The 249,441-nt window shown below is 36.5% G+C and overlaps 41 protein-coding genes and 4 long non-coding RNA genes across 72 annotated transcripts; 24 read left to right on the forward strand and 21 right to left on the reverse strand.

Moving 5' to 3' along the window:
- Positions 1 to 2,221: 2,221 nt before the first annotated feature.
- On the reverse strand, positions 2,222 to 4,432 carry LOC110842037. The gene is made up of 2 exons (XM_022087739.2): positions 3,905 to 4,432; positions 2,222 to 3,277 (listed from the first exon to the last, which is right to left on the reverse strand). Exons 1-2 carry the CDS (start codon positions 4,296 to 4,298, stop codon positions 3,120 to 3,122), a joined length of 552 nt encoding a protein of 183 aa, XP_021943431.1. The 5' UTR covers positions 4,299 to 4,432; the 3' UTR covers positions 2,222 to 3,119.
- Positions 4,433 to 4,584: 152 nt separating this feature from the next.
- Positions 4,585 to 6,402, forward strand: LOC110842181. Its single transcript, XR_002547312.2, has 2 exons — positions 4,585 to 5,907; positions 6,000 to 6,402. It is a non-coding gene; the product is annotated as an uncharacterized LOC110842181 (long non-coding RNA).
- A 1,254-nt stretch (positions 6,403 to 7,656) lies between these two features.
- LOC110860994 lies at positions 7,657 to 9,428 on the forward strand. The gene is made up of 3 exons (XM_022110110.2): positions 7,657 to 8,301; positions 8,381 to 8,612; positions 8,673 to 9,428. Exons 1-3 carry the CDS (start codon positions 7,907 to 7,909, stop codon positions 9,021 to 9,023), a joined length of 978 nt encoding a protein of 325 aa, XP_021965802.1. The 5' UTR covers positions 7,657 to 7,906; the 3' UTR covers positions 9,024 to 9,428.
- A 278-nt stretch (positions 9,429 to 9,706) lies between these two features.
- Positions 9,707 to 11,125, forward strand: LOC118433518. Its single transcript, XR_004833418.1, has 2 exons — positions 9,707 to 9,858; positions 10,056 to 11,125. It is a non-coding gene; the product is annotated as an uncharacterized LOC118433518 (long non-coding RNA).
- Positions 11,126 to 12,512: 1,387 nt separating this feature from the next.
- LOC118436281 lies at positions 12,513 to 14,601 on the reverse strand. Of its 2 annotated transcripts, XR_004835326.1 has the most exons (3): positions 14,400 to 14,601; positions 14,123 to 14,287; positions 12,513 to 12,586 (listed from the first exon to the last, which is right to left on the reverse strand). It is a non-coding gene; the product is annotated as an uncharacterized LOC118436281 (long non-coding RNA). The 2 variants fall into 2 exon arrangements; XR_004835324.1 differs by lacking the exon at positions 12,513 to 12,586 and having other exon boundaries at positions 13,976 to 14,287.
- A 127-nt stretch (positions 14,602 to 14,728) lies between these two features.
- LOC110863204 lies at positions 14,729 to 17,607 on the forward strand. The gene is made up of 4 exons (XM_022112458.2): positions 14,729 to 15,079; positions 16,451 to 16,604; positions 16,679 to 16,744; positions 16,853 to 17,607. The coding sequence occupies exons 1-4, from the start codon at positions 14,895 to 14,897 to the stop codon at positions 17,189 to 17,191; spliced, it is 744 nt and encodes a 247-aa protein (XP_021968150.1). The 5' UTR covers positions 14,729 to 14,894; the 3' UTR covers positions 17,192 to 17,607.
- Positions 17,608 to 18,596: 989 nt separating this feature from the next.
- LOC110860369 lies at positions 18,597 to 21,071 on the forward strand. The gene is made up of 4 exons (XM_022109410.2): positions 18,597 to 18,792; positions 18,870 to 19,092; positions 19,242 to 20,879; positions 20,966 to 21,071. The coding sequence occupies exons 1-3, from the start codon at positions 18,701 to 18,703 to the stop codon at positions 19,611 to 19,613; spliced, it is 687 nt and encodes a 228-aa protein (XP_021965102.1). The 5' UTR covers positions 18,597 to 18,700; the 3' UTR covers positions 19,614 to 20,879; positions 20,966 to 21,071.
- On the reverse strand, positions 21,065 to 23,894 carry LOC110852905 (magnesium transporter NIPA2). The gene is made up of 9 exons (XM_022101074.2): positions 23,211 to 23,894; positions 23,098 to 23,139; positions 22,857 to 22,999; positions 22,598 to 22,781; positions 22,454 to 22,505; positions 22,268 to 22,379; positions 22,158 to 22,196; positions 21,980 to 22,085; positions 21,065 to 21,461 (listed from the first exon to the last, which is right to left on the reverse strand). The coding sequence occupies exons 1-9, from the start codon at positions 23,467 to 23,469 to the stop codon at positions 21,151 to 21,153; spliced, it is 1,248 nt and encodes a 415-aa protein (XP_021956766.1). The 5' UTR covers positions 23,470 to 23,894; the 3' UTR covers positions 21,065 to 21,150.
- Positions 23,895 to 25,038: 1,144 nt separating this feature from the next.
- On the forward strand, positions 25,039 to 26,324 carry LOC110863494. The gene is made up of 3 exons (XM_022112823.2): positions 25,039 to 25,236; positions 25,347 to 25,572; positions 25,721 to 26,324. The coding sequence occupies exons 1-3, from the start codon at positions 25,124 to 25,126 to the stop codon at positions 26,147 to 26,149; spliced, it is 768 nt and encodes a 255-aa protein (XP_021968515.1). The 5' UTR covers positions 25,039 to 25,123; the 3' UTR covers positions 26,150 to 26,324.
- A 193-nt stretch (positions 26,325 to 26,517) lies between these two features.
- On the forward strand, positions 26,518 to 28,080 carry LOC110863247. The gene is made up of 5 exons (XM_022112506.2): positions 26,518 to 26,906; positions 27,004 to 27,057; positions 27,127 to 27,294; positions 27,361 to 27,382; positions 27,459 to 28,080. Exons 1-5 carry the CDS (start codon positions 26,779 to 26,781, stop codon positions 27,828 to 27,830), a joined length of 744 nt encoding a protein of 247 aa, XP_021968198.1. The 5' UTR covers positions 26,518 to 26,778; the 3' UTR covers positions 27,831 to 28,080.
- A 388-nt stretch (positions 28,081 to 28,468) lies between these two features.
- LOC110859890 (chitin synthase chs-2) lies at positions 28,469 to 39,696 on the forward strand. Its single transcript, XM_022108920.2, has 45 exons — positions 28,469 to 28,902; positions 28,980 to 29,091; positions 29,166 to 29,289; positions 29,367 to 29,548; positions 29,651 to 29,762; positions 29,833 to 30,039; positions 30,118 to 30,317; positions 30,393 to 30,546; positions 30,645 to 30,850; positions 30,940 to 30,980; positions 31,059 to 31,172; positions 31,245 to 31,397; positions 31,476 to 31,491; positions 31,571 to 31,660; positions 31,846 to 31,870; positions 31,979 to 32,071; positions 32,199 to 32,282; positions 32,419 to 32,523; positions 32,633 to 32,664; positions 33,115 to 33,259; positions 34,480 to 34,527; positions 34,598 to 34,646; positions 34,738 to 34,839; positions 34,913 to 35,004; positions 35,100 to 35,174; positions 35,265 to 35,347; positions 35,408 to 35,468; positions 35,587 to 35,693; positions 35,765 to 35,816; positions 36,542 to 36,577; positions 36,698 to 36,775; positions 36,873 to 36,970; positions 37,089 to 37,130; positions 37,217 to 37,461; positions 37,531 to 37,580; positions 37,655 to 37,756; positions 37,821 to 37,915; positions 38,032 to 38,097; positions 38,179 to 38,355; positions 38,432 to 38,468; positions 38,600 to 38,812; positions 38,901 to 38,952; positions 39,031 to 39,131; positions 39,220 to 39,476; positions 39,558 to 39,696. The coding sequence occupies exons 1-45, from the start codon at positions 28,826 to 28,828 to the stop codon at positions 39,600 to 39,602; spliced, it is 4,635 nt and encodes a 1,544-aa protein (XP_021964612.1). The 5' UTR covers positions 28,469 to 28,825; the 3' UTR covers positions 39,603 to 39,696.
- Positions 39,656 to 41,170, reverse strand: LOC110859899 (tctex1 domain-containing protein 2-like). Its single transcript, XM_022108932.2, has 4 exons — positions 40,961 to 41,170; positions 40,287 to 40,655; positions 39,893 to 40,215; positions 39,656 to 39,811 (listed from the first exon to the last, which is right to left on the reverse strand). The coding sequence occupies exons 2-4, from the start codon at positions 40,636 to 40,638 to the stop codon at positions 39,764 to 39,766; spliced, it is 723 nt and encodes a 240-aa protein (XP_021964624.1). The 5' UTR covers positions 40,639 to 40,655; positions 40,961 to 41,170; the 3' UTR covers positions 39,656 to 39,763.
- Positions 41,171 to 41,276: 106 nt separating this feature from the next.
- LOC110843343 lies at positions 41,277 to 46,928 on the reverse strand. The gene is made up of 9 exons (XM_022089306.2): positions 46,094 to 46,928; positions 43,654 to 43,976; positions 43,452 to 43,563; positions 43,188 to 43,254; positions 43,053 to 43,111; positions 42,524 to 42,721; positions 42,110 to 42,437; positions 41,666 to 42,000; positions 41,277 to 41,583 (listed from the first exon to the last, which is right to left on the reverse strand). Exons 2-9 carry the CDS (start codon positions 43,925 to 43,927, stop codon positions 41,505 to 41,507), a joined length of 1,452 nt encoding a protein of 483 aa, XP_021944998.1. The 5' UTR covers positions 43,928 to 43,976; positions 46,094 to 46,928; the 3' UTR covers positions 41,277 to 41,504.
- Positions 46,929 to 47,659: 731 nt separating this feature from the next.
- Positions 47,660 to 66,012, reverse strand: LOC110862475 (GRAM domain-containing protein 2A). 5 transcript variants are annotated; one of them, XM_035845711.1, is made up of 9 exons: positions 65,730 to 66,012; positions 65,380 to 65,472; positions 51,825 to 51,988; positions 51,016 to 51,119; positions 50,083 to 50,289; positions 49,654 to 49,984; positions 49,408 to 49,573; positions 49,226 to 49,331; positions 47,660 to 49,137 (listed from the first exon to the last, which is right to left on the reverse strand). In XM_035845711.1, exons 1-9 carry the CDS (start codon positions 65,780 to 65,782, stop codon positions 49,024 to 49,026), a joined length of 1,338 nt encoding a protein of 445 aa, XP_035701604.1. In that variant the 5' UTR covers positions 65,783 to 66,012; the 3' UTR covers positions 47,660 to 49,023. The 5 variants fall into 5 exon arrangements, with proteins under 5 accessions (XP_035701604.1, XP_021967364.1, XP_021967376.1 ...); XM_022111672.2 differs by lacking the exons at positions 65,380 to 65,472; positions 65,730 to 66,012 and adding exons at positions 60,015 to 60,231; positions 63,467 to 63,596; XM_022111684.2 differs by lacking the exons at positions 65,380 to 65,472; positions 65,730 to 66,012 and adding an exon at positions 63,467 to 64,021.
- Positions 66,013 to 68,004: 1,992 nt separating this feature from the next.
- LOC110863311 (SEC14-like protein 2) lies at positions 68,005 to 70,560 on the forward strand. Its single transcript, XM_022112586.2, has 8 exons — positions 68,005 to 68,728; positions 68,804 to 68,864; positions 68,938 to 68,981; positions 69,069 to 69,186; positions 69,247 to 69,438; positions 69,525 to 69,549; positions 69,617 to 69,672; positions 70,285 to 70,560. Exons 1-8 carry the CDS (start codon positions 68,684 to 68,686, stop codon positions 70,443 to 70,445), a joined length of 702 nt encoding a protein of 233 aa, XP_021968278.1. The 5' UTR covers positions 68,005 to 68,683; the 3' UTR covers positions 70,446 to 70,560.
- Positions 70,561 to 70,860: 300 nt separating this feature from the next.
- LOC110841653 (SEC14-like protein 2) lies at positions 70,861 to 73,025 on the forward strand. The gene is made up of 7 exons (XM_022087338.2): positions 70,861 to 71,417; positions 71,483 to 71,543; positions 71,625 to 71,668; positions 71,745 to 71,862; positions 71,984 to 72,175; positions 72,239 to 72,319; positions 72,397 to 73,025. Exons 1-7 carry the CDS (start codon positions 71,370 to 71,372, stop codon positions 72,588 to 72,590), a joined length of 738 nt encoding a protein of 245 aa, XP_021943030.1. The 5' UTR covers positions 70,861 to 71,369; the 3' UTR covers positions 72,591 to 73,025.
- An 899-nt stretch (positions 73,026 to 73,924) lies between these two features.
- Positions 73,925 to 76,867, forward strand: LOC110842523 (SEC14-like protein 2). 6 transcript variants are annotated; one of them, XM_035845735.1, is made up of 9 exons: positions 73,925 to 74,221; positions 74,650 to 74,879; positions 75,081 to 75,141; positions 75,480 to 75,523; positions 75,644 to 75,761; positions 75,841 to 76,032; positions 76,324 to 76,349; positions 76,426 to 76,480; positions 76,558 to 76,867. In XM_035845735.1, the coding sequence occupies exons 2-9, from the start codon at positions 74,838 to 74,840 to the stop codon at positions 76,758 to 76,760; spliced, it is 741 nt and encodes a 246-aa protein (XP_035701628.1). In that variant the 5' UTR covers positions 73,925 to 74,221; positions 74,650 to 74,837; the 3' UTR covers positions 76,761 to 76,867. The 6 variants fall into 6 exon arrangements, with proteins under 6 accessions (XP_035701628.1, XP_035701632.1, XP_021943974.1 ...); XM_035845739.1 differs by having other exon boundaries at positions 73,925 to 74,194; XM_022088282.2 differs by having other exon boundaries at positions 73,925 to 74,194; positions 74,666 to 74,879.
- On the reverse strand, positions 76,520 to 78,495 carry LOC110842522 (DNA repair protein complementing XP-A cells). The gene is made up of 4 exons (XM_022088281.2): positions 78,321 to 78,495; positions 77,502 to 78,021; positions 77,259 to 77,424; positions 76,520 to 77,162 (listed from the first exon to the last, which is right to left on the reverse strand). The coding sequence occupies exons 1-4, from the start codon at positions 78,466 to 78,468 to the stop codon at positions 76,890 to 76,892; spliced, it is 1,107 nt and encodes a 368-aa protein (XP_021943973.1). The 5' UTR covers positions 78,469 to 78,495; the 3' UTR covers positions 76,520 to 76,889.
- LOC110842520 (DNA methyltransferase 1-associated protein 1) lies at positions 78,308 to 82,370 on the forward strand. Of its 2 annotated transcripts, XM_035845691.1 has the most exons (12): positions 78,308 to 78,444; positions 79,316 to 79,425; positions 79,565 to 79,685; positions 79,834 to 79,915; positions 80,098 to 80,121; positions 80,290 to 80,373; positions 80,543 to 80,625; positions 80,698 to 80,829; positions 80,908 to 81,102; positions 81,193 to 81,619; positions 81,691 to 82,034; positions 82,117 to 82,370. In XM_035845691.1, the coding sequence occupies exons 3-12, from the start codon at positions 79,590 to 79,592 to the stop codon at positions 82,177 to 82,179; spliced, it is 1,530 nt and encodes a 509-aa protein (XP_035701584.1). In that variant the 5' UTR covers positions 78,308 to 78,444; positions 79,316 to 79,425; positions 79,565 to 79,589; the 3' UTR covers positions 82,180 to 82,370. The 2 variants fall into 2 exon arrangements, with proteins under 2 accessions (XP_035701584.1, XP_035701578.1); XM_035845685.1 differs by lacking the exon at positions 78,308 to 78,444 and having other exon boundaries at positions 79,267 to 79,425.
- LOC110842521 (probable cytosolic Fe-S cluster assembly factor AGAP009023) lies at positions 82,252 to 84,656 on the reverse strand. Its single transcript, XM_022088279.2, has 8 exons — positions 84,421 to 84,656; positions 84,229 to 84,339; positions 83,995 to 84,141; positions 83,817 to 83,913; positions 83,583 to 83,720; positions 83,003 to 83,477; positions 82,760 to 82,917; positions 82,252 to 82,660 (listed from the first exon to the last, which is right to left on the reverse strand). The coding sequence occupies exons 1-8, from the start codon at positions 84,481 to 84,483 to the stop codon at positions 82,422 to 82,424; spliced, it is 1,428 nt and encodes a 475-aa protein (XP_021943971.1). The 5' UTR covers positions 84,484 to 84,656; the 3' UTR covers positions 82,252 to 82,421.
- A 613-nt stretch (positions 84,657 to 85,269) lies between these two features.
- LOC110853236 lies at positions 85,270 to 86,290 on the forward strand. Its single transcript, XM_022101492.2, has 3 exons — positions 85,270 to 85,694; positions 85,761 to 85,904; positions 85,975 to 86,290. Exons 1-3 carry the CDS (start codon positions 85,413 to 85,415, stop codon positions 86,167 to 86,169), a joined length of 621 nt encoding a protein of 206 aa, XP_021957184.1. The 5' UTR covers positions 85,270 to 85,412; the 3' UTR covers positions 86,170 to 86,290.
- LOC110853247 (WASH complex subunit 3) lies at positions 86,202 to 87,348 on the reverse strand. The gene is made up of 3 exons (XM_022101503.2): positions 87,210 to 87,348; positions 86,974 to 87,129; positions 86,202 to 86,845 (listed from the first exon to the last, which is right to left on the reverse strand). Exons 2-3 carry the CDS (start codon positions 87,103 to 87,105, stop codon positions 86,381 to 86,383), a joined length of 597 nt encoding a protein of 198 aa, XP_021957195.1. The 5' UTR covers positions 87,106 to 87,129; positions 87,210 to 87,348; the 3' UTR covers positions 86,202 to 86,380.
- A 1,046-nt stretch (positions 87,349 to 88,394) lies between these two features.
- On the forward strand, positions 88,395 to 91,067 carry LOC118438276 (cell wall integrity and stress response component 4-like). Its single transcript, XM_035858235.1, has 3 exons — positions 88,395 to 88,835; positions 88,905 to 89,130; positions 90,319 to 91,067. The coding sequence occupies exons 1-3, from the start codon at positions 88,395 to 88,397 to the stop codon at positions 91,065 to 91,067; spliced, it is 1,416 nt and encodes a 471-aa protein (XP_035714128.1).
- A 932-nt stretch (positions 91,068 to 91,999) lies between these two features.
- LOC110863565 (putative GPI-anchored protein pfl2) lies at positions 92,000 to 93,868 on the forward strand. Its single transcript, XM_022112910.2, has 2 exons — positions 92,000 to 92,655; positions 92,738 to 93,868. The coding sequence occupies exons 1-2, from the start codon at positions 92,236 to 92,238 to the stop codon at positions 93,662 to 93,664; spliced, it is 1,347 nt and encodes a 448-aa protein (XP_021968602.1). The 5' UTR covers positions 92,000 to 92,235; the 3' UTR covers positions 93,665 to 93,868.
- Positions 93,869 to 94,713: 845 nt separating this feature from the next.
- LOC110859340 (flocculation protein FLO11) lies at positions 94,714 to 97,181 on the forward strand. Its single transcript, XM_022108282.2, has 2 exons — positions 94,714 to 95,862; positions 95,985 to 97,181. The coding sequence occupies exons 1-2, from the start codon at positions 95,401 to 95,403 to the stop codon at positions 97,050 to 97,052; spliced, it is 1,530 nt and encodes a 509-aa protein (XP_021963974.1). The 5' UTR covers positions 94,714 to 95,400; the 3' UTR covers positions 97,053 to 97,181.
- Positions 97,182 to 97,331: 150 nt separating this feature from the next.
- LOC110859348 (tetratricopeptide repeat protein 25) lies at positions 97,332 to 102,542 on the reverse strand. 3 transcript variants are annotated; one of them, XM_035848825.1, is made up of 11 exons: positions 100,605 to 102,542; positions 100,093 to 100,490; positions 99,862 to 99,889; positions 99,730 to 99,792; positions 99,560 to 99,637; positions 99,375 to 99,491; positions 98,910 to 99,167; positions 98,736 to 98,841; positions 97,966 to 98,020; positions 97,659 to 97,845; positions 97,332 to 97,509 (listed from the first exon to the last, which is right to left on the reverse strand). In XM_035848825.1, the coding sequence occupies exons 1-10, from the start codon at positions 101,155 to 101,157 to the stop codon at positions 97,699 to 97,701; spliced, it is 1,803 nt and encodes a 600-aa protein (XP_035704718.1). In that variant the 5' UTR covers positions 101,158 to 102,542; the 3' UTR covers positions 97,332 to 97,509; positions 97,659 to 97,698. The 3 variants fall into 3 exon arrangements, with proteins under 3 accessions (XP_035704718.1, XP_021963987.2, XP_035704719.1); XM_022108295.2 differs by having other exon boundaries at positions 97,332 to 97,845; XM_035848826.1 differs by having other exon boundaries at positions 97,341 to 97,845; positions 100,587 to 100,692.
- Positions 102,543 to 102,644: 102 nt separating this feature from the next.
- Positions 102,645 to 108,215, reverse strand: LOC110843363. 3 transcript variants are annotated; one of them, XM_022089329.2, is made up of 8 exons: positions 107,284 to 107,623; positions 104,413 to 107,215; positions 104,082 to 104,336; positions 103,837 to 103,996; positions 103,577 to 103,767; positions 103,363 to 103,510; positions 103,178 to 103,275; positions 102,645 to 103,111 (listed from the first exon to the last, which is right to left on the reverse strand). In XM_022089329.2, exons 2-8 carry the CDS (start codon positions 104,566 to 104,568, stop codon positions 102,800 to 102,802), a joined length of 1,320 nt encoding a protein of 439 aa, XP_021945021.2. In that variant the 5' UTR covers positions 104,569 to 107,215; positions 107,284 to 107,623; the 3' UTR covers positions 102,645 to 102,799. The 3 variants fall into 3 exon arrangements, with proteins under 3 accessions (XP_021945021.2, XP_035704711.1, XP_035704706.1); XM_035848818.1 differs by lacking the exons at positions 102,645 to 103,111; positions 103,178 to 103,275; positions 103,363 to 103,510; ... (1 more) ...; positions 103,837 to 103,996; positions 104,082 to 104,336 and adding an exon at positions 108,080 to 108,215 and having other exon boundaries at positions 104,578 to 107,215; positions 107,284 to 107,361; XM_035848813.1 differs by lacking the exons at positions 102,645 to 103,111; positions 103,178 to 103,275; positions 103,363 to 103,510; ... (1 more) ...; positions 103,837 to 103,996; positions 104,082 to 104,336 and having other exon boundaries at positions 104,578 to 107,215; positions 107,284 to 107,830.
- A 1,082-nt stretch (positions 108,216 to 109,297) lies between these two features.
- Positions 109,298 to 110,557, forward strand: LOC110863510 (magnesium-dependent phosphatase 1). Its single transcript, XM_035848846.1, has 5 exons — positions 109,298 to 109,465; positions 109,545 to 109,601; positions 109,668 to 109,728; positions 109,793 to 110,008; positions 110,126 to 110,557. Exons 2-5 carry the CDS (start codon positions 109,553 to 109,555, stop codon positions 110,307 to 110,309), a joined length of 510 nt encoding a protein of 169 aa, XP_035704739.1. The 5' UTR covers positions 109,298 to 109,465; positions 109,545 to 109,552; the 3' UTR covers positions 110,310 to 110,557.
- LOC110863509 (GPN-loop GTPase 2) lies at positions 110,471 to 111,762 on the reverse strand. Its single transcript, XM_022112843.2, has 4 exons — positions 111,621 to 111,762; positions 111,212 to 111,537; positions 110,992 to 111,103; positions 110,471 to 110,909 (listed from the first exon to the last, which is right to left on the reverse strand). The coding sequence occupies exons 1-4, from the start codon at positions 111,682 to 111,684 to the stop codon at positions 110,569 to 110,571; spliced, it is 843 nt and encodes a 280-aa protein (XP_021968535.1). The 5' UTR covers positions 111,685 to 111,762; the 3' UTR covers positions 110,471 to 110,568.
- A 789-nt stretch (positions 111,763 to 112,551) lies between these two features.
- Positions 112,552 to 113,611, forward strand: LOC110841762 (magnesium-dependent phosphatase 1). Its single transcript, XM_022087455.2, has 4 exons — positions 112,552 to 112,869; positions 112,930 to 112,990; positions 113,072 to 113,287; positions 113,354 to 113,611. Exons 1-4 carry the CDS (start codon positions 112,818 to 112,820, stop codon positions 113,514 to 113,516), a joined length of 492 nt encoding a protein of 163 aa, XP_021943147.1. The 5' UTR covers positions 112,552 to 112,817; the 3' UTR covers positions 113,517 to 113,611.
- Positions 113,612 to 114,568: 957 nt separating this feature from the next.
- LOC110850012 (hyphal wall protein 2) lies at positions 114,569 to 121,181 on the forward strand. Its single transcript, XM_022097506.2, has 2 exons — positions 114,569 to 114,734; positions 115,277 to 121,181. The coding sequence occupies exon 2, from the start codon at positions 115,344 to 115,346 to the stop codon at positions 116,511 to 116,513; it is 1,170 nt and encodes a 389-aa protein (XP_021953198.1). The 5' UTR covers positions 114,569 to 114,734; positions 115,277 to 115,343; the 3' UTR covers positions 116,514 to 121,181.
- A 97-nt stretch (positions 121,182 to 121,278) lies between these two features.
- On the reverse strand, positions 121,279 to 125,860 carry LOC110850004. Its single transcript, XM_022097496.2, has 4 exons — positions 125,032 to 125,860; positions 122,657 to 123,386; positions 122,361 to 122,560; positions 121,279 to 121,395 (listed from the first exon to the last, which is right to left on the reverse strand). The coding sequence occupies exons 1-3, from the start codon at positions 125,379 to 125,381 to the stop codon at positions 122,399 to 122,401; spliced, it is 1,242 nt and encodes a 413-aa protein (XP_021953188.1). The 5' UTR covers positions 125,382 to 125,860; the 3' UTR covers positions 121,279 to 121,395; positions 122,361 to 122,398.
- Positions 124,402 to 125,343, forward strand: LOC118435578. The gene is made up of 3 exons (XR_004834903.1): positions 124,402 to 124,954; positions 125,027 to 125,176; positions 125,244 to 125,343. It is a non-coding gene; the product is annotated as an uncharacterized LOC118435578 (long non-coding RNA).
- A 1,049-nt stretch (positions 125,861 to 126,909) lies between the features above and the next one.
- LOC110850037 (pirin) lies at positions 126,910 to 128,427 on the forward strand. Its single transcript, XM_022097523.2, has 2 exons — positions 126,910 to 127,664; positions 127,766 to 128,427. Exons 1-2 carry the CDS (start codon positions 127,329 to 127,331, stop codon positions 128,315 to 128,317), a joined length of 888 nt encoding a protein of 295 aa, XP_021953215.1. The 5' UTR covers positions 126,910 to 127,328; the 3' UTR covers positions 128,318 to 128,427.
- On the reverse strand, positions 128,326 to 131,963 carry LOC110849995 (isovaleryl-CoA dehydrogenase, mitochondrial). Its single transcript, XM_022097485.2, has 17 exons — positions 131,647 to 131,963; positions 131,345 to 131,534; positions 131,149 to 131,270; positions 130,950 to 131,043; positions 130,607 to 130,635; positions 130,508 to 130,546; positions 130,370 to 130,421; positions 130,222 to 130,290; positions 130,122 to 130,166; positions 129,974 to 130,040; positions 129,869 to 129,895; positions 129,708 to 129,798; positions 129,586 to 129,626; positions 129,066 to 129,120; positions 128,901 to 128,973; positions 128,766 to 128,837; positions 128,326 to 128,642 (listed from the first exon to the last, which is right to left on the reverse strand). The coding sequence occupies exons 1-17, from the start codon at positions 131,824 to 131,826 to the stop codon at positions 128,578 to 128,580; spliced, it is 1,311 nt and encodes a 436-aa protein (XP_021953177.1). The 5' UTR covers positions 131,827 to 131,963; the 3' UTR covers positions 128,326 to 128,577.
- A 156-nt stretch (positions 131,964 to 132,119) lies between these two features.
- Positions 132,120 to 134,019, forward strand: LOC110850024 (ribose-5-phosphate isomerase). Of its 2 annotated transcripts, XM_022097514.2 has the most exons (6): positions 132,120 to 132,474; positions 132,535 to 132,743; positions 132,879 to 132,939; positions 133,020 to 133,135; positions 133,258 to 133,391; positions 133,465 to 134,019. In XM_022097514.2, exons 1-6 carry the CDS (start codon positions 132,441 to 132,443, stop codon positions 133,826 to 133,828), a joined length of 918 nt encoding a protein of 305 aa, XP_021953206.1. In that variant the 5' UTR covers positions 132,120 to 132,440; the 3' UTR covers positions 133,829 to 134,019. The 2 variants fall into 2 exon arrangements, with proteins under 2 accessions (XP_021953206.1, XP_035707731.1); XM_035851838.1 differs by lacking the exon at positions 132,120 to 132,474 and having other exon boundaries at positions 132,481 to 132,743.
- Positions 133,956 to 134,991, reverse strand: LOC110850047 (dynein light chain roadblock-type 2). Its single transcript, XM_022097532.2, has 4 exons — positions 134,832 to 134,991; positions 134,620 to 134,701; positions 134,351 to 134,518; positions 133,956 to 134,265 (listed from the first exon to the last, which is right to left on the reverse strand). Exons 1-4 carry the CDS (start codon positions 134,832 to 134,834, stop codon positions 134,219 to 134,221), a joined length of 300 nt encoding a protein of 99 aa, XP_021953224.1. The 5' UTR covers positions 134,835 to 134,991; the 3' UTR covers positions 133,956 to 134,218.
- Positions 134,992 to 135,415: 424 nt separating this feature from the next.
- LOC110856712 (origin recognition complex subunit 2) lies at positions 135,416 to 137,568 on the reverse strand. The gene is made up of 6 exons (XM_022105234.2): positions 137,072 to 137,568; positions 136,631 to 136,997; positions 136,410 to 136,542; positions 136,254 to 136,327; positions 136,019 to 136,188; positions 135,416 to 135,933 (listed from the first exon to the last, which is right to left on the reverse strand). The coding sequence occupies exons 1-6, from the start codon at positions 137,262 to 137,264 to the stop codon at positions 135,479 to 135,481; spliced, it is 1,392 nt and encodes a 463-aa protein (XP_021960926.1). The 5' UTR covers positions 137,265 to 137,568; the 3' UTR covers positions 135,416 to 135,478.
- A 149-nt stretch (positions 137,569 to 137,717) lies between these two features.
- Positions 137,718 to 147,375, reverse strand: LOC110848533 (probable helicase with zinc finger domain). Its single transcript, XM_035851798.1, has 30 exons — positions 146,743 to 147,375; positions 146,465 to 146,670; positions 145,686 to 146,164; positions 145,483 to 145,603; positions 145,331 to 145,418; positions 145,175 to 145,249; positions 144,979 to 145,044; positions 144,773 to 144,910; positions 144,494 to 144,701; positions 143,978 to 144,413; positions 143,691 to 143,859; positions 143,432 to 143,611; positions 143,164 to 143,340; positions 142,936 to 143,063; positions 142,767 to 142,851; positions 142,661 to 142,672; positions 142,587 to 142,597; positions 142,268 to 142,371; positions 142,075 to 142,195; positions 141,856 to 141,974; positions 141,643 to 141,783; positions 141,534 to 141,571; positions 141,317 to 141,425; positions 141,128 to 141,238; positions 140,922 to 140,997; positions 140,807 to 140,859; positions 140,549 to 140,697; positions 140,339 to 140,469; positions 139,815 to 140,260; positions 137,718 to 139,710 (listed from the first exon to the last, which is right to left on the reverse strand). Exons 3-30 carry the CDS (start codon positions 146,061 to 146,063, stop codon positions 138,151 to 138,153), a joined length of 5,430 nt encoding a protein of 1,809 aa, XP_035707691.1. The 5' UTR covers positions 146,064 to 146,164; positions 146,465 to 146,670; positions 146,743 to 147,375; the 3' UTR covers positions 137,718 to 138,150.
- On the reverse strand, positions 146,626 to 148,849 carry LOC110843374 (dynein light chain roadblock-type 1). Its single transcript, XM_022089340.2, has 4 exons — positions 148,715 to 148,849; positions 148,517 to 148,643; positions 148,277 to 148,444; positions 146,626 to 148,189 (listed from the first exon to the last, which is right to left on the reverse strand). The coding sequence occupies exons 1-4, from the start codon at positions 148,724 to 148,726 to the stop codon at positions 147,936 to 147,938; spliced, it is 561 nt and encodes a 186-aa protein (XP_021945032.2). The 5' UTR covers positions 148,727 to 148,849; the 3' UTR covers positions 146,626 to 147,935.
- A 1,394-nt stretch (positions 148,850 to 150,243) lies between these two features.
- LOC110843395 (Down syndrome cell adhesion molecule-like protein Dscam2) lies at positions 150,244 to 200,764 on the forward strand. 5 transcript variants are annotated; one of them, XM_035846964.1, is made up of 45 exons: positions 150,244 to 150,540; positions 160,931 to 161,236; positions 173,006 to 173,101; positions 173,322 to 173,561; positions 175,498 to 175,659; positions 176,198 to 176,347; positions 177,273 to 177,399; positions 178,354 to 178,525; positions 178,936 to 179,251; positions 181,279 to 181,423; positions 181,761 to 181,912; positions 182,699 to 182,812; positions 183,380 to 183,541; positions 183,636 to 183,980; positions 189,181 to 189,300; positions 190,959 to 191,153; positions 191,216 to 191,275; positions 192,202 to 192,349; positions 193,178 to 193,332; positions 194,475 to 194,606; positions 194,697 to 194,833; positions 195,033 to 195,199; positions 195,354 to 195,529; positions 195,670 to 195,700; positions 196,009 to 196,060; positions 196,157 to 196,223; positions 196,348 to 196,506; positions 196,704 to 196,900; positions 196,991 to 197,096; positions 197,202 to 197,270; positions 197,429 to 197,492; positions 197,569 to 197,702; positions 197,795 to 197,893; positions 198,002 to 198,108; positions 198,222 to 198,326; positions 198,450 to 198,502; positions 198,574 to 198,647; positions 198,774 to 198,926; positions 199,031 to 199,177; positions 199,266 to 199,433; positions 199,507 to 199,640; positions 199,715 to 199,859; positions 199,922 to 200,044; positions 200,175 to 200,268; positions 200,360 to 200,764. In XM_035846964.1, the coding sequence occupies exons 2-45, from the start codon at positions 161,146 to 161,148 to the stop codon at positions 200,532 to 200,534; spliced, it is 6,018 nt and encodes a 2,005-aa protein (XP_035702857.1). In that variant the 5' UTR covers positions 150,244 to 150,540; positions 160,931 to 161,145; the 3' UTR covers positions 200,535 to 200,764. The 5 variants fall into 5 exon arrangements, 4 of the variants coding, with proteins under 4 accessions (XP_035702857.1, XP_035702854.1, XP_035702855.1 ...); XR_004833798.1 differs by having other exon boundaries at positions 194,475 to 194,833; positions 199,922 to 200,104; positions 200,360 to 200,406; XM_035846961.1 differs by having other exon boundaries at positions 194,475 to 194,833.
- LOC110863433 lies at positions 162,297 to 164,489 on the reverse strand. Of its 2 annotated transcripts, XM_035846966.1 has the most exons (4): positions 163,410 to 164,489; positions 163,142 to 163,336; positions 162,961 to 163,068; positions 162,297 to 162,847 (listed from the first exon to the last, which is right to left on the reverse strand). In XM_035846966.1, exons 2-4 carry the CDS (start codon positions 163,224 to 163,226, stop codon positions 162,660 to 162,662), a joined length of 381 nt encoding a protein of 126 aa, XP_035702859.1. In that variant the 5' UTR covers positions 163,227 to 163,336; positions 163,410 to 164,489; the 3' UTR covers positions 162,297 to 162,659. The 2 variants fall into 2 exon arrangements, with proteins under 2 accessions (XP_035702859.1, XP_021968432.1); XM_022112740.2 differs by having other exon boundaries at positions 163,142 to 164,489.
- On the reverse strand, positions 164,831 to 165,876 carry LOC118434147 (rRNA 2'-O-methyltransferase fibrillarin-like). The gene is made up of 4 exons (XM_035846965.1): positions 165,644 to 165,876; positions 165,330 to 165,573; positions 165,182 to 165,227; positions 164,831 to 165,107 (listed from the first exon to the last, which is right to left on the reverse strand). Exons 2-4 carry the CDS (start codon positions 165,565 to 165,567, stop codon positions 164,858 to 164,860), a joined length of 534 nt encoding a protein of 177 aa, XP_035702858.1. The 5' UTR covers positions 165,568 to 165,573; positions 165,644 to 165,876; the 3' UTR covers positions 164,831 to 164,857.
- Positions 200,765 to 200,788: 24 nt separating the features above from the next.
- On the reverse strand, positions 200,789 to 220,450 carry LOC110846713. Of its 6 annotated transcripts, none has more exons than XM_022093548.2 (22): positions 219,602 to 220,450; positions 209,875 to 210,129; positions 209,372 to 209,451; positions 208,985 to 209,098; positions 208,719 to 208,802; positions 208,438 to 208,625; positions 208,219 to 208,372; positions 207,989 to 208,131; positions 207,505 to 207,894; positions 206,866 to 207,439; positions 206,707 to 206,796; positions 206,472 to 206,573; positions 206,200 to 206,376; positions 205,705 to 205,946; positions 205,409 to 205,622; positions 204,849 to 204,894; positions 204,695 to 204,775; positions 204,484 to 204,619; positions 203,286 to 203,642; positions 203,105 to 203,206; positions 201,569 to 202,991; positions 201,177 to 201,342 (listed from the first exon to the last, which is right to left on the reverse strand). In XM_022093548.2, the coding sequence occupies exons 1-22, from the start codon at positions 219,739 to 219,741 to the stop codon at positions 201,323 to 201,325; spliced, it is 5,112 nt and encodes a 1,703-aa protein (XP_021949240.1). In that variant the 5' UTR covers positions 219,742 to 220,450; the 3' UTR covers positions 201,177 to 201,322. The 6 variants fall into 6 exon arrangements, with proteins under 6 accessions (XP_035702852.1, XP_021949240.1, XP_035702853.1 ...); XM_035846960.1 differs by lacking the exon at positions 219,602 to 220,450 and adding an exon at positions 218,042 to 218,159; XM_022093564.2 differs by lacking the exon at positions 219,602 to 220,450 and adding an exon at positions 217,078 to 218,024.
- A 10,792-nt stretch (positions 220,451 to 231,242) lies between these two features.
- On the forward strand, positions 231,243 to 234,848 carry LOC110843415 (forkhead box protein A1-A). Of its 2 annotated transcripts, none has more exons than XM_035846528.1 (7): positions 231,243 to 232,145; positions 232,292 to 232,428; positions 232,508 to 232,524; positions 232,628 to 232,675; positions 232,888 to 232,956; positions 233,099 to 233,156; positions 233,256 to 234,848. In XM_035846528.1, exons 1-7 carry the CDS (start codon positions 231,738 to 231,740, stop codon positions 234,313 to 234,315), a joined length of 1,797 nt encoding a protein of 598 aa, XP_035702421.1. In that variant the 5' UTR covers positions 231,243 to 231,737; the 3' UTR covers positions 234,316 to 234,848. The 2 variants fall into 2 exon arrangements, with proteins under 2 accessions (XP_035702421.1, XP_021945075.2); XM_022089383.2 differs by having other exon boundaries at positions 231,244 to 232,145; positions 232,628 to 232,669.
- Positions 234,849 to 249,441: the final 14,593 nt, after the last annotated feature.

A 249,441-nucleotide genomic window follows, 5' to 3' on the forward strand; every position in this document is an offset into this window, starting at 1 on the left:
ACGATGAGTCACCTAATCCTACGTTAACACGAACATGGATGACTTTTTATGTACAACAAAGAGAATCCTGTCTGGTGGATTGATTTGAACATGCAGTTCAAATTACATGGACATTGAATACATATACAGATGTACAAACATGCATAGGTTATGACTGAATTTTGACATGGAAATGAAGGTTCGATATCTTTGGTGTTTCAAAATTTAACGGATTAATGTAAACGAGCTTTAATTCCAGAGAATAAAAATAAAATAACTGAAAACCCACATAAATTTGGTTAGATAATTTTCAACACTATTCATTTAGGGTTCAGTGTAGCTGATGAAATCTCGCCAGCAAAAAAAGTTTGAATTTGAATGCAAAATACCTTTTCTATGCATGCACAAACAAATAGAAAGGAAAAGTTGTTGGGAAAGATCAGAGGTTTCCGAATTGACTATTAGCATCAATTATTATAGAACATTTGAAACAACGTTCGTGACAATCTTGACCTGAAACAGGCATAATGAGGGTACAACATTAACCGACAAAGGCAACTATTTAGACGGCAATTTGCAAACAAATAACTAGATATTGGCTGCATAATACGTCTCGTATCAGTGGAGGTGCATCAGACTAATATCTACTTTGCTCCATGGTAGACTAGCCAATTTCAATTATGAGACGAAGGTTGGTTCGGGTATGTTGGACACCTTGCTTGATAATACTAGAATAGAATGCAATGGTTCGCTCGCGTTCTAAATATAATTAGGTCAATTCGGGCGGACCCGATTGGCATTCTAATACCTAGTCAAAACAGAACTTGTGTTCCCACCACCTCTCTAAAAACTTCCGACGTGAAGTGTATCTGTCGATAATTCATTCTCAGTTGATGGGAAAAGTGAAAAGGAAAAGTAGCTTTCTTTGGGGTTCAGGATAACAACACAGAAAGTCGAGGCGTGTGATCCATTGTAACTTTGCAGGAGGTTGAGTAAATCACCTAATTCGGATGTCGGTGATAATAATGCTTTCCTACAAATGTGCTCATATGTCACGCTCATATATCTGTCAAAAATATAGGGCACCGGTGGCATTCCAAATAACTTTTGTGGTGCTCGGTTGAACATTCGTTGAGCACACATTTTATTCCGATATTCTTGAACCATAGACTTGGTGTTCTTTTTCAGGTCTTTCCGAACAAAAATACGTCTGACATACAATAGTATTATACATTATAAATACTCTATAAATGTATACGTACTCTTATAAATTCTAAATTATTCTTTATAATGGTACGTATCTACTTATGTTATTGAACGATTTGACCCATGTTGGTTCGAAATTTACTACTCACCGATTGTTAAGTAACCATATGGCTTTTCATTAATTTTCGGTCGATTTCAGTTCAATTTAAATGAAACATAGATGGACAGATATTAAATAGTTTGATTTTTGTTTCTGGACGATGTCCAGAGAAAAGTGGATAAGCCTCCTAAAGGAGACCTAGAAGGCTTAACTCCATAAGAACGCATAAGCCACATTGAGATCAAAACTGACCAATTCGACGCCAGGGATCCGTTTTCGACCCCTCCCAACTTTCTCACTATATAACCTCTCACTTTTTTTGAGCTTGTGAAACAATCACAAATATAAACTTGTTTCGATTTTGGCGTCCAACCTTTACAATTTACTGCATTTTTGATAAAGTTGAACTCCGAAAACTAAAAAATTTATAATAAATAATATTTAATTAAAAGAATTTTTTGATTGGATGGCGATGGGTGGGAGGAGTCGAAAACGGATCTCTGTCGTCGCATTGGTCAGTCTGACCCTCAATGTGGCTTATGCGTTCTTATGGAGTTAAACCTTCTATATGAATGTATGTTCAATGGACGATGTCTAGTCTTATCAATTAAAAATATATCAAATTGGAATGCTAAAGCGGAATACGTTTTTCCAAATTTACCTGTTATATGAACATTATTCTCTGTAAGGTGATTTCATGCACTAAATAAATGCGAATATGGATATACATACATATATAATTATCTAGCAAAATTGCATGTATAGTTTCAGTAATAATATGATCTAAATTCTCAAAGAAATCTAATGGTTCACACGCACGATCCGGCAGTTTGTATTGTAGTTCAAGATGGTTTGTATGCTTTTGAAAGTTGTTCGTGTATTTGATTGAACTAAAACTAAAATTATTGGCATTTTCAATAATCATCAAATTCCGGATAAATGTTTACATGATTACTTTATTACAAAATAATTCCCACAAAAGTTTAGCGGCAATGCATTTCTGCAGCCAATTGGAATTAGTTACACGGACTAGATGGTTCTCGATAATAATTTTCGCATATTTAAATCAATGACAAAGATATTAATATTCAAATCGATATTTGGTTAGCTCACAGGTTATCATATAACTTCATATTGTACTTGTAGACATATTCTATGCATAATGCAAGTGATTGATGGTGACCGTGATGACCTCAGTTTGTTTCTAACCGAAATCCACATACTACATGCATATTACTTGCATATTACTATCCTACTGTATAAGAGAACTTACAAGAGACACTACAAGAAATGTAAACTTCACAAGACATAGAAAACGTCGCATATGTATGACTTGAATTTCAATTCAATAATCTTTTGTCCATGTCACTTCAACAGAAAATTTGCATTTGCTCATTGTCAATTCGCAGCAAAAACACTTTCAAAAAGTTTCCACAGTTTGATCTTGATCATGATCTCATCGATGGGGCTTGAAATCTATACGTCAAAATACATACATGTTTTCTATATTGATTTGTCTGTATATGGCCAAAATGACCATATAAAACTTGTAATCCAAATGAGCGTAGAGTGGTTTGATTGATACATTTCTGGAAAATCATCAAGCAACAAGTAACTAAAGACAAGTGTTGTACGTATGTATATGTATATTTTGCATCTACCAAATAGTTAACTTTTGTGTCTGAGAAGCATCTCATTTCCCCTTTAACAAAAACAATTAACAGAAAATTAAGCAACATGCTGCACATTTTAGTCTATTTTGTAATCCTGCCTGACCACAATAATCCAAGATGAAAACTAGTCTACTTCCTACCTACCACTAAAATAATTGAATTTACAAGGCTGAGGAGGCGAAGGACGAGAGCAAAGTTGCGAAAATGACATTGGTCCACAGAGATGGTGATGAAGCAAATGTGGTGGCCCCGGACGCCGAAGGTGCTGCTGTTGTGGTCGTAGTCGAATTATTTCCTTGAAGTTTGGCTGCGTCACCCCCTGCGAACATTTATTACAGATATTATTTCATCGATAATTTCAATAAGTTAATTGATCCAACATAAAGAGTTAATGGATCATAAGTAATATTAGTGTCAATTAAATCACAATTGTAATCTCTCAATAAACAAAGCACATCCGTCGTTACGAATATGCAATCATGCCACGCTGAAATGGTAACGTGGTTCAATTTTGCTTCAGTCTAAATTAATTTGACCAATTCCATTAAAAATATCAAATGGTGATAACTACTGGCTTCTGGCAAGTCGTAAATTTATTATACAAGATGAGCATTTGCTTTGTATGAAGATCTAATTGGTGGCGAAAATATTTTCTATCGATGCTGAATTGAAATGCAAACAGACACTTTGGCAGTTTGCACAAACGGTTTACGATGTGCAATATTTTATCGCAAGTACACATGTGCATACAGGCTGTTTGCGTCCAGGACTCATTTATTATACTTCTGTCAAGGATAAATTTAATATCTAAATGGCTTCTTATGAACAATGGAATTTACAAATACACATTTCTATGTTTGATTTCTGGTTAGATTAAATATGTTTTTTAGATGTTAAATATTTCGTGAGGCCTTTGGTATTGAAACAAAATGCAAAAATCGTTTACCTGGCTGAGAAGCAGTTGTGGCATTTGCTTTGGTGGCGGCAATCACTGGTTCGGGTATGGCGGACCCATTTTCGTGCTTGTACTTGTCCTTGTCATCCGGAGTCAACACTTTTCCTTGCCGCTCCCCACCTGGAAGTTTCGTAGTGTTTTTGAGTCCCTCGGTACTGGTTGGTTCTGGTTCCGCTTCGCAATCCTCGTCCGAAGCATTCGATGTCTTGTTTCCAGAGGTCGTGGCGTTTGTTACGGTGGGGGCGAGAGAGGGTGATTTGCTTGTCGATTTTTCTACCGTTGGCGCAGTGGAATTGTTCGGCGCAGATTGTGCGAGAGCGACAAAAACTACCAGCACAATCAAACAATTGGCTAAAATAGAAATGCTGCCTCTCTTCGGGTCCATTTTGAGAGATGTGTGGGTTCTTTTACGAACTACTGAAACTGGGGAGACAAGGAAATCTGCACCTAAATTTAACAATGAACAGTGAGCGATTGTAATGACCACGAATGACTAACTGCGTAATCTTTCTTAGACGAGGTTCAGGATGAGCATGAGATGTGTCTATAAATCACAAGTCGTTGCTAATTTTTCGCCTGTGGAGAAATGAATAATTTATGTGGGGTTTAACTCATCTAAACCTTCCATGTAATGCATTACAGTGCGTGTGCATCTGCCTCTGTAAGCACGTGAGACAGCTTCGTAAGGTTGTAGTTTATTATTTTCAAGAACGGTGATGGCCTTCTTGAATCAATTAGCAGAACTGACTTGACGATTGCTCATCCTTCAAACCGCGTCATCAAATTGTCAAAATTAAGCCATAGCTCTTCTCATTTAGTAATTTTAACATTTGGAGCGGACAACATCACTTGTCGGGAATCTTTAACTGTTAACTCCTTAATTTAAAAGGCCTAGTTATAATTATAATAAGAAGTACTAATTGCTTTCCAATAGTGGAACTATTACTTACCAGATATTATATATTTACTCATTCTTATTGTTTCTTGAAGGTGTTTGTATGCTTATTACCCTTCTGCGAAGCTGTCAATAACTAGGGTCTGCCTTTTCGCGTGATCATTACCAGATCATGTCCAGAAATTACCTGAAATTAGCTACCCACAATAAATGCATGGTAAACCGTTATCTTAAAGTTCAATTACCAAATTCTCAATACTTAGAATTAGTTGGAACTCAATAATTGGTGATTGCGTATATCTATCAAAAAACCCAAATTGTTTATGTGAAAACACCAATTTTCAATAACAAAAATATAGCTGTCATACTTCCCACTACATGCGTGGAACAAATACCGTGTACATATCTGCAGAATAAATATTGAACGCGTCTCCCATCTTTCATTTAGATAGAAGTGACATGTTTTTTATTGTTGTGCCTACGTGAGCCCCAACACAGTAATCACTCGTAGAAATTATTGACATCTGCTCCGACTTGATACATTTTTTTCATAATTGTGTTATACAACTTTTACTGAAAATTTCATATTCAAAACTTGCAGACAGACATACAGTATATATTTCCAACTGAATAACACACACTCGTGCCATATCCACAGACAAAAAGCTTTTGCAATTCAAAGCACTCATTCATTAAAGAGGAATACAAAGTCTAATAAATTGTAATTTTTTGATTTTTTAAATTAATTCAATTTAAATTTAAATTTCTCCGTCATTACGTGGACCAAATCGCATTCTAACAATGAGTTAAACCTCCTCATGAATTCCAAGTCATACTAATCAGCCAAAAGAATGGGAACAATTAGAAAAGTTTTAAACCTAAACTAGTTTTTCGCAGATTCAAACTAGTATAATCTCCGCATTTCGTTCTTTCTGTCACCTCTGCATCCGAATATAAATTGAGAGACACGAAAAGATGCAAGATCAATATCATTCCCACTTCCACGACATCAGTACTTCAAGTCCAGATACAACATTCGTCGCTAATATATTTCTACATATTCTCATAATAAGCAGCAATAGCTATCGCAAGCAAGCAGGTACACTTACTTGGCTTTTCAGAATCTTTTCACCCAAATTTTCAGCCAAATTTTCATTGTACATTGACTTATAATATTTCACTTTGTTTCAGATCAACATGTTCCCAAACCATAAAATGGCTTTATTGCTGATGGTGGTGGCCATTTCTGTCGTCCTCATCACGGCCACGCCAACGACATCAAGGTCACAAACGAGTTTTCAGGAGTCGCGGCAGGGTCCGATGAACTCAGCCGAATGTTCATGGTCATGTCAACGCCTCAGAAGCTGTGCTGCCTACAAATTTTTCTTCCCTTTCTTGGAATGCAGGCCAGCCCCTCAAAGATGTGCTTGCTAAGGCATATCGCACCTCGTGCAATCCAGTGATATATGTGCCATCAAATGTATTATTTATTAAGGAAGCAAAGTCTAGAAAAATATTTTATAAGTTTATACACATCGTTTCATACGCAAGGTCAAAAGACAATAAAATCAAAGTTTACTGTGGTCGAACAAAACTCAAAATGTGTTGTAGCATTTTATTATTTTCATTTTCATGCGCTTATTTTACAAAATACTAATAAAATTACAAGCTGGAACTCTTAGCAGGACCAAAGTATAGTTATTTACGTCAAATTCAACAAAAAATTGAGACAAATGCATAAAATAGTATGCATGATATATGTCTATTTCAGAAAAAATCCTCTCTATTAGATTCCCCCTACGGATAATGCTTAATAGTATTTTACGATTATACAATTTGGATAACCCCCGTTAGGTAGTTGCTATATAGACTGTGGAATTGGCCATATGGATTTTTTTAACTGGTTAAGAATGCTTTACTGTATAGTTAATTGGTGGGCTTAAATTCCAATGCAAAATGCGTGTCATCGATCTACCACTTACTCCACCAATTTATGTTTCTTCTCAACGATACACAATAAGCAAAATTGTTAAACATTGACAAATTAAAAGTTTGTAGTTAAAATAATAATTTTCTACTCTGAGCTTCGATGTAGCTCCTAAATAGATGTAGTATTTAGTAATGTTCAAAATCCCTCGTTAAAGGAAGCTTTATGCATATTTTGACCATTCATGCCTGACGATAATTACGAATTGTTTATGATTTTAAGTGCAATCAGAAATAAGATGGTAAGCACTGGACATGCCGTTAATATGTGTCACTTGGTGACATGAGATGATGAATATATTCCAGAAGGTTTACTTTATTCTTCTATTCATGTTTTAACTAATACATATAACTATTAGCGGATTAAAGTTGTCGCTATTGTAAATAAACCTTGTGACGTTATCTGAAGTACGTTAATTTTTGGATAATATGTAATAATATGTCGTTTGGGCTTCTATGAATATCGCATGGACATCCCTCTACTGGACAAAGTTAAAATCTATTCACAACAAAGCAAAGATCATAGTATGAAGTCAGGTATTATTGTCTACCTCGAAATAAAAGAAGAACGCTGATGGTGGATAAAAACTGCATTGAATGGTACCAGCCAGCTTCTCTAAAAAAAACACAAAGTCATTCCCGATTCTTGTGGTATATTTGTTATGCTGCTGGTTCCTCTTTTATTCACGGAGATCTATGCATGTGTGACTGAGATACATTGATATTTGCATAGCCAGAAAGTAAAAGATATCATTCTCTCATACACCCATTACAAAACAAAGTAAGTCAAATGCTATGTTCATTTTTGCTCTCCAGAAGGTCACAGTGGATGATTTTGCACACTTTTTGCCCTGGCTTTCAAATGAATTGTATTCAACGGGAATAAAACTCTGTATGGTTGAATGCAACTTTAATGAGAATAATGGTGGTGCAGTGGTATTCTTTAAAGTTTGCCTTGATTAATCCCATCCAGAAATCCGTACTTGGTTTTGTCTTCAAAGTAATATTCCGTGCATAATTTGAGTCATTATTAAAATTCCAGCTTAATCAAAGTCAACATATTCATAGATCTGTTTCTGGAATTAATTGTTGTTGTGAGTTAAGACACGAAAATGAAGATTTGCAGACCTAGAAAAGTTTACCATCTTGAAACAGTCATTGGTGTAATATTTATTGTTTTGTCTCATGCCAATCCTCCTGTATATGCGAATCGTCATCACGGTCATAGTCATGGACGACAGCAGAAACAGCCCCTCTGTGCCACCCAAACCGAACAAAAACCTCCAACTGCCCCAGACTTTGATAACGTCCATCCTGCTGCTCCATTAGATTCTGAAATACCTGCTGATAAAGTTGCAAAACCCGAGTTAAGTATATTTCCAGGTGCTCCGAATGGACCTACTGTCATTCCATCACCAATTTCTGGCCCTGGTATTCATATATTTCCACCTGGAAGTCAAGAACCAGTAGCAGAAATTGTGCCTGACCAGATTCCTAATAATCCAAAGTCCGGTTACATATGCAACAGATATGTTCTACTTATTTGTGTTCGTTGAGTATTACGTGTATGATTGTATGTCAAATAGAACCTGCCCTGATGGATCCGGAATTTACAAGAAAACGGACATTTGTTACAAATTTGCTAATAAAAATCTGGGTAGTGAAGAACCATCTCCTTGTGGCCCATTCATGGAATTCTACCAGAGCAATTCAAACCCTGCTTACGGACAGTGCGACTGCAAGGATCAACATCTTGGAATTTCGCGTCCAATTGCTTATTGGGAAAAATCGGATCAATGCTTTTGGCTGTTTGATCAGGTATGAAACAAGCGTCAACAAATGATGAAATTGAATATGCGTACATTTTCGTTAATTTAGGGCCCGTGTCAATCCGATGAATGGCTCGTTTTAAACGACAACGATGTTTCCATCTGTAGTAAACGAAGTTGTCTAGAAAACACTCTTGACGATTGGGATCTTGCTAAAGGAAATAAGAAATACTGGTTTCGCCATCGAGGAAAATGCTACAAATTTGGTGCAAAAGGCTTCTGTGAAGACCCAGAACTTAACATTTATTTAGTGCTGAGAGACCAGCGATATGTCACCGAGTGCAAACAATTCAATATTGAAGTCAAGACACTGCTCAATGGTGCAAAACCCCTTCCTTGTATGCCAGGTCAAAAGGAATCTGCAACAGGAGAGTGTAGAAAATCAGCTACATTTGAGTGAATTTTGCAGAATAAATTGACGGAAAAGAATTATTATTGACGAATTAATACATATGTCACAAAATCAGTGGTTAACTCAAAGTACTGGAAAAAGACAGTGCAGTGTGGTGATGAGAATTGCATTAAAACTAAAGAAAATTTAAACGAGGAAATTATTCGAAGGTTGGGTCAACATTGAAAACAGTATTTTATTATGTAAAGCCAATCTATCAATAAAAATAACAATGTATTTAGCAAGATAATTGTCTCTTTACAAGATTAAAGGTGACAATTTACAGATACGACTAACTTCAACCAATCTAATGATCCAGTTCTCCATTCTCCCATTAACCTTGACGCATGCCATTTGTAGATTTTATTGTTTTTGTTTATAATAAACCCATCGCCACAGTTGCATGAACTTAATTGATCAAGGCTTTTCAGATCATTTTTTTCTGCATCCGCTGCATAACTTTATCTTACCTACTGCATTACATGATCATAATTCGTGAAACTCCATCAATTAGTTTCGCCATCTAAACTGGAGCTTCCTCATCAGAGAACAATGACACGCCCCACAAACCTGTCTTTGTTCAAGTTTTGTTGTCAAAGACTGCCAAAAAAGTAATCGATCTTGATGCATCCTTGTCACAGAAAATGAAGAATTGACAAGAACCAATTCCACATTTAGTTGCCATACAGTAGGTCGACCCCTGCCCACAGAAATGTGCCCAAAGCAGGTACTTAGATTTTTCAGCTTACATTTTTGTAGCTTATTTCGCAATGTTGTACTTTTTACCCGACCTTTGAATGGCAACTAAATGTGACAAATACGACGTATTTTTATATCTATTCAGGTAAAGAGGAAAACAAATTTCATTCTCGTATATATAAAACATGTAGCAATGTGTATGAAATGTACGTGCATATGTACACAAACATTGGTAAAAGTACATTGATTGCATATATTTATTGTTGGATATGAAACATGAAAATTTTTGACGGCGAGAGGGGTTTTAAGAAGTTGACATTAAAGTTTTTTTTTAATTTTCAGCAATTTCCACCACTCAGACGTTACAAAAGCATCCTGATTTGATGGTACACACGTGGTTATTTTTTAGTAGTGCATAGTAGTTAACTTTACAGTTGGAAATATCGTTTTGACATTCAACTAATTAAATAATCATATAAGTTAGTAATCATTATCTAAAAGAATGTAATAAATTCCCCTTGGAGTGAATCCATATAAAAATTGCAAAACTGCCAAAACTGCATAGTTGAATGATATTTATTCGTTTTGCAGTTTCATCACAGATCAACATTCTCTAAAATAATAACAATAATATGAAAATTTGCAAAAGTTATACAATGTGCATGCCAACGGGCTAATGATGATGTAGGCTGATGAGACATAACCCGATGCACAATCAGATTCGGCCCGAATGCGTCCCGCATACGATGTTTTCGGTTTAGAGGCGGCCGAAATTATCGCCTCAATTACGACTACGGATAGATTTCTAATTTCAGATTCTATGTAGTAACTCACAGTAGCGGGTGGGCCACCTTCGGTTTCAAAGCTAAAAAAAGATTTCGTTTAACCGACAAATTTATGCTATCGAGCAGAATTCGGATTTTCTCTCGCTATCCGAATTCTGCTGCCGACTACGGCCCGAATGCGGGGCGAGCTCAGCTCAGCAGCGGGGTTTTTAAAAACTATATGCCATGCCTTTCGCTATTAGCACTTAGCACCGGTCGCTGATTTCGCTACTCAACGTCCCAGAAAACAGTGAATAGTTTAAAGAATAAACCCGTTGCCGTGGTTTTCGTAGAAGAAGATAAAACTTTGGTTTCGGATGTGTCAGCAAACTGGTTAAGTGCCAATAAGTGCCCAGTGTTCTTGGCCATCAGGTCCAGGAAGTCAGAAGTAATCAAAAATAAACCAATCTTGTTGTATCCGATATGAGCTGGGAAAACACCAAAGCTCTCTTCTTAAATTTTCAAGTAAGTTTCCATTCTAGGTGGTATTATAAAATGATATAATTTGTCAGTATATTAGGATGCAATATAAATGTAAGTTTATATGTATTCCGTTGCTACATTAAATAAAGTAAATTGATTTGTGAACTTTCGACTTGTGTATTTTAATTATTTTAAATTCGGGAAATATCATTCGGAGCGAGTGAGATATATAGCACGCGGATAGAAAGCTGTACTCCGAAAGCGCATAGAATGCTGAAAGTCGCATACGGACCGAATTCGGGTTACGCATTCGGGGGGAAATCTTTTTGTGGCAAGATCCGCATGTGGGCCGAATTCGCTAGCCACCCGTGGAACGCATTCGGACCGAATCTGATTGTGCATCGGGAAGTGTATATCGAACACATCATATTATGTCAACGCACTTATTTGCATGCTTTTGTCTCAGAACTAAATATGTAGATACATAAATATGTAAATGTACTAACAACTAATATGAGCACTGTATTTGTATTTATGTATAAAGTAAATTGCATTTATTTATGGATTTCGAAAGTGTGCATTGTGTTAATAAATGGATTTAATTTTATCCAAATATGTAAAACTTGATGTAATCCACTCCAAATTAAAATGTAAATTCACGATTGGAACCAACATATTGTTGACAAATATTTGAAAGACGTTCGGCTTACAGTCAAAAAAGATTGTTTGTTGATTGTTCCTGTTTTTCACTTCAACCTGCTTTAATTGAAATAGCGATTACCGACTGAGATGAGTTACATACGTATTTGCATTAGTTATGCTTTGACGAATTCACTTCGTTTACCGAACTTACAAAATATTGCTAGTAGTTAGTATGCATCCATAATTATACAAAATCACTGAACCAATCCGATGAAATTTAGAGTGAATCTGAGCAGTAAATTGAAGCTCATCATCCTTGTTTTGGGTTATGATTATGCATTTAGCTTGCAGTAGGAATTCCGGAACTTGCTACTTTTTAGGCTTCATTAAGCAGAGCTACAAATAGTTCATGGCTTTTATTGTAAATCTATTTTGGTAGAAACTTTACTTCGTGACAAATTCCTCTTTCATACGCTTAGTTATATTTCAGTACATAAATATGCGAATGTGTAGACGAGGAAATTTTGTTGAGAGTTGAAGACAGTCAGTCCGTTGAGAGTCAGTCAATTCAGAACTGAATGCATCTTTTCTTCACGGATACGAAGCCAGGTTTAAATAGGTCATTTATTCTTACAATGATACCACACAACTCCAAACTGCATCTAAATATTTAGATATTAACTTTTGCCAGCTTGGAGAAGGTGATCACTGACCGTCAAATCCGTCTAAATATAAGTACAGATTAAATTTCACTTTCGCCACCTTCCACCTAACTTGATGAGCTGCTGTAGACTTAATTGCCGTGATAATGTACTTTACTTTCATTTCATGGCACGTCTAAAGTATGTAAGCAATAATTATTACACACGTTTTACGTTAAGTAAATAAATAAAATGTTCCGTAAATTGGAAATCAGGTTTATTAATTGCGCTGCCTTACATAATTGTTCCTCATCGAAGGGGTTTAGGGTACTTCTTGTACTTCCTAGCGAACAATATTAATATCACGGATAATTAAAATCATTTTAAAACATGCATTATTAGGTATTTATTATTGGTTGTAAAACAATTCAGTTTGTGTGTTTAAATGATGAACAAAAGATACATATAAAGGGTGTTAATAAAGTCCGATCCCATTTTTCCTATAAAAAAGTGAAGGCTAGTATAAAAAAACTACCCGTGATACTTACAAAAAATGTTCGACATATTTACCTTAGTATTTGGTCTTGTTACCATTTACTTTAACCATGCCCTCAACTCTTTGTTTAAGGCTCTGTGCTAATTTTTCCAATGTGTCTGTGGGAATCGAATTCCATACATCTTGAACTTTTTTTACTAGCTCTTCCCTCGTCCGGGGTTGTGGTTCTTTGTATACATTTTCCTTAAGTATGGACCACAGGTTCTCCAGGGGATTCAAATCTGGGCTGTTTCCGGGCCACACCCCCTTGCTCCAGACCGTTGAAACTTGCGTCTTGATGAGACTCAAACTCGCTTTTGCTGTATGGGCTGTAGCACCATCCTGCATGAAAACTATTTTTCTTTCATTCGGAAATATTTCCTTGTTCCCCATGCTATCGAAATAGATAGGTAATATTTTTTCCATATAATACTTTGCATTGACTGTTTGGCCTTTTGGTATGATATGTAGAGGAGTCACGCCACGTGCACAAAATCCACCCGCTACCATAACTTTAAGCCCGAATTTTGGGACTGCTCTTGATGGTACATCCGATTTGTTTTCTGTCCTGTAACGAACATTTTGTTGGTTCAATTTTGGATATAGCTCAATAATAGATTCGTCAGTCCAAAGGATGTGACTGCGCAATTCTTCACCAAGTCTTTTTTCACTCAAATGGCCACTTTTCTGAAGGAGTTCTCCAAATTTCAGACGGTCATCGATATTTTTTTGTGACATGAGAGGTTTTTTGGTTAGTTTGTAAGCTGTGTGACCCCACCTCGTAGATTTCACAAATTTTTGCACGGTCACATAGTTAATTTGCTTCTTCTTCTCTTTATAGCGTTTTGAGTCATTTAACTCCCTTGCACAATTACGTAATGAACTACCGGTTTTCTTGTAAAGTCTGTTTTTAATCATTCTCTTTGTGGTAGGTGACACCTTTCTGGGTCGCCCGGGTCGCTTTTTGTCGTGGACAAAATTTTTGTTCTTCCATTTCCAAACAGTTCTGCGGCTGCAGCCCAATTTTTGCACAATTTCTGCAGGTTTAAACCCCTGCTGATGCAATGTTTGTATCTTAACTCTAAGATGCTCATGACTTACACGTTTAGTTGTTCCTCCCATGGTAAAAATTTGAAATAAATAACTTCACTGGTTCAAAAGTTCCAGCTGAATTTGTAACAACCGCGCTCCAAAAAATTCATGGGATCGGACTTTATTAACACCCTTTACAATATATGTAACCACGATTTCGAATAATATATGTAGACTGTCAATTATACACAGGTGATACTCTATGTTTCGTATGAATGTAGATATACTTATGAAAAGTTATTTCATCATTACAAGAGAAATTTTGCATGTTGATTTTCAGGGTCTTCAAGTTGAATTGCAGTTGACATATTTCATCTCTACACGGTATTTGGTGAGTCTAAATGGATTGAATAAATTACTAAAATAGCTGAGAATAATGTTTCGTTGGCGTAGTTGATGTAAATTCTGCTCATTTATCTGTAAAATAACAAAAACATGGGTAAAAAGACGAGGGAACAGAAATGTAGGAGAATTGTGGTTACTTGATTTATTTTAGTGATAAATGCGCTATTAAATTAAATGTAATTACGCTAATCAAAATTGACGTTACTTTTTCTTCTACCGTTCATGAAGGATTGACGTGAAAAAGTGCAATTTGATGCAGTTAAGAGTGAAGTCGTAATAGGTCTTGCTTGCGAGCAAGAAACCATTTGATTAATATGTAGAGCATTAAAAAAGATACTCAAGCGAAATCCGACCGCTCACCATTATTTACCATTTCGAGTCCATGCAATATTTACCACTGCATCCACGCTATGTATTCAGCGTAAGAATTTAGCAGATCTTTGGTTTGGCTCATATTTTATGTGTATATGATGTGGCTTGGTTACTTTCCAAGAGTGTGTCGGCTGACAAACGAGTTTGTAATTTTGGCCACAGCAGAAGCGTCTTCCTTATGAATATTTGGGTGAACACCTTTGATTTGATTGCCCTTCCTCCAGTTTAATAAGTGATTAATTGCTACTAAAGTTCGGTGAAGAAGTGTGGTTTAGAATCAAATATATATTTATTATTCTGTGAGATTATGAAGAGCTACGACAGCAAATTTTTTGGATTATTGGGAATTTTTGGAGCAGCCTTTCTAATTAGTTTTGCAAGCAGTTTAGACATTGATAAGGATAACAGCACGGGGGTTTCTTTGTTTTCTCAAGATAATGCAGATTTTGGCGAGGATGAAGATTTTGCGTTTGCAGATAGTTCAGAGCAATTGTAAGTGAACTCATTACGTGCGGTGATTTAAGTTAGACCTTGTGCAGTTAGATATTTATGCAATGTGTCATTCGTTAATATTTTAAATAATAATCAGTAGAAATAAAAAATGAAATTTTATTTAATGAATATTCCGTTGATGTAAAAATTAACTGAAATTTATACGTGGATGAGACTATACGATTCTTTATATTTTATGTATGTACTAGCGTATAGCCCGGCCAAGGCCGGGTTCTAGAGTTCCAGTGGGGGGTGTGCCCAAAGCGAAAAATCCGTCATACTATATTTTAAATAATTCCTAGTGGAGACTTTGTCATACTACATACATACATCAGACTGAGGGTTTGCCCAAGTCATACTGCATTTTAATTAACCTGGTCACAGTAAAATTTGATTCCCCCCTGTGGGAGTAGTTGAATAGCTAATTATTTAAATTCCCGTCGCGTGGGAGTAACTGCATAGCTAACTATTTAAATTCCCACGCTTCACGCTCCCGTTAAGTTCCATAAACCCCGTTAACTTCTACAATTAACGCCAAGCTATTGACGGATTCGGATTCAGCGTCAAAAATACATTCGAATTGATATGCGACATCACGAATAAGCCAGATTTGGACACTACGGTCACGGCGAGGTCACGGGGGCCTCGCAGGTCAAAACCATTGACCGCGTTGGATTCAGCGTCAAAAATACATTCGAATTGACATGCCACTCGCTGTGGGTAGAGTTTCTCAAACTAAAATAATTAATTAATAGTGTTTATCACGATCACTTATCATGATAACCACTATTGATGAGTGATGTATGTATGTGGGGTGTACATGTTCATGTATTCATTTATTCATGCAGTGCAGTGCATGCATGCAGTGGTTGCTCCGCTTCCTTCTTTGTCTACTGTATGGGGCAATTTGCATTGCGAAGACGGACCCAGGGACCCAGGGATCATACTAACACTTTATTAGAGTAGATGTGTGTACAGAATAATCAGAATATGGATTGAGTGGAGTAACTTGGACGCGAGTAAGCTTATAACATGATGTAAATGTAAAGTGTTTTGTCACCAAAAAATTCGAAACTCCGTTAGGACACCCAGACTGACCAGACCCTCTTCTATAATTGTCTCAAGTCTCATATTTCCGCAAAAGTATCAAAGTTAATCCCAGGGGTAGGTTATCATAAAAGGTTAGGTATGGGGAAAGCGTAATTGTCTCTGATTAGCCAACCTTTTGCTAATTAGCAGCAACTAGGTTAGGTTATGTTATAAACTTGGAGAAGAAACTCACGTCCAAGTTACTCCAAGACAGGGTATGGATTTAGGAACATTGTGTTTTTTAAGTGTGTATATAGTGATATTCATTTTTGAACGTTGTAGACCCTGTTCTGACCTGAGAGGATATGCTTTCGATAACTCCACGACCAAAAAATGTTGGTCGGTGGGGGAAAGGGGACCGTGTCCTCCGCAGATGAAATTCATGAAAAATCCTCTCCACGAAGGTTATGGAGAATGCGACTGCCTGCAAATGAAAGTATGCAATTTATATATAAAAAGACAGATTGAAAATGAGAAACAACATTATGTACCTGTTTCGTACCCATGAAGAATTGCATCGGACGTCCCAGGTCATACTGGCCACCGACTGATCGCTGCTACTTTATCTATTCTCAGGTACAATTCACGTTTTGCTTACCTTTGAATTAATTAATTAAAATGTTGAATGAAAAATGTTAAGTGGCCCTTGTACATGGACATCATTAAAACGTTATATTTATATAGGGCCCATGCCCCCCTGGACAATGGTTAGTATTTAATAGTGAAAGGAAGCCAGAGTGTCGTCCAAACCTGTGTGGAAAACAAGTAAAGCCGAGTCAGAAGAGCTTGGATTTTCTGTTTCCATTTAATGGAACGTGTTACAAGACGGGAACGACTGCTTTTTGTGAAGATCAGGCAGAAACGGTTTACATTTCTTCCAGTGACCTGAAACCAAGATGCTACACCACGAAACCCGTTTGCAGATTTCTAATTTTCACGGCAAAGACATTGTCCTGTCGACCTGGAAGCAAGCTAGACGTCACTGGCAGATGTAATCATATGAGGGAAATGGATGAAGAATAGATTTGCAAAAAATAATAGCAATTCCTGTGTGAATGCAGTGTGCTTTTACACACGCATTTGTAACCAATTAAAACAAGTTAATTCAAAAAACAAAGTATAGACATTCTGCCCTAAGTGCTTACAAAACTGACATTAAATTAAACATTCTAAAAATGTCAAGCATATTTGTGTCGTCCCAATGCTTAATTGCATACTTCCTTGTTTACATACTTGCCTGATTTTGAGGGAAATTAAATTAATACGCATAGAAAAATACTACTCAAACCTTTTGTCGTCTTGTTGCAAAAGTGTGTTAGCTATGTTTATTGGAATAATATTTTTTATAACTTGTAAATATGGTTTTTTGTACTTTCGTCGAGTATAATTTCTAAATAATGCAATAAATTTCCAGGTAGCTTGTAGTCAGTAAGAGGAAACTTATTTCAATGTCAACCATGATTTAATTAATACTTAATAACGATAGTTGCATCGTCATCTAATGATGATTCAATGATTGATACACCACGATGGACATATATGTACATACATGTTTTTAAGCAAAATGCTTTATGAGGATGCTTTTGTACCCGTATTTGACATAAAAATTTCTTTGCATATCTTCAACTTATGTAAACGTTTCCCAACGCTCAGAATTGCACATTCATGGACATAACATTTTAAGATATATTTTTATAATAATTCGTAGTACAAATTTAGTATTATGCACGATATGTGCATTTAATTTTTATATTTTTATATTTTTTATCAACTATAATTTTTGTTGCTGCAACTTTTTCCATAAATATGTTTTATATTTACTGCAACAACGTTACATATACTCATGATTTTATAATTTACAGATGCAATTAACATAATTTCAAATTTTTAAAAGAATGAAAATAGCTGTGTAACTCATGAAAACGGAGGCATTGATAAAGCATTTGTTTTTTAGCATGTTTGGTTGACCTCTACGCGACCACTGTCACACCTCATTCAACAGCGTCGTTTCAAAACACGGTTCAGTAATTACACATCTTGGAAAACACAAATCTGTATTTTATTTAATAGGCTCTATTAAATCGAGTCTACGAGTATATGCAAGCACGAGGATATTCTGGTCCATTGTTACTCTAGAAAAATAATCTCTCCAGGGCAAATGATGCTTAAATACCTCGAGTACAACATAAATCACTAATTTGAAAAGTATCTCAGAGAGTTATGTTGCCTTAAATTTTATCACTAAAAAATGGTCAATAATACAGCCGCATATATGTATTACATAGATGCGTATTATCTTGTCATATCTTTTCTCCTATGTATATAAAGATCCCATGATCTCTAGACCATTGTGAATCTATTTACACAGTGCCTGACTGTGCTACGGTGAAACTTATGGTAATAAAGTGCATACAAAATTTGTCTTTTCATGTTGTGACTTTGCCGTGTATGTAAATATATGCCGTGCCAATTTGCAATGAACTTCAGTTGCATCCCGATACCTCATCGTTCCGCTTGTTGCAAGTTTTTAAAATGATTGGACTTTTTCAAGCTGCAAAATCATGCAGTATAATTATTACCGCATTAATAATATGTGTCGACATGGGATCAGCAGATAAATTCAGGTCGGTGCGTACGTTTTACATTAGTAATAATTAATAATACATGTTGTTTCTTATTACCTTATTTATTAAATTATCAGCGGACTCTGTCCACCAAGTTATCCGCGATTGGTAGTTCACAATTCTACAGGACAATGTTTTCAAGTTGGAAATAAAGGTCCATGCAGCAGTCTGTCCGTTATTGCATCCGATCCGCTAAATCCTAATTATGGAATTTGTCGCTGTAAGGATTATGGTTCAAACAACTGCTTTGGTCGTCCCCTAATTCCTCACAAGGACAGATGCTATTTCGAATTTAGTCAGGTGAATTTAGAGCATAATTAAAACAATTATTTTGAAATACTGAACTAAAAATATTTAAGCTGCGTGAGTTATGAAAATGAAAAGTACACCTTACCCAACCTATAATGTGTCATCAGCCTTATAAATTTAGCATATTTATTTTCTAAAAGGGTCCATGCAAGAAAAGTCAGTGGTTCATAAGGAACAAGTATGGAAATGCAGAATGCCGGAAAATGCCGTGCCCCATCATTGAACGGCAACGAGACCTTTTATTCTCCGAATTTCCAGAAACTGATTTTTATTTCACAATTGCTGGAGGGAAACAGTGCTTTAAAACTGGAACACAAGCATTTTGCAATTTTGGAGAACGAGTCTACTTTCTTGGGACAAACAGATTTCCTTCGTGTTTAAGATATGACCCATACAATTGCAACGCAATTCTTTCTCCAGGATCTGGTATCGGCGATGATTATTATTACGGAGACCATTTCAATCCAAATCAAGAACCTGTGGCGTTTGGTGTTCCGTATGATGGAATATAATGCAAACAATCTGATATAAATTACCTTGTCAGTTTTTTTGTAACAATTTATCAGGGTTATTTGTTACTTACATTGTTGAAGTTTTTTGTTGTACACTATTATTCTTATAATTTAATCGTGATGATAGGTTTTATTTACCTGTAATAATAGTTTGTTGGATCAAATTCATGAATTTTTTGTTCGAGCATGAGCAGGGTAGTTATTAGTACAATGACTGTTCGTTATACAAACATACGTAGAGTTATAAGTAGATGACTGGTAAACCCTTAGTGAGTTTCAGGTGGGTCGATCTAGTTGTACGTCGATCTTAATTTTTTCAAGATTTACAAATTACATAAGGGATTAATAACTTGAATGTATACGATACATTTTGACAGCTTTTTTGCTTGTAGTGAATAATGATAGCACACAACAAACAAACTCGTGATATGATTGGGACAAAGGAAACAACGTCGTCTACCTGACTCTTATGATAATAATATTATTATTTCCTACATGGATAGCGCGTCATTCTGAAACGAATACAATTCAATTTTAGGACAATTATAACCCGTGATTGTGGAAATATGTATTTAGGTACAGAAAGTTATTTGTTAAAATATGTACATTGCATACCCATGATTCCCCTGTAATAGTAATTTTCTTACTATATTTAACATAGCTCACTTACCAGGGAATAATAAACGACTTGTTTGAGAGCATGACTTCAAGACTTCTCATTATGATGCCATGTTACAATTAATATAATATGGTGACCCTTGACATAACCATCAAAGATCACATTTATGCATACACATGCATTATACGGTATATGAATATGCAGTACATCTACATATATATATTTATATATATATCAACATAGCTTTTATCACCAGTAACCCATTTTGTGATTTTAATAGTAAGACATGAGTACGATCTGTTGCATCGTGGACTACTCAGAATAGTTTATCGTGCAAAACTAATTGTACAATTGTGAATCAGAATTAGCTCAGCATTTACTTTTCGAAGTTTAAAATGGTCAGTTTTAATTATGGAACTGAATTTACGGACGATACACTGTCCCCTTACGTTTACGTGGGGTTGATCGTCATGTCATTCTGGTTTACTCTCGTCAGTACTGTTTTGATTGCGACGTCTCAGTTAAAACTTCGACACTTACGCCAAAGTCTGAAAAAATTGCACAATGAAACAACGTCAGCCTCCTCAAGACCCAATTGAAGATCATCCAACACCTGGATATATTAATTAATTAACGACCTGAACCAAGTATGTAAAAGATTTCTATTAATTATAATATTATCATTTAATTAGATTTTTATTTCTAAATTTTTATTTTTCTTTGAACATTTCAGAAATACTAAAAGTCAACATTCACCATTTACATATATAGTTTTGTTTTGTAACGAAAGTAGTTGTTTAAAGTTTTTAAATAAAATGCCGTCAATCAATGATATTCCCAAATAAATTGTTTTATTATGTGGAACTCTATGAAGGTTAAAATTAGGTACAAAATCAACGCATCTGTAAATTTGTTTTCTTAAATGCGGCCCGGTGTCATATGACCTGTCCCATATGACACGAGATCTTTCGGGTTGTCGGAACAAAGCAGTCTAAAGTTTACATCGGACGGAATCCTTTGATCGCTTAATGTTCTTGCATCCCTGTAAGTGGTAGGGGTCGGATTGTCCAAATCCACTCCTCTCTCATCATCTTTTTCACTCGTAAAATTTATTTGTTGAGCCAGTTGAGCCAACGAAACGTCGAAATTTTTGCAGAAATGCAGCAGAATAATTGCAGTCAGCACAACCATGAATCCACAAATAAGGCCAACCCAATCTTTTAAGGAAACTGAATGGAAAAAAGAAAAATCGTTGCATTATTAGAATGTTCCGTGTTTTTTGCAAAAAAGGTTTGAAGTTTGTCTAAGGTGTCGCTGGACTATTTTTTGTGGTTGTTATATAGAAAATTAAACTTCGAGTACAGAACATTACTAATGTAGTACTAAAAGAAGTAAGTCCATCATGTCTGAGAAACTGAAACGTTGTTTGCGTAGAAAAATAGGCAAACTTAAGGTACACATAATAAGAATTCATACCGAAACAGAAAAATTCCAATGTTGTAATTGAAAAGAGAGTTTTACAACGAGTTTAATCTGTAAAGTCTAATTTGTAAAATTGTAGGTGAAAATGAATATAATCGAAGTGTCAACCTCGTGACACACATTTTGGTGGGGTCACTGTTAATTGTCTTTTGACTATGCTTGGAAATTATCTACTAAGAAAACCCACATATGTATGTGTATAACTAGTGTTTTGCAGTAAATTTTGTTAAGGCGAATAAATCAACGATATGTAATTCAATGTTACCTGAATCGAATTCTCTAAACAGAATTGCAGAAGCGACGATGACGCATGTTGTGAACATGACGTAGTAAACCGGAGTTACCACTGCTGTATTAAACGTGTCTAAGGCCTTCAGTTCAAACGATAAAGTTCGTTAGTTTAAATATTTAAACATTTCATGTCGAGAGGTTGCATTACTTACTTTATTTAAAAAGTTCATCTGAATGCACACTGTGATAATCTGTATACAGAAAAAAATACGTTAAATATTAAATTGAATACCAAAAATTACGAGTAAAAATAATTAATAACCAGTGCAGCCACGCAAAACCATGTAATCCAGTTTCCCATTTCATTACTTGTGCCTCCCAACGTTAATGTGAGAGCAAGTCCAAATCCCTTTATGGACATTACGCTTAGGGACCTGTATGTAGAAAATCTATTTATATTATGGCACCGAACTTCTATAATGCAGGCGCATAATCGAGGAAACTTTACCCGATAAGAGAACACACTCCAATCCAAATTAACAGCGTGTATGTCGAGGTCTCTATTATTTAACAGCATACGTAATACAAATTAATTTAGAACTAAATCTCATACGAATGGAGGTATGGATAATATTATATTCATTTTGCAAACCTGGCAACTTTGGTCGGAAATGATAAATTAAGATTACGCTTAGAGCAATAGCTGCGTTCACATAAACAATAAAAATGGGGTTCAAAATTTTGTCCTGCAGTTCAGCCATATCTTCGATTTCCTTTTCCATTGGAGCATGAATCACGATAACAGTTGATCCGAGGGTGCATAAAAGACATCCCAGCTTTTTTGGAAGGAGTGGAAAATAAGGCTTGCTCAAAATTACATCGCCATGATGCATGAATTCGTGTTCACTCACCTTTCCAATGAAGTTCAGTCTTTCTTTCAGGTACTTCGAAGACAATATTGTGGTCATCAGGACGCTAAGAACTCCGAGCACTGATACCAGAGACGCAGGAGCAAATGCATATGCAATAAAATTGGCAGCTTCCCCTACGCCCACTAACAAAAGTAATAAATAAATAAAGTCATAAGACGACAAAACCAAATTAAGTGTAATTTTCACCACAATAAGAATTGAGTACAGATTGAATACATACTTGAGAGCAGTCCAGCCCACCAGAGAACACTTTTGAGATAACCTGAAAGTACAACCCATTCTTATCATTCTGCTCTTATCGTACAGTTTCCTTATTACATGTTCAATACTCACCATATCCCCCTTGATTAGCCCTCAACCCTCCTCGACTTAGTCGAATGAGAGCTTTCTTTTTTACAATAAAACTTCCGCCAATAAAAAAACTAGAAATTACGGACAGGCCAACGCCAATCCAAAATCCAACCACATCTTCCTTGGCTTCGCGAATTAATTCTTCGATTCCAGTCGCATTTGTCAGGTTAATGTGTGGAGTTGTTGTAATGATAAAGTTGTCAAACTCTTCGGTAAAATCGGGTTCCATTTCTGTAGTCATTTTCTTATTCACTTGTTCGCTCCTGAGACTTGTATCACCCTTTGTTTTTTAATTGAAATTTGTAGTTGTATAGGCACGTGCACCATATTATTAAAACTTTAGAGAATTAAAATCCTTAATAAATCACTTTGCGATAGAGATTGCGATTGATTTTCTTGACTACCATTTCCAATAAATGAACGAAAATATTAATGTTGTGTGCGTATATGTAATTATTACTCACTGTTTGTATTCCGAGACAAGATGTTGGGACGGATAACTAGTATACTAATTAATACTCCTGGAGTATTCTCCTTTCAACTATTTTGTTAGGTATACCAAGGTGGAATACAATCACAACCCAGTCTGTTCTGCCAACACTTTTGATAAACTACTTAAAATATATGGACATATGTGACACTGAATAAGTCGACGCTGCTGCTCCGATGCCATAATTTAATACTTTTAGGAGTGAAACATGCATGTGTATAAGTACCGTATTGAAACGCTGACAAATGCAACAAATCATTATCTTATCATAGGGATGGGATATTAGTCATCGCTCTGTGGATGTACGTTGGTAAAGTTACATATCTGACACAATAATGCAAACACACTCTAATGCCCATGAAATCTGTATGACGTGGTTCAGAAGAGATACTATTCACTACGTCTTGTGTATGATATTTATTTTTTATTGTATGTACAATAGATATGTATGATGTATTTTTTTCGATTCAAATAAATTTAGGGAATTTCAACCCTTTATTACATATATTTAAGATTAATTCATACAATGAGAATTCCAAACACAACTAGTCTAAAAAAACGAAATAATCATCATACAAATGCTGCTATAATTAGGCCATGATTTAAAATATGCCGAAAACTTAGAGATACAATTTTATATTTCATTCATTCACGAAAAACTGAAAGAATATATGATATATATGATACTTTATATGATAAGGAAATAAGAAGATTCAGCCTAACCTGACACCTAATTTGTTGACATACCCACGACGCCAGGTAATGGGCTGGGATCCTTCCTGGGGCTGTGGGTATGTCAACGCGTCCCTAACCTTACCGATGCATGTATGATGTATGACTTGTTACAAATCTGTAAAATAATGATCTCTGTTAACAAACTAATCAATATTTACGATATTTAAGAAAATAACTGTAATAGTTTGGGTGGAACATATAAATAGTAAGCAAATAAATAAATAGTCATAATTATACACATATACTTGTATGCACTTATGTGTATACTTAACTATAATTACATATACACAATGCTATTAATGAAACGAAGAGAAATTATGATTTGCATGGGAATATGTAATTAATCATCTCTTCTTCCTTCAAGTTCACAATCAAGTTCACGCTCATGTTACTTAACCACTTGTTAGTTGCTGTAGTCAAACCCTTAATTTATTGATTTATGTCACAAATTCATTAGTAGAAAGAGAAAGCGCAGCACTTGAAAACCTGTCTTTGATTTCATAATAAATAAATAATGCGATCTTCAACTTCGACAAATTTCCCTGATCAAATTTTATGCGTACGTATGGATGCATCGGCGACCTACGGCAGCACACCACCATCAGTGGCTTCTTCAGTCATTACTTTGTTATTAAACTGTGCAGAATCAAGACCTGAGTATTATTATAAAATGTCATTTTTCTTAACATTGCGGAAGTGCATCTTAGCTTTACTTTTTTTATCTGTGACATTGTTTTTTAACATTGGGTCTGCAGATGGGATATCAAAACGTCTTTTGAAGCGGTGAGTATAGCGCATAATTTGGAGCGTATTATGCGTACTATAATTAGCTTCAATGCATATGTACCTAAATATATATCGCCGTGTTGTATTTTAAACCCTAATGTGGACAGATCCAGATACTGTCGCAACTATCCAGAGTCAATGCCACCATATCGACTTCATCGTGAGACTGGGCGATGCTATCAAGTCGGAGAAAGCGGACCTTGCCCTCCGTTAATGAAGTTCACTCTGGAAGATGATACTTTTGGAGTCTGTGACTGCGACTTGTCTCAAAGGTGTGGACGACCATTAATCTTTTGGCCATCAAGAAACAGATGTTATCGAGTTTATGAACAGGTCCATACATATTTAGAAAACTTACTATGCATTGCAGTTCTTGATGAAACATTACGTAATAAAATATAGTGTATACTGTAAAGGCAGTAGTAAACATTACGGATATGTTTGAAGTACTTGTGATGTCAACACTTAATTTATTCCATAGGGACCATGCCGAGACGGCAAATGGTTGGTTTTCGGTTTTGACCTGGAACCAGTGTGTAAAAAGAACGTGTGCGAGGAAGACGAGCAGAGACACCCTTCAACGACGTCAAGATATTGGTTCAATATTAACCAAACCTGTTACCGCACCAATTCACGAGGTTATTGTTCAGATGCTGATGACATGCTATTCAACGTGAACCATCATTATCGCCCAACTTGTCAGAAGTCTGTGGATTGTGGAGAAATAAATACTATGCAGACTTCAAAGTGCTTGCCAGGTCAACGGTTGGATGTTCTCGGTCAATGTAAACGTAGATTTATCGCCTTGAGAAATACCAGCAAACCCCTTCAAATTCATGTTACAAAAAAACCAACCAACATTTACTGTCTATTTTGTGATGAAAAGAAACCTCAACACTATAAAATTTAAGAGATGCAAAAAAAACTAAATAAATAATTTATTATGCTTACATAGACGAATCGAGCATTTATCGAACGCCTAAATCGATACGGTTCAATGTTATAAAGTTTATAATTGAACAACTAAATAAAGTGAGACGCGTGTATTATTATTGCCGAAAATATTGTTGCTCATACTTAAAAAGAATCGTAAAGTGTATATACAATTTATTTTTGCATAAATTAACGAGGCAAATTCCAAGCTGCTAATGAAGACGCTGACACTAATAAGTCCACGGAGGATTATTTATGCACCTTTACACCTTGAGTGCACTGTGGTTTTACGTATTTGCTCTCTGAGCCAGTTAATGAAGTTTTGACCACAAACATATATGAGCATGTACTCTTTCTACGCTTCTACGTACTTATTATTCTCTCTTTATTCTTGGTGTCTGTGTCAGCCAACATATTATTAACCCATTGCATAATGCATAAATGAAAGTAAAAACGTTCATTCTAGATCTTTAGGTTTCGCTTAGCACAGATCGGAAACGTAGAGTTTTCCTTATTTTTTTTAAATAAAATACTGAAATCCAAGTATGGAACGCTCTCCAGTATCACTCACCTAGCGTTATTTTCTTCTTCAAAGGTTAATCAAAGATGAGAGTGACAGAAATTAATGTCGTGTGTCTGCTCTTCGCAATATTCGCAATATCCGTGGTGTCTTTCCCGATAGATTTGTTTAATACAGATTCACAGAAACTCATAATTCCCCGTCCAAACATTCGGTAAGAACAACACATATACAATGCATATTAATCTTCTTTATGTACACCGCTAATCAAACACACTGCCCAATATGTACATATTCATTTGTCCTCCCAGGCCCGGGATCTGCAAGGAAAATATTGGGAATGACAATATTACAAACATCAAGTGGTATCAATACCATACACGTAAAGCTACTGTTGTTTTCAAATACATAAACTGAGATATATTCATTATTAGGTTTCGGTACCACAATGACACCCACAAGTGTTATCACATAGATGAAAGAGGACCATGTGGGAAATTAATGTTGTTTTACGGGATTGGTGATACGGACTATGGCGAATGTGACTGCAATTTATATTACCGCTGCGCCCGACCAATTATTTACTGGGCTCCTGCTAAACGGTGCTATTTAACATTTATATTTTATTTTAATATTTACTGATACATTTTATTATTACATAATATTAGTTGTTACTACACAAATGATCAGGTATGATTAATAATGGATGAGCAAACTCAAGCAACTCATTAAGGTTTTTGGTGAACAATACGAATTTTTGACTCAGGGTCCATGTGGGAGTCATGAATGGTTGATTTTGAACGGTACCCAACAACCGACATGTGAGCTTAATCCCTGCCGACAAAATATCTCGACCGACCCATCGACATATGACCGATATTGGTTTGAGGAGGATGGGCAATGCTACCAAACATTGACAATGGGATACTGCAAAAATGCGCAAGAACTTCTCTATCCGAAATGGAATGAGTACAAGCCTAGTTGCAATATTGGGAGGATTTGCAACGCTAGAAATGTTCGAAGCTCTACAAACGAATCCAGTCATTGTGTTCCAGGACAAAAGAGAGATCAAGAAGACAAATGTAGACCTGTTACTCGATTCACTTACTGGTTCAGATCGGCGTTCTTCTTGACATAAGCACAAATAATTAATATTTATTTATTTTAAAGTTCTACGAAAGTCTGTGCTACATGTGTACACATATATCTATATCGGAGTAATTATCTAAATGGGCTCCATAATGTGCTAAATATGTACAGCCAGCAATTCAGTTAAAAACAGATATAGTAATCTACAATCATCAATTAAATATGCTTATGCCCGTCATCTATGGAATTATTTTTAATGCGAAATTAATAAATTGATTTATCGTGATAATATAAACGAATTCAGTTAGTTGAAAATTTGCAAGTAAATTGGAATTAGCAGTTTTATCCATAAATGATAATAAATACTATTCTTCGGAATAGTAATCTGAGTAATCATGAAAACATTTCATCAGACTGGTTATCAATATTGCTGCTGACATTGTGGATCGACAAAATATATGTGATTACGTGTTTGCGGCAGATTCCTCGGACTTAACGATTTATCAATATAATTAATGGAAAATTAAAGTTAATATAACACCGCAGCCTAATTTCCTTTGCTTATCAATATTTTTTATCTCCAATTTATCATCTGCATTGCATAGATTGACTTTCCCGGAGACAGATACATATAGCGTACATACATATGTAAAACACGCGTAATGCTCACTGATAATTTGACCTTTGTTGACGACAGTGCAAAAGAATTTGATAAACGTACGTAAATCAATAGATCGATATACCCATGACCAGATCAGTGTGATACGATACGGTAAAGTGGCTGATTGCATTATTATTACTGCATGCACAAGTGCGTCAAGGATTTGCGACAGTAGCAACGACTTATTACCCTTTACTGCCACTGGTGTTTTGCAAGGCATTGTTCCAAACTAACAAGAATTCATCTCATTTCAGGAGGAATCTATATTGTTATTCATATAATTCTAGTGGAATTTTAATTTATGTATCAGTTCCAACTTCATTTCTAAAACGTTGACTCATTTTTGAATTGCAAAAAAATTGAGTTGGTCGAATTAGAGTAGGATGCCTCCTCCATCGCATATGGAAGAGGTTAATCTCAGCGACGAAGACGACACACCTTTAGACCAAGATGAAGCCAGGTAATTCATTGATTTTTCAATGAAAGTAAACGTGAGAAAACTATTGTGACAAGTTTTGTAAATTATGGTGACCACAGGAAAGCATCCCAGCAAAGGGACTGGGATTTATTTCAAATTCTTCCTCCTGATCAGGACAATGACTTGGTAGAAGATCAAATATGTTATCAAGTAATCGTCAAAACCTTAAAGGTAACTAAAACTGAGGATGATACATATGCTTCCTGAACCAAAAGTATGAAAAGGATTTATGTATTTTTACTCAGGTGTTAGCTTACATAATCACATTCCTTGTGGTACTTTGTGGGGCAGTTATAACCAAATCCACATTTTTGTTAATGACATCGCAATTGGATAAAGATCGTCATGTCAGCTACTGCCGCAAAACTAGTAAATAAGAATCAAATTTTTATTTGCTAAAACCTGCTAAATTAATAATTTGCAATGTTCCAACTTATCAAACACAGTGCCAGATCGACAATTTCTGGCCTATACCACCATTGAAGAACGTCTCTCGTGGACTTGGGCTGTGTATTTTGCATACATTTTGCCAGAAGTACAAGCATTCCTTCGAGGTCTACGAATTTGGGTTTTCAAGGGTCAGCAAAAGCCAACCATGATGGAATTTATAGTTCCCTTCATCTTTGAGGTTTGACATGTGAACTATTGTGAACTACATACATAACTTTGTTAATCATGCCATGCACTGTGATGGCAATGTGAGCTAATTAAATTCTGTAAATATTTTTAGACGCTTCACGCCTTGGGCATGGCGTTGCTAGTATTTGCTGTCCTCCCAAAATTAGATGTTGTAAAAGCCGTCATGTTAACCAATGCAGTGTGCCTTGTTCCTGCGATTCTAGGTATACATTTAATTTGTCATAATTTTTCTAGTCTCGTATCCTGAATTTTGTTTTTATCTTGCACATGAAGGTTTGTTATCAAGAGGATTCGATAAGTACTGGGTGTATAAATGCGTTACTGATGTCTTTGCTATCATATTCCAACTAACTGCCCTTTTCGTGTGGCCGTGGTTTACTGAGCAACAACCAAGTGATAGGATGTGGTTATTACCAATTGCTGCAATTTTAGTATCATGCGGCTGGTGGGAGAATTTTGTTGAAATAACGTCACCCTTCGGTAATCCTTTGAGATTAGATTTGATGTTGCAAGTGATGAGTTATTAATTAGTGGTATATGTTCCATCACGTTTCCTAGATTTCATAAGGAGACTTGGCCACCTGAAGAAGCAATTGAGGTCTACTCGCTACGTTACGTATACAATTATTCCCGTATGGAAAATGGCAATTGTTCTTTTGGGTATGTTATCTTGCGTATGGATGAACGAGGGAAGTTTCACAGTTGCATTCGACAAATTCGGAGCAGCTTTCGAAGACCACAAAGTCATTGTCGAAGAGGTGCGTAGTATTTTGCGTGTGATTTTTATGATTTTTATCTTGTACTCACTAAACTTTATTATTCCACTCTTGAAGAAACGACCGACTATTGAGGATTATCTGAATACGGACCCAGGAACCGGAAAAGAATATTTGACTCCTGGAAAGACGCAGGAATCAACAGAGTACCGTTCAGTGCAATATGCGATGATTGCACAAATGGTAGCTGCTTATCTCTGTTACATTTTTGGTAATGTGATAAATCGACAAATAATCTAATAATATATGATGCGTATACGATTGAAATTACTTCCCGCATTTCCAATTCCGTCATGTTTTATATTTCAGCCAAATTTACTTGCAAGATATGCATCCAAGCATTTAGCTTCGCTTTCCCAATTCTACTAGCAGTTCCAGTAACGATAATTACACTGATAAATTTATGTGGAATGAGAGAGGAGGAAGTATGTTTTTGGGATAACGTGATGCCAGGTTATTTGTTTTGGACTTGCCCGAAGGGTGATTTTTGGCAAGATTTTTTCTTTGGCGATCAGGTACGTTCAGTTAGTATTACATTGCATAACTTACATATGTACATGTTTGTAATTCACATTTACACATATGTATGTACAAAATTTAATAGCACGGATGGGCATGGATGTTGTGGATTTTATCACAGACATGGTAAATTTTATGGAAGTTTGTACAACTTATGAACAAATTCAAACCAGGATAAATTCACTATTTAATTGTGTGTTCAAGGGTCGTAATTCATGTCTGGAATGCGAAGGGAATCCGTCTTGCATCAACCGAGAAGATGTTCGCCACCCCGATGTACAATTCATTACTGGTGGATCAGTCTGTGGCGTTGAACAGGTAATTATCTAATTGGTTCGTGGAAAATATTATTTTGTACACACGTCGCAATCGCTTGCTTCTCCTTCGTAGACGAAGAGACGAAGATGTGGTAGAAGTTGATGACGATGAAAACGAGCCCAAAGATGCCGGTTTCACAAAGCTGACAACAACTGGAGATAAGAAAGATCCTAATAAAATACAACCCAAGGACACAATCCCGAGGATTTATGCTTGCGCAACAATGTGAGTGTCTACTGTCCATATTTGATATTTGTCCAAAATGCAAGTTCTAATCATTTATTTTAAAATTACAAAATTTAGGTGGCATGAAACCAGAGTGAGTTGCAAAGCATTTCAAATATAATTCATTGCTGTAAAGGCAGATTACTAAAATGTATCATAATTAAAAATTTTAGGAAGAAATGATAGAAATGCTAAAAAGTATATTTCGAATGGATGCTGATCAGTGTGCCAGACGGGTTGCATTGAAATATTTTGAATACAGGGTAAGAAATATTTAATTAAGAGTAGTATTGCATCAGGACGTTAAAATAACTGCACTCTTAATATTGACATGACACTAGGGTAAAATTATTTCATGTAAATATAACAGTTACACCAAGGACGTGCAGATTTATGAATTGAGTTGTGATCGTAATATTGCTTATACACGATATCTGTTTTATTTCAGGATCCAGCGTATTACGAATTTGAAAGTAAGTCTACAAGATTACTTCCAGATCTAATGTGGCACTTGATTAATAAATTATAAGATAATTATAAATTCATATCGAAGTTGACTTAAATTATGCCCTTCGTTTCAGCTCATATCTTTTTCGATGACGCCTTCCAGCTCAGCGACTCTACAGATTTTTATTCTCCGATGGAAATTAATCCTTTCGTGAGGATATTTGTGGGTAGGTGCATACAATTGCATAATATTCACAGTAAAAAGAGTGTTACAGTAAAAAAAACTAAACTGTATGACTTTTAGACTTGCATCAAACTCTTGGCATTTACTAATCAATTTTCGAACGTATGCAGGTACTCTCGAAGAGGCAGCGAGTCACGTACATCAGGCATTTGTAAAATTACGACCACCCAAGAAAATTCCTACGCCTTACGGAGGTACGATTGAATATCTCTTACAAAATCTATATTTTATTATTACGATGCTTTCTTAATAAGACTGCATATATTTTTTTCCCACCATATCGATGAACAATTGGTAATATATTTTTGATTTGTTTTGAATTTCATGAAGGACGGCTGGAATATATTCTCCCAGGAAAAACCAAGCTGATTGTTCATATCAAAGATAAAGCCAAGATACGCCATAAAAAGCGTTGGTCTCAAGTCATGTACATGTGTACGTAATATTCTTACGATTTATTTATCAATATTTACTACGTTTGTACGTGATGTTCAGAGCATAATTTATCATTAATTTTTGTACACATGAACTAATTCGACTATAGATTACCTCCTTGGCCACCTGCTCATGGAACAGGTAAGAATTAAATAGACTATATAGATTTTATTATATTTTCTAAAATTCAGGTCAGGGGAAGAAGATGGCTAGGGAGACGTGTAGCGTTCTCTTGTGTTTCTATCAATATGACATATCATTTCGCCACATTTGATTTTTCCAACTGCATCTCACCCGCCCCCCTCCCCCAAAAAAACAACTTTACAAAATCTCGAATCATTGAAAAGAATCCCTCATGGATATTTTGCAGTTTCTTCGAAAGACAGAGAAAATGTCGAAAACATTTTTTCAGTTTTTTGAAAATGTTTCAAGATTTGCAAAAATTCAACTACTATTTTACCGTCTCTGGAACACAGTCTATGCGCTTTATCTTTCCATGAGTATGCTCCACGTAAAGATGAAGAATCTTCTTCTTGGAGGTTTCTTTAATCAAACGAAGAAATTTACATTTTGCACAATTATTGTTAACAGCCAATTTCAACGACAAGAAAGGAAGTGATTGCAGAGAACACGTTTATCCTCGCCCTCGACGGTGATATTGACTTTCAACCTAACGCTGTCGAACTGCTAGTGGACCTCATGAAGAAGAATAAACATCTTGGCGCAGCTTGTGGGCGTATGTTCATGCAATGTTTTTTTTAATTTTCTTTATATATTAACCTCTTACGCCAAGATAACCCCAGAGTTGGCAAATTGTTAATTAAGCCTGTGTATTCATGTTCAAAACAACTAGGTTTTTATTTTTTTAAGATCGATGTGGGATATATTAATTTTCGGTCGTTTTTTTCAAGAAGTTCTGTTCAGTACCAAAAATTCAGCTATTATTATCCAAATATAGCCCTACTCACCACGTTAATTAGCGAGCAATTACTTCGAATTTACAGTATAAAAAAGTATATATAAAATATATCCTTTCGATTGAGGGGGCAGGATCTGTTTTGCACCATATGAGGTTTTATAAAATGGTTATTGGTGATATTAGCTTGTAATTTATTACAGGAATCCATCTAATCCATCTACTTTTCTAATTACGAACAAGGGTTTCTTCCTGATAGATATATAGTAAACGCAGCACATATTTGTTGGGTACATAATGTCCAATAGGAGTAGGAAATATATGACAATGAACCTGAGCTGTCTGCTCTAAGAATGACTCCAAGTCATCCCACGGTGGGATGACTTATCGATGGAGAGTGGTGGGATTCCCACCACTCTCCATCGATAAAACATGACGACTCTAAAATGGGAAACAAAATTCAAATCATTTAAACATATTGGACATTATTTATTCCAACAGTTGGAATACGATGGGACAAATTATTTACCTGTGGGAGGAGGAAACTGTTCCGTCAATTTGACGTTTTTACTTGTTTATACTCCATCATTCTTCACTCGAATCTTCGTCTCCGTCGTCTTTTAATAATAAGTAAATAAATTTCTTGGTCATCAATATGGGACTACTACCAATCCAACTTTTGGAAAACTTACCAAAATCGTTTCCTGTCTGATGACACTTATTGATTTGATTAACTTGATTTTAAACATTTACAAGCAAACTTGCAAACTTAGAGCAGCGTCCACACTCAACAACTTCCAGTTGAGTTATGGTCAAGACATGCATTATTTTTCTCATGCTTTGCTGCTCTTATCTATCGCGTCCCCAAGCCAAGCTCATAATATCAAAAGGAGTCTATACTTACCTTTAATTTTGTATATGAAATTTGTGTGTTATGGCGAATTTATTTAGTATAAATATAAATTTATAACTATTAAATTTAAATAAATTTAAATAAATATTTAAATAATATTAATATTTAAATAAATTTAATGTTAAAGGAATTCACCCAATTGGCAGTGGGCCGATGGTCTGGTATCAGAAATTTGGTACGCAAATACTTTTAATTGGAAATGAAACAAATTAAATCCATGTGTCCATGCTTATTTTATTTTCTAGAATATGCAGTTGGACATTGGTTACAAAAGGCCACGGAGCACGTATTTGGGTAAAAAAAATTTCGCTCATCGGATTCGTTGCTTACATATTTATATGAAAATTAAGTTGGCACTGCTAAATTACAAGGTGTGCAATTGCAGCTGTGTATTATGTTCGCCGGGATGCTTTTCACTCTTTAGAGGAAAAGCTTTGATGGATGATAATGTAATGGCCAAATACACAACAGTCAGCACTGAACCTAGGCAAGCATTATTTTAGTCCTTTTTAAGACTTCTAAGACTTTTTTTAAGGGTTCGAATTTTGATATTTTTTCAGGCATTACGTGCAATTCGATCAGGGGGAAGACAGGTGGTTATGCACGCTGATGTTGCAGAGAGGATATCGCGTCGAATATTGTGCAGCCTCAGGTTAGACTTTTATTAATACTTTTTCAGTTAAATTATTTTACTATTATTATGTCATCAAACTTTACCTTTAACTTTATATTTTTTATGAACATAAGATGCGAAGACCCACGCTCCAGAAGGATTTGGAGAATTTTATAATCAGCGTCGGAGATGGGTTCCATCAACAATGGGTACATAATAACCCCATCAATTAATTTATTCCGTTTATATTTTAACTAATTCATTCACTCGATCGTTCTAAATGTTTAATTTAATTCTAGCAAATATTATGGATCTGCTGCTGTCATATGAAAAAGTGGTCAAAGTTAACCCCGATATCAGCTTCTTATACATTTGTTACCAGGTAAAGTACTTGCGGACTATTTTCAGAACTATTTTTCCAAGTACTTTATCATTTTTCTAGATTGTCATGATGGTTGGGACAATACTTGGACCAGGCACGATTTTCTTGATGTTGGTGGGAGGTATGTCAATCCAAAAATATAAGACTTGATTGAGTAAAAGACATTTAAAAATGTTTTACGAAAGGAAAATTAGTTGAGCTGGTGATGGTAATTAAATAATTTTCTTAATTAATTGCAGCATTTGCAACAGCATTCAACTTGGGCCAGTGGACGAGCTTTTTGTACAATTTTATTCCAATTCTGACGTTCATATTGGTTTGCTTCTTGTGCAAAGCAAACATTCAGGTACGAACAGAGGAGCTTATTAACAGCTTAACTATGTGTAACTTTATTTTAAAGTATTTTTATAAATGCAGTTAATGGTCGCCCAAATATTATCCGTCATTTACGCCCTCGCGATGGTGGCTGGTAATTACTACGACATTGTATATCATTAGACCACGCTGGAAAATTTTTACTTTTTAGACTATAATCAGAATGCCATGTTTGTATACCATATTTTATTAAGTAACAAATCAATGTATCCAAATCATTAGTGCATACAATATAAATAACGCAAATTACTAAGATATTTAGTAACTCTTTCAACTTTTAGAAATTTAGACCGAGCCAGGGCTCATAGAAAAATGTGTGAATGAAGACGAACTACTAGAACAATTTTGAACGAATTACGTTTATGACAATGAGATAGATTAGCATGATCCATCAAGTGGTTGATCTGTGGGGGTCATTTAATGGGGGTATAATAGCAGCCTGAAATTTGCATGAGGGTCAAGTGCATCCAACATTAACGAGTATGAAATACAGATTTTCAAGAGTAGCCCAAAAGGATAATTGGTTTTACATATCAGTCGGCCGAAGGCCTGTTAAACTACTGCGCCCTGCTGCCTATCCCAATGCATAGATTTTGCGGATATCAGATATCTAGTTGATGCTGAGGATGGGTTCTTTGATGGATTTATTTTAGTGATATAATTAATATTTTTTCGTGACTTGATGGGAAATCTCTTATGCGTGTGGAACGCATCATTGTTTCCCAATACAATGACATGACTAATTATTTCCAGTTGTGCGTCTTATAATTAAAATCATCACTTGATTATTAACTAATTCGTTAATTATTTTTCAAACAGTCGTTGTCGCCATTGCTTTACAAGTCAATGACGATGGTAAGTCTTTAATATGGAATCGACGATATCTTATTTTGAGTGTGGTCTGAAGACGCTATTCTCCTAAAATCCAAATTTTTCTGAAATGCATTTGTGTTTACATGTGGCGTTGGTCAAAAGGTCTTTTTGCTCCTTCGTCAATTTTCTTGATTGCAGTGGCCCTCAGTTTTATAATCGCTGGGATAATACATCCCTTAGGTAAAATCCATCATTTATTTTTACTAGAAAACTCGGCACGAAATATCCAAATGGCTTGTCTTGATAAGGTCTTAATGTAAATTATGTATCCTTGTAGAATTTGGGTGTTTGCCTCATGGATTTCTTTATTATATTACAATTCCTTCAATGTACTTACTTCTAATGATCTATTCGTTGTTCAACATGAACGTCGTGGTAATTAATTATTTGAATTGACAATTATTACGAAGCAAGAATACGTATTAAAACACGTCTTGTGAGGGGTTTCCAAATGAATTTGAGCATGCTAGACATTGTATTCTATATTTTTTAGTCTTGGGGTACTCGAGAAGGGGTTAAAGTGAAAAGCAAACAGGTTATCATATCATACAACTTTTTAAATTAAAAAATATAAATGGTGCCAACTAGAATATTTGTCAATAAGTTATGCAAAATTCACAGGAGCTGGAAGCAGAAAAGAAAGAAATGGAGGAAATGACAAAGAAGAAAAAGAAGGGTCTCCTCTTCGGCCTGCTTCCTAGTCAAAAAGATCAGGCAGACAGCGAAGGATCGTTCGAATTATCATTTGCAGGACTTTTCAAGGTCATGTGTTGCGTCAAGGAGAAACCAGATGAAACCAAGGCCCAGTTGAGTAGAATTGCTGCAGCCCTGGATAAAGTGTCCACACGTTTGGATCTCATGGAAAGGTGTGTACACATCATCCTCAAATAACAATGATAATTTTGCATGTTATACTCAAGCATTATAATTTGTAGGACCCTTGAAAGTAACGGAACTCCAGCACCCAGTCTGAATTCTGCAATAGGTCACAATTAATTCTACAGATGTATATAATTATCAATCGGTATATTCTAGGTAACGTTATTGTTGTAACTGCAGGTCGTCGCCTATCTATTGTCAACTCGAGCACTGGACTGCACCCAATAGGTGAAGGAGACGACGAGGACGATAATGCCGACGGAGATGAGGATGAGAATCCAGGTAAGTCGAAAGTGACTCAGTTTTAAGATGCGTCTCAACTTACATACATATTTGTATTTCACAGAGCACAAAATCCAACGGGACGACCTAATGAATCCTTATTGGATTGAGGATAAGGACTTGCGAAAAGCTGAAGTTGACTTTCTAACCCAAAAAGAGGCAAGTTTTCGAATTTTGCAATTTAACTACAAGTTTTTGTTAATTCATTCTCATACCATACAAATGGAATACAATAATTAGACAAGAATAGAATATTTGAATGTTTTAATTTACAGATTACATTTTGGAATGAGTTGATTCTCAAATATTTAAAACCGCTTGATGAAGACAAAAAGAAACAAGTATGGCGCAACACATTTTATGCATATATATACATTTGGAATGCGAAATAATATAGCGTCGCCATACTCGTTGCATTTCAGAAAGAGATGGCTGGAGCACTAAAAGACCTCAAGAACAACGTCTCATTTGCTTTTTTGATGATCAACGCAGTTTTCGTAATTTTAGTGTTTTTGCTACAACTGGAGAAAGAATCTATTCACATTAACTGGCCCTTTGGTTCAGACACAAATGTTTCGTACGTTCCGCAAAGTACAGAGGTATCAAAATTCTAATAGTATAAATCTTACTGTCATGCGGAGATTTTACATCATAATCACTAAAACTGACTTACAGATACATGTGAGCATCGAATACCTTGAACTGGAACCGAGTAAGTTTAATATCGCATTTTTAGTTTATGTAGTATGCACATGGACAAAGTGGTGGCAGTATCACAGAGACAATAATTTCATTGAAATTCAGTTTAGTTTGAATTGTTGGTAAAATTGTGTCCTTTTCTAGTCGGATTAGTCTTTGTTGGATTTTTCGGCATAATTTTAGTAACTCAATTTATTGGGATGTGTCTTCATCGATTTGGAACGTTATCTCACATTCTCGCCGCAACTGATGTGGCATGGTGTACAAGAGATACTAAAACTATAACCAAAGAAGCAGCTCTGCAAAAACATGGCGTGGGTCTTATCCGACGGCTTCAGCATGCAAACTCTCCTCAAGGTACATAATACATACATATTCAAGCCTACGTCGTCCATGGAACAACAAATCTCTAATAACGAAATCTTATTTCTGATCTGTATCTCAGATGAGGATGACATAGCTGAAAGAAAACAGTCCATGACAGACTTGGCTGGAAGGTAATCTAAATACATGATTTTTATACGTTTAGTTAATTAATTGTTGTGCAATTAAATCATTGAAAAATAAAATACTAGGCGTAAAACCATAGCCAATTTGGAAAAACAGAGGTTTAAAAAGAAGGAAGTGGACAACCTTGAAATGAACTTTAAGAGAAATTTCAGAAGCTTTGCCATCAGTAAGCCCATTGCGTTATTATTTTATACAAGGCATAAAGACTGCCAAAATGTGTAAAAAATATTTCACATTTCTTATTTCTCGCTTAGCTGCTGATAGGAGAAACTCGAAAGCATTTAGCGATGACAAGGCCCAAGCAACGTTTGCGCTTTTGAAGGAACGACGAAGTACAGTTCTTCACCGACGAAGCTCTGTAATTGACAGAAGAAGGTCTCTTTTTGAAGACGCAACAGCGTCGGAGCTGAGCAGGGCCAACAGCATCACACCATCAAATAACTCATCAGTCGGAAATGAGAATCGGAGGTTCAAGAGAAATCTTGGGAGAACACGAAGTGCTTCATTTAAGGTTTCACTATTCTCAATCTACTTCAAAACCATACATTTTTAATATAAGAAAGGCCTGACTTAAATTTATGTTTAAATATAGGGCAATCAACCCGAAGAAATCGAAATGACTGACACTTATACATGATTATATTTAATTAGCAATTTTTATTTACTAATTAATTAAATCCCAGGTGTATGTATATATACATGTATAAATATAAAAACAGTATACACTCATAGCAATTAGCAGAATTAGTATTTTACTGAACTCACGGTCACAACAGGATTTGTTGGCTTTAACTATGATCAATAATAGTATATTCCATACACCGTAACACAACAGAATACCGTTTCCTAAATCCAAAAAATATTACTATTATTATTTTTATTAATATCCCTTTATTGCTCATCAAGGTAAATTAATAAATTAGTTACGTTTAAGTACGAATAGGTAGCCATGCAGTCGGCCATTGGATCCCAAATGCATCTCGTCACTGAAGTAATTCCTCCTCCTCTACGTTCTCCCAAAGCGACATGAGTGATAATTTTGTAACGTTTATACTTTAAGAGTCGCACTTTACTGTGAATCAGATCACTTAGGACTTTGATCGTTCTGGGCATTTCGTCCGCATCGTATGCTTGCCCATCCAACTTTTCTTTGACTATTTTCTCCACAAGTTTCTGGACATCCGCTGGACGAAACTTCTCCTCCAGCTCTGGCCACAAAGTGGTTACCATTTCCTTCTTCTTAGTAGTACCTGTTTTATATAATGCAATGCATAAACACCCAAGGAAGCATTATTGTTGTTAATATTGTACTCATTCATACCAGCATCGCTAGCGGCTACTTTATCACCGGCACCTCGAATTGTAGTTGCAGAAATTTCGCCATCTTCTAGCCCTTCTTCATCAGAGTCACCTCTCTCGTCAGCAATCTGCAGTTCCAGGGAGGTAGGAAAAAGCGTCGATTTATTGTCCCCGTCCCCAAGACCGCCTAATTGCTCTTCCGATAGTGATGTGCCAAATCCTCCCTCGATTTCAACACCGTCGTCACCCTCATATTCGAAATCCCCAGGGTCCTCTCCCCCAGAAGGAGGTGGCGGGCCGCCCGCCCCCACCACACTGCCAGCCGAATCCTGTCCGGACGAAAGTTCATCGGTGGAAAGTTCCCGGTCAGCCATCTCCTCCTTGTCCCTTACTGTAAAGGATATATTTGTGATTCAGTTTTATAATTTAGTTTATTACAATATTTAACAATTAAATTTTGAATTCGACCATTCAATGAGATGTAAACAAGAAATTTGACTATTTGTATGTTTCCTTGGTCGGTCGGTGTCCTTCTAGCATTTAAATATAAAACACGTCGACCCGTGGTCTTATGTCTTAATTTTTAAGACAAATCACTAAAAAAATCTAGGAACGATTAAAATTTCCAGATAAACCACGTGTAAAGTATAGCAGGAGCTTGTTCAATTTAAAAGTCAGAAAACTTAAAAAGATTACCTGGTCAGAAAAAGCCCCGACAATGTTATTCATTATTTAATCGATAAGCTATTGATTATTCCATCCTATGACTTTTTGCAGCATACTCGTAGCACTTCAAAGGACGCTATAGGTCATCTTTTTAGACTTTTGGCATTTCTTTAATTTTGTAAGTACGATCACAAAGTATATCTTCAAAATCAGGTTTGAAAGCTGATGGAGTGCAAGTTGCGCTTGTTTATTAATTCTTTGTCTCCAAAGTCTCACTTTCCACCAGTCATCATCGTTGATGCAAAGCATAGATGTATAGTAAATAATATAATGATGCAAAATTAGGTAATAATTTTCGTCTCAAACAATTTATTCCACTCTGGTTTTGCATGAACTTGCACTCTATATAAGTTGGTAACTAATTAAAGTAAATTAAAGTAATTATACTATAATTAATGATACTAATTAGTTAACAATAATTCTAAAACAGCAAGTATAATTGAATTGTGAAGTTGCATCATATATATTTACAACAAAGGTATTAAAGGACAACGAAGGGAGGAGGTACGACGTTTTAGGGGAAAGACGTTTGAGACCTTTTTGAAAAATCAAACTGAGATTTCCAGCATTTACACGAGCCAGGAATTAGAAACCTGTAAATTATTAGAATACAGTAAAGTTTTTATTCCACTGATTCTTTCTGCTTTGCATATAAGTAAGTTTTTAGGGGTTTACCAATCGTAGAATAACCGAACTTGATAACACCCGATCCCTTCATGATATCCATCACATTGTGCGGGATCCGTCTTCGTACGAACGCTGCTGCTCTTGCCAACGGTCAAATCATTTCCGGATCGGTCAAAATCACTGTTGCCACTACTACTCAGGGGTTTGGACGAAGAAAACCCATCTGGATAATATAATTCTGCGACTAATAGGCTTTGCCACCGGGGGGAGGTCTTGCACGAGCCATCCATGTAATAGCAATTTGATTTAAGGCATTTTGTCACCTCCACAGTTTGCGTAAAGTAACCCTCCTTCGGTATTTGTACAACATACCTCCACGCTCCCTACGTTAAGAACCAAACGCTTAATTCGCATTTACGAATGATTATGGTTTGGAATGATTCATACGCATGCAATATCAGAAAACTTGTGTCAATTGTAGAAAAGGCTTACTTCGTGATTTCTCGCAAAAACGGGCGTCATATACTCTGCTGAGGACGGACATGGCGTGGGGGGCAACTCCACAGCATTTTGAGACGATTGGGAGGTCACAGGGGCTGTATTCAAGTATTTTGGAGCTTTATTCGAGGGTTCAATCACGGTTACATCGATACTCGGACGAGAAAGATGACTTCTATGATGAGGTGAACCAGAACCTTTGTTGTATTGCTGCTGGTTTGGATGGTAATACCGATTTTCCATTGATGTTTCTCGTTGGATTTTGTGAGGAGACTTGCCCCACATGGCATTATAGATTTTGCAGAGTCGGTTGTAATAATTCCTAAGTACATAAAGAAGCTATAGTGCTTACTGTCTCTGTATTAACTTGTATGAAGATTATTATTTTTAACTGTGTTGAAATCGTACATGGCGTTCTCGCAAAATCTGTTGTGATTACTGTGACTTGGTCCAGGGCCATATTGTCGTCTTTTTCGGGATGGGGAAAGAATAGGGGATGGCGAATCGGGATAAAAAGAAGTGTCTTCCGGGAAGTATGGGTCTGACAATGGGGATGGATACGCCGGTTGGCGTGTAGCAATGCCGCGCCTGCCACGCCGCTGATTTCTGTGAGGAAAATGATGACGCAGCAATTTTGTAATTTCACACTAAATTCGTATTTGAACTTTAGAGTTTAAAATGACATGCCACACAAAAAATTGCGACATGCGTTCCTGAATTATATGTGGCAGTTATTTCGCAGTAAAAGCAAAGTTGAGTTACCCCATTTATGGGGCTACGTGACCTTTTGACCCCCAGAATAAGATCACACAGGTCTATTTCGACGTTAATGCTAAATTGTTCTACTAAGAAAATTGTTTATAAAAATATCAAAAATTCAGGAAAATCGAACCGACGAGCATTTCGCCATGTTTTGTGTGCCATGTCATTTACTTACGCTGATGACTGTTGTGGTTGAAAGTCGACTGACGCATATTTTGCAACTTTAGGAAGTGACTTGCAAATTAAAAAAACAAGATAATAATATAAAATTAACATAAAATACAATCATCCTCAAGTATGAACTTACTACCTTATTGTTCTTCAAAATAGGTAGAGCACGACGGAAAAATTCCAGGGTTTTGTTTTTTATAATGTCACTAGAACATGCACGATAAAATTTGAATCAGATATCATATTCATGTTTCGTTAATTTACTATTTACATATGTAGAAATGGCAAATATAAATACACAAAATTAAAATTCTTAAAATTCAACTTCAAGGTATGTAAGTATAAAGAGATATCAGAACTTTGCATATAAAATAGTGAAGCATTTGTATATTTTTTAACTTACAATGGATAAGTACCACCATCAGAGAATTTATGTGCTAAGGGATTCTGTGGCACAAACCCAGTGTTCAGATCTCCGCATAAAGTGTTAACCCAATTTTCTCTCGGTGAAGAAACTGATGAAAAAATAATGTGACAACCAAGTTACATGAAATTTATTTGAGTTACAATTTATACTGACAATATTTCATTCTAAAATTGCTTACCCGGACATTTATCTCTTGAAATTGTATACGGCGGAGGGCGAACAGTTGGTGGGTTTGAGTGAGGTATTTGTACAAATGCAATACTTCCATTGTTGAATTGTCTATTGTTGTGTCGATCCACTTTACGATTATCAGGATCACTGTCTCTGATCTTGCAGTCCGACCAATTTGATGATGAAATTAGAATCAAAATTAGAACGAGAAAATTACTCAAATTTCTGGGATTACTCGAAGGAAAAAATTTTGAAATTGGTGAATTGGTCAGAGGGGTCATTTTCGGATCTTGTAGAAATTGAAGATGACAATTTCAGCCTTGTATCATTCTGAAACATCAAGTTCAAAACTGTTATTTTATGATGTGTTAAAATCAATAATACTTATTATCACAGTTAACAGTAAAGTAACCCATAATTCGCACCATGTTAACTTTAATTTGCTACCTATGTGAGAAAATCGCATTTCAAATTATCTCATTTTTCAACGATGAGTATTGAGCAAAATAAAATTTCGAAAAGCTTATAACACGAAGCGTATTGTTTTTTCTTTCATTTCTGACGTATTTACGCGTAAATCTCGATTTGACCAAGTTTTTACACAAATTCATGCCAGTGACTGGTATTGTCATCTCATCAGCTAAATAAACACATTTTAATGTAAATAAAACCCTTTAGTGTAGCTTGAGCTGTAGGCTCTGATCGTGCGTTATTTAATTAAATTACTCGATTAGTATTACATTTTAACAGATCGCCTGAATATTTTTTAATCTAAAACCAGTGTGGGTGACTACTTATGGCATTATATCATAATATCACAGTTCAGTAATTGCAGCTTCATTTAGAAATTAGTGAGGGCCACTCTATTTCATTTTTTCCAACCTACATATAATTGTACATATATACTTTTCCAGCCACTGGTGACGACCTCTAAATTAAAAACGTTATGATATTATATGATAATTTTAACTGGAGTTCAGCTCTATACTACCATTTTGTAAGTCTGATGTACAATTTCCCAAGCACTTAAATGACCCCTCTCCCGGTCCATCTACGAATCCATTTTGCTCATCTCCTTCATTTGATCAGTGTATGCAGGTGTTAAATTTGGAGTCCATCAGATAAGCCTTAACATGCAAATATTTAGACAGACATGACGGTCCATTAGCCTGAGTCGGGCTAAGAAAAATACTGCACGATATCTAGGTTGATTGGACTCAAATTCAATACTGTATTTTTTAATTCATGCATCTTTCAATCTACTGCCATTATTTAAATCGACGGATAGAACGAAATCGTGAAAATGTTTTTGTTGATACACATTGTTTTGTGATCTTTCACAATTACATGTACATGTTGAAGTTAAAAAATATATACAGTTTACTATTTATTAGCAATAATTTGTCATTATTTCACGCTTTCTTTCATAAAAATATTAATCAAAAGATAGCTGTACAGATACAAACGCAACGTAGAAAAGCTACAAAATCATAGAATGACATTTAAAAAATTTGTACCCTTTCTTGTCTCATTTATGCGTGAACAGTTCGCCTGTCTCAATGATGAGCAGACGAGATGTTGGTGATGATGACGAGTGAACTAGGTCGTTCGGAAGTTCGCTAGTTTGTGTCGTGCTTTACTTACTCACTCCCGTTCTCAAGAAAACGGAAATCACTGCTGCCTTTTAAAAATATGTGTATACATAAGTCTATTCGCCTGATAATGACCTGAAAATCGTGCCTTGTTCAGTTTGAGAACTCCTTTGTTTATTCGTCTTAATGGAGGTTTGCTACACTGCTGCCCTGACTGAAAAATACAAACTGTTCTCGAAAAAGAGAGTGAAACATTCACTGCATTATTAACTTATTCTTGTTTCCCATTAATTGAATACCTACGGTGATGCTGCGAAATGATGCTGAGAAATCTGGCGTCAAATTTTCCATTATGAAACTGAAAGGGAATATTTAAGAACTAACACTTTGAGCTTCTCTTTACTTTTTCCGTGAAACAAATTAATGTGTCAAGCCAGCAGGATCACGCTGAGTACCTTGAACGTCGTTGCAACCGATTTTTAGGACAATGCGAAAGTAATGTTACATATATTAAATTGAATGAAACTTAAATATTCCTTTAATATACAAGAGTATTTATGTGCATATGCATATCTTCCTACATATGTACATGTGGATATAATGTGTTTCCGGTGTGTTCTCCTCAGGGATCAACAAAAATTCAATTTTGCATAATTATGTCGGTGAATCCTTTACGGTCTATAAACCATAATGCTGTTTTACTACATATCATTAGTAGCTAATCTTTGCATATGTAAAATTTGTAATTGCGTTCTATTAGAAACTAGAAAGTTTTACTTTGATTAATCAATAATAAATTATTATTTGCAACCGAGTTTAAATAAGCAGAATTATTTATAAATGAATTTCATTTACCTGATCGGCTCTGCAACGAATTTCACGTATGCGTGTATGTAAGACGGTAAAACCACACTTCAGGACACTTCTATTTCAAATACGTAACAAATCTTAGAGTTTTTAGTTTGTCAAACTCGCGTCTCACAGAGCATTAGTAGATTTGAAACTTTTCAGCCACATTTGTGGGTGGGTGGCAGTCTTGAATTGTTCTTTTAAAAATATTGTCACTTCTTCAGCTCAACTCTCTCGAATGACAGCGTCTTTGTTTTTGTTCACCTACATGCTTTGATCCATCTGCCTGAATGTAATTTGTCACTTTCTCATCACAAATAACACTTATGAACAATTAAATAGGCTCACAAAAGGTCGAATCAACTGATGCACCAAACAGCCAAAATCTTAGTGAGTTTGATCATTTATCACTTTTGTAGTATTAACCCTCGACCATGCAAATTTGCCAATAGCAAATTTCCGGTTAAGCAAGCTCTTTCCATGATAGATACATAAGTATGTATAAACTGTGGAGCAAATACTGGTAGTAAATTACAGAATTTTGCAAAATGCATAGGTCACACTTGATCTAAGAATTGAAATATTGCCCAATTTGTATTCCGCGTGTTCGGCATCAACGAGCAGAACAACAAAGTTGATAAATTGTTATTTGGATACTTTATCGAACTTTATTCTAACGGCTTCGTTGGTTTAAATGGTTTAAATGTTTGTTAAAAAATGAGGAGTCAAGAAGTGTTCAAATTCCTAAAATCCGATTTTGAAACCATGAGAGAAGGAATCGACGCTGTAGTTGTTTATTTAGAAAAAGGCGTATTGACAATGCCGTCAGAATCTGCCGAGAGAGACGCTTGGGTTGAACATTTTATGCAGCAGTCAGTGTCTTGGTGCGTTTCTTTGTGTGTAAGCCGTCGTCGTTGGCTTGAATTAAAAAAGGTTTGCCATCAGCGAGAAATCAAGGGGGTAAATCCTTTCAGACCTAACTCAATGTACATAAACAACTTTGCCTGAAATTGGAGCACGCCTGTTCGTTCTGTCATTTGTATTTTTTTCTATCCATTTGTAGGGAGACAAAGAGCATAGTGCATGCATGAATGGGAATAATTTTGTCGCTTTAGTGTGGCGTGGTAGCATACGGTAAGGCATCGAAGTGAGCTACAGAATCAAATGTGCACAAATTGTGCACATTATAATTTCGCAAGTCGAATACATGGGTATTAATTCTTCTAAACTAAAAAACACATATGTATATTCCCATGCATTTATATTATAGCGCTAGGAAATGACTTCATACGTACATACATAGGTATGAAGCTTTCTTATGTAACAACCACAGCGAAATATAATTGACCAAATTCGTGATAGGGCATGGATTGCACACCCACGAAAAAATTAATATTAATATATTCGAAATGCGACATGAAACTATAAAAATTACAATGATTGTGCTCAGAAACTTGGCATTTAAAGTATTTTTTAAAATGTACTTTTTATAGTATGCAACGCAATTGTACGTATATACGTACAGTGGGCGGATCACAGGTATGCATAAGAACATCAAATAAATACCAGAGATTTAAATCCATTATTTAATTTCTTTCTGATAAGTACATATTTATTTTTTGAGAATTTTACACAGTTTATTAGTCACCAATTGAATTTGTTCCATGAAAAATGAGATTGCAACTTTGTTTCCCTCTCTGCTGACGTAGTGAAACAATGTCTTCTAGAATTGAACGAATTCAAATGTTGGTCATATAAATAATTATGCAAGAGTATAATAAAATTATAGTTCAATAACTCGATCTGTTCCTCACGGCTGAAACATTATCAATCAACTGCGTCTTAATATGACCCATCGATTAAACTATACTTTATCAAACTCATACAAAACTTAATTCGATTGACTATACAGAAATTTCTGAAATATATAAAATATATCTTAAATGAATAAATAATACGAACGAATACATAATAATAGGTAACCTAAATTCATAAGTCTCAATTAGTTCCTCATATTAGTTGATAAACAATTTTTATTAATTCTTATTGGTTTCATATAAGCTACCAAGTTTTACTTTGTATTTAGAAACATGGCTTCACGTCGTCCTTACATGCTTCATATTAGCAGCCATTCGTTTGGTGTTGCATCGTATCACAACCTAAATATGATAGGATTAAGATAGCACCGATATGTGTGTGTTATAGCATTCATTAACAGCTTTCTTTGCATTTGGCATCTGCGATTTACTTTCTTTGTTGCATCATACACCAGTATGACGTGATTTGGCTTTGGTTTACTCTCGAAAAGACGATATGACTTTGTATGTATTGTAAATACGAGTCCAGGATTATATGTACTATCATGGAATGGAGTTCTTCCTACAATCATTACACTGGTAAATCGACTATGTAACAATAATTATGTATCATTTTGACTGGCATGTCGACTTGTTCTGCTTTAAGTATATAAGACAGGAATAATCTTTAAATTATAATTATCAGTCATTTAGTTAAAGTTTATAAGTATATTTTTTTATGAGTAAATGGATTGGATTTAAATTAGGCTAACCAATAATTTGTACAATACGGTCAACGCGAGGGTAATTGGCACCAAGATTCATAATTTAAAAACAACTAAGCAAAAAATATTTTCTGAAAGTTGGCGATGAATAAATATCCAATTGTACATTCGTTAACTCCGAAAATATGTCTCTTAATTAAAACATGAAAAGAGGAAAGCGCCTGACTGACTTTTGATTTAGCAGTTAATTTAGGATTAGTACACTTAATACTATTCAACAAGTTGGCAAAGAGAACTGTGCTTTGAATTTACTTCCTGGATTAGTATTACTTATTATTGACTCCTTTCTTCATTGACTGACTTTCTGACTGATCATGTGAGGATATGCTAGAATGAATGAAGTTATTCTTGACAACTATCGCTCCGTGTTTGCAAAATGAGAGTGGGTTGAGACATGATCGCCCATGGCAGAATTGTGCCGACCACCGTTCATGAACAGAGTTGACAAAGCCTCCAGTGACTCTCGAACCTGCATTAAACAAATTTTATTTTATTTACTTTAAATTTAAATTAAGTTTATGCGGTCGAAAGAATGAAACAACTCAAGAGAGTCTTACCCTGACAATTTGTTGCAAATTAGTGTCGATGAATTGGTGAATCTCTTCTGCAGAATTGGAATGTAAGCGATTTTGCCAAGATAATAAGTCTTGATAGAATTGCTCACTATACATACACACCAAAAGATATTAAAAATCATAAATATATGTTAGCTAAGGTTTGATAAAGGTTTTGACCTAACCTATTACTTCCGCTGGGTCTGTCTGAAAGTTTTTCCTGGAGGTGGGATATGCGAATTAACAGAAAAGCTGCCGAGATGAAGAGAATGACTAGAAGGACCGTTGCCAATATCAGTAGCGGCTTTTCTGGCTCACTTCTTTTCCTAAAATTCTGCTGGTTTTCTATTTCTGTAAAGTACAATATTTGACGATCATATAGATAAATAAGTTACTGGACAATCCCTTAGCGGTAGTCCCACAATGCTTACTTTTGACATTGGAAGAAGAAGAATTATCTAAGTTTGCGCTACTTATAAGATGAGGTCGAATGGGAATGGGAGCATTTCCCAACAACTTCAAATTGACATCCTCACGTTGAGCAGGAGTAAGTTGAGTAATGTTATGAGCTATCACATTGTTATTATTGTTTGTTGTATTGGGAAGTTTGACATGCAGCAAGTTCTGGAGTCCGAGACCAGGAGTATTTTGAGGGGATGCGCTGCAGGAAGAAGGGTCAAGTGCGGAGTCATTTCCACTCGAGTCGCCTGAGGAGTCGTCCGCAATTACAATGTCGCCGCTGGTGTCGTCGAATCCTTGACTCTGCAATAAAAATGGAACCCGTTTTACCCATTTTAATATCTGGAGAGCACGGCTTCCACATGAGCATTTTCATGGAAGAAAATGTGCAGAGTACGTACTGAGTCTTTGGGAATGATGAGAGTATCCAAGGATTGTTTGCTGTGGTGCAGCCACACCTTGCTCATGAGTTTGAAGGTTGTGTCGCGAGAGATAAGCGAGGCAAACACATGTCGCTCACTTTGTGTCACGATGCCCACAGCGTTCGGAAATATTTTGGCAGTTCGCTCTTTGGTTATCTTCACAACGGTTGTAATTGGAATCAGCAACTGGGAACAATATTTAATTCTTAGTTACAAAAACCCAGAGTTAAAATGGATGATAATCTTGGAAAGATTCGTTCTTAAGGTTTAGTTTATCATCTTGTCTTGAAATCTATGTTTTATAATTTTAATTTTGTGTCTTTCGACTTGGTTAAGTCTAACCATAAGGGCTATTCTCAATTGTTCAAACTGTAAATTTTGTACCATTTTTCTACATATATACATATTTAATTAGCATTCATGCATATGTACATACATATATGTATTCGCATGTTGCATGCATCAGATTGTTAAAATTTGAAAGGTTGTGATTTAAAATATCTACCAACAGCCTTAAAGACTCGATTAACTCGGGACATATTGGTAATATTGATTTTTCGAGGTATTTCACTGGAAAGAAAATTGATTTCAGAGTAGCAAGGTGACCCTGAGGTTTCACGGGCACCGCATTCCTTTATGCAGCATTATGACTTTAAATATTTCGTGCGAGAAGCACGTCAAAATTGTCTCGTGAAAATAAACGCTAGGCATTTATTGATCGGATTCGCCATTTAATAGTTAATCCTGATGGGATTGATTGATTTTTAACTATGTATGTATGTATTTCCAACAAACTAGTCAAAACAGCCAGAAGACTTTTTCGTGTATTTAAGTTTGTGGATTAAATTCAAAATTTAATAAAAAGAAGTTTCAAGAAAAATATAGTTAGATTTTACTACCAGTCACTCTTACCTTTGTCACGTAGCCAAACACATTTGAGTAAAACGCAAAGTAATTTTCTGATATATATAGAAATCCCTGGAGCAATATATCACCAACCAAGGCACACGAGTAATCTGAAATGAAGAACATGCAAGCATGAATACTTAGGTATTTCGGTCATATTATAAATCTCAAACTTATTTAGTTTAATATTCCACATATCTAGCTGTCATGTGTAATACGACATTATGCTCTGGTTCCTGTCTGCCATTATTCTTTCTAGGTTCATAAATGTGGTTTACAAGCAAACCAGGAAAAGGAGTGAGACTTATTAGCAGCACAATAATACTTCAACCTTACAACTTTTGGCGAATTTGATCTAAATATTTTACCAGAATAAGTAATGCACTTAGCTCAATTTTTAAGGGATATTATTTATGGAGAAGCAACACAAGTACGTCTTTATCCTGGGCTTTGCATGAAAATTCAAGGCTGATCCAACATGATGACCATCAAATTTTTATGTTAAAGGTCAATTACATTGTCTTAATTAAACTGTAATTGAGTACTTTAGGATATTATAACTCTTTTGATTAGTCGTTTTGTGGCATGATGGTAGGTTCATTATCCGAGAAGTGCGACTAACTTGGATATACAGATTCTACTTACATAGGTAATTTGTATTAAAGAGAAGAAGTATCTCTTGCAAAGCACAATTGATCATTATATTTTAGGATTTTTCAATTGATACTTTTGATCCACTAGAGCACAATTGACTGGCCCATTTTATGAAATGGATAGTATTATGTTTGGAGTGAAGGAAATATGTATAAACTTACAGTCAAGAACTTTTTCGTCTGTTGGAACCTTAGTGAAGTGGCGATGGAATTTCTTTTGTCGCGATTTCGACGAAGATGGTGCCATGAAAAATTCGCCTGTTTCTCCCTTCCCAAGATCTGTCCGCATTGCCGGGGCGCTGGCACTCAAATGCTTCAGCGATTGTCTGTAATGTTAACGAAAATGGTTTTAGTGGGACGATACATAGTAATCAGGAGGAAGTGGTTGAAATTATTAACATAAGTACATAGATAGGGAAATATATCATTAATTCTTTTCTTAGGTTGTAACAGAATCATGTGTGTACACAGTTTCCGTTATTACAAATAAATACTTGTTTCAGTTTAGTTTTACAAGATTTTGATATCGTGAGCAAAGTGTCATCTACTTTATACGGTGTACATGTTACTCATGTACTGATTATGCATGCATATACATACGTGGGCGTATGAACATACTACGTAACGGCCAATAATGACTTATTATATTCAAATGTGGTCTAACAATAAGACATCGTTTTCAAATGCCCTTAAACGATATTTTTCATTCGTTTTCAAGAATGCCATAACCCGACTGGACGCATATTAAAGCAATCTGATGGCTTTCAAGTGCATCAAGCTATAGGTCCATAATGACAAAAAATTATATCTCATAACTTTCTCGTGTTTCATTTTGGAGGATGCAAAATTGTAAACGAAACTGAACTAACAAATTTGAAGTAGCAGAATCCTCACTGCTGATGCCACTCCAAGAGGAGTCAGAATTTCGCTCACGACTTTCGCCGTCTTTCTCCTCCATCCTCCGGTTAGACTTCCACTTCCTCATTTTGAGTTTCAGACGAACAATTTCTCCCCACTTCAGCTGCATACAACAAACTTTCAACAACAGAGTAACCAGCTGTATGAAAAGTTATCACTTGATACTTCTGATTTGTATCCAGTCGCAGCAGGAGGGTACTAATATCCTGAGCACAATTGTTGCATTTTCAACTTTTCTCACATGCTGGAATAATCATGTTGTCTGTCACACATATTTTAGATTACTGTAACCTCAACTTCCCCCACTGGGTTATCGGCACAAGAAATTGAGGAGGAGAGGTGCAATAAAATCAAGTTGTGTGTACGTTGTGTGTGCTTATCAAAAGATAATGTCACACAAAAACAGTGCAACTCATAAAGTTGAAACTACATTGATACTTGAATTACACCTGCTACTCTCAGATAATAAATATCAGTTTGCCTAGTTAGACTCCATGTCGTGCGGTCTGTATTTCACATCCATGACTTATTATTATCACCAGAAAGGTGGACTACGTGCAAGCACAGTATGAACATGAATGATGATAATACGTACAACAAGACCTCGTAATCATATGCTAAATGCAATTCATTCGATGCACAGATGTCAAATTATTATAATGTGCTAATAGGTAGCACTCTTGAACCATGTGGATATCGAATGTTTAGAAGCAAACAGCAAGCGAGTGGAGGAAATATCACATGAAATAAATGGTTAAGATTTAGAAGAGATAAGTGTGGCATATGGCAAAGGTGCCACCAAAGCCGTTTTTCCAAAACGGAGCAACACTTTCTTTCCAGCAGGAGAGGACAATATGACTAAAGCAGTTTGGACACGAGCTTGTCAGTTTTGTTATGTCTACATGGATTTACCGTCGACATTCTAGAGGAGTGCATCCATCCGGGTTTAGGGTTCGGAACGGGCTTTTCTTGAAGTGTGACCTGTAACTCCGTCCTGAATTTACATATTTTATTTGACGCTTTTCTTAAGACTTGTTCGTGCTATCGAAGCATTTGTTCTTTCTTCTGTACTACTAATACTAACAATTGTACAATCATCAACATACCGTAAGATAGCTTAGATAAGTTGGCCCCAAAAATAAACCAGTTCCCTGAACAAGAGTTTTGAAATACGTTTGAACTTCTAGAAATAGATAGTCGAAAATGTTTGTGAAAATTTGTTTGGGAATTAAAAACTCTAGGATGCAAGTATCGGGCCGGGCTGGACATGAAAAAGCCTGACACTATTGATCGTCGGACTTCCTCTGGCTTTTTACTACGCTTGGGGCTGGGGCAAGCTTTGAGAACTTGAGAACCATGCACACCTCTGCACATATGCATGTTGGGTTGTGCCGTCCGTTTTATCTTGGCTAGAGTTGCAATTGCCGTACATATCTGCATGTACTCATACATTGACGTGTCCTAGATTTATTGAGCGGACATGAAAAACATGACAAGAATACTATTTCCGTTCCATGCAGTAAGTCAACATGTTTGTTGTGTATCTTTTAACCAAGCATAAGATAAAAGAAAATACAGAGAACTGTGAATTTGATCATTAGAGAATGAAGTATTCATCTTTTTTAGCTGCGTGTGTACATATGTATTTACTTAGAACTAATCGAACACGGGGAAAATGATAAAATTTATCATTTTCCAGTTCTATATAATCGCATGCAGGTAGAATGCTCAGAAGAAGCTGGTTAGTTACCATTATTTTCTATGCGTTCTAAGAACGTAACTCTTACAGAGCAAAATGTAAAAGACTCCCACTTTGCACAGAGCAACACTAATCTGTTTCGCATCCCACGTTATTCTTGCATTATTATTTCTAGCAATTTATTCCTGCAAACTTTCGATGGACCTTTTCTTTGAAAATATGGTAACTTTTGTTCTGCGTCAACTTTAATCGATTTTTCTCATGACGCAAATACGCCGCCTATTCAATATGTCGTTCCGTAATCTGTAGCAGATAGGAGATCCCAATCTAAAATTACTCTTTATGACTTTTCATCTAATATTCAGCAAGTCGAAGGGAGGAAATGGGAGACCAACCAACTCGACTCTGTTTCTGACTGAGGATGAGTTCGAATAGTGATCTACATAAATAAGTTACATAGTTGAATATTTTCATCGATCTGTCCTCCGTAAATTGTAGATTTTAATATTCTCGTTCAATTTTCCAAAGTATGAAATTTTACTTCAATATTTAAAAAATAGTTGCAAAGCTATATGTCTTATGATATTTTAGCCATTCATTTTAACATTATATATACCTATTTGTTAATGAAAAGTCCTATAATAATTTCCAACATCCAGACCACCGTGTCAGATTAATATGACACTCCTCAGCAAATCTGATGACGATATACATTTTTCCAACACCGTTTGAACTATAGTTTATGTAATATGTATGTACATATTGCTTATCTAGTAAGCGGTATTGATTTAAGTAGTAACCATTTGCATGAAATGCGAATTTTTAGATATGCATATTTATTTGAATTTCAGCAGTAGAAAGCTGAGCTTGTGGGTTTGGTATTTGAAATTAAATCCGACAGGAGAGGAGATCACGAGCTGTGTATAGAATCAGCATTCAATTGTTACAAGTGCGAATGATACGAATTTGCCATTTTAACTCCACTTCATTTTGGTGCTTTTATCTCTGAAGCATGAACGGGATGTTATTTACATACCACAACTTCCACTTATGCATTCAGCATTGGCACTCTTTTCATCTTTCATCCAACCAGATGGTCCAAAATCCACAACTCACATGAATAGTTCAACGGTATGCAAATGTTCACCAGTTGTCAAGTGATGTGCAGGATTCTGGGATTATAAATTGTCCATATATTTATTCCTTGAATGGCAGATAAGTAAATAAATGGTAATTCACTACAGAATCGTTGACATTAGTTGATAACTCTACTCTTATCCTATGTAGAATGTATGGCTTTAAACGTAACTGTTCTATGTGTCGAGGCATTATAAATAATCCAAGGTTTAACCCTAAAAGCTATCAGATCAGCAATTTACAATGTGACGTGTTAGAACGAATAACTAATTGTAAGACCTCTCCAGAATTTATGTAGACAATGTCGATTACTTGACTCTGAAATTGGAACGGATATCGACGTCAAATATTTGTCATTCTAGATACTTCATCATGATTGAATGTTTGAAATTTTTACTACTAATTGTGATTAGAACCTTAAACATATTAATAAACTTTATTATAATGCCGTATTGTCATTTCGTCCCTTATTATACGATATGCCGCATTAGGTAAATTTCATTTACGTACTTGGAGGGCTATATAAAAATCTTTTTATATGTATATAGTCAGACCTTATTAAACATTTATGCATAGTTAATTATGTTATGCAATGGAAGCGTAGGTTGAAATCTTGCCCCAATCATAATAAGCACAGGCCATGAGTGTATATCATGCCATATATACATACATACATACGTATATAGGTAAGTATGTACATACACTTTAGAAAATCCACTTGGTAAAACAAATACATAATTATACAATGCAATGATATTTAATTTGCGGACATTTTGGTTAAACCTACTTTGTCAAATTCTAAATTGAATGCCCAGCAGCTCCAAAAATATCACACCCGCACATTATCTTATTACATACTTTCATGCACAAAATATGAGACTCATTGATGATACGACTGTCAATTTGAATACAAAAGAAAATACTTGAGCGTACTGTTATACATATTATTAATTCACCTGTCACTTTCCATGTGATGTGGGACCGAAATTAAATTGTTGTATTGATTATTTTGCCGTTCCAAATAGAAGACGGCTGATGAACCAGGAGAATCCATCGTCCCATTTCCTTCATTATTTTCATACGAACCTCGTGTAGCAAAAATTTGACTATTGTACAATTGTTGGTCATCACAGGGCTCAGCTTCGTTAATTCCTTCAATTTCGTGTGTAGATGTCACCGAGTCCAAGTAACTACCCATTTTAGTATCCGAATAAATGGACGCGGAACCCTCTGACTCTTCGGCATTTTTTTCTAAATTGTTTCGATTAAAATTAATTTCATCGGAAATAAAACTATCTGCACCACAAGACCGAGTTTTAACTGAGAATTGACCACTAGACTTGGATTTAAACAAAGTTGTAGGTCGAGTTTTCGCATTATTATTCGAACCGTTGACACTGGTTTGATTGTCACTTTTTATGGCGCCTGTGTCATGATTGCTCCCATGATAACTGTGATGTCTCACTGTCTTTGACTGCTTGTTTTCGTGCATCTTTAAAAGCGAATCTCAAAAATATTTTGTGTCGTGTATGAGATTTGAGATGCTTGCGCTTATCAGAGGAGCGTATTTATTTTCATCAACAACACATTTAACGTACTGCAAATGAAATGATGAAAAGTCAAATGCAGTATGTAACTTTTGACACAGATCGCTAAATATCAGACACACAGCACTGTTCATTAATGTTGACTTCATCAGCGAAAATGTTGACTCGTAAAAACTCAAACCAATTGCAGAATATGGAAAACTTTCGTAAATTTTTGTCTTTTTTTGCGACGTGTTTCACGTTTGGCGTTGTTTTAGAGAATCATGTTTTATCACGTTAGAAAATTTACCACGTCAGAAAGTAAGCTTTGCTAACAGTATGTCACAATGTCCTGCCACTTCCGTTAGAACTAATTAAGCATTATGTATTAGGTTGTATTTAGGTACTTCAATGATCACTTGTGTTATGTATATAACTCAACACACGAGCTACCTATTTCGTGAAGACTGTATGATTTACAGTCCTACTGCGTCGAGCACACAATTCGAAATGTATAAAACTTTGTCCAGCAAATGACATTTTTTAACTATGGAAAATATGAGCAACAGTCTTGATTAGGCTTCAACTGCTGATGTTGATTGTATCCGTATTATTGCGTAACTGAACTTTGATATAATTTCAACGTCTTCTCTGCCAGTCTCAGCAGTGTTGCTGTTAAAAAAGTGTTACTCAACCCTGTTGCAAGTTAGTTGAATCCTTCCCTATGTTCAACAATTTTTTATTCAATTCCATCCCACCAACCAACAACCCTTCTAGCTATGTAATACTTGCTCGTGTGTACCAATGAGAAGTGGGGTGCCAGTATTACGAATGCATACATCATGCATAAAAGGGGTCTGAGGATGAGTTGAAGTTATATTCCAAGAGCTGCTGCAGAATTTCATCCTTCCTGCACGCTCAACGTAACGTTATATTTTGGCACGTCGACTAAAGCACGACAACAAAGAACTGATTGAACCTGTGCAGATTAAAAATGTAGGTCGAGTCAAGAAGGATGATTTTAGAAAGAATCTCGCCCAAAAAATTTCATTCTATATGCATATTCGTTGCATGTTTTGTATTGTACAACCATATTATCAAGGTGTTACTAAATTAGGTAACCACCCACGTATTCGTAAAATTGCATTATAGCAATTCTTGAAGTAGACTACCAACCTCTGGGTCAGAACAATGAAAGATTATTATGGGATGTCTTAAAAATATATCATATTTAGGATAACGTTATCCAGATCCCATGAATTGATGAATTGGAATCATAAATTAGTTCGCCAAGGCCTGTATTATGTACTCAAGTAGTAAAAGTTGTTAAGATTAATAGTTTTATGTCACTCGTGTCTAAATCTAAACGAATATGCATACTGTAACTGGCCCTATAAACATAGTCGATATATGCAAGATTATGAAATAAATGTGCTGAAAATAGCCAACTAGATCACGGTCTATTTGTTATATTTCAAAGGTCAATCATTATCCTTACATCGTAAAAGGGCGTGAGTGCACAATTCGCAGATACGAGGAATAATCATTAGTCTGCATTAAATACGAAACCCGGAATACTTTCTCCGCATCATCAACTACGCCTAACCACTAGGCTCATCAACTCTGATATTAAATTGCAAATCTCAACTCCGACTCATTGGAAACATACATGGATATAACCAAGAAATAAGGTGTGCGTGTTTCCAAATATAGAGACAAAATTCTCTTAAAATACTTTGAGCATTGATACTCATTACGTGGTTGCAAGAATGTTTACAAATACAAAATCAATGAAAATGTATTTATGATTGCGTATCCTATACTTCGACGGTCTACTATATGTACTTCTGTTTACGATCACTGTTTATGTAGGAACTTTCCATTAGAAGAGTTATATAAAAAGAATTACCCTCGACATCAATATTTACTCTTCAGTTATTATCATACGACTTGTCCCAAATCGTAAGTTGGATGAGCATACATATTTATTTTGCTTCTTTCAAATCCTTAATGGAAATGACAGTAGCTTGGAATTAATCGATATGTTAACATACTGCACCTTCCAAACTCCGACATTCTGGTTAATATCTTCTGTAACTTAAATTTTAAATAGGAAGCAAACGGTAAAAATCAAATAAAGTGTTTGTATGACTTGTAAAAGAGTAAAGCGTAATCAATTTCTTTTCCTGGAAGTACATATCATATAAATATTTAGCATATGCGTACCAAACGCTGAACAATGGCAGAGAATAGTTCAAGCAAATTTGTGTAATTACAATTGTACAAAACAAATATTCTTTAATTTTGCGATTAGTTCTTTAGATATAACCAAAGTCAAGTGAATACAACTTAATCAGAAGGGCATTATTTATGTACAAACGATTTAACGTTCTTGCATACAAGTTTGATTTTCATTTTACACTGCACATGTGCCGATTAAACTGAATGAAATAATTAAACGTGCATATATGACCTTCACAGTTTAGCGGATGCGCTCAGCAGAGTCCTTTATTTTTAGAGAACAGCATCCGGTTTGTTAAATTTTTATTGGAATATAAATTGATGTTTTTTTATTATTATTTTACGCAGCTTAGCTTACGTAGCTTGTTACATGATCAGCTTTTCATTGTCTACATCATGTAACTTTATGTTATTTATGATAAGCATTATTACTTATCCATTGAGACAAGACATGTACATATGTACATACGTAAACATTGCATATACGCCGTACTGTACAGTGCACTTCAAAACCCCGTGTGACTTGGCAAATGTTGTTGGTATTTTTAGAACGATAAAAACGCATATACTTTCGTATACTACCTCATCTCAGTTATGCTAAAACTACATTATCACTAAATAAATATGGTAAACGTAATTGCAGTCATCCTAACATGCCATTTTTCATCCAACCGCTCTCTCTAATCATATAACATTTTATGCAAATAACACCTGCTAGATACGAAGAATTTATTCACTTAATTACAGTGACGCAGTAAATATATTTTACATTTGGCTTGCATTTTTTTAGATGGGCATATTTCAAACGCAAATTTTTGGCAATTCGCTTACTTTGTTGAGTCATGTTGTCCACCAATCACGCTGTCGCAACTGGACGAGGCATTGTCACCACCACTGCAGGAACTTGAAATACTGGCACTATTCCGCATTTTTTTATGTTTGTTTTGACGACCTTTGTCCATCTTAATGAGAACCATATTTTTTTCGGGGTTGTTGTTGAACTGTTCTTGTATCACAGACATTATTCCAGATACCACAACTATTTCGTCTTTTAAAATGATCCAAGAACAATAATAAGTTTCATGAAAATTCATCTAAAGATTAGTCGTTATAATACACTTTTCTCATGAAATAGAAAACTAGAAAACTTTAGCGTGCATTTTCCGTGCAGATGTATGTAGTTCAATTAAATACTTGTATAAAAATTCAGGAATGCAGTGGAATTTATAGACAGCTCAACGAATGAAAATATCCTTGATCTAATTCACTCTAGTCGAATTTCGGATTAATTGATATGGCACTGACAATCCAACCAGTTTAATGTGATTTCACTTCGTTAGGTGACACAAAATTGAAATAATCAGTCAGCTTCATACCAAATTTTTCGCAAATCTGTAGTTGGAACTTGAATTGCTTGAATGTTTTAAATTTCAGCAAAAACTGTAAATTGCATATTTAAATGCAATCACTTTATTCAATATTGGATTTGTAGCTTATAAAGTTTAGAATTATGTCTGGTATTAGAATTATATTAACTATTTTCCAAAGGCCACAGTTTTTATCCAATATTCAAACTATTCCATGCAATGCAGATTTGACAGCAGATGAGATATTAGCCTCTAGCTACATGTACTTGCCCACATAACACGGTTATCAGCAAGTTATCAGATTTGACAACTATTGGAAATGTGAGTGGAGAAGAATTGCAAAGCACCAGCGAACACATTTTCCTCTGCACTTTGTCGACAGTTTGTTAAATTTTGATTTGCTAATTCTGAGAGACTGGATGTTTGCTCGATTCGGAAGATACGGGCGTTGCAAGTGAAAGTTAAGAAGCAACTAAATGAAGAGATTGCAAAGATTTTAACTCCTTGTGAATTTGGCAAACGTACAAAAGCCAACTACACATTTCCAAGCAAAACTGAATGAACTATGTCGCGGTGTGCGATTGTGCATAGCACAAGTATGCACATACGTACATATGGACAAATGAACGTCTGTTTTTCCATGTTAATGTTTGCCAAGCTCAACAAGCACAGTCGATACAAGACACCTGTCCAACTGATTCGAACAAAAATGAATTATAACGTAGGCATACAAGCGATAATGATTTCATTGCATGGACGAGTTGGATGAGATCAGTATCAATATATCAGCAATAACATCCTTGGGTGGCATTATTTTACAAACTGATAAGTAATAAGTAGTCATGTGCGAAATGAGTGCAATATACTGAAACCCAACCATAACACTACACATTGAGATTAGTTGTTTGTTGTATGCATTTAACGAATATTAACGATATATGAATGTATGGCTATATTAGTATTGATTTTTCTATAAAATATGCTTTTCAAAAAGACAAGGAATTACACCCATGAGGGAAAAAGGTTTCTGAACAGTGTCTAAATAAACAAGTAGGCTCCTCATAAAATATTTAATTGCATAATAATTTTTAACGGAATATGCAATGTATAGCCTATTTACTTCTTAATTTAAAATGATTTGGTAAAAATTGTTTTCTTGTCATGAATCCTAATGTTAAAAATTCTACTTTAAATTATGAAATTATATATTAGGAGCTCTCTTACGTCATAAGTATGCAAAGATTTCGAAAAATTTACATAAGTAAAATTAGTGAATCTCTTTATAATAAAAAAAACAACAGATGAACACGCTCATTCTGGTCTGAAGTATGAACAGTTTTAAACCGCAAAGAAATTTTATGCAGATGCCAATATTCCTTAGGAGAAAGGCTTCACTACTTGGCCCTCCCAGATTTTGATGTCCTTTGGATATATTGTAGTACCCGATAAGTGAGCAATGCCTCCAAGTAGTTTTTGTGCCATTTGCGCCTGCCACACCCACTCAAAAGGCACAAATTATACAAATTAACTTTTTCAAGAGCTCCTCAAAAATTCATGTTTGTTCAGATTTTGAAAATTCCTGCACGACTTTAGCCCAAGATGGTTGTTTTATCATATCCAGTACCAAATTCAACGTTTTTAGATTTTCAAATATTTTTGAAAATTTCCTGACCGAGTAAAATGGGATTTTCGGTGAGGGTTTAAACGAGTGAAAAGAGGGTGTGTATTTGGCCCATTGAGTGGGCGCAAATGAGGACATGGCATGGCATCAAAACACGTTCTTGTTCACTCGTCGGAACTAAAACATGTCCAAAGGGCATCGAAATCTGAGAGGGGCGAGGAGTGAAGCTCTCCTCCTTAGCCTCGTGTTTGTTTGAGAGTATTTTCTCTATAAATAGCTCCCACCAGACGTTCAATGGCAAAGTAGGAGAATAAAACGACCATTTTGATTGGATATGAATACTGAGAAAAGAAGTTGTTCAGGTGCTCCTTTGAGAAAATTCGGAGCTTTCAAGATGAGAGACGACTACGTAACGAAACTGAATGAATCAACAAACTTCACTTTTCAGCCCAAGCCCCGAAATCTCATTTTCAGTTAGAATTTAGGATATGCAAACAAACTCATCACATTTCCAATTTTCTTCGTATGTAGGTGGGACATGAGCAAAAGAATTTGGTTTGAATGAAAATAAATTGGATCAAATGGAGCACCTTACGAGCTGCGTAGAATTTCATTATGTAACGTTTCCTTAAAAATTCATTAAAGATAAAGCAGCACAAAAAGATTTAAAACTCAAAAGTATTATTTCTTGCTGGTTGGAGTTGTTATACTACCAAAATAGAAAAATGACTACACAATGGGTTTATTTTCCAAATTTGAAAGTTATATAATACAACCATAAATATAGATACAACCATAAATTGTAAATGTATGTTTGAAGATCCAAATGCATGATTATTACGCCGGACATGTCTTTTGTACAATGGGGACGTCTTTGATTAATAAGAAAAGTGTCAAGCAGAAAGCATAATGCGACGTCATTGTCACTCACTGAAGTCTACGCAAACCCTGGCAAAGAAAATGCTGGACCACCGCCCAGTCACCAGTACCAAATTTTAATATAAGTGCAGATACTTTCTTTCTTCTACTTCTCGTGCAGCGTCGAAACACGAGGAGATAATATGAACTATATCAATTCGGACGTTATACGTTATGGAGCCGTGAATTATAAACAGGGAAATACTTCTATTACTTCTTTATAAATAGAGGAAATTGCACAAAAAGTAAAATGTAGATGTAAATGATCAACATGCACATGGACTACATCCAAAAATTATTTTTTAAATTCAATATCTTTAGAAAATATATAATTCGTGAAGTAATTTGAAGTATATTTAAAAGTATTAGTCTGAAACCTTATTTTTGATGAGATGATGGATTGACTCCCATGCATACTCACACCACCATCCTCACAATCCGATCCTGTTGACACATCACTGGCACTTGAAGATCGGTATCGGAAGAAAGGGTCAACGTAACTCATAACTAATTGCGAATATTCCAGCTCCATCTCAAGATAAATTTGTGCTAACGCTTTATGAACAAAATAATATTAACGGGAAACAACACTTGTTTACTTCACAATCTTAGTTTGTCATTTAAAAATAGTATTTTCTGCAATATGGTAATACCCTTTCTAAAAATTTCACGATTGTAAAACTACGAATATTTCTTTTCCGTAACACAAAAAGCAGGGCAATAGAGGATGAGATCCAGGAATATTATTTAGGAACCATGTGCACACATAAAGTTATCGTAGAAAAATACACGTCAACAAAGTCGTCACATATCGTGACTGAAGTAATCTGTATTGAATCCCACTAATTTGTAAGTATGAAATATTCTTGTTTCAACTGCTGAGCAGTTAACTAACTTTGTAACATTTTGTATACAAAACATGTAGCCATAATCGTTCTATGTGCTACAGTTTCTATTCTAATATGTTTCCCAATAACGAACCAGCAGAACTCTCTCCACAAACAATTTATGTCCAGTCAAACTTATTCAGACATTCAGAGTTGCATAGTTATGAAAATAATTTTGGCATCCGCTTGGCATACTATTATAATTTGCTACAAACAGCCTACGAATATCAGAATACATTTCCTCGCTATTTCACATCGGCACACACTTCGCATATACGTAATGCATAAAAATATGATACCGAGAAAATCGTTTAGCGTATCTACCCAAATATAAATATTGGGTTCTCGATACAGCATACTTATCATTCAAATGCTAATTTATGCACCTTGGTGGCTTCAATATGTCAAGTACATGTCAATACTGGAGAGCTGGAATTTTTCAGTGTAAAATAAATCTGTAAATCTTTCGTGGTTGACACGCATGAATTCAAAATTATAATAAATAGCTTCACTGTCTACCCACAATGAATAAAAATATCTACATGGCCATCTACATCGTTGCCTTACAAATTCAGCGTGTACATTGTAGCAAAATTTAATGACAGCTCCAGAGTTGTCCTTTGGATTGGCAATATAGCACAGTAACATGTTTTGAATCAAAAGTCTCTTTCACTTAAAAAATGCATTTAAAATTTTGAAAAAAAATGCAAAAAAATGCTTTTTAGAAGTATTTGACGTTGACAACTTTTTTCCTAATTGAAAAATCAATTAGATCTCCTTTGATTAAAAATTGTTCCATTAAAGGCGTCGTTTGTACTAGTTTCGTGATAAAATTTACATTCATTCTTCTTGATATACACAACTGGGTAACACCAGCGTGCTGAGTAAAAATTGCATGCATGTTATGGACACGAATGGAAATAAAATTTCCGGAACTTTCGTGCCGTGAGTATTTTTGAGGAAATTTTACACAGGTCACGTAGGTCAATTGAGTCAATTCAGTTGTGTACTTCCAAGTAAGTCATTGAACTCTGTAAGCTTGACTCAGATCCCCAGAGATTTATAAAAGAACAGAAATTTTGGCGTACTTATTTCATCAGCTAATGCACACATATGTAGAAATCCACCCACAGATTGGAGTGGAGCAAATGCCGATTTAATGAAAAAATGACATCGTTGTTATCGCTCAAGGACCTTCTGCATACGTATTTTATGCCCTGTCCCAAACCCCACGCTCAATAAATATTTGCTTTCATAGCGTTGAAGTCACATATGTTTACACGACACGTGTCATTAGGCTTAATGAGTCACTCGATATTTCATTTCTTTCCTAGTTTCTTTCGAAGATTAGGAACACTACCATGTCCGAAGGTGAGTAAGTATGAAATGAAATTAAAACTTACGTTTGTGTCTTCAAATCGCATTCGTCTCCAGGATCTATGATTAACAACGACGGCGTCGTTTCATCGGTAACCGTTACGATGATATTGTTGGTGCTGCGTATTTACAGAATTATGCATCAATTACTATTCGAATTAATAAACATTAATGTAAATATTTGGGTTAGTGGCTCAAAGAGGACATAGAATGAACATTGTGTGCTAATAAATTTCATTCTGTTGAACACATTGTTGTGTTAAATTTAATTTCTCTTGTGATACGCCCACACACTTATTCCAACCGTTATTTGTCCTCTCTTCTAAACTGTCATGCAAGCTTCTATGGGTTTAATAATTTTACATGCTATACTTACTGTTGTTTTAGCCTAGGCTTCCCATTTTTGGCAGGTGATGAACACTGAGACATGTTGATTCGTTGGTTTATCACTTTTTCTTATAAACTTTTCCTACAGCAAGATTCCGTAGGGTTTAGGAAACCCACGAAAAATCAATAGAGTTGTCGTTAGCCAATCTCGCTGATAATGGTAATTTGCAATACAAGTTAGTTTCATCATGCCTCATTTCACAGTGAAAAGTGAACAAGCTATTTTGACAGATTTTCTCTGTTCTCAACATTCTGTGGATAAAAATACAGCTCAAATGTACATTCGAAGTGGATTACAGATTTGCTCGACTGGAATATGTTCAATGTGTTACTACAATTATTAAGAGGCTGATTATGCACGACATTGTTTTCCAGTTTGTTTCACGGAGCAAGATTAAGTATTGCGAAGTGCTTCGACTGGGGTGGACGTGCATTTCTGTGTGTATGATTCAGGATCAGTTCAGCCGTGGGTCGGCTCTGCCAGAGTGTTCCCTATTCCACACGGATCGCAAAACTAACACGAAGGAAAGGCAACACGAAATCGAAAGTCTTTCGCTCCGAGAACAGAGAGCAGAATTCCAGCGAGATCGACCAGCGAGCAGTGGTTCGGAGGAGAAAGTGGAGAGAAAGCTCGGGTTTTATGCTCTTGATATGAAAGTGGCAACTGGTATGCACCCACGTAATACATAGTATCCGATACGCGAGTATATCGGCGTAATAAGCCTGAATTGTTCAACTGGGCTACGTCCTCCTACACAAACATCACCACCCTGCATCCCAAATCAACCACAAGAAGAGATATGACGAATTACAAACGTTGGTATTGGAATAAGGTTCACAGTCCCAATATTTAATACATTAATAAGCTACGCAGGAGTTCAAGTTGATATGATATTAAATATTTATTGAATATTTATTGAATATTTGCGAACATAAATTCAGTCTTTGATACTACAAGTTATAATTTTAACGGACTTCATATGAGAACAATTTCCGTGTTAATGATTTGAGGCAAAAAAACTCCACAAGTTGACAAATTCTTCAAGTAAAATCAAGTTCGAAAATGATTTTCGTTTACATGCAAAATGTTAATAATTACGGACCCTCGTTTAACTTAAATAATAGGGTAATCATTGGTTTAAAATTTAATATGCTGTCATAAGCAGAGCTATCAGGACGTGACAAGGTGAAGTACAATAAAAATGGAGTATTTTTATTTTCTGGTGATTATATCCTGAAAGTGAGGAACATAACTTGTGAGGAGTTGATTTAACTCTTCTCGGTTATCTAGAATAAATCTGAAATAGAAAACTCTAACTACTTGCTTATTTAGTTTTAGTTCTAAAATCTATCTATTAACAGATAATTCATGCCAATGGAACTGAGCTGCTAGCATGTCAATTCACTATTAAACTGTAAAATGAAAGACAAAAAATTGCATTTTGTCCATTTGCTTAAACATTTTCACATAGATAAATAAGTCTCGGCTTTATTAACACGTATGCAGTTTATACACACATATCTACACATATTTACATATGCATATCTGTACATGAAGCACTGAAAGTACGAAGTATTCATGTCGAACTTTGACTTCGATCTTATAAAAACTGAAAATTAACTAGAGAATTTAGTTTTAAAGAAGGATATATCTATTATATAATGTATAAGCTAAACTGCATAATCCTGTCAAACAGTAACCTGTTTGCTGATATAGTTTAGGTTTATATATATCCAAGAAGGAATCTTAAGCAGAATCGACAGAAACTTCTTGAATTTGTTAGTTAAAATTGTGCAATTCAGGTGCCCATAAAGCATTGATTAAACTTATTGGTATGTAACAATGTGTATTTCCATGCATGCATATGTAACTGCATGCAGTGTACTCTCAAGACTCGAAACGCTCATGTTCATTCATCCTTGTAATAATAATACTAAATGCAATGCTTGTGATAAGATCACGATAAACCTGAATAAAATGTAGTTCAATAAATACTGCCCTAGAATTGAAAAGGTCGTCGTCGACTGGTACAATTTTTTAAAATTATTAATTATACGTTTAGTAGAGTCTTTGATCACCCTCTTTCCTTGAATTCAGAAGTCAATAAACATTTTCTAATTGATATCACTATGCATATACGCATGCATAAGGTATGTTCATAAAATAAAATGTATATGCATTCATTATTCGTTTGGTCACATTATTTATCATGTGAAATTTCTGACTCCCACGTGATTTTTATCAATTATTGATATTTTATAAAACCAAAATTGTGTGATGTTATCCTAGGGATATTTAAATGCAAGTGGTTAAACAACAAATTGTGAGAACAAGTGGTGGAAATACTCAGCATTTCATGATCATCATTCAACTAGCAACTAATGACTAAAGAAAAACTCACCCTCTTCTCACAGCAGCCCCAGCACAATATAACCGTGCATATGTATAGTTTTAGTTGCATGTATTTGAGACTTGTATTGCTGCCACGTGCTATTCGACAAGTCTGAAATTGAAAGTATGCATGTAGGTAACTGGCTCAACATTAAGCTTGCTTTATGAATTAGGAATCTCAAGAAATACATAAACATTATAATTGACTCTTCACCCCGTCGCCCCGGCCCTCGAGATAACAACATGGAGATGTATGATCAATGGAGCTCTTTCCATAATACATGTTGTAAATGTATGTGAACCAATCCCTAAAAAGGTGTGCTTAAAACGCATCGTATTATTATATAATAATTTAGTGTGGCTAAGTAGTATATTTGGAAAAATGAGATGTCAGTGCACTTTTCGGTCGGGGTCACGAAAATTCGTATGGTATCAGGACGAAGTCTGCATATATCCTCTCCAAGAAAATAAACAACATTGCCAGTCGTTCTTTATTCGTGGTCGAATGAGCTACGCCATCGATAGTTTTTGCATTTTCTTCTCATCACATCATGACCTCTCCAGTGGATATCAAGGAAGCTAATGCTTTGGATACGGTGTGGAGCGCTATTAATTTTAGTTGAATTGAGTGTCACACAGAGAAACGGTAGTAATCATAATATTTATTGCAGCTTAAAAAGGCTTGCGAAGACTTAAAGCAGGATGAGTTAACTTGTCTACGATTTTTACGAGGTAAGATATTTTTGTTACACGAGTGCTCCAGGTGAAGGTCTCTACTTGAGGTTTAAAACCACTTTGTACGCAGCTCGAGACGGCGATGTCGAAAAAGCAGAAGAGATGCTCCGCAAGGTAAATCACCTCAAGTTTAATGCGTGAATATTGTTATTTTTTGCATTTGTATTAGTACATACAAATTTTTGCGACATATTATTTCAGTCAGTGAATTGGCGAAATGAAAATAACGTATCATCATATATTGACTGGACTCCGTCGAAGGAGATTCAAGAAGATTTCCGATATTCTTGTATCGGGGAGGATAACGAAGGCTATGCAGGTATTAAAATACTAATCTTTTCAGTGGAACCGAGATAAAAATATGTTCAATTAATTTTAGTGATGTACGTGCCGATTGGGAAATGGAACATTAGGGAAATAATTGAACAAGGTCATAAAGACGAAGCCTTTCTGTTCCGGTTTTCTATTCTAGAGCAATTCATGCACTTTGTTCGTCAAACTAAGCAGTACCAGTTCGTAATTATTTTGGACTTAAAAGAGTGCACGTACTGGAAGGTTGCACACACTGCAAGTATGCTACATATATTTATATACCAAACCAAAGTTCCAAGTATCTAATCATATTCACTTTGCAAAATTATGAATTTTTCTACACAGCCATCCAATTATTGATTTCTGCTTTGTAAGTTTGTTTATTTTAATTGTTTTCACAAGGTTTAAACTAAAGTAGAGAATATTTACAAGTACAGTCGGGATTTCGAATCCAATTATCCGGAAAGACTGCGTGCTGCCTATGTCATAAACGGTGAGCATTAATTTAATTTTTTAGAATCAGGTATACAAAGCAAAAATGAGACTAGAAATAAGAAGCATGAAAAACAAGCAGATGTCAGTTGTAAAATAAAATAAATGGATTTCGAGGTTATTAGGATATCGATTCATGGTCAGTGTCAAATTGTGAAATGGAGCGTTACACATGTATCAAATTATGTACGAGTAAAGGGGCCGCAATTTCGCAATGGGACAATGGGACAGCTCAAAGTAGAGTTAATTAGTATTTACATGGTTGTAGAAAATGTAGAGATGAATGTATTTATATATCGCTCGTCTTGTGAGGTTATACACTTGCGGTCTGCGTAGGGAATGGGCTGATTAGATAATAATCTATACGTTGCTGAATTATGCATTGCATGTTGACCCAACAGTTTATACATACATTGTATTGGAGACCTTTGGGTGATTTCGTCAAAAAAAAGCTGTACATACGTCTAAGAGAAGAAGGTTGAATTTTTATAGCTACTTGCATAAAATTCCACCGTATATACTCAGTCAGTTTAGTCTCCTGTTAAATTCAATAAACCAACAATGCAAAACTTTGCTAATAATATGAATTGAATATTAATTTTTAAATTTTTAGCTCCCTGGATTTTTCCTTACGTGTATGCATTCATTAAACCAATGCTTTCGGGACATACTCTATCCAAAGTCAAAATATTTGATGCAAATGTCTCGCAATGGAAACCTGCCTTGCTGGAAAGAATTTCTGAAAACATGCTGCCAGAAGAATGTGAATGCTAAATATCTGTAGTTCGTGTTGCAAATCAGAAGAAAGTATTTTATACGTTTTTTAATTCCTGTCTTACTTTAATTCTGTCTAAACCGATAAATATAATGTACGGATATATGATATCGACATAATTGTATTTAATTTCAATGCTATGCATACCTACTTATGTAGTTGTAACTCGTTGACCTCCGTACTTGCTTACTTATGGAACCGATCTATGCAAATGTATATATGTATGTGTGAGACTGGAGTGGCAATATTTTACGGATACAATTAACCATCATGCTGGTTACGATGTCCTTGTATGCAAAAAATCTGGAAAATATCCTTGCTTATTTATATAAAAAATAGAATGAACTAGACGAGAGCCAGTTTGTGAATGATCAGAAAGATCAGCATTGTGTCATGCGTATTATGCATGTGTATCAATCTTTATCAGCTTAATTGTAACCTCAACATTCAATTCACCCCTCACACACAATGCCCTTCTAACAACTGCATGCTACTTTCCTTGTCTGCATTATTGCAATGCCATTGGCTTGCCCCCTGAATGTTAAGCATTGCATAATGCAATCACTGATCTTTGCAATTCTAGAGGTTGACGAAATGCCTCACAAGCAATTTTGCCTGATAATTCTCTATACGTACTTCCATAAAAATGATCAGCTAGCTTTTTCAACTTGATGTGATGGCATGGCGTTCAATCTCTACAATAAACTTTGTTGAACGCATAATGTTGCGTAACTTGCTTATGAACCTTGTCAAACTGTTAGTGTGTTTTTAGTTACTTTTTGAGCAGAAACATGACAAGTTGACCTTTCTGATTGTTCGGAATTATACATTGTTTCAACTTGAACATACACGGTTATATATATTTATTGACTTAGTATTATTGGTTTTGTACGGAAAGTACTGTACAAATCATCAGTGGTTTAATGACAAATACAATTGAATCTGTTGCCGGGGTGGAAATTCTGGATCAGGTATAAAAACGATAATAAGAGCTGTAAATTTATAACAGATTTAATGCATATTAAATTTTGTTCAGTTTCGTGAAAGAATTTTCGACTTGAAGCAAGATGACGACACATTGTTGAGATTCTTGAAATGTAAGTCCCACTTTTCACTTACAAAAATACACGCGTTCTATCAGTCTTGATACCATTGTCATTAAAAATATAATTTTCCAGACAATGCATATAACATTTCAAGGTCCGAAGAAATGCTGAGGAAGGTTAGTGCTGGGTTGCTTGATTTAATATACAGAAAATTCGATCGTTTATGGATTTAACCGTCTTTGTATAAAATAGAGCGTCAAATGGCGTCAAGAGAATGATGTGGCATCTTATTTACACTGGAAACCACCAAAACCGGTTGCCGACGATTTCAAGTTCGAATGCATCGGAGAGGACAATGATGGTCACGCCGGTAAATTGAGTAGTTAACCTGTAACCTGGAAGAACAGCTTGGCATTTGTATATATACCGTGGCGTGGTTTTGTTTATGGGCTTTGATTTGATAATGATACTAAAATTGCAATGTTTTCTAGTAATTTACCTACCAATTGGAGGATGGTCCACAAAGAAAGTAATGGAAATGGGCTACAGAGACGACAGCTTTCAATTTCGATTTCATCTGTTCGAAACCATTATGGCATCCATTGAGAAAACGAGAAAAACTAAATTTGTCATGATCATGGACATGGAAGGATTAACATACAAAAAATGCATGCATTATGAGAGTAATTGTTTTCATTTACATATTCAGGAGACCACATAAAATTATATTTATTATATTTATACAGCTGTTCAAATGCTATCATTAGCGTTCAAGGACTTTGAAGAAAATTTTCCTGAAAAATTAAGAGCGTGCTACATCATAAATGGTAGCAGTTGAACCAAATATATAATTTTTCACAACTTATGCAGGTTTAATACATTACATAATTTATACTATTTTCAGCTCCTTGGATTTTTACCTACATTTACAACACAATGAAACATTTTCTATCGTCAAAGACTTTAAATAAGGCAAAAGTGTTTAACGAAGACATTCATAAATGGAGACCGTTTCTATTAGATCGTTTTCCCGTAAATCTTTTAAACAAAATCTGGAACCCAATGAACTCTACAATTGAAATTAACAATGAGACGTAATGCATACATATTGCATTCGATATGCATAAAATTATCCAATCATTTAAAATGCACTTAATAATTTCAATATTCAGTTACCAGTATTAACATGAATCGTGTTTTAAATTTATAAGTGTTTGTTACGGATTGTGCTTGTTTAATTATTTATAATTTCCTGGTGATACTTTAATTAATATATTTGACCCCACCGGTTGGGTGAGCTTATAGATTGAAGGCACCTGCAATATGCACGTAAAAATATTTCCATACACACTAAAAGATATGAATCTCGTTAAATCTTGTCTTTATCGTATAAGCACGACTGAAAAATTTGAAGAGACATCTAACTTTAATACACATAAAATTTAGCATGCATTTAGTTGCAATTTGCTTCCCCGAAATTTTACACCAAAGTATTCAAACGCGATAAATGAATAAACTTTGATAAACATGTAATTTTTCGCTGGATTTATTATACGGTGCTTATTTATTTGGACTGAGATTTGCTCACATAGTCTGTGCAACGTTTCTAATTTACTTTTGATAATTTTGCAAATTTTTGATAATGTCCAATTAACAAACGATTCATTCCTTGATTGTCGATGTGTCATAATTAGAGATATTGATTTCCAAATCTACTTACAAATTGCATAGAAAATATTTTTTGTTACACAGCAATGCTACTACATACAGATGATTTGCATATGCAAATACATACTGAACAAGCAGTTTTTATCAAGGTTTTCCAAACCTCTCCGGTTACAATACAATGTAGATACACTGCCTTTGGTTATAAAAATCAATGTTATGCTGGTACTAACAAAATAAATGCAAAGTTTTATGGTATATACTTCTATGAACCGACTGTTACCCTCTTACGTTACGCTAGATAAGCAGCACTTATGTGTGCGCACCTGTAGGAAAGTACGAAAGTTACGATCACGACTCACTGCTGAAGATGTCGGTCTATTAAATACGTGTTAATGCGTCATGCTTAATAATTTCCACTGCTAATCAAATAGTACATAATATACATTTATCTGCATACCTACATCTTTGTGTCTTGCTGTACAATGGCTAAGAAAAAACTGTGGAATTACTATTATTGCTTAGTCAGAGTGTTTAGCCATAAATGAAGACCTTGTCGAAAAGGATGACTTGGCTGAATCTTCAAATTTTTGCTCGGATCCTATCCACTCATGTCCTTTATTTGAATTTAGCCAGCATAAGGTGTTGTGTATTCATTACTTGAATAGCTAGGTATGTATGTACATACAAATACGTAGCTGTTTACAATGCAACCTATTATGATACAGCTTCAACAAGGATGTATTACAGTTGTACAGAATCCTTCCTTTAATTAAAATCGAATAAATAAAATACACACTAGAAACCAGTGCACATCAATTACAGAAACCTTCACATCAGCAATTTTTGCGGATGTGAAACTTCGTCATCCGTGCAACTAGCAGGTTTCCACATAAGATTTCTCTCACGCCAACGACACACATACATGTGTACACACACCTCAGGCGGAATCACTCTGCTGAAGAGCTAATTCTAGATATTATCACCTGAAGTAGTTGGTAGAGTTCTTGTTGTAAAGTGATATGTGCTGTAGTCTCGTGAGACAATTTACCTTCGGATAACTTGTGACTGACAGACTAATAGATTTTGATGCCCTTTGGATATGTTGCACTAGGTGAGTGTACAAAAAATGAAGAGGGCTTATTCCATGGCCCCATTTGCGTCCCCCACACCCTCTCAAAGTGGCGAAAAGCACGAAAAATACACTGCTTTGGCTAAAACCTTCGCCAAAATCCAATTTTGGTGAAGAATGATAATGATATGAATACGGTAAAACAATATCTAGGATCACAAAAATTATGAAAATTGTATGAAAATTGGATTCTTAATGAATTTTTGAATGGCATGGGGTTCCTCTTTGATGGGGTGTGGCTGGCGCAAATGGGCCCCGGGAGTTAAACCCTCCTTCACTTTTCGTACACTCACCTACATAGCATCAAAATCTGTGAGTCTGTCAGTCACAAGCTCTCCTCCTTATGCATTCCGTCTTGAGAAATCATTTTTCTTAGTCGTCCAAACAGCAAGCTTTCAAATCGTGTTTGCACTTTGCAGTAACATAGCTAACTTATTGTAACTAACTTATTTAGTTTTCGTTGATGGAGATTACTTATAGTTTTTGTGAAAAAAATAAAGACCAAACGGACACCACAATATTAATCTAGTGCAAAACATAACTTTAGGATGCTGCCTGATCATTCTGTAGAATCTCAACTTTTGACCGAGGTATGTTTTTCACTGTTTCAGAGCGTCAATCGATATGAGTATTTTAACAACAGATAGATAAGTTTTATCGGGTGCGCATTTGTACTCATTGAGCTTCTTGCTGATAATTGTATGAAAGTGCATTTATTATTCCGGTATTACTACATGAACAACCAACCAAATACTTAATTGACCAAATACTTAATTATGGATTATTTCCAGTTTAGAGAGGCAATTGACGATCCTCAAGTTGACGACGCTGAGCTGAGACGTTTCCTCCGGGGTAATAAATCGTGACCTTAACCTTACCCTTGACTAGTCAAATATTATTAAGTCCGTCAGGAATAGTAGCATTTGTGTATACGAGCTCCATGAATCACACATCATGTAGTTTTCTTTGTTGTAAAGTATCATATTCCCAAATCAATCCGACAAGTTAAATAAACCCGTCTTACTACCACCACATATCAGTAATAATACTACTTATCATAATGTAAAAATACCCAATAATAAAATTATTCAACTACCGTAAATTAAAAGCTTAAATTTTAGTGCAAATCCAGTTTACAAGAAAGCAATATTAACGGTAAAGTACATATGAAAATTAATGTTTCTTGTTAGCCAGAAATCATGACATTGGAAAAGCAATGGAGATGCTAAGGAAGGTGCGTAATCGCATTTTTATAATGCACAATTCACTTGAATTAAAAATTTTCAGAGAGTAATCGAATGAAATTCTATGTTTTCGTAAATTGAAAGTATTTTTCTGTCATTCCCACTCGCAGTCCTTGGAATGGAGGAAGGCTGTCAAGTTCGAGGAAGCAACGACGTGGAAGATTCCGCCCGAAGTTCAGCACGCATTTCCATATTTCATTGATGGTCTGGATAAAGACGGTCGAATTGGTGAGTTAGTTCCAATTACTTCGCACTTATTTGTTAATGGTTGGCAAATGATTAGTAATTCACGATTGGCTTTGTACAGTTTTTTATTTCCCTATCGGACGTTGGGAGGTTCGGAAAATGTTGGCAAATGGCTACAAAACCGAGATGGAGAAACTGATTTATTCTTCAATGGCCAATCTGCTAAAAACGATCGACGACACGGCTCATGAACAGTTTCTAATTATTATCGATCTTGCGGGACTCACTTATTGGAAAGTTGCTCATTTCGAAAGTAAGATTAATTTATGAGTTACTAATTCAAATGCACGATGAACTCATTTCGAAATACAAATATAAAATATTTTTACACCTTGCTAAAAACGCAATTTCAAAAGTACACGAGTTTGAAAATATTCAGATGCGAGTTGAAATACAAGGTATACAAGTATTTCAAACACATTTCAAAATTAAAATACTTTCCTATTTCATGAAATATACGAGTTACGCAACATTTTGCATACATGTGCACTGTGTTTGGATTTGCACGAGTATTTAACGCGTAACACCATCGTTATTTTTGCAGCTATGCAAATGGTGCTCCAAGTCTTCGTAAGTAGAATTTTGCGTAGGGTATCATACCCATGGATGGTCAAATTTGTTATTTTTTATGATTTTCATTTTCTAGAGAGAATATGAACAAAATTTTCCAGAACGCCTGGATAAAGCTCTCGTCATAAATTGTATGTTTATAGTGGAATGATACAAGAGTAATACAATGCTATTTTTGAACCTTGTTTAATTAAATATATTCATCTAGCTCCATGGGTTTTGAACTGCATTTTTCCAATGGTTAAACCTCTTTTGACTGGGACAACGTTGCAGAAGGTACAGATTTTTGATAGCTGTGCTGACAAATATTTACCAGCTATATTGGATATTATCCCAATCTCCGGCCTACCATCAGGATTCCAGGAATACAATCGCGAAATTATTCAAGCACAAATCATAACAACTAACTAACACGCTTTTTAAGTACTGTCCAATATTATTGTTACTATATATGTAGCTAAATGTACAATTTAATAAACACGTTCTTTGCGTCTAATTAAAATATTAAAATGCTGCAAGTTTTCAGATTTACGATTCCAATTACATTTTTTCGAAAGTTTCTTCTTGACCACAGTCGGTGCACTGGTGTGTATACAAATCTTCGTCTTCATTTACACAAACATCAGGACCCCACAAGTGCTCATGAGGTCCTAAATCTCGTGTGTACAAACTGCTTCTCGCTGTCATTCGCAGTGATTTCATTTTTTTGTTGTACTTTTTAATTTTTGTTTTTGCTCTATTTTCCTCTCGTAATTCCAGTTGTTCATTAATACTTTCAAGAGAGCCCCATACTTCAATAGCTCTTTTCTCTACCTAAAAATGAACAAGAATTTATTTAATTATGACAAATTACAATTATAAATGTATGTACAAATTTACTTATGCGTGAATGCCACTGATAATAATTACCTGAAGCCTCAAATACAACTTCATGTCTCCCCATCTATTATTATGCGGATTTGGTCTTGAAATATACTTCAGAATCGGCTCTCGTCGATCAAGATCCACATCTTTCAGCAAAAATTCATTTTTAGAATCAGTCCTTGTAATGAGTTTATGCTTGTCATCCATATCCCTGCATAAACAAGAGTCATTAATCCATGTTCATTTATTCATTATCATATGGTTACGATAAAAGTACTATTCTCTCACTTGCAGCGATCACACACCGGATGGTCGAAATTAAGGAGGAGATACGACTCTGAGAAAGAAAGCCCACAATCTTGGCAATTTGGAGCGTCTGTGGGAACAAAGGCCGCTGGATGTACCGAAAGTACCTTCTCTTGTTCTTCTTGTTCCACCAAGTCGCCCTCTTCAATCAAAAATCCACCCCCTGTGTCGATAACCTTGGTCCCTTGAATCCTCACAACAGATCCTTCATTGACTACGTTTTGCATGTCTGTAAAGAGTTGGGATTCCTTTGCATCATGATAAATCTTTGCCTTTTTAGATTTGGGTGGACCGTCCGAATCTGCATTATGAGCAAATCCATCAAAGGAATTTCGAAGTCGGGCTTCTTTTTCTTCCTCTCTGATTTGAGCCTCATTTTCGATAAGAAATTCCAGTTCAGCATCTTCTACTCGTTTTCTCTGACGTTGGAGTGCAGCTTCACGGTTTCTTGTGATACGGTCTTTTTGGTCTTGGGACAAGGATGGAAGCTCCTGGGAAGACACTGCAAAAAATAAACGACTATTTAATAAGTTATTTGATATGATGTCTGGTTGGTTTTTAATAAAAACTTTTTATGTATCGAATTCACTACAACTATTGACTGGGAACTGGTTAAGGGTGATGGAATTTCTGCCCGCCAAAAACACGTGCCCATTTGATTAACATTGCGAGCGGGCTGAAATTCAAATCAAATCCATCACCCTTAACCAGTTCCCAGTCAATACTACGTAGTAGTCAGTACTACTGACTCAGTAGTAGTTAATTTTAAAAGTAGGAGACATTTTCAAATTGCTAGCTTACTTTCCAAACTATTTGCAAAAATCCCTGGACCAGTTAATCCCTGATAAATGTTTCTTGACAGTGTGCGAAAATAATATTTTGTCGTATTTTCGTCGTATCTCGAGCATTCAAGATTCAAACTGATGTTGTAGCGTCCACCATCTACCATCTACCTATGCTACAGTACATCATCTACTTTTTCAACATCTACTTTTTTTATCATCTACCTTTCTAAAAATCTCAAATTCCCCAAAAATGTTAAAGTGCCCCAAAACTCCGGGTTTTATAAATTATAAATCCACCCCCGAAATTTTTATGGGGCAATGTGAGATACATTGGGGCAACGTGAGATTTTATTTCCTATTGGGGTATCGTTCGTTTTTTAGCGAGCGAAGCGAGCAGGTTAGGTTAGATCTGCTAGGTAGGGGAAAGTGTGAAATGCTTAGCTAGCTAGCCGAGCTACCTAGCCTAGCTAGCAGAGTTACCTAGCCTAGCTAGCACAGCTACCTAGCCTAGCTAGCTAGCACATCTACCTAGCCTAGCTAGCTAGCACAGCTACCTAGCCTAGCTAGCTAGCACATCTACCTAGCCTAGCTAGCTAGCACATCTACCTAGCCTAGCTAGCAGAGCTACCTAGCCTAGCTAGCTCGCTAGGATAGCTAGCTACCTAGGTTGTATCTATCCTAGCTAGTTAGGTTGGCTAACTAAACATTTCACACTTTTCCCTACCTAGCAGATCTAACCTAACCTGCTCGCTTCGCTCGCTAAAAAACGAACGATACCCCAATATGAAATAAAATCTCACGTTGCCCCAATGTATCTCACATTGCCCCATAAAAATTTCGGGGGTGAATTTATAAATGCCGGAGTTTTGGGGCACTTTAACATTTTTGGGGAATTTGAGATTTTTAGAAAGGTAGATGATAAAAAAAGGTAGATGATAAAAAAGTAGATGCTGTACGGTAGCATAGGGTAGATGGTAGATGGCGGGCAGTACAACATTTCAAACTGTGCAGTCTGCTCTTCCCCCTGGCGCATTCACTTCAAGGCTTTTGCTGCTGCACACAATTCACAGTATTATCAAATTGGAAAAACATTTATTTAATTCGAAATAATTCAAATACGGGTAAGTGTTTTCTAATTATAAATTACGAATTAAAAGTGAAGCTATTGTGTACTGAAAATTTGTCTAATCAAATATAATGTTCTGCTTCTGTTTGTTTTTTAAATCGTGTACGTGTTCTAATCGTAAATAATACATGCAGATATAAAGAGAACAAATCAGCCAAAATGAATGATGTTATCGACATTCTGGACATGGGTGGTCCCAGTGGATCTACTGCAATGCGAAAAGTGGGTCGCAAGAAAGGAATAATTCGTCCAAAGGTAAGTAAAGCTTATTTTGTGTGTTAGATTAGCAATAAGAATTATTAAGAATTGTAAAACTCGTAAGGTATGTAACTTTTATACGCAAGTTGCATAATGCAACAATGTTAACATTCGTAAATGGGTTCATTTTATCGTATTTTTTAAGGAAAATCCACCCAAACGTCCTGATGGGATGCATCGAGAATTGTACGCCTTGTTGTGCGCCGATGGAGGCAAAAATTTCCAAGGTAGGATACGTTTTACACAATTTCAGCATATCAAGTTGATATGCTGATTATCAACATGCCAAGAGTCTGACTGCATGAACCTTGAAAAGAAATATACAATATATTCGAAAGCCTAGACTATTTCTTCCTGTAATTGTAATTTGTTCCAAAAACATGTAATAAGTATAATTATTATTTTCCAGAGCTAGCTCCCATTCTTCCAACAGGTAATAACATCGTAAAATAAAAATCTAATCCTACTGTCAAACGCTCACTCATCAATGAACATTGATATCAGTGATCGATGGTAAAATTTGTGGAAAAGTGAATAACACTTCAATTTCGTATTGTAAAATACCGTTTATTTTATACATTCTATATTATTTATTTATAAGATGCTCCCGGTGGATACAAAAAGAAGATAAAGTTGGGCGCCAGGAAGGTTCGGCAATGGAGGTGGGAAGCGTTTACTCATCCAGGTATGCATTTCACAACTAGAAAAAGATGTTTTATTTATGTAAATAGCAATGTGTTTATTAGTAATATGTTAATTCACATCGAAAGGGTGAAATAACAATGTGTTATTAATTACATGTGTATCTTGCTTGCACCAAGCTTAACAGATGTTGTATAATTTATTTCACCCAGGGAGGAAAGATGGACCATTTTTGTGCCACTGGCGAAGGCTTGGCGATGAAAATAAAGAGTATCCGTTTGCAAAGTTTAATGCAGTAAGACTACATACAGATATAACATAAATTATAATAATGTGGGCGTTCAATATTACAATTTTGATAACGTAGGAAGCTTCTGTACCTCAGTATTCTGATGTTGAGTACACGAGTCACTTAGAACATGATGGCTGGACCAAGGCAGAAACTGACCACTTATTTGACTTGTGTAAAAGATTTGATATGCGATTTCTTCTTGTGCAGGTTTGATGAAAAGAGATACAGTTTATCTTATGCAGTCATATCATTGGACAACCTATACATAATTTTACTGTTTTTCAGGATCGATGGGATAAAAGTTTAAGGCAAAGAAGTGTGGAGGAAATAAAGGAACGTTATTATAATATTTGCAACATTCTTAGTAAAGTTCGTCAAGAGGCTGGTACACCTGATCCCAAGGTAGTGCATTATGATGCGGACCACGAGAGTCGAAGAAAAGAGCAACTAAGAAAATTATGGAGCAAGACGCCAGAACAGGTAAGTTTTTTAAATTAAACACCAACCAGATGCTACACTACGTTACGTGAATATTATTAATGCTATCTATTGCGTATGTATGGTGTGTAGGTAGAAGAAGAAGAGTTTTTGCGTTCAGAGTTAAAGAAAATTGAAGCAAGAAAAAAGGAAAGGGAAAAGAAAACTCAAGACCTCCAAAAACTTATCACAGCTGCGGATGCTGGAAGTGCACAGGGTGGTGAAGGCGCTGCAACTGCAACCCCAACTGCAGGTGCAAATCTAGGCAAAAAGTTAGCGTCAGATCAAAAGAAGATTACTCTATTAGCTGCAAAGAAAAAGAGTGGAAAAATGCCTCTGGCTTCAAGAACTAGAGAAGGATCACTGACTACAAATGCTCCTGATGTGTTTTTGGGAATAAAATGGCCGGATTTTAAATCTGCTGGAGCGTTTGTACGTTCTCAAAAGTTGAAACTTCCAAGCAGCGTTGGACAAAAGAAAGCCAAAGCAATTGAACAAATTTTGCATCTTCTTGGTTTGTGTAAGTTGTACACTTATACAGCAATAATTGGCTATGGGGATGTAATTTTGTGATTAATTTGTGGATTTCAGCTATTATTCATACACCAACAGAGGAAATTACTACGCAATTTAACGAGTTGAGATCAGATATTGTACTTTTATATGAGTTGAAATCTGCTCTAACCACGTGTGAAATGGAAATACACTCTCTTGCTCATCAATCCGAAGCAGCAAATGGGGTCAAACTAGAGATTCCTTCGATATTCCTAAATGATAGTACATCAAATATTGTACGAGCGTTGGAAGCACCTACAAAATCTCAGGCACAAGCAGCCCTCCAGGCAATCATGCCCTCTACACCTGGAACCCCAATGACCCCTGGAAGCATTTCTTCTACACTGGGTGTTAGTGATTTGGACGTCGTTGTTCCACATGTATGTATTCCAAATATTATTAATTATTTAATTCCATAACAGTAGTGAATCTTAAATAATTATAACTTGAAATACTTTACAGAGAAAAAGAAAAGCAGCAGAGCAGCAGGCAAACATTCTCAGAAAATTAAAGTCAAAGATGTAAATTTGCAACCGTTCCTACTTCCTAATTCATTTGTTGACATACATACGAAAATCAACACAAACATGCATTCAGTTTAACAGTTGTCAATATTCTTTATTTTCGAATGTAACTTGACTATTTGATCACAGCAGAACATGTACATATGTTTTATTTCTTGGTAGCAATAAATTGTTATATTTTTAATCCTCAAAGTAATTGATCTAAAATATATGAATGTATGGTTTACACAGTTCTTTCACCATTTACCATTTCATTCCTAAATTAAGTTTCTCCACAGCATGAAACTCGGTATATAAAACTCTACCATATAATTCTTTGTCATGTTTTAATTCGTTTAGAATGGACCTCGCTGCATGCATATCATTTTTGGCTTCGGGAAGTTGGTGGTAGTCATTTTCCAATTTCACGGACAGCTCTCTGCTCTGGTTTCCCTCTTCAACACCTCCGCTTACCCGAACCTGAGCCCCACCATTTAGACAGCCTGCGTAGAATATTGTTAATCAACAATATATTCGACAAGAAACTTTTCAACACTGAGCCATGTTACTTGTTAGTATTCGACCATTGAATATTGAATTACCTGTTGGGCAAGCCATAATTTCGACATAATGAGGCATCGAAGTCTTCGCTTTTAGTTTCCTAACCAAAGTCTGAATGTTTCTGAATCCAGTGGCAATGCTGCATTTAATATTCTCTCCAGAATTACCTTCAACAGAAGCGTCGAAAATATCGGGATTTCTAAAACATCAAATAGAAAATTCAATTTTAGATTAAATTATTAAACTTATTTACTGCGGTTGCATTTTAGGTTTTTCCTGCTCACCGTCCAACTTTCCACTCTACTTGGTCAATCACTTTTCCAAATAAGGTGCTAGCAGCGCTTCGAAGGACAAACTCTGCATATCCCCCAGATCCAGAACCAGGATGTGACATCAATTGGCACCCAATCAAAGTATCCCCTTTTATCCCTTCTGGAAACAAGTCAACTAAGGGCACTTGCTCAAAGTCTTGCAAAGATTTGTTGAGTTTCTCCAACATTTGTTCCACTTCCAAAGCTGTGATGACCACGTCTACTTCTTTTGTTTTATATTCGTCAATAAAGAAATCATGTCGTGATGCTTCAAGTTTGCGGTCAAAGCACGACATTAAAGTTACATGATAAATTTGATCTGGTGTAAACTTCGCCTTAGCTCCGTATACCAACTTAATCAAAGATCCCATTATTTGCTGTGCAGATTTAACTTTACTGATTTTAGGAAGTGCATGTTGATGTAACTTTTCGCCGTAGCAAACCCAACCTGAGTATTAAACAAAAAATCATATCAATATAGCAATATCCCAATAATTAATTCTTTGTGAACACATAAATGAGATAAACGATTGATTGATGTATTTATGAGTACCTGGACATACCCCGCTAAAAATTGGAACATTTCTAGTTTGGTAATTATGTATGAATTCATTTGCACTCTCAAGAAGAGAAATGTCTTCAGCCACTGTAACAACGACGGTGTGATCGGCGCCGAGGTCCTTGAATAATCCTAAATACAGGTAGCATACAAATACATATAAGACATTTTTGGCCTGACTATATTTTCACTACTAAATCAATTTATATTAGATAACTAGAAAGCTACCAGCCAATTTTTCTGCCGTTTCTTGAGCAGGCATTCCATACTTGTTTGCTAAGGATAACACAGCTTGAACCCCCAGACTGACGACGGCTAGAGATTCCTGAATTTAAACAAGTCATTAAAATGGAATGTTACAAGTGTCCATGTAATTTAACAGATGAAACTACCCAAAATATTCTACCTTTGTCGTTTTATTCAACTCTAAAACTCTGAATAACTCATCGGGGCTTTGTTGTGATATTAAAACACTTTCAGCTGACGTAATGCAACCACTGCATGCAAGACAGTCGGATAGTGTGACCTCCACCTTCGTCGGTTGCTTCTTTCCCTAAAAATGTTTAATATCTCATAATTCAATTTTAGATGAATGCTTTAATTAAACTATAGTCAGTTATAGAAAGGTTGGTGCAAATACAGTTTTAACATCTGTAGACGCTCCTCCATCGTCCTCAACTTCAATCTTGATTTTGGATGAAGTATTCTCAGCTTTCGCAATATTTGGTTTTTCTGTGGGTATGATACATTCCTGTAGTTATTTCAAAAAATCTACTTTCAATTTCCATCGTACATTTGTACATAAAACAGTGATACTTGATTGTTTACTGACTTGAGATGGGTTAATAAAGTCGTCCAAATCAGTGATTTTCAAAATGCTACTAAATCCAGACATGACCGATATATATATATATATGTATAATTCCTTTCAATTATTAAACTTGTGCTGTTATTTTAATGGCAATTACGAATCGTGATTTACAATTGGTAGATTATTAATGTTAATTAAATTGAAGAATGATCACATTTCTGCTGATCAGTCGTGATCCCAAACTCCCACGTGCTGAAACTTTTACCAGAAGCGTCTCGTTTTTCTCTCGATCCTAAATCACCATCGTAGTCAAATGATCTGACTGACTTACTCTACAAGAAGTCGATTATCATCATATTTTCAAGTTATTTCTTGAAATTCAGAAATATGAACCTCATTTTTATCATTCGCGTATTCTTGTTGCGAACCGTTTTTTTATTTTCTCATTTTTACATATCTGAATTTGATAATTTCTGCATATTCGTATACTACAAAGCAATGGTACTGTGTGAGAAGACATGTTATGGGGCATGGTAATGATAAGCTGGTAATTGGCAATGCAGTATCGTTGTCACTTGTCATTCGATGGCAATCCTAGATAAAGAGTGGAATTTTAGTTCAATTATTTGATTGTCCGTTATACCTTGAAAAAATATTTAGTATGACGCATATTTAGGTTAACTTGAATTGAAAGTTTCTGAATTCACTGAATTCGAATGTCTAATTGCACTGGCGTGTGCATGCTCTTGTCTAATGTTGCATGTTAAGATTAAAATGTGGCCCCAATTAACTCAATTAAATGATATGTGTCGTCTAATCTTATCGTTGACATTCTCTTAAACACATAATGTTTATACCACACATATGTAGATATACAGATACGTAGGTAAGTTATTCCAACGTCAGGACGCCGGTGGCAGGTCAAAAATAACTTTGTGTAACTTTGATTTTTAATAAATTTCAGTCCATAAAAAACTATTTATGTACAAAGTAGATCGTTATATGTTCCAAAAATGAATTTCAAGTTGTTAGTCACCTTTGTCACAATACTGCATTTTGGTCACACCGCAAACATCACTATAGATGTTGGTGCAGACATCACAAGCAGCCCATCATGGGAGAATCAATGCGCCAGCGGATACCATCAACTGGAGACGTTTAGTTGTGACCAAGGTCCGCTGATCCCACCAGAAGATTACACGGGGAGTGAAGGGTATTGGACAAGATGTTCCGTTTTCTTTGTTCCCCGATGTGACATTTTTTACCGACCTCCAGAGGGAACGGTGTGGAAACAGGTCATTAAAAAAGTTAATTACACATAAATTAGCTAGAGTTCAAGCCTATATCATATTTATCAACAGGTCATCATCGAGGCCTACTTTCAAGGAGGGGCATCAGTTGAGGTGGCCGTAGAACACACGGGTGGTTTCTTTACACGATTCCTGCAAGCGACTCAAGGATGGAACACCGCCTCCGTCGATATCTCGCAATTGCCAACCATTATTGTATGTTGCCCAAATATGACACCATTAAGGGCTCCCCTCTTGTTAAGCTAACCATAATCTAATTTTTCAGGAAATTAAAGTAGCTCCAGAGTTTCAGGGGATAGCCTCATACACAGCAATTGATAAAATCATATTGGACGACGAGGCTCCTCTGCCTACCACAACAACGACAACAACTCCACCTCCGTCAACCACTGAAGGTCAGGTTGAGACAACACTTGAGGAGGATATTACTACAGAACCATCACCAACGGTTTCAAATTGAGAATGATAAGTTGTGTGCTAAAACAATACGCATCATTTTAGAAAGTTTTTAATTTCCACATAGTGCTTGATTACAAGTTTCAAGTCCAATGTAATTACAATAAATATTGTTGTTCATGAAATTATTATAAATATTGATATTATTAGATTTGCAGACTTGTTTTGCACATGTACATACATATATCACAGGTTTCATTACTTTTATTAGGTGCTCAAGAATTCAATATTGCAGGGTCGACACCTTCACTTGCCATTTTTTGCATAATTGCTGCCGGTGGTACGCCCACATACATCATTTTAAAGTACTTGGCGTATCTGGGGTCTTCTCTAACATTGTTTTTATTAGTTTTATTATCATCATCGTCCGTATTTTCAGCACTTTTCTCCGATGTCTTGTTGTCAACCATTTGAGGAACTGGGTTTTCTGCATGTTCACTTTGTTGCTGACTGCTAATTTCCTGTGATGCCACTTCCGGAGTTGATGCTTCAAATGTACCGGAAGTATTTTGAGCTATGGCACTTTTAGAAGAAAGGGTGGTAATGTTTTCTGAGGTATTAGGTTGTGTCGGGGGTGTAGGCAAAGACTCCAGTTTGCATTCTAAGATCCTTAGAGCTGACTCAATCTTGAATAATTTTTGTTGAATTTGATCCAATTTGTTTTCACATTTTTCCGCAAACTGTTAAAACCAAATGACAAGAATTTTGACAAGCCAATTCATTAAAACGAATGCATTAACACCAATCAATTTTGAGCATAGTAAAATTATTCATGTAACAATTATTATCTTCGTATTATTTAGCCAACCTGGTTTAAGAATGTCACCGTAGTGCAAAGAAAGTGATTTAAGAAAGCGACTACGCGACGGTTTTCTAATGGTTCCACTTTATTGATGTCAATGTTTGAAACAGCAACTGATATGCTGTCCACCTCTTCCATTATAAAGTTGAGATTTTGACCAGTCTGCAAATAGTTGACAACTTATTATAAAGTTTTATTCGATATGTATATGTACTTCCATTTTTTAAATTTTCTTATGTTACCGAAGTTCACAAATTTTTTGTAGTTTGATTTCCGAGTGATATAAATAAAATGATTCAATCCTTCAATTTCTCAATTGCAAAATTATTCCAATTTCAAATTAATTGCACAATACATTGAAAAAATTCAAACTTAATACAATTTCATCATTGCGGGATTCGAGGCAGTGAAAAGTGAGTTGGTTTTGCTATGATTCAGACTCAATAATCATATCTTTATTTCGTACGTTTTACTTTCTCTTTTGCATGATATTTTACACATTTTCAGATTTAAATTATTTATGTTTCACTATTAATCGACATCGACATCTTAAAATGATTAAAAATCATTCAGAGATCTCTAATCCTATATATTTCCAGAACGATTTTAACTGGTGATGTCATGAATTTATGAATCATACATGAGGAATTCTTAAAGGAATATACCAAATCACTACTTTGCAATATTGTTCTGAATGATAAACCTGTCATTGTGGAGATTTCGACTCTCGACCCCTGATTTTGGCAAACATACCATGATGCCATCTGAAAGGTATGCAAATTGCATTATTGTTCAGTAAGTCCGTTATTATTATTGTTATTGCTGAAGTGATCCACTTCAAATATTGATAAAGGAAAAAAAGTTGTCATATATCCAATAATGTAAACGGAAGGTAATGAACAAATGCACATTTTGACTGGTGATTATAAAAAACAAACTTTTACAGAATATTAATTATTTTACTAAAAACTTAGTTAGGAGCGCAATTTCTCCCAATTTCAATTGCATTGTGCATGCATAACATTCACGTTCACGTTTACAACTCCACTCCGCTTTACAAATAAAATTGGACAAGTACTATTATGACAATTGATTGATAATTGATAATAGGATGGTTTTCTTGGGCTAAACCCTCAACAAGATATATATACATTTGTAATTTGTATGTATATATTTGTGGCGTACATGCGTGCATTATCTCATTAATGTCATTTTGCAATACTTCATACTCATGTCGGCATCCATATGTTCTTCTGATCGACATATTGATATGGCTTGTAAGTAATTTTAATCAATCGATGACGAAATAAATAGACATGCATCTATTTTTAATTGTCAAAGCATAAAGTTAAAACCACAAACAGTTTGATTTTAGGCAAAAGGAAGAAGGTTCACTCGAATTTTGTTTCGGTCCTTTGTGTATAGAAATGGCCCACAAATTTTGGCCACTCTTTGCAATAGTTATATCAACACTAAAAGGCGGGGATGGTTACTTCTTGGACACAAATGGTGATATGGTTGACGGATGGACACAGTCTTGCAGTGGGGGTTACCATAACCGTGAAGATTCTGTCTGTCCCAACGTGGAAATGCCCTCGCTAATTCCGGCGGACGATGTCAATTGTCATGATGGATTTTGGACCCAATGTTATTCCGGTCAACCAATACCAGAATGCTCCATCACGTTACGCAATTCGTCTTCTTCTTTGCCTACAAAAGTTGGAATTTTGGCGTACATAACTGGAGGCGCATCCCTTACGCTCACGGTAACTTCCCAGAATTCGAGCGTGAAAGATATCTTTATATCACACGTTGGATGGACCGATCTCTACAATTTTATTGACATCTCGTCATATTCTCCAGTTCAGGTAACTAATTTTGAATCCTTCTTAACATCGATTGAGAGATCCTACATATGCATTCATTCACTTTTGCAGGAAATTAAAATAACATTGTCGTATCAGCATGTCAGGTATTATTCAGTTCTGGATCAAGTGTTAGTTACTGATGATACTGAGCCTACAACTGAAGAACCATCAACGACCCCCTTATGTTTGTCTTCAAGTCCGACCACGCGAACCTCTTCTGTACCGACACAAACGTCTACACCTGTCAGTGATGGGTCAACCTCTTCGGCGACGGATGATACCACCACATACGCTAGTACTTTCACCACCACAGACCCTAGTACTTTCACCACCACGGACGCTACTACTTTCACCACCACAGACCCTACTACTTTCACCACCACAGACCCTAGTACTTTCACCACCACAGACCCTAGTACTTTCACCACCACAGACCCTAGTACTTTCACCACCACAGACCCTAGTACTTTCACCACCACAGACCCTAGTACTTTCACCACCACGGACGCTACTACTTTCACCACCACAGACCCTACTACTTTCACCACCACAGACCCTACTACTTTCACCACCACAGACCCTAGTACTTTCACCACCACAGACCCTAGTACTTTCACCACCACAGACCCTAGTACTTTCACCACCACAGACCCTAGTACTTTCACCACCACAGACCCTAGTACTTTCACCACCACAGACCCTAGTACTTTCACCACCACGGACGCTTCCACTTTCACCACCACGGACGCTACTACTTTCACCACCACGGACTCTACTACTTTCACCACCACAGACCCTAGTACTTTCACCACCACAGACCCTAGTACTTTCACCACCACAGACCCTAGTACTTTCACCACCACAGACCCTAGTACTTTCACCACCACAGACCCTAGTACTTTCACCACCACAGACCCTAGTACTTTCACCACCACGGACGCTTCCACTTTCACCACCACGGACGCTTCCACTTTCACCACCACGGACGCTACTACTTTCACCACCACGGACTCTACTACTTTCACCACCACAGACCCTACTACTTTCACCACCACAGACCCTAGTACTTTCACCACCACGGACGCTTCCACTTTCACCACCACGGACGCTACTACTTTCACCACCACAGACCCTACTACTTTCACCACCACAGACCCTACTACTTTCACCACCACAGACCCTACTACTTTCACCACCACAGACCCTACTACTTTCACCACCACGGACGCTACTACTTTCACCACCACGGACGCTTCCACTTTCACCACGGCAGACCCTAGCACTTTCACTACCACAGACGCTAGCACTTTCACCACCACAGACCCTAGCTCTTTTACCACGACGGACGCCAGTACTTTCACCTCCACAGAAAGAACCACTTATACCACGGAAGATGTAACAGATACAATCACCACTGAGGAGTCGACTTTCTCTTCCATTATATCATCCTCTACAATTGAGGTATCTACCATTACTTCAACAGAAACATACACAACGCAAACAGATGATGCGAGTACAACCACGACCGTTTGGACAAGCCAAGGCACCCCAGAAACAACAACCACCTCGACACACGGGTCCACAGAGACCCCTTTAACCAGTACGATTAATGCGACACTAACTTCCGAACTACCACAATCTACCGAAACAAGAATCACAAGTCCAGTCACCTTTCCTCCAACATTTATCCCGTCGTCCACTATTCACAGCACACCATCAAATGACAAGGACTGGAAAATCCCAATATTGTTCATTAGTTTGGGGCTTCTGATACTGCTTTGTCTCATTCAATGCTGCATCAAATGCATGCCAATTCAATGGTTAACAAAACCAAAAAGTGAAAGGAATATATCACAAGAACAATATAACGTCAACGCTCAATCTCCGCCGTCACAATACGCATCACCTTATCAATTTAAGAATTTGCCTCACAATTCTCCACTATATCCACATAATAATCCCACGCCTGGACCAGGAATAGGTTTTAAAACAATACCAATCAACTTCAACAGATACCCATCAGAGGTTACTGGCAATAATAACTTTAATGGAGATCCAAGATTAGCTATTCCTTCTCAGCAGCCAATTCTAAATCCTTTAAACAATGCGAGCAATTTTCACCAGGCAAACGTTAACCCGTACCCATATTTTTCTCAAGCAGACATTTCTGCCGAATATGGATATGGAATTGGCCAACAATACTTTCCAAGACTGTCCAGAAGACTTGTTTAAACGTTAACCAAACTGCAGTCGCATGCTTGATTAAACAAAATACATGGAAGAATATTGATCTGTAATGCTGCGTACAAAAATAAATATTTCTATTTAAAAGATCGCATTTCTCCTGAAGAATGAATCAATTATATTCTGAAAGCTTTAGAAATAAAGAGGACATCATTCCATTCAAAACCGCACTAAATGTTTCTAAATAATCAAGGTCCTAAAATGAGATTACAAAGGAGGTTTCCTAGCGTATGTACTTACGATTAGATTTTGATTAAACCAGTGTCAATCTATTTATCACAAGTTTAAGTAGTATAACATTGGCAAAAGATGCTATCTGTCAATGCTCTGGATTGGCGGAGATATTTGCATCCGAAGAGGAGAAACCCTATAGTAAATTTGGAAAGTAGTTTGTCAATTTTAGGATGCATTTTCTCCTCTTTAGATTAAAATATCTCCGCCAATCCTGCGCATTGGCAGATAGCATCTTTTGGCAATGTTATACTACTTAAACTTGTGATAGATTGACACTAGTTTAATCAAAATCGGTGAGCGTAGCATTTTTACTAACGATCTCTATAAAATCTGCACAAGAATCGTGTAGTCAATTCCTTTGCAATATGGAACGTACATAGAGTACATATGAAATACACACATACATGCATACTTCATGTTATTGTTCTATGCAAGCATTTATTGTGCTCCACAATAATATGTTAAACAGACTGGTGAGATCTTTTTCTATTCTACTTTGGTCATGGTTCATGAATATAATATACTCGTGTTTTTAAAAACAAAGTGACATCATAGTGACATCAAAACTGGTGTAAAATGGAAGCCATGTCGAACAGAAAGATAACAAGAAACCATGTAGCAATTAATTGACTACAAGATTTTTGTGTTTGCAATTGATAACCAATGGTCAATGACGACCATTTCATCCATTCGAATGAAGCAGAACAGCTCAGATGCAAAGAAGAATGCCACTATCTACATATGCATTACTGCTGCTGGACTTCCTATATTTTCAAGAGTATCAGAGTAGTCTGTAGTGCCACATGGTTGTTTCGTGAACAATTAAGCAAACGTTCATGCCTGCTTTTTCATACACAATTGAAATCATCAATATTTTTAAAAAGAGTTTACATCACTCCAGTCACTAAAAGTTGTCTTTGTAATGTTCCTTCGAATATATTTCAGTATCATACTTTCACTACCTGTGCACTCTTTCTTTGAGTCCGAAGTGGATCTTGAGCCCATTAATCGAACATTACTTACTCAGATAGGAGACTGTTCTTACAATGAAGCTCAAGAGTTTCAATGTAATACGATGGACGGAATTCCAGAAGAAAGTCGTCGAAATACTCTTGGATTTTGGCATTCCTGCTCTTTTAATTGTGAATTTAGACACTTTAAGCAACCATCTACCATTGAAGCGTCAAGAATAATAATTGAAGCATATCATCATGGAATAGACACAGAAATTAGAGTTGTTGCAAGTTATGATGGAGACTCATCTACCGTGAACTTTACTGGAACAAATTCATGGGAAAATCACACAATTGATTCCACGGTCTTTAATATGACCAAATATAATGTACAGTAACCATACTGAGAAGCTTGTATACATTTAAAACTCATTCATGAATTCATATTTCACATAAAATTGTGATTTTCAGTACATTGCATTCTATATATTCTCATCCCCGGAGAATTTCTCAGTGCTTGACAAGATAAGATTTGACCTCATTGATTTCACGCCAACAACTACAGAACCAACTACATCCACACCCACGCAGTCAACTACTACCACGCCGCCGGAGTCAACTACTACCACACCCCCAGAGTCAACTACTACCGCACCCCCAGAGTCAACTACTACAGCACCCCCAGAGTCAACTACTACCACACCCCCAGAGTCAACTACTACCACACCCCCAGAGTCAACTACTACAGCACCCCCAGAGTCAACTACTACCACACCCCCAGAGTCAACAACTATTACACCCACAAACCCAACTACTACATCCATTCCTACGCAATCAACTGGAACCACCCAAACAACAGCAACCACGCCAACAGAACCAACTACTACAGTTACATCTACCCAATCTACATCCACAGAAAGGCCCACTAGATCCTCGACTACAATATCAAGTCCTACTTCAACCTATTCAACATTTCCCACTGTATCCAGTTCTACAACAGAAGTTTCATCAAATGTTGACTCTGAAAATTTTTGGTCATTTTCTAACGCTGGGTTTATTGCATTATTTGCATCACTCATCCTGATTGGAATTGGTGGCTGCATTCTCTCTTTATTTTATCTTGAAAGAAGAAAACGAAGGAAAGAAAAGTATCTTGAGGACACTCTTGGGCCTGAAACTCCTTATGTAATCTTGCCTTTGCCCTCGACCAGTAACCAAATGAGTAATCAATCGCCAGCAGCCATCAATAGCACAGCAAATCAACTTAGCAATTATGGTTTGACCAAACGACAAGTGGGTGGAGCATCAGAAATATACACCAGAGCCCAAAATCCATCCAGTGTATACAGTTATGGAACAGGAGACTATTTTCCAAGACTGGCTCGAGGAGGAAGTTAGCACAAATAAAGATCCATTGTACGCAGACATGCGAAATTACTTAACCTAATCTGATAGCTAGAGACTATATTCATGTATACATAAAATTCCAGATGGCTTCGGGCCTTCAACGATAACAATGTTGACTGATACTTCACTTTATAGATTTGATATTTCTATGTTGGTCACGGATTGCACTTACTAATAAAATATTTTCGATGTGTGTGTGGCATCTGTTTCGCAATTATAATTTTCGCACATGCATAAACCATGAATAGAGTAGAAATATGCCTATTTACTAAACTACCCTTGCATACGTCGGTCGAGTAGAAGCTACTGTGCAACACCATGGATGAAATTCCCTATCCTGACGACATCAACGGAACGGAAGAGTTTTCACCAAAGACTTTCCAGGGAAGCATGATTCCCCCTCAAATTACCCTGTTTGTTCTGGCTGGAGTTGTACTTTTGGTGTCACTTCTTCTTGTCCTTCAACTCATTGTGACGTGTCTGCGGCGATATTGCATTGGGAGAACTGATCGAAAACTGTTGAAACAACCTCAAGAAAAGAACAGGTCACTGTCGATGATTGCTTCCGCATTTGGAGCTGCCATATCCAAGCGCATGCGAATGGCAAATCCTAATTTCATTAGAAAGGAATCGTCGATGAGCGTCGTTTTGCCTGATTCGGAAATTTCCACCGCAACACAAGAATCCGTCGTCTCTAATGATTCTAGCCACCATGATCATTTTGGAGTGAAAATGGATGACCGTTCTTCCACCACGACTATCAGCAAGGCATTCAAAAGAATTCCTGCAATGCATCGCAGTGGACCACAGGACTTCAAAATTTTCACGGTGACGACAACAGGAGGAGACCAAGAAATTAACAAAAATAACTGAATGAAACGCAATTTATTGTTATCAACTTATCTTGCACAATAAAGTATTGCACAGAATTATTTTACGCATGTCCTGTGTTTTTGTTTGAGAAGGATTAATTTACTTTTACAAACTGATAAAATTCTACGTGAGATGACGTAATCTTACCAAAAATAAGATTGCTTAAGCCTTTCATACTCTATTTACTTGTAATTTATGCACATGCCCATGGTCAGTAAACAAAATCGCGATGTGTTGAATAATTCTGTAATTGGTGATGTTCCAAATAAATGTGAACAACTATTAAAGTTCTGTTGAGGTAAGCAGCATTTTCTGCCAAATTGGGTTATATAATTATTATTTCAATAACATCGACGCGTGTGACCCCTAGGCGCTAAGAGTCGTGAGATATCATCCTATTAATTTGTACCAGAATACCTGAGATTAATGTAATACACCATGTTTTTAAAGCACAGCATAAACTTCATTGGTCATAATTATTTATGGACAATGAAACTGAATCTGATTAGCCACCACATGCGTCATCCTGATTCCTGACCCTGCATTTAGGAACACAAAGAACACAAAAACGGAGAATTGTTACGCTTGACATGTCAATACATTTTTTATACAAAAGCATGAATGATCTTTGGGGATTAACTTTTTATCTCTATCGAACTTGGATCTTGATTGAGAATCTGATCGATAAATATACAAGCTCAAATTTTAACGCGACATGATAAATTTTGTCACCTCCGTGATAGTCTGCATATTGTACCACCACTGTGTAAAATAAAGTACAGCTTTTCTGTACAGTGCTGAACGACAAAAAAGTTTGACATATAAATATAATAAGTGTCCCCAAAACCATTAAAATGCAAGGTGTATATTATAAAAAAATCATTGCTAACCTCGCGACGGTTAATTTGTTTATTGTCCAGATTTTGTGTGCATCAACTCGTACAAATTCGGCAAATTCAGAAGATATAATCATCACCGACCTTACTGAATTTGAATCCTGGTGGGTGATAAATTATGGCATTTTCACAAACATTCTACCACCAGAAATACCCACCAGTGCGAATGCCTGGTATATACATTTCGAGAATAGCCCTACGACATTTAATGTCACATTTTCAATTACCGACAATTCGTGCTACACTACCAGTGCATCCATCGAGTTTAAGTATTACAGCTACAACTCGGCAGCGACCGTGTTTCCTGTAGACCACGCGAGTGGAGATCCATTTTTCCACTTGCCAATTTCTTCCAACAGTGATCAGTGGACCACTAGTGAAACTTTGTCCATCACCTTCGTCGGTGAGCACAATAACCAAGTAAGAATCACACATTGATAAGTTACAAAACTTAATTGTATATTAATAAGGCTGGCCATTTATGCATGTATGTACATACATATGTATTAAAGGGTATTAAAATCTCGAGTTATTTTTTACAGATAACAGTCGTAGGAGAAATTTTGGAAACAGGGTACTTTGCATTTGATGAAATAGTGATCAGAATTGACGGAGCTACAACTGGCTGCACCACGCTAACAACAGAAGCTACAACAACAGAACCAGTAACTGAGGATACAACAGGAACTACGGAAAACACCGAGACGCCGGAGGAAGACATTACCTTGACCATCACGACAGTGGAGACAACTACACAAACGGAGACGGTCACGGATGCATCCACTACCACAGAGTTTGTAACATTTCAACCAACTGTAACATCCACTATAGAGATACCAGCTACTGAGGAGCCTGAAGTTTCAACAGATCCTTCTTTCACTACACAAGATACCACAACTGTCAGCACAGTAACTGCAGAGAGTACAACATTAGAAACAACAACTCAAGACGATGTCACAACAGATTTCACAACGGATTCAACCACGCCAGAGTCAACCTCAAATTCGAGTCCATCCAGTGATTTTACAACGGAAGCCTCGCCATCCACTGGAACCGAAGATCACACGTCTGAATCATCCCCCACAACACCGAACTTATCAAGTACTAGTTTCACGACCACAATTCCGGACATTACGACGACGATAACTACAACCAGAACGACGGATATAAGTTCGACAAGACCATCACCACGACCTACCACAACACAAGCTGGCTCCACGTTTTCTCCAGTGACATCACCCACAAATCCGCCATTTATTACCACCACCAGACGCATGATCCCACAAGAGGGGTTGACCACACAGGAAGTGATTCTGTACATTGTTGTTCCTACCCTGGCGTTAGTGGCAATACTCGCCATTGGATTTTCTTTCCTCTACTTGACTCAGTGTGGGAGTAGAATGTTTTCCAGAAAAGGTTTTCTAGGGAAGTCGTCACATTTGGTGACGCATGGTGCTAATAATGGCGCAAATGCTCGATACCCGGTTGGGGGACACGCAATTCATAATTCTCCATCTTCAGTTTATGAATATCCAAGAGTTCAGACGGATCAAGGAAACACATCTCACAACATAATGAGGAGGTTTCCAATTTCAGTACAACCTCAGTAATATTATCCTTCTGACGTTAGTCTAGTCATACAGTGAGTGACACAACTTTTAACAAATATGAGTAATCTTGTGTTCAAATAAAAATGCCAGAAATATCTAAGATAAAAGCCAATAATTTTGATAATTTAACCATTGTTGTCGAAACAGTGTCAGTATAATGGCGCATTATAGTGACGGCTGCAGGCTTATTTTTTATCAGCTATCTATGCATAAGTACTTCATTGTTCACACCCACAACACAATGCATTCATGCAAAAACAAGTATTACAGTATGATTAGTTCTCATCATTCAATAATCTGAAAGTTCATTGCCAATCATATTTGTCTGAAATAAATACACAGAATTAAGAGCAAGTATACCGTTAAAATAAGTAATACCTGGCGTTGTTATTTACCTAACTGTTCATGAGTGTCTATTATCAATTCTGACAGAGGGAAGTGCTCATATTTAGCAATTCTGTAACAATTTATGGCTTGAGTTATACAATGTGTTTCATATTTAACTGAAAATTGTTCAACTTTGTGAAATTTTTTAGAAGTTTTTTAGGTTCTGAGTTATGATAATCGCTATTAATGTTCAATTAGATATCGCCAAGACTGGCATACCAGTACGATAAAAGTACTCGTTCTTGTATATGTGTAGGTTCTAATTTCTATTGACTTTGTTGTTCATAGTCAATCTTGGAGTAGACACGAATGAGGTTTGACCGGCTTTGTCCGCATTCACAGATTTAACGCGATTATGGTTTGCTGCTGGAACTGTCGAAGGTGGCTGCTGCGACGAGGAATTGAGCTAAAACGTAAAAGTTTCATTATTTCTCAGCTCATTATTGAAACATTGTTCGGTTGTAACGTTTGTTTGCTTGTTTGTATCTTTATTACTGTCTTTCCCAATTCATTGCATATATCGTACCTTGGCAAGCAAGCTGTTGTTATTGATCACATTGGCCATCATTTTCCTAGAATACCTATTTTAATAGACAACAAATAAATGTTGCCAAACATTAGATACTATTTTGGCAAAAGTTTAATCAGATCAAAATCAAATATAAATGCATCAAGTAACGAGTCAAATGCAAAAAAAAATCAAGTCTAACGTGCTTTACTCCGAGCCAGTCTTACACCCGTTACCCAACCCGTGTGATCTGATTGGAAATTTAACTCGATTCAGAGTTTTTAAGACCAGTATGGGGCAAAATATTTTTAGCTGCATATTAACAAAATTAACACAAATTTTCAGTTATCCTAGGCTAAATTTTTAAAATCGGAATTTACTGACCTGACAATTTACTGACCTCCGATATAATTTTACAGTAAGTATATTTTATATCCAAGAGTAACTATTTTACCAAGTCGTCTCAGCTTTCTCCCATTGCAGTTCATTTCATATGTATGATATTATTTCGTTTGAAGCTTTCTCCATCTCATAAATTTCAGGCTATTGTGACCATTTTAAAAATTGTTCAAAATATCCCAGCATGACACCCACTAGGTCACTCTGTTCTCTGATTTTCTAATCTTTCAAGTAATATGTACAAGCCACTAACAATTGCCAATGCAATCACAGAACTGCAAGTCAATTGGCTATAGGATTTGTTTGAAGAACAAAATCTTCAAAAAGACTGACAGAAGGTATGGGTGGAACATAAGTCCTGGCTCGGGCTAAAATCTGTGCTTACTCACAATGGATTTTGCTGCCTCCAAAACTTTTCTCTGTTCTCCAAATAATTTAGTCCGTCCTTTGCTGTCTCACGCAATTCTTCAGCATGTCCCATTTGCTGTTTTACATCTATTTGGAAAGAACGTTGAATAAATATTTACGAAAGTCATTCGTAACCATTCTAAACTTCTCTGAACCTGATCGATGAATAAACTTTGCCAAATATTGGTGATCCATGTACATTTGTCCGAGCACTTCGCGTGTAATCCATTGATTTTTTTGCTTGGATTGTGCTTTGGTCAGTGAAATGGTTTTATCACCAAACCTCCTCCGGAGAATGTTCACCAGCAAGTCCTCGTCTTTGCAGGTGCTCACTGCCTTCCGCTTGCTTTCCTGGAGTTCCTCAATTATGGACAGGATTTCATCCAAATTACTCATCTGAGTTGCCGTACGGCCTGTAGAGTTCAGGAGAATTTAATTCGATTTTTATCAGATAGACTTGCTACGTGTGTAGCTAATTGGGCAATTATTTATATAGCAGTCAGTGTAGCTACATACATATATACGCGTACGTATGCTGAGTAGTTTCGCGTAGCAGGGAACAATTTAGCTAATTAAATTAATGCCACGATTTGTTGGCACGAACAAAAGGTTGAACTTACTCCCAATAGCTCTTTTGATGGCGTCCTGAGATTTCTGTACTCCAATCCGGAAACATTCCATATCCTTTCTGAGTCGGTATCCTTGATGGAAAGCTATCAATGACTTTTCGAACTCACCTGAAAAAACACTGGTGGTGAAGCAATTGGGAAAAAAACCAAAAAACCCCATTAATGTTTTTACTTACCAAGTTGGTACAAGGCCTCAGCATAATGATACAGACCCTGGATAAATGTCTCATTTTTCCCTAAAGATGTTTCCGCATCTTAAAGCATATACATAATTGTTAAGCGTCATTATTTTTCTTTTTTTGCTAAAATTTTTATGAGCAATGATTTTTGGGTAGCAAGACTTTACCTTTTAAAGCTGAATTGGCGTCACCGAGCTTAATGTGACACTGACTTCGTGCCACCAATGCACCTTATTTTTACATTAAAAGTAGGTCAAAGTTTCGGTCGTAAACAAGAATGAAAATACAAAAGAATGTACCCTTGTGTGTTGGTTGTAGCTCTAACGCCTGTAATAAAAATATAGGCTTTTTTAATAAATTTTTACTCACAATGCCCCACTCCGCATTTACATATGCAATGGATGATATTTTATTGTGGATTCTTATTATTTTATGATGCATAAAAATATTTATTTACATATGTGCTAATGTGCTGCACATGATTTTGCCCTGTGACGATAAATATTTATTTGAGATGCATTAATGTGAACCTTATTTAAAGTGGCAAGCGCAGCCTGTGGCGTTTTTCTAACTTTCAGCTGATACAACGCTTCGACGGTCAGCATTGACGCCAAATATTCCTCGCTGCTCATGAAATCAAGCGATAATCGCATTTTTCGTTCCCTTTTCTTTTTCGCTTTCAACGACTGCTTGATATCCCTCGACCCCAGTGTCACCGCTGCAGCCCGGTCCTTGTCCGTGTACTCTTCCTCCCGTTTCCGCTTACGGATTCGTCGAACCCTTTTATTCGCTGTGATGTTCGACGTCGCCGCCGCCGAAGACTGTTTTTTCTTCTCCTCTTCTGCATCTTGAGATGCCAGCGACATTTTCCGAATTTCTAGTAATAAACTTCCTGAAGTGGAACGAGTCGGGCGTTTTATCGGTACCCCTGCACAAAAAAGATCCAATCTCAATTGTGTTTTCTACTGAGGTCAGGATACTCGATTCGTTTGAAAATAATAAATAATGCAATCGAATCTACTACCTTATGCAAAAAAATCACCTTTTACTTTCTCCCGTGACCCATTAGGGAAAACTTCGGAACTCATACTAATTTCTCCTCCTGGTCCTTGTGCAAATTCAACTTTTTTAACTCCACCCCTGGTCGAATCCTTTGTACTGTTTTCCCGTCTTTCCAAGTTTGTCACAGGCAAGTTTTTACTTTCAGAGGGCAAGTATTGTGCTGCTGTTTGGGTTTGATTATTGGGCTCTGCTACGGATTGGACCAGATTATTGCTGTCCCATTTCAACAACTTTCCGTCGTCTCCACTCTCACCTCCTGCAGGACGGGCGTTAGTGTTGGATTGGAGAAAGTTTGAGGATGCGGGGACACTATTAGCAGAGCCAAAAGCACCGGCCTTTTGTGTTGCTGGTGGCGTTTGAGGTGTGGGCACACCAAGATTGCCCACACTGCCATTAATTCGATTATTATTTGAAGGAATGCCTGGGAGTGGGGACGAGGATAAATCAATGGAATCTTTGTCCTCGTCATCGTCCGAACCTCGCCACATAGAGAGATCTAATTTTCCACACAATTTTATTTCTGTCAATGCCATTTCCGCTTTGCCTTTGTGCAAAAGAAACTGCACTCTCTATTATGCGAGCTCAATAACAGCCATCATTTATCTCTCTCTAGGCACTCTTGCAACGGAAACTGCAAATTTCTCTTTCAAAACGACCAGCGAAAATAGGTAATAATGGGGAAGGAAACTGGTGGTGATATTGTCACTATATGTATGTAGCTAGCTTACTGGGCGTTATATAAGATCTACATGTATGTATAGACACAGACAGGTATAAACTCTGAAAGTTTACTTATATTTCAAATAAGTTCCAATTCTAATTCTGCTGAATATTATGTGGTGATTTATATGGAGTCCAAAAAACTAAAAACACCAAGGGAAGAAGTTGTGCAAAGAGGTGGGCGAATTCTCGATTTTGTATAGTACGCACTGCTATATATGTGCATACATTCATCAGTTCATCCATTTTGGTATGATCGATGCTACTTATTTGCAGGATGAGTGGAAGTTTCATAGACCATATATCGTCATTTACGGAGTATGGCGAAAAATACGCCACCACGATTGGCATAGAACCATACCCACATTATCGAAAAAACTTTCTCTCGACTTTCTAGAGAGAGAAAGGTGAGGTCGACTGGATTATTTTACGGAATGCAGCAGTGATATTCTTTCTTCGGGGTTGGACAATTGGCAGTGGCACAATCTTTGTCAAAAATATTGGTGAAAGCATCGCATTGTCCACAAGCGTTGCACGTAGCGATGAAAAACATTAAATTTGTAAACTCGCCTCATTATTAGTTTGTGCTTTAAAATTAAAGACATTTCTTCATAATAAATGCATGTAAAATTGTCTTTGATTTTAATGCTCAAACCATAATTGGATGCATGAATCTAGAATCTAGGGGCTTTATCGTGTAATATGTCTACATATGGAATAAGTCTAATAGCTAATTGTATGTAATTACCAGATTTATTCCAACTAAAAGGCATTGGTTGCCAAAATATTCTTGTCCAATTGAGTGAGTGAACCATCACAAAAAATAATGCATTATATTATCCTGCAATATTAGTCGGTGCTGATAGTAAGCTTTGTAATGTCTCAAAAGTAAAAAAAAAACACATTTTCGAAAGACATGTACCACCTAAGTTTAGTACTACACGCTTAAAAATGCCCTCGGTAAATAAGGGTAGGCGTACTCAAATTTAAGTACATACGTAGCGAGTTTGTAACTACGAGAGGTCCCCACTGGTTTTAAGTACATAGTGGGTACTAAAAGAAAATAAGGACATTCCCTTTACCAAGAGACTCTGCAATATCTTTGTTCTGTTACAACTACATAATGAATTTAAATATGATGAAGCAATGGTAAACAAGAAATCAAGTACTTGATACAAGTACGCCAGTCCTCAAACTAAATCTTTTAAGACTTCACAAATATATGCCATGCGTACTGAAATTAAATATGCCAGAAATGAATTAGAACATGTATACAATACAATTATCTTAGGCCGTCCTTAAGTTTCATTTGAACAATTACAATTTATTTTAGTTTATATTTGTACTGAAAATTACAATTAATCACGATTTTATCACAAGGTAAGCGTTAATTGTAAATTTAATAACGTATCAAATAATTCTTAAATAAATTAATATCATAAATAATTTTACATTCTACTGCACAAATGCTGCCAACTCCTTAACACTAGACATAACTGGACAAATAGGCTTCATTTTATAAATTACATAGTCTAAAAATTGCCACGCTCCGTAACATGTAGTCGGAAATTCAATGTTAAACACATAGAACGACTTAAATGCTAAGTCAACTGCTTCCATTACACTTGTGCATTTCACAATTTTCCGTTTGAAAATGACCAGAAAATCTTCGAATATTAAGGATTCCTTGCTACCAACTAAATACACTTGAGGGTACAGATCCAATTTGTTATCCAGAAATTCGTTGTATTTTGGCTCAGAATTGACCTGTAATAAGTATATTATTTTAAAAATTTATTACAAAATTCAATACATGTCACAAAAATAATTTACCATAATAAATGATTCAACTGAACCAAGAAGCGACGTCTTTTTACTTTTTGGCCGAATCAAGTAGGCTAGTAAAAATAGCGCTGCAATTGATGGATTTTCTGCAAGCATAAAAATAATGAAAAATTAGCGACAGTCAAACAATATAGCTGAGTTAATAAATAAAATTAAAACAACAAATGCAACACCTTCAGCAGCTTTCTCTCCAATAGTCAGGGTAGTTGCACACTTCTTAATACTTTTTGAGTAGATTAACAATTTTGAAGCGGTATCTTTCCATTTAAAAAACAAATTATCTGAGGCCAATGGGTAAATTTGATCGAAATCGTTTTGAATCTGAAATTGAATAGCATAAATTTATCTTAGAGCATACTATTAAAATGTTACGTAAATAAAACTGACTGCGCCATCGATGTCGAAAAGCCTGGGCCATGCTAAGACAATATTTTCAAAGCTGTCTTTGTTTATCCGGAATATTTTAGACCGCTTCTTGAACGATTGGTTAAGTTTTTCAAAGATTTTGGCAGGGGGTCCCCTATTGGCCTTCAACCATTCTTGGATGGACAGAAATTCCTCCTGGCTGAGTTCGTCGTCTAAATTATTAAATTAATTATCTTTAATTCCATAATATACTTAAATTCTCATATTCAATTTAGGCTAACCTTCAATTGCCATCTCGAGTTTCTCATTGCATATTTTTGGGATGGGTCTATTAGCTTGCCAAAAGTTAACAAAATACGATTGTATGAACCCTGATGGTCGTTTGCTTGTCCTTTTTCCGCTTGAATTTTGGAAAGTGCAGGAAGGCGTAAAGAACGCGTCCTTAAAAATATATTAGCATACATATTACGTTTTTATACATAGTGGTTGCTAGCTATTTATATAGAGAATTTAATAATAATAAGACCTTCAAATTCAATCTTTCATCCTCCGTCATATATGGAAAAAGTTGTTCCACTATGCAGTCTGCCAATTGTCGTCTTTGGTCTGTACTAGGGCGTGTGGAGCTTGTCTTATTCATTAAGGCGAGGCACGTTATGGAGACTAATTTTTTCCGCAGCGAAAGTTGTAACGGGTTCCTGGAGTCAGCAATTCCTATAATTTGGGATCCGTGATTGGTTCTAGTATTTATGTCGTGCTGCTTAAGAAGAGTTTTGATGTCCTGCAATAAAATTAATAATAATGTAAATAATGAAATAAATATATTTCCTATATAGATAGAAGAATTTTCTAATTACCACGATATCTGAGTCTTCATCATAAAATAATTTTCTCTTCCTAGATCGTTTATTACTTGAGACTGGATAAGGATTCTGAGAATCTCCAACTGAACTGGAATTATGTAGCGCGTTGGGTGGAAGTAGTTGGTACTGAAACTTATGAAAAATGTGCATTAGTAATTATTTCATTGAATTATTAATTATTTGTAAGGCAGAGAAATAAAAAAACTTGGACTTTTTACATGCAACAGTGGTTTGAGCAAGTCAATTTCTTCTACTTGCTTCAAGTCAAATTTTTCACTTTCCTCCACTTTATATGCATTATAGTGCTTGGAGAAAGATAAAGTTTTTTGATATTTAAATAGTATCCTAAATATATCCTGCATTCTAATAATAGCAATTACTTGTCCAAATAATGGAAGCTCGTTGCAAGATTCGAAATCAATCGCAAGATAATCATTTACAGATATTTTTAACCCTTTAACAGAAATGCGGTCAAATCTCGAAATTGGATCATTAGGATTAACGTGCGGCAGAAAGTCAAATAAATTACCAATTTCAATCTTTGCGAATATTTCTTCTGAAATAGGATACGTTTCAATTGAAAATCCCTTATTTTCGATCAGCCTATAACTTAATAACAATTGATTCCTAGTTGATACAGAACCAGTTATATTTTTAAAATTACACCCTATTTTTGCTACATGTTTAAAAAATTTGTGACGAGCTTCAAATCGCATTGCCCAATAATAATGAAGAGGACCAATTTGTTTTATTGCTGCAGGATAATGAAGCATATGATGATGTTTTGGGCGCAAACACTTATTGGTCAACTTTTGATATAAAAAATGGTGATCGCTAATAATGACTTTTAAGTAACTTAGCGATTGGGCAGAGATAACTGGACTCATAATAATGTCCATAATCTCCATGAATATTAGAAACAACTCCCAATGCGTATCATTTTCACAAAACTGGTCTGCAAATATCAGGCAAAAACTTTGTAAAAGGGTAAATGTTTGGCCTGCTGAAAGGCCTAATAAAGAGTCAGAATTCATTATCATTCGCTCTGATAGTTCATTAGGACAATCTTTCTGCAGATGCTGATAATTGAATGATGTTATTCTAAAATTGATTTGTTCCAAAGTTAGGCTACCTGAAGAAAGTATTTTTTGAAGCATCAATTTAATATTAATGGGTGCCACCCCTTCCAAGACATCGTGCATAATATCGGGACAAACATTTTTAGTTACATGAAAATTTGGGATATCATTAAAAATTGAGGAAGTTTTTATTCCAGTTAAACTTAGAGTTTTCAACTCTAAATCTGTCTGGTAATTGTCAATATTTCTACGAAATAAATTATTTTCAGTACACAAAGTGAGGCAACGATACCTTGGAAGTATACAAAAACGACAGGGATAATTTGAAACAAAGGATTCTGTGAAACCAAAAACCTGATGAAGGCCGAGATTGTCGCCGGTAACCTGCCCTAGCACAATTTTTACCTCACCTTCGTAACTGTCGGACTTAATAAAAATAGGATTTTGTGACAACTCTGAGAATTCTGAAACTGTTTTAGCTAAAATTTTTGAGATCGGATAAGATTGTAATAATTTAGTCTTAAATGAACAACATAGGAAAATATTTTCTAATTGAGACGCATGCTGTGGTGCAGCATTCAAAATTGAATAGTAACAATTTCCTAATTTATGTACGCCACGCCGTGATCCCAATGGGTTGCATACCTCTAATTCATCATAGTAAAATAGGATTAACACTACTGGAATTCGTGACTGCAGAATTAAATTTCTAAACAAATTACCAGAAACTGGGGAACTAAGAACTCCATTCTGTACATCGTTGTTTACTTCTAGAATAGAACGCATGACTCCTGGCATGGCAAGAACTTTCTCTAAGACTTTAGTGATTGGTACATAATGATACTTATCAAATTTAACTTGTGACTTCAATTTTACAGTAGCAAGACGAGAGCCCAAAACTACTTCTTCCGGTTTAATAAAATAACCGGTATCAGTTAAATATTTTTGAAGCAAATAGTCTGATTTTACCATTTCAAAAGGGTTTCGCAACTGGTCTAAATAATTGGGTAAATCATTAACTTCACTACAAGTAAATTTGCCTATAAAATTGACTACGTCGTTAAATAATTGGGAAATATTGGAAATAATTTCGTTGCAAATTGAAAGCGAAAGTCGGCCACTACTTTTTAATTGTACGACAAATTTGACAGCTTTCTTTTTAATTGCTAAAATCAGGTTGTCAAAATCTATTGGAATCGAAAATTCGGCGGGGGCTTCTATTTTAGGAGAAGCATCTGGATTTGAGGTTTCTATTTCTGGAGAAACATTTGAATCTAGAGGCTCATTCTCTAAAACGGAAGGTGATTTTAAACTACTGTTTGTCAAATATTGGTCTAAATGTTTATTTATGTGACTTTTAAAATCTACGAATCTCAACAGACTTTTTTCACAAAATAAACATTTCCAGTTTAAGTATCTTTGTAATAATAAATGTTGATATTTTAAATGCCACCAAATATCTGCCCATGTGGCTGGCAAAGTATTTTTACAAATTGTGCACTTTACCTGTATCGGCACCTCCGACGTATCGTGTGTAGCAAGTTCTATGTCACCTGATGAATTGACTGTGACCGCAATATTTTCAAGGGGCCATTTTCTACCAAGACCGCCCTGTATTTGAAGACGATGACCAAGGGGGGGTATAATTTCAGCCAATGTGCTGCTCAACGTCCCGGAATGGAGCAAACTTTTCAGGATATCGTCAGTTAGGAAGTTTTCTGTAAAATTATGAACAGTCAATAAATTTAACTGCTAGATTAGTTATTTTGTTCAAATTGTGTTATACCTTTTAACGTAACCTTGTACTGCTCCAAATTCTCTTCTTCGAGAACAACAAATGTTGTTTCGAGCACTTCCTCCATTTCTAATTATTTAATTGAAGTTATATTTTTTTAACGAGTCGACCATGCCGTGCGAGTGTTCCAGCTCTACTGCCAGATTTTCTGAGAGCGCTTACAGAATAAAATCTCAACCGCCACTTTTCTGCATCATAATTCCCCATTTGATTTCAATACATATTCATCAAAAAATAGGACGGAATGGTATTAAGTTTCAGTACGCATGGTGCATTCTTTTCTATGAATAAACCGGCTATTAATATAGGACGGATTGTAGATTTGTGTGCATTTTATTTAAGTACGATATGCGTTTTTAATTTAAAGACCTATAAATATGCACAAGTACTTATATGTATGTCAGATATATTTAATTAAATTTTAGTACGCCCCCATACTAAACTATTTTTAAGCGTGTAGTAAATATTACCTGCGATTAAGTACAATGAGATTCCCTATATATTTAGTTTAGAGTATTTTCCTTCCTGGCTGGTGGTCAAACATTTCTTTCACCACAAAATTTCTCGCGAGGAAGACTAATTAATGGACAATAACAATGAAACAGCAAGGGGTGAGGTACGATAATTTATTAGTGTAATAAGTTATAGATGTCTATATATGTATACGGTTGGTACATCTATTTACGTATTTGCGCCCGCTTGTTTTGTGGTTTAAATATACTTAATTATCATTTGCTTATATGTACACTAAATGAACAGAGTGTTGCGAATGATTTGTAATACCAACCTTGTCGAAACAAAGCAAAGCTTTTGCTAGATTTCCATTTCTGGAGAACATCAACCCTTCGTTGAGAAAAGTGGTGAAAGTTCTTGGTGGGACGGGGCAGCCTTTTCTCCTCTTCTTCTTAAACTCTGTTTTCTGCATGATTCTAGAATATTTCGGAAATATTTCCTATGCACTAAATAAATTATGTAAAGAATTACAAAATACGTAAGATTTTTTTACAATTTGTTAAAAAATTTATCTCCCGTTAACTTTTCGCAAATGAATAGCTAGTCGGAAGGACAAGAAAGGAAATGAAAAGAAAAGCAAAAGCTGCGGCATTTATATATAGACATCGGGAGACTCATGTCTTGTGTCGGTTTAAAAAAATTGGATCCATTTAATATCCATTTCGGAGGTGGGGCAGAGATGATGGAATTCTTAATCGATTGTCATAAATCGTTTACATTGAGTATAGCAATAGAGTAGCAATAATAGTCTGTCGTCAGCATATAGCCGTCGCCAGTCAGAGAGAAAAGCATACAGCAAGACATGACATAAGCGTCGTTGGTTTCATGCAAGATAAATAAGGATGAGTCGCCATCACATTTTCTTATTCAGCCCATGTATCATGCTGACGGCAGAGAATATAGTGTTGCCAGTTTTGCACGAGAGTCAGTAATTTGTTCTGATTGTCTGTCTATCAGCCCGAAACGGAATCGCATGACTTTGTGTAATCAAAACGCGACCGTCAAAACTGTCTCGCTTCGTTGATAATAATATATTAACAATCTATGCTATCATGCAAATCATGTTCTAGGTAAATATTTACAAAACGTTTACATATCCTAGTTATTACCAATGTTAAATACATCATCTTTTTGAGTGCATGAAAGGCAAAATTCTTAAGCAACTGTTATCCAATTTGCTGCAATGTTTTGAATGCAACCCCAACACTTTTACCATTACACATTTAGCAGACATTTAAGCCTAGCAGATCTTATGAGCAGATCGAAGACGTCCAATCATAGTATTTCGAACAATTAGACTTTCAGGACACCCTGATGTGTAGAAGAACGACTGGCACTTACAAAAATTAGAATTAAAATCAAAATTAAACGAATCTCTCCTTGTACTTTTTTGGCCAGAACTTGACCTCTATCCTTACATAATTCATAATATGTCATAATATTATTCCATTGAAAAAGTTTCCCTGAGATTCACAGATATAATATATGTACTTCAGACTTCATGGTGGTTTGGTGGTATTGCATTTGCATTGATTGCAGGAGTCAACAAAGACGATGAAAAATAAGCCAAGTTTTGTGGGGAAAGCGAAGCAAAATCTCATCCATTCCCGAATATGAACATGACAACACCTGGCAGCCAGCTACGAATTAATTCCCAATTGTAAATTGCATCTATTTTGTCAGAGATTTCTACAAAATAAATAGAATTATATATTTCAAACTCAAAATTCTTGTTTAAGTCAAAAGAATGGGAAGCCAGCCTCCACAAAAGCCTGGGCTGGTTGTTTTCGACCTTGGTAAGTCAAGACAATATGAAATATGATAAATGATTCAAATCATTCCAAATTTTGTTGTTTTGCTAGATTACACCCTTTGGCCATTTTGGGTAGACACACATGTCACTCCTCCATTCTTTCTTAAAGGGTATGAATGATATCTATATATTTATCTGATAAGTTGGTATAAATAAATTCTTGGGTTATTTTAGGCCGAACATTGTAGATTCTGATGGGCAAACAGTGAAACATTATCTCGAAGTTCCTCAAGTTTTGGAGTTTCTAAAAAATGAAGGCATTCCAATCGCCGCTGCGTCCCGAACTAGTGAAATTTCTGGTGCTAATCAACTCCTGGACCTTTTTGGATGGGACAAGTATTTCAACTATAAAGAAATTTATCCTGGATGTAAACTCCATCATTTCAAAGTGTACAATAATGATAATATATACAATTTACATTACATTAATTAGCTCAATGTTTTTATCCCCCGCAGAAAACATTAATTTTATTGATAATTGATTAACGAAACAATATATTATTGTAGATTTCAACGGGAAACAGGACTCCCATACACTTCTATGATATTCTTTGATGACGAAGAAAGAAATATTCGAGATCTCAGCAAAGTGGGGGTACACTGCGTATTTGTCAAGAAGGGGGTGGACATGAAATTAGTCAAAGATGCGTTACTCGAGTTCCCTAAAAAGTTCCATCCGCATACAAAATAATGATTGCCGACAATGCCGACTCTATAAAACACATTGCTTTTATAGTTTCTTTTAGCAATGTACAAAACTAAACGAAAATAGTTGCGACAAGCAAAATTTGCAAAATTTTATCATATATACATACATGATTTTTATAAGTAAAGCAAACAGTAGACTTGTACTACTTGTAAACGTCTTTATATAAATAACCCTTTATTTATTGGACCAATTACTTAAAGAGAAAATAGAAACAAATTATTAAACAGAAATACATATCTTGTTAAATTGACCAAATCCTTCCAACAGCCTTGTCGACAACTTTAGCCAACCGGTTTACAAGGTCATCGTTCTCCACATCCAATGGGTGAAAAGACACCAGACTATAATTTTCTATAACCTCTGCAATTGATACGTTCAAGGCGTGGTACTTTTTCATGCGCTCATCTTCTTCAAGTGAATTCACAATGTACGAAAGATCCAACACATCCGTGTAGTAATCCAAATTGAAGGGAAGTCTTCCATATTTTTCAGCCAGGTCAACTTTTGTTAATACATTGAGATGAGGAGTGCTGATATGAAGCATCGTAGTTAAACATGTTAAAAGGCACGAAATATATTTTCCTAGAATATTCAAGAGTTTTCAGTATTTAGATAATCAATCACACGGCTTCAGTCTATCATACTAGTTTGACTACTACTGTACCTGGATCAGAACAATAATGGGAATCCATTAAGTTTAAAGTGCAAAGAGTCATTTGTTTTTCCAGCTTTTTCACCATGCTTTTTACAGCCTCAACATGAGTATAAAGCTCAATCTAAATTAGATTTACAATTAGAAAGTTGTACCTTTATAAGAGAATTCGGTCTAGCTTCGAGACATTAATTAATTAAAACTAATTAATTGTATTTTCTTTAACTACTACCTGTCCAGGCATGTCGAAAAGAACCCAACAAGGCTGTTTGTAATCAGCTAGTTCAAATTCTTTTTTGATGGCATTTATCACACATTCCTCAAAGTTGTCATTGATAAATTGCATAGCATAAATTAGAGATGCGTTGGGTCCAAGATTCATTCTTTCCATTACGTCTTCCACAGTTACGAGTTGACTAACATCCAAGTCCACCTTGTACGGCAGTAAATCATTTCCAGGGTCGAGATTAACTCGCTTTACGTTAGACTTTCCATATTGTTGACATAAAAATTGGCCCATTCGGTTACAGTATGTGGTTTTCCCACTTCCCGGCGGACCTGTGACACAAAAGGCATGGTCTACAAAATGTTTTTTTTGCTGTTTCCATCATTCAAAACGTTTCAACTTTATAATTAATTACCAATAACAAGTTGTCCGTAAATCTTGAAGGGTCGATTAACCGACATCACAGTTGTTTCACTCATGTTGCTATATTTTCAGTATCTCACTGATTTACTAATCAATCAAGGGATCGCAAATTCGCTATCAGTGTCTCAGCTACTTCTTCCAACAATGATTTTTCAAATCTCTTCAACCCGAAGCCGAAAAGGATTGGGAGATCGGTGCACCTGCTCCCATGAATTGCGGCTCCTAAAACTCTGGTAGCAAGTAAGATTTCGGGTTTTTCGACGCCAAATAAAACTTTTATGTCATACACCACGTCTTGTTCCTTATTGTCCTCGCCACTAGGAACGTCAGGAGCAAACTCTTTACGGAATTCAACAAGTGTCCCTGCACTGCCGGCACTAACTTCGCTAACGATAATGAAGAAACGATTGGTGTAAGCATGAACCACAACACTGACCTTGCTAATTGGGGTCACGAATGCTCTTGTCTTAACTGGAAAGGCAGTAGTAGTGGAGTTACCGGTAGCAGACATGATACCACATGATATTTTTATTTCACAAAAAAACAAGCAGCTAATATGCAATAATTGCTGTTAGTACTCCTTACTCCCGAGTGCCTAGAATCATTTAGAGATTTCTCGAAATGCAATACTCAATTTGTTATTTAATTAAATAATTTTAACAAGAAGTCTTCAAATATTTGTCGTATTTTATTTTATCGAGATTGAGAAGAAATGAAATGTGATGAGAAATCAGCGGCTTGTAAAATCGATGACTACTATTGTCAACATGTTCTTGCCTTTTGTTCTGCGGTATGAAAATATTTAAATCATGTATAATTATACGAATGATGCTTCAGTAATTGTTTTATTGAAAAATATTAATTTTCATTTCACTCTTTTCCAGACTTATAAATGCTGATTTGATTATGTCAGGAAAAAGATAATATATGTCAAAAAGCGGACTGCATTTCATGAAACTTTGCCAACTTCTGAATACGTAAGCTCGGAAACCCCCGGATCTTCTGAATGTTGAAAAACATGTTTTGTTTTCGTACTATTTCTCGTAGTGTCAACTACTACGTTTTCTTTTGAATATTAATATAAACATATACTACGGCCACGACATCGCCTTATTATTATCTTGAATATTAGTATTTTTAATCAGCGATCGATTTTGGTGTTGATTTTATTTGTCTCATTTTCCTCGAAATGACATTTTCTCCAGAGTTGGGTCAATTAAAACTTGTTGTCTTCGATTTAGGTAACATAGATTTTATGCGATTATTGCATTAAATAAATGTAAAAATATTTCATTTTCCAGATTATACCTTATGGCCATACCATGTTGATTCAACTGTCAGTTTACCATTTCATGTGAAAAGGTATTCATGCATGCACAGAATTTTTAGAGTTTTCTGGCAGAGCGTCATTTTTCGTACCTTTTATAATTTCTACACAAACAGCTCACAAGTGTTGGACCAGACTGGTAAAGAAATAAAGCCATTTCCCGAAGTTCCCATCGTGCTGGACTATTTGGCAGAGCGTGGGGTGACCATTGCTGCAGCGTCGAGGACCACGAAACCCCCCGGCGCTCACCAGCTCCTCGACCTCTTCGATTGGAACAGATACTTTGCCCTCAAGGAGATCTATCCGGGATGCAAGACCACACATTTTAAAAGGCATTGAGTTTAATTGATCAGATTGTCACTTGACTTGACCAATCACAATTGTGTTGGAAATTCCAGGTTCAAGGACCAAACAATGGTGCCATACTCATCCATGCTGTTCTTTGACGATGAGGATCGAAATATACATGATGTAAGTAATTTAGGCGTGAAATGTGTACTTGTCCAGCATGGAATGAACATGAAATTGCTGCATGAAGCACTCAACCTCTTCAAAAATTAGTGGTCGTACTATTCTATATACAATTGTATAATATTCATATTCGTATTCTAAATTACTCAAATATGCAGAATAATAAAAAGTTGCTAGCAAATAAAGGGTGGAACATTTTTCATTCTTCAACGACGATATGCGGCTAATGAGTCAGAAACTAATTTGCTTCACTTCCCATATATGTATGAGTCTGAAGATTTACTGACATTTTTGATTTACGTACAAAAATCTATGTAACCGTACACTTTCTCAAGGCCAGCTCCGTACCTACGCATTTATCCGATAAGCTATGATATCAGGTCCAATACCAATGACTATGACTAATATTCGATTCGTATAGCTTTAATCAGATCTTAATCAATACAGGCAAAGAAATCATATCTTATGTATAATTGTAATCACCCCAACTACTGCTATAGTACATCTTTGAAAATGGTCTAATAGAGCTTCACACTGGAAGATGAATAGGTGTGTATATTGAAATTAAGTCTTTATTCCAACATTTGTACGCAACATACATATGCATTATTCCCTTCATTTCATTACGTACGTATAACTTTGGATAATCTTCCTTTTCCACAACATGGACATGGAGATGTTGCGTTGCATGGATTAAATTCAATGGATTTGCATTCTGGTCCATGTTTACGTGGATGGACACTACTCGACAATTATAATTAGTGAGTGAATAAGCGATACGCGCTGTAAATAAGAACGTCACGTAGTCACATATGTATGACGCATGATTCATTGAAAACCTGCCAAAAAAACTCGTCCTTTTAAACGCTTATTTGATACAGAAGCTTCGCAACGCAATGCGCAATGCCTAACCCTACATCGTTTTGCACTGTTTTTGCAACAACATGTGCAAAGATTTTGTGATCAAGCTATCATCACTCTGAATGGGAATGAAACCATTATTTAGCATTCATTAGTTAAAATTCTGTACGTAGATCCTTGCAAAAAATAACATTGCTAAATCTGCACAAAATAAAATGAGTGAAGTGCATGGATGATCCGATGGAAGGTCCTCCTCCTCCAACGTCGCTCTCTCTCATCTCTCCACCAACCAGCCTCGTCAGTGTTCCGTTATGACGACAAGAGAATAGAGTATGTGCTTTGCTCCCAATTTCCACGAAATAATTAAGTTACCACCGTCCCAACTCTAAATTTCAAAATTTCATTCATCCGTCGTTTGATTTTCGCCTCGTTTTCCTTCAAATTTTGGTAAGTTCTTTGCCACATTTCCTCGATTTCGAACCACTTTCTAAACACAAAATATCCGTTGTTATTATTTTGCGACGGTTTTTCTTGTTGCGTCGAGTGGATGAGAGACGTGATCTCGTTGCTTCTCGGGCTACGACGCCACCTCCCATTCGCCCCAGGCACCCAATACCTCGTCGCCTTACACTCTTTGTTTTTATTCGAGTTGATATAGATTGAAGAAATAGATTGAATTTTATGCCAAACAAAAATTTGGCAAATTATCTCAAATTATTATTATTTATTATATCAGAGCCTCAGATAATTAATTCTTGGGGAATCTGTTTAAGAGGTTAACCATCAAGGCACTTAAGAGAAGCGATAGCCCTATATAAATATAACTGCCTTGATTAATAAAAACAGACATTCATAAAATGTAAATATATTTCAAATTATTTAGCTATTATGGAGTCTGATTATTGGTACAAATTAATATTAATTTGATACTGTTGTATTGTTGCATTCTTCTATTGTAATTAATTGGTATTGTTCTTTTTGTATTTTAGAAGTCAAAATTTCCCCTATTGATACTACCTAAATCCGACTCGAATTAATTCTTTTTAATGCAAAAAGATGGGACCGGGATCAGAAAAAACGGTATTTACCCAACCTCAAAATTTTCCATTCATAAAGAAGAGCGGCAAGACGAAGAACAATCTGGGAAAGAATTCCAACTACAAGAAGGGATCTTGCATCTCTCACGATGAGTTTAAGGGTAGTAGTGGCAGCAGTAGTGGATCCGTTTCTGCGGATGAGACTGGAAAATCAAGTCATTCCCAATCTGTTAGAAGAAAGTCTGGCAAGGACCAGACTTCAAATCAAAATTTTACCTCGTCCTATCCCCAGTATCACGCCAAGTCGAAACCAATAGCAGTCAAAAGGTCCATTAGTCATAATGAAGTCGGAGGAGGATATACAAAGCCCCAAAGTCTTCCTCTTCCAGGTGGCAAACAACAACACCGGTCATTAGCAAGAAACTCGCCTGTGAAAGGAGCGACCATATCGATGTCAACTACCACCCCTCCTCTTCCTGTACGTCCGAGCTCAATGACGCCACCAATCACGACAACTCTTCAACAATCCCTGATTTCGACATCACCATCTCCAAAAGGGATTTTGGGAAAGACTTTTTATGCCGGGGCCAAGTTTGAAACGAATCCTTCGTGCATGGTCTTGCCTTCTCCTCCAAACCATTGGACCGCTCCTTGTCCCATACAACGATCTCAATCGCAACCCTCCACCCCAACTATTAAGTCTGCACCCAACGTTACTCAGTTTACTTCGATTAATCTGACGTCTCTCTTTGGATCTCCACTCGACGTGACAGCTACTGAAACAGCCAAGCAGTCGTCGACTACAGCGGCAAAGTCATTCCCTGGCAAAGTTGTGATGATACAAGCATTAGTAAAAAACCAAGCGGAATCGGATCTTTCTAGTGATGAAGAGTTGAAGGAAATCTTGAATGAAGGGACCAAGATGAAGAAGGCAGAATTAGACAAAAAGGAAGCATCATTGGTCTCTACTACGACTACAGTCTTACAGGCTAGTCCTCAGACTAAGAAAATTGTGAATTCTGAAGATTTAAAAAAGGCACTTGGAATGATTTCGTCGAATTCTTCAACTCCTGTCAACCCAAAAATGGAGCGCAGCTTGGACCTTACTTGCCACGGATCTGTAACGCCACTGAAAAATTTCAAGAAGATGTCGGATCAATTGAAGTCTCTCATGAAGGTAGCGGCCTAACTTATATGTTGACTACTCTCATCACTTCTCCTCATCCTACTGTACCAATGATGATACTCGGTTTTTCGATACGGACAAGATAGTTTTTTTTTGGTTTTTAACCATTATATACCCTTTCGGATTGATTATTGACGCACGCACAAAGAGGGATAAGATAAGAGGGATTCTACAAGATGACATCAGTAAGCAAGCAGTATGTGTATTACAAATTCGCGATGACACTTATTGCCAATGAAATTGACTAATGAAATGCTAGTGGGGAGACGGAACACTTGCCATGAATTTCATTAGCTCAAGTTTTTTGATGCATGTAGGAGAAGACGACTAAGTATAAAGTTACGGTTAATGTTACACACAAATAGTTTTAATTAGTTTATAAGTAGCTTAAAGTTAGATTAACAAAAGTCAGTGATATAACAAGGTGACTTTTATATAATTTTTCGACTGCAATATACATATATTATATAGGTAGATTTACTTTTAGTTAACCATTTAAAAAATGACATACACGCTAAACTTTTCTCTTATGAGTTGTTCCATTGCTCTATTTTTTTTTGTTTCTCAAGCACCTCTAGGTGCAAAATCTAATCTAATATATATTTCCCATTTCTCGGTCTTTCCCCTTATCGAAATTCTTGGTAATAGCAATAATAGTAAGTAAGCGTCCTCTCTTATCATCTCCTTGGTTGACATTTTAATCAAACAGTTTTAGATTGGCAAAAATCCAAAATTAGTTATTTGTATTCTATAAACAAATTTATCAAACAAACTCGACTGTTTTGCTTAGATTATTGTTTTTATTTCCGAAATGACGACAATTATCAACAAGCAGAATTTTAGTTTTTGCAGTCCTATCCCACCCACTTTGAGCTGCTTGAAACTCTCCGACCAATAGTTTTAATTAATTTTAGTGGCAATCTTTATCATATAATGCAAAGAACAATATATCACTATTATTATAATTATAGGAAAATAATGTTTAGTCTTCGTGCAACGAAACGTCCGCACAAAGTAGTAGTACGATATTGATCGCAAAGTATTGGAAAGTCAAAAGTGCTTAAATATGGAATGAGTATGAGTTGAACAGTTTGTGATTGAAAATATTTATCGTGACTTATATTATTGCATCAAATGCCAGCAGGGAGGTGCAACAAGTGTCCCTTTAAAGCTTTAAAGCCAACAATTTTAATGAATGAAAAAGGGTAAAATAAGAAACATAAGGTCGGCGTGGGCGATAATTAGTTAAATTAAACGTTGCAATTTTTAGAGTATATTAGTTATATTATTATGTAGTTAATATTATGAAACGGTGACTATCATGTTGGATGTCGTATGTAGGAAATGAGGGATCTTAAAAAACAGGCAATATATTATTTATTGGTTGATTAATTAATTAGTGAAAGCTCTTCTAATGAGAAATGAAAATTTGGAAATTTCCAAATTCTCAAAGAACTACCATGAAAATTGAAATGAAGTTTGAAATCACAGTCTGGAAAGTCTGAGAGAGATTGATGGAAAACTCCTTAGTAGCCAAACGAGAGAAAGTGTTAAAATTCTCAGTAAAACTACTTATTATATTACTTTCTAGTCGTCGACCTGTTTCGTGTTTCCTCTCACACAGTGCTTTTACTTGTTGAGGGAAGGCTCGGATCTCTTTATCAATAGGTATACTTTTCACTGAAGTTTTAATAATTTGGTTGTATCATATTATGGTAGCAAACAGGGATAATTTACATGTGATTTAGGACAGAACTGACAAGATTGATTGAGAAAGTAATGGTTTGCTGTGTTTGCAGAAACCTTTAATCATTAACCGTGCTTATTACAATAATAATTTAGTTAACGTCACGTCAGACTTATATACGCGTAATAAGTTTGTTCAAGGCATTAACTCAACCCACCCACCCAATAATAATCGTCACTCGTACGCTACTATTATTAGACCTACCAAATAATCTTTTGTCAGCTCCCTTTCTTTCTCATTGTTGCTCGATGTAAACTCACGAAATTATTAATACGGCAATCATAAATTTCAAATCTTGAACTCAACTCGTACATTATTAGCTGAAGGTCAACTCAACAAAAAGTCCACCCAATTCATAGTCAGAACGATAATCTGCTGTGCCCAGAAGGAAAAATTATTTTATAGGTTGCCATTTTGCCAAGTATCGAAAACTAATAATAAGCCAAGTTTTTTAAGAGGTTACGATAATACAGTTACTGCAATGATAATTTACAATTTACAATTCAAGTAACCAAAGCCAAAGTCAAATGCGTTTCTCTCTCTAAAGGTCGGATTTTATATCTAATTTAATTCCATATAATTACGGTTTTAAGACAAACGTTAAGTTGGAGTCAGTGAGTTTAGTTGAGATGTAATCTCGTGAAAGCGAAATGCAATTATCCGATTTATTATAAGAAACCTTCCTTCTCCGGTGGTTATATTGAGACGTACAAATTAAACATTAATGGACCAGGAGATAACCTTCAGTATTTTTTATTTTAAACAAAACGCGACATTCGTGTCTTCACTTTGATTATCACAACAATGATGAGTTCAGTTAGTATAGTTTCCAAACGACGCTGTTTACATCTAGTTTTATATAAGTTTTACCCAAACGTTATGGTTAACGAGAGAATGGTACAAACAAACTTAATTTTTTTACACCCCACCTCACCCCACCCCAACCACATATACACTCACCGGAGAAGGTCGGCTTTGATTTATAGGTTGTTTTGTTCGAGGACAAGGGTTATTTTGTACAATTGGCAGTACTAATATTACTGCCAAACAGGCTAATGCTGAGACTGAGAATTATTATACATGAGTAGGTCAATACTCAATCTCATCAATCGATATTGCACTTACCAGCCTTGTACAAAGTACCTCTGATCATGTTTTTTGTACTGTGACTATACTTGGCTGGAATGAAAAGAGGGAGGGCAATTAATTTGTCCAAAGGAAATTGCATTTAAAATGAAACTAAAAAGTAACTGAGGGAGGGACAGTGCGAGTAAGCTTAGAAGGTCATAAGGTAGCTAATGTAGATTAATTAATACAAAACGCAACAATATTTTTCCTAATGAAAAATTTGGCTCACAATATACTTATCACTATTCAAATATTATTCAAACCAACTTGTGCAAAACTTGAACTATAAATATATAGCTATTAGATTTTATTAAGTTTAATTTAAAACAACATTTTATACAAAAAGCAGGGAAATATGCAGATTACTCAGAGAAAAATTTTTCAAGTGTTTCCAATGTTATAGCTGCCACAAGACTGCCACACCGTGTACCTGTTTCTGGGTATTCTGTGTGAAACTAATGAATGGCAACGTATATAAAATTGGCGTTTTCAGTACAGAAATGTTTCAGATAAAACAAAAACATATCTTTTATCGAACCCACTTTTTAAGTAGGGAAAAAGATATGTTTTTGAGCAATTGTATTCACTCCGAAGTACAAAATATTTCCCTGCTCAACAATTTTTAGTCTTTCATTATGTGAATTGCAATAATGCTTGCGTAAAAAGGTTAATGCCCGTTAATAACCATTTTACGGATGCATTTTTTTGCCACTTTATATTACTAAAAGAGTGAATGTCGTCGGGGTGAAGTTGACGAGGTACGCAGTATGTAAAATATGTAACTCTGAAGGGGATATGGGCTACGAGATCTCATTCATATAGGATCGGCCTTAACCCAAGGATTACATAATGAATGAATGTGATTAAAGGGTGTGTGTCAAAGTGCAAGACTGAAAATCATAATTTGAAGATGACAGGAAGGATGGCTTTAGATATACTCGTATGCATATGCGATTCTTGTGATTGTACAATTATGTATGTACAAGAGCCCAGTGAAAGTTGTTGCTGTTTCGAGAAACCAACAAATTCTCAGGTCTGTCTGATCTTTAAAGGTCCTTTGATTTTCATTTTTACTATTACAAACATTATTGTTATTTTCTTCTTCGGTCTTATCACCCTTTTCCAGTCTACTTCTATGTTGTACTAACTAGTGATATTGTTATCTTATTTAATTATAAAAACACATTAAAAAGTTCCAAAAAATTCCCTTTAATTTTAGCTCATATACGTACTATATTATTATTAGTGGTATTATTATTAATACAAGTTTTCTCATCTTGTGATTTGTTTTCCATACATCGTATAAATTTATTTTGTCTCTGCTCTTATGTTTATTTTATGCCAAATATCTGCGAATTTATCTACGCGTCTAATATATATGTTCTCCCCGGCAATACGGTCCATATCATTTCAATGTGAAATCCAGAACAATTGGTATTAGTAGACTGATACAAAAAAAATACATATATATTCCTATTCGAGTCAACTTGAAATCTCATTTTGTTAGTTTTAAGAGTGCATATTATTATATTTATTGACCTGAATTTGTTATTTATATTGGCAATCTGACAAAATCAATTTGTAATTTATATATTATTCAACCAATTTTAATCATCCAACCAATAAGTGTTTTGTACGCTTATGGTTTAAAAATTGTCATTTTAACTAAAGTCAGGTATTCTCATCTGAAAACTCGACTGATTATTGTATCCGGTGGTTCTTGAAATGTTAAAGTTTAAATTGTTTTCCAAAATTGGCATCAAAATTAATAAATTGTTTCCCAATTGGCTTCCAAACTTCTTCTCCATCTTTGTCATTTTTTATCACGTTCATTCCTCATTAATATTCATGAAAACTTGCACATTTAAATGATTAGTAGAGTGGTACACAGTGTAGCCTTACATATCTAATGCAATTTATTATTCATTGATTTTTTAGACAATTAACTTCTAAATAATATTTAACACAACTTTAACAACAAATAGTAAAGTAATTACTTTACAGGATTTTCTGAAAATACGTACTACTAAAGGGAGGGCAGCCTGGTGGATACGAATTTGGCCTTGAATAACCCCGGAACGGTTTGTCGTAGCGGGTCAAAATTTTGAACAGACGAGCATGTTATCCTCAGATAGTTGTGTGTAAAATTTCAGCCCTCTACTTTCAAAAATGCCTCCCGTACAGCCCCCAGAAGTTGAGACACTCATTTCAATTTTTTCCAAACTCCGTCTAAAAAATTCGGTCTCCGCAGAAAGAATTTCTTTTTAAGTATCCGAACCCAAAGAAGTCTATTTGACTTATATCAGGGGATTGTATAGGTATTTCACTATTCGAAATGATTTTTATCCCCAATCTAGGTTCAAGGTCATTTGCATAATCTTGGGTCAACTTTATCGTCTGGGAAGACGCTGCGTCACGATAAAAATTACCTTATTTATTTTTTTACCGTGCTATTTAGGAAAATGTTACTCTAAAAGTGGTTTCGAGACACGGTCAGCATATTGCTTTGCAGATTTCTTCACTTTTTGGGGGACTTTGATACGTGGGAGGACACCACGATCGGACATTGCACCCACAACTTAAAACTGTTTACAAAAGTTCTCCTCACGGGAAAACACCAAATTTCGTGAATTTTTTTTCGGCATTTGTCGTGTAGTAAGCTCTTCGAGCTCAATTAGTAACTTGTAGAGAAAATAGTGCTTCGTCAAATGTGACAAATAACTCACTCCTATTCCTCAACAGAAAATTTAAATAAAATTTTTTGTAAGCACGAGCCAGATTTTTTCTGGAACTATTTGAAATGACTATCTCAGCTTCTGGGGGCTGTGGGGCAGGCATTTTTCAAAGTAGAGGGCTGAAATTTTGCACACAACTATCTGAGGATAACATGCTCGTCTGTTCAAAATTTTGACCCGCTACGACAAACCGTTCCGGGGTTATTCAAGGTCAAATTCGTATCCACCAGGCCGCCCTCCCTTTGGTATTTTGTATGTAACAATCAGAGATTTTAAAGCTATTCAAAGTTTGCGATTGTTTCAACTAAATCTAATACAACATCGGCATAAAATAAATCAGTTGCGACCCCCTCATAACTTTGTTTCGTTTCCAAACCTAGTTCACCAAGGATAAATTTTGCTTCGTCTATTGCAGAGCCTCTCTCAATTTCTTCAACAATCTGCAATGGAAGGAAAATCAATTTAAAATATTTTTACGCATGACATAAGGAAAGTATATAAACTGGTAATAAAACATTGCAAGTTAATAGGTTCACCTGTCTGAAGTCAGTATTGAAATTAATCTGCTTGTTACGCAATGCATCGAAAACTCCAGGATGTTTCCGTTGATGCAACACTGCTGGCAAGGTCGTGAGGACGGATGTGGGTACGGACGAAAATTCGCGTGCATTTTCGAGCATCTCAATATCTGCAACACCTTTCAACAACACGGCAAGATTGGAAGAAAATCTGCTCATGGCCTTCATGATCTTGTCGTCCTTGGGAAGACCATCGCAGTTTAAAACTAACGCGGCGTACAACCCACCAGTGAAATATCCCGATATCTTTCGATTATACCGAATCCAATCATCCAAAGTGACATTTTTGTGAGGTAGATGAGGGTAAATTATTTTTGGATCCAGAAACTTTACAGCAAAATTGGCCGTGGTGAACTGCTCGAGTCCTTTTGTGATGGCGATGAAGGCTTTGGAATTTTTTGCTTTCTCCAGAAAGTAGATGCATCGGATTGCAAAGTAGTCTCCAACAAGGGCAGCATATTTATTTCCCAGGGAGTACTGGGTAAGTATATTTGAATGGTTGTAGTCCTCGGGAATGTCAACCACGGTTTGATGAATCTCGGATGAAAACATGCCACTATCCGATCCTCGTGAAATAAAGTTTAAATTTTCTTCGTATTTCGGGTTTGTACTCGTTCTGATTCCTCTCCCGAAAAGTATCAGCCAATCATAATAGCCCAAGCTCTGTTTGGAGCTATTATAAATTTCTCTGCAAAAATTAAAACAAGAATTATGAATATTAACGACATTATAGTTTTAGCGCTATTTATTTACAATAAGGTTGACAGGTTTAAAAGTTACATAAATTTTATATATTATCGATATGAACATGGGAATCCATTTCGAAAACATCTTGCAAGCAAACATCTAGGGGCACCCAACCTAACAATTCAGCTACTTAATACTATAGTCGCCCAACACTACTTTGTTCTTCGTAATGTGCCATTGTAGTTTTCGTTTGTGATGCTGGTATTGAAATTTGAAAGTGTTTCTAGGCCAGTGGCACATGAACATTAGTACCAATGCATGCAGGCTATGTATTTTATCATTTTCTTTATTAATAGCCAAGAAGAGACAGATGCTAATTTCAACCAATACATTCTCAACGTTTATCACCACAGTTCATCGCACCTCTCTGTGTCTTATCATTATAGTCATTAGACGGTCTCATTAAATAGAATTAAAGTAACCAAAGAAAAGCATGGCACCACAAAATAATGACATGTACATTCAAGAAGATAGACAGTATCTCCTCCTGCACGTATACGTAAAAAGGATGTACGTGTATACATATGATTGTATGTGACCGATATTTCGGATTTTTTACATCGATCTCGCCGTCCTAATACTGCTTGGCTGACTGACCGACTACTTCGAGAATGTTACGGGACTTTGCCGTCGAGATTATTATGGATGAAATCCCTTTATAAGATCGCCATGTCCGTCTGTCCGTCTGTTGGTCTGATAACTCATGAACGAAACGGCATACAAATTTGGAGCTTGAAACTTAACTTACTTAGGTCAATGGACAGACCTGATTTAAAAAAATGGGCGATGCCGATTACAAGGTAGCAGCTCCAGATCATGATTTTCTTTAATTAGAACATTATGTGAGGACTCGATAGTATTTTTAATGAATTTTTAATGAGAGTATTTTTAGTGATCCGGTGATCGATGGAGGATGTCAACAGTCCAAAGCGTAAAAAACACTCAGACGTGTCAATTTGAACAGCTTTTTGAGTCTGAATACGAATTTTATACCCATTTTGACGTGCGTCACTCCGGTAATCGTGTGGACGACGTCAAATTTCAAAGCCGAAAACAGTTGGGGCGTGTCAATTTTAATTGATTTTCAATGCTGAATGCGAATATGATACCCGTTTTGACGTATGTACGATACACTGATTTCACCCCGTAGTTACATGCGTTGTAACGGTTTATTGATATTACACGCATCACATACCATATATAATATGTGCATATAGAGAAAATGAAAACTCATTCATATGACAGCGAGGAAAATGAAGCTTTCAAAAGTGAAGGGATGTTTTTATAAAAATTTGTTCATATTTGAAAGTAGAAGTTGGTATATAGCGAAGAGAATTAAGGGCCGCCTTTGGAACCGTATTTCATTTCCTTCATTTAGTGATTTGAAGGAATTAGGGAACTTTGCAAGACTGAAAATGAAGGAGAAAATTCCACATGTCGCAGATTTGAAGATGCACCCTCAAAATATCTATAATTGCGCTTTTCATCATCAAAAAATTTCACAACGTGGTATTTATACTACATATTACACTTGTCATGCAATGCATGGTCACAATTGACGATTCTTTTACGCTGTTACAGCTTACCGTTCAAGCGTGTATCGCACAGGGTGGTTTGATTGCAAAATTATCTGAGTTTTGTCGCCGAGATCCAGTCCAGGCATATCTCTTTCACTTCCGGTCGACTCTGTTACTCGTCCAACAAGGTGCTCAACGTGGGACGTGATTTTGGGTAAACCATCTCGATGTCTGACTTTACTCAAGATTTCTTCAATCTTTTCATGTTTCCCAATCTCCAGCTTTTTCACTTGAGCTCTCCCAATCCCACTGTCAAGTCTTACAGATGCCAGAGACGCTACCACCAACGAGGGTGCTGGAGCTGACGCTGTTATCTTGGACGCAGACTTGGCAATGTTCTTGCCGAAACTTCCCCACATTTTGAAGAATGTTCTTCTGGAACTGGTGATGTGATTCACTTGTCAAATACACTAAGCACGTCATGAAGCAGAATATAACAATCAACCACGTTTTTTTTAAATTTATGTACAGATATTTATGTATTTGTCAGTATAATCCGTATGTGCGTGTCTATTACTATTTTTTTTACTGCTACTACATGAATTCAATTGCAATCTCACATTATCTTCGACTGAGAGGCGTTTGTAGAAAAGAAAGACTTTTTAGACTGTGGTTAACCAACCAACCCAGTCTTAATACTCACCAACCAACAAGCTTAGCCTACCTTTTCTTATCATTATTTAAGTCATACTACCAGAAATATTAAATCAAGGTAGTGGTCGGTCCTACGCAATGCTGCTCCCCTATTAACTTCAAGTTAGCGATGCATATAAGTGCCAGACTGCGAGCCTGCATCGACGTCAAAGAGTTATTGTCATGTTTAATGCTGAAGAATAAAACATTGCTTTAAGCAATGTTTTATTCTAATAGATGAGGATGAAGTTTTGTTGCTATTTATAACTAGTTATGAGGAGTATAAGTTATACGAGTCAGTTAATAGTGACATTAAATATATACTAAATATAGTTTAGTTATAGTTTTGTTGTTAAATTAAAGAATTTCGGACAACATATTTAAATCCAGGTTCATTTTACAAGTCACTTTCTTGAACGATTAACATCTGTATTTATGTATAACTTTACAACTTTATGGTCTTCGTACGTTTTCGGCCATTTCGACTATTATTTGGTATGTGCATGGAGGCATTGTCAGTATTCAGTTAATTTCGAGCTGTGGAGGATATCGAGAATATATATTTATCAAGGTCAATCTGGTACGAACTAAGGCTATCTATATAAAAATGTTGAGTAATTTTAACTGCGTACTTCGCTCAGTTTATCGTTGTCCATGTTAGTTTTTACTTTTTAGGTTTATGTAGATGCTTGACAAAGTCCATTAAAATGGAATTTTGGTCGGCTTAGCATAATACGTACATATGCACATGTACACATAAACAAGTACATAAATACAATTTGAAATGAACATCATAATTTCATGCTCCACGCTTCAAAAATTCTTAAAGAAATTGAAAATGTTATGCTTTCTAGATTTAAGCATAACGAAAGCAGCACCCTCTTTTTATTATTGCTACTTCATCCAACTAACCACATAAGTAGATTATCAATTCATATACATACATGAATCAACAAGTTTGAAACACCGCAAGATTACTTATAACAAGCACTAACTACTACCTAAATAATACTCGAAACACTGAATACAAGAATGTAGATCTCGAAAACCTCTAATTTACCTTATACTAAATTGCATTTCTTATTAATTGATAACTATACTGTACAGTTTATAATATGAGTAGTAATTAATTACTTGTGTTATAAATAACTTTGAAATGGATGCGCATGCAAATTAAAATTTTTTACACTGTTTATAAATAAGTTTTAAAAATATCTGAAACCTCTGTGTATTTAGTAAGTATGTCCAATGTACATATGAAACTTTACAGTTTACATGTTACATAAATGCGGTTGTGATGTGTGTAATGCATTGTCCCACATAATCACGGCACAGCACAAAGGATCAGTACATACTATGCATGCATATGATCATGTGGGACAATTACAAAAGAACTGCATATTGGTTCTCCCTTTATTAACTTACAATCCATTTGGTTTGCTTATGGACATTACATTAGAAACAAAACCAGTTTTTCCTCACCGGCAAAAAACGATCGATACGTACGTCATATTGTGGACGAAACAGCCGAATTCTCCATCAATTCTGTAACCACACAGTTGTATAAAGTTAGTTTGAAGACAAAAATTGCCAACAGTAAAAGTTGAATATTTAATTAGCGAGTTACAATTTAGGGTAAATTGTCTTAACCTTTACTACATCATCCAGAAACAATGAGTTTCAGTTCCAGGGGAGTTAAGCAAGTTCTGTTGTCTGTGGAACAATCCGAAGGGGTTGGTGCAAAGGTGCGAAGGAGCATCGGGCGACAAGAACTTCGCAATTTTGACCCATTTCTTATGTTGGATGAATTCAGAGCGGGACGTCCGGCAGGATTTCCAGACCATCCTCACCGTGGTTTCGAAACGGTCACCTACATCCTTCCCACGAGCAAAGGTTCTTTTGAGCACGAGGACTTTTGCGGGCACCGAGGTACGATTGGACCTGGAGATTTGCAGTGGATGACTGCAGGACGTGGGATTCTTCATTCGGAAATGCCACTAAGTGATGAGGTATGTATGTAGACTACGTAATTTAGGTAGCTAATTTTAATGTCCGCAAATACTAATAATGCACAAGGAATAAATGTTGATACAATAACTAAAATATGCAGATATCTCATGGCCTTCAACTGTGGATAAATCTCTCTGCCAAAGATAAAATGTGTCCCCCAGAATATCAAGAGCTGAGAAGCGAAGATGTTCCAAAAATCACAAAGGACGGAGTGACTGCTATAATCATTGCGGGAGAATCTCTAGGAACGGTTTCGAAAATTTACACAAGAACTCCGACTAATTATATTCACTTCATCATGGAACCCAATTCAAGGATCGAACAAAGGGTTCCCTCGGAATGGGCTGCTTTCGCTTACACCGTGGAAGGGAAAGTAAAGTTTAGTGCTGGGAATTTTATCGATGCCCATAGCACAGTGACCTTCAATCCAGGGGGTGATGGAATTATCGCAGAGACGGGGGATGAGCCTGGTAATTTTGTATTAATTTCTGGTAAGCCCATTGGTGAGCCAGTGGTACAACATGGTCCGTTTGTAATGTCAACGCAAAAAGAAATCATTGAAGCAATTAATGACTACTCCCAAGCTAAAAATGGATTCGAAAATGCACAAACTTGGGAATCTGAAATTGCAAAAAAATTAAATCAAGGTTGAGGTACAGATGAGGTTGAGTATGAGATACATACGTAGATTTATTGTTGTTGCTAATCTTTGCTTTGAATTGTCAATTTAAGAAAATAAAACTTTTAATCTGCCTTTACACGTATTATATACTTGTCATAATTAGTCAATCAATCCTATTTTCATTTATCATGGTTAGCGCAATATTTTTAAGAAAATATCCGAATTATTTAGACATAAACTATTATGATGACGGCTGAGTTCATGTACATATTTTCATCTTAACTTATGTATTAGTTCTTGTATTCTTCATTTAAAACTCGACCAATGACCAAACGTCTAACTTCCGAAGTTCCAGCTGAAAAGAAGAACAACATCACGATGATTAGCAGATTATAATCAGGACCAGATTAAAATCAATAACTTTGACTATATATGCCTACTGTTAGAATTATTTTGATACATAATTCTATTAACTGACCTCCGATTTCATAGAGTTTGGCATCCCTTAAGAATCTTCCTGTAGGATATTCATTGATGTACCCATTTCCACCTGTAGACAAAATTGTAATCGTTTATAATGGTTATAAATCGTTAATCCTTAATAAGTTCTGACCTAAACATTGAATTGATTCTAAAGCGACTTGCGTCGCATTTTCTGCTGTGTAGAGGATGACGGCAGCACAATCCTACAGGGATAGATCAATTTGCATCATTATTAGTACTGCGACTTTGTTCTGGGTCGAACGAGTTTTCGATTCTTTATCAATTTTTAGTGCACCTTTCGATTAACATGGCCCTTGTCGGCGGCACGTGCAACGTTATAAAGATAACTCCTGAAACACATTTATCCGATCAATTAGTTGCCGTACATAAAGTATTTGATCGATTTTCAGAGAATTTTTACCCCTACCCCCTGGTGTGTGTGACCTACATGCCTCATGTCATAATTATTATGGGAAGGACATAATAGCTTGACCTCTACCCCCCTCAAATCGATCAAATTCTTTTTGCATTGTCCCTTAGATAACATTGCTGAATATATTTCCATGTGGTACAGGAAAAAATGTAAAGGTGTATATATGGTTCAGCGGTATTTAGATTAGTATTATTACTTATTAATTACAAATAGTAATCCTTTAATTGTAATTGGATTAATCCAGCTCTTGTATCTATTTCAATTCCTGGATCTTTCCCGAATTCAAGTTCAATGCCAATTTTCCATTACGTAAATTAGTTATTTTTACCCATCTAAATACTACTCAACCACTTATTATACCAACCTTAAATTCTCTACATACCTGGAAGCACTTAATTTAGTATACATATCTGCGATTTTGCCCTGTGCCGAAAAGAACATGTATCATAAAGACTGAGTGTATCATTAAATTAAAAAGTTAAATTATTTATATCGTTATAATACCTGCATAAGTTGGAATTCTCCTATTTTGGTGTTAAACTGCTTACGATAATGGACATAATCGAAAGCTACATCGCAGCTAGCTTGCATGAGGCTGTATTAATGACAAATATGTGGACATTGGAATCGAATTGCAATACCTATGTTTAATATTAATCCCTTACCCAACAGGTCCACCAGAAAGTACCAACCTATAATATTGCATAGTACATTATTACTACAAAATATTGCGATTATTAACCTTTGAAGTCGACAAGAGCAATTGTTACCTCTCAAGATCGAGTCCAGAGAATAAAACATAAATACCTCTGTTGACCGGGCCCAAGACGTTGCTGGCTATACACAATAATTTACAATTATAGACCTCAATGCAGCATTAAAGTGCTTAATTTTTGAAAAGCTAAATAATATGTAGACCTGGTACTTTGTAGTCTTCAAATATCAATTCTCCGGTATTTGAACCTGTATTAGATTGAATTTAGACGAAAATTCCAGAGTAATAGTTTGCATAAATTACCTCTCATGCCCAATTTGTCTAACTTTTTTCCCACTTTGAAACCGGGTTTGTCAGTTTCAACAATGAATGCTAAATACAAGACACCGAAAAAATTGTTTATTTGATTGCACTTATTATAAGATATGTTATTAGAGTGGAGATCTGTTACCTGTTACACCGTGCGCTGCTTTAGATGCACTAGGGTCTGTTTTCGCGTATACCTTTAAAGAGTTAAAAGTATGAAAATATAATTTTTTATTGCAAAGGTCATTAATTAGCTCAGTTTATATTGCAAAATTTTTCGTACCACAATGATATCTGCATCGGGACCATTTGTAATCCAGAACTAACAATATTATAGCATTACAAACTATTATTAGTAATTACTAGTTGTATTGAAGCTCACCTTTGTGCCATTCAGGACATAGTTGTCTCCTGGAACAAAATACCTTCAAGTTAGCAAGTACTTTATATATTTAAAAAACATGAAGTTGATGAAGATCCAGTCCCGGAATTATAGAATTTGTCAATAAAATTGTCAAATGAGAAATGAGTCGCTTATGGTTGATTAGTTAACTGCATTTTGAGTTCGGGTTGGAGGTTGGTCATATATTTTCAACCCACATGGTCGTCGACTTATTCATCAACTCATGCATGATGATTTAGATTTAAATAGACTTTTCTTGTAGATCATTGCATTCAAGTGTTGCAACTTCCTGAATAACTAACTAAATAAAAGTTTAATTTACCATCACGAGTGGCCTTAATCTTCATGCCGACAACGTCAGACCCAGCGTTGGCTTCGGACATTGCTAATGCACCAATATGTTCCCCTGAGCAAAGCTATTGGCCAAAATAAATTCAAAATCCGGTACATGAATTATTTGCTAATACTAATTTTAATTCATGAATAGAATCGCCTGTATTTTTAATAGCCCTTAAAATCACCTTGGGCAAGTACTTTTTCTTTTGTTCTTCTGTCCCATTCCGATGAATCTGATTAACACAGAGGTTGGAGTGTGCCCCATAGGAAAGAGCAATCGCCCCCGACGACCTGGAACACTCCTCCACTGAAATAAATTTATCATATACTTTATTATATGCTATAATTATTCTTAAAATGCAAGTAAAAATTCTGGATTACTTATCAAACAGTGGTCAAAGTAACCCCCTTCAGTCCCACCATACTCCGACTTGACCGTAATCCCCAAAAATCCCATATCTCCCAACCTCCTCCAAAATTTCCGAATATCCTTAAAAGTATTTGAACGGTCAATCTCATCGGCCAAAGGGGTCAACTCTTTTTGAAAAAAGTTAAAGGCTGTCTCTCTCAACTATTACAGCAAAATAACAATTTTGCATTGCATTTACACAAATTGAGATTAATGTCATAATAATATACTTCGTATTGAAACATTGCAAATTTAATTAGCTGTGTTGGCTGACCTGTTTTTGATCGTCTGTTAATCCAAAAATGATATCATCTATTGGATAAGTACTTGCCGACCTTGTTCCCCCAGTCACCGAAAGTCCAACCTGATTTTTATGTGCACAAACTATGGATTTGCACACCTTGCTTTTGACTGATACGGGGGAGGTCAGAAATAAGTTTCGAAAAAATGCCATGATTATAATCTGACAAATTCAACCTTGGAGAGTAGGGAGAAAGTTATTATTTTAAAGAAGTAAAGCCGTCGTAAAGAGTCAGTTGATTGTGCACTGGAGAAAGCAGCAGCAACAACGTGACTTATTTCCGAGTTTTGTGCTTGCGTATAAATCTCAAAATTCTCAAGGCTGCTCAAGTTGAACTTTGTATGTACATAAAATATCCGTATCATATGCATTGATTGATCCTTTAGCAGCATGGCATGATCGGTCTTATTTTGGTCTAATATCTCATAGTGATAATTATAATAAAGTGCATTATCCTTAAAACGGGCACTAACTATCCATATCACTCCCGTATCATATCACTCTCATAGATTAGACCATATACTGGGAGGTAGGAGTAGCATTCGACAATGGTATCTAGAATTGTCTTGACTAGTAAGGAATAAGGACATATGCATGCATTCCTCGATTCGTATCTAGAAATAATCAGAAAATTCTCCGTCTGGGTTGTTTTTGTATGTAAATGAGTATGTGCTAAGGAATTAACTTATACAAAGTGTAAATTATTACACCTTCACAAACATCGCAGTTTATTTTCGTCCGCTTGGCTATTTTGAGTAGTCAGTTTCATGAGAGGTTACTCCCCGTTAAAGGGTCTTTTTGGTAAGTTCTCGAATTTTGAATTTAGTTCTTGCTTGGCAAAACTATTCAGTTTTTTTGTAGTAACGACTTTATCGTCCACCTTATCATCATCATTCCTAAAAACTTATTCCTGGAAATCTCTTCAAGTGAATTCATATTCATACTTTAAACATTCCACATTCCGAGCCTGGAAGCAGCGGACTTTCTCTAAAATGAGTGAATTAGACAAATCTGTTTTGGACGCTGCAAAAAAATTGGCTGCGTATCAGGCAGTCGATGATCACATCGAGGTAATTAATTAAGTACATACATATTAGTACATGCACAACGTTAAACACTTTCCCTACTCGTACACGAATATTAGTACAATTAATTAACCTACTTTGTAATCAGAAACGCTGACGCTAACTTTTAACTTTTATTAGGATGGAATGGTTATTGGAATTGGCAGCGGAAGTACAGTGGTATATGCAGTTGAAAGAATTGGTAAGCATTTAATCATTCTTGTTATCCGCTAGCTAGTCCAGTTTCAGAAAGAATTAATTTAGCATGTGCATTATCTCCAGCGGAAAGAACACTTTCTGAGTCTATGAAGTTAACATGCATTCCAACATCATTACAAGCAAAAGACTTGATAATAAAGCACAAGTTGCCATTATCAGATTTGGATGTCAATTATCATGTACGTATTTAAATTTAATAGGAAACAAATAGGTTTAAAATATCATAAAAAATCCCAGGATTAAATTAGCAAACTCTGTCTTGGGATGAAAGTTCCAACTATTAAATCTGTGTTTGGTATAGATTGATGTTACTATCGATGGGTGCGACGAGTGTGATAGCAATCTCAACCTTATCAAAGGTGGTGGTGGGTGTCTTCTCCAAGAAAAGATTGTCGCTGCTGCTTCCAAGAAATTGATTATAGTGGCCGATTATACGTAAAATCCACACGCATTGATATAGCCAAGTATAATGATAATAAACATATATGCATACCTTTTTCATGTATAGAAAAGATTCCACATTTCTTGGTGAAAATTGGCAAAAGGGGATTCCTCTAGAAATTTCTCAAATCGGATGGAAAGTTGTTTTGGAGAAACTCAACCGGGTTTCGAAACCTGAAGGAGGTCACTCTATCTTACGCCAGGCAGTTAAAAAGATGGGACCGATTGTGACAGACAATAGTAATTTCCTTATTGATTTCCAAGTGGGAAACATTTTCAAGGATAAGAAAAGTCCTCGTGAAATTGAAACTTGGTTGAAAACAATTCCGGGGATTCTGGAAACAGGACTATTTGTGGACATGGCAAATCAAGCGTATTTTGGTCAGCCAGATGGTACCGTCAGGAAAACTGAAGAAATTGATCGTAAATAAGTTACAATACGTTACAATAAGTAGTGAGGTTCTCGAAATTGTTCAGAATATCAACTTATCTAGTTTCAAGTAAAAGTTCTATGAGCATGTGTAGTGCAGCATATTTATTAGCATTTTTGTCAAATAGTAACAAGAATGTAATTGTATTTATTATGTTATAAAATAAATATGATCATTCATTGCAAAATTAATATTAAAATGCGGGGTGGACTTCATACATGATTGATATATTTTAGTGTTATTACATAGAAATAACATAGGTTGCATGCATATGTACAATATTAATTAAGATGCCTATAGTTTTGAAATTAATGAAACAACGAGTTAGCAATTTTTCGTGTGCTGACTTTCTATAATTCATACGACAAATTAGAATTAACGAGTGAGATTTCAAGTGTCGATGGGATTTTGGATCACAATCATGGAATACTCTTTCTCTGCAAGACAAAAATGAGACATTCATGGTCAGCTTAGATTTTAATCATATCATAATTCGTTTGCCATCCCTAAATTATAAGTCACCTGGACAGACTAGAACTTCGTGTTTCTTGGTCCGAAGTCGGATAAATGTGAGGTCATTGTTATTGTCCAACTCCTTGATCATGGATCTAGTTTTGTCAACCATCTGAGTCACTTGGGCGGCGTATTGGACACTCAAAGAATTCTCCAAGGTTGACTTGATCGGAATACCTGATTCAGAGTAAAAATTATTGAAGTCAATATGAAATACAAGATTTAATTAATTAATCCGTATTAACGGATCGGGGCAATACTGAATGTTGAAATGTTACCTTCATGGTTAATCACAATGAGTCCAACCACTCCCTTGTGGGACATTATCCGCTTGATGGCTTCTTCCACTTCGTTATTAGACTGAAATTAAGATTAAGTCGCAGCAACGTAGGTTAATTAATTTGTCTGAATTCTCATATTCAGATATTCTTATCTCAGCCAGTCGTCTCCTCTGCGAAACAGAAAAGTAAAGAATTCAGAAATTGCTTACCATTTCGGCCTGGTTTCGTAGCCCGCTGGCTGGTGTCACCTCAGTTAGGAGTAGGATTCAAAACACTAAAATTCATTTGACAAATGAAGGATCATTTAATTACAAATCTTGTTTTCACTGTTGAAGTAAAATTGACTGACAGACCTCAGAATCTGAACAAGCCGCAATCTGTGGGGATCTTCGAGCAATGTCTCACTTTGTTTGTCTAACGAATAAGTGAGAGTGAGACGGCGACCAGCAAATGAGAAGACTCCTCGAGGAGTGAATGCAATTTTTTTTATTACTTGTTATCCGAAGTAATTGTCTTAGTAATTGAAACTTCTGAAACTACTGTGAAATCTTTTCATATCTTTCGTAGACCTAAAAGTGCTGTAGATTTACTAAAAAGCTTTGAGGTGGTATAACATTTTATTATTGATCAAACTAAACTGGTCCACAACCAAAGTTTGGTTACCAAACCCCTAAAAAGCCAATAATACTGTTAAAGTGGCGTTTTATTATTTCTCTGATAATGTGTACTTCATATTTTATCAATGTTTTAGTGTTAATAAAGGCATTATAAAATTTGTCGTATGAAAAAAAGCTCTGATAATTTGTCCCCAAACAGTAGACCTTTATTGATGCAAATTATGATAATACAAAATGTTTTAAATTCCTTGGGTTACAATTTTTTGAAGAACTTCAATACTTAAATCTATAGTAAGAGAATTTACACCTTTACGTTTCCCTTGATGAGTAGTAATTAATTTATGATCCACAAATTCTACAAGAAGAGTGCGTAAAACGGAATCATTGTGAGCAACAAAGCTATCTTTACATTTGCGAGCCAAATCTGCAAATTCTACACCCGCAAAGTCTTTTCCTTTTTTTCCGTCAATTCCCCTCAACTTTTCGAGCTGAAGAGAAGCTAAGATAGAGAATGCTTTTCGAGCATTGCCAGTTAAGGATTTCAGTACGTATTGAAGCGTATTCTCTGTTCCTTTAGAGTTGGTTGATTCTCCAAAAATGTTCGCAGTCCAGCTAAATTCCTCTGCATACGGTTGGAATGTCGAGCAAGGGATCCAACAAAAATTAAGTTGCACGCATTGACTTTGAGTCAGCCCTACATTATGAAATCATTGTCATATACCAGCATCAGACTAAATAATTGAAACAATAATTTGAAAACACTTTTTAATTAAACTTACCGAGAGATGCATTTATATTATCAGTTGTAGCAAGAACATGAATCCAAGGTATTTGTGCCAACGAGCAAATGATGGTAACCACATTAGAATTACTGGCTGCTAATGTATCAAAGTTCTGAACAATCATAAATACCGGAGGATGGTCAACGGGCAGTTTATTGCAAACTTCTCTACATTGAAAATGAAACCACTTGTTAGAATATTTAGCACTTTTAAAATTTAAAATTTTTAATACTCAGATATAGCTTCCAAACAGACTCCTTTAGCTTTAATTCCCAATTCGAGCGTGTCCACAAAGTCGGACATAACCTAATTATATTTACAAGAAACTTTAATTAATGCAAGAAAATTGGCTGGTTGATTTTTTATTTTTGTATATAAGTATGCGCACCTTTCTTGCACTCAATTTTGGACATAATCCGTTAATTCTAAACACGTTGAAATTCTCTTGCAAATATTCATTAAACGAATCCACGACTGCTAACTTTGATCCAAATCCATAAAGTATTATGTTAAATCCTTCCCTATTATTTTCCGAATTTGAATCAATCCAACCAAACACAATACATATTGCAAATCTCTAAATCATAAAATTAAACAGTTATAAATTACCACATAAAAGACATCCATCGTGGAAAATCTGGGATGATTTTGCTTTCTAAATTCGCCCTGATTTCTGTATCATGCTTCGAGTTGAGCACTTGTGTACACGCATCTACCGCTCGTGCCGTTTCTTTGGTCACAGAGAAGTTGGATGGAACCCTTTCAGGGAGTTGAGATTCCTTTTTCTTGCCACCCAAGCCCCTTGTCCCCTTCCTTGGCTTCTTCGCTCGTCGCGAATCGTTGGCCACAACTTGCTGCGACTTTGCCGACTTGAACTTCAGTCTGGTGTTGGCCAGCAGATAAGCTTCGTGATTGTAATTCTCTGCAAATGAAGTTGCAAAGGAATGTGATCCTGGTGAGGCTGGTAAAGCCGTTTCTAATCAATAAGAAATAAATAAAACTTATCAAATACATGTATATACCAAGCATTAAAGAAACATTTAATCTCACGTCGCTTAATGATCATAACTTGCTTCTGTTGGGCGACACTTTGTTGATGACCATTCGTCCCTTCGCTCGGGGAAGCCGTTTCAAAATAGTCGGGATCCTCGTCGTCAGATTCTGATTCTAAATAATCTTCGCTCTCATCATCGTCCAAGTTTTCCTCGTCGCTATCAGTGGGCTCGTAATTTGAAGAAGGCATGTTCGTTACGTGCTAAGCTTTTTATGCAATGTATAATCGTAAAATTAGTATTTATATATGGGATGGGAATGAATTATTATAGACAATATTTAATAAGCACTTCACATTCACACTTCTGTGCTGTGGGTCTTAATCTTTAGGATGTTTTCTTGTTTGTTGTCAGTATTGACTGGAAGACTTTTTTGAAAACGGTTACTATTTATTTATTCATTCTATTATATAGAATTTAAAGGCAGACAAATAGTTTAATTTTCTTTTACCAAAAATAAAACTTGAACTTACATGAAATAGAATGAACGAAAAAGTGATTAGTGAACAAAGGTGAGAAACCGGGCACTACTATTCTGAACCCGGTTGAGACTCGACCAAAATGAGACATATTACTTTTGATTGCCAGCTATGCATTTTTGCTAATTTGTGTCGAGTTGAGTTGAGACTGGACAATAGTGAATGTATTCATTAGAATGAGTTTTATTCAATTTTAAATAGTTTTATAATTTTTTTTAAGTTCATTTTAATATATATAATCCCTCAGTATTCACTTGCCACCGTGCGACACCTTTGGCGTCGTTTTGGTCACAGTGCAAGGGAAAAACCCTATAAAGATGAACAGGGCACAAAAAACCTTGCACGAGGGATTGCACATATAATTTAAAGTTTCGTCTACTACAAGCTACAACCTCTAATTCGAGTCAGTTTTTTTTAGTTTTAATTGACTTTAAGATATTTTCATATCAATAATATAATTCGTATTTTTGCTGCCATATTTTTATGGCTATATTATTTTTAGAAATAGTAACAAAGATAATAATGATAGAGTTCGTAGATAAACAATAACAACGGAAATATGAGTTAATAATATGTAGAGAAATGGTGACAGGCAGCCTCATTGTTGCTGTCTCGCATGTCTTTGAAGTTGCTGAACAGAGTTTTGCGAAATCATTGTTTGCTGTTGTTGCTGTTGATGAGCGACGACATGCCCATCATTATTCTGTGGTTGAACATTAAAGAACTGGTATGGCGGAACACCTGTACCGCCACCTTGGTCATTGTTGTAGAGGTGAGGAGGACACGGGCCAGAATTCACTCCAGAATGGTGATTAGGGGTCACAACAGCACACCTTGCAACATTCGCATAACTTCGTCCTGATGCTCCGCCTGTTGCGAATTCCGCAAAATCTTCTTCTTGTCTACAACTTGAGTGGTTATAATTATCGTTAGAGCTGCTTAATTGGGTTGATAGAAGAGATCCGAATGATGGAGCCATTGCAGAATTAGTATTCCAAGTATTGTTAGAAATCCCACAATCAAAGGTTCTGGATTGATTTTCCGATCCGGTACGGGCGTACATGGAGGAGGAGGATGGTAATAATAGTGGTTCCAATGTCAGTGGGGAAGCATTATTAAGTCTTCTATTTTGCTGGGGCTGAGTTTGCTGATGAAGACTTTGGTCTAAAGGAGTTACAGACGATGATAATCCATCAGAAAACCCTAAATTTGCCCAGATATTTTCGGCTGCTTCAGCGATTTGTACTTCGCTTAGCTGCTGCGCAATTGAGGCAATTCTGGAAGAGTTTAGATGCACTGTAACTGAGACGTCTGCTGCATTCCAAATATTTTTATTAGCAGGAACAATATTATTATGCATTTCACGATGTTCTTGAGTTTCTTGACGAGGCGCACCACATCGAGCTACGCGGATAGCTTCTTGAACTTTGATGATCAAGTTACGAATTTCTTCTGTTGGACCGTTTGTCATAGAAAACCTTTCCAACATTTGTTGCAAGTGCAACAGATCCGCAAGTGGTAAATGTGCAATACCTCCATCGTTAAAATTAAGCGAACTGGAAAGTGATGTGGACTGTTGTGGGGCAGAAACTGTTGACGCAGAAACCCGAGGATGAAGCCCCATTTGTTGCTGTTGTTGTTGTTGTGCTTCAGCGATCACTTGCTGTTGTGGAGATTTATTGCGGAACAGAGACATCCCGGCCATATATTGCTCTTGGGTTAATGATGATTGAGGTTGAGGTGGTTGTTGACGATAGGGTTGTATATGGTGCTGTGATGATGTTGAATTATTTGATGATGATGGGAAACGAGATTGATTCCGCTGATCTTCGTTTGGAGTTTTAATGTTCATTAGGCCAGTTAATGAAGGTGTTGCATCAAAATGTTGTGGTGTGGAAATTGGAGGAGGAAAATTCGGTCGATTGGGTGGTATTAAATTCTGTGGTAGATGGTGCGGTGATGATAGATGAGGTGGATGCAAGACGTCGGCGTTAGGAAACCTAGAAAAATTTCTAGGAATGGGCATTCTTAGATGTGCCGGCGGAGCTGGTGGTTGATGTGGAAGGACCAATCCTCTGGGTAGATGTGCGTTTGGTGGCAATACAGGTGGAGGTGGTCGTCCACCAGGATATCCACCCATTTGAGGAGGAAAAATAACCTGGAAATTAATAATCAGCATAAATTTACATGCAAGAGTATATTTATGTAGGAGTAAGGATTATTTTTAAATTGCAACTTTTCTTTAAACAAGACAGCACGTACATGAGGAGGTACAGGCGGAAACAAGGGTGGATACCCCATATATGGTGCATGATGCAGGGATGGTTGGCCCAGGCCAGGGGGAACCATGGTACTCTGTGGAATAATCCCAGGAATGGGACCATGACTTTGTGGTGTCCACGTCATTGAGGATAGATTATTGGGACCACTCGGATTGAATCCGGTATTTCCAGGAGAAATTGGTCTGTGGTGGTGCTGGGATGCCACTGTTGTAAGATGCTTTGCAGAGTTGGGAGATGTGAAAGCACCTCCTGGTATGATTGCAGTGTTAAATTGCTGGACAGGGTTGTTTGAAGAAATAGGAGTGGCGATCATAGGACTATGGTGAGATGTGACTGACGGTGTTGGCTGAAACCCTTTGAAATTTGATCGAACACCAGCAGAATTAGTCAAATAATCTACAGGTAGTGCTTTTGGTTCAAAAACATCTGTAACAACAAGAAGAAAAAGTGTTTGCAGTCATAATACTACTATGCAATTATTATCTTGATTGAACTAAACCAAACCTGCTAAAGGGTTTAATCCCCAAGTTACTCGCATTTCGAGACCAAGGATGCTTTGCTCCAACTGCGTGTAAGATATTCCATAAAGCGACTTGTTTTTTTGGCAAACGTTGATGAAATCCTTCCATAAGTTTCTGTTCATATAGAATTTAAAAATTTAAGCAAACAGAAAATACATTTAAATTTTCTACCATGTCATACAAAGTGACAAACCTGCATTTTCCTTCCGAGCATAAAGAAACTGGATCACCAACAACAGCAACAAGACTTTGCGCCCTTGTAAGAGCAGTATTGAATAGCTTTGGATTAGAAAAGAAGCCCAAGTCCACCTCATTACCAATTGCTTCAGGTAATATCTTGACCTAATAAAAATAATCTCGCATCTTTAACTTTTTCCAAACACTCATATTTGTGTAGCACCAAGGTATTTAAACAGCGCTGCCCGTAATAAAAATAGTACTAAATTCTTACCCATGGTCGGAAACTTCGAACAGTTGATAGAAACACAGCTCGAAATTGTTTTCCTATGATTACATTCATATTCCTGTTAGATCGAAAAACATGTTTTTTAATACGCGAGACTAACCCTGCACATTTAAAACCCTCTCAACTGAGACACTGTAAAGTCCCTTCTTCCTGAGTGCATGTCGTATTCGAGACACCTATTACAAACAAATATAATTAGTTGGTTAAGAAATTAATGTTAGTAAAATATTGAACATTTTATATAGGGGATTGGATTATATTTGATTATAATGAGTATAAGCCATATTATTGTCGTAATTGATCTACCTGATCAGAATATGGCGTCAAAACACCAATAGCGCTTTCATGTCGATAACTTCCCCAACTTTCAGGCCACGATGAAACAAGTTTAGATACTTTGTCTACAACTTCAAACACCTAAAAATATTATAAAATACAATACAATAGATATTAAGACAACAAATGAGAATGTTCAAGAAGAAAAGTGTAATGTACTTCAGCCATGTTGTAGTACGATGTGCTATCCTTTTCTTGGACTTCTTCCCCTCTCGCAGAAAAAAATGTCAACGGATAAAATTTATCATGAACAGGTTGAACCATTGAACTGCAAATAAAGAAAGGTCAGTTATTTATTATGTAAGAAAATAAATTTTGTCATCAATTATCTTGGATTATAGACTTATTATTGATTTATTATTATTGATAGACTTACCACTGGAGACGTTTGTTGTAAAACTCGTCTGACACGTACTAAATCATATACATAAATTATTACTATACGAATTATAAAATGCTTTCTCCTTAGGCATAGCGCAAATTACATCAATTATAGATGAATGAGAACGATAGTTTTCACAGAGCATTAATTTGCATGGATGGCCATCCGGGTAATAATTGTGTAACCGTTCAAGCAATGAAGGGTGCAAGCTTTTTGCTTCTTCTGAAAACAATTCCGGGCTTAACTATAAAATTAAACATTAGATTGATAATTCATCCAGAAACATGACTATTGTCAGACAAACGCAAGTTTTAACCTGCATGTGATCCCCAGCTAAAACTAATGTCGTATCTTCTCCTGCACACATTAACGGTGTAATAGCTTCACTCTCCATTGCTTGGGCGGCTTCATCCAACAAAATATGACTGAATGTGTCTGGTGTCCATTAATGATAAGTGAAATTTACAAACAAATTACACAATGATAAACAATTATGATCAATGATTAATTATCCATATTGCATTGTTATTATTACCTTTTGGAAGATTCATCTGCATCAGAATGTACGACGTACTTAATGTCACAACTATCACTTTGTGAGCCAAAATTTCTTCTAATTTTGGAGGGCGAAATCTTAAATTTTCTATGATACAGTACTAAAGCCAAAGCAAAGTTTTTTATGGATTACAAGTACTATGAAGTCAGATTTATAATGAAGTTGTTTATACCTGTATAACGTCTGGATGTACAGAGTTCAAGTTCCTAAGGTGGTAATATATGCGAAGCGGTTTTGCCGCAGTAAATCCTTCTTGGACCCACGGATCAAGATATTCTAACGAGAGGTAAACAATCAATTATTAACACTTAATAACAATTAACTAATCGGTTAATCTAGTAGTCAGAAAACAAACACTTTTCAATCTCAAATGGGAAAGAAACTGTGTTAACAAATAACACCTATATCCATCACAAATATTACTCTTTTCTAACAGCTTGCAAAAATGGACGACATTTCATTGATGCGAGAATTTATTTGTTTTGTATTACCTTTGATATATCTAGAAATAAATAATAATGGCATGAAATGACTGTAAAATATTATTAAATCTTGAAAAACTTACAAATCTGCAGCACTATTCGAATGGGGGAACAAAAATACAATAAACTAATTATCATTTCATTTCATAAACCTACAAACGAACCGTGACAAGCTTGTTTATAACTTACCTATTCGAATGGGTGCAGACCATGATGCGAATGTTAGGTTGTAATAACAGTTTGTGAATACATTGTGCCAAAGTAAATGTTTTTCCTGGAAATAAAAGATCATGCTGATCATAATCTAAATTCCAGGCATAAACTGAGAATTATAAATTAATAAATATACAAAATATACCTGTTCCAAAAGGACCGATCACCAAAATTGGAGGAATTCTAGGGGCTTCTGAAGTAATCGCTATTAATGACTCTTTTTGACGTGGGTTCAATTTCACTTTAGCATCGATAATTTCGTCCCCCCATTGCCTGCTCAGTAAACAATACAATGCATCTCTTATCTTAAATGGATACATTTGCATACATATACATAGCATTATCCTGTAAATAAAATTGTAATAATTTTTACTTTATCGGACTCCAAGGGATATGATGATGCATTCCAAAATTAGGGAATAACATGTCCAAGTGAAAATCTTTAAGCTGATCAATGACAGATTTCATCTCCATAAACGCGGTTCTATCGAGCTGAAACTGGATGTCAAACATTACAACGTCCGCATTCTTCAAATTCAGCTCCCTCACGCTACAAATAAATTAATCTTTACAGCTAATTAAGCTCTAAAATATAACTATTAGTCATCGAAAAATATAATATTATGTTATTATATTAATACCATGTTGTGCCGACATCAATATAAATGTTATTTTTAGTTTTGTCAGAGATTGGGCAAAGATATACTTTTGGCTTAAGACCGCTTTCTGAAGACTTTTTAACTTCGTCACTTCTTGTCATCAGCAGATAGTTACAGCTTCGTAGAATAAGACGACCAACTGCGGTATCTTCTGATACGTCCCTAAAAACATCAATATCAATAGAGTATTATTAACAGTTGTAAATAGTTAAGACAAATACTCATGAAAAATAGGACATACCGGAATAAAGTCATTCGACCATAAAGTGATTTATCCACCGAGTACCGTGTCATTCCATCATTGTGACCGGATGTCATCAAATAACTTTCCGTTAAATTTAAAGGTGCCGTTAGATTATATTTTGCTAAAATTTCTTGTCTTGACCGTTCCTCTTGTGTCAGAAAATACCCTGCAAAGGGTAGATAAAATCGGAAACGTTCAGTAATCAGTATCATCCTATCATGCACACACATGTGGTAGGTAAACATGTATGTATATGCGTAGCTAGTATACATAAACCATCTTACGCATTATTTCCTTGTATTGACCCTTATTTAATGGTTCAGAGAGAGTCGATGGTAAACCTTCTGGCTTAACGCCGTTAATTAACGCAAATCCAAGTTTCGTTTCTGCAACTTTATCTCCGGTAAACCCATCGACAATGTCGGCATTTCCAAAATTCCATGTTCCCCCAATTTGAAAACTTGAATATTCGTCGAATGTCGGGCTGGAACAAATCGTTTCCACATCTCCATTGATTTCAGTTGCATCATCCGGAGGAGGAACAACATTCACGGCTAACTTCTTAATTACTTTTGGTTCATCCCCAACATCAAAAATGACGGTTTGACGGAATGTTCCGTAAATGTTGGATTTGAATTTGACATCAACTTTGTACGTGAAATAATTTTTTTTTCCTGATAAAGCGAGAGCAGTTGGACTTGAAACTTCCACAATTTGAGTCTATAAAAACGATTTATATGAATGCAACATTTGAAAATAGGCATATCGTATATAATAAAAGCTTTTGATGATGACGTTACCTCAACGTCTTTTGCAGATTCGTTGATCAAGTTAATTTTCTTGGTGGCGCCATAAATAACTGCCATGCTTATGAAAAAATAGTCTCTATGTAGGTCTTCCAAGAGACAGAGATTCGTTAGTGGCTTTTTGGTTTCTACTGCAAATGTCCACTGGTATACCTTCGTATTTTCTGTTGTTGAAACAACGGCTTCCAATGGTTTTGAACATCTGAAATAACACAACGACACCAAAATCCATAATTAAATGGTCGTGCGTTTGGGAATATTAACTTGAAATACCGAATTTTCATATAATCTGGTATGACGTCTGACACAATAGTACATTGATTAGTGGCTTCTTCCAAACGATCCAGTATCCTTCGAATATATCTCTCGCCACTGTCCAACTTGATAGTATCCAAAAGCAATGACACGGTCCTATCATCTCAACTATTAAAAGACCTCAACAGTAGTTTAGTTAGGCGCAATCACTGCAATCGAGTTACTTTAATGTGTTCCGATTTTTCCACTCTTCAAGCTCATCAGCTCCATGCGCATCCGGACATTTTGCACTAAACAAATTTAAAGTTAATTAGTCGTTAGAACATATAATTTGCACTACACAAGGACGTATAGTAAGTGTTACACTATCAGTATATTAGGTATGAAAGTGTGTAACCCTAATAAACGAATAAACCTTACCCTAATGAACAATGGCCAAACCGAAATGGTAAACACAGAGTAAGTGAAGTTTTGCCAGGTGGAAGAGGTCGATATCTAAAATCATCGGAAATGTGTCTTTTAGAGAACAAGTCAAAACAAATAACTATTATTAACTATTATGGTTGAATTATTAACCTCCATTGTGGATCTTGAAGTTTACGGGCCAACAACCAATCGTAGCTTAAACCAAGTTGATCTTCAATATTACTGAAAGCGTCTGAAGCTAGAAGTAAAGGTACAAAGTCAATTGTGATGATAATGAGATCATTGATTTGTAGTTGCACTACCTTCTATTCCATTTTTCACAGCATTAATAAGCGCTTCTAGTTTCGTCCGGCATTCCATCATATCCAGGTCTTGTGGGGAACAAGTTCTCCACAATTTGAGAATTTCAGTTACTTGTTCGAGCTTAAAACAAGTCATTTTATATAAATTAATCAGATTTTTAACATACCTCAGTGTGAGTCTGCTATATATATGGCATGCTTACCCTGCTAGTTTTACACAAAGCTACCAAAAGACATTTGTATGCCAAGGAATAATCCGTCCTTTTATCCAAAATCCTCCGAGCATCGTTTACAACTTCGTCAAAGTGATGGAGCTTCATGTGAATTAAACAACGTTTTTCTAAAAGACTGACTTCGTCGGCTGGAGAAATACCATCGGCCGCAGTGGCCTCTTTTACAGGGCTGCCGTTTCCATTTTGATCTTTCCGACTTGCACTTTCTCGATGATTCCTGTCCAGACACAAATTGAGGAAGTGGAGAGCACTGTGAGGTTCTCCTTCGTTAAGTAGACGAATGGCTTCGAGGGCATATCGTGTCGTGTCAAGGGCCTGTGATGAATTAGATGTATCCGCTTCCAACATCTTTAATGAGACCAGTAAACAGTAATAAGAGATAATGAGATCGTAGATCACAGAGCAGAAGAAGGTGGTGAGACGGTGGTGCGCTGGGCTACTGTTCCGTTCTGAAAGTTACCAAGAATAATTGAAAATTGTGAGAATAATTCGCACAAACCTTACAGATAGTCCACAGCAGACATAACCATAATATTCAAGCTGTAAAATTTTCAAAACTTATATGCAACATATGACATCAAAGATCTTTGATGTCCTTGATTCAGTATTACTAAACGTTCAATATTTTTTTATAACCGTTTAATTAATACATGATCAAGTTTCAAATTGAAACTTTCAATCAGAGAATGAAGACAGAACACTTTGAAACGAGATATCAGTACAAGATATTCAATATTTAAAAAACTCACCGAAAATTCAACTATGAGGCGATAATGACAATCTATTCAAAATTCCTAACAAACACAAACACTACATAAACAATCTATTGTTGATTGTTACGAATACGAACGATATAATTTTTACACTTTTGTTTTGTTGCGTATTTTTTATTTCATTTTTTTTTATTTTATTTTTTTCCTGCAGTTAGCACTGAAAATCACCTCGCCTATTTAACCTATATAGGTTAAGCATACTAATTATTAAAACTTTTTAATTTTGATCTACGGTTGTTTGTAATCTCACATACCTTTAGATAAACACAATTCTAGTTTGAGATTGATTAAAATATCACACCGTCAACCGTCTGCCTATATTGACCGGTGATGAGATAACAATAACATCGAGATATATAGTCATATAAATAATTAACGCTTCTCTCTATGCTCTATCTAAGACGAGTATCAATATTTGAAATACTGACATCAAATGATATATTTTTAGTAGCGTTGACGTATCGAACTACATTACTTTCACTACCATGTACGTACTGCTATTTATAGAAAAATTGACTAATTGAAACTTTTCAAGTTTAAATTCTTGCAAAGTTTTAAAAACTTTCATATGTGTTATCGATAACTTACGTTATATTTTACTGGTAGTAAGGTTAAAAACAAAAACACTAACTGATGAGTATTATAAATTACAAGAATAACAAATAAAATGTAGCCTTCCTAATCCTGTACATATAATAACACAAAATCAATTATTATCAGTTTCAATAGGTCTCAATCTTATGTCAAACAGAAGGTCGATAAGCAGGGAGTTTGGGTTTTAAAAAATATCAACTATAATATTTAGTAAGATGATGAACTTTAAACTACAATTTTGAAATAACTACAAAAAGCTATCTTTAAGTAAGCCTATATGTATTTATCAGTCCTCGCCTCGAGAGTGGCGGTCGGTGAGGGTGATGTAAAAAAAAGACGATGCAAGCAACCACCGATTTCGGGTCGATCGAGCCACGAATCGGGAACAACAAATTTGGGAGACGCGCTATGCATGCATTGAGACGAACGTTGAATTTGCTGAATGCTAACACTGTTATTCACAACTTGTGAATTATATTTAAAACTGCACCAACATTTGACATTCGACCTTAATTATAGAACAGTGAGTTATTATTTGCATTAGTGGTCCAAATGCTAGTATGGAACATGATGTTGGGGTTGATTGTTGAGCAGCAGATATACCATGCGATGACCCGACAAATGATAGAACTTTTTTGCATTTTACATGGTGTTGGTAAGTTTAGAGATATATCATGCGCCTTAAATTATAATTCTAGGTGTGGTGCAAACAACATTTTTGGATAATAGAGCATGAATAGGAAAGAAAGTTTACTATTCTCAAATGCATATACATGCTCCTGTTCATGCTCTATCTATGTAGATACTATGAAGTTGTGTAGAATTTCCTGGCATCAGAACTATTCGGAATGAACTAGGTTTGATTATTGACGTCATCTCTTTGGTCCATCACTTTGCGCCCAATCTTTTCGGTGATGACCACTTTTTCCTTCCCCCCGACGATGTTGGTGACATGGGGACGGCAGGAGTCCATCACCATTCTGAGCCCTTTGCCATGCTTCCGCCGCTCCATTTTGTTCCGCTTCATCTGCTTCACGGCCTGTACGCACCCTTTGAGGGGGTCCTTTCCCGTGCTGTTGAAAACGACCAGAACGCGGTGGTCAGTAGCTGAAAAGGAGGCGATATGATATGACGGGGTATAAGCAGGGCACGAGTACAAATATGTATGTCGTATCTCTTGTATTGTGTGTGTACCAATTGACAACAGGATTTCAAACTTGCTGCTCTGAACTCGAAGGAAATTGAGTTCATTGCTGGGATCCGTGTCGCGTATGGCGGCAATGGCCAGGCCTTCCACAATCTTCATTTGACGCTTCCAGTAATATGTCAGATTATGGTGAAAAGTAGATTCGATGACGTTCCCTGGTTAAAACATTTTATTACTTTGAATGCATGCAACTAAGAATTTCTTCTGGACAAGTTTATCGTACATACAATTCTCTGTGGTGACCATTACGCCAAAAACTCCTTTGGAAGTGCTCATCCGCTTAACAGCTTCCTCTAGCTTCTCCTTCCGTCGGCGTCGCAAAGCAGTGAAGGATATTCCCTGACCACTTCCTACCTGCAATAATGCAATATCACAACGCCTTGATTGACTGCCAGAACTGGGTGGAGTTCACTAATAATTGATACCTGTTGACTCATTGTTGTTGCGATAAGTAACGTTTGTCCTATGTGATATGTGACCACCAACAAGCAATTTGCACAATCACGTAGCTTTATAGAATTCCGTCCTATCTTGTTGGGCGCAGCAAACACATCAATTTCGTTTTGCATGTGTAACCTGGAATCACAGGTTTGATCAATATAAACTATTTGGGCACCAAGGATACGAACGGATCAGAGAATTTTTTGGCTCTCATACGGCATGAGTATAAAGCAAAATGACATATTAATTCATAAAAGGCCGTGTTTCTCTGTAGTGAAAACTCTGACACTAGAACTTATTCCACAGAAATGGAATGCCAATCACTTACAAGAAAACATAAATTTTATGTTGGATTAAACATAAGTACTGTATACATCCATGCATATATGACACTTAAATGTAAAACCTACAGTGCAGACTCCATATAGCCCGAGTCAGGGACAGAGTCCCTGACTCCTCCAGGGTCACTCTGGTTAAAATTTGCTCACTTTTAGCTTCATATCCTTTCGTGAGAAGCCATTAGGTATCACCGTGCCGGATTTAATGTTTTAAAGTAATTTCTAAAAATCGGTATGGGTCACCCCACAGGGTCGCTCCAGATAAGAATTTTACCAATTGCATGTCATATTCTTCTATTAAGACCCATTAGCAATCTATCTACCAAATTTCAGCTTGGTATGACGATTTTGAAAAATCGGTATGGGTAACCCCGTAGTCCCTCAAGATGAAAATTTTTCCAACTTGAAGTCATTTTTATCTATTAGGAGCCATTAGCAACCTCTGTACCAGATTTCAGCTTTCTACGACAACTTTGAAATTTTGGTGCACGAGACCCCACCCACTCCGATGACCCCCACCGGTCAACCACTTGACCGATTTTGCCCATCTTCGAACTCGTTTCCTAACTTTGTCCAATATGCATATGGTAAAAATTTCAAGTCAATCGGTTCAGCCGTTTTGGCTCTATCGTGCCGGACAGACGGACGGACGGACGGACGGACGGACGGACGGACGGACGGACGGACGGACGGACATGACGGTTCCATAAGCCCTGACTCGGGCTAAAAATAAATGCTAAAATCTCATCTTGTCAATTCAATGACGTCGGCGAATAGAGAATGACGCAAATATTTGTAGAGATGTGATTTTAAAAGTCACGCAGCTCAAAAAAGCAAGCTTTTACTAATCCTAGTAGTCAACACATGCTGAGATGACAAATTGCAGTTGACATTGTTATAATGGGCGAGCCGAGGATTTACAAATGCAATTTTAGATGTACATAAAATACTAACTCTTTCCCTCACTATTTTCAGTAAAGAAAAATAATGCTGTGAAAATTTTCTCGCATCCTTATCCTTGTATCCAAATTCCACGTTAATACGGTTAGTGGGGTGACAGGAGGGCGCAGTGGCAGGCTTTCCATGCTTTCTTCTCACTTTCTCCTTCGTGGTTCTGTTTTAAACATCAGAACTGCCATTTCCAGCCTCAGTTTCTTCTGAACCTTTCCCGGAGATTTGCGATACCTGCCCATGGGCCAGTCCTGCTCCACATGTGCTCAGCCAAACACATAAAAGTGACATAACCATCCCCCAGTGGAATCCGTTACTCAAGGCTAAAACTAACTGTATGTTGTGTGGGATAAAGAGATACAAAATCAGATTAAATCTGCACACACATATTTAAGAAGACTACGTAAAGTAAATACTTCATAAAAGTGCTAAATTTAATTGAACTCGTATTTCTAACACACAAATATCTATTCGTCGTTGTTGGTCGTTGTTATTAGGCATTTGAATACGAAATGACCAAGGTAAGTTCACTTAAAAAGAAGCTTCTTTCTTCCTTCTATCATCCATGACATATTCTTGTCTTAGCATCCCATCTCACCGTTCCTATTTTAATTAGTGCTTCGTTTTATGACGAGGGGAACGTAAAACAAAGGCTTGTGGTGATTAAAGACATTCACTTTCACCAAGCAAGAAGGCCACCAACATCCTAAAATTTTCGTGGTTGGTAGACTTGTTAGAATACAACGGCAACATTTTATAGGCCCCTCACCATCTCTGGACGGTTATTATTCGTACTTTCCATTTAATGAGTTCACAGAGAGAAATCTCTCATCAACTTCTTGCACTGAATATGCACTCGTTACGTTGATTATTTTCTGCTATTAGCTGTTGTGAGTACGTATGGCAATTATTTCTATTCTATAAAGTCCACTCCACGCTTTCTTTCCTAATTTAGCACAAATTGATGAAGGTAATAAAGCTTGTAATTATTTGGTACATATGTAGATACGCAGTGTGTAAAATGAGGCTCAAAAACTTGTATAAATTCTGAAGCACTTTTTCCGCTGTTTTCTAAAATAAGTATGATGTCGAATTTCAAAGTGAGGTTCACCCCCAGAGTAACTTGAAGCAATTAGACGAAAGCGTGTAAGAATGGTGGAAACAGTCGAGCAAGTTGTATACTAAAAAGTACATACACTCTGCTCCTCAGATACAGTCTCGCGTGTCACTTTTCAATGAATTAGGTTTGAGGAAAGCACTGTACGGATGCTCTGTCGAGAATGATAAACAAAATAAATCCCTTTCCAAGGAAAGTTGAAACCTTCCTAAAGTCCTTCGAAAACAATCGGTGGAGAAACCTGCCTTTATTGAGGAAAATAAAATCTTTTGTCTCTTGCCAAAGTCTGGAAGGAAGGATGCTTTGGCACAAGTTGGCAGCAGAGCAGCAATGCCTTCGTCGGAAGTAACGACTTTAGAAAATTCCAAAGTCGAAAGTTGAAAACCATCTCCAAGGTTCATTACCCATTTTAAGTTACCCCAAGATGAAATAAGCGAGTCTGCAGTTCTTCTTCAGCTCCCAGAAATCTCTGATGATCAAGCCAACCAATTCTTTAGCTGCAAATTCTAAGTAGTCTGATTGTTAACTTTAATATTTTGTGCTCCACTTTGTACTAAATATAGAAACTGAAATGATATTACTGAGGTAAAACCATATAAAATCATACATACGCATATGTGTAGTATACTCATGAAACAAACCTACATACCGAGGCATCTTGCTTTACGTGTGTATGCATTACAAATTTACGTGTATGTGAAGGCAAGCTTTATGCAAATTTAAGAGTAATTGGTAAAATAAGGTAAGCATTCCGATTACAAAACTTTTTTTTACTCTTCTTCTCTTGTCATTTAGAGTAAAAGCTATGGTGCTGCCGAGTGTGTCGGCTGGTAGCCGTTGCTCTTCATTTGAAAACCTAGCAGAAAATCCAATTAAAACTTTTGAAGGTTTATATTGATAGGGAAGGAGACAGTTGACAAGACAAGAAATCAGGCAGGCAAGGTATCACAGCAGGGAAACTCGAGTCACTTGTGCCATCTAATAATGGTAATGTTCATAATAATAATTCTGGGACCCATCTCCCCTCAGATAATATGACATCAAACTAGTGAAAGTTGAGTTGAGCAAACATATTGAATTCAGCACACACGAACTGGATGTGGCTGGCTTTCTCCTCCTTCAAAGAAATGTTATACCCGTGTTGAAATAATGTTTGGAGAACCCACAGTCGCATTTTCTTCCTTTCTATCTCATCTCATCGGACATAGTTTACTTCTGGAAGAGGTCTGACTGAACTCCTGATTCTCATGCGGGTGAAACCCGTCTCCTTGCTGACAGCAATACGAAAAGAAGAAGACGACATGAGATTCGCGTTCAGATTGAAGATTAGCCTTTTGTCTTTTTACTGGTTTCCAGTCACGTTTTCCTTCGTATGGAATGACCCTTTCTCCAAGTTCCTTTCTACTACACACAACTAGTGTCCGTGTACGCATTCCTCTCATCCAAAATCCTACCGTCGACTCTTTAGTTAGTGTTGAAATGATGGGTGCGTGTGGAATGAAACTTGATTGCTAATAGCAGTGGAGGAGGGAGGGTTAATTACACGATGCATAAACACACACTAAATAAATGAATACATAATTGGAGCAAAAGTCACTTTATCAAAATGCACAATCTCAAATTTTTAAGGCGTTGCTACTTAACTATGTGGAACATTTAAGTATTTGAGATATCAAGATATGCACGTCTGATTAAATCAAGTAAGACACGATGATCGACAACAAATTAAATACAAATCGGTAGCCAACTTTTCTCAATGAATGACAAATAGTTTGCTCAGCAAACATGTATGGATCTGCCGGCTGAATTGTAATAGGGCGCAGAAGGGACAGGGTAGAAGATTGGTTTGGATTCCTTGAGTACGTATCAGAATGTCAGACAGCGGATTCCAAAGTGGTGGAAAGTCTGAGAATGAAGTGAAAACTTTGAGTCGAATCGGATACGATATCGACAAAGAATATAAATGTTGGAATTTTCAATGCCTGGAAGTATCGAGAGTTCGTTTGGTTTGAAACTCATAAATGTATGAGTTGGGACAACAATTCTAGTGGAAATGTACTACATGTAAGCACTTAGGATATTCAGTAGACGAATTTAAATAGTTTTATGTACACGTAATTATATTTCTCGCAATTAAAAAAAATGTTTGAGGAGTATCTTGCTTTATAAATTAGGTTCTTCATGATGACAATTATTTAACATAGTCGTATGCATGAGATATATACATATATATGCATGTATTCTTCAACTGCATGAACATATTTTTCTATTCTTTAAAGTAAGGATAAATGATCAAATAATTAGCAATCTTCATTCATTTGCTTTAATCAAACGATATGGGTCACGAATAGCTAGGTATACATACATATACGAGTTTATGAGTACTAACCTTGGTATAACCTCACGCTTTGCATGGCATACATGATTATGAATTACAAGGATATACCGGAAAAAGCCGACCACAAAGTGGAACATTAAAACCCGTAACCTCAAAAAACTCTCCTTAAATGAAAAATTTACGTATGCATATAATCGCTTCTTTACTATTAAGTTGAGAAGGAGAAAGTCATTTGGGATGAGTGGAGACGGAAAGCTGTGATGCATTTGAGTCAATTCTTTTAATGTCCTAAATACTGGATTGGATCCAATCAAACAAGGTAGTTGATTTCATCGGTTGTTGGCATCGTTGGTACATCTTGACATTTGGCAAGTTTACTTTCTACTGCGAAATAGTCGTATACCACTTTATTTAAGGACTCAATTCAACTGTTTGTATTTTCTAATTTTCATCAGAACTCGTCAGACTCTGGTTCTCGGAACAATTCATTCGAATCATCTCCATGAATGAATGGGCGTCTCTTCTTTTAAATATAAATTAAAATTGAGGTTTTAATTGATTCTTGCTGAAATTCCCCAGATCGAGAGAAATCAAATCTACTTCTTCATTATCTTATTTTGAACTTCAATCTGATTGTCATCATATTTACACAGAACTTTTGAAAGCTTTAGTTTAAACTCATTCTTGGCCCAGTCGAGTACAATTTCATCTGCATATTTATACGAATTAGTATGAAATGCTTATATTTTGTTGTATATATCTGCTATATATGTATGTATGTATTAATTAATTTTAAAATAATTTTAAAAGCCAGCCTTCCCGAGAAAGATTCTAAAGACGATATACTATATTAAAGTTATGCACACAAATTCAAGACCAAGTCAAAATTTTATATTGAAAATTAGGCGATCAAAGCTTATGGGAAAAATATGAGCGACTCGGAAATGACTCTCATGTTATTCTCCATTTCTTGTTATTTAGTTTTGCGTTGCTTTCTCCTCGTCTTCAAAGTGTATTTTTGAGAGATTGAATTTACAAGAGGTGCACATGCATATGGAAGTATGTACATGAGCTCTGCATCACATTATTTAACTATGAAAAGGTAATGGGATGCCCACCACTCACATTAAATGTGATGAGATGACTGGGCGTCAATGACATGTAATGTAATACGTACATTGGTATGACATGAATGCAAATTCGATTTTACTAAACAACCAAACACTCGGAGCATCATTGAACAGAATATTACGCAAATATTTGTACATACTGAACACTGAGCCACCAGAGAGGTAAAGACGTACATGTTATCCACTCGGGTGAAAACGTGCTTTTACCTCACGCCATTACTTTCGCAGAAAACAACCTGAACAGAATACAAATGCAGATACGAATTTCATCCCTTTGTTGTGATGTCCCACTTTTATCACCCTCTTTATGTATAACACAACAGCGCTAATATTGCTGTTAAAAACTTGTCGCAAGGAGCATTGAAACAAAAACAGGGGTGTGAACATTTCGCTATCATTTTTTAGTTTTAAGATTCGCACAAAGAATTCTCCAGAGTATATCCAGTGAACTTTTTCTTGTTTCTTTCGTGCAATCCTCACAAGCTTAAATCAACAACTTCACCAAAAGCTAGCTCAATTTGAAGCTCTTTCAAACTTTTGCATCACGCCGAGTTGATTTCGTTTACAAAGATTTAGTAAGAAACAAATCCAACAAGGTGTTGACACATTCCGGTGAATTTTCTCACTCTTCAGCTCGCTCCTCAAGAGACTTAAGTCCCCAATGAATGGAATAAAGCTAGGCACGTCGTAGCGAATAATGCTGCCACGACTTTACTGGCTGTGTCCCCTTCGTGTATTTTGTTCTGCTTGGTAGATATTGTGAATCTTGCTCACTTATTGTTGCATCACATCACATACATTAAGTCCATTAAATTACTTGAGAAGTCAACGCGCATGATGTTTTAGTTGATTTGTATAGTATGCAAAAGTGAGTGGATTTTGAAATACTATTTAGTGGTAGAAATTATTATATCAACAGAACACATTATTTCCTAAACATACTTAATTACTAATATTCAAGATTTCACCTTCCGTTCCCTTACATATAAATACAAACAAATCATACACTATTGTCGTCTCAACTACCTAGTAGGAGTATTTATTTAGTATGGACGAATTTAAAAGCAGAGAATTGTTTAATGATATAGCATAAATTTCAATTTCACATTCTTAGGTCACAGTGTAAAAGTGCTATCAGTTTGTATTTGGAATCAGCTTCTTTGGGTCCAACTGAATTATACCTTCGCCTTCAGAGGTCAATCTTCAATTTTATGGATCCATGTATTGTAGTACCCTTAATGGAAACGTTTGAATATTATGTTATAAATATGATGAGGGTTTCTATTTGACATTCAAGCTGGCATATGTATGACACAAAAGTCTACGCCCTGTCATCCGATTAACCAAATGGTTTTAAACTTAGTCCCTTCCACGAGATAGGGAATACGGCAAGCTTTCTTAAATAAATCGTATTTTGCATGAAAAGTATCATAATTTAGTTAATATCGAATGTTGCACTGTTTGGCAGTGCATTTAAAAAAATTCAATTTATTGATAGCTTTCGTATTTACCCAGGATTTATGTTTGATCCGTCAGAAAGCCTTCTTAATGTAATGTACGACATAGATAACTGTAAATGCATTTAATATGAATAAGATGGGTATACACAGTTTCTGTAGTTGGATGTTTCTGTCCTCTCATTCAGGAGAAAACAAACGGAGGAAATTATGCGGACTTGTGAGCTTCTTGGATAGCGAATTAAATGAGATCTGTCGAGATAAATGGTGATTTACCAAGAGAAAGAAGCTTTTATCCAGCGTCCGATACACTACTTCCACCTCGTCCCCACTTTTACTCATGCTGATGCTCATCCTGTCTGGCTATTCTCCGTCTCTTGCTTTCTCGGCTAGTCTGCCCCTCGCTCGGCTCCCACCTTAATGTGCATGCAGGTAGTTAATGGTTCGTGTGAACGAAGCTTAAATTCTGACAATTGTCGGACACAAAACTTCAAAGTACAGCTTTGCATAGCCCGAACCAGGATTTACAAATATTATAAACCCATGTTTGTCAGGAATTTTCTATCAAAAATGGAAGATACGAATAATAAAATTTTATGCTACTATTGTGCACTAATTTTTGCACTAATCAGCGTATTACTTGGGACACAAGGCTCCAAATATTCGAAATCTTTCACCTTGACGGATGAGAGAGGTCGGCCCTACAAAAATTTTGAATTTCCAAGTTATTGCTTGACTCCGCACTAAATTGTAGTTGAACACAGATATATCGACTTTAGAAATCGTTGTATCTAATTTCAGCCTTCTATGACTATTTATTTCGAATATTTAGCACCATAATCCTTTCCACACACCAATAATATGACCCCCACTGGTCCAAGTAGTTTTTTTATCGAACCCATCTTCGAACTGTCTTGCATTCCGCAGATGCATGTTTCTGCTCTATTTGTTCAAAATCGGTCAACGCGTTCTACAATTATCGAAACACAGACTAACAGACGGACGGACATGACGATTGCATAAACCCTGGCTCGGGCTAAAAATGTAAAAATATAAATGTTATGTACACTGTTTGCAATCCGTATTTAAAATATTTTTGCGAAAACTTGCAAAGTTTTTACATGCTCTCGCCTTTGTCCTTTCCTTAAAGTTTGAGATTAGTTCTAATGTTACACAACATGTTTTCTGGTCAGATAACGTTCCTTGTGCTGTCTTTCATCTTGTGCAGCCAGCAACCGTGTTAAGACATCAAAATGTATTTCATTTAAAACAAAAAGATGCAATGGTTCCATAAGGATATTTTTATTGAACATTTCGAGATAGAATCCAATCATAAATTCCAATATTATATTTTTGGAGGCTCACGGTTAGCTTTTTTATTAAGCCATCAGCCACATACTCTTGTTTCAACATATTATACGCATGCTGGATGGATGTAGAAAAAGATGAAGTAATAAATACAATCTAGAGTCCATCTCATGGCATTTTCATGATCCTCCTCAAAGTCATTTTACCACGTCAAATAAGAAAGTCTTCATTGCTTTCCTTTGTGGATTTGCTTGTTGCTCAAAGTTGAGCTGGTTTATACCAAATCAAGTGAAATGTCTTTTCGACTTCATCCACATTTCGGCTGCGTTGATGGCTCGCTGATGTACTTCCTTCCCCCTCAAAAACATAAAACGTATTTTCACTGGACGCTTAAAGGCGATATGGTATCATTTCTCTCAATCCGACAATAATGAAAACCGTTATGACACAATTCACACACTTAGCCTTCTCCCCAGCAGAGGATGTTGAATTGAAATAGCCAAATAAAGTTTACCCGACTTTAGTGAACGTACATACCAAATGCATGAGCTTCTATCCGTCCCAAGCACATGCGAGACATGGGTGAGACACATTGTTGGACAATTGGCATTTTTAACCTAAAAGCTTGATTAACGAAAAATTGGCAATATCAACCCCAGCGAGACTTTTTGAAGACAAAGTTTGGTCATTTCATCATATGGCTGCTTTTATGAGGAACATAGTTCTCATTATTGTAGCGCTGCTTTACTTGTTTCCAGTGTCTGCTAAAGGTTGGATATTGTGGCAAAAGGAGTAGACATGCAGCAGGGGAGAGAGTAAGAGGAACTGGATGAGACAGGGTCGGTGGTCGACCGCCGGAAATTATAGTTCACATTCGCCACTGCTGCCGGACTATATGACAATCTTTTGATCTCATGATCTCAAGACTTGTCTCTTAAATTGAACGAAAATGAAATTCCGCTAACTTGGGGTCATGTTACGCTCAGAATTTCAAAAGGTTTTTTTTTCGAACATATTGCACTGCAGCTTTTATCTGACCCTTCCTTCTACGTTGAGAAGCTGTAGTATTCTTTTACTTGAAACTCTTGTGTGAAATAAATGTCCGATTTAACCACGAAAGTTATAATCAGGAAAATATGTCAATGAAAATTTAAACATGTATGAAACATATACTTTTCGTTCTTACTCAAAGAGAGAAAGCTCAAATAGGTGAACACATTGCCTGATATATAAATACATGCGTAAAAATGAAGGACTGTTGAGTGTGTTTTGCACATATAGCATAAAGAGCGCAAAATCGAGTATGTGTTACTTATGTATTTGAAACCAGTATATCGCAACGGTCACAAACAATTTGCCAAAGCATCTCGTACTAACATGTCGACGAGAAACGGCAAGAATATTTTTATAAAGCTGGTAATGGATTAAACGGAGAAATGTACACAAAGCAGATGTCAATATAAGTCTACGTACATCGCCAAAACACAACTGATATTAGTTCAGCTATTCCGTTTTCACTCCATTTCACAAGAGTATCCTGTCCAACCCAGTGCACACTCTGAAAGAACGTGCATTTTGCTTTCACTTTACGCTCTCAGCAATCATGGCAGCAGAAAATTTCCTTTCAACCAGTGTCCACTCAAACGAACAATGTATAATTTTCTGCAATTGGTGGGTTTCAACTCCATATTTTGGCTATTGTTATTCCTGTTAACTTTTTTTGTGCCATGAGCCTGTCTACATTCACAAAGTAAATATGTACATATTCATCCTTTAAAAAAGTAACAATTCTGCTTGAAGATTATTTTGTCCTTCTGTTTCATTAGTTTTATTCGTAAAATATTATTATTTACTAATATCCTGATTTTAATCTTGCATTTCCCATCTATGTTGAAGAACCAACAAGCGTCTATTTGATTTTGAATATGGAAGACGTTTTATATGCATACATCTGAGCACTTAACTAAAAATACTCGTATCCTATATTATATCTACTTCTCATCCTGAACGACTGAGAGAAGACATGGTGCTCAGTAGAATTTGCTAATGAAAACTGGACAAAAGCGTTGTGCACATAATACGAGGAGACTCTGAAGTATTAACTATGATGGATGATAGAGAAAAGAGCGGAGGAGATGGATTATTGTTTTACGGAGGGCTTCCGTTTTTTTCTCCCTTCAGACATTCGAAGCGCCCATATAACGCCAAAAGACCGGTCTCATTTGTCGATTGAATGAGAGAAAGACTTTCTCTTTCTCATTGCTTGATCAGTATTCAGAGTCCACGTTCAGCCTCGACAAGAGACGGAATCAGTCCCCCACCAGCAGCCACCAATGCTGTCTAAACATACTCTACTTTCGCAAATAAATCTCATTCCAACGTTCTCTAAATGGATCTATAGAGAAGACATGGATTTTATGTAATATTCAACATTGTGCAAAGGATGGAAATTGCAAAGTCTTGTATTATTAGTTCCATTCTCATTGAATTTGTAGGCTTTCTCGCCTTTCCCCAGAAATGAAAGTGAATTTTGGAGTGGATGAATAAAAATTTGGCATGTGGGTCAGGCAAGTTGGAAGCCCGTGCAATCAACTTGGTCATTATTTTCTTTAGCTTGGCTGTGGGTCAAGTCTTTCTAAGTAGTTGAGGTGAAAAAGGAAAGAAAAGGATAAATTACCCAAGATCCGTCCTGCCTTCCTCCGACATCTGACATCCAGCCACCCCGAATGCATGTACATATGGACCACCAACCACGCAATCCAACATCTTGAAACATTTGAGACGATTACTTTTGTACGGAGAAAGTACTCCTCCTCGGTTGATTGGCTAGTTGTTACCTTTCCAAAACACACAGACTTTGCAGAAAAAATTCTGTTCCTGCCCCAAAATTTAGAATTTTGGGGCATACCTTTCTCGCTTTCACCTAAATTTTCTTCTAGAAAACAGTTAACGCTTGGAATGAAAATGGATGGATGTGAAAAAGAAATTGGTGGAATGGGATAGAAAAAGGTAATCCACTATTTAATTCACCACGAAGGTCCCTTCTAGCCCCGTGCAGATGGGGAAAGTTAGGGTAAGGTTAGGTTCGTTCTCTGTAAAAATGAGGTTTAAAATGGCTTAACTCTGGAACCCGTCGCGTGGTGCTAGGCAGTGGCTGTCGACTGGGTTACACGCGCCGTAAATCTCAATAACTGTGGACATCCACCAATTCGTCTTCATTACTCCAGGATTAACGAGTAAGCACTGTAATATTCAGTGCACATCATCGTCATCATGAGCCAAGATTTAAGCATCATCGTGTTTTAACAGCCAGAACGTACAGTGAAACACACCTGCAATAAAATAGGCAGCTGGTAAGATCATGAAAGTACGTTTTTTGTAATCTCTGCAATGTCACAAAGCTCTAGTTACGATCAAGTTTATAAAAAAATTACGCAGCTGATCATTTCTTCATTGTTCCAAATCTATTTATCTTCGTATGTATGATACCAGATAATGTCATTCCGTTATGTACAATGCGAAATTATAGTTATAAATAATTTTAAACAATTTTTGTTTCAGGTGCATGGAAGATATAAATAATTCAAGAGTATCAAGAGAGCAATGAGACAGAGAAATTGCAACATTTGTTTTTCAAGTCATGGAACTATTTCGTCTTCTTTTGAAGTCATATCATAAAGATTTATCAAAGGAGTTCTCCGGTGGCCGTTGTCTACAAGTGAACCTTGGAGCTGCGATTTATATGCACAATTACGAATAACGCAGTACCTGATTTGATGATGGACGACTCTGGATTTTTTCAGAGTCAATCAAAGGGTCATCAATTAAGAAAATGGAGTAGGATGTTGACACTCATTGTTCTAACAGGTATGTGTTTTTTTTAATTGCAATGCTTGAAGTCATCCGTTTAGAGTGCTGCCGTGTTGTATAATTGTAACGAAGGGATGCCTCTTCTAAATAGTGTATCAATCCATAATAAAATATTAATATGCATAATAATTACTAATAATATTCTAAGTACATAAATATATTTACAACAATCTTAACTGAAAGCACAGTATCTATCTTGATAAATATCCATTTTTGTGGTTTTTATGTTGTGATTTTGGATTTTTCCACAGTTTTAAAGCTAGCAGGCTAAAATTTTGGATTCTGAATCATTTTGTAATATTAACGTAGATCATGGATTGCCGGATCCGAGTTTCCAAAACCCTTATGACCAAAGTTATAACCTCAAATTTGAGCATCATAGAAGTTTGAAGCATATGAAATTATTGATTAGAATTTGCAAACTGACGCATTACAAATATTTTTATCCGCGTCGGTATGCATGTTTTATGCTTTAAGAGTATTCAAATCGGTTGGGAAATGGAAATGCCAGAGTTACTGAATTTTAAGAAGTATAATTTTGACGTGAATTTTTGTATAAGCGTGATGGAGATGTATTTGTAAGTAAGGTTCTAATAGCAGCAGTTAAGCCTATAAATACCGAATTTATTTCGTTCCTTCAATTGCATCCTCATCACCGAAGTATTACGATTTTTCGGATTTAATTTTTCGTTTATTTAGAAATATTTTATTTCTGTTAAAAACTCATTTAACATTTACATACATTGAAACTAAGATTTGCGTAATAAGTATATTACCTGGAGCATGTTCTTTCTATTGTAAACGTAAACGTTGCTTAAGATCTACTTTCACTTTTCACCAAAATTGCCACGAATTTTTTGGGAAATATTACTAGAATTAGGATGTATCTGTATGCATCATATAGTTGATGTAAAGTTATTAAAATCTTTATACGGAGACAGACTCTAGAAGCAAATCTTGCCTTCCTATTCATTCTCTCGGGTTATTGACGCATATTGACCTGGTTGAAGAAACACGTAATTAGCGATGTGAAAGTAGTACGATGGTTGCGGCAGTCAAGAAGGAAATGAAATCTTGAAACTAATATAATAGTGGTCTCCTCCGCCTCGTCTAATATTCGACCAAGGAGAATGAATTATCGCAGGAAAATTGCAAATTAAATTGCCGCCTGTCCTTCTTTCTTCTGGTCTTGTGGCTTTTGCACAATGAAATTGAATTAAACCAAGTAATTAAGAAATTTGGACAGGCTCTTAGAAGGAAATAATAATACATACATTTTAATATAGTCTTAAATTCCCGTATGCTATTTATTTCTCCAACTTCTTGATACTTTCTTACTTATCATTACAGTTGTCTGTTATACAAATGCAGACTTTCTTACTTATCATTACAGTTGTCTGTTATACAAATGCAGACTTTCTTACTTATCATTACAGTTGTCTGTTATACAAATGCAGACCTCCATTTTCAGTTCTAAATTGTCATCGTAAAAAGTTCTGCAACCATCAAAATTTGGCTTCCAGTACGGAGTTCCATCGAATTCTTGAATCATTCCGCGTTGCGCAACTGTTTTATCCAGAGATTTGATCGTGTAGCAAACCGGCCAGCCTACATAAAATATTGGACGAAAATACATGTCACTTGAAATTTGCTTATCAACACTGCAAACCGGACATGTAAGTGCGTAAGTAGAACGAAATGTTGTATGTTGTATAACTTACCCAGAACTCCCATTTTCTGCCGAATACTGTACTTCTTTTTGTCAGGCAGTTGGAAGCAGTCAGTTTCGCTCGAGTTAAGTGTGTCGCACACGTTGCAAAATAACTCGACTACGTTTATGATACAAATATTTTAAAATCAAAATTACAAGGTGTGTCAGTGGGAAAAGTATTCGTCACATACCAGTTTTACCATGATGACGACACAGAACAAAACTTTGATAAAATAGGAAAATTATCAAAAACAATACTGGAAATGAGTGATCCATTGTTTGGAATTCAAGAGGTGCCTTTTGCAAAAGTATTTGTCAGTTCTTTATAAAAATAATTCCACGAGTGGAATTACCCTTTAACTCTGTGATGTTCACTATGTGCAATCCTGAAACAAGAAATTTTTGGAACGCCTCCTCTAGAAAAATATTTGATCAAATTGATTGTAGATATGTGTATACCTTCGTTGCTAAGATTTCCAATTTATGATGATTGACCAATCAGTATCAATTTAGTACTTTATCATCCGATGCATGAAAAATTTGTATTGGTATAAACCCTTTTACGAAATTTAATCAAATCTTCAAAGAATGTACAAGGACATATTTATCAGTATTTCATTATAACATCTGTGTTGTTTTTCAAGGTTTTTATTTGGCAATTGGCTAGAAAATACAGTATGTTCCTTTTGTGTTCATGGATAGATTAGATTCAGGGTTTAAGTTGCTTAACATTGCTCCAAGGCATACATATGTGCATATGTGGTACTAAAGAGAGAGAGAAAGTGGAATATAGTGCCTTTTTCTTGTATGAACTGTCCTGCTCTTCAATTCAGACGGAGAAGTCCTGGAAGGCTCGATTAGACGAATTACTTTCCTTCAGCATCGGAGAGAGACACTGATTGATCGATGTGGGTGATCACACGTTTTTCCGGTACTCCATTCCTTCGAGTGGAATTTCATTCTAAAAGTCCAATATTTTCAAATTTATATTATGGTAAATACACACAAAGCTTCTTTGAAGAGAACAGAGTTATTCCTATCTCGTTTCACACTCTGCCAGATCACTTATTTCCTTGTCGAGCAGAGTACATTCTTTGACCAATCCATTATAGCGAGCAGGCTTTTCCGATTTCTCCGACACAATATGCTGTATCACTTCAAGAAAGTGTTCTCTTTCTCAATTCCCACAATTGTGCACTGCCCTGCGTATTGTACATACGTTTGTGTGTACATACATACTCGAGTATACGTATAGCATGTGGTGAGTCGAATTTGACAGATTTCTCCGATCACTGGCCAATGCTACGTATATGTATCTGGGTGGATAAAATCAACTAACAGTTCTTCCATTGATATGCAATCGTCTAAATACCTACGTAAAACCCCCCTGTTACATTTCTAACGTAAATTACTAGCACAATGTTCCACTATTATAGTACGTATGCAGATGAACTGAAAGGGTGTTAAGAACTCAATGCCAATCAAAGGATGCAATCACTATTAAATAAATATCACATCAATCACGTCACCCTTAACCGTATCAATACAATCTTGCAGTTTTCTGGAACAAATACATCAGCAACAACCTTTTTCTTAGCATGAAACGTGTAGCATAATTCCTACAAATTGCGAAATATGGAGGTGCACATTCCACAAAAAAAATTTGACGAATAGGAATATTGACAAAAATGCTGATATGGGGCGAAGCTCCACGCCAATTTTTTCTTAATTTATGAAATGACAGGAAAAATGCAAAAAATTATAAACATGGGCGAAGCTCCACGCCAATTTTTTCTTAATTTATGAAATGACTGGAAATTTGGTGAAAAAATCATTTATTATCAAATTTAATAAAAAAATTTAAGAAAAACAGTGTGGTTATGTAACGGAGATACACAAATTATACACTAATCCATGTTAACATCAGTATTATGTTTGGGCAGGGGGGGCATGACGAACCCTGGCTTCCATCCTGCAAATGGTGCCTTAAAAGCAGCAGACAAAGTCGTAGCAGCGCTAGTAGAAGAAGAGGCGGTAGTGGCAGCTTCGGCGGTAGCAGCAATAGCTTTGGCAGCAGCTGCGACGGCTGTATCGGCGTGCTTTTGCAGAACAGCTGCTTTTTTCTTCTTGGCTTCCTCTTCAGAAAATGGACAATTCCTGAATATCGAACAACATGTAAATTTGCGAACCAATTAGAGTAATTCATTATAACACTGGCGTTTTTTGCTTACTTGGCAAGATGACCACGCTCTTTACAAAGTGCGCATTTTCGCTTATCTGAAATGAAATACAACAAGTTATTCATATTAAAATCAAAAATAAAGAAGTAAAAACTCTTCTTATAAATACACAAATAATTCTTAATAAAAGAAATTTTACCTTTTTTGGTGACGCCACAACCACGACCGCCTCGGTCTCCACCTCCAAAAACGCCACGACCTCGTCCACGATCACCAAATCCACCAAATCCTCTGAATCCGCCACCACCTCGATCCCCACCAAATCCACGATCTCGACCGCCTCTAAATGATCCACCTCGACCACCACCATCGCCAAGGATCGCACGTCGAAGGCCGCCGGCTTGTCCTTTATAGTTCAGTTCTATGTAATCATCCATCTGAAACTGAACAAAAACGAGACCTAGTTTTATCCATTTGCTACCCTAGCTTTATTGCATAGTTTTAACGACTTACGACGAAGAAGAAGACACCACAAAACGAATACGAATCCGAAGCCTGCTGCTCTGAATAGGACTGCGATGATGTCGAATATTCAAGAATAATACTAAAATTAAATTCTTTGCTAACCTTGCTTTATTTGAATTCAACGAGAAAAAATAAAAAAAACGACTTACCTTGGACAACGTGTGACGAGATGACGGGGACGATTTGATGATGGCCACGAGAAATATGATGCGAAATATCTGTACAAAATTCACGAATAAATATTATTTTTATTTATCTACGACTTACAACTCGATTAATTGATAATTAATTACAAATTACCAGCGACGGCTGGCACAGCGGCATAAGTCGCTACTGGAGCAGCAATATTTCCAGCGCTTGCTGTAGCGATGAAATGCGAGAAGTCCGACAAACTGTGAACAACAAATTATTAGTATCACTAATAGTAGGTCCAACAACACACAAAAATTGATTTTTTTGGCTTTTCTACAAATAACAACAACGATTAATTGATAATTAATTACAAATTACCAGAAGTTTTCTTCCGGAGGAGAGAGAAACGTTCACCCTGTACGTGTGTTCAGAAGAAGTGAGTGAGTGAGCAGCAGTGGTGGTGGTGGCGGGCTCTGAAACTCGGAGTAACGTTTTTGCCACTGCTCCTGCCAGCACGGCTGCTCGCTCACTCACTTCTTCTGAACACACGTACAGGGTGAACGTTTCTCTCTCCTCCGGAAGAAAACTTCTGGTAATTTGTAATTAATTATCAATTAATCGTTGTTGTTATTTGTAGAAAAGCCAAAAAAATCAATTTTTGTGTGTTGTTGGACCTACTATTAGTGATACTAATAATTTGTTGTTCACAGTTTGTCGGACTTCTCGCATTTCATCGCTACAGCAAGCGCTGGAAATATTGCTGCTCCAGTAGCGACTTATGGCGCTAGCCGTCGCTTACACCCAACCCGCCATTGCGACTTACGCCCAACCCGCCATTGCGACTTACGCCCAACCAGCCATCGCCAAGGTAGCGTATCAACAACAAGTTTATCAGCCAACACAACAAGTCGTATTCTTTCGAGTTTTCGCATTTTTTCCTCAAGAGTACAGGTTAGAACGGTTTTTTCTGTCTATCTATCTGGATACTTAATAATATGTATAATTATTCATTATTTGTATTGTAGGATAACCATCGGGATTTGCCACCTGGATTTAATTTTAGTTATTTCTTATACATACATTATACATTAGTAATGTTTAACTGCTTTGTGCGGTATTAATAAATTACTGCTTTGTGCGGTATTAATATATTACTACTTTGTGTGGTATTAATAAATTACTGCTTTGTGCGGTTATTCATAAAGGAATTTGTTTCCTCAAAATGTCATTACCTAAAATAATGAAGTTGGACATTAATGATTCCGTTCTTCGTTATGACTCATGGAATGCTAACGGAATCGATGAGGTCAAAATTAAATGCATGATGCCTACTTGGACCGAGAGCGATTTAATTTTCATACAAGAGACGAAACTGAATTCATCTGAAGAGCCAAAAATTCAGGCTCTGGCTCTTAAGTATGGGTTTAACGCTAAATTCCACAGTGCACTGAAGGGTAAATATTCAGGGTACATGAGCTATGGAGTTTGTGTTTTTTACAAAAAGGATCTCGACGTAACCTATACGAATATGAGTAAAAGCTTTCCCGACATACCCACGCAAAATAAGGAAAGAATAATGATGATTAATGTAAGACATCCAGTAAATGAAAACAATCCAATTTATTTTGTTAATGTTTATCTCCCATGCTATCATAATGCTGATAGTGTAAGAGATACTGAACGGGAAAATTGGGTAACGACAATCGGTCAGTTATCCAATAAATTGAAAAATAGACATGCTGTCTGGATCGGTGATTTTAATATGATGAAGTTAAACACTGATTTAGTTCCAGCAATGACATCTTCGGATCCAAGATGTATATTTTATGACAAATGTATTGGCAAATTCACCGAATTTAAGTTTGGTAATGTGTGTAGCAAACTATGGCCAGAAACAATTTTCACCAGATATGCGTTTGGTTCCAGCAATACTTATAAATCCAGATTGGATTACGTAATAGTCTCTCAATCTATGAAGAACTTCAACCTGGTGGTCGAACCCAATTATGATGATGCAATCTTGTATCTTAGCGACCACATCAATTTAAAATGCATCATCCGTTGTGCATCGGATGAACACCCAAACATAAATCATGCCTCAAAAATTGAATGTCAGCTTCCTGATTTGATGCATCAAAGGATTTCAAATTGTCCGTATTGCACATTAGAGCTAAAATGTACTAGCTCTTCACAAATGAGGAGGCATATTATGATTCACACGAATGAAAAACCGTATAAATGCGAAAACCATTGTGGGTTTCGGACAAATCAAAAGGTAAACCTGTCTCAACACATTACGGTATGCAAAGGTTCTTTCGAAAGTCGCATCATGTATTGTCCTGATTGCCCGGCTTACACTCCAATTAATGAGCAATATATGCAACATATAAAAACCTGTGCAAAGAAAAGAGCAAAATTTAATCCTCTCGCAAAGTTTACTTGTTCCAAATGTTATTATAACACTGACCAACAATCAGCTTGGGTCAAACACCAGGAAAGTGAAGTACATAACGCTGCGCAAATATTGGTTTGGTATTTTTGCCTTCCATGCAATTACTGTACATACCAAGTACAAAAATTAAACGATCATAATGTAACTAATAAACACGCTCAAATGCTCCAATTGTAAAAACACTTGTTTTCCACCATATTTTATCTGGCTGTCGAGAAGAGGTTTTCCTTCTGCATGAATTTATGTTTTGTGGGATAGGGAACAAGACCACAAGGGTTCCATTTGCGACTTGAGGATAAATAAAAACGTTCAAATATGAATAAGAAGGATGTCTCGAAAGATGGAGAAAATCTCATGTGTGCTGCCTCAGCATTTTTCCCAATCCTCCATGAATCAATCTACTCCAAGGTAGACGCATGCATGCATTGGCGGAAAGAAGCTTGTTGGCTTTTCTCCTACTTCTTTTGTCTCGCACCTTTTTCATCGTCCCCTTGAAATCTCAATATGTCGCACCAACCAAGTGATTGGATATGCATAAATACATATACATATATTAGACAGAAGAAAAGTTGAAAGATGCCATGTTATAGCATCTTCAGAAATCTAATCCTCAACAAATTCGCGACAGGGCAGAAGAGTACAACGAAGCAAGCAAATTTATTTCGTGGAATAAATCTCAAAATGATGGATGAAGTTTTTTTAAACATGTCGATTGGGTTTTTAGGCCTTTTAAGATGGCCTTATAGATTTACCAAGATGTCTGTCTGTCCGTCCGTCTGTGCGTCCGTCTGTGCGCACGATAACTCTCTTTAAACAAAAGCTATCGACTTGAAATTTTGCACACTTCATCTTCGGGTCAAAAGTAAGGATGAGTTCGGAGATGGGCATGATCGGTCAAGTAATTGGCCGGTGGGGGTCATTTCCATCCAAATGCGTTGCCCTTAACTACCAAGAACCTTTAGAGCAGGTTAAATTATTTAAGTGTAAGTAAAATATTTGTAGCTTGAGAAATATCTATAGTAATAATTTTAAGTAATTTTAGTATGAAGATTGCGACTGACCTCAAAGCGTTTAAATTGGAGTGGAGTTTCAGAAATTTTAAACCTGGGAGACCCGATAGGGTGACCCGACGGATTTCTAAAATTTGTAGTAGGTAGTTGAAATTTGGAACAAAGGTTGCTAGTGGATTGTAACAGACAAAAATGAATTTAGGTTGGAAAAATTTTAATCTTGATGGACCCTATGGGGTGACCCATACTGATTTTTCAAAATCGTCATATCGAAGTGAAATTTGGGAGAGAGGTTGCAAATGGGTCTTAATGGAACAATATGAAATGAAATTGGTAAAATTTATATCTGATGCGGTTATCCATATCTATTTTTAGAATTTGCGTTAAAAACATGAAATCCGGCACGGTAATACTTACAATTAGTGGCTTCTCATCAAAGAATTTGAAATTAAAAGTTAGCTAACAAGGGATACTTTCGAGGTGATAGTCGTGTCCAGGGTACCACTCATTGGTCTAAATGTTTTTTGATCGAGTGTTTCTCACGGGTTCGGGTTCTTACTTCGGGTTTCGGGTTCGGATCGGGTTTGGGTCCTGCTTCGGATACGAAATTTTTGAACCCGAAACTTTCGGGTTCGGGTTCGGGTCCGAGAAATGTGATCCCAAAATTTCGGGTTCGGGTCGGGTTCGGGTTCCGACTAAGAACCCGAAACCCGAACCAACAAGAACTTTTTGCCACAACGAACACGAAAACATTAAAAAAGAAAATAAAGTGTTAACCAAACTTGCTACGACGGTTATGCTGCAGTAATTCATTAAATAATTCAAATTTTTAATTGTCGTAACTTCTTTTCACAAGTGTCTTCAATTAGTGTTATGGTTTGAATATTAAAATAAAATATATTTTTTATCAAAAATTTGCAAAATATTTAGCTTGAGCTTACTTTAATATTGGAAACTTGAAACTGAAAATCATTTTCAGTTTTCAACTGATTTAAAAATTTCTGAATGTCACGGAAAGCCATTATTCATGGTCGATTTTTTGAGATTGCATTATTATGGTCAAGGAATTAAGAGTTTATGTACTTATGCAGAAATGTGCTTAATTATAATTCCTCGGTCATATTTACAGAAGTATTGTTTGTTTGAAACCTTCCAAAGAATTTTTAGCTAAAAAGCCAGTCACCCCTTAAAGTTAAAATATATTCGGGTTTTTCGGGTTCGGGTTTCGGATTTGATCCGCCAGTTCGGGTTCGGATCGTTGCAAACGGGTTTCGGGTTCGGGTTGCCCTCAAGTTTCGGATCAGTGGCATCGGGTTCGGGTTCGGGTTTCGGATTTGCAAGAACCCGACCCGTGAGAAACACTAACCCATCTTCGAACTCGGTCGATGCCCAGATGCATGTCTGTATCAAATTTGGTAAAATTCAGCCTACTCCTTCGAGAGTTATGGAAAGACAGACAGACGGACAGGTCGATTACATAAGCCCTAGTCCGGGCTAAAAATTATATGCCAATCGTTCATTAGAGTCTGGCTTTTATGTAATAATGCCGTCTTAAAAGGCCTCGCAAAGTTGCTTGGAGTAGGTTTTTTAAATTGGATCCAACTGCCATTGTAAATGTATAACAACTATGGGTAAAACCCGTAAGGAGAAAAGTTCAGGTTCCACTCGATGCTGAACTCAACAGATAAATAGATTGGAATTGAACTAGGAACAAATAGAAAAACTAGTCAAATCAGGGAAAAATAGAAAACTGGTTTGTTCGGCTTACTGTATTTGTCCCAGTGCATTGGGAGACGGGAATCATTTGCATGAATCCGGATCGTAAATGGGAGGAAGACGTAGCGGAAATTGGTGGTTGGCTCTCTCTTTAAGAGGCTCGATCCATTTGCTAACCAGGCCAATAAAGACAGGCAGAGACCAGACCAGACCAGCTTCAAATCACTGGGTCGGTCGGATGGTCGAGGGAAAGTCGAGAAAGTCGAGATCCAATTTATCCAGGAATCAGAACCAGATGCAAATCTTGAATATCAATTCTAGCCTCTCAAACAAAACTTGAACAAGAAGACAAGCACAATCCAATCGGTATATACAGATATACAAAGGACCAGAATCCATTACCATTTTCCTACTCTTTTGGTAGGATTTCACGGAGCTGGACACATATTTTTTCCTACGATTAATGTCAACAATGCAGAAAGTGGTTTCGTGTTGTTATGTATGTTGGGCGGTATTTATGCATGTTTTGTCGACGATAGATTGACGATATATGGGCGAATCATCCCGTTTGAGTAAAAATACCTACCCATCCACATAAATTACACCTTTGTTTATGACATTAATAAACCATGATATGCTTCTAAAGATTTAATCATATCCTGAATTGCATCACTATTCAAACTACGATTTGATGTGGGTGCATATAGTTGCCAAATCGCAGAGAATCGCTGTCTTTTTGCCTACTGGGTATGTTCTTACTGCACAGACTTTCACTTTTATTTGGGTTTTCAGTCAAAACTAAATTTGTATCCAAGTATGTAGCTTATTGAAGTTGAGATGTAAAAGTTGATGAGATATGTAAATTCGATCTTACTGTTAGCTTTATCTTTCATTAATTCAAGTGTTGATTAGTCCAGCCCAGATTGTATGAATATAATGTAGCTCTACTTAAGATAATGAATAAAAAATAGATTTACTCAATTTGTTTAAATTGAATAAATTAGTCCAACTTTTGACATGTGTGTATATCAAATATAGTAAAAAAAAAAGTTGCAGTAAAGTGTCGAGAATTATGGTTTGGTCATAAATTTGATGCATAATAATTTGCTCAATATATTAATTGCACCACGTTCGCTTATGTACATACGCCAAACCAAATAAACCGGATCGGTTCAGTGTTCTTATTTAATTCATTTATTGTGTGCATTTCTCAAGTCTCGCCTTTCTCCTTGTAGGTACGACATGTACGACATGTACGACATGTACTATTTATATACTGTCATTTGCACAAGGTTTGTATTTCATTAATTTCCACCCAGTCTTCTTGGCTTTAATGTTCTTTTGGTTTGAAAGTTATCAGAAATTCCGAGGATTTTAGATTTTCAAAATTATTAAGGGTATCATTTCGAATCTGATTTTGACCTATTTAATGTAAACGAGTTGACGTTTACTCTGAAATGTGATAAGTATGAACAGAACTATTTAACTTGCCGAAAAGTTTGGTCCAACAAGATGAGAATATGTTTAGCGGAGAGAGCACGAGTTCTGAGGTGCGTGCCATTTATTATTTCCAGCTCCATCGTCTCTGCAGAGTGCAGATTGAAGCTGAAATGAAACTTATTGGATTACATTAATTGAATTAGTGAAAGAAATTTTCCTCCTCTTTGAGCCTTGTACATACCTTCGTGCATGGCATTCACCTCCCTTTTCTCTCCCTCACCAACCACTTGCACAAGTTCCTTTCACTTGATTGTTATGGTCTTATATTTCATTGCTCTAGTTCATGAGGAACATCAAAAATTGTTCAGGGCTTACATGGCTATCCTTCATTAAGAAAATGTTCAAGCAGTGCTGATAATTTTATAAAATATCGCGAGATTATTGCTGTGAATGGCTAGAGTATTACATACGTACGTAGGTATTGCTGACTCGACTCGCAGGAAAAAAGTATTTATATGTATATACGTGCTATAGATCTTTCATAGCTTTCAATTTTAGTTGAGAAATTAATTAACCTTATTTACAACATTTTTATTTCAGGATGGCTTCCAATAATCCTGGGCGAACTTTACGACACGGAAGGTCCCCAATTCACGCAAGAACCGAGTCGATCTAATTACTTCACGAATGTACAGGGTAGGTCAAAATTATTCATGTTAAGAGGATCGACATATATGTATTTACCTTTAAAATACATACATTATTTCATTCCAGTGCATATTTTCTGATTTGACGATTTCTATATATTTCTATATTTTTACCAAATAAGTAGAAAATTCATGCTACATATTTATTTACGAATGTAGTAAAATTTTCTCTTCCTAATAGGATCCATAAAATTTACTTTTCGTTTCAGGGCTTGTTCTCCATTGCGATGTTAAAGGTAGTCCGCAACCGCAAGTCCAATGGAGCCAAAAGGACGGCCAACCTCTGCTCAGCTATTCTGGAATCAGGGAGATTTTCTCGAATGGAACGATCCACTTCCCACCATTTCCCGTGTCCTTCTACCGACCTGATGTCCACGATCAAATCATCGTTTGTGTTGCTTCCAATTCCAATGGGAAGATTAGAAGTCTGGATATTTATGTGAGAGCTGGTAAGCAATGACTGAATGCGGGTCTAATGACTTGCGTTATCTTACTCTTGGAGGAATGGAACTCGTGATTTATGGCTGTACTGCAATTTCAAATCCGTGTTTACTTGCTATTCATTGACTAAACACTTCAAAGTTCGGGTGACAATGCAAATAACGTATTTTCACAATGACTTGACATCTGTTATCAGCCTGGAATATCTCGAGAAAGTTGGGAATAGAGTATTTTGCTGCTCATGGAAAATACTTACACACGTAAACATGTGCATATGTACATAATATACTTTAAGTTGGATGTCACAAACTTGTACAGTCGTATTAACAAAACAAAGTTATTTTCTCCTGTATATTTCACTTATTTCACTATGTATTTGTTATTAGAGAGTTGGAGACATGAATGTAGATATGTATGTAGTTTTCGGACGAGTTTATTTGCCAGCATTTATTTCCTCGTATATACGTTTTTCTAAATCATGTAAAACCGATACCTAAATATTTCCAGTTCCAACCCGGTGTCTTTTTACTTGAAAGTAATCTCCTGGTTCTCGAATGGTCACAATGTGTTTGCATGAATTTATCTAATTAGAGAGAGATACGACTATCAACTAGATATCAGAGTTGCTTTCATCAATTTATTTATGCAGACGGAGGATATGAGAGACTGGTAAAATTAAATGTAATATAGTTGTAATTCGGACAGTTTGCCTTTAATTTAGCAATGTAGATACTAGGATTTACCGGATTATAAAGTGAAATGCTACTTTAGGTTTTCGCAAAAGAAAATGGCTCAATGGATACACATTGCTCAAATTTTACAAAGTTGACACAAAATGTATTTGCTTTGCTATTTAACCATCTGCATCTGTCTCAACCATCTGCAAAGACTCACAAAAATTTGTGGAACATTTTCACTCGAGTGGCCAGTCGAAACCGACAAACTTTCACGAAATCAAATAACACGCAGCACAGCATACAAATTCAAAGAATCAAATAAACCAGTAAGTACGATGTGTAGTATTGTATGGTGTGGTCGTGGTGTGTGATCGAGACTATGAAATTGGTTGGTGAGAAGGACGAATGAATACAAGTCCAATTGGTTGTGCTGACCGACTACGAAGCACCAATTGCGAGATTGTCGCCCCACGAACTCTAGAGCTTTATGTAAACTTTTCTCTCGGACTCGGATTGGAATAGAAACTAACTGAATTGTGGTCAATTCTACTCTACAAAGCTGCAGCCAGCACCCAGCTTTACAGTTTGTTTGAAGTGAACATGTGCAATTTTTTCCCAAGTTGAAAACAGAGTGTGACCACTGCCAAATAAATTCAGAAGCATAGTATTTCACCAAACAATTGACTTCAGGTGGAAATAGGGAGGCGAGATCAAGCTAACATAAGGCTTCCACACTCTTCCATTTCATGGTAATCTATTTTTGGGTGCAAAAAGGATTACAATGGAATATGTATTGATTCATTCATTAGCAAACTAGTAATTTATGAACCTGTCAAATTTCATATTCCATGAAATGAACATTACATACGTTTTGCATTGTTCTGTGGTGTTTCTGTGTCGCTCGAAATAATTTTAAAAAGACTGGAACGAAATGGAACATGAAGCATACATATGTGCACGTGTGTATGTACATCTGTTTGTATAGCGTGTTTTGATACTTTCCTTTTGCAAACATAAATGTTTTATGATTATAGCATCAGACTACAATTTTATTCAACCTGAGAACATTCCACGGGGATTTCATATACTCAGTACAGTACCTTCTTGCTGACAATTAGCTAATCTATTTAAATATATGTTTAATTTCAAAGAAATAGAGCCCTGTTAGATGTTGTCACATAGATGCATATGTACATTGGAACTAATTTAAATATTCGCTATATTAACCAGTTAAATAAATAACCCTGTTCTATCGCTCCTTTTGCAGTCATAAACCAACGATACGAAGTCCGGGCGGAGGATGCTTTCGGTCTTGAGGGGAGTGATATTCTCTTCAACTGTGTTATCCCTGATTCGGTCAAAGACTTTGTGTCTGTCACTTCCTGGATAAAGGATGGATTACTTAACATTTTTCCACATTCTGGAGCAGGTAATCAGTGTGTTTACTCTTAACAGTATTTGCTGAAGAATCTTGCTTACACATTAAGTAATAATTAAGCAATATTTAGTTACAAGAAGCGCAACAAGCTGAATTTCATGCAAATAAACTCAGACACTCTGAATTTCTCTTTGGATTTCAAACATAATTCAACATCAAATCTTGTTGTATCATGAATTTTTAGTGACTACATACGTTATTGCGCATTACACCGCGTACGTATTTTCTTATATTAGAACAAGGATGATACATAGCAAGCCTTTTACAAAACTTCAAAATCACAATGATGGGGCATGAAGTTCCATCGATTCACAAATCCGCACATTAATAACCGAGTTTACAAAGACTGGTAGACTTTTATATATTAAAGTATTTTTGATGAGCTATACGTATAAGAAACGTTGACGAATTTCGTGCCACCGCAGTAATTTTCAATTTGATTTTGAGTAGATTGGAGTTATTTTCGATGGAGGATGAATGGTGACTGGTTGGAGTGAGTGATTGATATTGATGCATTTATTTGTCGCAGGTGGAAGGTACTTTACGACTCCCTCAGGCCAACTTCTGATTGAGGACGTTACCAGAAATGATTCCTTCGCAACATTTCGATGCCGAACTGTGAATAAATTGACTGGAGAGACGACCCTGAGTGAAAATTCTGCTCGCCTCCAGCTTCCTGGTAAAATTTCCGACTCGTCTCTCCACATTTTGCAACTTCAGCCCTGATACCAACCAATTTTATCTCCTCTCACGCCTCAACGTCCTCTACTCACGTGTAAATAATCCATATGCATATGGAACAAAATGAAATTTTATTTCTCAAATTCATATTGCTTTGCCCATACATATTAAAATGCGTCGACACCTTTCAACCCAATATCTTTTTTGAACACTCACACATATGAAACCATTTGGTTTTTGGCACAATGCATGCAATTATAGGTATTAAATATGTATAATTCGAGTGTTTTATATGATCAGTGGTTTGTTCATGGAAAAACCATCATGCCCAGATTAGCTTTATAAGTAAGACTTGCATGCATATACGTGCATGCGTGCATGTGGACCTACATACATATGTACATACACGTAGCTAGTCGACTTTAAGGTACGTGCAGTCAACTCAGCAAAAAACTTTCAATGTCTCATAACCACTCTGTAAAACTCTTAAGTCTCCCAATTTGACCCACTCATTCGACACAATAACCAAAAGTGCCCCGGTAAGTACTCAGACTAGTAGTTCTAAAAGTGGTGGTAGAAGCAGTTTGGATTATGAGAAGGAGGGCATTATAATAGCACATGGAGTAATGTAATGTAGTGGTTGGTTGTGGTGGGTATTAAATTAGAAGAGTTTTGGGGCGATGGTTGGAAGGAAGACGAGGAGGAAGTAGGAAATCCAGCATTTCCTTTATTCTGCTCTCTCCTTTGTTCCCCTGCTCCTTTGAACTGCCCTTTTCTTCCGAGAAATAAATGACTCTGGTTGATCGGGCTCAACCCTTTCGACGACTGCTACCTGGTTCCTGCTTTCACTCCTCCAAAGCACATCCAAGCCGAGAGGCGGAGGGGTACTGCCGGTCACAATTGATGATGATGATGACTTTCAGGAGGTAGTAAATCCAAACCAGATTCTCCGCCCAGTATCACCTCACGGATTTCAAAACTGAGACTGAGGGAGGGCGACGTGGGTGTTTTGCTCTGTCTTTCGGACGGCTCGCCTTCCCCGTCACATTGGTAAGAAGAAATATGGAAATGCAACCTTTGATGACATTTAGTAGTTTGGCGTGCTTATGATAATCTCTGAAATTTGCTTAATGTTGAAGCGACTTTGCAATCACCCTTTGAGTTTGGTCGCTTTAAAAGGGGTGCAGGGACGCAGCAAATGTTGAGAACCTGTTCCAGCAACAATTACGTTTGATTTGATTTCCAAAGTTGGATTGAATAACTGTCATGATTGAGCTATGCAGAATGTATGTATTTGATCGAATCTGAGCAACTTTTGAAGTCTAAACTAGTTGAGTAAGAGAACATGTGTCCGCCACATTAGTGTCCACCCACCAGAGCACTGCTCGAGTTTATAAGCTCTGATGCCAGAAAGGAAAACTTTTGATGGGGACATGCCAGCTTAGGCCTTATGAATATTCATCAGCCGACGCATAAAATAAAATTGAATTTAAACTTGGAAGAAGAAAAGTTGAACTATTTGCAAGAGAAGCTGAGGATGAGTGGTACATAAGATAGGCTCACATGTATTTTGTACTAGTAGATAGGGAGGGGACTACATGGAACAAATTCATCCAAATTCTTGGATCATATTGGAAGTTTGAATCTATGTAGTTTGACAATACCGATTTAGCAGGTGGATATAATGGACTGGAGAATTATTGTCAGTGCCCTCTAAGGATTTTTTAATCATAAACCAATTTTTTCATATTAAAATTACATGTGACTAAGAAATTATGACTTATATTTGTACATATGTATTTACATTATATGCATATCGCAAATATATGATCATAAATAATCTTTGCATAGAATGATACCAACCAAATAGATATCAATAATAGTAGATCGACCGTAATAATGGTTTAAAAACATTCATTCTACGTGTAAGCTCGCCAACAATGTTGCTTTTAAATACTTTCGCACGTTGACACTGATTACAAATGCCTTTCCCTTCCAACTTAGGTGGATGCGAAGCAATGGAGTTCATGGAGGATTGGAAAGTCTTCGACAAACGGAGCGAATTCGGATTCGTAAGTCCGCTGTGATAATAGAGAACGTGGGACTACAGGACGCAGGCATTTATGTTTGTTGGAGAAACAACACTTCGGGGTCAGACAGTTTTCAGATTCGCTTGGTGAGTCAAATTCCATCACATACGTCCCCCATCCTCTCCTACACACGTGTGTACATACGCAGGGAATAAAGCCGCATAGCGGCAGACAGACATCAGAAATACCAAATTTGTATTCCTGTCCAAAGCGAATGCCCCAGAATTCCAATGCATACTTCTATGAATATGCTGGTGAGAGTTATTTCGTTGCAGATAGCCTATGTACGCACATGTATTCTGATGCTGGCTCTTTTAATTAAAATTACATATTTTGCATAAACCAGCTTCGCTGTAGATGAATATGAATTATTATGGAGACTTTTGCATAAAGTTAAATGTTTAGTTGGATACATAGATGCACCCTCATTTTTCCTAACTTACTTACCAACAATATTGATACATGTACATTATTTTTGTTGAAATTTCCATTGCAGGTGGTGACAAGTCCACTCACCGTTCAAGTGATCCCCCCGGTCTTGACAATGGACATTGGTAAAAGTGCAGAATTCACATGCTGGACAAATAGCCCGGAGGAAACTGACCAGTCGACCGAGAGACAAATATCGTGGAGAAAGGATGGGATTGAATTGAAAGTAATTGAAATTCGGTCGAGCCCACGGCTGTCGATCACAGAGTCGGGAGAAAAGCTGCGAATTGCCAATGTCCAACGCGAAGACAAAGGGATTTACCAATGTTTTGTCAAATTCGATTCGGACATGGCTCAAGCTGCTGCTGAGCTGAGACTTGGGGGTATGTATGTTGTTACTGATCTATGCATATGCTCCCATTACTTTATATACGTATGTAGTACATCTACCCATATATGTGTATACATATTTAGTTTTGGTGGAGCTGAATTCCTTCCCCTTTTTTAAAAAAACAAATCTGGTCACAAGGAACAACAGCTCCACTTACGACAATCTAAATAAGCCAGTGGCTCCCAAGCGTTCTTTTTAAGATTCTTTAAAATAGGGTTTCCCAGTGATTACAAAGCTGAGATTTTGCACATGCGGCTGGTACTTCTGTCCGCTGCAAAATTTGAAAGTTGGTTTGGCTGTTGTTGCTGGCGAAGGCTTGTGTGTGATACTCAGTTTGTTTACAGTTTGGATTTGAAGCGATTTCTCCAAGTAAACACATAAACTTTCCCTTGCATCCAGCACTCTTGCATAATTCGTTGCTGTCACTTGAATCAACTTACTCAACTGGCATTTACTTCGAATACTTGGTAAAACTTGACGTCCTCAGTCAGGCCCTAAACATCATTCAAGATTTTGATATGGCGAAACTGAACAGTATGCAGCATAATAAAAGGAAACACGTTTGAGACAATTATCACTAATTTAAGTTCGTAGAAAACAATTGCCATTTATTCTATCTGTCTGTACATAAATGTAGCATTTTACAAATTCCAACTAGATTAGTGGATTTATGCGCATCAATTTAGGAACAGCGAGACCTTTCGTTGACTGCCCGCCACACTTGACACACATAATGCTCCAGTTCAAGCGTTTTCAAATACGTGGAACAAGAATACCTGTCATCGCCAACCAGGATACGGAAACACGCACACCACGACGACGTTGATGCTGCTGCTTAGGAGAATGCCTAATGCTCAATGCTGTGCTACATAGTATATGCGGCAGAAAGAGAAGTTTGGAGGAAAGGAAAGTTCAGTGAAAGTATCCACCGAACGTAATTACGGGCTCAAGCCTTGGGCCACGCTGTTGTCGTGTGACAGTTTTTGGTGCACTTGACGTGTTCACTTAACTACACCATAATTTAACTACACCAGACAGACGACCGAAGGAGAGAATAATGCCCTCGCAGAATAAAGTTCATAATCCTCTTCCTGCAATTAACTTAATGAGAGCCAGAAGCCTGTATTTTTCTGAAGGTTGCATGTTTCACACGGAAATCAAAAACTCTGTCTGCTATTTTTCAATCTCCTGGAATTTGTTGGCTAATTCCATTCAGCGTTTGCTTCATTAGAATAACATTTTTCACAGGGTGTTGTATCCATTTATCCATTCACGTACCTAGGCGCATATCTCTCATTTCCTGTCAACGTTAATACGGATCATCTCTCTGGCAAAGTTCGTTTGCATTGCTTTTCCCCGACAGAATCACAACCTGAAACTTTGCATTCAACAAACTAAACTTCCTTTACTCGAAAATCTCAAGTTTAAACAAGAACGACTTTTGAACACCCAAGTCATCCGTATCTAGATATACACATTTTAACAACTTGGGTACATCTCGCCGTGGTAGTCAGTTTTGGTCATATTTTCACGGGTTAAGATCAGAGTTTTGAGGATTGGAATTTTCTCATGTGGTGGAAGAATAACATACAAATACATAAATCCTGGTGTCGTACTCCTATACATGCTCTTTTATCTGCCTGCTGGTAATGTCTGATTATGCCATCCAAGCTTAAATACAAACAGAAATGAAAGAGTATGTATCTATTGTCGCGTAAGAAGCTCGTTCATATATAATTTCATAAGCACATTTAATTTAAAATATCTCAAATCGTGAGAGAGGAAACTTTCCTTCGTTTAAGGTTGGAAGTTATTGCTTCTTGGTTGGCGAAAGTTTTTTCGTTCAACTTTCACTCCTGGCCAAATACTAGAGACTATTGGGCACAATTCCATGAAAAGTTTCTGGTTGTCTCAGCAGATTTAACAACTTATTTTGAGATCCATATAGAATTTAATTGTTTATCCAAGAATTTTGATTACCGCAGCCTGTTTAACAAAGAATTAATTTCAATTTTGCAGACGCAGCTCCGCAACTGGTGTATCGATTCATTGAGCAAACATTGAGTCCTAAGCATGGAGTTTCTTTGAAGTGCTCTGCATCTGCTGGCCCAACACCGCACATTTCATGGACTTTGGACAGCTTTCCTGTCCCACAATCCGAACGGTATGCTATTTACTTTTTGAGAAAAATGATAAAATATTTTCTCTAATGAGAAGATGTCCCCGAATCTCATATTTATATATATATTTATATATATGTCTATAGCTGATGTTATATTGAGCATGAAATCAGTTCAAGTTAGTCATCTGGTTTAATGACAATTTTTCTTTGATCTCTTTCGGAGAGTGGAAATACAAATAGTTGAAGATTGATATTAATAAATGTTTGCTAAAGTCTGCATGTGTATCTACATGGACACGTGTCATCACGAAGAATACTTTGTTACAATTTTGATTTGCCAAATTTTTCACTCTAGTTGATTTTACTTGCTCATTTTCAGATTGCTTATTGGCCAATATGTCACATTACATGGAGACGTCGTGAGCCATGTGAACATCACGTCGACACGAGTGGAGGATGGTGGCGAATGGACGTGTACAGCATCGAACAGACTTGGTTCGAATTTCCATTCTGCTCGACTGAACATCTACGGTATACATTTGTAATACTTACTCCATCAAATAGTCAATATTCAATCCAATTTCTGGGAGTAGAGGAAGAGGAAGCAGAGACATTATTTTTACTTCTATTGTGCTACTCTGTCCTTATTTGGACTATTTTACTTCGTGTCGGGTGGTTGGGAAAAACCTTTTCAAAAAGCATAATGATGATTTCCTCACGTTCGAACTAGTATGAAATGATGAAACGATGTCGGAATCGATGTCTGTGCCAATAAGAAATCATTTTTCTTACTTAATGGATGAACGAAGCAGAAGAATGGTTGCAAATTGCGAAATGAACGCAATATTGAATTTTTTATTTAAAAAAATCAGCACCCATTGTCACACCACACACATTATCTAAGTGTGTGCGTATTGGGATCGTTGAGAAAAATGCCGCATACTCTTGATGCACAGATAAGTATTATTAAATTCGGTATGAACTAATGCATTTATTCATTAAAGTTAAATGCAGGTGGGATTAAAACTGTTATGCATAAATATTATAGTGAGAGGACAAGTGTAAAAATTGCTTGGTAGTAAAAAATTTCAGTGCGACCTCAAAATATTCTTGCTTCAGTTAGAACATAACAGGTTTTGCGTTTTACGATTGGTAATAAACTTCTCTCTTCATCCGGAGGAAACTTTTACCAGGCTGAATTTGAATATTGAACAGAACGGAGCCAATATATACGTACATATATATACAAGGATAGGAATATCCTCGTATTGCCAGGAAAATGCTGTGACTGAGTGAGTGAATATATTTTTATTATAGGTCCTCCAATTGTAAGAAATATGCCAGCCAGCATGACGGCAGTTGCTGGGAAGGATTTCAGGATAAAATGCCCTGTTGCTGGATTTCCAATATCTTCTATAACATTTGAAAAAGGCGAGTTGAATACTTCATTTTCGTAACCAGATTCCCTTGCAATTTCTTACGCCATCCACTCACTCACTCAATACTATTTCACACCCAACAACCTTTTCCACCCTTCTGGAGATGGATAGCCTACCAAATAGCTGCCCTCACAAAGTCCAACGCGCTTTCTCTTTCCTCTCCCTTTGATACACACATGGCTGCTGCCCGTACATATGCACGGGTGTATTTCACAAAGAATACTCAATGTCACAGATGAAATGAAGGTAGCTTATTATTGACACCATGTTTCTCTCCCTTGTCATATTGTATTCAAATGCCCGGAGAAAGTCCAACGAAAGGATGAACCATGACAGAAATAAGGAGCCAAAAAATTCGCAAATATCTGAAAATCCAGGGGACTGGGCACAGGGAAGGGTAACGATTCACAGTGTATACGAAAATGTTCTGAAGTAGTGTAGGGTTTTCTGGTAATAAGGAAATCTGAGAAATATTGGAGACGTATATAAAAAATTTATTTTTTTTTGTCTGGTTGTGGTGGGCATATATATAAACTTTGAGTATTGTTCACCGTGACAGATGGCCAAACCCTTCCTTTAACTAGACGGCAGTTGGTGTCGCCTGATGGGACGCTCATAGTGAAAGACGTCGATCGTTCCTCGGACGCCGGTTTCTACGTATGCAGCGCAACCAATAATAAGGGCAACTCGGACCGGAAAGGATTTCAACTAAATGTAGTGGGTGAGAAAAATTGAGCCAGCATGATTTGCTTCATTTATATTTCGGATACATTGATTCTCTGTTCACTATGGTTGTTTATTTTCGCTACAAAAAGTGCCACCCACAGTCGTGCCGTTTAGCTTTCCCAGAGAAGTGAAAGAAGGTGAAAAAATTTTTGTAACTTGTGTCGTAAGCCAAGGGGACGCCCCGATGCGATTGCAATGGCTGAAAAACGCACAAGTTGTTGGAGATACTACTGCTTCACCCCGAAAGGAAAACAAATCCGGTGTCAAACATCCATCTGACCTGCGATCTGACCTAAGCATTCACCGAATCGGCGACTCGGACGCGTTAGTTCTTCAAATTACTCACGTTAAATTTGAACACGGTTCAAATTGGACTTGTAAAGCAAAGAACCCATTTGGTACCCAAGAATACACGCAACAATTAGTTGTCCACGGTAAAACAATTGAATTCCATTCTTATAACATTACAATACACATTCACTTTCTCTCAACAAGCCACGAGCATACAATAGATTGACAACAGAGGGACCACGCTACATTTTTACCACAAGACGAGTAATGAAAGTTGAAAGGGACACGGATAACATATATACACCCACTCGTGTGGTCCTTGGCTAAACACATCCGTGCACACAAATACTTTCTCACACATAAGTTACGACAACGCTATACGCTCACAACATTCATGTCTCCTAAGCTCAACACAAGCTGGTTTCCTCGGATGTATGTCCTCGCACACACTTTTAGGCCTTGCGGTAGATGTGTATTTTGATTTAGCAAGAAAAAGAGGGTTCGTTGTTATTGGGTTGCAGAGTTGGTACGGTTTACTGGCTCATTGTTTCATCAATTTTATCCTGAAACTACATACATGGATGTTGCTGCTCTTAGAAAAGACTTTAGTTAATGTCGGCCTGGTCAAATTCTCCAATTACTTCTGGGCCTCCCAAACTCTTGGTAAAGGTAAGAAGAATTTGTGGAGGACGGCGAAACAAGTTGTTGAGTTTGCTATCTCCCGGCGTTCAAATTGACCTGCTGCTAAAGTCCAAGAGAAGAAAAAGTTGGCAACTTTCCTTGCTCGGATCTCTTGATTGCCTCAAAACTATCCTTTTGATTGTGGTTTACGCCAACTGTTCGTATTTGTTTTGGTGCTTTCCTCATTATTTGCAAGACTTGCATTAAATCCACTAAAGAAGCTAGAAACGACCTAATAATCTCGGAATGGGTTGATGATGAGATTTTGCTATGCTTTCCAGTTTGCTTTGATTACAGCATTTACTGCTTTCAATTACTATTGGCGGCGTTATTAAAGAAGAAAAGTAATCTAAAGTGATGCTATTCAATGGGTAATCTTTATGGTGCCAAAATATTATGCTATATTATCACACAAAGGCCATGAACCTTTAAGTTCATCTATTGGCCTTAATATTGGGCCGCATTGGCGCACGACTGGTCAAATGAAAGTGGCTGACTTTGCTTCGAAAGGACAACTTTTACCATCGCTAATTAAATATTTCAGTGGCACCAAGAATAGCGCCGATCTATCTGCCTAGCCAAGTGATTCAAGGGAGCCGAGTTCAAGTCGTTTGCTCCGTGGAGCAGGGAGACATCGAGGAGACTAATCTGACCGTCACGTGGCTAAAAGATTCTGAACCAATTCCTCTCGCAGGGTCACTGTCCACCAACTTTGTAAAAGTTGTCCATGTTGACGCCTACTCTGCCATGCTGATCATTGATCGGGTGGACTCCGTTCACGGGGGAAATTACACTTGTTCGATTGGCAACATAGTTTCAACTGTTTCCAGAACTGTGCCTCTGATTGTTCATGGTACAGAAATACTCGTATTATTGTTGGCACGTTAGACCTATGAATGTATGCACTTTCACTCACATCGCCAGCACTGTGTTGGAATGACTGCACTCTGCACCTCACTTTATAATTTTGAATTTTAAGAAAACTAATTTAATTTCAAATTTTACCACGTTCAGCCGCTAAAATTCTTAATTGATCTGGATAATTGATGAACATTTGTGCACTCAAGTCAGAAATTTAGCAAGGCTGATTTTGTATAAGGTTGGTTACAATCTGTATAAAATATAAGACTGATGTTTCCAACCAAATTCAGTTTATTTAATACTTTTGAAAACTTTAAGCAGCAGCACACATTTGGCATACCTCGTCATCAACAACTTTTTCCCATTCCGTGGGATAGGAGGTCGCTTTTAATCAAATGTACTTGGATGCCTTCTTGGTGTGTTTAAACCAGAGTTGCCCAAGTGCTTTTGGGACCATGTGCTGGGGTAGGTGGACTCTTAATCCAGGAAGGCTTTTCTCAGCCACCTCCGTTACGCTTTCAGGAAGAAGAAGTCCCGGCGTACTCCTGTTTTTCATTAGGATGAGTGGATAATTTGCATGGAGCATTATCATACATACTCACCCACCACCACCACCGCTAAGGTGCCTCTGTGTCGGATAAACCTAGTTCACAATTTACTTACTTTCACTCTGCGTGTGCTAATCCCATCGACGCTCCCCAAAGGACTACTCGTCCTATACGACTCGGGACTATCCTATAACAATCTAAGGCAGACTTGGCCGCCTCCGTATCAGATGTAACGTAATAGGTTAGATAATATTTAGACCACTTTCTCCATTTTGCAGATATTTGGAATACACAAGTAAAATTTAATAAGTAAAGCTCAACATTTTAAACTGAGATTTATGTAACTCTTTTTTTCTATTTTGCTCTGCGAATGGTCCAGTCCATACGACTTTATGTCATGCGAAATCTTTGTTCCAGTTGTACCGGTTAAAAAAATGTATCCATAACCCAAGCTTTCAATTCCTTCACCATGAACACATTTATGAACGTACGTACTTGTCTGCGACTTGCCTTGATACTTTTGTCAGAACTCAGTTTCAGTCACTTTTGTTGATATTAGCCGAGTATCATGAGAATAACAAGTAATTACATACTCGCCTTTTGAGAAATATCCTACAGCAGAAATTCCAGACGTGCGGGGGGTGTTATTATGGAGTAAATATTTGTTTATTGTTCTTCATATTTATCTTTCCGTCTCTTTCTGTCAAGCTTCTTTAGACTCTTCTCGTGTAGATAGCTGGCTCGGCACTGGAGAAGTTATTTTCTCTGGAAAAAATCATTAGGAAACTTTTATCAACTTGGTTTTAGTTTAAACAAAAAAAAAGCCCGAGACACACCACAAGATGTTCTTTGTTACAAGATTTTCGTGTAGGTATGCATCTACGTATGTAGAAGATTGCACGCATTGCTCAGTCCTATGTGAACGTAACATGAATTTTGTGCGCATTTCTTAACCAACGTGTACGGTTTGCTCACCACACACAGCGGTTGAGTTGATCCAAAATTTATTTTCGAAAGCCAGTCCACTTACCTTACTTACCTAATCCCAGCCAAGAAAGTGGTGCACACAGCACACGTATGTAGTCTTTTCGGTGGCTTAAGTTAATCCAACGGGATGCGAGTATGATTTTGTTTCTCGCGTGGGATAAACATCCGTCATAAATTATATGTTGGTAGTTTGGTGGCACACAAGACGTAGGATATTAGACACAGATGGTTCCAAAGCAATTTAAACTGACCGTTTGGTGGAAAACTCTGGACACTTTTTTATGACATAAAGTCCACAAAATGGGTGTCTTGTGCTATATCGAGGAATTTTATCGCTCTTTAGGATTATCTCGGTTTAGTAATGAAAGACCATAAAAACCGGCCGTACAGTAGTAGTTGTTGCCCTACTAAATCCATGCTGTCAATGAAACTCGTCCATGCTGGAGAAAGTTCAGAGTCATCACAAGTCCTCATTAGAGTTTTATCACAGATTTAATTGCGCTTTGTTCGCCAGAGCTTTGCGAGGACTAACACGCGTATGTGAAAGTGCACCGGTTGTGTGCTATTCATATTAAGCACAGTTGGAAAATATTGGTGGTACGTACATATGCAACTTACGTTTATTTGTACATTCTTGGTTACCAACATACGAATAAACCTACACAGTCTTAGTCATTGTGATGTTGTATAATATCGTTGATTGACTCATCTGACTTTAATTTAGGTATAATTATAACGATTTGGGTAGCTCGATTGTCAAGAAACGTTGCCAATATTGATATGTATGAAATTAATATACGTATCTATATGTAGTGAGGTTGAACTAAAAATCTCCTCAGTGCACCTTAATTGAGAAGAGAAAAGGGCATTTGACCCGAATGAATGGACATATTACCAAGCTGGTTGTACTAACATCTCCAGAGAATGAATCCCAAGTCTAAAATCTGAAAAGGTTCTCCAACCCGTTTCTGGAATCAGAGGCACTTAAAGCTCCTCAAGTGCTTTTTGGCCCACTTTCACCCTGCACTTTAGCCCGCTAGAACTACTTGGAGACCAGAGAATGTACGTATGTATAGGTTGGATCCTTGTGTACACATCAGCCTCACCAACGAAACCCTATCCCATCGATTCTGCTGATCCACGAACAATTTCACGCTTCAGAATTTGCGGTAATAGACTCGCCTGGTGTTGTTTTTTATGCTTTTTAGGAACCAAACCAAAAAAGAACACCACACAAGCAAGCTCAACTAACTTTCACCGTGGTGAATGTGTGATCGCATCACAAAATCACAATCAACCATAAGTTGTTTTCTCTTTTATTCCGCCTCCTTTATTTTATGGCCCTTTTTTCTTCCCAAAGAGAATACGCAGAGTGACTCGATGGCTTCTCACTCTTGATTACATTGCATTATTGATGAACCTGGGCAGTCTTTATATCCACTTTGCAAAGAAAGCTGCAGGTTTGGGTATCCTGCCATTATTAACACCAGCGATACTGGAGGAGACTACTGCTCATATTTAGTGCCTATTCAATTCCTTCACTTAATAACCGGGCTTACATATGTATGTATGTACATATATTTATATTCTATATGATTATCATGGACGAAATGCGAGTAAGCCAGGGCAGAGAGGCTGATTGCACTTGTTCGTCTATGTATCCATGTAGTGCCTTCTTCCTTCTTGTCTTGCTTGTACAAAATTATATGGCATGAGCAGAATCAGCACAAAGTGGATTGACATGAAACACACGAGGATCCTCAAGATGAGATGAATTGTGGTTTCCTGCCTCAACTTCATCTCGAGGTCCTGCATGAGCGTGACGGACTCAAAACCACTGCCTACTTGAGAGCACTCGAATAAGCACAGCACAGAATTCACCTTGCACAACACAGCACAAAAATCGCACAATATGTACTTTTAGACGAGGGACAAACTATAATCGCATTATTATTTAGCTTTACAGGAATTATGTAACCTATTGTTCTCTGAAATGTGTCAACTCAATGTGGATAAAAATATTATTCAAATTAAACTTGCGCTTTCACTAGCTAAATAAATAAATTATGCGATCATGTTTGTTCCTCTCTCTTCATATAAAATATTTATTAAGGCCAGAAGCACTACATTATTGCACCTTAGTTATGTGTATTTTTTAAATTGGCTTGTTGAGCACTGAACTACTGGATGCGAGCACACATAATATATGACAAACGATGGAAGTGAAAGCGAATTAGGAGAATAATCTGTGATGTAAAAAATCTAGTACCGCCCAAGTGGACGCTGGAACCTAAAGACGCTGAATTTACGTCAAATTCGCAAATCGTCTTAGATTGCAATTCAGAAGGTTACCCAGCACCAGTTATGTCTTGGAAAAGAGCAGTTGGTAAGTTAAATGTTTAAATTTTGATTTCTACAAAAAGATGAAGCTTAGCTATCAATCGCACACATAAAAGCAGTAATAAAACGCAATAAGCATCTTTTAGTGATAGCAATATTAGCAATTATCCATGCAGCTATGAATTATCAGAAATAATTACACAATTCTTAAATATGAGTATGTAGGATAGCTACATATTTATTGGGAAGCCGGTCAGAATGTCTGAACAATTTTTTTGTAGTGAAAGTATGCGTTTCCGAATACCCGACTCACTTACCTAACATTCCGTCTGCAATGCACATTTAGCCCCCACATCACTGCGTTGCATTCAGTGGGTTATTGCCGAGCATTGTTCTTGGCTTGCGAAATACTTGGCATTTCTTCTTGCCCAATATGGATGCCATTTTGTGCGACTTGTGATTTAAGACGACTTCGTCTTATACCAGCGACAAATGGAGCGACATGTGTTCTGTACATTGAATTTTATCCATATCACATCATTCCATTATTCTTCCACTTCATGGCACCAGCTGGTAAACGATGAGATCCATTTGAAAGAAAGAAGGCATAATTTATTGGGATTAGTTGAAGAGTAGCCTTATGTACATAGGTCTAAAATTGTGAAAGAGTCCTCCGAGTGCTGAGCAAATGCGGGTCTTTAACCCCCATTCGTCATGTCTTCCTGTATCCTTTTCCTTAGAACTATACATATTTTTACAAGAGAGCATCTTAAGCTAGATAATTATAGTGGTGCGCAAAACTAGAATATTTCTCCAACTTCATTGCTGATAATATCAAATTATTTTTATTCGTAATTTTGTATTTCTAAAATTTCTATGAAATTCTGTGAGCTTATATTTTAATACTGAATGTGCTCTATTTGTAGTTTTATATTCTGTTGTTTATTTTCAATCAGATTATCTTAGCCTCGTCAGATCAAGGGTCATATATACAATTCAATGGGCGTAATTCAACTATAGCGGCTCTTAGAATTTTATTTCCTCTCAACAGAATAATTTATAAAAATAACAGAAATTATATGTGCATACAATTTATTTAATCGGATATACTGATAGTTTTGGGTTATAAAATAACCCAAGAACTCATCTGTGTTCGCATAATTTGTGTTCCACTTTTCTACGTTCTTTCTTTTTAAGAAATCCAGCAGATTGCTTGAATATAAAACAATGTACATCGCTAAGCCTCGACTTGATCCTCATAAATAATTCATCCCTTTGCATGGGATTAGGATTAGATCAACTTTGTTTTGATGGGAAATGAGTTTTTGGTCGCTTTGGGTTAAACAACGTCAAAATAGGCGGATATTTGTTAAAGCACAATTCCCTTGAATCGCTTTAGTCAATTCACTCTTTTAGTTATTACATAACCTAAAATCTGAGTAGTTTAGTTTGACGTATGTCAAACGAGGTCACACATAAGCCACACCCGACACACTTTCTTTGTTCGTTCCCTAAACCTTCAAATTCGCAAAACGTAAATATTTCAAGAAAAAAGGTGGGATCCAATCCAAATCTCCAAGCTATTATAAAATTGTTAGACATTTGTTATTTCTCATGAGCATTAACGGCTTCATATTTTGGCAAGAAATTTATTTTAAATCTCCACTCGATTCTGGGGTTTGCATAATAATGTTTGTTTTTTAGGTAATCGACCGGAAAACTATCGAGACATTCCTGTACAATCGACTTCTCCAACCAGTTCCAGTTTGGGAAGCATCACGTTACAACATCAGCCAGGCGGAGGTGTAATTTCTTCCTCTTCCGAAGATGTGTTTTCGCTCACAAATGGGAGTCTCATTATAAAGTCTGCGAGAAAGTCTCATCAAGGATTTTATCTTTGTAAGGAGCTCAAAGTATTAAATATATTCATTCAGCGTTCTAAATATATTTAATGATCTAAGGCGAGGCCTCGAATGGTATCGGCTCTGGGTTGAGCAAAGTCATACGGCTTGCAATTAACGGTAACTCTTGCATACATACATTTATGATTATAATCACAGTTCAAGTCTACCCCTTAATATCTATCCCTTGATGTGTGTAAGCGAAAGTATGATTAGACGACTTTCCCATCGCGAGTACAAATATCTCATGTACGATGGGTCATGACACGTTGTTTCCATGAGTTGCATAACTTTTTTGTATTGAAATACTTCATGTTATGTGCTTCTTATTGCTTCGATATCTTCTCACAATTGATTCATCTTGAGCTAACATTTTTAAAGCTGTTGTTGAACTATATTTACAAAAAAATATTACTTATGAACTAGGTCTCACGCTCGACTAACAACTAACGTTTTCTTGTGTGCGTACGCCTTTATGTTTGTTGATACGCATAGTCTAGTCTAGACATTTCCTCTCAAAATTGAGACTGCAATAGTGGCAGTGCATTAAAAAAACTTTTATTGGAAGTCGTTATGACTGGATGGTGCACTGCAGATTGCTCACTTATTCATGAAGAGACTTATCACCTGGTATGTTACCCAGGAATGAATAGAGCTCTATATTCTCGTGATATTACTCGTTTCATTACTATAAAGATTATCTGCTTCCTTTCTTCCTTCTGCTTTTCCGCGTGCATTATGCATTTATTCATAGCAAAGTAGATCATGACGGAGTGAAGAAAGGGGTGAGGAAGTGAGGTAGACAATAATGGCAAAACTTGGTCTACACGTAATCGACTGAACTAGGAATTCGCCAAGATTTGAATCTACACGGGACGGGATTTTGATCCGAGTCAAATTTACAGATTTGGGATTTGCCTAGCTTAGAATTTTGAGGCGGCTCACGGCTTGGTCGAGTTTCTTCCCCCCAATCTTATCTTATTTGCCTAATGTCATCCCAGGTTGGTGTTCAATTCGGAAGTAACGTTTTCTCTTCTAAATTCCAGTACCTGTTCACGTGAAGGAGTTGCAGCGAAATGTTTCCTCTCGTGTGGGAGGAAGAGCCATGTTGAGATGTGAAATCACTGGAGATGGTCCCATTGAGGTTGGATGGCGAAAAGGACTTGTGGAACTAAAACCAGAGACGGATCCCAGGTCTGAAAGTGGACATTTATTACTTTACCTACACTGTTGCTTTGTGTAAACAAAATTTGAATTTCAATGAGACCTCATTAGTGGGGTTGACAATTATGAGATTAAACGCAAACTTTGACATGTTGGGAGGATAAATATGTGCCTAAGCAAACTTGGGTTTGAATAATATTATTCACAAGTATCAAAATTTCCCAATACGAAGTTCCAAGCCTGAACAAGCACAATAAATTCACTTGGCTTAGCATAACGTAGCCTAATCTACCTCCATTTATTTGAAACAACAATAATTTTATTCATGTTTTGTTCCTTGATGAATGAGAAACAAAGACATAAATATGTAGCGTAAATAGCTGCGCAGGTTCTCAAACCCTATTTTCTATTGACCTTATATGTGCATACGTACTCATACGTATGTGCAGTAGTTTTACTTATACTCTGTGTAAAGCGAGGACGAACGCGTGTGCACGGCTTTCTCCCCATAATATTATTACAACTAAAGTTGCATGCTAAGTCATATTAAATAAAGTAGTTTGAAATGTCTTCTTAAATCCAACAACAACTATTCTCGAGGCAGCACAGATACATAAATAATGAAAGGCCGGGTAGACAAGAGAAAGACTCGTAAAATTTATAGAGCCGTATTGCAATCTCAATTGGGTCGGTTTTAGATGACTTACCTTCCCCCCGGCTCAACCCAAAATGCCATAAGCAATAGCAAAAGACGAATTGTCTTCTTATGTTTCCCATCCAGCATTGTTGTTTTCTCTCGGGTGAGATGGGATATGAATTGCCTGGGTATCTTATTCGATTGTAATACTGCATTTGCAGATACCAAGTCCGGACATTAAACTCCAGCCAAGGCACCTTCACTTCAGAACTGACAATAAATAATGTGGGGCGAGAAGATGGCGAGGAACGGTATCTGTGCTACTCTACGAACCACCACGGTCGAAGTCAAGGAAATGTGTGGCTTTACGTCCAAGGTGATACGCCGCTTTGTGTGACTGCTTTCACAAAATAAATTTAGTACCTTTCCTGCTTCCTCCTCCACAATGTTGCTCAAAATTTGTAATTCTGCAAGTAGACAAGAGGTGGGCAATGATAAGTATACTATTAACTTGGGACAATAACGAGCAACGTATGACATATACCCCATTTCTAGCCTCCGGTCTTGTCCAATGTCTATCCTGCGGAGGTAGAGTACGGAGAGCAATAAAACACTACCCATCGCGGTGCCAAAGTCATGGGCTTTTGTCCTCGCCCGTAATGATGAATAAATTTTGTCGCGGTTGACCGTCTAAGACGGTGCGAGACAAGTGACGCGTGTGGCCGGGACGACCGAGAAGGATAATAGCTTAACATATGTGCATATTGAATGAACAAAGGAAACGTTACTCATATTTACACTAGCGTCCACTCATCTTAAAGTTCTATACCAGTGTCGCATTTTGCTTAAGCACAAAGAACAGGCAAAGATGTAACTAAACTTACTTGTGTATAGTATTAAAAAGATTATGCTACCACCTTCTTAATTGATGTTTTTCTGGATAATGCAGTTGTGGTTTAGGAACAATTATTTTTTCTCCAGCAAACGAACGTATCCGTGTACATATACTTGTAAAGCATATCTTACGATTAGATATATATATAAACACTGACTGATTGTTAGTTGTGAGTGATGAAAGTTGTGAATATCCTCGTCAGAGTAAGATGTAAGGGGTTTTATTATCCAACAATGTTTCATTCTCGAAATATTGGTATTGTCCCAAACCAAAAGCGTGTTCGTGTTCCGAATATTAATTGGTTACGTCACCTAAGTGGAATATTACATTTTGGAAATGTTTGTGTGGAGATAAAATCAAGGGAGTAAACACACGTTGTAGTGGTGACAAATGATGTTGAATTAAAATGCCCGTACGAGTCTGGAGCCTGGGAAGTGAGAATAGATTCACAGAGTTGACTATGATATATAATATGGGGAGACGATGAGGTCGTAACTCAATTCCCACCCCGCTTATATTGCTTGTAATTACAGGAGCCAAGTTGTAAACGTGCCATTTGTCTTCTTTTATCTAATTTTGACTTTCACTTCATTCTCATGCACATTCCTCTTTCTCTTTGACAGAGCCTCCTCCGAGTGTCCGCAATTTGCATGTGATATCAAAGGGGAGTCGTTTTGTTCGAGTAGGATGGCAACTCACGCAGGATGGAAACTCGCCTATTATCCAGTTTATAATAAAATATAGGTTACAATCGGGCAAGTCATTTCGCCTCCCTCACTCCAAATGTTACATACATCACGTACATTTCGCACTAATTATTGTCACTTTTTCCTTAAATATTTCAGCAATTTCAAACGACTTTCACGAACTAACCGTGCCTGGACAAGTATTTGCTGAAACGGTGGCGAATTTGAAACCTGCACGAAAATATTCTCTATTGATCATTGCAGAAAATCAAGTTGGGCAAAGTGAACACAGCGCAGTAAGTAACCCATCTGCTTACTAACTCACAAATCTTGTCTCTACAAGACTGCTGTAAAAATGCTATAAAATAAAAATCCTCGAGTCGTCTTGAGATGCAATGCATGTTTGGTTGGCGGACGGGCGGGCGGATTGCATGGGAATGGAAGGAATTGTGTGGAATGTCAGCTACCAAAAAAAAGCTTCCGGATTTATTTCAGCTTCTGGAGATCAAAACGGATGGAGAACCACCTGAAGGTGCTCCTAAAAATGTGAGAGTCTCTGCTGTCTCCGTGAGTGACATCCAAGTTACGTGGAGCCACCCAGACCGAGAGACTTGGCATTCGGAACTGCTCCTGGGTTATTATGTTGGCTACAAGAGATTCAGGTTAGCTGCCTTCAGACTTTGAACCTTTGTCGTTGTCCACCAACTCAAACAGGGAGCGAGCGAGGGTGCGGATGGGAAGAAGGAAACCCAGGATTTTTCTCGGAAGCTAAATACATTCTATAATTTTGCTCGTGTCCTCTTTGACACTTTTCAGAGAAGGCGACCAGTATCAATTTAAGACTGTTGAGAGACAGGATGGATTGCAAGAGTATCAAATTGTCCTTAAGGAACTTTTTGCTTTCTCCTCGTACGAGATTGTCGTGCAAGCATTCAATGCCAATGGGGCTGGCCCAAATTCCGATTCCATCGTAGCTACGACATTAGAAGATGGTTAGTGATTGGCCCTCCAACTTTCTTTACTTAGATACTTGTGGAGACGATAAACAGTAGTGATGATAATAATGCTACGATAAATGAGATATTCGAATATAGCGTTGATACATATGTTTTAATTTCCTGTATGTCTGCAGTGCCCATCACAGCACCGGATGGCCTGCATTGGTAAGACGATAACATTTATTTACTATTGTTTTAGTAGCATCCAAACTTAAGTCATGAGTTAGTGCAGCCAGACGTAGAGAAATACTTGGAGACTAACTTTCTATTCAATAAAGTGACAAAAATACCAATTCATTGTTCATGATTTTATAGAAAAAAATAGTAAGACTGCTTAAAAACCTTCATACTAAATAATCATGCAGTTTCAAACTTCTCAGATTTGAAGGATTATGATTATTTAATATTTTATGGGCAATGGATCGTGTCGACATTATGTTTGAATGCCCAAGTCTTGACATTGCTTCTTTCAGCACATCTCTAACGTCGCACAGCCTTCAACTCGGTTGGAGTCCCTTATCACAGGTTTTATTATATAATTTGCTTACTTATCAGAATAAGTCGTACACTAGTGGTTGGCATAAAAATGTGAGCATAACAAAAATGACAAATTTGACGCAGGAGCAAGCTCGAGGAGTTATCAAAGGATACAAAGTGCTTCTGGAGAAAACTGATTTTGATTTGTTGGGTAAGAACTCAGAACTCTTTAGCTTTGTTTTGTGTGTGAAAGGCTTTTCTGATTTCGAGTGGTTGTTGTACTTGGAAGTAGGACAGGAAGTTCAAAGTGGTTCTTGTTTTTCTTCCGTATTTAGAAAGTAGTGAGCCTCTAGTGAGAACAACTCCATCGACAAATATAATTATTGGTGGGCTGGCCAAGTACAAAAATTACAGCGTTCAGGTGCAGTCCTTCACTGGAGCTGGACCTGGTCCTTTGAGCCAACCCCTCACTTTCTGCCACACTGAAGAAGATTGTGAGTACAATTGTGACTTTGTTATTTTCTACACTTTGATCTAATCTCGCTTTGCCCACATCCACACCTCCTGTTGTTCACTCAATTCGCAATTCCATATTCGAGCACCAGTCACACCCACTTTTTTGTCAAGATTTATGCTATATGCATATTTAGCCGTGTGATGTCGAATGCAAGTGAAAGTTTAATTGTTGCAGTACCTGGAAACCCAGCATCCGTCAAAATCAGTATCAATCCATCTTCCCCTACAATAACTGTTACGTGGCTTCCTCCTGCAGAACCCAATGGCATTCTCACCAAATACACGGTTTATATTTCCACTCCGGAAGTAGGCAAAGGTAAAGATGCTATCAAACGGAAGAGGCAAGTTCCACCCGACGTAACCAAATTTCAGGTAAAGCATCATCAATTTCACGCCCTTGCTTGACAAAGAGAATGGATGGAATGGATAGAATGACCATGGTGGACTTTTATTGCTAAACAGTTTGATGGATTGAGGATGGATGAGAAATACGAATTGCGAATCACAGCCTCAACGAAAATAGGAGAAGGCAATCCTGCAATTTCCCACAAACTCCTGATCAAAACCGGTACTTCCATGATATGCATGTACTTGGGTAAATCGCACCCAATCCGATTTTATGAGTGGGGTAAATGTGAAAACTGGAAATTGGTAATAAATGGTAAAATTGCAGTGCAATCAGCTATTATATCGTTTGGAATGGAGTTTCGTGTTGTTTGGAAAACCGACCTACGATTACCATGTGAGTTTATGTGAGACTGCATGCACTTTGAAAGTCAAATCACCATCATCATAGAAAATAGAAATAAATGACCTGTGCATTTGACGCCTTTCTTATCACCAGCACCTTTGAGGACAATTAAATATAATTGTCTCTCTAATTTCATTTTACTTATGTAGGTGAGACGGTAGGACCTCAACCCATACAGTGGACACGTCTCATTGAAAATCGAGAATCTGAAAGGTACATACATAATGGATGACATCAATAACGTAGCTTTAACTACAGGACAGGACAAAACCTAACTATTTTCTTCTAGACTTTCTGGAACGCAGGAAGGTTCTCTCATGATTAGGAATGCACGCGACAGTGATAGTGGAAATTATTCCTGTTCCATAAATGACAACAAGGGACACATTATAGACTCGATAATGCATCAGGTCATTGTTCAAGGTGAGTATTTTGATTCTTGTTTAATTAGCATCTGGTCAGGAATTTAAATGTTGAACTCAAACCTGATAATTGCATACTCGCACTTTTTTCAGTTCCTCCTCTTGGACCGTTGCTAAATGTCGCAGTCAATTCTCATTCGTCATTAAATCTTCAATGGAAGGTGTCAGACACTGGTGGTGCTCCAATCCGAGGTAAGTTAATTTTAGAAAAATTGTACCATAAAGTATTTTACAACTCTTTCAGCAGTGCATTTTTACTCGATTCGTAAAACACGTTCATCTATTCGTTTTGTTTTTAAGGTTACATTTTGCATCTAAAAGCATCCGGTGAATGGCTGGAACGTTCAATAAGTAGACATTTGACCTTCTACGAACTCAGAGATCTGGAATGTGGAACAGAGTATCAGGTTAGAATATTAATGATCCGGCCCATGTTCTGTTTAGATTTCTAGGCTGAATTATAGAATTTCTCCTCTGACACCGTTTTAAATGCGTTTTATATATGTATGTGTCTGTTTAGATGTATCTGGTTGCGTTCAATCGGGCTGGAATGGGTCGTGCAAGCGAATTATTGAACGTGAGTACACTAGGAGACCCACCATCCTTAAGCCTTGTCGCCCCTCAGGTAAGTTGGAATTATTCTGTAATGTTTGTAATTTTCAGTAATTTTCACAATTAAAAATTATTGAATTACTGGAAAAATACACATTTCATTTTGTTTGATAAATATTTACGTCAATTATTACAGTTCATGGTGGAAACGAATCAAACGTGGGCCAGAGTGTTGCTTCGTGATGTGTGGTACATTGCAATTTCAGTTAGACTGCATCTTTTCATGACATTGTGTAACTTTCGGGAAAATTATTCGCTAGGTCTGGAAATGGTTGTCCTTTAAACAAATTCCAAGTATTATTCAAAGAATCCGGCGCGTCTCATTGGCAAGCAGGCAAGACTTTTCTTTTCAGTTGTAATAATAGAATGGAACTACTCAGGATCAGTAGTGTTGCTATTAATCCATTTGTGCTGTGGTATTGGGCGTACGCATCATTTTAAATTTGTATTTTCTAATCAGTGAGTGCTGAGCTCACGGGTGAAAGTCACAGTGCTGAGTTGCTGGGATTGCGAGGAGGGACCACCTATCAAGTCAAAGTAGTTGCCACAAATACCGCTGGTAAAAGTCAAGCAGAGGTTACAATTAACACACCTGATGCTCATGGTAATATATGTATGTATTTACGCTTAAACTACCTTTAAACTACTCTTGCAGCAGTAGTTCCTACTAATTTTCTAAATATGTCGTATGGAAATTTATCTGATAACTAATTTCAGATCTTGGAGCGGAAACTTCTAACAAAATCATGAACTATTCCGAGACTACGCCTTTTTATTCGGATATTAGGCTCATGATTCCAATAGTATTGTCGTCTTTCACCCTTTTAATCGCTGTTAGTGGAATATGCCTTTGCTTTCACAGGAGTAAGTTCAAAATAGGCTGAAGATGACTTATTTTATGGCTACTGCCATTTTTGCGAAATTTACAATTTCTAATATGCTTGATTTCTAGAAGCACCAGTTGAGTATCGTTCAACGGATCAATTATCAATGGGAACATCTTCATCTTCCACATATTTTAAGCAGAATCACAGAAACTCCCAGCAACAGGTTTACATGACTGTGAAAAAGTCTACTCCAATGAAAGGAGTGGATGTCACAGACTTGGAGCCAATTCCTCGTAAGTTTTATGATGAATGAGTCAAAGAGCTCTCGGTCATCAAAAGGCAATCGTTGTTTGTTTGTTTTGGAAGAATATGCGGACGACATTCATCCATACGCCACTTTTGAATTGAACGAAAATTCAAGAGATTCAAAGGGATGTATTTTAATTCCAACCTTGGAAAGACGAAGATCTTCCAACCAAGGGCAGTGGAACCAAAATGCAGTATGTGAAAAACTGTTCGACAAACAATTTTTCAAGAAATTGCGGAACCATTGACACTTTAACCTGACTTTCAGATGTATCAAGACAAGAACCGTTCCAGTGTGAAACCAAGAAGCAATCCTCGAAGTTCTATGAAGCAGGAGGAAAGTGAAGAGTATGATAGCGGATCTGGAACGGACACTGAGCGAGTAGATCCTTACCAAGGGTTCAATAAATCTCGTAAGTAGATTCTAGGGAGCATTTTGTCTCAAGATGCTTCCAACCAACATTCTGCTTTTTAGATACCGCAATGCCTAGCAGATTAAATTCAAAATTTCAAGACTGTGACTCTCATGCTCACGGGAATCGTTACGAATTTGCTCCTCCGACCGGTGCCAATAAGATACGAACTAGACAGATTCAAAGTAAGGCAAATAAGTCTTAAGACTTGTGTTGGTGTGGGATTCCATTTCCACCGCCACCAAGTAATTCATCATAAGCACAACTTTACAAATGTTTGAAATTAGATAATGTTACGATGTGCAAATGTTGCAGGCGAAATTCAGGGCATGGTAATAGCTGATCCGTATTCATTCAATGACGCTTTCCCAACTGATGAGCGTCGTAGTAGAAAACCAAATAAACGCAGGTATCAAATTCCACCCATGAGTAATACAAACCAGTACAAAGCATTTTTGCATGCATGTTGCTGAATGAGATGAACTTGTTGTTGATGTCAGATCTCAGGGACATTCTCAAACCACACAAATGAACCAGGAAGCGACCGAATATCCAGGATTGGACCTATCCTTGGACCCACCTTATGGTTTTAAGGATCAACATGAAACAACAAATCATAATAAAAAAATCAATAGAAAATCGAATTCTTCAACTGAGTATGCTATTGCGGTTTGACAATAGTGGTAAGGCATGGCACAATTTTTTGTGACCTGCCACTCCAATTTCTAATATTGTATTGGTTGTATTGTACTCGAAAAATCTATCTGTGATACCATTGAATAATTGGTTATAAAAGTAGGCAAGCAGATGTGAAAAATAAGCATGTAACCACCATAGATTTTAAACCACATAACTTGTATACAAATATAGCGAACTTTGTACGTGATTAAATGATTTGAAAAGTATCATGCTATTTATTCAATTTCAAATTAAGGATTTATCACTTGCGAATTGTATTTTATTCCAGATACATAAAATATATATAAATTGTAGGTATTGTGGTAATTAAATTGTTGCTTTATCAATGATTCTTTATACTGCTTACGATTAGATGATTACATACACATACATATATAATTTCTAGTTAAATTTCCATCTTTGGAAATTCTTGTATAACAATTGAATCATCGATAATTCCTTCTTCCACTCTTTTGTCCCAAAATGCAGCCCTAGCTAAAATATTGCTACTACTACCTGGTTTTTTGGAGCACAAGTCACCGGTGTTGGTGTCACACTCAATGCTTCCTTCTCTACTACTATCATTGATAATGTCGTCTGAGGTAAAATTGTCATAATTATAATTTTGCTGGAATTCTGATAATTTCGCTTCCTTATTATTGCTATTGTTATTGTTCAATTGCTTCTCTACAATTGGTACTACTTGGGTTTTTAATTTAATGTTGATGTCTGCAGTATGAGGTTGAGCTTGTTTAAGACCTTCTCGAAACTGCCTCGACACACTCCTAGCAGTCAGACTGTGAACCTGTAAATATACCAAAACAAAGAGGTTTGTCAAAAATAAGTAATGACTAAAAAGCCCACAAAGAAACGGCACATATATTCCATTGACAAATGCACAAGAACAATACTTATACAACTCAATGTTTAGGACACATGACATAATAAAATTATGTTCCAAACATAAATTCACACGTCCACAACAGTATTACAGACAAGTAGGCACAACAAAACCAGAATAAAAAACTGACTCTGTCCCACTGCTGCGTCCTGATCACTTTTAATTCCACCGTGCAATTGATTCCCTTTGTTTCCCACCCCGGATCTCGCCCCTCGCAGAATTGAATGCCTCAACTTTTTCAAATCTTGTTCTTCTTCATCCTTATTGAGCATAGAAGGCGTTGGTTTCGATAAAACTTCCATTGCTGTTGGACGTCTCGATGGAAGTCGAAGGCTTTGAGCACGCTCTTGTTCTTCTCTGGCTTTCTTTTCTCGCACTTGGTTTAAAAAGTCATCCTGGTCAACGGTTCTCATTCTAGGAAGAGTTTTGGATCCATCTAATGTGCCTTGATTCGCTTCTAATTGAGCTACAATATTCATAGTTTTGTTACTCGACGGTTTGTCTCGTTGGACTTCGGCCTTCTTTTCTAAATCCACGGACTTTAAGGCAGGGTTACGCGGAACAAAGTCAATTTCATCAAGGGATGAGTTCAGGGAATTCGCTAATTTCTTATTTGCAGGCTGTCCGTTCCTGGGAGGAATTTGGTTGAAAGCTTTGTACAGAGGTTGTGAAACGTTGGACTCTTTTGGAATGTCTAAATCGTCTGAATTAGTGGAATCCTCTTCTATGCTACGTCTGGTGCGAGTTTGAACTGGAAATTCTTCTTCATTTTCCAAAATTGTTGCATCTATTTGAAAATCCAAAATGTCTACGGAACTTTGTGGCGTCATCAATGGAGTGAATGATGTTGGAACGGGTGGCAAAACCATTACGACGTCCTCAGAGGGGATGAAGAACTGAGGACGGCTTTCGAAGGGTGTTTCAATCTGTTCTTCTCCAATACTTTCCCCAAAGGAATAAGAGGCTAAAGAATCGTCCACCTCGAGGGGTTCAACTTTTATTGATTCAAGCAAAAAAATCAGGTTATCAGCTGCATCGGAAACAGGAGTTCTGGGTGGCGGTGGGGTGGCTGGAATTGGTGGTGGGGTAACTGGTAACGGAGGAGGAGCGTTGTTTGTGTCATCTTCTTCATCGAGTTTAATAAGGTTGTCATCGTTGGAAATGGGAGTTACCGGGACCGAATGATATTCAGGGGTAGGAGTCATACCAATTCCACTATCAGCTCGCTCATGCGAAGTCGAAAGTTCTTCAATTTTCTTGGGTTCTGGAGTAAAATCTACTGTGTCGTCTACAATTTCCTCAGGAGTGTGATAGATTTTGACTGGAGATTGAGGAGGTTCAACATTCTTATTTTTCGTTGGAACAGTTCTAGTTGGTTGTTTGGGTATGACAAGCTCTACAATTGGCTGTGTTGGGGTTTTAAAATCATCGTCTGCAGTCAAGTCCTGATTATACACGCGTCGTGCGACTGAAATTGGTACAAGTGGAGACCTTACAACCGAGTTGCTGCTCGCCGAGAGTGCGAGATCACTTGGGCGACGTCTCGGCTTTGGCTTAAGTGATTTTTAAGTTTTAAAATGTTACCAACTTTTAAAAACCTTGCTTAAAAGTAGCGATTCACTAAAAAACAATGTATAATTACGTACGTAACAATGATAATTTTTACCTGTTGATAGCTCTTTTGTTCCCGAGGTTGAAACATTGCTTTGTGTTGTTGATGTCCATTCGATGGCTTTGGTTCTAAGATTTGCACTTTATCATCAGATGCCTGCAGAAAATTGTATGGAATTTTCAAAATACTTTTAAGATTATATACAATTGTTGAATTTGACAATATGAAATAATACCTGAAACTGCTGAGCTAATCTCTTGACGGATGGTAACTGAATTACTTTGGGCTCGACTCCTTCTCGTCGTGCGGAGCCTCCAAGATCACTGTTATAGCGACGCGGTCTAGGACTTGGAGTCCTGCTTGTGGTAACTTGTGGCGATGGGGTGCGTTCCGGACCAAGGAAATTTTTCTTGGTCGCCACTTCAATGGTTGACTTTTCCGTTGCGAGTTTTCCATTACTTGTAGTAGATGCATTCCCATTTTGCGAAATCCTCTTTTGTGGTACGGGTGATCTTGATGGCACAATTGAAATTGTTGCTTTTTCTCCGAGAATATCGGAATTTGAATGTTTCTCTAATGATGTAATACTTTCCTGAAAATTAAGGTAATTAACGCTTAATATACATACTTTAGTTTCGCATTTTTTCTAGATATTTTTGAAGTCGTGTAGCTTCAATTGATTAAATTTGCTTCAAAAATAAACTCTAAAAAAGTGTAAGGAAATTGGAAACACATTTTCATATTATTGTGCAAAAAAACATGGCATTTGTCGATTGACGTCATCCAATTATACAAACAGGGACGAATGCGTAATGCGGTTGATGGCAAATATGTATGTATGTATAATAACACGTCAATCCATAGTTTACTGTTTGCAGGTAAAATAAATATGTTCAGTATTTATCAATAATGAGTAATGGTGCAGAAACGACACACTATTCCAAGCTTATTTGGAGATGATGACCTTCAAAGTTTATCAATTCTTGGGGATCCCATCATCAGCCGCATTTTGACAGTATCGACAATCGAACAATATGTACATACATAAATATATAGACTTAAGGTTGGAACACATATATTTGCATAACGTTAGAAAAAGCGTGTGAAACCAGTGCGAGCAACTACACAATGAGTGAATGGTGCATTACAAGGAAATTAGTTTAGATTTATTTTTCAAAGCACAGAACATGATTTGTATTGTTTAGTGGATGTGAGACAGTTGGACACACAAGGAGAATGACATACATGTGCAAATGTAAATACAATATTTACAGTACAAACAGTGAAAAAGATTAATACTTAAAAGAGCAAAAAAATGAAACATGTACAGAATTATTTTTACAGAGCTACATAAGTACTGAAGAAGGAATACAGTTTTTGTTATCTTCAAAAAGTGTCCTCTAGCACAAGTACTTGTACATGTAGTATTTTACCTTCTCTTTCGACCCTTCTCTTGAAGAGTTAGAGGTCAGGGACAGACTCCGTGAGGAGCCGAAATTGGGTCCCGTCGTAGATTTTAGTCTAGATGGCTGACTCGGGGCCCCATGAACATAATAATCCCTGGAAAATCTTTAAAACAAATGCATAATTAGAAATGGCATTGAGTGGAATAATATTGCATGGCTGCATGTAGACTAAACTTACTGGCTCATATTTTGTTTCCGTTCCATGACTGGATTCTTCTCATCGTCTGACGACGTGGCCGCAATGTCTCCAGACGACCCACTAAATAAATTTTTTTAATGTGGGGATCAAATATATTAATACGCACAAATCAAATATAAAAAAATTCACACACCTAGTTGGCAAATGAAAGTTACTCTCTCTTTGGCGAATTCGTTTGGCTGTAAAATAAATGAGTGAAGAATAAATGAAATGTTGAGGAAAATTTCAAAGATAGCTTAAATCATTCTATTTAATGGTCATGCATCTTGTTTGACCATTGATTTCATACGAAAACCAAATCTTATTCCGAACAATATTGATTATAGATGGGACTTTAAAATACTTGAAGTACATAATTCACCTTCTGCACAGTAATGAACCAATAAATACTGAGGATATTCACGACGAGTTCGCGACGTTAGCAAAAACAAAGTTCACAACTTCGAAAAAAATTTTCTTGAAAATTCATTTGAAAAACTTGCGCAATTTAGTTCGCAATTAAAAAAAATAAATGGTCACTTTGTTCTGCGTATGCATAGTGTAATGATGCAATTAATTTCATCTACTATTTATCAGTCAAGTTGGGCATGTCGAATTGAAAATTATAGATTAAGATTGTATATATCCCACGGTACTATTCTGAATATCGCGATTCGTTAATAACTAAAATTGCAAAGTCGTTTTGTGACGAACCTAAATTTTCAGGTGCGTATGGATTATTTGGCAAATTTACAGGATTCATCCATTTCAATTTCTCTTTTTCTGCTACAGTCATTGTAGCCGGGTCAGTATTACGATAACTTTCACTTAAGCCAGCTTCATAATCCTCCCTGACCATTGTCTGATTCCTATTCAGAGTGTGATATTGTTCTCTCATGGTTTCTCCATTTGACGAGTCTTCAGAATCCTACAACAGATATTCAATGAATTAATCAAGTTGTTCAAGGACAAAAAATGTTATGTGTATGCACATGAAACCAATAACTTACCAAAGAAGCAGGTCTGGGAACTGTTGGTTCTGGAGATTTTCTTTGGGGCGTAGAATTAACAACTTCTTGCTTCATTATGGCTTTCTTTTCCAGATTGAGTATCCCGTCAGTCTCTTGAATCATAAAGGTCACTCTAGTCTGACCCTGACTATTTTTGGCCACTGCAACGTATTCCCCGAAAACTGGAAAATCTGTTTCTTTTTTGCGGAGGTCCAAATTCCATTGGCCAGCTCCTTTGTCCTCTAGTAATAACAATAATGTTTCATTAGCTCCCAATATGTTTTATATCTTCTTATCAAAAAAATTTATTGAGCAATCGGCATGTCAATGCCGTGCACACGAGTATGTACATTATATGCTGCATATACATCTGCACATCTGTACATATGTATGTACATCCATTATGAGACACTTGTAAAATTGAGAATTTCTATCTTTACATTACACCACCGTGTTTACACACTTGTACAGATATTTTGATGGTTGATAACATACCTAGTAATACATGTGATAGTTTGCTTATCTCCACATCATTTCTAAACACCTGTAAATATGGTTCAGGATGCCCAGTAATTTCGAATGGAATGCTGACTACTGAATCTGCCTTGTCTGTGTGTATGATATCGTCCAATACAGTGAAGTTGGGTGGTTGTGGCTTATTTTTTTGAGTGCCTAATGCATAATACATACATGCATATAATATTTCAATATGTATTGTATTGCGACGATTTTATCAGATTAATGGTTTCTCTTTACTACTGAGTTACCTTCAACAATCAACTTGTATGTGACTTTAGTTTCATTTCCTTTAAAGTCAAATAGGGAGACATCATATTTTCCAGCATCTTTTTCTTGACAGTCGTAAATATCTGAAATTTTAATAGCATTCACCATCATTCCAAGGTCAAATTATGTAAGTTGGTCTACTTCTTAACTATATATGAAAACGTCGAAATCTTGAACAACCATATACGCGGAATACTTTAAATTACTTATACTTACAGAGGTAATGCTTATCCTTTCCACTAGAATATACCCATGACTTTCCCTCACTGGACGAAATGAGATGACCACCAAAAAACCATGCCACGCCTATGGTTAAAATCCATAAATTATAGTATCGTGAAACCAAAATCAGAATACCAACAATTAACAACTTACTGAATTCTGGCGAGTCTTCAGTGACAATACATTCAAATCGAGCAGTTTTCCCTACTTTGACATTTATGTCTGATGGTTCACGGACTAATTTAACAGAGTCAATTGGTCTACTCGCAATCTTTTTTGGTTTGGGAGCTGCAGACTTTGAAACTGACGAGGAGCTGGAACGCCTGCTGGCCATGTCCAATTCTATTGAACGCCCAACTGAAGCAGAATCTCTGGATGAGATTGAAGAATTTGATAACCGGTGTGGTGCCTCCGAAGCTCGTTTACTTGTGATTATGGAAGATTGAGGAAGTGGAGCAGTTTGTTGGTTTAAAGAAATCGTCTCATTTTCTTCCGGTTTTAATACTTTTACTGCTGCCGGTGGCATTTGCAGTGCTACATCCACTACTGGATTGTGTACAATTTCTTGCTCAACTATTTCTGATGGTTCACCTTCGTCCGCTGATGAATCCAAGTCTGAATTGTTGTTGTCGTCATTGTCGTTTACATGATCGGACAAGTCAGATAGGTCAGAAATTTTATCATCGCCAATATATGGCTCAATTCCATCGTCATTTGGATTTGGCACCTACAAAGTAATTAATTAACTAATTAATTACGATTTCTGCTAGAGGAATTGATTATATAAATTACCAGCATTGGCACAGCTTCAGCCATTAAATTGCGTCTTCGAAGCAATTGCTTACGACGCTTGAACAACCAATTTTGTTCCCATTCCGAAATCTGGGAGACTAAGATTCCAGCGGCGCTTTCTTCTACCGCGTCTTCATCGTTGTCATCAGCATTTATTTTGGAGCGTGGAATAATATCCACGCCACCTTCAGGGAATGACACTTTGCTATCGAAGTGATTCAAGTCGATATCCCCCAACAATGTGTCATCTTGAATTATTGTATTGTTCGCAAGTTCAGAGTTCCTCTGACGAGCTGTTTTTCGCCCTTTCTTATTCCTGGAAGGTGGATGTCGTGAAATGTCAGAGTCGCTCTCGTACGTTGTCGTTATTTCTTCTACTTGTTCCTCGATCTACGTAGAAAATCAATACTGTGTACGCTCATGATTTACTAAGGATGGTCCCCTCATCTCCCTTATCTTTAAATTTGTACTAAATATGTATTACCACAACTTGTTGGTTTCCTTTAATATTGCCTTCGTTTGACCAGTTTGAAGAACTTGTTCCCATACTCAAGTCATCATCCGAAATATTCGGATGCTGTTGATGTGGTGTCTTCTCTAAATTGGTGACCCAACCTCGAACATCTTCTATTGAAAAATTAATCAAAATCAATGGATTGTAATTCTTTTTTTTACAAATATCTGGGTACGAATGACAATCTGATCAATTCTTACTATATTGGCGTCTATGCGAATTCTGTAAGTCACTCCCCTCACTCATTTCTGAATCTGTTTGCACAGCAGAATCCACCAAGCTCATGGGAGAATCCGCTTTTCTCCGTAGTTTCTGCCCATTCGTAATGGCTTTATTAATGACTGCGGTAGCAACCTATAAGACCAAGAGTGACGATGAGTTATGAAGACGACCAAATAATATTTTTCAATTATGCCTACCAAATCTTCATAAGACGGTTGGACAGACTTTGCAAAGTTCTGCGACATGACCACGGCAGCCTCAGTCTTGTTCATTGGCTCCATGAGTGGGAGTTCCATCGTCACTTCTTTTATGTCACCGAGTAAATCGGTTAGCACGGTGTGTGCCGACGTTGCTGATGTCGTATCGTTCATTGGCATTGGTTTATCTATGCATATTAAATATTATGCCAGTTGAGTCGATTTGATACAATTTGTCATCTCAGACTGAGATTCTCAGTATTAGATATTTTCTGTCTTACTTTCAATCGCAAGTTTCAAAGAATAAGAAAGGTTGACTAGTGCATCGCTTAATTCTTCATGAAATCGGTGGAACACCAAGTCATCTAAAGAACAACTTTATTATTATCACTTAACGGACATCATATGAATGTTAGATTGTTTACTTCTTCCAATGAGGAAGTCATAAAGTATGTGCATTTCATTTTGTAAAATATTTTGTGTGAGGATTTGTGGAATATTGGTCACGGTTAGTTTACTGCAGTCAAAAGAAAGAGAGGACACTTACATTGGGGATGATCAAAAATTCTTGCCAACGAAACAGCGTCGATTCCTTCATCAACGTGTGATTCGACGATTCTTTCGAGATGTTCCCTCACATTTTCTGTCACTTTGTCTCGCTCTGTGACCACACCACACAAATACATGAATGAGTATCATCACATTTCATCCTTTACAACTCTAGGATTTTTTTCAACAAAGCTCATGCTATAAAAAGATTCAAACATGTTGGCAGCAGTCACATCAAAATTAATTGTTTGCGAGAGAAATGCATTTTATGTACATTCTAAGCTTCAGACCACAACTTTACATTGTCAATGACATAGATGGAGAAATGCTTAAATAAATCTTGACATTAATTATAGCAAAGGTAAATTTAAGCATATGTACATACCTGCAGTGGCAAAATTTGTCCCAGGCTCAACGCCTAAAGATATGTTGTCAAACCAAAAGTTCTTCCTTTTGTCAATTGACCTAGATGACGAATCAAACCAAATCAAATTATTAAAAAGTCCATCTCTTGCTTCCTCTTGTCTCGCCATCAGAATTCCTTATCATTCAAATTAAAATAATATATTAAGCACGGTGAAATGACTCTGCACGTTGCACCTTCTCCCACTTCACCGCAGCCAGTAGTGCAAACATAAAAGAGATGTGAAATTTTTTTAAATTGGAAACCTCGAATGTTACATTTATGTTATATGAACATTTATTTTGGGTAGAATAATACTCATCCTACACGTGCATAACATTGGACATACTTTCAATTTAACAATAATAACACTGTTTCTTCGAATGATGACTGAATGAAATTCTGATCAATTTAATCTTGAATTTTCAATGATGCAAACCAAAGATTTTTAGCATCGATATATAAAATTCATAGGATTTCTTTACCTTAATAATAATTTTGGCGGATGACAGTGACCACAAGAGTATGAATTTTTGGATTGGTCCCAAACAGCACAGGTCTTGCACACTTTAAGGGCACAAACTGAGCAGGCTACAGGCGCGGTGATCATCCATTTCAGTCCTTTACTCGTGGTGGGCAGCTTCTTGTTGCAACGGATGCAGTGCGTGTTTGACCCATCCGACTTGACGCTGGTCTCCGTTGAATGAAGTCCCTTGGTCTGACCTTCTTTCTCCAAGCGACTAAAAAAATCAACCACCAAAAATCAGGTTTAGGTCTCAAATGTTTATTTTATCTTAACAGTTTTCTGTTATTATTTATTATGCAAGTAGCCGCAAGAAATACTTTGATGTGAAAATCAAGTCATGTTGGATGCAGTGTCAGAGATAATAAACATCCACGTTCGTTCGTAGCATCGTGACAAATAACTTAGCATAAATTTTTAGTCGGTCATCGCCTCGAGCTCAATATAGACATTGTAAATTCAGATTTATCAGACAATGTGAGATCTCAACACCCGCCTATCATCTTTCTTCATTTGCATATAATAAAAAATATCATACCTCAAAACATTCATAACTATAGTCGCACGGAGGTGTTTAAAAAAATGAGTAATGTCTCTTATACTGGTTCACATCTACATTAATTAATCATAAATAAGCTGGGATTTGTATCCTGATATGAGTGAGGATAGTAATTGAACTACTACACGGCACATGTAAAAGTATATACATGCTCATGTATATATATATTACATCCGTATATTTGTAGTAGTTGCATAAGATCCGAGTCTAAGTTATTAAGTAAATTGAAGTCCAAAAAGTCCCGTTTGACAAATGGTGCTGTACTGACATTGTACAACTTGGTGAGGCTTGCTGTATAAAATAATATGCGAAAACTCGTTTCATCCTATGCAATGAATGGTAACGGTTGAACCGGTCTGCAGCAATAAGATAACGACAATAACGAAGAAACAATGCAGTATGATTGAGGGGGAGGAAGAACACGATTATCCTGACACCTATTTCTAACCAGGGAAGTTTTGATATCTATTGTGGTTATCATCAATAATAGCACATGCCTTAATATAACCATCAATATGACAAGTCTCATCTCATCATAAAATCTAATAAGGTCGAAAATGAACCAAGTGTTTAGATACCTTGCGAACCAACGAAACCACGGGATTGAACTTGAACTACCAAAATCACTTCTGCTATTGCAGCTAGACAGTCGAGACTGTGACGAATATTTGCGAATAACTACGTCTTCATTTTCTCCATTCGTATAACCATAAGAGGTCAAGTTCACACAACTATTGCTTGTGTGTCGCTGATTTGCGATAAGGTGTGGAGGTCCAAGCTTATGGTGTTCGCTAGACGAAATTATCCAACGGGGTCCATTCTGTTCAGGAAAATTATTTCCCTGATTTTCATATGAAGTAGCATCATTGTTTTGACGCAATATTAATGATTTCCTTGGTTTAGGAACGGGTGGCTGTAAATACTGAACTTGAGGTGGGAGAGTTTTGTTAGGAAGTAAATAATGATGATAATTATTATTATTAACAAAGCCGCTCCCTGGTTGTGGCAAAAAATGATTCGGACGGTGACTCGGAAAATTGGTTGGAGGAAAAGAACCCCGATTATTATTGTAAAAATGCCTTGGTTGTTGGGGACAATTTTGGGACCGTGGTGGTGGAGGTTGATGATGATGAGGGTGATTTATACTTTGCGGCGTTTGCCCAGAAGGACGACTAAGCAATCGTGGAGGAGGTGGATAAGCATCGTTGCGGATTTGTTGATAATGTGGAGGTGGAATTCGAGGAGAAGGGGGATGATGATAACTCATCCCATCTGGGGGACTATGTGAAAAATGTCGAGGTGGATGAGCATATGTGGATGGTCGAAATATTAGCTTCTTTCCCGGATAGGGTGGAGCAGTGCCATGCAGTTGGAAATTTTGAAGGTGTGGATTTTGTGCGTATCCATAAGAAATTCGTTCCTGAGGAAGCGTTCTGGGTACAGTGACCACACGTTGATATTGTGGTTGATGCTCCACTTGTTGTGTTCTTGGAGACGGATTTCGGCTCCCTGCTTGGAAATCTCTAGCGTCGTCGGATAGCTTTTCTTGCATTTCGTCCTCAGTTGGTGATATCACGAATCCAGGAGTGTGAGAGCCTGCCACTGACGCAGCGACGATTGGAATTGGGTTGACGAAGCTCGTTGAAGAAGATCCATTAAATTCCTTCAATGACTTTGATGGCTTTTTTCGCATGAAGAGCCATTTTAGGCCGGCCCCTGCTGCGCTCAGCGTCTTATTACCGGGCGATGAAACTCGCTCCAATTTGAGGTTGAATTTGCTTCCCCCCTCCGAAGCCCCTGATGATACCGTTCTGCTTCGTCTCATCTCCTTGGATTCCTTTCCTTTCTTCCCTTTTTTGTCCAGGATTGGAGACATCTTTTCGGCTAAAATCGTATACGTTTGTGATTAATTATTCACCAGATTCGACGTGTGGTGGGTGGTTCAACGATCCAAGTCGACCTTAGTCTTAACCAAGGTGGTTTCATGGCTTCTGGTATCCTTCATATTGGCAGATGGATTGAGTTCACGTCGAAATGTTGGTTTTGAGTTTTTGAGAACGTGTGTGTTATGTGTATTTGCCGAGTATGTATGTGTATGGGGTCAACTTCACAAGGTTTTTCAAATATAAATGAACTAAATCGTAGAGAATCGTTGTGATGGCGTCAATAAAGTTGTTGGCTTGCATCGAATCCCAAACTGATCAGACTCAACCCCAAACAGATAAAACATCTTCCGTCAATGACTGCCAATGAAAAGTTGAAGTACGACGAAACAGAAGTATGAAAACCGCAAACTTTTTCAATATTTGCTCAATTTACAAGTAACACAATGTACAAAAGTATGTTTTGTATTGACACTGAACCAAATTCCAATTAAAGCACGCACATGTGCAAATTATGAAAACAAGTTAAATATTTCACTTAAGAAAATCAAACAAAGTCATAAACGATAACTTTCCCAATCTAACTTTTCGTCGCAATACTCGAAATTAACTTTTGTGCGATTTCACAAAAGCATTTTTTCTACCACAACTGCTCCTGATGATTGTAAAATCCTTGATTGTTTTTACAAAAATAGAATCCATCTCACAAACAAATACAAATCCAGAGTAAAAATTGTCCTGTACATAAAATATTTAAGTATTACAATTTAAGTTTTAGTAGTTTAAGTTCTAGCGTCTGCGTTGCTCTCGACTTGCCGATGATAGAAAGTGTTTTATGCAAGCTCCAACAAAAACTTGTCGTGTTGCTTTACTTTGCTGGTTGCTTCACGTAAATTTATTTGGTTGAAGGACTCCGGAAGTTTGTTTTTTAGCAGGGGAAAAACTAGCATTGTTTTCATCAACGTCCAACAACTTCAACCCCATAGATGGAAAATATCTCATGCATACACATTTCGCCTCTGCTGCATTGACACCCCTTTTAAAACTGCGAGGAGAGATGACACTTATTGACTGTATTTATTCCTCGAAACACAATTTTAACTACATCAACAGTAAAATATTTGTACATGTACATATGTAGATGATACTATTATCATACTATTATTGTCATTCGTGGCAATCAACTGCACCATTGTACAAACAACAAATGTCAACTCCTCCCAAATTAGAATAAAATTCATCCACTTTTTAAGGTATGTATCTGTGCTCAAGTTTTTAAGCAGTATTTTATTTTTATTAGAGATGGGTGAGCCTCGCAGCTCACTCGGCTGGAACGGTTGTGAAGGCACTGGAGATGATTACTTTTTTCTTAATTTGGTGGCATGCACCTGCTGCTGTCCCAACCCACTGAACAGTGGCCACTAATTTAATTTAATTTTTCAGAGGAAGTTGACCTCTTTACTGAAATTGGATATATTCGCACTTGATGGGCAGCAAGAGGGAAAAAAAACTACTGAAGAGACGTTATTCAAATCTGTGAGAATGTCAACTCATTTGGCTCACAATGCACTGATTACTGTGGGCGAGGGTTGATATTTTAAGGGATCAAGCAACGTATTGTTTCTCTGAAAGTATGTATTGCAACAATGCGAGTGAATAAATACGTTGTTCATGTCGTAAGATACTCCTATGGTCTTGCCGTATGTATCAAATTGAAACATCTCGACATTAGTATGGCAATGCAGTAAGCAATGGTTTTAATTTTATTTTGATACACAGACCTTAATCCTGCAGACCTCCGTAGTCATTGATACGCATTCATGTGTCATGCAATGATCTGGTCTTGTAATGCAATATGAACTCGTTAATTATGTTGAGTAATTCGCAAACGTTGTGAATCGTTGTATATCTGTACGAATGGATTCCTGTGCAACAGCACAATATAATTACCCAGAATTTAGTTTTGGAACTTAATAGCATTGGAGTTAAACGTTTATGGGAAATCAACTGCCTTTAAATTGCCAATCGGAAATCTAAATCGTTGTAATGGAAAAATCTACCCGTGAATTTAAAAGCCACTTATGACCTAGTAACAGAAATTTGTTTCATCTACCATGATTTGATCATTATTGTTTATTACCGATTGTTTTTGCCCAATGTTTGCATGATCTTCATCTGTTTCATGACTCTGACACATAAAATTTGTAAATACGTCAAGTTTCATTGCAGCATTGACAATTGGGGATTGGTAAAGGTGAGCGAAATAGAGTATTTTGCTCTACAGGTTAATTAGATGTATAATTCCATCATTATTGCCCCATCTATCTAACAAATGCCAACAATAGCAACCAAAAGAGTAACAAGGCTATACTCTACATACGCAACATTTAACATTAGCATTATGCATTACGTGTGCATCTATACGTATTTATTATTAGGTTGGCACGGTTGTTGCTTGTGATCTGTATCTCCATAAAATAAAAATGCCATGTTCACCATCATAAAACTTGTGAGGAGCATCAAACAAAGTGCGCGTTTAAGTGTTGCTAAAATCTCGATAGATAGGCGTACGACATGTCACGGCATAAATAGCTACAGAAATACAGAATATTGATGATAATTATTGTACTAACTTATGAGCATCTTAATTCAGTTTGCAACGTGAATCTCAACTAATCATACTCCTGATTCGTGAATTTTTAATTTGGTCATTAATTCCACATACCACTAACTAAGAAGTTTGTTACACAGCTTGGATTTATCGATCCAAGAGTGATACAAATTAATTTATGGATTGTAAGCAGATTAATTTACTAAGGCAGACAAGTGACGCCGTAAGAAATTCAGATTCTGAAGTTATGATTATGCTACTAAAAATATAACTATGCAAAATCTAAGTTCAACAAAAATAAATATGCATTTCAATATTTCATTCACATAATGTCTAAAATCTAACCATAATGTTACATCGTCAAATGTTTAATAAATCCTTCTTCCGAAAAAAAGAGTTTGGTTTATGATACATGTGCCTCAAAATATACTTTTTACATGCACCGTTGTTAAAAAATATTTTACGACCAATAAAAACGTAACTTTTCTTTCAATTAGGTGTTAATATGGTGCTTGAGTTGTGTTAATTTTAATAGCTGTAATTAATTAGCTGTGTTAATTAATATAGCTTTTATTCTCTCTGCAAATCAATATTTTCTGCACTTTCTTATCGTCTGTGCACGTAAAGCAGTGATCAACCCTTGCTTGCAATTTGTAACTAAATAATACCTGAATGCACTTTCTTAAAAAATGCTTCTTGTAAGACTCGCACGGATGCATTGCAGCATGAAAATGTGACTATTTTGATATGAAGAAAGTTTCATTAAAGTAGTAAAAATTATAAAACGATGAGGTTATTATTACCCAGACTCATCGCTGCTGCGATGAGTGCAACTGATCGCCATCGCACTTTTGCTTTTCTCATTACTCTCAGGTTTGCAGACAAAGGTAACATCTTGATTCTGGTCTTGATTAAAATTGGAAAATAATGATGGAACACAGCCTAGTTTTCTATGCCTTGTAGTCTTACTTGTAGTGGTTGTGGTAATAATAGTTCTAATTACGGTACACATCGTAATAATTAACACAAAACGAAGTACATAAAATAAACACCAATCATCCAGTTATTCACAAAATTGAAAAGTAGAAACTTTTAATTTAATTAATGCAGATCAATCAGAACTGTATTAAAAAATCAAACGACCAGAAAAATAATTTCATGTGGGAACAAATTATCTGTCTCACTATTTTACCACTTCACTTGCAGTATACTTTGAGAAGCAGGTTGAAGTTGGAGAAGTGTCTGACAAAGCTAGATTTACAGGATGATGGAAACTATGATACATCCGACATTCAAAGTATTATTTTATACTTCATGAAATGAATTCTAGTTGTATATATTCATGAAATGTGTGGTAATGCATACCTACCTACATACAAATATAGTAGTCCACATGCATGTACCTTGCTGCATATATTTAACGTGGTACATATACAAAGGACAGGAATTGCCCATAGTCGGATTAAGTTGGCCGGACATTAACTTTTTGCATTTAAATCTTATCGTCACTTCCCAACAAACAATTTCCTATACGCCACGTTATTGTAAGTTCACTATCATGAAACGGAGGTGAACAACGTTATGCAGGTAGTTTAACGACTGTGTGACTATAGCTCACATCTCAATTTTCAACGTAACTATGTAAATCTGGCAGGCACAATAGGAGGATGTTACATATTGATATGATCGCATAGTGGACTTAAAACGCTACATGTAACTTTGCGCATAAATAGATGAGACCTAATGAAATGTTCCGCTGGTGGTACATGCCACTTTAATTAAGCACGCTTTTCAGTTGTCCAAAACTCTGAAATTTCGAATTTCACTCCTTGCTATTGCAATTTTCATGCTTAGAAACCTGTGGCAGGACTATTTTTGCGCATGCATGTGTTCACAGCAATGGAAAAATAATTCTGGTTGAAACATATGTACATGTGCACTAGTCGTTTCTGATGTTAAAGATTTTGGATTAAGAAATTATACAAATAAAAATATACATGGTTTTACTAACTACATATTTGTGTGTTATAAATAAATACCCCGGAACACTCGTTAAAAAAGTATGCAGCAAAATTGGAAGCATGGCAAATTGTATCAATTTCATAAACTTACGTTTGCTGCTGAATGAGTTATTTCATTCGACATTCCATTCACAAATTAAAGCGTCCATCGCGCAATATATTTTGCAATGCTGTCAGAGTCCAAATTTTGCTTTGTTATCATCAATATCTCTCCATTCAATTGAGCAACAGAAAATCGTACATACGGGAACGGACAACTTTTAATTTAATCACCGCATCCAACACAGGACATATGCGACACAATTTATCTGTAGTGACCGCACAACCAGAACTTTGATAATTGGATGGCCGATTTAATTAAATTGCACAATATGTAAACATCACCGAAAAATGTTTGATTTGATGATTCTACTTTCAGCAAAATAGTTGAATCTCTGTTCACTGAGGAAGTTATGCCTGTCACACAAAACTGAGCAAAGCACGTAATCAGTGATTAAATTACCACCTAGTCAACCGTTACGGAATGTGGGTTATGAAAACCGCTCAAGTATTACGATATTTACATCATTATGCGTTTTGGAGTAAAAGTTTATAGACACCGTCAGTACATATGCATAATCCTACTTGTTATTAGCATTCACGGTTCTTTCCCTTGCATTACTTAATCCCACACACTTTTTTTGCACAGCTCACACAATCACATTACATGGTGGTAACTCACTCTCACATATCACTTTTGAGGACATAAAATATATGCAAATTTTCAGCCAGTTAAATAGTGCTCAGAGGTATGTAGTCCGGCTTATGTTCAAGTCGATATCAACTTTATGACCAGTTGACAAATATGAAAACTACAATTAAATGACGCTGGATTTAGTTCGTAAAAATTCCAATCCCTTAATACTCGAGATTAGTAAATTTTCCACCCTCACAAAACTTATTATTTGCTGGATGTATGCTGGATGTACTTTTTCACTAAAAATTAAATTAGCAAGCCTAGAATTGTACTCGTCTTCCCTCCATTCAATGAATGGTGAAGTAAGCCAGAGACTTACCAAGTCTTTTCCTTCCGAGGTGGACAAATGAGACAGGTGTGCAACTAGAGTCAAACTAAACCGAACTCGTTGGTGTTTTATACGAGTGTAAAGAACCTCAGGCTAATAAGAAGAGCTCAATAATGTATGAAATGGTGTACAGGAATTTCTTACAGGAGACCAACAACCAGACTCTTGAGACGACCAGTGAATTTTTTGTACCTGAGAGGTGCACTGCATATGTACTGCCATCAGCACAGCCAAGTTTGTTGGTCTTCCTAAGTGTTGCGGTATAAGTAAGTACATCCGTGTAGTGGATACACATAAAGGTTGATCATAAGAAAAAGCATTCCAATCGTAAAGACATTTTAATGTTCAGCTCAGGTGTATCCTATTGTTGTGTTCATGCCCTCCGTCAGTGAAACTAACTTATGCTTCCATTGAACTGCGAGAGGAACATGATATCGCATAATATACCGCAAACTTATATATCTTAGATTTCCCATTAGCAATTGTACAATTGAGATAGAGAAAGATTTTCATATCTTGCTTACAAAGCCATTGTACATACTTTTCTAGGCTTTTTTATTCACAACTCTACTGAATATTCGAATTCAACTGTTGTTCGAATTCGTGTTATTCATTCTTGTGGTGGTTTAACGTGGATCAACAATAAAGTAAATATGCATGCATGCGAGATTTTTGTACAAATATTACTCAAAAGTTACAACTCGTGCTTTTTCAGAAGGAAATATGTCCACAGACATAATTTACAATAAATTTAATTACTATTGCTAACCATTGATCACCGTTGAGAAGGTATCCTAAGAAGCGAATATTTCTTTTTTTACAGTCATAAAATAATGCGATTGTTTAAATTCCGATGAAACTTAGAGTATGATTAAATTTTTTTTTATTTGACACTATAACTGTTTTTAAAGAAGAATCAAATTGTGCAAGTAACAAGGCACTAATGAGCTTTGGTGGTGCAAATTGAACAACAATTGCAGTAAAGAGGCTGACAAACACCCACGTTTGTTAAATGATTTTTTCAGTCATTTAAGCTTAATTTCTCTGTTTAACGTCTTTTTAATACGTATGCATGTCATACATGGTGCCTGTATCAGGAGTATAATTCTTAAAAAATATATTCCATATACTCACTTTAAACCCATGCATCCTAGAACTAGGTTGTATATAGGTGCGTGTATCTGCAATCTGTATTTCTATGTAGTGGTGACACACGCGTTTAGCTTGTAACTTAGCACCTTGCATTTTAGTTCAATTGACGACTAAATTCGTAATGGATTTATAATTGAAAGCTATTCAAATACAAATTTCAGTCAACATTACATGTATTTTGAGATTTTGACCGTTTGCATTAAAAAATTATATGTATGTAGTCGACTTTGTTGGTACTATTTCAAAGTTAGCCAACCAGTAAGAGTATTGGTACATTACTGATAAAATATGCTGTTAAATTATTGACAATTTATCGACCATAAGTGCGGCATTTTTTGTAAATATGCATAAAATATTTAGGTCAATGCTTAGGTTTACGTTGATTTTGCATTGACTTACCCATTTGCAGTTGCACCTTTGGCCTGACTAGATCCAAGTCCTGGAGCGACCCGCGTGGCCTTGCCCCATCGAAGGATGGAGACTCCGTAGGATAACGTGCAAATACATATCCACAAGACGGCCAAGAAGATGTAAACCATTTTTGTGCTTTTGTTTCTTCTCACTTTTGTCCTCCTGACTAGAATTCTCACAATTCTCAAGTTTCCAACTTTTTGATTTGGAGACGCATCTCTTGTCTTAATACTTAATTCAACACTGACGTAATAATGTACTCTCACTTGTAGTTATAGATTTACTTAGTGTTACATTCCAATCACATGCGGTAATTGTAATTGTAATTAAACTGTGGAGAAATCAAATTCAATATAAAGTCGTGTTGTGATAGGTTTTACGGCTAACTCAGCAGTGAGTGTAAGGTTTAGAATTGCAAATTTGCAGCTGAAAAGGCAACATGTAAAATGATTTTAATGCCTTTATGACAACAACCGGCTTATAGCTGGGTTAGGCTGGAGCACAGATTAGCGTGCATGGCACACATGAAGAGATTTAATGTTTAGTTGGATGAAATTATCTGAAGGAAAAGAAGGTAAAGGTGTACAAACTTATTGCCCAATGGAACGTAAAAGATGTTAACGTGTGAGAGGAACTTGGCCAAAATATGTGGGGAGGATAGGATTATTATTATTGCTGATTGCAATAATAATCACTAGAGAAAAACAACCTCAAGCAAAATACAAACAAACGCAGGCCGACTTTTATCCGCTGTAAGGTGCAACTGCAAGAAAAACTGAAAATCCTTGGAAAATTTCCCAATTCACTTCAATCAACTGGAGTCAGCAATGAAGTGAAGCAATTGAGAATTTAAAAGCACGTTGATGAGAATCATATTTACTCTTCGTCTTGCGTTTCTTTCGTCAGCAAATCAATTCCATCCATTCATGTCATGGTGGGCTCATTATCAGTTTTATCGCTACAGCTTATCTTACCTCCTGAATGGCTATCTTTCTATTATCCTGCAACATTCAGTTGGCAGACTCATGTATTAATAATCGTTCTTACAGATAAGTACAGTAACGAATAACTTTAATTAACGGACTCGGTTCGCAAATAGCGTTCAAATTACTTGCATCACGTGGGTATTAACCCACGCATTGCACTGTCATAAATTTGTGCAAGTGGGAGTTAAGCTATAAATGAGATGGATTTAGCGTAGCTTAATCTCACTTATTACGTCTAAAATTGATGAAGCTGATTGAAATCCGTAAAGTCAGTTACGCTCAGTGATATCATAAACTTATTCCAATTTGTAAACTACATATGCAGATCCAACCGCAGGCAGGTATAATTAATCAACATTGATAATACAGTAAAATCGGATAATAAATTCATTCTAAAAGTGCATTGCGCATACATTTGAAATAATGTCATCTTTTGCAAAACATTTAGCATAAGGATTTTAAATTTTGAAATTTTCATATTTCCGAACGCCAACCTTTTGACGAATCAATAATTATAGCATAATTTATTTATAATTGACTGCGAACAGTCAGCACGTACTCGTGATCAATCGTTTGGGTTTTAATTTTTAGAACCTTATTTAGGACATATTTTTTTAAATGTCTGAAAAATATTTAAACTAACTCGACAACAAAGCTTCGTAAATTGATGGACATCTATGGGAAGAAACGGAAAGTGCAATAGTGTTTATCTCAAATGATAGATTACTCTCGCTTCGGATATTAAAACAGTCGCCTCGTTCCAATTTTCATTCCACACAGTTTCATTTCATTTTCATTTTGACACACGTATTGTATTGCAGCAGCAGTATTGTACTCGATAACATTTTTAACATGGTCTCATCCTTTTAAAACTATCAAAGATCGTTTTATGTTGTAATATTTTGTGAAGGATGCATTCAAGAGATTTGTTTTGTAAAATATCACCGGCATGATTTTTTAAACAAATAAATTTAAAATCACAATGTTTATGCAAATCTTCAACTGAAATAATGTCATATCAAAGTTGATGAGAGTTGGAATAACATATTCCAACATTATTCATATTAAGCATACCTAACGTTACTTCATCAAGGCACTCTTTAAGGGGTACAAGGAATACATTTTAATTGCATTGCATTTACACCAGATTTTACGACATGCCGTTCCAATTTATAAAATTATCAGCGGATGTATTGGACTATTTATAAATGCTAGTGAAAGCAGTATTTAATAAATATAAATTACTGTTAACAAAATCGCTTATTGTTATTTTACATAATACAATTTGGCTTAAGTATTCAATTTCATAAACGCACAGTTTGAATTTATTTCAAACTGTGTACATATAATTTTGCAGAATGAAATAATAATAGTTCACGAAAAGGACAGTTAGGGAAAGGAAATATGTCACGTTTGATGGTCCCTTGAGTGACCCCAAAATTTTGTGATGGATTTCAAACGTTTTCCCAATTTAGAGATTGTGAAACTTAAGGAACGAAAGAAATGACAGATCCTCGGATTCATTTGAAACATTAAAAGCAGCAATGAATTAAACCAAGCAATACAAAAAAAATCAAAATGCAGCGTCCATTTGCTGGATGATATAGGAATCGTGAGATGGAGAGAGGTCGCAGTGCGCAAGATTTAATTTGGTGAAGAAAGTCTGAAAAGGAAGCCATAAAGAGTAATTTGTAGACTCGAGGGATGTTATGCTTGCCTTGAGCAGGATGAGCAGATTTCGTCCAAAATATTTTCAACTCACAGAAAAAGCTCCTTGGAAGGAGAAGTACGGGATGTTGAAATGAGAATTCGTGTCACAGCTTTCCCTGTAAAATAAATACTCTTTGACTGAACCGAAACCAAACCCTGCAGAGAAAAGATACAGCAGCGTCATGAGAAATCAAATCTGATTCCCCCAATTTGCTACCAGGGTCCAGCAGCCGTCCTGTGTTGCGCCTCCGCCTGTGATGATATGTCGCCGTCTCCTTTTGTGTCCTGAGTGAAAGCAAAGCAATGTTCTTATTTCCAGAAATACTCGTCAAATTGAATTGAAGCGTCAGGTTTTCTCGGATCATGATCAGCTTTTATGTTCTTCTCTATACATATCTATATGTAACCATTCTTTATATGTTGTTTATTATTCTCAAGACTCTGGAAACCTCCAAGTTTCACAAATTTTGATAACCAGAATTAATTCATGTAATACAATGAATAATTTATAAAGACTATAAATTTACAAATCACAATTCCCATTTATGTAAATTCCATATTGTGCAATGCCCATTTCTGCCATTTACGTACTTGTGATCTGTATTGTACTTGCGTTTCCTTGTGAGAAATTATATTTGCAAATATCTGGTGTCATTTTCCTCATTTGAGTTGACTCTCATCTCAGCACAGCGAATGTTTGTTGAAACCTGTACATAGAGAAAGTAAACGTAAGTAAAATTGACTTGGTGAAAAGGAGCCCATACTGTGGCTTTTCGTGCATGATACAATATTTCCCTAAGGCTTTCTCCTAGCTTTCACCCCTCATCGCGTGGTTGGACTGGCCTTCTCAGCAAATCCTCTTAGGTGGCCACAGCCACAAATTAATCACGGACATCCAAACTTACATCCAAAATAACGGAGAGAGCAGCCATATCAAACAAATACACACGAATCCTTGGAAAGCCAAAATTTCTCATTTGCACGTGATTTTATGGTGCATCAACATTTTTACTACAAACATGTTCAATTTTTTAAAATTATTATATAAATATGTATGTACATAATTCACAAAAAAATAATATCATTTCGTTCCAGATGCAAATTTTGTGACCATTGTTAAAAAGATGTGTGGGGTGCCGACTTTTATGCATTTCTATCGTGATCTTATCACTACTCTGTATGTACGACGAGCAATAATAGAGAATACAAAAACGTCAATGCGTATTCCCACAGGATGTGATCTGATCGGATGCATTGAGAATTGAGAGATGATTTGACGATGAGAGGATTAGAGGAAGGAAACCTCAGAATATTTCTCTTAGGTTGTTACGTTATTAGGTTTCCAGTTTGAAAAGCTTAAGGGATTTATGTTATGAACTCTGTAATAATTAAATGTTCAGTCGTCGGACTTGCAACTTTTTGTAGCCAGCTCGGCAACATTATTTCATTTTAATTTGCTTATGTAAGTCGTCGGACGGAATAATAATATTTTAGGGACGACTCGATCGCAATCACTCAATCTTTGAGTTGAATGGTTCAAACCCGTAAAAGCTGGAGTCTCCGCCTGTTTCCGTTTTCGGCAGTGCAGAGTCGTCACATCAACCTCGATTTAAATGACGGGAGTCTGCACAACTATTCATGAAAATTGGATGCGTCTCATAATTACAATTCAATCTGCTCAGCAGACTAACAACTTTATCAGCTCAATGGATACGAATAAATACTCCGGAAACAATTAAATGTGCCACAGTTGAGTGAAAGTTTCCAGCAGAGGAGCGAGTAACAAAGTCACCGTTGTTGTAGCTTAAAACATCGAAAAGAAATCGGGTAATGAGGACGTAGGTGATTCAGACGAATTCGAGATTTTTCCTCTTTCCTCTGCATCATGCATACACTTCTTGCATATTGGTTCGTAAATGTTTCCTACTTTTTAAGTTTTCCAGGATTGTATTTTCTTCCAATTTTCGAGTAGAAATTTCCTTGACTTTCTTTACTAAATTAATATCAACTATCATCGTTTAGACTTTTTTTGCTTCAAGCTTGTAACATTTAAATAAATTATATTTAGTATTTCTTGCATATTTAAGGATACCGCAGATGTCTGACTTGTTAATTTTTCTTGTCCAAAGAACAAGGACAATGGGAAGATGAGATGCTGATTGTTGTCAAATTAGGAATACAATGGGAAAGGTGGAAAGTGTTGGTATTCAAATTTATGGCTGAGATCCTTACGGAGACCCTTTTCAAGTATCTTGATCAGTCTTGATGTGAGCAGTGTGGGCATTATTTCTGTTCATGGGGGCTCCACTCACTCGCCCCACTTGAGCCATGAGTCTCCTCCACTTGAGGGGTGAATATTCCACACTTGAAGTTTACCATTTTAGTTCCAACTGATGACTGACGTGAGATGTGATGGATGGACTGAGCTAAATAAAGAAAGTCCACACAGATCGCCCACTCTTTTATTAAATAAATCTCACTTGAATGAAGAACGGCCAGATTCGAAAATTGGGTGTTTCATATTTTCAAGACTGGTTTCATGTTTCGTTGCCGGTTGAAATTGGGCACCTGAGAAGGTACTTAAATGCTTATTGAGCTACCAGCCCTGGTAAAAGTAAGTCTAATCAACATTATCACACCAGACACCACCACCAACAAAGCACCTACGTCTTTTTAGAATCTGAATCTAATTGGGAGTTTTATTTTGGCTAAAATTTGGGCCACTCTTCAATTCATAAATTCCAAGTTTAGAAACACAATGGAATACAAGCTTCCGAATGGGAAAGGTAAAGCTGCAAGGCATATGCATAATATTCCATATTTACATATATGCAGTTACCATCCGACTGGTCATCATCATAATAACGTTTCGAGCGTAGTAACAAAAGATTGGCTTAATACATATTTCTATCACAAGTATGCCTATTGTAATCTCATCCACTGGATATTTAGCTGTTTTATTAGTAATAATAACTCACTGCTTCATTTTAAGCACGTCACAAAAGGTAAAATAACGATAAGCTCGTTTGATTCTACACGCAACCACAATCCAGAAATAAGACCGAAGTATAAGGATTAGAACGAAATCTGGGAGCTCGTATTGATCGAGAAGTAGGTAGACTTGTGAGGGATATGTGTGTGCAAGGGGTTTATCAGGCAGGCACAGCTAATGGGTGAATTGAAGGGTCTCAAGGGAAATAAAATGGTAAAACGATGAAAGACGAGGTGGTGGAAAATAAGCCACTTTTATCCGCGTAATATTTAGTGGGAAGATATCATGTTGCATCAAGCAAATATACATTGATACCAAGATGTCAGTTTAGTTTAACCACTCAACTCATCTATTCCTCTATGTGTATGCATATGACACTGAAATGTTAAAACGTGGCAATAACTGCAGTAGCTTGAAAAAAACACAAAGCCACAACAGGGATTTGGAAGTGGGGTTAGAATTGAAATGTCGAATTGAGACAGAATAATTGATGCAAATTTCCATGGGGAATAATGAACTGTCACACTTCATCTCTTCATCTTTTGTGTACTATCTGTCTGTTGCATGGTTGATCCATTCATCCTTCCAAATAATCCTGTTTGTGATACCGTGAATAAGGTTGCATACAGGATCCAACTGTATTTCACTCTGTCGTAATAGTGTTCCGGTACAAGTTCGGGTTACATACGAGTTTCACGTCATATTAGTCACCCCACATTTATCGCTATTTAGTCATTACAAAAAATTACATGGATATTGCGCATGTTATTACAAAAATAAACCCATGTTCTGCTGGCTACTTGTAAAGTGAGTGAGCGTTATATGCGCATCTATTATTTCCCTGGCTTGGAAGATGAGCAAAGAGAATTGGATAAATAAGCGAGCGAATGAAAATTGCCCTTATTTTTCAATTAGTGCAACTGGTTCTCGGAACAAATGTGAGGAGACAATTAACCATATGATGAAACAAGAGGGGAGTTTTCATGATCCAAATCCCATGTTGTTACTTATGACATTTTGTGCCTGAGCAGATTGTCACCCACGCAGTTTTCATCACATATTGTAGATTGTGATAATAACTATCATTTTTGTAGTAAATAGCGCACGGTTTAAACATATCTGCAGTAACACAACTTTAGTAATCTATCATGTTTTTACTTGCTCTTTGATTTAAAAACAGTGCAAAATATCACTTGCTTTGAAACAGAAATGTTGATTGATCAGATGGATTATCTGTCACGCACAACATGCATCGTGCTTCATTAGTTGATAAAATATGGTCTTTGGGTAAATATATAATTTCCTATGATTGGCTATGTGTTTGGTCATGGTGAGCTCAGGGTTCAATTCGACCTGGTTAATTGTTAACTCAGTACTAGCAATAACAATTCCTGGTGGGTGATACACTCAAATTTCGGCCCACTTTTGCTAAATTTGTCATGGACAAAAATATGTACATACTCATAATTAGCCCCAGAAACTCTACAAATTTTTAAAAACATTTTTAAATGACAAAAATCTATGAAGATTGCAAAGAACTTTTTATAACACCATTTTTGAAATCGCCTCAAAATTTTAAAAAAAGTTCAAGATTCTTGAAAAGTTGTCATTAACTCAGAAAATGTCAAAAATTTCGCCGTCGACTAATGTATTCTACTTATTCTAGAAAAGTCAAAAATATGAATGTCATATTTTTTTTTACCCTGAAAAACAAAAATTGATAAAATTCGACTCAAATCTGAGTACATCACCTGACACCATCGCATTGTAAGTCAAATATTAATGCTACTGTCCTCATCCATTAAGAATGCATTCTAAATACTTCCTAAAACGGTGACAGGTTAGCTCAACACTTGAATCAGCATTTTGAAATCTTGTAAATTGTTGATTTCAACAGTTGAAAGCATGACTGAAAAATTTAAAGAATTTTCCTTTCTGAATTCCGCAAAGTCACCTACATAATTAAAAATACGTCAAAATTCCAAACGTCAAAAAGCGACGGCAATCCACATGCATGTTTGCTTACTTTTTTGTTTACCGAGTCAAATATTTACCAGCCTGAAAAATATTGCCATCAACAGAGAAACGTAAACATTTTCAAATGCATCTTGGCTTAAGTTGGGTCGTACCATTCGTGCCAGATATTCGATTATGTATGTTGAATGCTGGAGGTTAAGCTGTAATTATTTTGAGAGCTTTCCGTTTTCGGGGCAACGCTGGCTGCCCGTCCTCATGAACGGTTGGTATATTTGGTATATTGGCTGGGCAATAGTAGATACAGAGATCAGCAGCATGAAAAAAGATCTGATTCCAATGGAGCAATTATTGTATATATGCGCCAGAGAAATTGTGTTGATTAAGATCAAAGGAGAGAACCCCTGGTGTCAGGGCGAGGGCAGGGGTCCCACACGCCCTTTTGTTCTGAATCACTTTCCTTGTCAAAACATTTAGTCGTTTCGTTGGTTCGTCCGTCGGTAATAGTTTCTTTCTCCTCAGAATTCTAATGTTACCTCAAAATGCAGAAGGGATGCAGGCTCAAGTTGTGTTGGAGAGGATCGCATCAATTAGGAAACGCTGTGTGTGTGTGAACCAAACAAGAAACGAAATTCTATATGTATAGGCTTTACACTAGCAAATACACCAGTAAATCACATACTGACATCAGCTCCGTAGGTCCATTTTGTTAGGTGAGGAAATTCATAATCAAGGTTAGAAAATAAATTTTAAACAACCATAATCGCGTCTTTTCGATTACAATTACGAGTAGAATAAAACAGGAAAGAAGGATTGAGCTGCTGATTAGCTGTAATTTGAGAGTAGCACGCCTCTCAAATTCTGCATGCATTGAGTGACAAACGCGTGAATGTGTGTTGTGGATTTAAACATTATCAATGCATAATCTACAAAAATATTATGGATACGAGGACTAAAGCTTATTTTGTATTTTGACTAAACCCCATACACTCACCGCACCTTCTTCACCCCATTCATCCTGTGCTCTCTCAATTATTCAGCAGTAGGGGTTTTCAATTCACACTCATCCTCATTCAACCTGGAGAGCACTTATTGGCATTCATGGGCAATAAATCTCACAAAGAGCGTTGGACAGTTTTCACACAACAAATGCCAGAATAATGAAGTGTGTGAAAACTGAGAGACCCTTCCTGCTAAATACAGACGCACTGCTACTCATACGGCAAAATGGAACAGATTGCCACCCATTCATGAGCCCTTACGTTTACGTTTCTTTACCTGGTCCACAACCAGCCAGCCAATGATCAAATAAATAGATGCCAATAAGCATTGTCCGTAATTGGTGGCCGACACAATAATCTTTGAAATAATCAACTGTCAAATTTCCAGTCTCAATAACTTTGTCACACAGACAATAATGTTGTTGGTAATGACATTTCAATTGCAGTTGCATCCTATTTAATGTTTATGGACACAACATTTACGCCATGTTTGTGCATATGTAGTCGACAAATTGTTCTGTGGAAATTTTGGTTTCCTGTATATGATGGCTTCATTGGCTCCATGCAAATTTTCAACAGAATTAATGTTAATATGCAATGTGACTTTAAGAAAGGAAAAAAGAACACTGTTTTAATTAACAAGCGTGGATCTATGTTTTTACATTATAGAGGCATAACAGTATTTGCTATGAGATAATCATTTATAAATTTGTGAGGACAAAACTTAACACAAACAATGCAATTAGTATTAAATGTTAAAACTAATGTTCAGCTGAATCGTGGCAGATGTTGTCAAAATATTTATTTCTGTTCATGAATAGGTTGTTGTGCCTCACATTTGCAACGCATAATTCATCTAGTTTTACATATGATGGATGTCCTATATGCACGGAGAGGATTAGTTTAAAATGAAAAACTGTGTTGATCATAAAACACATAAAACACTTTTTCTTTTAAATTTGTAGATTATGGTGGTGATAAAAAGTATTTACATTGAAGAACCAAACCAACATGTAGAAACTTTTGTTTAATTCTGGATATTTTAAAAGCAATTTGCGTACATATTTTCTTAATGGATCTTAATCTGTAGAACAACAAATTGGTCTCTTGTAAAAAAATATTTGAAACCAAATTAGTTAAAAGAAATAGACAAACATGCTTCTCAGCAATGAGTCAGCTCGGAGGAATCATTAGTACTTGTACATTAATACAAACACAGACATTTTAAGAAAGACCAACAGTTCAGACTTGTTTTGGCCCGAGTCAGTCTTTGTCTCTTTCTTCATTTCGAAAACCAATTTGGGTCATCTTTCTTGCGATCTCATGACCAATACCTTAATAAAAAAGAGTGGTATATTTATTGTTTCCATACAAAATTTGTGCAAACTTTCGAGAATATTGGATAAGCCGTTCGACCGCTTATGTAGTGTCACTTATGAACAGACGTACGCAAGTGATTATTCCATAAGCCCTGGTTCGGACTGAAGAATAAATGCGGATTCAATAAGCTGCGACGGCTGTTTGCATATGTATATGAAGATGTAAGTTTTGGCGAACAACCATCATCGCGATTATGAATAGTTTTGCATTTAATAAATATAATAAAAGTTCGCCACCTAAATTTTTGTATAAACAAAACATGCTTTTTGGTAAACAACGCCATTCACTCGTGTCAAATATTATAAAGGTCGTAAATGCAAGAAAGATGTGACAGTGCTTGCCACACGTTGGCTGCTTGACTTCTGGTTAAGCGAAATATAATCGTTTGTTTATCTGCAACTCGTTGGTCATAAAAATAAACATGAATTTAAATGAGCCATTCTTCTTTCGTAAATAAATAAGTACTCTCCATTGGACTAGTTTGCTCAAGAAACGGGATTGTAACATGAGAAGCATTGAAAACAGTCGGTTAAAGCTATGCAATTATTTTACACTGCTTAAATTTCTACGCAATCTTAATGAATGGGTGCATGCGAAAAAATTAAACAAGTAATTCGATTCCTGGAAAAGAAGAACAGTTGTTATTTTTGTTGTAAAAAGTTATTGACTGTTTTGTTAAGACTTTTTTTAACACACACAGTGTAACGTTTACATTTATGTCTAATCCGCATAAGCTGTGAGTCAGTGTGTCCAGTTTGAACCTTTAAGTGCTGTATGGCCTACTGATCCTGAGAGATTGAACTTGCAAGGTTATTGGTAACTTGATACATACTTATTTTAGAGTTAGTGTTATTGTAGGTACATGTGCTAATGTTAATTCTAATGCTAATGTAGGTACGCGATTGAAAGAAAGCTAGGAATAATTAAGGAAAATATGTATGTGCGTGTATCATAGTGAAAGCATTATGAAAGAAATTAGAAATTAAAATCTCAAGATTTGATCAAAATTCAATGCAAGACAGGACTTTGTATCAATTCTCCGTTTCCGCAAGGTGGATTCGGAGAACCTGACCGTACAAAGGAAAGCAGGCGAATTGGATAAAAGGCTTGCAAATCCAATTGAGTTTGCAGAGGAGAGAGGCAGTAGCATTTTCGCGTAGAACACGATCGTGAACAACATTTATACAACAGAGCTGATAATGGTAGCGAAAGGCCGAGGTTGTATAGAAAAATAGAGAAGAAGCTCGAAGCGAGGTGTCTGAGAGAGCAGAGATTGATTGTGCGGTGTCGTCGTCGCAGCAGCGTGGCGACTTGGTAGGAGATCTTTGAAAACTTACTGTTGTGTGCGCTGCAGTGGTGGTGGTGGTAACTGTGGGGAGTGCCCCATCCAGTTGGTTGGTTGGCCATCGCCAAGGCTGGGCGTCTACCCAGAATGGAAGCTTACAAATTGTGCATACACAGAGACCAATAGTTGCTCCAAAATATTATCCAACACTCGACTCCCCTTCTTCCGAATGCTTTCTACAAAGTTTTAACAACACTGGGGCGTTTCAGCTCAACAGCATCATCATCATCTAAACTACTTCTAAATAAACTCCTCTCCAACAGCACTGCAAATATTTTCTACAAAATGAACCAAAAGCGCAAGCCATGTCTCTTTCATAGCATCATCATCGGCCCCGTCTAACAACTTTATCCAAGTCCAGTGGTAGCACTGATTTCGAGCTCAATTTAACATCAACTTGGCGTGAGCAAACATCTTCCAAAACCAATAACTGTCTCATTCTCTGTATTCATACACAACAATAATCAAACACACGCATCAGCTTGGTAGGCTTCTGCTTCTGTTTTTAAAACACAGTCGAGGCAAGTTGAGACAACGGTCACTTTCTCAATAGTGAGATTCTCGTTTAGCCAAGTCACATAAGGTCTATACACATATATGTCAACTGACAACTGACTCTGACTAATGCAGTTGACTGCAAACTGTTAATTAAGGGAGCAAGATTTTGTGTTTTGTGGATAATTGCTAACCAAGTGCAAGGCAGTGATAGTTGAATATACTTTGTGTGTGGTGTTACATGACTATGTCGACAAGTTCCTCCAATAACCAGCAACTTTCTTCACGAGTAAGCAATTTCACATCTCTTGCACAAAACAACATGCCACCTGGAACCGGAAATGGAGGTGGTGGAGTTAACAACCAGGCAGTGCCAGTAAATAACATGGCGCTCAGCACGGGTGCTGGAAATATCGGAGGCCTCCAAATACCGGGGATACTTTCTCCTGCCAGCGCCCTGGAACATTATCGCCTCTCTCAGCTGTATCAGTACGCCATGGCTGCAGAACGACTCAGATGTCCACCTGGCTCCTTCATGCCACCCATGCCGCCCGGAGTAAGACCAGAACTCTTCTATGGACCCTACTGCAGAATTGATCCCAGACTTGCAGGCTTATGTCGACCCCCAGAGGAACCAAAACCTCAGCAGGTACATGTACTTTCACTCTCACTTCACATGAGTTAAGAGTTGACAACTTTATCTGGAAAATCTTGTATGCATTTAAAAGCTGATCTTGCATACGTGCATGTGTATACTTTCTGCACTAATGATAAACAAATTACATCATTTTTCAGAGCTATATCGGGCTCATTGCAATGGCAATATTGAGTTCACCGGAAAAAAAGTTAGTGCTGAGCGATATTTATCAGTACATTTTGGATAACTTCCCCTATTTCCGAGCACGCGGTCCGGGGTGGAGAAATAGTATTAGGTTCGTAAACAGACCAGTGTTGCACATTGTATCATCCCCCTAAACCAATTTAGTACTAATTGTTGTTTTCTTCATTTAGGCATAACCTGAGTTTAAGTAAGTGAACTTAAAGTACATTCATATATGGTACACATGCTTCGTCGTCTCAAGTCTTTCTAGTCCTTATGTATTTTTTTAACGTAATTCCTTGTTTTTTTAGATGACTGTTTTATCAAGTCGGGAAGATCGGCTAACGGAAAGGGTAAGTGTAAGTGATTTTATGCTACTATTCTCATTGCCAGAAACAGCATATTTTTTTGAATACCTCATTCCTATCAGTCATTCATATTTGTCCTGATTTATTTTCCAAAAACTAGGATGCATTAGTTTACACGCATATTATCAACATGATGGAAGCTTGTATTAAACCAAATGTGTTATATCCATGAGCTCCAGTAAATATTTCTGTATTGTTATAAGGTCACTTTTGGAGAATCCACGACGCTAATGTGGATGACTTTACCAAAGGGGACTTTCGTCGTCGTCGAGGTAAGTCGATACCTTCCGAAATTCAACGTCCAATTTGTTTCTTTCCTTCTTTATCTCTGTTAGGAATGATTTCTTAACCAACTCATTGAGAGAGATTCTTTCACTGTATTTTCACCCAATTTACTTAATTTATTCTGTCTAGCCCAGCGGAAAGTCCGCAAGCACATGGGGCTCGCTGTGGACGATGAAGATTCTCCCAGGTAAAGAATATATTGTTTCATTTGGCATAATTAATAATCACGTAGTAAGCAAAAGTAGGATCAAAAATATCCAAACTAACCGTCGCATTGAATTTTCAGCCCCCCACCTTCGTCCCCACCCCCAATATGGCACCATCCTCATCACCCCCTCAACCACGGCGGTGTGGGTCACATGGGAAATCCCATGAATCTCGCTGGGTCACCACCAGGCCCAGGTTTAGATCCTGCCACCCTGTTTGGTCTTACAGCCGCCGCTGCTGCCAATTTGAGCCAGAAACCACCAACAGGTCATCACCATCACCATCCCAGTCACCTCCATTCCGTCAATCAAACTCTAATGTTGAGTCGAAAGCGTCAATTTGATGTCGCTTCTCTGCTCGCACCAGAAAAGGATCGAAGTCACCTATCTCCAGTATCATGCAAAAGTGATGAGAACAGTCTCTCTAGTCCCAGTCCACCCCCAACCATGATCAAAAGAATGAATGTAGGCAAACAAAGGAATGCTGAAGATTCTTCAACTTCTGAGCATTCAGAGAACGAGGACATTGAAGTGACAGAAGATGATACTCGAGAGAAGAGTGAGGAAAGGATTCCTTTGGGAGACATTGATGATGATCGCAAGAAGATTGAGAGTGAGCACAACGAGTCTGCTAATAACAATTCTCATGTGCAGCAGCAGCAGCGAAGATCGTCGTCTGCGGGGCAAGGTGGGAATTCCAGCAATGACGACGAAGACAATGAGAATCAATCTCGGCATCTCAACAGTGGTCAACAATTTGGGCTGATGGGTATGAACAACTCGGGCAGCAACAACCCCTTGAATTTTGCTGGATTTCATGGTCACGGTCAATTGAATCAAGACTCATTTTCACAATCAAATCTTCCTCCTCATGGAATTATGCTGCCATTAGACTTCATCCAAGCCCAGCATTTTATTCAACATCATCAAAGTCAAAGTGGTGGTGGAGCTGGGTTACAAAATCCTTCAAATAACCCGTCATCCCAACTCCAGTCCTCAAATTCGAGCTTCCCGTTTGGTCCCGGAGGTCAAAACATACTCCAGCAGAACTCATCGTTAGCATCATTAATGATTCTTTCATCCAGATACAAAGAACTCACATCAAGTATGATTATAGCGAGCAGACGGTCCCCTCAATAAATACTCAATCCAATAAGTTGCTGTTCATTTTCAATGCGTTGAATGCTAACAAGGCAGTGTTTCTCTATTCCAGTCGAACCTTGGCTCCTCACATGCATATACTCACTCCCTCACTCATTAGTATTCCTGGCTCATCTTGGATTTCTGATGGGCTAATAAAAATAGCAGTTATTGGTTGTCCTCCTGTCACGATTATCATAGTCCAAGTCTTAATCTTTTAATTGATAGACCAACCCAAATCTGACAAAAGAGAGAAACGGCTGCAAGATTTGACATGAATGACACGAAATAAATATTTTGGTGAGACAAAAAGGCAATCGGTGAATCCAATAAGGAATTGTGATGTCCCTTTTACATACGTTAATTTTTTATAATTGTTCTTTTTTAATTCATTATAAATGCAACAATTATTAATTTATAGTAAGATAATCGTAAAATAGAAATGTCTAATACGTCACTGTTACTTAATTGTTTTTATTAAATACAAATTAGAACGTTACTCAAAACACAACGAAATAAAAATGATTTAAAAATATTAAGCCGTGATTTGCATAACTTTATGAACCACACTCATATCTATTTATTAAACAGCACGATGAATTGCACATTAATTAAGAGGTTGGTGATGGTGTAATAACTTTGCATGAAATCTAGAATCAAATGTGCACTATATCCACATTAACGCTATGTATGTGTATATAGGAAATGAGATTAAAATTCATTTTTCTATACATTTATCATAAAATGCATAATTAGTTTACGTGTGATAAGCACTACAGTATTTCACAACAATCAAAAACCACCAGCAAAAATGCACTACTGTTTAAACACGTGCAAGATATTACTTATTCTGTATCATGTGAATGAATTAATAAATGAGAGACGGGAGAACTGACATGAGGGTGGATTGCTGATTAAATCTTTGATGATAAAAACTGAATGCCTTTACTCATACATAATCTTTCAGATGTAGACGAATCTTTCAAATTTTTCATATTCTTGCAATTTGTAATCAACTCTGCTCACTTGTACGTACGTAGATGTGTGCAAGTAGTGCCCTGATTTTTTACTAATGTTAACATGTTTCACGTTTCATTCGAGGCACATATTATTATTACTACACCAGATGGATGGACTATGCTACCTTTACTTTTAATGGTATGTATGCACATAAGTAAAGCAAGATCTTTGGAGATAAATTTCGAGATTTCATTTCATTTCGTCTCATTTTATTTATTTGATTCAAAAGAGAGCAATCTAATCCAAACGTGGGTATAAAACTTCCAAGTCGTAACTGATAGTCATTCCTTCCAACCCAATCCTATTATTATTTCCACATATTCCCTCACGACTCACGAACGGAACGTGAACCGGAAGCTAAAGCAGAGCTTGAACAAATCTTTTTTGATTCCCGACTCTGTGTCCACTCCCGCTCCATACAATTCTCAGATCCATTTTATTTTATATCAATTTGTGATCTAAACTTTGCCGTTCAATTCCACAAAAACTAATTTTCTTGGCTTAAACTTCTCCAAATTCATGCTCTTCTTACATACATACAGTCGGCTTGAGAAGCAATTTTCTTTTCACAGGAAAAACCAGCAATCACAAATTCAAGAACTCGCTGGTTGTCGATATTCCTTCATGTTTTGTAGTGACGTAAGACGTGACAAGGATTCGATTGTAGGTTGTGATGAATTCTCATCCAGTGGAGTATCAATAATTTCCCTTGCTTTTTCAGGCGAACATCGCTGCATGGGAACACGCGACCGTTACGCAAGTTACAGTCCGTCGGCGGCGGACATCGTCCTCCTCTCATTATCATCATCATCAAATCACAATCAAAGCTACATATACGTCAGCCATCAATAAGGCAGTAACCTAATCATCACTCACAGATTGTAACCAGGACATAATCGCATGTAACTGATGGGTAGAGTTCAGTACCGGCATGTTCAATGTGCTTGACAAACTCGCTCCCCATTCATCCCCCTGAGTAAATTCATTGTGGTTAAAGCTATTCAGACTGACTGAATATGACAGAAGCTACAGTTCCAAAGTTACTCATCTGTGTAAACCAGCTTGAGTTAGTTGTGTTAACTTGACACCCACCGAGAGCGTCAAATCATAACCCCTGCATACATACATATGTACATATTATGCAGTACAGATTGTGGACACGGTCAATTTCACCACATGCTATAAAACATGTACATGCATGCATATGTAAGTAGTATGACATTGCCATGCAGCCCCACATTGTCATCTTCTGCATATTAACACAATAAATTAATCTTAGTGGGTTATAGCTGTAGTAACGAGTATTTATCACGAGTATCACAAATCAGTTCATCCAGTACGTACCATAAAATTGCAATCTTTAATTAATGTTAAAAATGTACATTTACATAATGTATGTAGTTAAATTGTGTTTCCCGTACTCCTTAATGTCACCTTAATGTCAGTACGTATGACTTGTGCACTTATTTATGAATCCCATTTATGAATGCATCAATATATTTTGCTTCGCACCATTATTCATAAGAATTACAAGATCATCTACTCAAAATAATGCTCACACTCCCGAAGCATTTTGCCTCAACAAAAACTTGAGGCGATTTGGGAACAATGGGGCGCAACGGGGGCACTTTATTCAGTGAATTTGTACTTCATTCCACAATGCTAAATGCTGCTTATCCCAACCAATGCAACCCCATTCTTTTTATTGTCCTCGCGTAGTCAACCCCAACCACTTTCTGCTCGATCAAGCATCATCATTTCTCTCCGTTTAGTGAAAGGTTAAGTTTTGACAATGTGACGTGGAATGTACTCAAACTAATTCGACACACAATGCACCCTCCATGGATTTATTCGCACCAAGGTGTCAAAGTTGGTGTTAACAACTAATGACTAACAACTTGAGGAGGAAAATATGAATGCATTCTTTTCATTCTACAAATGCGTATTCAACTTTGAAATAAGTGAAGCAAATAATTTGTCGCTTCAAATAAAAGTCGCAACCGAGGTATGCTACTTGTGAAGCTCTTGGTTTGGCCTCTGTTCTTGTCACCTGATGTCCAACTGCTGCTGGAATTCTTATAACTTGGTTATTCACTTTTTGCCAGATGCTGCTAATCTGGAAAATTCAGGAGCGCAAGAAAATGGCCTAAAAATAGACGGATGGGTCTGTTATAAATTTATACTTACACACAGTACTTACGTACAGTGTTGTCGCAGTTAAGATTTTCTTCCAATTTTTTTCAGTATAGCTATTTAAATGTAGGATCCTTAGAGAAAGCATCGCGCTGCACCTCATAATCAGTTTAATTATTTATGTTTTGGTAGCATATGAATCAATTAAAGTTACATTAATGTGATACTATATTTAAGGTATACTGTACATGCAGAGTTAAAGAATTACGTAATAATTATGTATAATGAATTTTTGTATGCACGTTTAGCAGACATGGACAAACCTAGATTTCAGTTTAATATGTTGTATTGGAACATTAGGAAGGCGATTTGTCTCACCTTCCTCCCAAGACTAATCCTAAGATACTGCAGGCAAGTTTCCTGTTATTTAATGTAGCAGAATAAATATAACACCTTTCCTTAATCGGATAAAGGAAGCAAGGTCAGTTCACTTGTTAGTTTCTTTATTAAACCAGATTATCTTTTGAGTAACATAAGTAAGCATGTTATCACAAAATACGTTAGACACATAAATTGGTACTCAAGTTTGTCGATTTGGCACTAGCATAGAGCCTTTCTTGGAGAAATGTCAAGTTGCATCAGCATGTACAACAATATTTAGTGGCGCAGGGACAATAGAGTACTTAAAATTAATCCCAGCTTAGCTTTCCTTGTGTTATTACAGCAAGTAGCTCATTATCATTACTTGTCAATAGGACAAGGGGTAGCTATAAGTTTTTCTGGTGTGAAAACTTTTATAAACTCAAAGGTAAATCCTATTCACGAAATGTCAACAAATGACAAAATAACCAAGTTCTGAAGAATAAGGACGCTTCAGCCCATTCAGACTTTAAGATTCCCATGAATTTCCACGACATGAACATAACAATCAATAAGCAGAGTTGGGATTGGATAGGATTGGGTGGGACATTTCTCAAGAAAGTTCAAATCATGGTAGTGCCAAATGCTTAACATTGGCATACATAACCTTTCGTTGCAGCTAACCTGTCAACCAAAGTGAATGGAAACACAAACACTAGAATATTTCATCGTAGGCCATGTAAAGTAAGTAGTTCGATTTCTCCAGCCAGGACTCCGCAACAATGTGCATACTATAACACGTACTTATAATATTGTGTGTGAAATAATAGACGGGCTGGTGGGTGACCTATGTGTACTTCTAACAGTTGACTGATGGAATTGAGACACGCCTTGTTGTACACATTATTGAATGCAAATCATCGTATTATTATTGTACACAGTTTTTTTATACACGTTTTCATCGATAAATGTGTAGAATGCGAGCTGTAATCTAATTTAAAACATTTTACGCGTTATTCACTTTATGCAGTAAATAAATAAATATGTCTCACGACAATATTAATATTCGCATCCACCACTCGGTCTCTCGCTGTCAAGTGGAATTTATAAGCGTACACAACTGGAATGCTAACGGGTTGTCACATGCAACTTGTGGGAAAGAAGGAGAGGAATTGTAGACAAATTGTGAATAATAATAAAGTCATCCTTCCATTTTGTGTCAAATTTTCCAAAATATTTAGCTACGACCATGAAAATAGAAAAGGATGTGGTATTGCATGGTTGATGTGTTGTGCATGTGTTGAGGCGTGAAAGGAAGGCGTGCATTATTCAGATCCAGATTATTTTATCAACGTCACCATCACATCACGACGACTAAGTTGGTCTACTGCTTGAAGCAAGTTTTCCATTCACTATTCACCAGGGAATACCAATTTTGAACGTTTCAGAGTTTGAAGACTCATACCATCAAAACTTGCTTGTGGCGAAAATTATGAATTTTATATCATTACGTCAAAGATAGCGAGCATGTTATGACAATTTTAGAAATCCTAATACTTTAGTCTCCCACCTTTCATAAAATTCTGGACGTTTCCAAAATAATTTTGACGGCAGTATCCATCAATATCTGCCAATGCACATCGAGTAACTAACTTCCAGCTCACAAAGTAAAACACGAGGACGAAAAAAACTCTGGAAAGTATACATAAAATGATTACCGAGTTTCGACATGGACGGGAAGCACTTTTGCTGTTCTCCTCCATCTTCCGTCGCCTTTGTATCACACCTCATAATTTTGAATGGGAGAAAGTCTTTTGACTTTGCATTTCTTGACTTGATTTTCTGAAACTTTGTCTGGAAACCTCCATCTCTCGCTCCATCCATCCATTTCGATCCATTGAGTATTGAACTATCGCCTTCCTCAGGTTAGTTTTGTGACTCACGCTATTTGCAATTCTTTGAAAATAAAAGGAACACAATAATTGAGTTCGGAACAGCACTTTATCACATTATTCAAATTTTGCATTTTGGAACTCTGAGTGACTGACTATAAACCGATATACTTTCAATTGTTAGCAGCAAAAGGGGCGAAAATGGGGAAAGCTCTCCAATTTGATCTCTTCTCCTTACTGACTTTTTTATATCTCATCTTTTCTGGTACTATTTCTCCCACCGCTGATGTACTAGATTCATCATTCATTATTTAGAAGCACAAGTTTTAAGCGAATGCTAAAAATGTGAAAATTAGTCAAAGCCGTGTTCTTTCTTCAAATAAATAAACGCTCTTTTGTGCACTTTAGACGAAACTTTCACCCATGCGTGAAACATGCAAAATATCGGTTATACCGACGGTGACTTTAAAGTTTCAGTTGTGTGGATCCTTGTTATGGGGAAAGCATTCATGCACCAGAGCAGTATTTATGTATTCAAGAAACTTGCTCACTGTTTCTCAGCGAGATTTCCCAAGTGTAAATTTACTCGACAATCAACCCTCTCGACAGTGCCTTCATACGCTGACTTATTTTACCATACATAGCTTCTAGTTAAAGTAAGACAAGACGAAGCAACGCTAATGTTACTGAACTAGGTATACCACCGTGGTGTCAAACGAGTTAACGAGTCATTTATTTGACACGTAGATACATATACTAAGATGCAAATGGAACTTTTGAGGTGAAGTTATTTTACGGTATGTATAGAACACATTATGTAGACCGACATTTCTTCTCCTTTTACATGTTAACGATAGTAGCGTCCGTGCAAATCTTGAATCTAACGTCACACATGTTATAAATATGTATATTCATCACTAATATTGTCGTGCAACATATTGACAAGACTTTCATTGTGTATCAAAAGTAGAATTGGTATCCAACATTCTGTAACTCGTCCAATACGTCAGTAGTATACCTAGTTGGAGTTAGTTGCTTTGCAGTAATTTCATATGCTGATTTCAAATTTCGAGATGGTCTGTCTATGTTCGCCAAAACATGAGCAACACTATCAAAAGTTATCTGCATACACTAAATTGTAGAGGTTGGATGCAGAGTTTCCTTCGTGTTTCTCGTAAACTTTGTGCATTTTCCTATTTGCCTTTGTAGTGAAAGAACTCGCTTTGAATTTTAGATTAAGATGATTATTTTCTCAGCGTGCTCCTACATATTACGTGCCACCCAGCTACATATCCAGAGATTCGTATTCTGAACCACGTCTAGCAACACCTCCCTCTGCCAACTTCTCTCTAATGGTTCACAAATATGCCATAAAGTTGATATGCAAAGTTTATGAAAAAAATATTATGAAAAAAATAGCAGAGTTTTCTCCTGTTTTTGTTATGTTTTCGGACAGGTTTCACAATTTCTGAGATCAACTTTATTCAATATTACATACTTTCGGTTACAATGAAGTTTCACAACTTTAAACGGCTTTTCTGCAGGAAAATATATGCGTCTATGCACATACGTATTTCCTACTGCTTACAACATCCAGAGATTTTTCATTGTTCTTAGGACAAGGTCATAAAAACGTATTTATATTCAAATATCAAAACTACCAAGCATATTTATAAATAGCTCATCATCGACATTTTGAGAATGTGGCAGAAAGGTCGCAAGTTATTGTCATCCATTGATCAATGTATTTGCCTATGGATAAAAGAAGTTGGAGTGAGATGAAAGAAAGTTGGTCTAACTAAGTGCTAATTAGATTTTAAGTGGAGTGCGCCAGGAAATGGAGCCCTGTGCGTCTGTGGAGCATGGAGCTAGTCAAAAGTGGCGAAGATGAGTCTGAAGTAGGATCATGATTGAATCTGTCTATGTGCCACATCGGCGTCGCCTCAAACAAAGTAAAGTGACTGGCTAGAGTCAGTTTAGTTTAGTTGTCAGTAATTTAATATGGGACCCTTTACCACCACCAATACTCACACCCAGCCCTCCTCGTCTAATGGAGTGTCATCAAAACTAATGGAAGAGAATCAACCTTCTCCATCCGTCCATCCGTCCTTCCTTTTCTCTGCTCCTGTCCACTTCTAAATTCTAAAACACTCAATTCATTCAGTAAGATCTGTCTCGTCTCGTGTTTCTTTCGTCCAAGCATTCCGGAAGGTTTCGAGAAATGCTACATCGCTTTTTGTTAGATCATCACATGCACAATTTTGACAAACTATGCATGGGAAAGAGTGAGGAAGTAAACTCGTACATTGTATGTACATACATGGAAGCTTATTATATTGTTGGATTGAATACAAGCAAAATAAAACCAATAATGTGCGGCCATTAATTAGCGTTAATGTCAAACATGCCGCATCCATCTCAATTCACAGACATGGCACCATCCAAAAGGCTTTGATTCTTGTACAATAATGTGCCGTAAACATGTAGTTATTTCAATGCAATAATGTGTTTCAAAAAATAAACATCGTCATTCTAAGTAAATGGTGTTTTGGAATTTTTGGTGAATAGGTGCATTATTTTAATATGTACATTGGGCATATATAAATATATATTTTATATTTGTATGTACATATACGTATGTATGATAGAACTAGCAGTAGGAGAATATCTGCTAATAATTTGAGAATCTGCTTTGCTATCTAATAACCAAGTAATCCTTCATATCATATGAATTAAGGTATAGTGATGATACATATTACAACAATATGCATTGATAAGGTTGTACTTTGATCTCTAAATCCATTGAGGGCACTTAAAACTTTTTGCCTGATTTCGAGGTGACAAATTGTTTAAAATAATTGCTGCAAAACAGGAAACTATGAAGCAACATGTTATAAGCAGCATGTATCTATTTGAGATCCTAATGTACAATAATAACGACGATAATTGTGGATTCAGAGACACAAGTCTCCAGACAGAAGTCTCTGTCCTGTGCATTAAAGAATTAAAGTATTTTTTATTTATTTATACGTTCTTCCTCACAATTACACTTGATTCATCATCTTGATTTACTAAAAATGCCAGATAATGATGATAATAATAGAGGAGATTGGCTCACAAGAACAGAAGAACAGAGTTTGTGTAAATGTTTTTAACTTCACTCGATTAACTTGAGTGCTCCTAATTGCACAACAACGTGGAGCATTATAAAGTAAGCACGATCAAACTCCACCACGTCACCATTGCACCTACAAAATCTCAGCCAGGCATTGAATTGGAATGCTCTCTCCCCAACGACCAAATATTTTTGATGCAATAGAAAAGCATCATAATTATATTTGTGTAAAGTCATCAACGCATTATTTCATCGAAATTGTTTGCTTTATGTTCAGGTGGATTTTTCCTCACATACATTGATATTTATTTATTCCAAGTTTTGGCAACATTTAGAAATTATACACTAATAGTTACAGGCACATTATCTAAGCTTGCAAAACAGTTCAAGTATGCATATGATTGCAGATAATATTGTCAAATAGATGAATAGTATGCCCAAGAAACAAGAAAGCCAAAAGCATTAATATTGTTCTCTCGCTCGCTTGGATTTTTGCCGAGAATACATTAAAAATAAATATTTTATGATGTATATATATATTATCATACAAATATTATTTTAATATACTTATTAATTAGTTGAACACCTGTATTTGTACAAATTATGATGAATTTTCTAAACTACAAAAAGCTGAAAATGTCTGTCTAACCCACCAACCCACGCTACCAAGATGGACAGAATTATTGGAAAAATAATAACAATAATAGAATTTTTTACTAATCCTACATAAGTGAACGTTGTATGAACACAAGTTACCGTAATTTCTTAGTGCAATAAGAAGCAAGCAATTCCCTTGTCTCTCAGAAGATGAAGAGGTGCAATTGTAGCAAAAGACAGGTGCATGACAGGGTACATTGTTCCAGCAATTGAGGTTTATGGTATGGAAAATTATCCCATTGTTGTTCTAATACGAGATTTAGTAGTGGAGGAGATTTACCTTTCATTCTTTGTTAGCACCGAATAAAATAAAATAAATATGTCCAATTTGGATCAAAAAGCCTCCTCCTCTTTTGTGCTAATATGAGGTGCACATATATGTAATAATTTTTCCGCATATGCATATAAAGAATACCGTATATTTATTTTCGCTCCAAGAGCAAAGAGTGTTGGCGAACTATAGAAATAGTGTTGATAACTTCTTGTCATGTTGTTGGAAGCCTGCATATGTAGCTATATGTATGATCTTCTTGCCACAAAGCTTTGCATTTCGCATTCGTATCATCATTCCTATGTGAATTACGTAAAGTGTATCTGCATTATACACCTGCTAAAATTTATTTCTTAAAGGAACTTCCAGTTTTCATGAAAACATGTCAGAAATGTCTCTGGTTTTCAACACTGCAAACCCGCTTGGAACAACCTGCACTTATATATTTTCCTTTTATGCGTACTGATACTTGCTTACATTTAGCCAATCCATGACTCATGCAACTATACTAAATAATAATGCCATGTATGCACAACACTATGCAATGTTTAAGATGCGAGATCGCCCTATGTACATACACAGTATTAAATTGTTATGGGTCCAGGTTTGTCCGAATTTTGAAAGGTGTCAAGTTGAAGTAGAGCTTGTCACTCATCATCTCTGATTTATCTGGTCTTCAACATTGACATTGGAAATGTGTCTCTCTCGAGATAAGAAAAACATTTTATTTCACTCGTTCCTGTTTTGAACCATAATATTAATGCTTCCACATAAAGAAAGAAATTTGAACAAGGATTCAGTTTCAGGTTTTGAAAACATTAAAACTGCAAATCATTCTGCTGCAAAGGAACTTATTTCAGGATTTGACAAAAATCAATTATTTGTGTTTTTAGTAAGAAGGTAGAGTTGAGGTTGACCGAGTGTGTTTCATATTTTTTGGAATGAATTGTGTTAAATATATGAATTACAGAACACCTTTTTAGATGGAATAGGATTTGATAAGGGGAAAGAGAGGTACGCAGACTGTAAAGTAAAATGGAGGCACTTTTCTTAAGAAAAAGCTGAATCGCTGAATCATCGAACAATATCTTCATTATTTAGCTTCGCATCTTTTAACTTTCATCACCGACGCTGTCGTAAGACTGCCAATTTACCTCATTTTTCTGAAACAAACAAAAAACGGATGTTTTAAAAGAATCTCAAACTCGCTGGCAAGACAGCGTCAACAATCATAAGGAGCGCTTTTATCTATGTATATTGCATTGCATTACGTCACATTATTAAGTTATACGAATTCAAAGGTACACCTCAGGCTCATAAGTCTTCTATCAGTTACGTACAAGTTTTTTTGTATACAGCTTATACACTCGGTCAATGATACCAAAGACAAAGTGTTGGTGCACATATTATACTTTATTTTCTTGTTGTGCTTACAAAGAGTCCTTCATTTATGTAATGTATACATAAAGATTTAGAAAATATAAAAATACACTAAAAATAGGATTACTTAGGCAGATTTTATGTTTAAAAGTATAAAATAATCTTCCTTTACTGTAGGATGTTATTTTTCCAGCTTCAAGAGGTCAATATCCCAATTGTATGAAAATACTATCTCTCTGTGCCATCTTGAACCAATAATCTATAGAACAATTCTACTCTTTCAAGTGTACAAAATAGATCAAGTCTTAAACGATATTGGATTGGATTGATTGAATTTGAGCCGCTGAAAATTGCAAAAAATACAAACTTATTAAATGTTACTGTCCTTGATTCCTATTCTATAGATTCACCTAAGAAAAAAAGCATGAACATCAGTTGACATGTTGCATTTATTTACGTATCGACGATAATATCATTATTATTGAGTGACATTAAATATGTTGTGTGGTAAGGAAAGCGCTATAGAAAACCTCGGAAATTATTTGTACAATAACCAAAAGGATTAGTTCAGGATTATCATGTTCTTCCCAGTCAGTCAGCCTCCCTTTGTTCGGATATTGAAGGACTTAGGAGGGGAGCTTGCGAGGTTGATAATAACAGATATTGGTGCCCTTTGGATATGTGGTAGGGACCCATGAGTGTACTAAAACCCTGAAGTAGTTTGACTCCATGGCCACATTTGCGCCCGCCACACCCACTCAAAAATGTCCAAAAAACGCTTTCACCCCAGTTTTCACTCACTCAAATCCACGCCAAAAATCCAATTTTACTCGGATTTTGAAATTTCTTTCACCATTATACTCCCAGATAGTTGCTTTCTTCAATCCAATATCAAACTCAATTTTTTCGAAATTTTTAGTATTTTTAAAATTTAAAATTCTGAATGAGCATTGTTGTAGTCATCAACAAAACAAATTATGTTTGCGAAATAATCATCAATAAAATTGAGTTTGATATTGGATTGAAGAAAGCAACTATCTGGGAGTATAATGGTGAAAGAAATTTCAAAATCCGAGTAAAATTGGATTTTTGACGTGGATTTGAGTGAGTGAAAACTCGAGTGAAAGCGTTTTTTGGGCATTTTTGAGTGGGTGTGGCGGGCGCAAATGTGGCCATGGAGTCAAACTACTTCAGGGTTTTAGTACACTCATGGGACACTACCACATATCCAAAGGGCACCAAGATCTGTTATTATCAACCTCGCAAGCTCCCCTCCTTAGGCAGGTTTATTCTGGCTTCCATACGACTGATTGAAAACTCGCGTGTCCCTCCACCACACTTAATTTCAAATATAAACTCCTGTTAACACAATACAGTTCCCTTTTCTGTGTATCAACTCTTGTCGTGATGATGAACCGTAATATCCAATATCTGAAGTAAATAAGCAAGTGCATGAGCTTGTCGGGATGGGATGAGAGGATTATTAGTTGGAAAACTAACTTTGGGAGAAAGTCTGGGCTTGAAAACCTGCTTGTGTTGTATGCACACGTTGGGCAGAAAATTATCTGCAAACTTCTTTTGTTAATCTTCTTTGTTCTGTGGTAATGGGGTTTAGATTAATATTTCTCTCTATTTACTATACATTACTTAATGAGAGTGGAATGGACATAATCAATATAAATATATGTATAAATCCCACAGTTTGCAAACATTTATTTGGACGATACAGAAAATCATGGTTAGATTTTTGTTTTCTTTTTTGATCATGTTGATGATCATGATTTTTATTTTTTACTGTTATCACAACCATTCTTTTCTAATAAGGCCTTCAAAATCTTAAAGCTAAATATCCAAAAATATATCCACGTATATGCATACGTATGTTCGAGTTAAAAGTATTAGACTCTAGAATTAGAAATGCCGTTAGCATCAAATCTACACGGAGGAAAACTTAAATGCTTGGCATACACTTGAGTTTGGATTTAAAAAATTGAAATGGGCAACACATCAGTCAAGGATTGAAAGGCTGACGTTGAAGTATTGAGAAATCGAATTTTAATACAGTCCATCCACTTGTTCATTTCATAATCCATGAATGGCAAATACAAATAAATAAATAAACACTTTAGACTTGGTGGAAAATATTATGGCTGTTGGCATTGGTTTGGCTCAGTTTGCTGTTTATGGCAAGAAGGCACTACTGGAAGAAGTGGTAGTGGTCTTGGCAAGCTTGCTGAGTCTATTGAAAATTTGAAATGCTGACTGACAAGAGCTGAAAAACACTTGTACCTTTCCCCTCCTTCAACAAGCACCAATAAATTCTTTTAATGAATGCCGTTCTTCTTCTGTACCTCGGCTTGCACCTCAGTCCGTCAGTAGTATTTATTGAGATGACCATCATTCCATCCCATGCTTGCCATCATGAGAATATACTCATTTCTTCACATTCTTTGTAGTCTATTGAGACTCAAGTGTTTCAAAGTATTTGAAAGCTGTTTGGCCCAACTTGGATTTTCACAAGTTTGCTCTGCTGCCATTTTCTTGCTGCTCATTCGTAAATTATCAGAATTAAAAATTTAATAGAAAGATAATTAATACTCGCTACGTGGCATTTAAATATTTGACCAACTTTTCATTTTCTACAAATTTATGTACCTGATCGCAAGCATATTTCCTAATTTACGTTAATCATGACTTATAAGACATTGAAATCTACGTCTGATAGGCTGAACCATCAAAACAAGTGCTTTTAGAAAGAATCGAACCTGTTGAGTTATTTATTGTCATGTTATTGATTCGATCTTTTTGGAAAGGGATAAACCATAACGTTCTCGAATATCATAATAAATAATACACAGATTTATAGTATACCACACCGTCACCGACACTTACATATGTACACATATTAGAATCTCACCCTATCCGCTCATCACTGACAATGCACAAGCAGGACTTGGAAACCAAACGTCCATCAGTCTGACTAAAAGAAGATTTTTATTTTATTATTTTTAGTTTGTACTGATACGATTACAATGAAGTCAGCGCCGAGCTAGACGTGAAAGAAATCCTCTTCAACAAGAAAGGGAGTGCAGGTGGATTGCTATTCATGTCCATTTTTTGATGTGTGGATAAAAGAGAAGCAGCTCTTCTTAATCAAAAGGAGTCGTTTTCAATCAAGATGTTAAAACTGGGAGGTCTTCCCGAAAGCGGAAGAAAGTTTCTCCATGTAAAATAATGATACCTGTTTATTCGAACAAGGTGGCAACGGTGAAAAAACAAGTCACGTCAACGGTGCAGTACTGAATTTTGTATTGTTATAAATAGAGTCAATTTTCCCAATTCATGTTCAATTGTGCTTTTAATGTTTGTTTTAGGGTCATGAATACAATATTCATAGTTAAAATATTGTAACCAGTTTTATTTGTAAAATTACTTACTACCAAGAAATATGCGCCAGAAAGAGAAATAAGCAAATAAATTAATAAAATAAAGACAGCATGCATGCCTTTACGATAAGGAAAATATAGATAATTTTCCAACGGGAACTTAAGCATACATATTTGAATTTAATTTTGTATGTAGATTTGTTTACTAACACAGAAGAAAATACAATTTATTTACTAATGTGTTTTGTTTCTAAGATCGCATTTACGGTCAACCAGATTAACTGTAATTTTGTGCCCATATAATTCTGACTGATTGATAGCACGTCTTGGAAAGCACAACTGTTCGAAAATGCAGGTTGACTTTAATTCTGGTTCGTGTAGTATAGTTCACATGATGTATTCATATTCAATTATTCATGTAACTGATTGTGAGTTGAATACTTCATTACATCAACAATAGTTGCATTATGACAGCACATAAATAAATCTGGTCTTTGTCCAACAGACTTAGAGAATCTAGCTCGCTCTATTGATCGGAAATAGCAACCTCTCCGAGTCTTGAAGTATGAATCGAACAAAGAAAAATATTCTAGTCAACTCATGTATGTGGCTTGCATACATTTTCAGTGAATTTATATACTACAAAATTAATATTAGATTTACGAAGACATTTTTTCATAACAATAATTACCATGAGATATGCAGCGACAAAGCTGAAAATGTTTTTAAAGGGAAGGACAGAGAATAAGCTGGGCCGGGACCTTAATGACTTATATTTTACAAGCTATTAAATTAGTATCAAATATTATATTGTTAATTAGTAGTGGCAGTGACTGCTCTTGTTTAATTAATTTTCGTTTGAAAGTCATTGCAGAAAATGGTAATATTGGAAACCTGATAAAGCTGAGAATC

The sequence above is a fragment of the Folsomia candida genome, unplaced genomic scaffold (genome assembly GCF_002217175.1).
Source record: "Folsomia candida strain VU population unplaced genomic scaffold, ASM221717v1 Fcan01_Sc001, whole genome shotgun sequence".
NCBI classification, from domain to species: domain Eukaryota; kingdom Metazoa; phylum Arthropoda; class Collembola; order Entomobryomorpha; family Isotomidae; genus Folsomia; species Folsomia candida.

What these genes read in the sequence shown, in the direction of transcription:
- LOC110842037 (XM_022087739.2), bottom strand. Translation starts at nt 4,298, where the DNA reads ATGGACCCGAAGAGAGGCAGCATTTCTATTTTAGCCAATTGTTTGATT. An exon ending in CACAACTGCTTCTCAGCCAG is followed by an intron (nt 3,278 to 3,904) that starts GTAAACGATTTT and finishes AAATGTTCGCAG; the next exon opens with GGGGTGACGCAGCCAAACTT.
- LOC110860994 (XM_022110110.2), top strand. Translation starts at nt 7,907, where the DNA reads ATGAAGATTTGCAGACCTAGAAAAGTTTACCATCTTGAAACAGTCATT. An exon ending in CAGATTCCTAATAATCCAAA is followed by an intron (nt 8,302 to 8,380) that starts GTCCGGTTACAT and finishes TATGTCAAATAG; the next exon opens with AACCTGCCCTGATGGATCCG. An exon ending in GCTTTTGGCTGTTTGATCAG is followed by an intron (nt 8,613 to 8,672) that starts GTATGAAACAAG and finishes TCGTTAATTTAG; the next exon opens with GGCCCGTGTCAATCCGATGA.
- LOC110863204 (XM_022112458.2), top strand. Translation starts at nt 14,895, where the DNA reads ATGAAGAGCTACGACAGCAAATTTTTTGGATTATTGGGAATTTTTGGA. An exon ending in GCGACTGCCTGCAAATGAAA is followed by an intron (nt 16,605 to 16,678) that starts GTATGCAATTTA and finishes GTACCCATGAAG; the next exon opens with AATTGCATCGGACGTCCCAG. An exon ending in GCTACTTTATCTATTCTCAG is followed by an intron (nt 16,745 to 16,852) that starts GTACAATTCACG and finishes ATATTTATATAG; the next exon opens with GGCCCATGCCCCCCTGGACA.
- LOC110860369 (XM_022109410.2), top strand. Translation starts at nt 18,701, where the DNA reads ATGATTGGACTTTTTCAAGCTGCAAAATCATGCAGTATAATTATTACC. An exon ending in GGATCAGCAGATAAATTCAG is followed by an intron (nt 18,793 to 18,869) that starts GTCGGTGCGTAC and finishes TTAAATTATCAG; the next exon opens with CGGACTCTGTCCACCAAGTT. An exon ending in GCTATTTCGAATTTAGTCAG is followed by an intron (nt 19,093 to 19,241) that starts GTGAATTTAGAG and finishes ATTTTCTAAAAG; the next exon opens with GGTCCATGCAAGAAAAGTCA.
- LOC110852905 (XM_022101074.2), bottom strand. Translation starts at nt 23,469, where the DNA reads ATGACTACAGAAATGGAACCCGATTTTACCGAAGAGTTTGACAACTTT. An exon ending in GGCTAATCAAGGGGGATATG is followed by an intron (nt 23,140 to 23,210) that starts GTGAGTATTGAA and finishes TTGTACTTTCAG; the next exon opens with GTTATCTCAAAAGTGTTCTC. An exon ending in GTTTAGAGAATTCGATTCAG is followed by an intron (nt 21,462 to 21,979) that starts GTAACATTGAAT and finishes TTTTCCATTCAG; the next exon opens with TTTCCTTAAAAGATTGGGTT.
- LOC110863494 (XM_022112823.2), top strand. Translation starts at nt 25,124, where the DNA reads ATGTCATTTTTCTTAACATTGCGGAAGTGCATCTTAGCTTTACTTTTT. An exon ending in TCAAAACGTCTTTTGAAGCG is followed by an intron (nt 25,237 to 25,346) that starts GTGAGTATAGCG and finishes TAATGTGGACAG; the next exon opens with ATCCAGATACTGTCGCAACT. An exon ending in GTTATCGAGTTTATGAACAG is followed by an intron (nt 25,573 to 25,720) that starts GTCCATACATAT and finishes TTTATTCCATAG; the next exon opens with GGACCATGCCGAGACGGCAA.
- LOC110863247 (XM_022112506.2), top strand. Translation starts at nt 26,779, where the DNA reads ATGAGAGTGACAGAAATTAATGTCGTGTGTCTGCTCTTCGCAATATTC. An exon ending in AATATTACAAACATCAAGTG is followed by an intron (nt 27,058 to 27,126) that starts GTATCAATACCA and finishes ATTCATTATTAG; the next exon opens with GTTTCGGTACCACAATGACA. An exon ending in GTTACTACACAAATGATCAG is followed by an intron (nt 27,383 to 27,458) that starts GTATGATTAATA and finishes TTTTTGACTCAG; the next exon opens with GGTCCATGTGGGAGTCATGA.
- LOC110859890 (XM_022108920.2), top strand. Translation starts at nt 28,826, where the DNA reads ATGCCTCCTCCATCGCATATGGAAGAGGTTAATCTCAGCGACGAAGAC. An exon ending in CAGCTACTGCCGCAAAACTA is followed by an intron (nt 29,290 to 29,366) that starts GTAAATAAGAAT and finishes TATCAAACACAG; the next exon opens with TGCCAGATCGACAATTTCTG. An exon ending in TGAAATATTTTGAATACAGG is followed by an intron (nt 31,661 to 31,845) that starts GTAAGAAATATT and finishes GTTTTATTTCAG; the next exon opens with GATCCAGCGTATTACGAATT.
- LOC110859899 (XM_022108932.2), bottom strand. Translation starts at nt 40,638, where the DNA reads ATGGCTGACCGGGAACTTTCCACCGATGAACTTTCGTCCGGACAGGAT. An exon ending in AGTAGCCGCTAGCGATGCTG is followed by an intron (nt 40,216 to 40,286) that starts GTATGAATGAGT and finishes TATATAAAACAG; the next exon opens with GTACTACTAAGAAGAAGGAA. An exon ending in CTACCTATTCGTACTTAAAC is followed by an intron (nt 39,812 to 39,892) that starts GTAACTAATTTA and finishes TTTTGGATTTAG; the next exon opens with GAAACGGTATTCTGTTGTGT.
- LOC110843343 (XM_022089306.2), bottom strand. Translation starts at nt 43,927, where the DNA reads ATGACCCCTCTGACCAATTCACCAATTTCAAAATTTTTTCCTTCGAGT. An exon ending in GATGGTGGTACTTATCCATT is followed by an intron (nt 43,255 to 43,451) that starts GTAAGTTAAAAA and finishes TGCATGTTCTAG; the next exon opens with TGACATTATAAAAAACAAAA. An exon ending in CTATTTTGAAGAACAATAAG is followed by an intron (nt 43,112 to 43,187) that starts GTAGTAAGTTCA and finishes TTAATTTGCAAG; the next exon opens with TCACTTCCTAAAGTTGCAAA.
- LOC110862475 (XM_035845697.1), bottom strand. Translation starts at nt 56,614, where the DNA reads ATGGGTAGTTACTTGGACTCGGTGACATCTACACACGAAATTGAAGGA. An exon ending in TGTTTGGCTACGTGACAAAG is followed by an intron (nt 50,290 to 51,015) that starts GTAAGAGTGACT and finishes TATTGTTCCCAG; the next exon opens with TTGCTGATTCCAATTACAAC. An exon ending in TTCTTCTTCCAATGTCAAAA is followed by an intron (nt 49,574 to 49,653) that starts GTAAGCATTGTG and finishes TGTACTTTACAG; the next exon opens with AAATAGAAAACCAGCAGAAT.
- LOC110863311 (XM_022112586.2), top strand. Translation starts at nt 68,684, where the DNA reads ATGACCTCTCCAGTGGATATCAAGGAAGCTAATGCTTTGGATACG. An exon ending in CAGAAGAGATGCTCCGCAAG is followed by an intron (nt 68,982 to 69,068) that starts GTAAATCACCTC and finishes ATATTATTTCAG; the next exon opens with TCAGTGAATTGGCGAAATGA. An exon ending in GGATAACGAAGGCTATGCAG is followed by an intron (nt 69,187 to 69,246) that starts GTATTAAAATAC and finishes AATTAATTTTAG; the next exon opens with TGATGTACGTGCCGATTGGG.
- LOC110841653 (XM_022087338.2), top strand. Translation starts at nt 71,370, where the DNA reads ATGACAAATACAATTGAATCTGTTGCCGGGGTGGAAATTCTGGATCAG. An exon ending in GGACAATGATGGTCACGCCG is followed by an intron (nt 71,863 to 71,983) that starts GTAAATTGAGTA and finishes AATGTTTTCTAG; the next exon opens with TAATTTACCTACCAATTGGA. An exon ending in AGCGTGCTACATCATAAATG is followed by an intron (nt 72,320 to 72,396) that starts GTAGCAGTTGAA and finishes TACTATTTTCAG; the next exon opens with CTCCTTGGATTTTTACCTAC.
- LOC110842523 (XM_035845729.1), top strand. Translation starts at nt 74,838, where the DNA reads ATGCTGCCTGATCATTCTGTAGAATCTCAACTTTTGACCGAG. An exon ending in GCTGAGACGTTTCCTCCGGG is followed by an intron (nt 75,142 to 75,479) that starts GTAATAAATCGT and finishes GTTTCTTGTTAG; the next exon opens with CCAGAAATCATGACATTGGA. An exon ending in GAAAGTTGCTCATTTCGAAA is followed by an intron (nt 76,033 to 76,323) that starts GTAAGATTAATT and finishes TTATTTTTGCAG; the next exon opens with CTATGCAAATGGTGCTCCAA.
- LOC110842522 (XM_022088281.2), bottom strand. Translation starts at nt 78,468, where the DNA reads ATGGTAGATGGTGGACGCTACAACATCAGTTTGAATCTTGAATGCTCG. An exon ending in CCGGTGTGTGATCGCTGCAA is followed by an intron (nt 77,425 to 77,501) that starts GTGAGAGAATAG and finishes TTGTTTATGCAG; the next exon opens with GGATATGGATGACAAGCATA. An exon ending in AGTTGTATTTGAGGCTTCAG is followed by an intron (nt 77,163 to 77,258) that starts GTAATTATTATC and finishes GTTCATTTTTAG; the next exon opens with GTAGAGAAAAGAGCTATTGA.
- LOC110842520 (XM_035845691.1), top strand. Translation starts at nt 79,590, where the DNA reads ATGAATGATGTTATCGACATTCTGGACATGGGTGGTCCCAGTGGATCT. An exon ending in TGCGATTTCTTCTTGTGCAG is followed by an intron (nt 80,830 to 80,907) that starts GTTTGATGAAAA and finishes ACTGTTTTTCAG; the next exon opens with GATCGATGGGATAAAAGTTT. An exon ending in GGAGCAAGACGCCAGAACAG is followed by an intron (nt 81,103 to 81,192) that starts GTAAGTTTTTTA and finishes TATGGTGTGTAG; the next exon opens with GTAGAAGAAGAAGAGTTTTT.
- LOC110842521 (XM_022088279.2), bottom strand. Translation starts at nt 84,483, where the DNA reads ATGTCTGGATTTAGTAGCATTTTGAAAATCACTGATTTGGACGACTTT. An exon ending in AGTTGAATAAAACGACAAAG is followed by an intron (nt 83,914 to 83,994) that starts GTAGAATATTTT and finishes GTTTAAATTCAG; the next exon opens with GAATCTCTAGCCGTCGTCAG. An exon ending in GTAGAGTGGAAAGTTGGACG is followed by an intron (nt 82,918 to 83,002) that starts GTGAGCAGGAAA and finishes TTGATGTTTTAG; the next exon opens with AAATCCCGATATTTTCGACG.
- LOC110853236 (XM_022101492.2), top strand. Translation starts at nt 85,413, where the DNA reads ATGAATTTCAAGTTGTTAGTCACCTTTGTCACAATACTGCATTTTGGT. An exon ending in AGGGAACGGTGTGGAAACAG is followed by an intron (nt 85,695 to 85,760) that starts GTCATTAAAAAA and finishes ATTTATCAACAG; the next exon opens with GTCATCATCGAGGCCTACTT. An exon ending in CGCAATTGCCAACCATTATT is followed by an intron (nt 85,905 to 85,974) that starts GTATGTTGCCCA and finishes CTAATTTTTCAG; the next exon opens with GAAATTAAAGTAGCTCCAGA.
- LOC110853247 (XM_022101503.2), bottom strand. Translation starts at nt 87,105, where the DNA reads ATGGAAGAGGTGGACAGCATATCAGTTGCTGTTTCAAACATTGACATC. An exon ending in CGGTGACATTCTTAAACCAG is followed by an intron (nt 86,846 to 86,973) that starts GTTGGCTAAATA and finishes TGGTTTTAACAG; the next exon opens with TTTGCGGAAAAATGTGAAAA.
- LOC118438276 (XM_035858235.1), top strand. Translation starts at nt 88,395, where the DNA reads ATGGCCCACAAATTTTGGCCACTCTTTGCAATAGTTATATCAACACTA. An exon ending in CGTCATATTCTCCAGTTCAG is followed by an intron (nt 88,836 to 88,904) that starts GTAACTAATTTT and finishes TCACTTTTGCAG; the next exon opens with GAAATTAAAATAACATTGTC. An exon ending in TGATACCACCACATACGCTA is followed by an intron (nt 89,131 to 90,318) that starts GTACTTTCACCA and finishes TTACTTCAACAG; the next exon opens with AAACATACACAACGCAAACA.
- LOC110863565 (XM_022112910.2), top strand. Translation starts at nt 92,236, where the DNA reads ATGTTCCTTCGAATATATTTCAGTATCATACTTTCACTACCTGTGCAC. An exon ending in TTAATATGACCAAATATAAT is followed by an intron (nt 92,656 to 92,737) that starts GTACAGTAACCA and finishes TGTGATTTTCAG; the next exon opens with TACATTGCATTCTATATATT.
- LOC110859340 (XM_022108282.2), top strand. Translation starts at nt 95,401, where the DNA reads ATGCAAGGTGTATATTATAAAAAAATCATTGCTAACCTCGCGACGGTT. An exon ending in TCGGTGAGCACAATAACCAA is followed by an intron (nt 95,863 to 95,984) that starts GTAAGAATCACA and finishes TATTTTTTACAG; the next exon opens with ATAACAGTCGTAGGAGAAAT.
- LOC110859348 (XM_035848825.1), bottom strand. Translation starts at nt 101,157, where the DNA reads ATGGCATTGACAGAAATAAAATTGTGTGGAAAATTAGATCTCTCTATG. An exon ending in GCTACAACCAACACACAAGG is followed by an intron (nt 99,793 to 99,861) that starts GTACATTCTTTT and finishes TGTAAAAATAAG; the next exon opens with GTGCATTGGTGGCACGAAGT. An exon ending in TGAGGCCTTGTACCAACTTG is followed by an intron (nt 99,492 to 99,559) that starts GTAAGTAAAAAC and finishes GTGTTTTTTCAG; the next exon opens with GTGAGTTCGAAAAGTCATTG.
- LOC110843363 (XM_035848818.1), bottom strand. Translation starts at nt 107,359, where the DNA reads ATGGAGGAAGTGCTCGAAACAACATTTGTTGTTCTCGAAGAAGAGAAT. An exon ending in GTACAAGGTTACGTTAAAAG is followed by an intron (nt 107,216 to 107,283) that starts GTATAACACAAT and finishes ATAATTTTACAG; the next exon opens with AAAACTTCCTAACTGACGAT.
- LOC110863510 (XM_035848846.1), top strand. Translation starts at nt 109,553, where the DNA reads ATGGGAAGCCAGCCTCCACAAAAGCCTGGGCTGGTTGTTTTCGACCTT. An exon ending in GCTGGTTGTTTTCGACCTTG is followed by an intron (nt 109,602 to 109,667) that starts GTAAGTCAAGAC and finishes TTGTTTTGCTAG; the next exon opens with ATTACACCCTTTGGCCATTT. An exon ending in CCTCCATTCTTTCTTAAAGG is followed by an intron (nt 109,729 to 109,792) that starts GTATGAATGATA and finishes GGGTTATTTTAG; the next exon opens with GCCGAACATTGTAGATTCTG.
- LOC110863509 (XM_022112843.2), bottom strand. Translation starts at nt 111,684, where the DNA reads ATGAGTGAAACAACTGTGATGTCGGTTAATCGACCCTTCAAGATTTAC. An exon ending in TTACGGACAACTTGTTATTG is followed by an intron (nt 111,538 to 111,620) that starts GTAATTAATTAT and finishes TTTGTGTCACAG; the next exon opens with GTCCGCCGGGAAGTGGGAAA. An exon ending in TTTTCGACATGCCTGGACAG is followed by an intron (nt 111,104 to 111,211) that starts GTAGTAGTTAAA and finishes AATCTAATTTAG; the next exon opens with ATTGAGCTTTATACTCATGT.
- LOC110841762 (XM_022087455.2), top strand. Translation starts at nt 112,818, where the DNA reads ATGACATTTTCTCCAGAGTTGGGTCAATTAAAACTTGTTGTCTTCGAT. An exon ending in TTACCATTTCATGTGAAAAG is followed by an intron (nt 112,991 to 113,071) that starts GTATTCATGCAT and finishes CTACACAAACAG; the next exon opens with CTCACAAGTGTTGGACCAGA. An exon ending in AAGACCACACATTTTAAAAG is followed by an intron (nt 113,288 to 113,353) that starts GCATTGAGTTTA and finishes TGGAAATTCCAG; the next exon opens with GTTCAAGGACCAAACAATGG.
- LOC110850012 (XM_022097506.2), top strand. Translation starts at nt 115,344, where the DNA reads ATGGGACCGGGATCAGAAAAAACGGTATTTACCCAACCTCAAAATTTT.
- LOC110850004 (XM_022097496.2), bottom strand. Translation starts at nt 125,381, where the DNA reads ATGTGGGGAAGTTTCGGCAAGAACATTGCCAAGTCTGCGTCCAAGATA. An exon ending in GTGCGATACACGCTTGAACG is followed by an intron (nt 123,387 to 125,031) that starts GTAAGCTGTAAC and finishes TAATTTTTGCAG; the next exon opens with AGAAATTTATAATAGCTCCA. An exon ending in TCAATACTGACTTCAGACAG is followed by an intron (nt 122,561 to 122,656) that starts GTGAACCTATTA and finishes CTTCCATTGCAG; the next exon opens with ATTGTTGAAGAAATTGAGAG.
- LOC110850037 (XM_022097523.2), top strand. Translation starts at nt 127,329, where the DNA reads ATGAGTTTCAGTTCCAGGGGAGTTAAGCAAGTTCTGTTGTCTGTGGAA. An exon ending in AAATGCCACTAAGTGATGAG is followed by an intron (nt 127,665 to 127,765) that starts GTATGTATGTAG and finishes TAAAATATGCAG; the next exon opens with ATATCTCATGGCCTTCAACT.
- LOC110849995 (XM_022097485.2), bottom strand. Translation starts at nt 131,826, where the DNA reads ATGGCATTTTTTCGAAACTTATTTCTGACCTCCCCCGTATCAGTCAAA. An exon ending in ATGTCCTGAATGGCACAAAG is followed by an intron (nt 130,547 to 130,606) that starts GTGAGCTTCAAT and finishes TAATATTGTTAG; the next exon opens with TTCTGGATTACAAATGGTCC. An exon ending in CTTTCTGGTGGACCTGTTGG is followed by an intron (nt 129,799 to 129,868) that starts GTAAGGGATTAA and finishes TCATTAATACAG; the next exon opens with CCTCATGCAAGCTAGCTGCG.
- LOC110850024 (XM_022097514.2), top strand. Translation starts at nt 132,441, where the DNA reads ATGAGAGGTTACTCCCCGTTAAAGGGTCTTTTTG. An exon ending in CAGTCGATGATCACATCGAG is followed by an intron (nt 132,744 to 132,878) that starts GTAATTAATTAA and finishes AACTTTTATTAG; the next exon opens with GATGGAATGGTTATTGGAAT. An exon ending in ATTATAGTGGCCGATTATAC is followed by an intron (nt 133,392 to 133,464) that starts GTAAAATCCACA and finishes TTTCATGTATAG; the next exon opens with AAAAGATTCCACATTTCTTG.
- LOC110850047 (XM_022097532.2), bottom strand. An exon ending in CATTGTGATTAACCATGAAG is followed by an intron (nt 134,519 to 134,619) that starts GTAACATTTCAA and finishes ACTCTGAATCAG; the next exon opens with GTATTCCGATCAAGTCAACC. An exon ending in CGAAGTTCTAGTCTGTCCAG is followed by an intron (nt 134,266 to 134,350) that starts GTGACTTATAAT and finishes TTTGTCTTGCAG; the next exon opens with AGAAAGAGTATTCCATGATT.
- LOC110856712 (XM_022105234.2), bottom strand. Translation starts at nt 137,264, where the DNA reads ATGCCTTCTTCAAATTACGAGCCCACTGATAGCGACGAGGAAAACTTG. An exon ending in CGATGGATGTCTTTTATGTG is followed by an intron (nt 136,543 to 136,630) that starts GTAATTTATAAC and finishes GGAAAATAATAG; the next exon opens with GGAAGGATTTAACATAATAC. An exon ending in CAAAATTGAGTGCAAGAAAG is followed by an intron (nt 136,328 to 136,409) that starts GTGCGCATACTT and finishes AAATATAATTAG; the next exon opens with GTTATGTCCGACTTTGTGGA.
- LOC110848533 (XM_035851798.1), bottom strand. Translation starts at nt 146,063, where the DNA reads ATGTTGGAAGCGGATACATCTAATTCATCACAGGCCCTTGACACGACA. An exon ending in CTTTGTGTAAAACTAGCAGG is followed by an intron (nt 145,604 to 145,685) that starts GTAAGCATGCCA and finishes ACTTGTTTTAAG; the next exon opens with CTCGAACAAGTAACTGAAAT. An exon ending in TTCGAAGTTTCCGACCATGG is followed by an intron (nt 140,698 to 140,806) that starts GTAAGAATTTAG and finishes TATTTTTATTAG; the next exon opens with GTCAAGATATTACCTGAAGC.
- LOC110843374 (XM_022089340.2), bottom strand. An exon ending in AATGGTCACCACAGAGAATT is followed by an intron (nt 148,445 to 148,516) that starts GTATGTACGATA and finishes TGTTTTAACCAG; the next exon opens with GGAACGTCATCGAATCTACT. An exon ending in TGAAATCCTGTTGTCAATTG is followed by an intron (nt 148,190 to 148,276) that starts GTACACACACAA and finishes CCTCCTTTTCAG; the next exon opens with CTACTGACCACCGCGTTCTG.
- LOC110843395 (XM_035846961.1), top strand. Translation starts at nt 161,146, where the DNA reads ATGATGGACGACTCTGGATTTTTTCAGAGTCAATCAAAGGGTCATCAA. An exon ending in CTGCCACACTGAAGAAGATT is followed by an intron (nt 196,507 to 196,703) that starts GTGAGTACAATT and finishes TAATTGTTGCAG; the next exon opens with TACCTGGAAACCCAGCATCC. An exon ending in AGACTTGGAGCCAATTCCTC is followed by an intron (nt 199,434 to 199,506) that starts GTAAGTTTTATG and finishes TTGTTTTGGAAG; the next exon opens with AATATGCGGACGACATTCAT.
- LOC110863433 (XM_035846966.1), bottom strand. Translation starts at nt 163,226, where the DNA reads ATGGATCACTCATTTCCAGTATTGTTTTTGATAATTTTCCTATTTTAT. An exon ending in TCGTCATCATGGTAAAACTG is followed by an intron (nt 163,069 to 163,141) that starts GTATGTGACGAA and finishes TCATAAACGTAG; the next exon opens with TCGAGTTATTTTGCAACGTG. An exon ending in GCAGAAAATGGGAGTTCTGG is followed by an intron (nt 162,848 to 162,960) that starts GTAAGTTATACA and finishes TATTTTATGTAG; the next exon opens with GCTGGCCGGTTTGCTACACG.
- LOC118434147 (XM_035846965.1), bottom strand. Translation starts at nt 165,567, where the DNA reads ATGGATGATTACATAGAACTGAACTATAAAGGACAAGCCGGCGGCCTT. An exon ending in TTGTGGCGTCACCAAAAAAG is followed by an intron (nt 165,228 to 165,329) that starts GTAAAATTTCTT and finishes ATTTCATTTCAG; the next exon opens with ATAAGCGAAAATGCGCACTT. An exon ending in GAGCGTGGTCATCTTGCCAA is followed by an intron (nt 165,108 to 165,181) that starts GTAAGCAAAAAA and finishes TTCGATATTCAG; the next exon opens with GAATTGTCCATTTTCTGAAG.
- LOC110846713 (XM_035846958.1), bottom strand. Translation starts at nt 212,347, where the DNA reads ATGTCTCCAATCCTGGACAAAAAAGGGAAGAAAGGAAAGGAATCCAAG. An exon ending in TTCGCATAGACGCCAATATA is followed by an intron (nt 208,132 to 208,218) that starts GTAAGAATTGAT and finishes ATTTTTCAATAG; the next exon opens with AAGATGTTCGAGGTTGGGTC. An exon ending in CTGAAGCTGTGCCAATGCTG is followed by an intron (nt 207,440 to 207,504) that starts GTAATTTATATA and finishes ATTACTTTGTAG; the next exon opens with GTGCCAAATCCAAATGACGA.
- LOC110843415 (XM_035846528.1), top strand. Translation starts at nt 231,738, where the DNA reads ATGACTATGTCGACAAGTTCCTCCAATAACCAGCAACTTTCTTCACGA. An exon ending in GGACTTTCGTCGTCGTCGAG is followed by an intron (nt 232,957 to 233,098) that starts GTAAGTCGATAC and finishes TATTCTGTCTAG; the next exon opens with CCCAGCGGAAAGTCCGCAAG. An exon ending in GACGATGAAGATTCTCCCAG is followed by an intron (nt 233,157 to 233,255) that starts GTAAAGAATATA and finishes TTGAATTTTCAG; the next exon opens with CCCCCCACCTTCGTCCCCAC.